The sequence below is a fragment of the Haliotis asinina genome, chromosome 12, assembly GCF_037392515.1.
Source record: "Haliotis asinina isolate JCU_RB_2024 chromosome 12, JCU_Hal_asi_v2, whole genome shotgun sequence".
NCBI classification, from domain to species: Eukaryota; Metazoa; Mollusca; class Gastropoda; order Lepetellida; family Haliotidae; genus Haliotis; species Haliotis asinina.
In genome coordinates this window covers 8163882-8452239 of record NC_090291.1, presented here as the reverse complement: position 1 = coordinate 8452239, position 288358 = coordinate 8163882, and the positions used below count along the sequence as shown (strand labels likewise).

The window sequence follows — 288358 nt, the reverse complement described above, 5'->3', positions numbered from 1 at the left end:
CATACCTGGTTCTAGGCTAAACACGCCTGAAACTAAATACAATGGGTGGACGCATCTTGTTTTGTATTTCAGTGTAATCGTGTATTAAAATAGACCAGACATACCTGGTTCCAGGCTAAACACGCCTGAAACTAAATACAATAGGTGGACGCATCTTGTTTTGTATTTCATTGTAATCGTGTATTAAAATAGACCAGGCTAATTTCCTTGAAGAAATAATACCGATGGCGATAAGGGACTTCGCACTCCATCTTTGATTCTTTAAGTTTTGAGATACTCGTGCTTCGAGACAATCTGTTGGTCTGTTTGTGGTTTAGTGACCATCAAAATGATGGCGGTCTGTAAATATTCTTATCTGGAACAGACAGTCCCATGACGGAAAGATTGAGTATCTATCTAAACAAGTTGGATTAAATGATTAGGCCACTTATATCGCGCCAAACTCACACGCCACACTAGCTTTCTCTAAGGGCAGTATACTTTGACTTATCCCACCGGGTACCCATTTTCTGCTGGATGAACAGAGGCTATTTTGAACAAACTCACTTGCACAGGGTGAGACCACATGTGTGACAAGAGCTCCATTGTAGCAGATGATAGATAGTAAGTCCAAATCTCAGGATTCAACCTTATAAGCACGGTCACCCATCCAAAGACTCTCCGAGACCAGCGTTGCTTAAGTTCAACTGATTTATGACCTGGGCTTTATACACAATACCACAGATCACACCTGGATATCATTACACGCAACCAGCCAAATCAGCCTACCCCAAGAAGTGGTGGGGTAGTCTCATGGTCAAAGCGTTTCCTCGTCACGCCGAAGACCCGGGTTCGATTCCCCAGATAGGTGCAATGTCAACCCATTTCTGGAGTCCCTCGCGGTGAAGTAGCTGGAATATTGCTAAAAGTGTCATAAAATCACTCACTCACTTTGCAGAGTCTCGGCAACTGTTTCCAGCCTGATCACTGTTTGAAAACGTTTGTAATTTATATTCACGTATTGCTTTAATAATGCTACGGCACTCAGGAACAAACAATCATCATGTAACCACGGGACGTCATGTTTCATGTACTGCTTAATGCCTTCAGATCACACCACATTAACCATAAATATCCTTAAAAAGCGTTTCAGTGTATCCAGGTTAGACTCTTGAGGCTGCCTCAACACTAATTGCCTTCAATGTAGTTTTTAATAGATTCCATTGTTCCAGCAACAAGTCACTCTTCAGCTCCTTCATCACGAGCCGGCGACACGTCCAAAGTTTTGTTGTGAGCGTTAATGCTGACTTTGATGGACGGACGAGAGTCACTCTTCCAACCCAAGTAGCGTGTTCGCACCTGCTGTTCACTGACTATCAAAGCAGTCCACCCTCGCTGACACAGGTTGCGAACAAAAGGCATACTTACTGTTCATTGTTTCTGTCAGTTCAAAGTAAAAGACACGATCGAACCAACGGACACTAATAAATCTAAGAGCTGCCGAGACCAATCAAGTATACGTCTAATGGCATCGGCCTATTTTTTATTTAATCTTTGAGCCAAACATCACTGACATCGCTTTGCGAACAGGAAGCGGGTCCTCAGTTTTGTTCTACAACTTCCGTATCAAATGCATGGTACAAGATACAACTTGTAAGTCATTTGCTTCCTACAGCCACACAGTGATCCTTGGACAATACCAATCAGAAGTGTCCTGACAAACTTTCGCAGATTAAATCACTTTGCCACACGATTCCCTCAGATTTCAATCAAGCCGAACCCTACTAAGGAAATTATTTTTGTGTTTTATCCCAAATGTGGTTACCTCCCTTTGATATATTCATCCGCTGAAAGAAGTAGTTCCTTCAGCATCAACGTCTAATGAAGTTATACAGGTAAAAACTAATCTCATATAGTACTGTAACAAGTGAAATTCTAAGTTTTAGGATCACGCAATCTGGGCGATTTGTGAAAAGAGAGATGTTTATTTCCATCCAACGTCGTGCAGGTGACTCTATTCATCGTACTAATTTCCGCCGCGAATCAATAAATTAAGCCTTAGGGAGTAGACCAGGTGTTTGTCAGACTCCATAATATAAATCAGGTAATTTTCAGTGTTATGTTCATGTGAGACGCCACGGGAAGCTGTAATTTGTACAAGAAACTCCAATTTATTACACAGAAACAGATTGTCATACTGATATCGGCGCTGTTGTCGAGTCAGGACAGGTTGCATCTCACCACGTGGGCAGAGGTTCAACAATGGCTATACGTTTGAATATGGGATACCGTCCTTAATTTTCGGGGTATTTGATATTTCCTTATTTTGTTAGGGATGAAAAAGACATTTCATTAAAGTTCTTTGGTCAAGGTTTTGACCTTCAAAGCTTCAGCAAAGCTGAGACCCGTGAAAATGCGGTTTAGAACAGATAATCAGTTATGCATGAAGAGATGGCCACGCTCGATGATCTGGTTCATACATGTGTGCGTAGATATATGCTTATGGTTTTGATCACTGGATTGTCTGGTCCAGAATGCCGCCACAAAGCTGGACTATTGCTGAGTGTGACATTAAACAAGAAACCAACAACCTAACATGTCGTTGTAACAGGTAACTGGTCAGTACACATAACTTAACCACTAGTCAGTAGAATCTGTTTCAGCCTGTAATCGAGATTAATTTCTTTCTGGGGATCTTGTTTTATGTTTTCAAACTCTGCACATTTTGTACATGTTGCTAGCTATAGCAAGGTAAATATTAGGATTCCTGAACACATCTTACTATTTTCAATCATCATCTCGCGGAAAACATGAACTATCTATCAATCTTGCAACGAAACTTCTTACTACGTTTCTTTGCAAGTTGATCGATTGGAAGAACTTCCACCATTTTAACGATTTGACTGATAGGCGAAATGGCAGCAATTATTCCTTTTTTGAACCGAAACATAATCATTGTTCTACAGACACTTTGACAATTGATGTCGTCATGTTCACGAAAACAAGCTCACAGACCATGTAATCGTAACGTCGAGGACATTTGAAACCAACTACTTGCAAGAATAATAACAGTCATCTTCATCTTCAACTTCTTGGTTTTGCGTAAAAAGACGAAATTCTAAACGGAACCTTAAAAAATATCTGGTCCTTCAGGAAATATCTGACTTAAACCAGGCACAATATATTTGACTGACACGACTTTTTCCCTAACGCGTCACTTACCACTGTTCTCATACTTGTCTCCGATATTTTCAATTGTCGAGAATGCTGGATAAAAATGGCCATGTGACAACCATTAATTCGAATCTTACACCGTTCCCCCAGGGGAGATAAATTTATCTCAAAAGCCAGGAACGCACAAAACACCATATAACTGATGATCGACCTTAACGTATTAAACGCACAATTGGAACTTTTCCAAGGCAAATGGAGGCCATGTTAAATACGAAACTAAACAGGTGTTGCGTCCGAAGTTTCGTATCGAGTTAAGCCGGATAGTGCGATTGAAGAACATCGATTTTAATTAAGGTATTACACCGAAGCTTCCTTATCGACGAAATGCGCTTATCTCTTGGAGAGGGTGTCAGGTTGATTGTGTCGAAATAAGCCGATTTCTTTGCAGGTTTTAATAAGAAAGTCGTTAAATAAGATGAATTATTTTTTAATCCTCTGTCTGTGGACGAGTTGCAGACACGAGAAGGATTTCTTCAGTGAAGGTGGAATGAAAATTACATTATTTTAGTTGTACAAAGATGATGACGATTACTTGACGAATGATGCTGAGTGACATGTGGCATAAGAGTGACTATTATAGACAATATGTAAAGCGAGAATGACAAGTACTCAAGTAAATCTCAATCTACGTAGTGTGCATGTAGGGTGTACCTTGACCATAAGTAGGTTGTATGTAGGGTGTAGGTTAATCATAGGTGGTGTTCATAAACTGCTTTCGTACGTTTCATCGGCTGTTTTAACACCTTCTCCTGGTTCACATCTGAAATAAAATCATTCAAAACGTACCAACAGAAAAATTTCATGTCACGGTAACTTTTGCCCCTGAGTATATTTCCATTTTCTTCCGGACTGTAGGTCCAATTATACCTGTTTCAAGAAGCCCACATTTAACATTGTTTAATGCCACGTTAACACTGGTCGAGACAGCGTAATGGCCACTGCTCGCCCCATTCCCACATACCGCGTCGCGTGTAGACAATTGTCAATTATATGCGTTGCATCGGACGTTAGAGCGTGTTGTAGTGCCAGGTCCAGTCTTATTGGTCTGCACGGGGGCACCACCCTACACGTGAAAAACTCCTACAGGGCATCAACGTTTACTACATCATGATCTTCATGAACATTTCCCCCTCTCCCCAGCATGGTTGCCACGCAACAGCCGTTATGAAGTGATGTAACTTCACATCAAATAACAGCCCCCAAATTCGGTCACATCCAGCTATAAAATACAAAAAAAAACAACATAAAAAGCAAACAAAGACCTCAAGCAAAATTAAAACACAATTATCTCTTATCCATGACATATAATATACATTGCTAATTGTGAATGAAAAGAAAGAAAAAACAAAAAATATCATATGCGTACAGTCGCGATGTAGTGTAATATTTTGTGCTTGGGTTTACTTCCCTCGAAACAAGGCACCCGGGAGACCGAACCCAGTCAGAGCTGTTTGGTGTGCACTCAAGTGTAACGGAGTCTTTCACTGGCTTGACTCATTTGCCGATACGCTGTGGGCTGACTGTGTGTGTATACCTCATTTAGAAGTATGGTACGTAATAAGAAAGTAAGAACCTCTATGGATAACACCTTCTCTTACTGTACATCATGCAGTGGTATGGATTCATGTGCCGTTGTCAAGGAAGAGTGACAATCCACACAGTATGTATATAGCGACGGTGGATTTTGTGAATACATGCTCTCTGAATTTGCGTTCAATCCAATCTACAAATGCTGAGATCGTGAACTACAGTGTGGCTGGAAAATGTCGTTCGTCCGCGTACTAAGGAGGACTTGAAGCTGACAATTTGAGTTTGCACTGTTTCCGTCCGATCCAGTCTTTCTGGAAAAACGGATGCAGTTTGTGTGCAACCCACAGACATACTAGCATGTCATGTGTGCACGTTTCACACCTACCTGGATGTGTAACTGCACAATGTAGCAGAGACTGGACTCGGGTGCACGAGCCATAATCAATGTATTTTGTTAAAGGTGTATAGTCTGATAGGTGTTAAGTTCAAATTGCATGTGGTCGATGTCTGAAGTTGTGTATGGCATGCTGTCATTACCAGACAGGCAGGCAGACACACAGGTGTGAATAAAACAGACCTTGAGTTTTGTCTGTGACAGAGACTGCTTATCACAATCAACATATTGTTCTATGTTTCCATAAACAAGTGTTATAACATTTCAGTTTTCAAGCTGAAATTAGTATCTCTAATGTTACAATTTCTTGAAAACTAAGTTTGGAAATCTGCAGCCAAGTATGGGGCCAGTGTATTTTTATCACTGAAGACCCAAGATGCGTGTAATCACAAGAAGCATTTCATTTTTTTATTGCTTTATTTTTCAACACTTAAGGGGTGCGGGTTCGAATCCCTAATGGGACTCACCCCCACCACCACCCCCCACCCCCCAAAAAAAGCACTGGAATTTGTACTTTACTAAGAAAGTGTAATCCCAAATATGACATGTTACTTTTGACCACCTTTTAAATGGCATTGTGCTACCATCGTCATTTTTCAACTTTAGAGGTTGAATTTCCATTTTTGATAACTTTTTACTGTATGTCCACACCGAAACACCGTTGTGTTTTGCGTTGCATGTGACCTCAGAGAAATCGAAATTGCACCTCGATCGGATAATTGTACACTGGAACTCTGTCATAGGGGATAATGTTTTTAAAATCCTTTCACGTGACATTTTTAAAACATAGTTTTAGTGTTCTTAATGTTTGGTTGAATTTCAAATAGACTGGCAACTAGGGTTCAGTCTGTCACTTCAACAGTGTGCTAGCTGTCGGTTCACAGTAAGTGTCTACCGTCGTGATATTGCTGGAATATTGCTCAAAGTGGCGTAAAACCGAACTCACTCACTCACTCACTCATTTACTCACCCAATCGCTCAGTGAGGACTATCATTGATTGCAGCTCCTTGGTGGAACATCACTGTTTCATTTCGGAACAGACTGGCAATAATAAAGTCTGAGACACCATAGTAAATACCACCATGACCAGGCGAGTTAATCATTGTGGCAAGTATAGCATAATGAGAAATAAGGCGAGGCAAGCTGATGGATCCTATGTCTACTCGATGTTCAAAGTTTGAGCTTCAATTGGGGATGGTCTTTCCAGAATACAGTTAGTGGTAAAGGTGTTCGGTTTAATGTGTGAAAACAATTCCAGTAGTGAGTGAGTGGGTGAGCGTGAGGCTGGGTGGCTGGGCGAGTGGGCGAGTGAGCGAGTGAGCGAGTGAGCGAGTGGGAACAAACGGAAGAAATGGTGGTCCCATGCACTTTTTATTGGCACTTTGATTCAACAAGTATTTTGTAAATAGCTTTCTTGTTATAAACAGCAAATGAGATAATCTTTTTGTGTAAGAGCACTTTGTTCGCAGTATCTATCAAGTAGTTTCAACTTCTTGTGTTATAGCGTTAGGAGGCCTTTATATTTCTGGCACTCGGCAGTATTCCATGTTCCAAGTTGCTTCAGAGACATAGACACTGCCGGACAAAAGAAGCTTGAAACAAGATTTGATAAAAGTAAATAACAAGCGTTTGCAAAACGTTACTGGACCTCACTGAAACAGTCGCAGAAACGCACCACACTTACGGTCTTACACGAAAGCAACCATACAAACCTGTATCAAGTGCTTCGTCATAAATACTCTTTCTTGGCAGTGCGTAATAATGACATCCTTAGAAAGGTTTTAAATATCCTACATCTGTTTAAATGGCAAATATTTGTGTTATACAGTACTCATTGTTCACCGCACATGTGTAATGCAGTTAAAATCCACAAATCATTTTTATATGGACATTTAGCAGCATTTCCAAACAATGTACGACGTAAGAGCACAAGGTGCTCTCAGACGATCACAGTTTTCTGACATTTCAGTGTAATTATTCTCGTTGTACGGTTCATTGTTGTCGAATGTCAACCAAAAAAGTACTAAAGTCAAAGTTTCGACTTTAGTAAGGATGGGTAAATTTATTTGACTCGCAGAAATCACACAGTGTTGACTTAGTGTCCATTAAGTTCACTTTCAGAAACTCAAAACTCAAAATATTCTATTCTAGAAATTCACATATGTCAGCCAAGTCAGTGACCCTGACTCTTGGGTCATGAGATACGGATTGTAAGAGATATTTCACGTAGCAGGTTGCGGTGACATTTCTTTCTTCAAAAGAAAGTACAGAATTCCACGTCTGCGTGCGAGTGTTCATGTCTGTCGGTTTTTCGAGGCGGTTGTTTAGCCTTGTGGTTAAAGTGTTCCCTCATCACGTCGAAGGTCCGGGTTCGATTCCCCACATGGATACAATGTGTGAATCCATTTCTGGTGTCCCCCCGCATTGACAGTATGAGTGTGCGTGCGTGCGTGCGTGCGTGTGCGCGCGTAGATGTACCTAGTGTGCGCGCAACACATAGCTAATATTTTCTTGCATGTCGCGTCATTTATGCTCACGAGTATGTTCAAAAGTCAAAAGCTGTAATTAAAAGTGGTAAAGGAAATTGAAAGTAATGTGATAATGGGATTAGTTTTATGCCTGTTGCATAGACAGTAATATATAACTCAGATTTCCTTCAAGGGGAGAGAAGATGAAAGCGGCTTGCCGATAGTCTGACTGATATGAAGCATAAGCCAGACGCGACGACAATACAGCATCAGCAGCAGCAGCAGCAGCAGCGACTATAGGGGATCTGGCAAAACAACGGAAATTATATTCGCCGAAGAATCCAAATCCGCACGAGATCGAATTGTAATTTTGGTCATTCGTGAGAACAATGTTTTGCGATGATTGTGGTGCGAGACAGAAGGAATTGTAATTCATATCGCACAATGCCGTGTAAGGAGTTGTCTCCCCTTTTATGGAACCGCATCAGTTTTGATCTTCATGTGCCGTTACGATTCAGCCTGTTAGTGTTGTACTGTGGTACACTTGTCTAGGCAATTTGACTAGAAATAAATGATAATCTACGGTATTTGCTGTGATGCTGTGATTAAGTCTGGCTGAGTCATGCAGGTTGTATTTACAGGGGGTTCTGGCACCAGAAGGAAGCAACCCTGCACACGCCCTTTATGCCGGTTTGCCCTTTGTCGTGTGTGTGTGTGTGTGTGTGAGAGAGAGAGAGAGAGAGAGAGAGAGAGAGAGAGAGAAAGAGAGAGAGAGAAAGAAAGAGAGAGAGAGAGAGGGGTGGGGGAGAGTATGTGTGTTCTGGTCACTGTTTATTATTTGAGGCATGTATAAAGATTCAGACAGCTTCCTTGTTGACAGATTCTTAAATGGGCTCACTAAAACACGCCACAACACGGCAAAAATACAGTAGATTTAACATACTGTCATTTTTGGCAAAAATATTCCATTTGTGAGACACGAGCGTTTGGCTAAGGTCTCGCTTTTAAAACATAAGGCGGGAAATATCTCTACCTTTACACGTATAAATTGAATAACGGGAGAACATTAACTCTAAAATGTATATGCAGGTGTTAACATTCACGTTTAATGACGCTTATCGATATTTCGACTTTAGTAAGGATGGGTCAATTTATTTGACTCGCAGAAATCACACTACTGTATCTACTAAAATTAGCATTTATTACTCAGTGTTTACTTCGTGTCCATTAAGTTCACTTTCAGAAACTCAAAACTCAAAATATTCTATTCTAGAAATTCACATATGTCAGCCAAGTCAGTGACCCTGACTCTTGGGTCATGAGATACGGATTGTAAGAGATATTTCACGTAGCAGGTTGCGGTGACATTTCTTTCTTCAAAAGAAAGTACAGAATTCCACGTCTGCGTGCGAGTGTTCATGTCTGTCGGTTTTTCGAGGCGGTTGTTTAGCCTTGTGGTTAAAGTGCTCCCTCATCACGCCGAAGGTCAGGGTTCGATTCCCCACATGGGTACAATGTGTGAATCCATTTCTGGTGTCCCCCCGCTTTGATAGTGTGAGTGTGCGTCCGTGCGTGCGTGCGTGCGTGCGTGCGTGTGCGCGCGTTTGTGTGCGTATATGTGTTTACCTAGATGTACCTAGTGTGCGCGCAACACATAGCTAATATTTTCTTGCATGTCGCGTCATTTATGCTCACGAGTATGTTCAAAAGTCAAAAGCTGTAATTAAAAGTGGTAAAGGAAATTGAAAGTAATGTGATAATGGGATTAGTTTTATGCCTGTTGCATAGACAGTAATATATAACTCAGATTTCCTTCAAGGGGAGAGAAGATGAAAGCGGCTTGCCGATAGTCTGACTGATATGAAGCATAAGCCAGACGCGACGACAATACAGCATCAGCAGCAGCAGCAGTGACTATAGGGGATCTGGCAAAACAACGGAAATTATATTCGCCGAAGAATCCAAATCCGCACGAGATCGAATTGTAATTTTGGTCATTCGTGAGAACAATGTTTTGCGATGATTGTGGCGCGAGACAGAAGGAATTGTAATTCATATCGCACAATGCCGTGTAAGGAGTTGTCTCCCCTTTTATGGAACCGCATCAGTTTTGATCTTCATGTGCCGTTACGATTCAGCCTGTTAGTGTTGTACTGTGGTACACTTGTCTAGGCAATGTGACTAGAAATAAATGATAATCTACGGTATTTGCTGTGATGCTGTGATTAAGTCTGGCTGAGTCATGCAGGTTGTATTTGCAGGGGGTTCTGGCACCAGAAGGAAGCAACCCTGCACACGCCCTTTATGCCGGTTTGCCCTTTGTCGTGTGTGTGTGTGTGAGAGAGAGAGAGAGAGAGAGAGAGAGAGAGAGAGAGAGAGAGAAAGAAAGAGAGAGAGAGAGGGGTGGGGGAGAGTATGTGTGTTCTGGTCACTGTTTATTATTTGAGGCATGTATAAAGATTCAGACAGCTTCCTTGTTGACAGATTCTTAAATGGGCTCACTAAAACACGCCACAACACGGCAAAAATACAGTAGATTTAACATACTGTCGTTTTTGGCAAAAATATTCCATTTGTGAGACACGAGCGTTTGGCTAAGGTCTCGCTTTTAAAACATATAAGGCGGGAAATATCTCTACCTTTACACGTATAAATTGAATAACGGGAGAACATTAACTCTAAAATGTATATGCAGGTGTTAACATTCACGTTTAATGACGCTTATCTATATTTCGAGTTAAAACGATCTGGGAAATCGGTTTACATGTTTATGAAAATATGAAAAACGAAATGAAATGTTTCACCGCATGGTGGAGTTTAAACAAATTCTGTATTTTCAAGTTTCACAGATGTGTTAAAGATTCTTAAGTATCTTACCTGCCTTTAACTCTTTTTAGCTAAAATCCAGCATAAATGTCCTGATGTGACCTTGCTAATAAGGAAACCGTTGCAGATTAAAACAATATTTTCATTAACAAACGTTCTGTTATTTCATGACATAAATAGAATACATTTGCAAGAATTAAGCCAATTATTGGTGAATTTGTCCAACAAAAAATACACAATCCATGCAGTTGAAAATATACACAAGTTCATCGTTAAGTCTAATGAGACGAACTTTAAAGACCTTGCGCTGATTAAAGACGAAACCGGTTCCGATAATTAGGCGCTGATGCTTGTTTGTCGAGGTAAAAAGGGTCACCCTCTTGATGTCTTGGGGTTGAAAAGGAAACGCTGATACATCCTTGACAGTTTGAAATGGGAGAGATCCGCCAACAAACAGCCGTTAACATCAAAGCGCTTTTAGATATCACGGAAGAAATCGACTAAGCAATAGCTGCCAAATTTGATTATTTGACTTGGAACTTTCATATATGCATACACTCCCCTTTTGTAATCCTCATCTTCTATAATTATATAGTTAATATCACCACGCACACAGTTTGATATACGTTCTGTTTGTTCCTCGCATCGTCTATAACTATATAATTAGTATCTTCATAAATGTGTATGATTAAAACAGTTTTTAATCATTCCTTTAGTTTGTTTATTAAAGAAAATGTTCACCGTCATAAGTAGGGTGTTTCTAATAAGAATGAAAAAATGTGCTTAGAAAAAAAATGAATTTCAGGTCCCGGATGATACTGACAGCTATTGTGATCCAGACCAAGTGATTGATTATTCTACGAGCTTTCGTCAAAAGTGGGGTTTGTTTTGAAAACATCTTTGTTTCGAAGATTAAAAGACTTTGATAGCCACAACTAAATGTCAACTGATGGAATTATGATTCCATACTTTGATAAGGATTTTAGAGTCATGATTAATATTTTTTACTGTTGCCGAAGACAGCGTATATAGACTTCATGTGTTTTGTTTGATTACAGATTTAGATAAATAAGCTGAATGCGTTTGTACAATTGATGAGGTTGGGTATGTATCTGATTCTGTACTACATTACGTTTGTGACGTCGTTCCATTGTCTGCTCACTCCAGTATTGTCAAGAATGAAGCGGTATGTACCAGTATTATTGTAAGGCAATAGAGAGTTCGTTGCATTACACTTGGCATATACAATTAACAATACTACACGATGCCCTGCCAGGATAATACAGTTTGTCGGCTCCTTGGAATTGAATTAGGACTTTGTAGATATTTACAAACTTTCAACAGACCTGCGAAGATTCCGGGGTAGCATTGCTCTACAGCAACCCATGCTTGTACAGGGGAAAAATAATCTTAACAAACGAAGAATTTATACATGTTTTAAACAAGATTATAGATCAGAAGACTATATTTTAAGGAACCTGCCCCGGGGTTACAGGACGACTCTTGCCAAACTTAGGTGTGGTGTGGCCCCAGTTGAAATTGGAACGATACATTCGATTTGAAGGTATACCTGCACAAAACAGAAATTGTTTTTGTTGTAAACACTGTGTAAAGATGTGCTTCATGTTTTATTTAAAAGTGACTGAATCCAGAACGAGTTGGGGGTTTAAATTTGCCTGATAGAGGCATAGTGAGTGAGTGAGTGAGTTTAGTTTTACGTCGCACTTAGCAATATTCCAGCTATATGGCGACGGTCTGTAAATAATCGAGTCTGGACCAGACAATCCAGTGATCAACAACATGAGCATCGATCTGTGCAATTGGGAACCGATGACATGTGTCAACCAAGTCAGCTAGTCTGACCACCCGATCCCGTTAGTCGCCTCTTACGACAAGCATAGTCACCTGATAGAGGCATAAGTTTGTTTTATGTTTACCGAAGTTAATGTATGTTTTTTGTATTTGCCAAAATCTGCTACTTTATACTAAATCGTAGGAAGCATCTTTTATACGGATAATATATAATTGTTTATGGTACTTTACTATTTTGCGACAAACTGTCTCTCATACGTCTTTATAATGATACGATTTATGTATGTATATATGCTGCTGTTGTTTTGGGGTTTTTTTTCCATTCATGTACAGATGTGAGCCATTAATAAACTATTCTCAGTCTGTCAATCACCGAATTGTTTGGTCCAGTCTCGATTATTTACAGACCACTGTCCTGTGGCTGTAATATTGCAGAGTGCGACGTTAAACAACAAACAAACCCTAAAAGAAAAAAAATCAAAGTGTTACGAATCTCTTTCGTCACAGTAAATTATAGCGCACGTGCTTCCCGTCAGGGGAAGATCTATTATTGCTATTTCAGTTCACTTTAGTTCCTTTGTTGACAGGCAGCCGCCATTTTGGCTGATGTCAAGGTTCTCGTTGAGCGATACCGAGATGTGTTTTACTCACATCCGCAATGAACATCACATCACTGGGCTATTTACTGCAATAATACGACAGGGGAGGTAATCAACCCTGATTAATTGACTCCGATTTAACACAGAACTTGTCGTTGGTTACATCAAAAAGATGGAGAGTGAGTTGAAACGAAGTACCCCGAATAACGAGTACCATCACATAGTTACATATTGTTGGAGGGTACATAGACTTAAACTAATAGCTTAGCCTCTGAACATATATAATTTTGAAAGAAACAAATAGTTCCATTTAAAATGGAAAGGGGCCCAAGTGAGAATGAGACATTTGGAACCTGGGGTGAAGCTAGACTTGCTTCATTTGGGGCTTTATAATTAGCCCTGCAGAAAGGGATGGGCGGAAGGGAAAACAATGGACTGTGAGACGGACTTGGCGGGAAAGAACAAATGAACACAGCAATAGTGATTGTCTGAACCAGAAGTGAATAGGAGAGCAGTAGAGAGAGAAAATATTCTCAAACGAAAACATATTTCATATGATTTAGTGAACAACTACGAAGGAATTTTCTTAAAAGGAACATGACATTGTATATTGTTGTTTTCACAACTCGAATGTTTAATATTTCAACAAAGTCCAAGAAGTCAAAATTCGTTTTTCAAAGGATTCCGAATTTTTGCTCCTGCCTTGCTATTTGTGGTAAAAATCACCATGTCTTCATCCCCGTCTCGTCTTTTAAGTAAACGACAATTTATGTTTCTCCTTTTGACAAAAACCCTCCTAAATCATTGCCGTCCAATCACATCAAATCGTTTTGAAATATGAAAACTGTCTTTGACATGGTTTTCTGCAATGACTTCCAGTGGTCACTTGAAGCTTCATGATGCACGTGCAACTGATCAAACACCAGTTCAACCCGTGCAGGTCACGATGACACTTCAATATCAAACTTCAGACCACGTTAATTTGTGGTTTCAGGAAAAATAATCGACAACCTTTCAAAGACACGGTATGCGATTGCTGAGAATAATCCAGACTAGAACTAGACCACGTTTTGAAAAATCATTAGGTTACATCTGCCGAGTATTTGGTTTAAGGTCTAGATAACAAACAGATTATCACGAAATATGAATACTACATTTGATTGTAGCAGCTGATGGCAGCGTCACGACCTAGCTCCACACACCGCACATGGAGCATAAGGCCCACGCGATGTAATGTATATATGTTGATGGGTGTGCGGAGTTCTCAGTATATCAGGGCTATCAATAGCACTATATCATTTACTGCATCGTTTAGACGTGTTTGTTTAGTGACGCCTCTTCTGAATTCGAAGACAGATGGGCTAAATTTACTTACGGATAATTTGAGTGATTCACCGGCAGTTTGCATAATATTACATACATTGAAATCAACATAGATAAAAATGTTTGTGCTTCCAATATCAAGCTGTTTAAACTTCCTTTAGATTTAGAATTATGCATTTGCTGTTTAAATTTCATTAATTAACAGATACATGGAGATCAGGGCAGATCTTCAACAACCCATCTTTCGTATGACACGACTAAAATAATGGGATGGTCAGGCTTGCTGACTTGGTTGTAAAATGTCATCGTATCCCAACTGTGTAGGTCGAGGCTCATGCTGTCGATCAACGGAATGTAAAACGTGAAACGATTGCGATGTGAAGCTTATTCACTATGCAATAGAGTCACGCATATTCCAGATAATTCCAAAGTCTACTCATTCATCATTTAGTCTGAAGTTTCGAATAAGCCATTAATAGAATACATTGTTTGCAGACATCAAACAATGTAATAAATAATTCAATATCAATGTCACGTTATGCTTCATCCATATCAAGGAAACAGGTAGTATTGAGTCTCATCCAAGCCATTGATAATTGCTTTTCCCAAGAATTACGAAAACGGGACACCTTAACACACAAGGGCTTGTATCGCTTGGAAAGACATACAGGTGTAGGCCTTATCCCTGTACTATGTAAAAGGAAAGGGAAGTAATGACGAAACCACCCCCTCCTCGATCAAAGTTAGATTTCACCACGTAAAATATTTTTAAGCCACCGCCGAGGCCGACGGATCGAAAGCCAGATGATTTCTCTACAAAATGCTATAAATGGTCACAATCGAATTATTATTTTAAAAGTTCTACGCCACGACTTATCGACTTCCCATGACAGCGAAAACTCACGTTTTAAATTCGTTTCTTAATTCCAGCCACGTTGACAGCACCTATGTATGGCTAGAGTCGATCGACAGCGTCATTCCACGGTTCTAAATACTTACAGCAGCATCTATATATCGTTTCCTCGACAGCAAGCAAGCCTTTTCTCCAAAATCATCGTCAATCATACCCACTTGTCGGCCAATACTAAAACGGCGTAAAACCATACTCACTCACTTACTCGCGCAAATCCACCTATACCAGAGAGCCATATTTTTTTTCATTGTCAGCCGTCATAAAACATGGTTGAATATTTTCTTTTTGCTGTGATTTTTATCTATATGGTATAAGAAATGGAGAAATTAGATTGATAGTTCTGAAGATTGCACTCACTATTCTCTTGATCTAATCCCAGTCCAGTAATGGTGTGTGAAATAACATCTAGAGTCGCCGCCAACCTCACGCTGATTTCCACTTACATGAAACAAACATCTCACTTACGTTAATAATAAAACACTCGTCCCAATCATGTGCCATATAACAAACTAATTGTTTTCACGTGCAATTTAGCAAACGCGCGTTCTCGCACGTGTTGTCGTTTGGGACTAATGGCGTCTTCACGGTACAAAGTGACGGAGATGATAAACTGTAAATAAACCTCAACCGGGATGTTTATTTCGACACCGTTGATGAGACGACAGCTGAGGTGATGTTTTGTCACACGCCATGACACTGAGCGTTGGTGTTGCATTGATCAACTAGAGGGTATGAAAATATACGCATTTTTGACTTGTAAAGACTTTACCAGTGTAGCTAATGCGACATTTCTTCTGTTAAAGGGGCTCTCAGTCGATTTGCTGTCTATCCCCTCGCTATTACTGCACGAAATATAAATTTATAATGACATTGCTACATATACTGAAGAAATGTGTGTGTATGTGTGTGTGAGAGAGGGGGAGAGAGAAAGAGAGAGAAAGAAAGAGAGAGTGTGAGAGTGTATGTGTGTTCTGTTCACTGTTTATTATTTGAGGCATGTATAAAGATTCAGACAGCTTCCTTGTTGACAGATTCTTAAATGGACTTACTAAAACACGCAACAATACGGAAGGAATACAGTGGATTTAACATACTGACTATTTTGCACAAATATTTCAACGCGTGCGTGTGTGTGTGTGTGTGTGCGCGTGTGTGTGTACGTGCCTGTGGACGTATGTGTCTGCGCTGATCCTTAACTGATTTGTCCAGTCTAAACTTCAAGATCATTCTTGTCTCTCAGTCTGAATATATTACCTCGCACACTACCTTCCTACCTCCCTACCTCCCCAGCTCATTCGAGATGATATCGATTGAACAGTCTTTCAACATTTTCCTTCCATTTCCTTACAACATGTTCAATCGCCATGATAAAACAACCTCATCAAATTTTTCCTTTGCGTTTTTAGTAACTTTTCTCAAAATAAAGCCTTTCATATTAATTACTGGAACGTGTATGATATAGTTTATGATCCTTATTGTTAATTTCTTTGTGAAATCTGTGTGCTTAGTCTCCCAGGTACAATAGCCCCAAGGACATAACGTAATCAGACACTGCAAAACGTCGCCGATGAAGTTGCGAGATCTACGAGGCCGTATGACAAAACCACGTTCCCGACGATGAACACATCGAGGAGCAGCTAACTAAATCAAATCACAGGAAAAAATGTCTGCGCACACATTTGATGGTTGTCAAACATAAAACAACCTGGAGGAGTTGCGTTTTGCACTTCCAGTGGGCAGTGTTTCCACGACTGTTTCCAGACAGTAAGCGTTGTTTTTTCAGACTTTTGTAACCTTGGGTCAAATCCAGTTGACATGACAACTGTAATCCAACACACTTTTCGGGTAGCCAAGTGATTAAAGTGTTCGCTCGTCACGCTAAAGAACCGGGTTCGATTCCCCACATGGGTACAATATGTGAAGCCCATTTATGCTCTGCGTGCTCTAATATTGTTGGAATATTGCTAAAAGCGGCTTAAAACCATACTCAATCACTCACTTGTTCACTCAGTATCTCCCATAGTCATGAGAATATATTTTAAAAAAAGGCTATTATCATTGGGTTGTCTAGAAAATTGAACTAACTAACTAACTAACTAACTAACTAACTAACTAACTAACTAACTAACTAACTAACTAACTATTGCCCGGTAGTGTAATTAGGATTTTGTGGTGAAATGCAGAATGTGTTATTGTATGACAAGAACAATACCTGGCTTTCATTTAGTCATGACATGTAAAGAATCATAACATCAGGTATTAAGTGGTACCAATAACAAATGCCCTGTTATTACAATATAAATTGCCTGATTCTGTATTTTGGAATATTACAAGGAAAATACTTTTGTTTTCTGCTGCGATCGTCCAAAACTATTAACATGGGTGCGCTGTTACTAGCCCGGAATGATGCACGTTATTTGAAAAAGAAACAACCATTTACTTCGAATAAAAGCGAAATCCGATGATAGAATCAACCGTGGTACCAATGTCATATAAATTCATGATTTATCCACAATTAATTACGATTCGGAATAAACAAACCTGGTATCGCTTGCGTTAATTTGCCCACACAAGTCTAGAAAGTGTGTCGATTTCCTTAGCTTCAGTCTGAAAATGAAGACGCTATCAGGGCTCCATTTCATTATATTATTTTTTTCCGTGAACTCTTTTTCAGTAAAATATGTTTATTTAAGAGACTAGTTGTTAGTCTAAGACTAACGTCCAGTCTCTGAATATACCATGATTTTCGATAACAACAAATAAATCCATTTGAATTGAAAAGGACCCCCGATAAGATAGGAAATTCAGAACCTAGGGGCCTGGGAATCTAGACTTGATTCATTTCGAGCTTACACACTGCATGGAGGGATGGACGTTAGGGAAAATAACGAGGTTCAGGGACTGTGAGACAGAATATTTTCATAGCACTGGTAACATTCTATCCAATATTGTACACGAATATTGTATTCAATATTGTATCTCAAGAATGCAATAATGCATTAGATAAAACGACTTTCTAGCTGACCTCTATTACAACGGCGGTGACCTATCAAAAATAATTACTTTACGTATCGATACTGAATGTACGCTAAAGTTTCGTTGTGTTCACGATACATAAACTTCAAGTTTTTTTCCTTTCTTTAAGCTTCGTATGATTCTCTTCCACGCCGTTGAAGCGGATATCAAAGTAACAGGTTGCTGAATAAATCTGATGAGAAAAACGATCCCACAACGAGAGTTTTGTAATCCATTGTAATATCTCATTTCTTTAACTCATCCCTTGCGATTTCTTTAATCTTCATATACGGACAGTCCAGTTATGTAATTTATTGAGCCGATCCCTTATAGGGAAATGATTCTCTTTAAGTCTGCGACAAAGGGACGATTTCACTCGCATTCTGTTTACGACAAGCGTGTTGGGATTTGTTCGTGACTAGCGACGTGGATGTAATTCTACATTTAAAAGACCGTTTCAATTTGTAAATGTACGACGAAAAGTCTAATGCGATAAATATTTCACGACAGATTTGATCACTTGATAAATGTACACTCCGCTCTAATGACTTCATAACACGGAGACGGGTTTAAGTAAACGCTCAGGGAATGTGTAGTACAACAGGGGATGGTTAACGTGACAATGATTTCTCCAGTGCTCCGATCTTCCGCGTTAATTCGTTCGTGGCTAGGAACATCCCCATTAAACCATATTATTAATGAAAGCAAGAACCGATCACTCCCTCTGTGATATATCAATCGAAGCAAAACTGCTCTTAACCTTTGTAAATTCCTTCAAATGGGACCATCGCCCGCGAACATGTTAAATTCTCACGCAAGCCTGTGAGGTCTTCAAGTGACGACGAACTTTATCCCGAAACATCCCGTAATCTATTTCACTGTATCAGAGGACGTTTAGTTGTAAAATTAATCAAAGGAAAGTTATTTGAAGAATTCTGTTTATTTGAAGAATTAAAAATGTTCTTTATTTCCCGGTTCTGTTAAATGATACGAGCAACGGTATGTGTTTTCCAGCAATATCACAACGACGAACGACTAACAAAACTTAGGAATCAAACCCGGAGTCGTAGGCTGACAGGCGAACGCTTTAACCACAAAGCTACCTCACCACTCTGAAGTCATACGAGGGCATATATTTTATCACGCTTCTAAAGGTTCTCAAATGCAGTATTAATGTGAACCTATGACATTTGTGTGAATTTTAAGGCGTTCTATATTTAAACAATGCGTCTGTAGTGTGTCCCCAAACCGTATGGAAGTAACTATAGGTATTGGAAAAACACAAAGAGAACAACGCTGATTTTATTGTTGAATAAACATGACTGTATTCAGAGTCTCACGTTTGCCCTTTCCAAATGTAAAATACATTAGTTTAGATCGAATAAATACACAATGGTTGATTAATATTCCTGCGCTCAAGCACATACCCGTGTGTGATATTTGTAAATACATCCAAATTGCAATCACACATAGCTTCGTTTAACTGATGTCATTAAACAAATGGCTAGAGGCATTCGCGGTGTTTGCTATTTTTCTCTCTTCGGGTCCGACTCAAAATCCACGTTGTGTCTACATGTAGATATTGATAAACAGAAATTTAAGAATAAATCGATTCAGTATTACTACTTTGAAGTGTGTGATTGTTTTCCTTTTGTGAAACAGACCCTGTTTTTGCATAACGTTGAGAGAGAAATAATGTCACGATCTTTTCAAATGATTTATCGCGTGGCTTAACGGCTAAGCAGCCATAGAGTAAGTTACAAGTTTTATATCTTATAAATTAGTTTATGACTTCTCATTAATATTTATGTGACTATGACGCTTTTCCTTTAAGCATATTAACTAGGGTAACGTGAATATGAAATATCTACATTTGAAAATTATGACAACCTAAATGGTAATATTTTTGTGTATTACCATCACTGTTGATGACAAGGTCTCACAAACTGCCATAGATTGTCTATGACCTATTGCCTATCGTTAATAGTGGCGATGGGTTAGCCTCGAGGTTAAAGTGTCCGCTCGCCGCGCCGAAAACACGGGTTCTGGATTGCTGGATATTGATGGAGTATTGCTAATAGAGGCTCAAAATCGTACTCACTAACCCGCCGTAAACTAGACAACCCAGTCTGGGTATGATCACTGTCCTTGTTCACTCCCCGGTCACACCCGTCAGAATTTGTTAGGTTCTACTTTGACCGGGATCTTCCGACGGGAATGTTTTTGGTAAGATTACTAGGTTTATAACAATGTGCCCCAGTGAGGCGGATGGTCAGTTTTGGGCCCGTTTTAACACAATTACTATGCTTACTCATTAGGTATAAATACGTACCTCTCAATCTGTTTCGCGTATTGTTTTGTGTAATCTGTTATAATATCGTGTTATCAAAAATGCATGCATACAGTTACTATAACATCTTTGTATAGTACGCATACCCAGCAATCTGTTTCAGTGAATTTTACACGGGCGGTGGGGTAGCCTAACGGTTAAGGCGTTCGCTCGTCACTCTGAAGACCCAGGTTCAATTTCCCACATGAGTGCAATGTGCGAAGCCCACTTCTGGTGTCCCCCTACCGTAATATTGGTGAAATAGTGCTAAACGCGACGTGAAAGTAAACTCGCTCGCTCACTCACTCACTCACTCATTCATTCACTCACTCACTCCCTCACTCACTCAGTGCCTCTAAGTGTGACGGTGCCGTTCTCGTGTTAGCAATCAACGACTTTGTATGAAATTGTGAAAATGAAAGGAACACATTCACGTTACAAAATTAGACAAGAAGATGCCCCACTGTCAATATTAAAGTCCATAGCCTGCTGGGAATCCAAGACACGTCCGTGACCACTCGTATCATTCCGGGACGTTACGTACAGGTCACGGAAAGTAGCGAGTTGTCCGGAATGCTGAAGATCCACATTTATCTGTTTGACCATCTCCCCTTCCCGTTCCCCCTCCCCCACCCACGTCGTCCCCTACCCACACGCTGTAAACTGCGTCAGTTTATGAGATAACATCATTTCTCATCATACACGACTGAAAGCAATTTTCCACCTCCCGCGCATGACGATGTTGGTTATACGTTCAACTGATCTCTCCGACAGCGGAGTGATACATTCTCCACTTGCGGAAACTCTGTGGAAGTCGGGTTTACGTCCACGCAACGTTAGCGAACCGTTAGATCAATCATCCGGTAGCTCTGCAGACATTCTGACATACGTCTTTGTTGTGATTGACTTACAAATTATTTACATGAATACCTACATATGTCGAATCCATCTGAGCTTAAACAGCTTAATATTCTTAACAATGACGTTTTAACCGCATGAGGGATTTTACGTGAAACCAGCTGCACGTAAACATGTCTTCAGGACAGAGTAATTTAGCATAAAACGATGCAAAGATAAACAAGTGAAAATGTTGGTTTTCGTTTTGAATTATATCCATCATTGGGAACACACCAGCAGACCTCTGCTACCGCTTTGGAATCTCAGAAAAATATTAATTTTGCCAGAGACCATGGTCGTTAAACATAAAGCCCCTCAGTCTGTTTCTTGCACAGTTTTGTGTAATCTACTGATACTAAACATATAAGTCTTACCCTTAATGGCTGTCACCCCAGCCCAATAAACAGAATTGAAGGGGGTGACAACCACCACTGGCATGAGTATCTATATTTCTGTTTCTCCCCATTTTTGTTGTTTAACGCCGCGCTCAGCACAAACTCCCAGCTCTTTGGCGGCGGTCAGTAAATATCGAGTCTGGACCAGACAACCCTATGATCAACAGCATGAGCATCGATCTACACAACTGGGATATGGTGACGTGTCAGTCAAGTCAGTGAGCCTGACCACTGACCCTGTTAGTCACCTATCACGACCAGGGGTACTGAAGATCAATTCAGTCCCGGATCACCACGTGTCATCAAACATATACAGCTTTATGGAATATACAAATATTCGTAGAGACGGCATCCATTTCGCACTATCCATAGGCACTGACTGCACGAGATATACCTGCAAGTGAACCACACAGGGTCCCAGATTTAATGTTAAAAAATATAGTTGGGTTTTCAACATCGCTGAAATCAGACGTTTTAAATTAGTTTAGGTTAGAAAGTCAGTTAGTTGTTAGGTTAACATTTTAGTTTAGACAATCATTTGGGTTTGCCTACTAAAGAAAGTTAGATATTAGTCCGGTATTTGTCGGGTTTTTAACATTAACAGAGTTAGCACTTACAGATTAGGAGTAAGTTAGTAAATTTAGTTAAATTCTTGGAAATTCATCAACGCAAACGTTTGAATATTTAATCAGTCCTTCACACATTCGCTTTTACCCAGGTGTTATTATGTTTAGTTCTTCAGTTGGTCATTAGAAAGAATTGTTATCACGTTTAAGTTCCTCAGTTCTATGTTGTAGACGTTATCACGTTTAAGTTTCTGAGTTCTATGTTGTCGACGTTATCACGTTTAAATTCCCCAGTTCTATTTTGTCGACGTTATCACGTTTACGTTCCTTAGTTCTATGTTGTCGACGTTATCACGTTTAAGTTCCTCAGTTCTATGTTGTCGACGTTATCACGTTTAAGTTCCTCAGTTCTATGTTGTCGAGGTTACCACGTTTAGTTGGTTAGATTAATTTACATTTCCACAAAAACCTTCAGAACACCCAATCTGTTTTTTTTTCAGATTGTTTTGAGTGACATGCTGCATATACCGCTATATACAGCCAATATAATCATGATGATTGATTGTATTGGTTATTTGATCGCATCTCTGTATTCATGGATTTATTGACCGTACTGATCCTGCCGAAAGTATATTAATTTTGTTTATTACGTTTTGGTGACGGTGAAATTGTTGATAGTATCTTGACTGTATTGATTGTGCTGATGGTATCTTGATCTTAATATCATCCTGATTATGTTGATAATAGCGCGATTGTATTGATAGTATCTTGGTTGTATTGGTGACATTTTCGTTGCACCTATTGCATTGATTGTAAAGATATCATATTGATCACATTAATTTTATCAGTAGAGGGCGATTACTATTAGATTCGGTCTGTAACTATCTGTGCCTTGTATAGTGCCATCCCAACGTTGTAGGAAGTATAGGATGTCGAACTGTATTTATCTTCGACATTTCAAACAAGCAACAACAAAAAAAATCCCAAAAAACAGTGTTCACATTTACACAAAAATATAAGACATTTAGAGGCTCGACAAACCACGCAAGGATGGAAAAGCTATAGTTTAAAACATGATAAAGCCAAAGCCAAGGAACATAACAGTTTTTACTAAAGAGAAGTTAAAAGTTTTACAAGAGAAGGGATGTGTGTGGAACGTGTTACGTTAAGCACACAGCATCAACATCAGCGAAACGCTCTGCTTAGTACCACATTCGTTACAAACATAACCTTCAAACACCGAGAGAAGAACATTTTTCTCAAAAATATGTTTTTTTTAAAACAATGTGTTGATGATTGATGCTTGATTAGTATTTTCCTCCAAACTGTATTCATGTTTTAGGTGAAACTGGAACACGTATTACGTTTTTGTTTTATGTTCATGCATGTTGAAGCTGGGAAAGTAGTTAAGAGTTAGATATGTTCCAGCAATAACATGCTGTTGCTGCAAACTTATCTGCCATGTCTGTACACACACAACTGATCCAGCTGAAGACTTTACAAGTAGGCATTGTGTGCCTAACAGAGAGTGCTCTTGAACATTTTTAAAATGTTCATTTATGCTCATACAATGTTCATTAATACTCATCTCGAATTAATGAATATATGCACGAGAAATGAACGGCGGCATTGTAGAAGTGAAGAATGTAATAGAAGTGGACAGCAAATATCTGAAGGACATTGATGATCTAAAGGGCAGTGGAGATCTGAAGGATAGTGGAGAGCTGAAGGACAGTGAAGATCTGGAGAACAGTGGAGATCTGAAGAACAGTGGAGAGCTGAAGGGCAGTGGAGGTCAGAAGGACAGCGAAGATCTGGAGAACAGTGGAGATCTTAAGAACAGTGGAGATCTGGAGGACAGTGGAGATCCGGAGGACAGTGGAGAGCTGAAGGACAGTGGAGGTCAGAAGGACATTGTAAACCAAAAGTTACTGTGTTCTGTAATCTGATTGGTTGAAAAACATGATTAAATGGTATTAGATTCCCGGAAACTGAAAGACTATTCACCGCGTATTGACACGTAAACAATTGTTTTGTTGTGTCAACAACAGTGGTGACGTCATTCAAATCATATTGTGACGTAAAGTTAGAATGACGTCACAAATGAGCAACTCCAGATGCTACCATGAGAACCAGCTGAAACGGCCAGCTGATGACACTTCACTGCTGTGTCCGTATTCGATGTAAACGAGTGCAGACACTAAAACCCCTTTGGTTTACTTTTGTGTTTACAATGTCGATAAACACCATGTGTTGGCCAATTTCCGGGTGTTATTGAGTATTTGAAGCACGGGAATATTTCATTTGAGACCTCCGGCTGACGCCGTCGGTTCCAAATGCATTCCCGTGCTTCAAATACTCAATAACACCCGGAAATTGGCCAACACATGATGTTTATCTCCTAAGTGGAGATCTGGAGGACAGTGGAGATCTGGAGAACAGTGGAGATCTGAAGGACAGTGGAGAGCTGAAGGACAGTGGAGATCTGAAGAACAGTGGAGATCTGGAGGACAGTGAAGATCTGAAGGACAGTGGAGATCTGAAGGACAGTGGAGAGCTGAAGGACAGTGGAGATCTGGAGGACAGTGGAGATCTGGATGACAGTGGAGATCTGGATGACAGTGGAGAGCTGAAGAACAGTGGAGATCTGAAGGACAGTGGAGAACTGAAGAACAGTGGAGATCTGAAGGACAGTGGAGAACTGAAGAACAGCGGAGATCTGAAGGACAGTGGAGATCTGAAGGACAGTGGAGAACTGAAGAACAGCGGAGATCTGAAGGACAGTGGAGAGCTGAAGGACAGTGGAGATCTGAAGGACAGTGGAGAACTGAAGAACAGTGGAGACCTGAAGGACAGTGGAGAGCTGAAGGACAGTGGAGATCTGAAGAACAGTGGAGATCTAGAGGACAGTGAAGATCTGGAGGACAGTGGAGATCTGGATGACAGTGGAGATCTGGATGACAGTGGAGAGCTGAAGAACAGTGGAGATCTGAAGAACAGTGGAGAACTGAAGAACAGTGGAGATCTGAAGGACAGTGGAGAACTGAAGAACAGCGGAGATCTGAAGGACAGTGGAGAGCTGAAGGACAGTGGAGAGCTGGAGGACAGTGGAGATCTGGATGACAGTGGAGATCTGGATGACAGTGGAGAGCTGAAGAACAGTGGAGATCTGAAGGACAGTGGAGAACTGGATGACAGTGGAGAGCTGAAGAACAGTGGAGATCTGGATGACAGTGGAGATCTGGATGACAGTGGAGAACTGAAGAACAGTGGAGATCTGAAGGACAGTGGAGAACTGAAGAACAGTGGAGACCTGAAGGACAGTGGAGAGCTGAAGGACAGTGGAGATGTCAGGACAGCGAAGATCTGAAAGACAGTGGAGAGCTGAAGGACAGTGGAAAACCGAAGGACAGCTGTCTAGCTCCTTTCAGTTTCACGAGGCTTCATACAGTAAACCTCGGACTGGATTTGACTGTGACCAATGCACGTCTCATGGGGGGGAGTTTTGAATACAGCTCGAAGAACCCATCCGTTCCAACACGATTCTTAAAGAGTTTTTTTCAATGATTCGGGCTTAACATGGAACATGTGTTCGAATTGTATTGAGTTGTAGGTAAGTCTGAAGTGTGACGGATCGTGAACGATAACACTTTTTTGTGAAACCAATCACGGACTGTTTCGCTATGAAAAGTCTCCTTAGATTATAAGGGGGGAGATTTGTGATTTTGTTGTGATTTTGCTTTATTAATCAAGCATTAACTCTATTATAAGTATTTTCTTTTTGCTAAGAAATCTTCTTGCAATACATTTCGCATTGTATGCATTTGCATCGCAATATATGGCAATATGAAATTTCTCTGCAAAATCCACCCCTAATATTAACGCCATACTTCTTTCAGATGAGTTTGACCAACGTCGTGAACCCGCCTTTGAAGTTTAACCTTACCTCACTTCATGCTTTCTCCATGCAAACTCGCCGTAACTTCACTGATGTATATATGTCGTTAACCCACATGGTTTATTACCAAGCATAGTTTTATTCCACTTCATTTAATGTACACTAGGCTGCTCTTCCGCCATAAAATGAAGAAGAAAGGGGAAGAGGAGAGGAGGAGGAGGCGGAGGAAGACGAGAAGCAAAACAAGTCACACAAACGCGCACGCGCACATAGAGGATTATTTACCTATGCGCAGAGATACAACTTCAAGATAACAATGATTAACGGAACATTCCGACAAAACAACTTTATTACCGAGCTCACGCATGGCGCACGCGCTGTACATCAACATGCCTACAATACCTATACAAACAGTGTATACCTATCCTATAAACAGCCTACTATTTTTACACATCCCATCATGTGCTTATCTCAGACAGACATAGCGCAAATACAATTTATATCAACAAAAGTGTTAAATGTCGAAACACTCCACAAAGAAATTTCTTGAAAGTTCACTGGCGGAAAGTTATTTTCCAAGTTGATTAAATTTACTTCCACGAGCTCTGAACGCACTCACATTTTTCATGCTACTTTTCATACCGAGAGATTATTGTCTCCTAAAGGGACATAACTCGCCTCGTTAATGTTTCTTGTAACTCCCATTCCGATAGTTACGAGATGGAACACGTTTATTGCCGATGCCCCCCAACACTGTTCGTAATCTGACGGGGACTCTGTACGAGCATCCCCCTACTTGAAGCGCTGCCACGGCCAACATCGGGTCGCCGCGGGTCACTTTTTGATGTACTGCTCTGAATGTTAACTTGTAAAAAAGTCAGTCACTTCTGGCAAAGTACTTTCTACGTCATAAACAATTTCTCTGAAATAACTGAAATGTATTTTTTGCAATGATTTCTTGGAAAGATCGGCGTCTTTATAAAATCTATAAATTGCAGTTTAGTATCGAAGATATTAGCTTCTAGCGTTGACTCCGTGTGTTTGAATGTATCTTAAATGTTGTGTAACGTTATTCAAAGTTAATAGTTTCGCAATGAATATAAAACATAAAAACTAGATATTGTTTTTTCTATTTCGTGAAGCATTTGAACTGGTTTCTAATGATCTTGGCTTTCGCCGAAGTCCTGTTTTGTTTTCACATTAAAATGTCAGTGTTCACAGCGGCATAAAACCGAACTCATTCACTTCAAAATCAATCTGTTATTTGTTTCTGTTCGTTTTCAATACCTCAACATTCTGGCTATGTGGTGACGTTCTGCAAGTAACCGACTCTGTGCCAATTTTTTTGTTTGTTTGCTTGTTCTTTAACGCCGTACCCAGCAATATTCCAGCTATAGTGGGGTAGTCAGGACCAGATAATCCAATGATCAAAAGCATGAGCATCGAAACACGCATTTGGGATACGATGACATGTGTAAACCAAGTCCGCGAACCTGACCATCTGATCCCGTTAGCCGCCTCTTACGACAAGAATGGCTTGCTAAAGACCAATTATAACCCGGATATTCGCGGGTACATTATCTCATTTAGGCGTGTGGTAGCCTAGTACTTAGAGCGTTCGCTCGTCACCCCGGAAACTCTCGTTCGATTCTGCTTGGGTACTGTGTTTGGAGCCAGTTTTCTGATAGCCTGATATTGCTGGAATATTGCTAAAAGTGGCGTAAAACTAAAGTCACTCATGACCTCTTTAGTTGTGTTTATACCATGTTGTATTATTTAGCTGTAATACGATTTCATTCATCTGTATATAAAGAAATAAAAAATTGATATTTTACATATTGTAAAACATAGTTAGAAATATGTACGTATGTGCATTTGGTAGATTCAGCGTTTTAAGTGATTTAACGTCCGCGCCATGTGCTTCGTGCACTCCTATGTTTGGTTTTTAAGGTGTCAGCGTTTTTGGTGCCATGCGGATTTGAATGGAAATCTAGAATCAGGAATGAATTTTCCGACGGTATCCAAGTAAAACTTTACTCTTAACTTTGAAATTTGTTTGAATCCAGTAGTGCAATATGCATCACACGAATCAATCACTCCACATCTGACTTTGGTCACTGAAGAATGAAGGATGTGATCAGTGAAGGATTTATCTTCATATCAGATGGATATGATAGGCATATGTACATATGTAACTTACATTTTCTTTACACAGATGCAAACATATAATGCATGCAATCCATATCAAAGAACATAGCTGAGAGCAGCATGCAAACCAAAATCCATTTGAACCAAAATCATATCAAAGAACACAATCCCCATACAAAAAACAGGATCTACTTCAAAGAAAAGAATCTTTGTCAAAGAAGAGAATCAATTTCAAGAAAGGATATAACATGCAGTCGGTTTAACAAACACCAGCATGTTCATCAATCAGTGTTGTTTATTTCACTTCATACCATGTCAATATCAGTTTATTTGCAATACAAGCCCTCGGGCTTAACCTTCTCCCTGCCGTGGGCGAAGGAATAGTCAAATCATCTCAACTGTCAAACAGACTGACACAACCAATTCCATCTATCTGCATTGTCTGTAGCTTTGTGTTGTAATTAGACCCGCGTTGGCCTGGAATACATGATGTCAGACAGACAAACGGTAGATAAACAAACCATATTTCTCAGACTAAGGCGTTTCATTAGTCCCAACACAAGAAATTGACATATATGGGAAAACGGGCACTCGAAAGGCACCCCAGCGCGCGTCCAATAGATAGTAATGCCCTCCCTGTTTGCGATCTTAATTGCTACATTTCAATTTAGATCCGAATATTTCTTGTTTATGGTCATTTTGTAGCCAAACGGCATCGATCTATGTCAAGTTTTGAGTTGCAGAGATCTGATAATGATGTTTAACTAGGAAATATGGAGGGTCATTGTAGGCATCCGAACTTCGGAAGTGACTTGAATAGCCCACATTGTGATAAGCTTCATGTCGCGTTTATAACATTCATCATTCGTGGCTATATTCGTCGTGATTGCGATGTCTTCGCACGTCATGGGTGAAAGTTGAAACACGCGATTCGCTATTCCATGTAAAAATTGAGCAGGACAATGAACATATGAATAAAATGATGTAAAGGGTCAAACTATTGAAGCTAAATGTTACTTCGATTAAGAAATATTAAACCTGATTTCGTTGAATAAATCACGGTAGTAGTATTGGTCTACCATAAATAATGTAATAATATTTAACAGCTATACGTTAAAAACTACTTCCAGTGTTTAAACTGATGAGGCTATTAGTTTAAATGCTAATTCGAATTTGTTTGAAAATTTCTCTTGAAACACGAACATACTATCTCGAGTGAACTGAATATTTAATATCGTTGGTTCATTTCGGAATTCCGTTGTTTTGATCAAAGACTACTGAAAGAGGAAAAGTGAACAAAATGTCTATTATTTGATAAACATGTAAAATCACTTTGGTCTGAAGAGTCACTTTAATACGCTGAGACTACTGGCGGGCCATGTATATAAATATGCTTCTCATAAATCATTCATAACATGGACTTTCGTGATTCTGAAAATTACACTCAAGAAAATCTAATTCTTTCGATGCCAATTTCGTTTCCATCGATGTCTCCTCCACCCAATTTTGTATATACCCTCGTGAACCGTGGATCAATCAAACGGGGTCCATCCTTCACAAGAAAGCAAAGTCAATTAAATACCCTGACACGTGTAGCCGCGAGGTCGCTACTGTACCCAAATCACTTAAAAACCTGAACCGTGTTTCCACCACGAAACGAAAATTGCGATTGACAGTCAGTTAAAGAATTTTCCTCTTGAACCAATCCGGCAACCTAGAACCCCTGAGATGAGACTGTGACATTCTGAGGTCTCTAGATATCGGAACTGGAAGTGATCCAGTTTAGGTTAATAGACAGTGTTTCGTGTTTGGAGCACCTAATGCCAATTTCAGAGATGGATTCCGTTTTAGGAGATTGACAAGTGTTTAGATGAAATTGATACCGAGGTTATTTAATTCTATGGATAGGGGGACATTGGCTTGAAATTACCTCTCAGTCTGAAAGCTCGACTCTGTTATTTGCACGTCTTTTCGCCCATTTGTATTTTTCGGTTTGATAGGAAATGACTCTGAGATGAATTTAATGTCATTTGATCGAGGCATTTTCATCATGATATTTATGTTTCCTTTCAAACCGTTATGAATAGTTATGTAAGAAAATACACGCAACCCTTGATAATGCGAGGGACATTCTTTTGAGTGCTTGGATTGCGATTTAAATTAACTCAGCTTTCGTCTGGGAGATTTTTCCTAACTGATTTAAATCTTTGTAGAAAGAGTCTCATTTTGATACGAATTCATTTTAAACTGGGGATCACATTTGTAGAAGTTTTTAATAAACATGCTAAAACCTGAAGCCATTTTGCTGAAAATTCCGCGTAAGTATCATCCCAGCAACGGACTTTAAGCATGCACTTTAAAAGATAATAACTGAAAACCATCGATTCGTTTAACATACTTTGAAAAATCTGTTTTGAAAGGAAACTTGACTCTGACGTCTTTCCCACTGACACCCTGAATCCGATATTTATGCCTGTTCCGTTTGTAATATCTTTACGACACATTCCTTGTCCGTTTCAATTAACACTGTTTTTAGTTTTACCCAATTTCACAATATGGTGGACTTTCCTTTGGGAGGTACATAACGATTTATCGTCCGACAGCATCACACGTTCCCTGTATCATCATCTGGGGCTGTAATGGTTATATATCCCGGGCTCTGCCACGGTAATAGCTTTTGTCACATTGACGGGACAACCACCACCTTGTTGGACTGTAATGTCGGACAACATGAAACTGTGGTTCGCAGCTGATTGTAATAGTCACGTACCATGTGTCATTCAGGCAATGACTACAGAAGGCACTGCTGCAGTGGCTTTTTTAAAAGGAAATCCACTACTACCCGTTCGGACTGCAAATCGACGAAGGATTTCATCTCGCACGGACTCACGGACACATGCACCTATAATAGGTATGTTTTACTTAGAACGCGTCTGAATAAACACATTTATTTTACTAAGAACTTTTTTGTTTGTTTGTAAAATATGCTTATTTCAGAGACCAGATGTTAGTCTAGCACTCATGTCTAAACATATAGAGCACTTCTGCGCACACACACACACGCCTATTGTGTGTTTCTATGTTTGCACGCACACATATTGTAATCTTATAAGGGTAACGCTATTTTTTAGGGCATTATCATTTGCAGAAGCCCGAGGTCTTTCATTAACTGCCCGACGAAGGAGGGCAGTTGAAGAGACCCTTATAACAGTGGACCGCTCATTTCTGATAACGTGCGGTCGTTTTAATAATTCTATCCATATTAGCTATAATAGTATGTAGAACTCTTCTGAGCGTACGCCAATATAATATATGTTTCTATGTTGAACATGTCTGCACGCACTCATATACCTTACTATGTAGAAGACCCCCGAATGCACGCGAGCATAATACATCTTACTATAGAATGAGACCGCACGCTCACTCATGAGCCTAAACATAAAATACCACTGCAGCCAAAGATCCGTACATCCGGGCACTACAGTTGCGTGATCGTACTGCCACGGGTGAGAGCACAGCAGACAGGAAGCCTGGACTTCACAGGATATCCGGTCAAAGTGTACGGAACAGGTTGAAAGAGACAGGTGTATGAGCCAGGAAACCCGGCATCGGGGTTGTGCTAAGTCGTCACCATCTCGGTTATCCTCACGTATCCACTTGGTTGTACAGGCATCACCTTCTTCTACACATGGCTTAAAATTTCATACACTAAAATAATATATATATGTCTGTTTGTGGACGAGTTATACATGTTTGAAGATACAACAATTTCGCAACAGATTTCTCGTCTGTGCGTTTCTTTCTTTTTTCCATTTTTATTTTTATAGTATATAGAAGACGTAGTTCTATACGCACCATTGATATTTATAGATCCTACTTTTCACTGATGCTAATCTCTAGTAACACCTGTACAACAGAAGTTTACGACTTTCTGCAAGTTTACATTCCTTTGTTTCAAATATATGTTTCACAAACTAACTAATTTCATGAATGAAACATAAAATAAAAATGAAAGCAAAATGACTGAAAGGTAAAAATAAAGCACGTGTGTATCATATTATACTTATGTTTCACATTGCCATGCATTATTAGCATAAACTGCGACCTAAATATAGTATATACCCATGGTTCATGACGGATGAAACATCAATAAAGCAGAAACTGTTATTCGATGGTGATGCATTTGATACGGGTACTGGGGAATCGAACCCGAGTCTTCGGCGTGATGAACGAACGCTTTAACCACTAAGCTGCGTCACTGCCCTGGTATTATAGGTGCATCGTGCACGGTAGGTAGTGGTAGCAATTTCAAATCCAGTTTTTAAGTGCACTCATTCTTTTGACATCTATAATTACAACGGGGTAAACGCACATTTAACCGCTTCACAGACAGTAAGAATACAGTTGCTATTATACATCGTATGTCACCATGAAATGTATCTTAACTTCTTACATGTCTTACAGGGTAGATAGACGGCTCAGCCAACCATCCATCAGATGACAACCCGGCTATTAAATCATTTTTTTTCTTTTTTAGTGACAGAAAATCAAAAAAAGACATCTGCGTTAAACCCTGTTTGAATTAAATACAACTGCGGTACCGTGAATACGCGGGCACTTGGCAAATAAAGGAACAAAGAACTTGTCGGTCACTAAAAAATCGTTTCCGATCGATTCCCATGGGCTCCAACTAACTGTGAAGAAAATCAATTGCATAGCTTGGTCACCGGTGATAGGAGACGTGGTTGTGTTTTCGTAAGTTCATGGCAGTGGGGCATGGAACTCTATAGGACAAGTAAATAAAGACCATGTTTACTGAGAGGAACTCGCGTCTAAATCTGTACATGTGTCACCCAGCTATTTAGTCGAACGATTTTAACTTTCTAAATGTAATTGTCAGGTTCGAAGAGACAGATGCTATGTTTGTGCGCTGGGGGGAAGGAATAGATTTTTACAATGCGGATAAGGTAATTACTGAAAAAATATTTTCTTCGGGGAACGAGCAGCATGGAAACGAGTTTAACTAAAGAAGATGAAATTCTCACAACACATCTTGGAATCTGAAAAAAAAATTGAGAAAGAAAGCCCCAACTTGTTACTTGAGTTGATTGAAAGGCGGTCATTTAAAGAGCGGAGTGCACACTTGTGGCTGCGGAAACGCGTTTGGAAAACTACGTGTCATCATTTAGATTCTCAAAAGGATTTCGCCACAATTCTTGAAAATATCCAGCTACACAAAGCAGTCCTCGAATACGTTCTAAACAAATTCAGTTTCCTAATTAGTATTATCACAAGGTGCTTTATAGTATTACGCAAATTTGGCAGCAAAATATGTTTTCAAGTTATTGGTCGATGCGCTGAAATTGCATATTTTATTTCTACAAAACCTTTCCTGTGCAAATAACACTAACATTTCTAATTACTGAGAGTGGTTCTTTTCTATAATATTTTCATTCTTGCCTGTAGTTGCAAATGTACATCGAATATGCAATTATTCACAGTCATGATATTTTTAAATTTTCATCGGTTTTCATTTCAGTGATTACTTGTTAATTTAAAACTGATAAACGAGTAGTTCGTTTTCAACCACAGGTGTGCTTATGTTAAGAAAAAATAATTGTTGTTAAAGACGAAATGGTACGTTACGCCATGTGCTCTGAAAAACACCACTTTGTGCTGAATGTTGCATCATGACGCAGCTACCGGTATATAACATAGGTAGTCATCCGAAATAAAGCGACTTCTTTATTACAGTTAATTTGTGATGTCGGTGACTGCAACAGGACCTAGATTTTCGTAGTTCTCTTAGCACTAAGACAGTCGTAAATAACGACTTACGATTATCTTAACGCTAAGAGAGCTTCGAAAATATAGGCCCTGTTGTTCATTTGTCGGTCCGTCCATCAACTGCCACTTACGTCATTTACACTGTGTCCCCAAGGCTCGTTTTTCAGCACGAGTACGGGCGTAAAACTAAACTCACTCACTCACTCGTTTTTCAGCATTAGCCGCGTTGGTTCTTGCAAGCAATTCCTATGCAAATAGTGTTGTAAAACCTTTAATATCAAAACGTAGAGTAAAATAAAACCTTAATATAATCATATGCTGAATGTGGTCAAAGATATTTTAAGCGTTTGGTGTAAACCCCAGATAATAATATTATAGAGCTCAGCTTGACAAAGTTTCTGATTTTATTGCAGATTTAAGGCCAGGCATTATACACACGTATTTAGTCCTTTTTGTTTTATCAAAACTTTATTGAAGAACGTTCTATTATGTGCTGACGCATCTTGTGCCTTTAAATGCACAATGGTCCTACTGTGCACTTAAGACCATTGTGCATTTGACACCTGCTGCCGTTGTCATGTTGGAAGGATAACACAGCTTTACACCTGCCGTGCCACCCGAAATTCGAATGCTTCTTTATAACGGGTATCATCAATCTATTAGCATCTCTGTTATATGGGGACGTCAAACAACATGCAATGAAAGGGACACATCGTTCTGATAAGTTTAATTAATAAATTAAAATAAAAAAATAATAAATAAAATATTGGAATGAAAATGTTATACCACTAACCGATGGCGGTGGTATAGACTGCAATGCGTTGGGTGATTTTGCAATTATGTTTAAAGGGGCACTGATGCGGAGCAATTTCCGTGGACTGGTGTAAACTTTTGTTATTGTTTTTCTCCCGTGAGTACCCGGATGATATCCCAGAATTCGTGACTGGTTCGTGACCTCTGCTGCGCAGTCCGTAGGCGCAACTGAGAGTTTAATTATAGATAGATCAACTAAGGTAAAGTCATTTTCACTTCATTACAAATGTATTATGAAAACAAATGAAACACTTTGAAGGTTAATCATCTGCCCGTGGTAGAAATGGTAAAAAACTATTAGGACGGAAAAATAACGAAGCCAATGTAGTCTCTATATTTTGTCACATAACCCTAGTTAGTTTATTGTCATACTTGTATGATTCTGAAAATAAATAAAAGAACACACGATCTGCTTATACTCATAGTAAATTTCTAACATAACAGCAACATTTATACATTGTATAGAATGCCAATGTGGATCCTATTTCACACACATACGCGATCTAGTGTGTTTTTTCTATCATACAGATTCTGCTGAATGCTACAACAAATAAATTAAAACAAAATGCAAAAAATGAATGTAAAACAGACTAATTTTATAGCAACGATGTCAGGCTACTACCTTGTTCAGGAATGTATCCATCAATATCCACGTAAAAGAAATCGTATTCCATTCATCTGCAGCTGGTAAATAATCCTGCTCTGTGTCGCGTGTCTTACAACTGTCTCATTTGCGAAAAAGTAATACATCGTTTCACCTCTTTCGTTGGTGAAAACCAGATAAACCTCTCATTGGTCTCCCAAGATAGCACACCTGGCAACTAATTGTATGATGTCCACTATTCTAAGTAATTTAGTTAACCAATAATGAGCAATCAATCAATCGACGCAAGGGTGGTTAATTCTTTGAAGGGAGGATGTTGTTTTTGCACTTACACTTTACGACAGGGTGTAGTCATCTACACACACTGCCTTTTGACAAATCCGCTAGAAGATAAAAGTAATTAATCAATCAGTGAGTTATCGGTTAATCCTTTGATCGGTGTTTGTTTTTGTAACTCAGTTGATAAACCCTCTTGCATCACTTACATGCACATATTGCATAACATACAATACATTTGCCATTACAGACCTTAATTTATAATGTTGAGTATTTACTCCAGACAGGAGAAATGCCAAATGGGAACCTTTGTTAAGTAACCGAAGTTGTGTTACTACTAATTATACCTGTTATAAATTCATTTATTGACCATCCAGAGAATGATGACAAATAACACGTGTAGGTTTACACCATCAAACGCGAGTTACAGCAAGGAAGATGTAATCTCTGTGTCGCATGCATCCTGAAAACACTATTGGGCCGAAACTGTTTTGAGGATACCAACGGAATTTCGTTACATAATCAATACACACGGGCATTTGCTGTGTACTTTGGTAAATAGGTGAAATAAGGTTTTTTTACGTAAGAAAATTTTCAGATTTCTCTACCAAAGGCAAAATCATCGTTGTTTGTTTACGAATTCAAAAAAATCAACTGTGTGTTTTTATTGTCATAAATAATAAACCATTGTAGCTACCATAGCTATCAAATTTTTCGTAAGATATTTGCTATTCACAGCTGAACCAACACTCAGAATTACCTAAATATAAAGCTTTGCAATCTTCCGTACTTAAACAAATGGCTATGTGCCTGTAGACATCATATTTTCATGTAAAATGATTAAATATCGAGGTTAAAAACATTCAAAATAGGATCAAATTGGATCAGTAACTATACCATCCAAGCATCCGAAAAGAACTACACTGCTGGGATATTTGGTTACGATCAGACAAGGAATACCATGGATATTTTTAAACAAATGGCATATGATGGGCATCCGGCCTCCCGACTGTTTAGGTGAAGAAATTCTGCTAATATGGACAGGAGCCCAGTTCCTTTGTCCGTCACGGTCGAAGGAGCGGGCGCTGACCAATTTGCGGTTTGGTTTCGTAATTAGACCGTTGGCGAGAAACATTATTCGCTCCGCATCAGTGCCCCTTTAAGTTTGATTTGGATCGGTTTTTATTAACAATCGCCTGGTTTGTGTCTTTATACATATTATTACCCAAAATTCAGTCTCTGGCATTTCCTTGACATTTGCATGTTGAAACACCCCTACACTGTTTTCTTGGTCCTTGTTAGTGACAGATTTGGTCTTTATGTTTCGATCAAACGGACGATTACAACAGTCACTAGCAAGATATATAAATACATCTTAAAATATATTGAAAAAACCTTATGTCTTTTTTCAACATATCCTGGGACAGCCTTGAGTTATTTTTTCAGTATACAAGCAGGAGTTACACTTTTAAGCACGAAATAGAATTAAATTGTGAAAACACCAACTTACTTAACTACGGGACAGACTCTATCTACATGTCCGTTATCGACCAACTTCAAAGAGCTCAATACAATTATTTACCATGAGACTCTTTGGCTAGCCAGTCGACTTCGGTTTGATCCAGGGATCTTCAGAAAAACGTGGCACTGCACGTGCCGAAATTCTACATGATAATCCTTTTCCTAGTGTTTATCTTTCCACTTACCTTACCTCACACATAAATGTCGATGTCTGATTGGCTGAGCGCTCTTCTGTTATTTTCAATGTACCCCGCTTACAAGTGCAGTAAATTGCAGTATACCCCGCAGCCAATAACAACTCATTCAGTACTTCGTGGTAGTTATTTTTTTTATCTCGAATAACAGTAAATGACACATGATGCACGGAAATTACCGATATTTTGCGAATGGAAATCGATGGACGGGAGATAACTCTAAATCTGTGTTTCTTGTGTCGTCGCAAAATCTAGAGATGGCTACGAACTTTCCAATGAATATATTTTGCCAAAACGTTCAAATGTAGTCCCTGTGAATATAAAGAAGGGAAATTACATCGCGGCGACTTTACTAAGACAATACCTACGGGAAAAACCAGCAAGATGCAAGATTCGAATCGTTTGATTCACAGGGGTTGGCTGAGGACAGTGAAGTTTACGATCCAATACCCGTGCTTCAAACAGTTCAAAATTAAAAATTGAGGTGTTCGGTAAGATAAATGCGTTGTTCACAGGTAATCGAGGGAACCTCAACCAATGCTCCCCTCTTGACCAGAGAACAACGTATATTGTACCGTGCCTAGGGGATGAACTTTTTGTTTAAAACTTCCGATGACACAGGTCCAATAAACTTTCCACATCCACTTGACCAAATATTCATTTCACTTGACCACAATTAACAATACAACCCCAACCCCACACCACCCCCCACCCTCCCCCACCCAAAAAGAACTTTAGTTTGGCGGGTACTGTGCCACGGTAAAGGTGAATCTGGATATATACTCTACGGACCGGAGAATTCCACTCGGCCCGGGCGTCGGGCAATGGTATTTTTCAACCCTTGCATGTTATCGAGCATTTTCAAGGCGGTGGGGTAGTGGATAAAGAGTCCGCTCTTCACGTTGAAGACCCAGGTTTGATTCCCCACATGGGTGCAATATGCGGTCATTTCTGGTGTCCCCAGCCGTGATATTGCTGGAATATTGCCCCAAAGGCGTAAAACCACACACACTCACTCACTGTCAGTATTTGTCTTTCCACTTGCACCAAGTCATCGACCGTTTTCATCGGGGACAAGGCAAGAGCCAAGTAGTCAGTACCTGGCAGAAGTAACATGATATACGCTCTGGGTGGTTGTTGTTTAACGGCGCAGTCAGTAACGTGCCGACTATATGGCGGCGGTATGTACAGTTGGAATAGTGTTGAGGGCGGTCATAAGCAACAGCCAAGCCACCACGATGCCACTGCTACATGGTGCACAATTCGGCACTACGCCAACTGCGTTAATCGATGCTCATTATGTAGATCACTGGTTTGTCTGGCCCGGATTGGATTACAGAGCGCTGTCATACAGCTGGAAGTTTAGTGAGTGTGGCGTTAAACAACAAAACAGTCTATCACGACGTAGTAGTGAGAGCACACGTGTACTTTTCGCATCTCTCAAAGTTTTAATTTTATCCAACGGCTGTCATAAACATATGGTCGATCAGCCTGACACGACACCATTTCTGTTTAGAGGTTGATCTTACCTGACTCGTCTTGGTCGTCGATCGGGATCAATTTCTATCGTGTCATGGATAGCTTTGCGCCATATCTCAAAATACTTCCCGTTGTGTGTAATGCTAAACGGTAGTGAGATTAGGAGTTGCATCGTGGTGGAGGGGAGGTAACCCTTGAGCGGTATCGTATGGGTCGTTCTGTGAAATTACTCTCTGTGCGAGAGTTAGTCCGTCTCAGTGAGTTAACTGAGAGATAACCACATTCTCACTCGCCGAACCTTTTCGGCAATGGAAAAAAGCCCCAAATGAAGCAAGTCTAATTTTCCTCTGGATCTGAATCTCCGAGCTCACTGACGCTCAATTTCAATTCAAATAGAGTTAACTGTTTCTGTCGAAAAAAATAAATATTTTAATATATATTTTCAGAAACCTAGAGTCAGCCCGTACATAAGACAATAGGTCAACTTTGGATATGGGGAAAACACCAAATGATTAATCCTTGCAACACGGAACTAATTTGAATCTTAACATGTCCTTTATGCACTTATGACTTTGCTCTATGTTTACTGGGAGTTAATCAAACATAATTGAACAAATCATGATAAAACTCGTCGACCTACGACAGTCGTAGAACTTCGATCGCTTCGCGAAATGGGCCTTGAGACCTTCGATAGCTGACCACAAATATCGCAGGTCGTCTGTCTATCGATAAAATTTATAGTGATACATCGAGTACGCGCAACTACAAACCATAGTCTTCCAGGAGTTATCCCCCTTCTATGAGCGGTCGACCACGTCTCCTATGGCGTAGTTTTTGAGTGGAAACCCATGGGTGTAGCTACCATCATTAAAAAAAATAAAGCCCGGGCTTACACATGATTGTTTCTAAAAAAAGTAAGTAGTAAAGCTTTGAAACTTATTGACCAAAAAAACCCAAAAAAACCCGAAAAAAATGGTTTGCTACGCTCCTGAAATCGTGTTGTGTTCATTGAATGTAATTATATATAAGTCAGCCGATCGAGTTTTAACATCATCATCATCACTGGCATCATAGACATGCAATGAAAATGTCTCCCACGGCCCAAAATGTTTTACACCTTCTACAGGAGTATGGTTTAATGTTCCATCAATGTTCAGGCAATATATCGAGAGGGGACACCAGAATGGGCTTAATATCTTATGCCTGTGAGTCGAACTCGTGGATACCCTATAACTATGGGTTGAAAATGCATCTTTAGGATGATGATGTCGACGCCGACGCCGACGATGATGATGAAGCTGATGATGACGACGAGGACAATGCTGATGATAGCGACGACGACGATGGTGATGATGAAGCTGATGATGACGACGAGGACTACAATGTTGACGATGGCGACGACGACGATGGTGATGATGAAGCTGATGATGTCGACGTCGACGACTACGATCATGATGATGATGACGAGGACGACGATGATGATGATTATGACGATGATGATTGATGGAGATGGTAAATGTGAAGTTGGAGACAGAATTCCGCTAATGTGTAGCCTGTATTGCCTCTCTACTATTTTACCGTGAAATCATAGCAAACAGACGCTTGTTTTATTGAAAATAGCGTCATCGGAGGTTTACTGCTCGGAGTGCGTGGGGTAGCCATGTAGTTACAGCGTTCGCTCGAAACGCCTCGAATCCACTCGAATCCACTGTCCACACGTTTGAAGCCTTTTCTTGCTGTCCCCCGCCGTGATATTGCTGCAGCATTGCCAAGAGAGGTCTAAAACTATACTCACTCCCTGCTTGGACAATAATTCCTAACGGGACAAACGCAATGATTAAATACGTGAGAATATCAGTATTTTAAACGTTTTATTAAGTCTTTCACAACATCCCAGTGTACAAACTGCAATGACAAAATGTTTGACGACAATTACTGGACAGTTGCATGATAGATGAAATATGTGAAATTAACTGTAGAGTTCATAATAAAAACAACAGTGAAATCAGGAAAGTTGGAATGAAATCAGCCCTTGATAATAGCCGAATAGTACATGATTGATAATTATAATAATAATCGTAATATTAATAATACTAATGATAAAAATGATAATCACAAGCGATCTCTTTGTGAACATTGTTGAAAACATGGCAAAATACTAACAAATTACGATTAATTGCAGCTGCATTTGAGGATAAATCTGATTAAAATAGTTTAGCAACCATGTCATGATTTGACTCCAACAAACACTGAGAGAGACGATAATTATTTCAAAGAGAAGGATGAAACTAACAGAAGAGGTATAGTAGCAAGTAGCATTAACATCAGCGGTCCCAGTACCAGTTATAATTCTTGACAAAGGGCAGTCAGAATATTTCGTTTCAACCTGGAATTACTTCCTCTTGACCAAAAGCCTTCGGTTAATGCAAAACAGCCGTTGAAGTAAAAATAGTACGCTTCAGTCCTAAACTACATGTACTTCCTCTTCCTCTACTAAACACATTCCACGCGTCACTGATTTAGACGCGTACGTTATCTGGTTAAAATGAAGTACTGCTGAAACTGAACTTAAAATGTTTAGTTTCATCCACTAAGAACACCAAACGTTATTGGCACAGACAAAATCAAATCAGGGATAATCTACAATCTTCATATTGTGTCCCTGATCAAATTTATCAAATGTATCCGGAACAACAACCCTCCCCCATCTCCCCCCCCCCCCCCACCCCCCACCCCCACCCCCTCTACCAAAGTATGAGTTAACTCATTACATTATAATTATAAATAAATGTATGAAAAGTAAACAACCCAAGAACATTACCTGTAGACTGTACATAGAGTAAGATATTTTGCTTGAATTAATAATGTGATTTTTAGGTATCGAAATAACACTAGGATGCCTCATCTTTACTCGATCCCAGTCACTGGCTTGTACTCCGGTGGCTTGACGCTAGGGACTGAAACAAAACAGTGTGCGTTTCATAGGTTCTGAATTAAGAGAGACCAGTTGGGTTTTTACGTCACTTTGAACAACGTCGTTGACAACGGAATGTCAGAATAACTATGTGGACCGATCCTGGATATTTCCAGGCTACACGTCCCGATAACTCTCCACCCTATCCTGGATGCATTTATGACTCATTATTTTAATACCTCCCTTTGCTGGCTCCGCATTCTCACAGTAGCCAATCAGTTGTGAAGGTTTGTTGGAAGTGCGGACTCAGATATGCGGGAAATCATACAGACACGTTGCCAGGTCCGATACTTTGAATATATAGTCTGGTTCATAATTACTGAGAATTTTTCTTCCTTACTTTGAGCTATCCTAACACCTCAACTGATTCACTGATACTTAAAACTAAGTAATGGTATAAGGGAGGTAACTCATCTTGGCCTAACTGAGTATAGTACAATTAGAGTTACCTCCCCTGAATTTGTAGCAGACGTCATTTTCCTCAGCACTGTCAACAATGTCTGCTGAAGATAAAAGAAGGTTGATTTTTGAGTTGTGTAATCAAGGAATTGATGATGTAAATACATTGGCAGAGAGAACAGGAACTCCTCTTTCTACTGTGTATAGATTAGGAAGAATTTTAAAGAGGGAAAGAATTTTGGGCACCAGAAAGGAGCAGGGGAGACCCAGAAAATCAGACTTCTCAGATCGCGTCCGACTGGGAATTTTAGCGTCTAAAAAGCAAAGGGCAAGCATCTCCAACATCAGGTATGAAATGATAGAAAGGGCATCAACAGTTGTATCAAAATCTACAGTTAGAAGAAATTTGATTGATCTTGGATGGGAGAAAAAGACTGGAATTCCTTCTGCTCTCATGAAACAAGAACATAAAGACAGGCGTGTTGAGTGGTGTTTGGCACATGAAAACTTTGACTGGGCAAATGTGATTTTTACTGATGAAAGCTCAATATGGGTATATCTCAATAATGTGAAAATATGGACAAAGTCTGCGTCAGCACCGTTGTATCGACGACCTAAATACAGCCCCAAGTTTCATGTATGGGGAGGGATATCCTTATTAGGAACGACCCTGCTGTGTGTGTTTGAGGGAAATCTGACAAGTCAACGCTACACTAACATATTAGATAATTTTCTCCTTCCAAGTGCACATGTGTTTTATGGAAATGACTGGATTTTGCAGCAAGATAATGATCCTAAACACACCGCAAAACATGCCAAGCAGTGGTTTCAGGAGAAAAATGTGACTGCATTACCATTTCCTGCATATAGTCCTGACTTAAATCCCATTGAGAACATTTGGGGGATGATGAAGGAATGTGTGAATCAAAAGGGGTTGACAAAAATTGAAGACATGAAGAGAGAAGTGGTTCGATACTGGGACAGCATAACTCACGAGACACTAACCTCTCTGATAGGAAGTATGCCTACCCGTCTTAGACTGTGCCGTGAAGCTCAAGGAGACTTGATAAAATATTAAATTGTTACCTACACAACATGAAAAGGTCAGTTCACTTTCACAATACATTCAATTTTATCTGATTTGTTCTCGTTTAATAATATGAAATGCTTTAGCTATTCTCAATAATTTTGAACCATACTGTATATGTGCAAGAATTCCTTCTATCTCTTTCAGAGTTCCTCAGCATGAGTTGCCAAGTTTAATCCGTTAGATATATTAAAAACGAAAGTGAGTTGTCATTGGCACGCTCAACTTCCCAGCGCAGACACATGATTGGATAAAAAGCCAGCCAATGGAGATAATAAAAGTTTCGTGCCGTAGATGCATCCAGGGTATCGTAGAGATTTATCGGACCGTATGCCCTGGAGATATCGAGGATGATGTGGACCCAGATGTGACATTTCACGCTTATAGCAATGCCATAATTTTGGGCTCTGTTAGATTCTACTTCTGGTCCAAGTCGACCTAAATCTATACCACCATCTCACCCACCGCAGTGCCATAAAGGGTCGCTGATCTTTGGCGTCCAACCGCCAGTCAAACACTGCCACACAGAAATATATTGCAACATGAAGACAAAGATTACTGATGGAATGGCGGATGAAGATAAATATTATAGATGTGCGTTAATGCACAAATACCCACCAATTCCTCGAATTGGCTTAGACTGTGGAGCGTAGCCGTTTCTGGTGGTCTTCGTGTTGGCTTGGAGGTTGGTGTAACGCTTGGGATCCTTGTAGCTGATGCGGGATATTGTTGTCTCGGTGTAGATGATGTGCGGGGGCTTCCCTGAAACAGCAAACACATGGGGTTTTCAGCTTTCAGAGACAGAGAGAGAGAGAGAGAGAGAGAGAGAGAGAGAGAGAGAGAGAGAGAGAGAGAGAGAGAGAGAGAGAGAGAGAGAGAGAGAGAGAGAGAGAGAGAGAGAGAGAGAGAGAGAGAGAGAGAGAGAGAGAGAGAGAGAGAGAGAGAGAGAGACCCCACCACCCTATGTGCTTCCAATATGTATGCCAAGCTCTATTTCATTTACCTCCTTTGTGTGTTCTCCATCCAAACATCGCAAGACGTAACAGTTTAGGAACAATGTTTCAAATATTGATTTTGTTGAGAGCAACGTTTCGGTGAAGCATTACCAAGCAAGTCATAACGGTGTTAGAACCTACAAAGAAACTTCGATCTCACTGCAATAAAGAAGTTGTTCTTCCACAGATTGTTGCACTTCCTATCAATAATATCAGTATCGTAAACTTGGAATTGTGTCTTTGAACTGATTCGCACATAACCGAATCGTCTTCAAATCGATTGTACCAGGTTTCAAGGTCCAAAATTCAGGACTATCTGACTGACGCTGTTGCTTTGACAATAACAGTGACAATAAAATGAAGCTGTCTGATTTTTATTTCAGAACGTATGTAAGAACTCAAACTGGGCCAATACCTAAATCAATTTACAAGATGAATATTATGCATTTCATTTCCTAACAACCGCCCACGGCCGCATAATAGACATCCCCGATATCTCCACTATAGTGGAGTCTTATCGTAACGTATACCCTGGACGTATCGAGGATGCATAATACAAGTCACATTGAAAACACTTTACTCTATAAGTCTCTTTAGCAAACGAGAATATTTAATAGTAATATAATTATGTTAACATAGATGCAAAATATCCAGTCAGAATACATTGTGAAAATCACACATATTTATTCCGAGCTAATTATTTGATTAATCCACTTTACATTCAATGTGAAACAGGAACAAATATCTGCTATATAAATACTGAAACTGAAACGCAAGCTGTTGATGATCACATTATCACCCGGCAACTGAATCCGCGCATCTGAATAACTGATAACAGAAAGGCGAGATTCCTGTTTTAAGGGCGTGGTGATTCTTTAACCCCTGACGATGACCTATATGTACTGGACAAAACTCTGCGATCAGTCAGTGCGTTGGGGTAGCTGGTCACGGCAAAGACCTGTGTTCTATTTTCCACATGGTTGCAGAATGGGAGCCTACTTCTCGTTGTCATATTCCTGTTCTAGTGCTAAAAACTAACGTAACACTTTACTCACTCACGCACTCATTTCATTTACGAGAAAGACCATGAACATGAACGCGTCCCCTATTCTTCCGACGTGGACAAAGCGTCTATTTTCAAATAGTGTGGTGCACGTAAGTTTTACCTGAGTTTGCCTCAAGGTTGATCAACGCAGAATGATTACCTACCTCTTTCCTTGGGCGAAATCACAACTGGACCACAGCTGAAATTCTCCCATCCTGCAACCAAATTCATACATGGAGGTAGAAGGACTTTTTCATATAGGAAGTTGTGTGCAGGATGGTATGTGAGTAAAATGATAATTTATCAAGCAGCAAAATGTCATTAATTATAGAAGGCCTGCCATGACGGTGACTCCTAACTGCTCCATTGTCAAAACAGCAATACAGTGGATGTTTGTTTCATGGAAGCAAAATTGTTTTGTGACGATGTATGTATTTATGTTAATGTCGAACATGATAATATATTGAATTTATAATATAGGAAATTAAATTATTAAATATTGCAGTGTCAAAATATGATCTGGCGTCGTATATCATATTCAAAACATCGATTTAAGTTATTAGATAATTGCTGTCATCATAATGGTGTTGCTTCCACCACAACAATAACAAACACCACCACCAACAACAACAACACCACCTCGAACAACAACAACAACAACAACAACCACATCAGCAACGACGACATCATACTTTTAATACAAATGGCGGAAACACAACCCCAACTATAATATGACTATATATGCTTTATTAATAATACGGTGGTTTATGCTTTATTAATAATACGGTGGTTTATGCTTTATTAATAATAAGGTGGTTTATGCTTTATTAATACGGTGGTTTATGCTTTATTAATAATACGGTGGTTTATTACATGTACCCCGGATTCGACTATGGAATGGCAATACCGGTGGTGATATAAAGTTTATATTACTGCCATTACTCCTGCCGCTGGTGTTGGAACTACTACTATAACATCAGCGGCATAATATCGTTCCACCTGCCTTTTAAAAATAGTCCCCAGGGTACATGTAATGGTGTCAGAAAACTGACAATATTCTACTTACGGAGAATATTAAACATGTCGGGCTTTGCTTTTGATGGGCGGTAGAAGTTTGGGTTCCAGATGGTGTACACCTGAAGAAGGATGTACGCAACTGTTATCAGTAACAGGAGTAAGCATTCATTATTAAACATCCGAACGCACGTACTTGTAGTCATGTTTATTAGAAAATAACATCCATGATAATAATTTTCAGCAAGCATACTTTCCCATGGCCACACTGCGCACATCTCCCAGTTAAAAGTACTCGCCCAAATACATGTGTGTACAATATGCACGTCTCATCACTGAACAATAATATATATAGCTTGTACAATTAACTGGACAAAATAGACAGTTGACACAATAAACGATTTACTAATCGTAGGTCACAAACTGCGGACATGGAAGAATATAAAGACGTACAACAATAATGAAGGTACAAATAGGTTCAAGTACAAATACCGATTTTGACTGGGGGGTAGTGATACAGCTAGGGGAGCGGATTTCAGGGAGGGTGACGCCCCGTGAAAGATCCTGACCGCCAAAGTCCCTCAGAGTAGTTGTCCGGGGACGGTGGTACTTCTTGGTGAAGACGTTCGCCATGCTGTTGCCTTCTCTAGCAGACCCGGCAGCTGATTTCCCGGACCAGCTCACACTCCTGGCAACATAGATGCCTTTTTGTGACGTCATAATACTGTGACGTCGACAGTCTTTTTGTGTCGTCGTCAGCTCCTAACGCTATAAGCGGGGTATTTCCTTAATGTCGAATATAAGGCGGGGAGTAGTCCTATCGTCTTATTTTCCCTGTGTGTGTGTGTGTGCCAAATCTGGTTTCTGAATACATTACTGTCTGAAGGCATCGCAAGGAACTGCATAGTACTAACTGGCAATCCACCGAGGTTAGGTAAACCAAAGATTTTGATTGGTTATCATAACATGAACTATCCAATCGTTTAGTTTTACGCCGCACTCAGCAATATTCCAGCCATGTGGCGGCGGTCTGTAAATAATCGAGTCTGGACTAGACAAGAAAGGGAGCAACAACTTGAGCATCGATCTGCACAATCGGGAACCCCTGACATGTGTCAACCAAGTCAGCGAGCCTCACCACCCGATACCCGTTAGTCGCCTCTCAGGACAAGCATAGTCGCCTTTTATGGCAAGCATGGGATGCTGAAAGCCTATTCTACCCCTAGACCTTCACGGGTCGAATCGTAAGTAGTTTAACATATTTTTCTTAATTCCTTAAACATCTCAAACTGTCCACAAGACAACCTCTCTGATATTATGAAATATTTACTGTTATGAGGCAAAAATATGTACCAGACCACCGGAAGGCTACTTTTGAAATTTGACCGTCCAGGATGAAAATAGACCGTTTCTGGTGTCAACGACTGTGATATCATTGGAATATTGCTAATACAGCCCCACACTATTTTCATACAATTATATACATACAATTATATGTTTTTGTCTGCTTGAATGACCTAACGTCAGATTCGTATTCCCACCTGAAATAATTAAATCAAAGCTGCCCCCAAGCTAAGGTATTTCAACTGATGGTGTAACATAGAGCTTCCAGATTTGGTGTTGAGCAAGTTGTCGAGGAATAAAGATTCTTGTAAATGTTATGTTCCATGTGACACTCTCTTTATATCACCTACCCTAAATTCATCCATCCTTTACTCGTTTTATCTTTAGTTCTTTTGATAACTGACCGTATAATAAATATGGTATTACTGTATAGTATTATCGATACGGGGAGCTTAGATACATTTGGCGTCTTAAGAGGCAATGTACCCTTTCGCTCGGTGACAACTCCGTCAATACATATTCCTATCTTTGAAGAACAACACATCTCTCAATCTCACTAACCGTGTGAAACGTGCGTAAAATATCTGACACTTTCGTTAGCTAGCTGGTTGGTCCATCCCGAGCGCCGCACTAGTATTCCAGCTATAAGGCAGTGGTCTCTAAATGATCGAATCAGGACCAGACAATCCAGTGATCAACACCATAAGCATCGATTTACTTTAACTTTCGACTTAGAGATTCAAAGAAAGCGTAAGATTCAAGTTGGATCCCCTAAAACGTTTCATTAGAGCTTGTACAATTTGCCCATTTCCCACTAGACTAGTATAGATGCAATTGCAATATCAAGATACCCCAAACCCAATCTGCGAGGGTCTGGTTGCTTGGGTTGGGGGTATTTTGGCGTCCCGTGAATTTGCTATAAACGGTGTAAAGCCATACTCAACTGTAAGTGACACCTGGGAACGTGCTGTCGACGTGAGGCGCTTTGAGGCGCGGTTTTAAATTTCACGCCTATGACATTTCTGTGACCAGTCTGTAGAAACATACTGTAATACAAGTATGATAATACTTCCTGATACATGACTCGTGAACAGTCAAATGAAATGAAAGTTACGTATTTTCTCTATATCACTTTACTATTGTTACTAATAGACCCAACTCTGTTGTCAACAAAAACAAAAACAAAAACAACAATAGCGCGTCACATACTGCAACCACCTCAAATTCTACACTTGCTTCGTTTAGGGCTTTAATGTTACAACGAGGACTTCAGGAACTGTGTCTGTTTCTCACCCTTTTTTTCGCCAATGTGATAATTAATTCATTATAAACATTATAAAACACTTACCCTTAGTTTTTTACAAGCATATATAAGAGCTCAGCTTCACCTTTTTTCGTGTACTTGTATCAGCAATTGTTTCTGAATCTAAACAATTTGATCTCCTGCATCAAAATATTTATGGACTGTTACCAAGTGTCCTAATATGTCCAAACAATTCGCTGTTAGTGAAAAAACCCCAACCCCTTTTATGCTCTTATATAAATATATTTTTCGCCCCACAACATATTTCACTTGTTTGGTTAGAGATGAGAAATATTTAATAAATACGGATGAGCTCCTGACACATCTTACAGGGCGAATGGGTGCTTTTTCTTACACAGTAGATACAGCAGCTTTCTCCACTATGAAACAGATGTAGACTGACGACTGACACTTGTTCTGAGTTGCCTCCCTTGAGAGCCGCTATTAGCAATATAACGAACCCAGTGCCTGAGGTTGCTGTCTCTGGCATGAAAGTGATTGCTTTCTTGCGCTTAGACGATCGTCACATTCTTCGACAAAACTACATTTCCGGCCTACTGTGAGAGTGATGTCACATTGTATGTCGGTGTACTTGTAGCACGCACGAAGGTAAATATTTTCGCCACATCTTCCACCTCGAGCGTATTCAGTCAGTTATTGACTGCAGCGAATCTCGCTCTCTTTTAGTCTCTCATTTTACCTGACACATTGGTACAACGGGCAACACATGTTTATTATTGACACTGAGGAGGTCAAACACATAGGTAAAATACATCGCCTATTTATCTAGTGACGATATACAGACAGTCACTACTGAGGATGACGATATTTATATATTGTCACCGGTCAAAGTTCAAGGCCATTTTTGCTGCTCGAGATCCAGGTCGCTTTGACCGTACTGCCAGACAGAGACGGGCCGGCTTCGGGTCCCTGTGCTAACAAATGTCAAAGATACAACTTAAAAGAAGGTAGTAGATAATTGGCAGTTGTGTAGCCAGTGTTTGTAGATACTTTCTGCCAATTGTTTAGTTTGATTCCTCCTCCGTTGATGAATGGCGCTTAATGTTTACACGCTCTTTGCGCCTCTTTGCGTTACCTACACGGTAACAACTACCACACATGGTAATAACTATCAGTACATCATTACAGCACCTATGAACTAGGTCTATATTCATCATCACGCTGGTTGTAGGTGGGGAGACGTGTTGTTTTAGGTCTTTGTTGTTGTTTTTGTTTGTTATGAGTTATTTTTCAATTTTTATGTTATCTCTCTCTCTCTCTCTCTCTCCCTCACACACACACACACATATGTAAAATATAATTTTCCTTTGTTCCGCTGTCATTATTTTCGTTAGCGTTGGCGTTGGTGGGTGACTTTGCCTTTGCGCCGCATTTAACAGTATCCCTGCAATATCACGGCGAAGGACACCCTACATGGGCTTCACACGTTCTGCCACACCGGTCTGCCGAGGCGGACGAGGAAAATAACATCATGAGTACGATCATAATATATTTTCAAAATTGACGTCAAGACAGCCATATTGGTTTTAGTTGGTTTGTTATGTAACGCCGCTCTCAGCAATATTCCAGCAATATATGGCGGCGCTCTGTAAATACGCTAATCTTGACCAGGCAAACCAATGTTCAACATCATGAGCAACATCAGTTTACGCAGTTGGGATGATGACATGTCATCCAAGTCAGTAAGCCTGACCACCCGATCCCGTTAGTCATTTTTTATGACAGGCATGGGTCGCCAAAGACCAATTCTAACGAGGATCTTCAAGGGTAATTTTGAAAAGCCATTTATAACTGGAGCTCTAACTGTGTCAGTGTTTTGTTTAGAGTGAAACACAAACGTACATTTTCGTTATTGCCCATTTTGCAGTATACTCTCCAATGGTGACCTTAAACTTTACATTCCAATCATTTTGTAAGTTGAGCCTTTATGGCTCCTACGTTGCCATTTTAAAATGGAATTCATTTGTGTGCTACTTTGTCTTGTGAGACTATGATGTTTTTAAATGTTAAGATCATGACGTTTTGACAAAACATTTGACCAAATTTGAAAAAAATCGTCATAAAGTTCTTTACTGCCCCAGCGACCTTCTTCTCCTCTGTGTTGACCCCCCATGATCCATGTGGTATGTATTCTAGCTCTTGTTTCAAGGGGTGTCTAGTTTTTAATACTGGTTTGGTTGTTTTAAACTTAATCTGTGATGCTTATCGTACTCTTTACCGTCCTTTGTCGCCAGATATGGAATCATAATGAACTTCTTTCCATCGCGATGTAACTGTTTCAAGCAATGTATTATTTCACTCACATCCGAGGGAACGGTAAGGTAGGCAAGCAGTTCAAGTGTTCTCACTCCGAAGATCAGGGCCCCGTTTCACAAAACTCTCGTAAGCCTAAGATCTCGTAACTTTTCTCGTAGCATTCGTACCTCCTATACCATAACATAGGAAGTAGGAATGCTACGAGAAAAGTTACGAGATCTTAGGCTTACGAGAGTTTTGTGAAAGGGGCCCCAGGATCGTCTTCCGTTATGGGCACAGTGTGTGATGTCCAGGTATCCTTCACCTTGATACAACAGGAATCTCGCTGAAAGTTTCTCTGTCACAAGGTTAGACAAGTGACCGTATCTATTATATGATCTCCGACTAGACGTTCAGGCCTGATGAGCGGGATAAATGCAGCAACACACTTTCTTTTTGTAGGCATGATGGCGACCTCCCAGAAACTAACAGAACACTTTCTGACATGCACGATATGTACAGAGGTGTTTGGGAATCCTTGCACTCTTGTTTGTTATCATACCTTCTGTCGGAAATGTGTTATCAACTACACGAAGACCAGGCCAGAAGCCCTCAGTGCCGAGTCTCTCATGTGTCCATTCTGCAAAACGATGACGAAAGTTTCTGATCATGAGAAACCGGTGGAGGAGTGGGCGGATGACATCAAGCCTAGCTTTGTCATCCAGGGTCTGTTGGACTCGTTTGGTCCTGGATCTAAAGGCGAGTGTCACAGACTCTTATTGTTGTTTACTGTATGGATAGGAAGCAGTAACAACTATAGCTACGTCTATAGTCCACTTTTGATCACTTGCTGTTGACATTCTTTGCACTCTCAGCGTTTTTCTAATGTAAAACATCTTTTAGACAGGTTTTTACCTTAAGATTTTATCATTTTGTAAAGGAAATTAGCTTTTATGAAAAGATATAGCTTTTGGCAAAATTGTCACTGATATTTTAACTGGTAAATTTTTGACTGGTATTTTAAATTGTCCTTATTATGATCCATTTTAGAACTGTTCGTTTAATTTCTACATGTAGATGTATATTGCTAAATCAACTTGAGTGTCAGGTTTCTAATTCTCGAGCGGGTAGCTGGAAAATTGCTGATGGGGCGTAAAGCAACATTCGTTCATTCTTAGAAATTAAATGATTGCAATTTGGTTAAGAAAACCAATACACAGTCATTCATAAGATGCTTTATGCGGAGCGTCATCACTGATTTTAAGCGACCTTTTCACCTCTTGTTTCAGGTGTTTAGCTATTTGTTGTGATTCATTTTGTACTTTTGTAGTAGTTATCTTGCATGTGTTTTGTCATGTTTTATCGATACAGATTGTTTTGAAAAGTGCAACTGATTTTGTAGATACAACAAACTGCCAGTGTTGTCGAGAGGAAGGGGAGACAACTCCAGCCACTGCTTGGTGTTCTGTCTGTGATGATGCCCTGTGTCATGCGTGTACGAGAAAGCACAACAGCACTCCAGCTACTTGTCACCATGACGTCACTCCCTTTACTGTTGAGGCAAGAGGCACGAGCAGGCGCAGGGTCATATGTAAAGAACACAAGGACGAAACTATCAAATTTCTGTGTAGAGACTGCAAGAAAGCAGTTTGTCAAATTTGTTGCACCTTGTACCACAGGAAATGTGACTCGGTTGTCGTTCTTGAGTCGGATCCAGAGATGCTGTTTATGAAAGAGGAACTGACAAACACAAAGGGGAATTTGAACAGGAGAAAGGCAGACATGCAAGCAGAGGTTGAGAAAAAGAAAGCCCAGATGAATGAAGAATTAGCTTCTTACCTACAGATGGAGTCTGAGATCAAGTCAACAAGTATCAGAGCAGTAGAAGACATCAAGCTGAAGGAGGAGACGCTACTCAGCAAACTGAAGGCGATGTCAGACATACATATCAGCCAACTGAAAGCAGACATCATGTCCGACGAAATGTCAGTACAGATGTACCAACAACAAGCTGAGCTGATAGACCAGACTCTACAATCCGAGTGTGATATGGATGTGTATGAGATGTATCAAGGATGTGAGACCGGTGATGTGGATGTTGCCACAGATGCTGGTTTGAAGATGAAGGGACGGATAGCCAAAATCATTCTCAGACAAGACATGAACAAACTGAGTAGAGCGTTGGACGATCTGCAGCTCGGTGACATAGACGTGTTGTATGAGAGTGTGCTTGATCTGAAATCTACTCCAGTGTTACAGGACACCGTCAAAGTTCGAGTACCTAGTGACAATGATAATGCCTACCCTTCTGATGTGACAGTTCTGATGGTGAAAGGAACAGACACCATGGTTGTCACGGACAACAACAACAAGTGCGTGAAGTCTTTCTACACCAGGAACAAACAGCAGGGCCACAGCAAACTTAGTCTGGGAAGGAAACCCTGGGGTATAACAAGGCTGAAGCAGAACCAGGTGGCTGTCACTGTGCCAGAAACCTGGCAGATTGTAACAGTTGAAGTCAATCCTGACCTGATGCTGCTGACGACTATCACAACCAACAAACAGTATTGGGGTATAACATCCCTGCCTCCGTCAACACTAGCAGCAAGTTCCCAATCCCCTCCTTGTGTTGATGTCTTGGATATGTCAGGACAGATGGTGAGGTCAATCTCTCCATTACACTATGGCAACAGCATCTTGAGATATCCGAACTTCCTCTGTACCAGCGGGACAGGAAACGTCCTGGTGTCTGACAGTGGAACAGCTTGTGTCCTTTGTGTGACACCTAAGGGAGAGGTGGTGTTCACCTACTGCCCATCTGATGACACAGCACCAAGAGTGCCACGTGGTATCACGTGTGCCGGAACTGGTGACATCCTAGTGTCATACGACTCTCTCGACAGAGTCATCCATCTGACTGAGTCAGGACAGTTTGTACGTAACATACTGACCTCTCGGGACGGTGTCTGGTATCCCTACGGACTGTGTATATCTGATCATCTGCTCTACGTTTGTCACGCCATGACTCGCGAGATCAGGGTGTTTAAATTTTTATAGGTAATTTACGAACCATTGGAAATACCATCGGTTCAGTTTAGTTATGCGCCGCAATATTCCAGCAATATCACGTCGGGGGACACCATGGTTGTCACGGACAAGAACAAGAACGTGAAGTCTTTCAACACCAAGAACAAAAACCAGGGTCACAGCAAACTTAGTCTTGGAAGGAAATGGGTTTATCACAGTGTACCCATGTGGGGAGTCGAACACGGGTCTCCGGTGTGACGAGTGAACTCTTTTTCCACAAAGCTATCGGAGTGATTGAGGGTGGTTTTACACCGCTTTTAGCAATATTCCGTCAATATCACGGTAGGGGGCCACAGAAATGGACTTCACACATTGTACCCATTGGTCACGTGACGAGCGAACGCATTAACCGCTAGTCTACCCCAACGCCAATGAAAACTGTCACTATACTCTGGAGAATACATGGGCGAGTTAAGTTAGGTATAACATGAACACAATGCAGGGGGGTGCTGGAAAGGGAGAGATGCGACATCCCATGTTGGTGACCATCAACACGAATGTACGTATTGAACTGTTCAAGAACACATACCTAACTCCCATGCATGTTTCATGACACAAGATTAATATATAGTGTAAATGTTTGTCACGAATGTTAGATTGTCAATTCCTTTGAAGATATGTAACTTACCTGGACAGAACGCATTCTCCTGCAGTAAAGTTTTCTGGAGTCAGTATTTCACTGTTCAATACTTTCACTTTTCAAAGTTAATTTGAATGATTTTGTAAATGGTTGAAAAAGCTCTTGTCACACCAGGTAAAATCGGTCACACGGGTAAAATTGGTCACAAACGTAAAGTCGGTTGTAAACAAATGCCAAATCAAGGTTTCCACCTTGAAAACATGGAAACAGTGACAAACAAGGGTGCTGAAACACATGCACAAGTCTGTTGTGTTTGGGCGCTTGAATCAACAGTGCTGGTGTGTTTCAGAACCCTTGTTTTTCGCTGGACAATGTTTCATTTCACTTGGACTCGACGAATATTTAATCAGTTACAAGTTCTAACGTCGTTCAAAGTGCCCATTAAGCACACATTAAGCACACATTAAGCGTTTACCGAAGAGAAAGTCTCCTCACCACGTTTCAGTATGTATCTGGCTCTGAAATTTAGGGTGGTCCATATTTTTGTTCGTAGTATATGTTTGCTTACAATTAATTCATCTTTGTTGTTTTAATTTTTGACATCTCGATTTGTCGTCATTCATCGGCAATTAGCATTTTTGCAGGGTTTTTTTCTGAGCAGGATCACTGATGTGTTTTTGATCTTGAACAACACACATGCTTGTTTAGCTGTTAAGTGCTCTTCACGATGCTTGTTTAGCTATGAAGTGCTCTTCATAACACCTTTGTGTAACCATGTAAGGCTTACGTAATGTCACGGTTTGCTGGAAAAACACCAAGAGTACAAAACGAAGTTTTCAAACGTTTATGGAAACAATATCTTCTCTCAGTTGAGTTCACCTACACCACGACATCAATCATGATGTAGATATGTGGGATCCTGGTTAGAATTGGTTTTCTGTCGTAAGAGGCGATTAACGGGGTCAAGTGGTCAGGCTCTCTTACTTCGTTGACACATATTGCTGAATGTGGCGTTAAGCAATAAACCGACCAATCTCATCGTTACAGTATTACTTCTGTCGTTTCACATGCACTCATATATTAAACAATAATCCACGACGGAAATACAAAGGGAATTCTTACTTCAGTAACACTGTGATGATAAGTATAGCAGGGGTGTCTGAGAACAGGTCCTCCAGAACATATAAGCATGGTGAAAATACAAGCTAAACATCAACGTCAGAAAGTAACCAGTCTCAGTTGGTAGTTATATGAGAAATTTATACATGGATCATACGATAATAGTGATGACACCGGGTGTTCACGTATTTAAACGGCAGCATGGTACCCAGTTAGGTATAACGAAATTAAACCCAACGATGGCTTTCATGTACTTAGGGTGTCAGTCAAGATTTCGCACGTACGTACGATGTTGAATTGACAACAGCAGGTATCATAAATATTTATTGGAAGATGAGGATCCTTCGTTTTGCATTCTTTGTTTTGAAAGAATCACAGTCAAGCATGTCCTACTTTACTATTGATTTTTCCAACACAAGGGATCAATATTTCAACGTAAAACAATGAAGGATCCCTTCAGTAATATTAGCTATCGTTCAATAATCTTTTTTTTCCTAAAAGAAATAGAAATATTAGAAAAGTTTGGATGACTATGTTTTGTAAATAAGTCAGTGAATTTTAAAAATTGGTAGACTGAGATTTGTAGGTGAGACTATATCCTCAGTGGGGATTAAAGCACTATATATACTATAAAGTATAGTTATATGCCTAGCTGATTTGGTCCGTTAAGTTCATGCATGTAGCATTGTAAGTCACCATGGTCTCTAGCTTCAGATGCTGGCGATCTATAGCCTGTTTCAATAATGTATATTGTTTCGTGAATAATTATTCGTTTTTGGTAATATGCTAGTTTTACGACCTATTTTGTGATGTTATGTTATTGTCCATCGACGACAGACGTCTTAATGTTACATCCTGTATTTGTAGTCATTTCCCGTCACGTCATTGTGAAATATTGCCCTTGTGACATAACATTTTAACTCATTCGCTCGCTCACTCACTCACTCTTATTAAAATCACCGATATGTATCTCAATATTGTGCTAGTATTGAATGAACTTTTCACCTTGACTGTTACTTCAGACTTCAAGAACAGGTGCCCGACAATCTCACTCTAACAGATGGTGCCTTTGTCAACAATATTCTCCAACATTTTTCCAATTTTCCGAATAGTTTCAAACAAAACCAACAAATACATGCACAAACCTTATTTAGTTATTTATGCAACAATCTGTCAGTTTTCAGTGATGTAGAACCTGTGAAACTTCCCGTTAGAATTGGTCATGCTTTAAAGAATTAAGTCGAGTGCAAAGCTTTCTGATTTGTTGTTGGTGTACGTGATGTGATTGTTTGTCTGCAGGATAACTGCCTGATTTAGAACGTTTGTGTTTCTACAATTCCTAAACATATATCTGAAAACAAGAAAGAAATTACCAACACCAGTACTACATCTGAATTCAAATTCTCAGAAATTCATTTTGATATACAAACAATATATTTCGTGATAGACACAGACACTATTCAACTGAAAAATGCAGTTGAATAAATGAATTATGGATTATAACCTTTCATTTGAAAAGATATCATTAGCTCTGAAACATCGTTTCAGGATAGGTAGGATAATTTAGCATGATATATTGAACACCCCATGGTTAATATTACCTTATTTGGTTGTACAGATTTAAACTGATTATACGTCATTGTTCATGTAAATATTAGTACCATTCACTACAGCTGAATTACTAAATCAATCTATACATGGAGGTTGTAATTAGTGAAAACTGCTTCAGTGCTGTAATACAACAGGACAAGTACATGGAACACCGGGTGTTCAGAAAGATCTGGAGCCTCTGTATATGACTGTGCGTCTGAATGCTTTATGTCCTCAGCGTGTCTCTCCGTTGCTTTTGAACACGAGACAATGACATGTTCTCTGCATAGTAACACCAGTGATAATGTAAGCATTATCCAAGATCTGGGTTCGACTCCAGTGATATCCAAATCTGGCCTAAGGTATGTCATACATTGACTTATTTTGCAAACACCTGGTACCGTCACCAAGTCACAGAAATACGGTCGTATATTTAACGTTGTTCGGTTATGCATTCATGTGCACTTCATATCAATTATCATCGCAATTGAATATCACCTTCGCGTTGTATCACCCCTCTTTTGTTTGAGTTTCCTTCTTCTTTGGCGAACACACAAGCTACATAAGAAGGAAGGACGAACAGTTTTCAGTTGGTATAACATTCTTCAAGCCATTTGTATGCTTATGGAATAAGAATATATACACATCGCAGTCAAAATCAATGTGTTCCTTTCTTCCAGACTCGCCGCATGACATGAGTACTGCTATGTGGCGAAATATACCACCATTATATATTTTTGTATTTCCCTTGAAACAATAATCAAGTCTGCTCTACTGAATTTGTCTGATATTACCTGGCAGGGTTTGGGGAGAAAGGGAAAGGTTTTGTAATTGATTTTATCCATATTGGACAAGACAAGACAAGTTGGGTGTGAAGCTGCCAATGGCTCCCGCCGTCTAGAACAGTTTATAGGCTTCTCCTCCAGAAAGATCCTTGAGCGTGGTGGGAGTCCTTCAACAAGAGGCTTAGGACAGATATGTTCATTAGCCAAACTGGATGCTAGTCTAGGGAAAAACCTCGTTCCAAGTCCTGCTTCCCCGTGACTGTAATCTCATCTCACGGACAATTTCTTTTTCAGAGAGAGTTCTAAACTTTGTAACATACACACGTACGAGTTTCCCCAGACGTAAGGCTCACCACATCCTTTTGCTATCTTTCAGGGATAAATCGTTGAACAATGGCAGACATTTACAAATGCAAAAAGAACAGATGTTCATCAAAACTTTTGAAATCTTAGCATAATTCAAAAATACAATCGTCACAACTTTAAGGGCCAGATGTCTAAACTGCTTCAGTCCTTTAGCAGAACATATCTTTGTTTAAGTAGCACTTCTGTCAAAGCTTTCAGGTGTGCATTTGAATGGTTTACTTTTAGGCTCTCTCTGGTCCCTGTTTTGTGATGTCATGTCCAGTGACCACCAGGTGTCAAGTAGATCCACTTGGCCTTGCTACATGTGTTCTAAGTATGTCACAACTGAACATTTGTATGGACCACGAAACATACATAAGTGAGTAATGTATTTCTCAGGTGTAGAAATAGTACAGCTTGGCAATGAAAGTACACACGCATGTGCCCCTACATAGTTCAGCTTACAGTCAGCTGGGTGACAACCATGCAACATGGAGGTCCATTACACTGGCAAGCATGTGCTTTTGAATGCACGGTCTTTAGAGAGGTGATGATATGACCTGTGAGCTTTTCATTAGACATGGAGGTTAAGGACACGGGATAGTGGCCACATGTAAATATTAATACATGACGTTTTGTGGATAGGACCTTCTCGTTCACCTGATGAAGGAACAAGAATTAGCTCTGTAAAGAATACAGAAAAAGTTGTTATCCATAAAACGTGCCGTTTATTCATATTTGTTCAACTTCTAAATGCCTTTCAAAAACTACATGTAAACAGTGTTCACACTTCTAATTGGTAGAGATTTAAATGGAAAGGAATTTTAGAACTTTAGGTAATAGCGAAGTGTTTTACTTATTGGACCACCTTGGTTAGAATGCTTTAAACCGGTTGTAAGAAATTAGCTACCAATTTCATTTTAAAGAGTTTGTGCATTGAAACGCATGTAAGGAATTCTCGCATTTAGACTTATAAACGCCTGACACCTGAATCTATCATTCCAAATCAATGACATGATGTAATATTGAACACTTTTCAAAGTGGCATAACACCAAGCTCGTTCACTCAAGAGAATTTTAATGTAAGCCTCAACAATTAGTAACCATTTCCATTTAGTAACAGTATAGGACAACATATAAATGTTGCATTGCATATAAGCCTAATGTCGCAGCTTTGCGAAATAACTGGGGTTTTTTCTCAAATGTATCGTTTACATTTCTTTTTATGTGTAAATCATTTTTTCGTTGTTTCAAGTGAGTGTTGTGAGTGAGTCTGTTTTGGATTAAATTTTGTTTGGGTTGTTGAAGCCAACCATCGTTAGACTCACGTGAAAGTGATTATCACTACAGAGTACAGGGTGTGGCCATCCTCCTGGTGTGCAAAAGCCTAATGTCGTACATAAATGGTGACATAAATGTTATTTTATTGAAATGAATCGTTTACGTTTATCTTTGTGTGTAGATATCAATTTCTACTTCTTTCACGTTAAGGTTTAACTGAAGAATGTCGTTATACCAAGAAAACAATGCCTTACGACTATTTGACCCACATGGGTTACTAGTATCTGTTTTGCGTATTGGATTTGTTTGGGTTGTTGAAGCCAACCATCGTTAGACTCACGTGAAAGTGATCATCTCTACAGAGTTTATGGGTGTGGCCATCCTCCTGGTGTATCTGTAGCAGGGTCACAATGACAACAGGAAAGTGAATGCAGGGTGTAAGTTCAAATTTATTCCCAAGTGGATGCAAGTGCAACCCTTGCAACCCTGCAGCTGCAATGCAATGTACGCATGTGCAGTAATGTTTTGGAGTACGATGCCATGTACAAACTAAGTCAGCGAGCATGGCCACCCAAATATATTCAAGAAGAGTTTAAGGACTTCTATTTGGGCTCAAACGTTTGTAAATCGTGTGTGGCCTCCCTTACAAGATTTGCTTGTATGAGAAACAGCGATTTTGCATCGCGGCATCTTGGAACAGAATAAGCTGTTATGAAGCATTAGCTAATTTTTATTTTAATGTTTTGTTGCAAATTGTAAAATAAATAATATGTTCCCTGACAAAAACCCATAGTTCCGAATATTATCTTCTGGCATATATTTTATGTCGATATCTTTGTCATCAGAACCCATTTTTTCTGTATGAATGTCCTGGTCTTATATTTGGAAATCACTGATACATATCTCAGTTCTTTGCTTAATGTTTGCATTGAATGGACTCTTCTCTGGCCCCATTCCTTCTGACAAAGACGTGAGGTGCCAGGTGATCTCTGGCCTCACGTAGAAAATGATATAAAAGCAGCTGTTTTATGTTTTAAAGATCACATGCAACGTAAAACACAACTTTACAGATTCTGATACCCATCAGTACGCATTTATCGAAACAAATCATCAAAATGCCAATTCAACCTATAAAGTTGGAAAAAACTCGATGAAAGAAGGTCCACGCAATCGGAGTTCAAACGATTCACTAATTTTCCCCCAGCGCTGGGGGAAAAAGTGGTTTCAATTGCTATGCTGCGATGCGTTCATAACACATGCGCAGTGAGTAGGTTCGCGGAGCTTGAAACGTATGCCTGCTCGGAGTATGAGGTCGTGAGCAGTGGTCTAATCTTGGTTGTGTACACAAACAAATAAATAATCTACTCGTTACATTAAAAAAGCCCTCATCTTGATTGTCATAGATGCAGACTCTGTCACAGAGGAACCTCAATGTCCTCAATGTTTATTGACACCTATGTGTCTGCCTGCGTGTCTGCTCATGACAATATGCAATGCAACTTCACTCACTGACCACATGCAATTTAACACCTATTGGGCTTATACACCATAAACAAAGAACCGGTGATGCGTATAGGCCAACGAAAAAGCTGCGTTACGCCTACATGCACCGGCTCTTAGTAGGTTCGGTATCGCGGCTGCTTCGTTTCGAGGGAGATAAACACAAGTAGAAAATGTTGCACTTCTTTTATTTGCGATTAAACGCTAATAATCTTGTTTTTTTAATATTCTTTTCTTTGTCAGCAATGCGTTTTATGTGTCATGAAAAGTGATGACTGTGCTTTAATTATGTTTCATTTTTTGTTGCATGTGACCTTTAATATATTATCAGCCAACCTCAAGCAAATTGTTTTTGCTCTGTTCCAACCTCACGATGCCCATTTTGTTTGACTTGTTATCACACACACACACACACACACACACACACACACACACACACACACACACACACACACACACACACACACACACACACACACACACACACACACACACACACACACACACACACACACACACACACACACACACACACACCTCTTAGGAATTCATTTTGATATACAGAGCAATGTATGTTCAGAACAGACACTATTCAACTGATAAATCAGATTAAGCTTTTTTCTGACAGAAATGAGAGCTGACAATCGTAAATCAGATATATCACTAACTGTACCTCTCGAACTGTCCCCAGAACAGGCATTGTGATAATAATAATAAAATCTTGACTGAAAATGATAGAAAGTTGATCCTGAAATTTGATGATGATCTCGAGACCTGGTCCTAACTAAAATGTTACATGTTCATACATTTATAACGGCGTAATTACTGATGTGTTATTGTGAAATATTTCGTTCTAATTCACTTACTGAAGTTATGAATTGTCAATGATAAACATTCATTTGAAAATATTTAATCAACTCTGAAACCGTTTCAGGATAGGTAGGATGTACTGTATATCTATTATTGAATGCCATCTGGTTGATTCTATATTATTTGGTTTCACAGATTAAATCTAATGTTACTTAATGGTTCGTGTAGTTATTGGTGCTATTCGCGATAGTTGAATTTCTACCTCTATACACATTCATGCACATGTATATGAAGAAAGTCATAGGGGTAAGAATGGCAACAATGTGCACTGCTGTGTTATTTTACTTTGCTGAAGTTGTATTTCTTCTTGACGGGAGGTTTGTAACTGGTGAAAACTGTTTCAATGCTGTAATACAACAGGACAAGTACATGGAACACCAGGTGTTCAGGAAGATCGGAAGCATCTCTCTGTATGACTGTGCGTCTGAATGCCTTATGTCCCCCGTGTGTCTCTCCTTCGGTTTTGAATACAATACATTGATATGTTTTCTGCATAGTAACACCAGTGATAATGTAAGCATTTATACAAGATCTGGGCTCTACTTCAGTGATATCCAAAGTTGGCCAAAGGTAGGTCATTCATTACCTTACTTAGCGGAAATCTTATTTCTTTCCAGGGGAATCACTTGCTGGTAGAACAGCCAGGTGTTGATTACCTGACTGTCCTACTTGTACCTGCAAGTGTTTGTTTTGTTGCAGTTATTAGATTGTGTGTTGGTGAGCAAACTTTGTATTCCTGTCTTCCCCAAAGTAATGCTCACCACATCCTGCATGTATCCTCTTTACTGCAGAGGTTCATACAGTTTCTCACACTAGAAGGTCTAGAGCTACAATCGGAAAATTTCTAAATCGAGGTGTTTGATATTTTGTTACACTGAGAGTATTTATATGTTGTGAGTGACGAATACTTCAGCGGTCCTTTTACTATGTTTACGTGACGAATCGTTGAACAATGGCAGACATTTACGAATGGAAAGAGAACAGATGTTCATTAACTCTTTTGATAGCGTAATTCAAAAATATAATCGTCACAACCTTAATGGCCAGATGGCTAAACTGCTTCAGTAGTTTAGTATAACATGTCTCTTGTTTAAGTAGCGCTTCAGTGGAAAGATTTACGCGTGCTTCTGAATGGTTTACTTTTAGTCTCTCGCTGGTCCCTGTTTTGTGATGTCATGTCCAGTGACCACCAGATGTCAAGTAGATCGACTTGGCCTTGCAACATGTGTTCCAGGTATGTTAGAAATGAACACTGTATGGTCAACAACAAATGTAAGTAATGTGTTTCTCAGTCTGATTGCACGAGAGGCTGACAAAAAGCAGTGAGCTTCACCAGGTCAGTGATAGTAATGTTTTTATGTGTTATTTTCCTACATAATATCCGTCAACCTCAAGCACATTGGTGTGTTATGCTCCACCCTCACGATCCCCATATTGTTTGAATTTTTATCTTTGTATCCCCCAAAACGCAAAATCTGGAATAAATGCATCACAAACTTCAGCAAACAAAATATGCCAGAAATATTCTGTGTTTGAGAGGTCAGCTATTAAAGCGCATAAAAATGTCATTTGAAACTACAATCGCTTGTTACAGTGACTGAAGTTTACTGAAAGAACTTGTTTTGGAGACACTACCCACCCACTTCCAGAGGCGTAATCACAAATGCCACCCGGACAGTTCCAACGTAGGGCAATTCCCACCTAGGTATTTCACTATAACCCCCACCATACTGAAATATAGAAATTTTACTTTGAATTTTGTGTGTGTAATATTAACTTTGATCAAATTGTGACATTAAAAACAGTTGACTTTGATTAAGCTTTTGCTTTGTGCAATATTCACTTTGATAAAATAGAAACGTGATGAAATTTTAAGATCAAATGTTCATAAAACCAGTTTATTTGAGCTTGGGTGCTACTGTTGTACAATATCATGCAAACATGGCAATATCATTAAGAGTTACAGTAACCTTATGTATGTAACAAAATAGTGCTTCCTTACTTAAGAAATGCTATCATTTGTTATGTAATAAATAGGATCAATAAAACTGATACTAAAGCATGTCAAGAAGAAGGCAATAGTTCCTGTTTGTTTTATATGGAATGTTGTTATATGGTACATTAGTTAAAATGAATAAATGTTGAAACTGAACTATGTTCTTCATGTTACTTTTACTTTGGGGTGGGAATTGTCCGGGTGGGAATTGTCCGGGTGGGATTATCCCAGGTGGGAATTGCCCTAGGTGGCATTTGTCCCGGTGGTAATTGTCCGGGTGGGAATTGTGCGGGCGGGAATTGTCCGGGTGGGATTATCCCAGGTGGGAATTGCCCTAGGTGGCATTTGTCCCGGTGGTAATTGTCCGGGTGGGAATTGTGCGGGCGGGAATTGTCCTGCTCCCGGAGTAACCATATGGACATAACTGATTGTAATGTTTTCGCTATTCGTATATGTTCAAACTAAATACTGATTGGTCGCACAAGTGTATAATGTAATATAGTGTAAACAGTGCCAGTTTGAATAGCTGGACTCATTGGAACAGATTTGAATGGGATGTCCTTAAGAAACAGCCCCTATTTTAATCAAGCAATCCAAATATTTGACTGATTGATTATGACGGGAATTCATCCAATAACATTCTGAATGTATTTACTTATTTACTATGATATTATCTGAGGACTAGATATATATGTTGCGCTGTGCAAGAGCCTAATGTGACATTGGTGACTTGGTGACATAAATGTTATTTTTGGGAAATGAATCGTTTACGTTTATCTTTGTATGTATATATCAATTTCTACCTCTTTCACGTTAAGGTGTTCTGAAGAATGTAGTTATAACAAGAAAACAATGCCTCACGACTATTTGACCCACATGGGTTATCTGTTTTGCGTTTTGGATTTGTTTGGCTTGTTGAAGCCAGCCATCGTTAGACTCACGTGAAAGTGATTATCTCTACAGAGTTTACAGGGTGTGGCCATCCTCCTGATATACCCGGGACCAGCATGACCTATAATGGACACTACCAGGGTGCCATGGCAAGATATGCTTGTAAGGAAGACTTCATTGTCTGTCATCAGAAAAACACCAGCGTCTGTCAAACCTCTGGCCAATGGGGGACTGTGACTGATATCTGTGGAAAGTTCAGGTGGAGGAATCCAGTGCGTATGATATCACATACCACATTTTCCATCTTAAATTAAATAAAGAATGAGGACTATGATTTATGGGTATACAATTTCTTTTATTCAGTGAGTGCGACGTTTCGACATAGATACTAATGTCGTTGTCACCATTTGCTTGGCAACGACATTAGTATTTATGTCGTCGCACTCATTGAATGAAAGAAGTTGTATATCCATAAATCATAGTCCTCATTCTTCATCTACTCAACTTCTAGAATGCCTATCAAAGATATTAAATTAAATAATCATGGTTCAGTTCACAAAAAACAAAAACAAATACAAAACAAAAAAAACAAAAAACAACAGCACCAATTAATAGGATACGATGCTGTGCCCAAATGCTTTCGTATGACTTCTTTCACATGCGATCATGCCACATGGTCATCCACACTGTCTGGAATCTGATACAACTGTGCATGTTGTAGTTACGGTATTACTTGGACGCCACAGTTTGTAGTTGGCCTGAATAAGAAGTAAGGAGTCATTGTGCATTTTTCTCAACCAGATGTTTCCATTTGATGTAGAGGGTGAAGGACAAGTATGGTCTGCCATGTGGACCACAAAGCAATTTCAACGTTTTTCTCCTGGCTACTGCAACCACAGATAAGAGGTGATACGTGTGTGAGTGAGTGAGTGAGTGAGTGAGTGAAATAATTTATTTCATTCAATAGTCCTAATTCTATAATAGTGTTTATTGTATAGAAAACGTCTGCACCAGACAATAATCGGTGGGTACAATACAGTGTAACCTTATTCACCCCTCACTCACAACTTGTCATGCCCAGTGTTCGACTCTTTTATTTTTTTCACACCCCACCCCGGTTTGATATCCACTTGTATATTCGCCTGGCTTTGTTTGAGTCGTGGGATAAATATTGTAATCACGTTTCCAGAATGTGTTTTTAACTTTTTACAATGACATTTGACATTTCCGGTCTGGGTTTTGTTTTGTTACAGGTTTACTGTACTACTGAGTTCAGGTGAGGACGTAACGTTCCTTTCGGAATTCAGGTTTAACTATGTGCAGTCAAGAAACAAAATCGTTATCAATACCAGGTTTCACCATCGTTGGGGTTATGAGGTGGATCTTCCGCTTCCATTAACTGTCGGAAAGGAGTCTGAGATACAAATATCCCTGGATGGCGGAGAGTATAAGGTGTGATCATAATGGTGTACATGTATTGAAATATAATGCTGAAGTTTCATCGTAAGGCTATAGAAATCTGGTGGAGAAACCATTTGACAAACTTACATAGTCACAACACTCTTACACATTGTGAACAAACAGTATAACTATAATTATCATGGTGCTTAACTACAAATACATGACATGCTCTGCCTCTGTGAAACGGTGCATGTTGGTTTCCTCTTCAGCTTGTGGTGGATGACGTCGTCAAGTTGAAGTTTCAAGAGAGAAAATCGGGAGTGAAGCCTGATGGCGTGTCACTAGCACATGACGTCGTTGTACGTTTAATGGAAATCTCAGTCTGATTCATTAGTACCGACAATGTCGTGCACGTACTTGATGTTGAATGTCATAGCACCATATTAACATTATGACCAGTTATTGCCATGACCTGGCTATAGCGCTTGTGAAGACAGTTTGATTTTAACTCTCGTAGCCTCTCTTTTTACCGATATATGTCAATGTGTGAAATACTACGAAAGAGCAAATCAAGCTGACTTCTCAAGCGCTGCAGTCAGGTGTTGGCAATAGCTGGTACACGGCGATAACTTTTCGCTAGCCGGTATTATTTGAAAATAAAGATGAAACATAGGAGTTTTGATCAAGCCATTATTCATACATTCACCTGTACAATGTCAGGTATTGGGTAAGGACTGAGGTGTTATCTTGAAAGGAAATATATACTAGGTTGCGAAGAAGAAATCGCGTAGTGAATACTGACACCATTATTCGCGGTGTTGTATTGTTTGGTCTACCAGTCTGGTTTAGTGCGCCGGGGAATCATTGAAGCTGTTCTGTGGTTGTTTTTATTTTGTATTTCTGTACAGTAATACATTCTACATAAATATTTTGTGGACAGTTGAGCCTTACCTGTAGAAATTACATTTCAACAAGTGTAGAGGTAAGTTTGGTGTAACTAGCATGTATAGTTTCGGTGACATGCTGTGGCCAGGTCACCATCAAACATTTTGTACCATGTCATGTTTCCGTGGAAACAACAGCAATTCAAATTCTGAAAAATATTGAAACAGCGAAAGGCACATAAATGTGTAATGATCAACACGTGTGTTAAGTTTGATGAACATAGCATGTAAATTTTAAGATTTTAAGAGATTCCTGGCAAAACCACATACATGTTTGGAACCAAGTCGTGTTTTTATGGGAACGGCAAAAGAAAAAACATTCTCATGAAATTTCAAAATAGCGAAAGGCACATCTATACGTAATGATTAATGTGTGTGAAATTTAGTGAAAATGCCATGTAAACGTTATGCTCCGGACAATGTTCCGGGACGGACTGAATGAACGTTATATAGCCCTGTTAATCGTAGAGGGGGTATGATACCTACAGACAGTTTTGATTAAACCTGTGTATACAGCTAGGACGACTTGTATATTTTAAATTTCGTTTCGTGAATATTCCGTTAAAAACAGCTTGGGGTGTCTTCATTTACCCAGATACATCAAACCTTGTATACGAAAGGTAACAGAAAAGCAGTGTGAACAGAGACCGGCCCAGTTAAGTAATTCCAGATATTGGTATGGCCGACATTCAGAGTAGTCACCAAAATATAACATATCTCCTGGTTGAGGGAGTGGGTTAAAATGTAACGTTGAAGAAGCAATAATTTAAGCCATTCAGTGACAAAAACAAGTTGATACATTTAGTATGATGGTTCCCATGCAGGTTTGTTTGACCAACAATCGCTCCTGTCTGTCCAGTACAATGTAACATTACACATCGTCCACAAGACATAACTACAAAGCAGCTAAGCCATACCTGGAAACGTAAACATCTGTATCCAGAGGTTCCACAGTGAGAAGTAACCCTTGAGTGAGTGAGTGAGTGAGTGAGTTTTACGCCGCTCTCAGCAATATTCCAGCCTTATGGCGGCGGTCTGTAAATAATCGAGTCCGGACCAGACAATCCAGTGATCAACAACATGAGCGTCGATCTGCACAATTGGGAACCGATGACATGTGTCAACCAAGTCTGGAGTCTGACCACCCGATCCCGCCTCTTACAACAAGCATAGTCGCCTTTTATGGCAAGCATGTGTTGCTGAAGGCCTATTCTACCCTGGTACCTTGACGGAAGAAGTAACATGCTGTGTCCACCTGTCAGGTGTACTGCTCGGTTTCCTAGAATGAACAGAACATGCAGAGCCCACCTGCCAGGTGTACTGCTCTGTATCCTGGTAGGAACAGAACATGCAGAGCCCACCTGCCAGGTGTACTGCTCTGTATCCTGGTAGGAACAGAACATGCAGAGCCCACCTGCAAGGTGTACAGCTCTGTTTCCTCGTAGGAGCAGAACATGCAGAGCCCACCTTCCACGTTACTGCTCTGTATTGTGCTTCATACTGGGACTACAGCATAAACAAAACCAACAATGAATCTGATTCAGCACAGCTGCAACAAAATGTCACAGAAGTGTCAACATTGATCCACACCAGTGTATAGCATACCTTACCAAAATAATGAATACGAAAGTCGAGGAATAAACACAATTTTATTTACAGACATTACCCCAGCTGAGAGGCCTATTTACAGCATACAGTAAACCAATACATGATCTGAGTAACAACTTCCTATATGGACATGTTGAAACTTCACAAATCAACAATTCCACTAATCGGAGTAATGCCTTTACTACAATGTCATGTGTTTGGATTTACATACATAACTTGGGAGTGAAACCATGATGTAACATGCACTTTATGTTATTGACCATAGCTTATAGAAAATGATTGCATAAATAATTTATCACATGTCCAAATGGACAGGAAAGGTATGGACAGACCATTTACTAAGTTTGCCTGTAAAGGTGGAATCTGTCTGAAACAGTTCCAACACAATGATTTGTTGAAGCTTCATGTAGGACACATTCTCACCTAAAGATGCATTCACATCCTCAAAAGCAGGATGAAGGGCTCCTCTAAAACCAATCTGAATTCATTCCCTTTCTGGATGTCCTGGAATACATCAATCACTTTTACCAAAACACTTTCAGTGTAAGAAAATATCTACCAAAACCAATATTCTATCATCCAAACACACCTTCCACTGTCATGACAAATTTGACACCTGACACTCAGAGATAATTCCGAACAACCAGAATTATACCCAAAGATTATTTAATATAAATACTATCATTAACCTGAAATCATTCAGCAAAAGTTATGCTTAGATCAGCATGTATCTTAAGATATGACTGACAGAGTTCATTCAAGATATTCAATATTATTTTCTAAAATGACTTCTCCTAAGTTGCTGGCATTCATTAAAACCAGCCATATTTTTTGGTCTTCCTCTCCTCGTCCTTGTACTCCTCCTCGGTCTCCAGGTACTCATCCCGATCATATCCCTCAGTGATGTCAGCCTCCTCTCCACGTGCTACCACTGACTGGGGTTGCTGAGGGAGGTTCCGCATGGCTGCATCCAAGGATAGCACATTCAGCTTGTCTCCCTTCTCACTTAGGAGTCCGAAACCCTTCAACAATTTCACTGCCTCAGAGGAGTCAAATTCAATCTTCACCCCGGTCTTCTTACTGATGAAATCTTCTGCCATCTTCTCAATCTGAACGGCTGTTATTCCACCTGAAAAATGTGATTAAGTAGCTGCCACAGTTACCCTTAATATTACATGTTCCTACATGTACTCATTGAAACGAGTAAGGGAACATCTGAAAGCACAAGTGTTCCTTTATTCCACTCCTGGTTTCTTCACAAGCTTTACATTGCAATGTGGGTGAAATTCTGGAAAAGAATAAAGGAACCCTTATGAGCCATTCTACTCTAAACTGTACAACCCTAAATGGGCCTCTATCCCCAATAGGGCCCCTGTTACAGTGCAAGTCAGTGTAAGGGGGATAACTCTTATTGCCCTTGTTCAAGGGTTGTGACCACATGGCAACGGTCTTGCCATGCTTGTATTTATGCCCATATTGAGCTGGAATAAACCCTCAAAAATCAGTGATAGTTGTCCTTCATACCACTACAACTTGTACTTTCATGTGCTCCCTTATTGGTTTCAAGAGCATATATATCACTAGTTCAAAACAGTTCTCAAATTGCAGTAAGCATATTCTGTACATCTCATCCAATCACAACCCCTTTAGAACATATACTTCCACATGTGTTACTCGATGGACGACACCCATACCTTCCGCAATCAAGTCAGTGTCTTCTTACAGCTAATCTGGCTAGCTGGGTGTAACCACATGTCACAGAGTATATCTTTAAAGTATTAAATGTATCAGATATTCAGTGTGAAGTTAGGTTTATCCTACCTCACATATTGAATTAATCCACTGGTTTGAGGTGGACAGAGGTTCCAAGACAAATGGAGATGTAAACATGGAATATGACATCAGACTTGTTCAATCCCCACAACGAAGAATGGAACTGAGGGTTGGCCTCGATGGAGTAACTATTGTGTATCATTGAAGGCAGAGGAGAGGAGGTATGATGAACAACCTATAGTTCATTGGCTCAAAAGGGTGAGTGAGTGAGTGAGTTTAGTTTTACGTCGCTCTCAGCAATATTCCAGCCATATGGCGGCAGTCTGTAGATAATCGAGTCTGGACCAGACAATCCAGTGACTAACAACATGAGCATCGATCTGCGCAATTGGGAACCGATGACATGTGTCAACCAAGTCAGCAAGCCTGACCACCCGATCCCGTTAGGTGCCTCTTACGGAAAAGGGGACCAATAAGCAATCATTAAAAAACACTGACACAGTTCACTATATGTTATGAGGGAGGAGTGCAGAGAAAGGGACAGGACAAGGAAAGAAACTGTGTCAATATTTTTTAGGACACTTTGTTGAACAAATTTTTTATTTTTAGGGCCTAAATTTCTGCAAAAACCTCACAAAGTTGGTCTGATATTCTGATTATGATCAGTGTTTATCATTGGAAATTTCATGTTTATTAGTGTTATCAGTTTTGCCAGAAGCACCTGTCTCAGCAACGCCTTCTTCATTTCAGGAATAGAAGGTACCAGAGGATGATTATATCACCTCAGATTGACAATCAATTTGGCGTTTCTGACATTTCTTGATATGCAATTGTTTAACTCCATCTTGGTGATCTGCCTAGGCTTAATACAATGAAAGAACCACATGCAAACTCTCTTAGAAGTCAAAAGTGGGGCTCAGAAATGCCGTATAAACACTAATAAAATAGACATGGCTGTAGAATCCATACACAGCAGAACAGATTTCTTTGTTTGCATTTAGCTGTAATTAGGAAGAGAGTGACTTAATTAGGGAAGGTAAACCCAGAGCATGTCAGTTACATGTGCACATCCGAAGAGTTGTTCATGACCTATGTAATACACAATAAGTTATCAGGAGAAATAAAATGTATATTCATTATCTTTTGTTATCAACATTACTTATAAAGAGTTCGCAGCAGTATAATACTGACCTCACATACCTTGTTAACATGATTATGTAGAGTGAGTGAGTGAGTTTAGTTTTACGCCGAACTCAGCAATATTCCAGCCGTATGGCAGCGGTCTGTAAATAATCGAGTGTGGACCAGACAGTCCAGTGACCAACAACATGAGTATTGATATGTGCAATTGGGAATCAATTACTTGCGTCAACCATGTCAGTGAGCCTGACCACCCAATCCCGTTAGATCCTCTTACGACAAGCATAGTCGCCTATTATGGCAAGCATGTGTTGCTGAAGGCCTATTCTACCCCAGTACCTTCACTGGTCTGATTATGTAGATATGGCCAGTAAGAGTATTAAACAGCACAGACTTCAGTAGTTAGCAAGATTATTTAGAGTAACGTATCAGGAGTATATCGTAATTAGAGCTGTGACAATATATTGTAGTATTGATAATCATGCTACTTTATCGAACGATAAATATATCAATACTTTTTAATTGTATCGTGATCCATATCATTGACCTTAATTTTGTTATTTTTTCAATAGAAATTGACAGTTACGTCAAAATTTACACCATTAGTTGACATAAAAAAAATATGTTTTAAAAGAAAATAATTAAAGACAGGACTTTGTGTTGTGAATCGACTCAAATTGTGTCTTTCTATATCTTGTATCATAAATTATCTGTATCATCACATCTCTAATCATAATACAGTACCAAGTTCTGCTGGGTTATGTTGACTGCTTGGCTTGGCTTTTTCTGATGGTGGTCGATTCGTCAGCAGGAAGGTGTATGTCAGCAAGGCTTCTTTGAAACTCTCGTCTTCCGCCCGATCCACCAACAATGTCAACAAGCCCCTGTTGTTGGCAATGTTCTTGAAGTACAGCATCCTGGACACGTCCACAAGGTAGCTGTTCCGTCGGTTCTTGTACACTGTCCACGCCCTGATTCCAACCATCCCAGTAATGGCAGTCACTATCAATGTCCAGTCAATTTTCATTTCTGCTAAAACTGTCACAACTTTGGCCACAACACCCACAGAAGCTAAGAATACAGACGATGACAACAAACCTTTGTCAAAAGTACTCATCTTTATCGTGCCATCTGGGAGAAGCATTTCTAATGAATTGATGGGCACTTCTTTGAAAGCCTTAAGCATGAGTTTGGAGTCTTTCTTCAGCCTTATAGCAAGCACAACCCTCTTGTAGTATTCCATAGGCTGTGGTATTGGTGTCCTGGTAACTTTACTGACCAGGCGCTCCCAGATGGATGGACCGTGAAGTGGTCTCTCACGTCCTAGTGCCCAGAACCGTAAAACATCATACCTGTTGGGATCCACGCTCACCTGTAATAAATCAACTGAATGAATTATTAACGAAATAAATATTATGTTAACATCAGATGTTAGTTTCCCTTGTGTATGAGCCTAGGAATACTGACCCTATTTCATGAAGGGCACTAGTTTATGCCGTCCACTTCACTATACAAAGTTTACAAAATTTCAACAGATGTTATCTCAGTTTCCAACACGTATGGGGTTGTAAGGAAACCCCTCTCCTCCACAGGCACCTGTGTGAGGCAGGAAAAAGTCCCGACCTTCAAGCCTTAACTGTCAACACTATGGCTGATACCCCTCCTCTATCACATCATAGTCAGTACACACTGGATCAGAGGGGATGCTGTGTCCATGACTCCCAAACCATCACTGAGAGAGAGAGCTAAGGCTTTGGATGGGCTGAACCTTTTCTGAGCTATAGACAGATTGCTGTGTCATGGACAAGGTGATGAGAATAGACAGATTGCTGTGTCATGGACAAGGTGATGAGAATAGACAGGGTGATGTGTCATGGACAAGGTGATGAGAATAGACAGGGTGATGTGTCATGGACAAGGTGATGAGAATAGACAGATTGCTGTGTCATGGACAAGGTGATGAGAATAGACAGGGTGATGTGTCATGGACAAGGTGATGAGAATAGACAGATTGCTGTGTCATGGACAAGGTGATGAGAATAGACAGGGTGATGTGTCATGGACAAGGTGATGAGAATAGACAGGGTGATGTGTCATGGACAAGGTGATGAGAATAGACAGATTGCTGTGTCATGGACAAGGTGATGAGAATAGACAGGGTGATGTGTCATGGACAAGGTGATGAGAATAGACAGGGTGATGTGTCATGGTTGTGGACATTGTTGAGAACATGGTAACAAGACTTGATTGAGTGAGTTATTTTAATTTCTCGCTGATTTTAGCATTATTCCAGCAAAATCATGGCAGGGGACACCAGACCTGGTCTGCACACTTTGGGCCCAAGTGGGGAATCGAACCCGGGCCTTCGGTGTAACATGCGAATACCTTAACTATTAGGCTACCCCACCAACCATTACTGTAAGTCTAGAACTGAATGATGAGGCGAGGGTGATGAATCAAGGACTGCATGTTGAGTCAAGGACTGTGAGATGAGTCAAGGACTGGGTGATGAATCAGGGACAAGGTGATAGAGTCAAGGACAGGGTGATAAAGTCAAAGACAGGGTGATAAAGTCAAAGACAGGGTGATGAGGCAAGGATGGAGTGACAAGTCAAGACCAAGTGATGTGATGAAGCAAGTCACATACAGACAGGGCCCTATCCTGACAAAACCAGTGACACACCCAGAGGACACTATCATACCACAAACACAGACACACCTACACAGAACCCTGCACATACTCCTCCCCATCCAGACAAGGCCCCACCCAGACTCCTATACTGCCACATCAAGACATGCCCATGCTACCACTCCCATTCTACACCTACCCGTACGCCTTCTCTGGCCTCGTGTTCCTCGAGGGCGCGGCTGACAGTGGAGGATGACAGTTCATGGAAGTTGGCTTTCTCCATGATGTCCTCCATCTGCTGCAGTAGCCAGAACTCATTGTCCAGCCGCTCACGACGCGTCCACTCACGTGTTGCGATAGTGTCCTTATCAGGGTTCAGAGGGTCAAATATGCGCTGAAAAAAGTTACAATCAATGTGCGACATTCAATGGTTTCATGTGTGTTACAAATAGTTGAAGATTTAACTTGTGTAGTGACACTGAAAACGCAAGAAAAGTTAATTGAAGTTTCAAAGGATCATAGTTTACTGGGATCTAAATTTACAGGTATCTTAGTTCAAAGAGATTTGTGTTCAAAGTTTACGCAGGTATGAGATTACAGAGATCCAAGTTTTTACGGTCTAAGTTGACAGTATGCGAAGAGATGAGGATAATGTAATTTTCTGCATAAAATTGATATTCTATACTTAACCTTACTCGTGCTTAATTTGCCTATCTCCTCCTCCCTGGTGAAGGTAGTGGAATACCTGAAATCCCTTGAAGTTCCCTTCTAAAAGAAGCAGACATAAAATACACTTACCCACCAGTAGCCTCCCCTTTCGCGCCAATTTGGTCACATGACCGACCATGCTTGTTACTTTCTCTCCTCATTGCCTGATGAGGGCAGCTGGAGGCACCTGGGGTTCCGGACATGACGATAAGTTGTTCAGTTATTTCTGTCCTTTACCTAAATTTATGTTGTATGAGGTATTTGGCTTATGTATATGCATCATGATTTGTGACTATTGTCTCTTCATTTAGCGCATATTCCATCGCAGTCTATGAAGTCTAGATCATCGGCGTCGAAGATGAATTCCTCTTCATCAAAGTCGTCACAGATTCACCATACTTTGAGGAAGAAATCTTTCGGTGAAGAGATCATCCCTCTACAGGAACGACATATCTATGATGAGCCACCATTGATTCTACACAACGAGCAGAATGTCAAGCGACATAGACAACTTTCATTGTCATCTAGATTGGCCCCTACTGCTTCGTCTCCGCTAAAGAACCCTTACAAGCGTTTTCAGACAACGCAGACTTCGGTCATTGCAGCAGACAACTCTACGAGTCAGCCGTCACTACACTCAGTGCAGCCATTCGACGCAGACACCTTCATGCAGCAGTTCACCACGCACATGATGAGCTTGATGGAGCATCGTTTTGAAGAAGAATGAAGACTGCAATCTTCAACTAAGTTGACTGCTGCTCTGTGTGAGCACTCAGCTAGATCTGCACTCACACCAGGGGATGAAGAGGAGACATATGCACACACCCACTTGAGAAGATTGTCACTATCATCTTTGTCATCCCATCGCAGCCCGGAGAGAGATCCACCCACGTAAAGTGAGTGAACCCACATGGGTGAGTGCGTTCACGTGAGTTATGCTCGTGTGAGGACGCTTGCTTGGGTGAGTGCACTCACAGGTCCACTCCTCAACGCAGAAGATCTTCATCAGTCTCCGCTTCCGCCGATAGCTCCAATATCTACGATTCCTGAGACGTTATCTACGGCATTCAAGTCAGCAACCAAGTATCAGCACCAACACATGTCACCGTTCAACGCTTGTCGTATCCCTCTTCATCATATGGAGCCCTTCATCAGAGCACGCTGAATTCCAAAATTCTTGTGTCGGGCGATTTGTAAGGAGAGAGTAACAAGCATGGTTGGTCATGTGACCAAATTGGCGCGAAAGGGGAGGCTACTGGTGGGTGAGTGTATTTTATGTCCGCTTCTTTTAGAAGGGAACATCAAGGGATTTCAGGTATTCCACTACCTTCGTCAGGGAGGAGGAAAAAAGCAATTAAGGTTAAGGAAAAATTCTAGGGTTTGTTTCTGCATACCCACCTTCAGCTCTTGAAGTACACCGTGGTACTTGTTGACTATAGCAGAGTCCAAAGCCAGAGCAAAATCATCGAACTTCCTTTTTTCTTCATCTGTGAGAAAGTCTTCCTCTTGCATGAGATGCCGAATGACAGACCTCCGTGTAATGGGGATGTAGCGCTCCCTGATGACAATATATGTTTCATATGTCAGTAACAGTTTCATGTTTCCACTGTCTGTAACAGTTTCATGTTTCAACTGTCCATAACAGTTTCAAGTTTCAACTGTCAATGCCATGCTATGTCTATTTCAGTAAAATAGGCTCGAAACCGTTCATATACACAATTCTTTCCACAAAAACACTATAGTCATCTGCCTACATTGAACATTAACAATGATAATAATTCTTTGAATACTGCCTCTAACACTTGATTGCCTTTTCCTGATACTTGTTTCTGAATCCACAAGTTTAATGTGAACATCACTCTCTAAATGTCCCTGTGTCCTTCCTTGGTCCTCCAGACACTATCAGCATAAATGATCTTAATGATGGCAAATTTGGATATATGCGGAAGGATGGCTGGGCCTTGCCTCATGTGTTAGAGATAGTATTCCAAGAATTCTAATTCACTGGTTTCACATTAATTTTTTACCCATTTTGTGCATTTTATTCCTTTTACTCATAATGTCATTCCAGAATATTCATATTAACTACAGTCAAATCACGTGCCACCCGTGAAGGTCCCGGGGTAGAATAGGCCTTCAGCAACCCATGCTTGCCATAAAAGGCGACTATGCTTGTTGTAAGAGTCGACTAACGGGATCAGGTGGTCAGGCTTGCTGACTTGGTTGACACATGTCATCGGTTCCCAATTGCGCAGACTGATGCTCATGTTGTTGATCACCAGATTGTCTGGTCCAGACTCGATTATTTACAGATCGCTGCCATATGGTTGGAATATTGCTGAGTGCAGCGTAAAACTAAACTCACTCTCTCACTCAAATCATGTGCCCCTCCAATATTCGTAACTTTGGTCTGCCTTATCCACAGCAATCATAATCATGTTGTATCTACTCACTAATACACATTATTCTTTATTCACATACATTCATTCTTCAAATGTCATATCTGCTACACGTGTGGACAACCACATGTCAACAAACTGAAAATAGCAAGATCACGCAAAACCACATCAGTGCAATTAAAATACACAATGAAAGAATATATTACTCATGGATAAATAACAGTTTCAGATACTATATTTTATATAACACGGCATGAGAATTCATCTCATTATATTATTTGGTATGTTTTGACTAAATAACTGGTAGATTGTCAGGAAACGTGCACTGCTGACTGCGATATATGCAAGACAAATACATGTGGTAATCTTAATTCTTGCATATAAAACAATGCCCAACAAAAAACAAATTAAACTGAAAAGGTAAATAATCTTGTCTCGTGACATTTACTTGCAAATTTGACGTCTGACAAAGTCATTTTCTTTTGTTTGCTTACACAAAACGATACGTCATTTCCTTAGGTCCAGAAAAAAGAACTTCACGAAAGTGTAACCCGTCAATAAGCTGACCACTTCCACTGCCTTTTTATCTAGTTAAAATTGGGCTTATCAACAGTTGTATATGGTACTAGCTGTCACAGTCCACTGGACTTGGCTTGGTTAGGGTTCAACAGTCTAGCCATAAATGTACAAATCAAAGTAGATAATACACCATCCACTGGGTTTGGCTCGGTTAGGGTTTAACAATCTAGCCATAAATGTACAAATCAAAGTAGATGATACACCATCCACTGGGTTTGGCTCGGTTAGGGTTCAACAATCTAGCCATAAATGTACAAATCAAAGTAGATGATACACCATCTACTGGGTTTGGCTCGGTTAGGGTTTAACAATCTAGCCATAAATGTACAAATCAAAGTAGATGATACACCATCCTCTGGGTCTGGCTCGGCTAGGGTTCAACAATCTAGCCAGAAATGTACAAATCAAAGTAGATAATACACCATCCACTGGGCTTGGCTCGGTTAGGGTTCAATAATCTAGCCATAAATGTACAAATCAAAGTAGATGATACACCATCCTCTGGGCTTGGCTCGGTTAGGGTTCAACAATCTAGCCATAAATGTACAAATCAAAGTAGATAATACACCATCCACTGGGCTTGGCTCGGGTAGGGTTTAACAATCTAGCCATAAATGTACAAATCAAAGTAGATGATACACCATCCTCTGGGCTTGGCTCGGTTAGGGTTCAACAATCTAGCCATAAATGTACAAATCAAAGTAGATAATACACCATCCACTGGGCTTGGCTCGGTTAGGGTTTAACAATCTAGCCATAAATGTACAAATCAAAGTAGATGATACACCATCCACTGGGCTTGGCTCGGTTAGGGTTCAACAATCTAGCCATAAATGTACAAATCAAAGTAGATGATACACCATCCTCTGGGCTTGGCTCGGTTAGGGTTCAACAATCTAGCCATAAATGTACAAATCAAAGTAGATAAAACGCCATCCTCTGGGCTTGGCTCGGTTAGGGTTCAACAATCTAGCCATAAATGTACAAATCAAAGTAGATAAAACGCCATCCTCTGGGCTTGGCTCGGTTAGGGTTCAACAATCTAGCCATAAATGTACAAATCAAAGTAGATGATACACCATCCACTGGGCTTGGCTCGGTTAGGGTTCAACAATCTAGCCATAAATGTACAAATCAAAGTAGATGATACACCATCCACTGGGTCTGGCTCGGTTAGGGTTCAACAATCTAGCCATAAATGTACAAATCAAAGTAGATGATACACCATCCTCTGGGCTTGGCTTGGTTAGGGTTCAACAATCTAGCCATAAATGTACAAATCAAAGTAGATGATACACCATCCTCTGGGTCTGGCTCGGTTAGGGTTCAACAATCTAGCCATAAATGTACAAATCAAAGTAGATGATACACCATCCTCTGGGTAAGGCTCGGTTAGGGTTCAACAATCTAGCCATAAATGTACAAATCAAAGTAGATGATACACCATCCTCTGGGTCTGGCTCGGTTAGGGTTCAACAATCTAGCCATAAATGTACAAATCAAAGTAGATAAAACACCATCCACTGGGTCTGGCTCGGTTAGGGTTCAACAATCTAGCCATAAATGTACAAATCAAAGTAGATAATACACCATCTACTGGGCTTGGCTCGGTTAGGGTTCAACAATCTAGCCATAAATGTACAAATCAAAGTAGATAATACACCATCCACTGGGCTTGGCTCGGTTAGGGTTCAACAATCTAGCCATAAATGTACAAATCAAAGTAGATGATACACCATCCACTGGGCTTGGCTCGGTTAGGGTTCAACAATCTAGCCATAAATGTACAAATCAAAGTAGATGATACACCATAATCTGGGTCTGGCTCGGTTAGGGTTCAACAATCTAGCCATAAATGTACAAATCAAAGTAGATGATACACAATCCTCTGGGTCTGGCTCGGTTAGGGTTCAACAATCTAGCCATAAATGTACAAATCAAAGTAGATGATACACCATCCTCTGGGTCTGGCTCGGTTAGGGTTCAACAATCTAGCCATAAATGTACAAATCAAAGTAGATGATACACCATCCACTGGGCTTGGCTCGGTTAGGGTTCAACAATCTAGCCATAAATGTACAAATCAAAGTAGATGATACACCATCCACTGGGCTTGGCTCGGTTAGGGTTCAACAATCTAGCCATAAATGTACAAATCAAAGTAGATAAAACGCCATCCACTGGGCTTGGCTCGGTTAGGGTTCAACAATCTAGCCATAAATGTACAAATCAAAGTAGATGATACACCATCCACTGGGCTTGGTTCGGTTAGGGTTCAACAATCTAGCCATAAATGTACAAATCAAAGTAGATAAAACGCCATCCACTGGGCTTGGCTCGGTTAGGGTTCAACAATCTAGCCATAAATGTACAAATCAAAGTAGATGATACACCATCCACTGGGTCTGGCTCGGTTAGGGTTCAACAATCTAGCCATAAATGTACAAATCAAAGTAGATAATACACCATCTACTGGGCTTGGCTCGGTTAGGGTTCAACAATCTAGCCATAAATGTACAAATCAAAGTAGATAATACACCATCCACTGGGCTTGGCTCGGTTAGGGTTCAACAATCTAGCCATAAATGTACAAATCAAAGTAGATGATACACCATCCACTGGGCTTGGCTCGGTTAGGGTTCAACAATCTAGCCATAAATGTACAAATCAAAGTAGATGATACACCATAATCTGGGTCTGGCTCGGTTAGGGTTCAACAATCTAGCCATAAATGTACAAATCAAAGTAGATGATACACAATCCTCTGGGTCTGGCTCGGTTAGGGTTCAACAATCTAGCCATAAATGTACAAATCAAAGTAGATGATACACCATCCTCTGGGTCTGGCTCGGTTAGGGTTCAACAATCTAGCCATAAATGTACAAATCAAAGTAGATGATACACCATCCACTGGGCTTGGCTCGGTTAGGGTTCAACAATCTAGCCATAAATGTACAAATCAAAGTAGATGATACACCATCCACTGGGCTTGGCTCGGTTAGGGTTCAACAATCTAGCCATAAATGTACAAATCAAAGTAGATAAAACGCCATCCACTGGGCTTGGCTCGGTTAGGGTTCAACAATCTAGCCATAAATGTACAAATCAAAGTAGATGATACACCATCCACTGGGCTTGGTTCGGTTAGGGTTCAACAATCTAGCCATAAATGTACAAATCAAAGTAGATAAAACGCCATCCACTGGGCTTGGCTCGGTTAGGGTTCAACAATCTAGCCATAAATGTACAAATCAAAGTAGATGATACACCATCCACTGGGTCTGGCTCGGTTAGGGTTCAACAATCTAGCCATAAATGTACAAATCAAAGTAGATGATACACCATCCACTGGGTTTGGCTCGGTTAGGGTTCAACAATCTAGCCATAAATGTACAAATCAAAGTAGATGATACACCATCCACTGGGCTTGGCTCGGTTAGGGTTCAACAATCTAGCCATAAATGTACAAATCAAAGTAGATAAAACGCCATCCACTGGGCTTGGCTCGGTTAGGGTTCAACAATCTAGCCATAAATGTACAAATCAAAGTAGATGATACACCATCCACTGGGCTTGGCTCGATTTGGATTCAACAATCTAGCCATAAATGTACAAATCAAAGTAGATGATACACCATCCACTGGGCTTGGCTCGGTTAGGGTTCAACAATCTAGCCATAAATGTACAAATCAAAGTAGATGATACACCATCCACTGGGCTTGGTTCGGTTAGGGTTCAACAATCTAGCCATAAATGTACAAATCAAAGTAGATAAAACGCCATCCACTGGGCTTGGCTCGGTTAGGGTTCAACAATCTAGCCATAAATGTACAAATTAAACTAGATGATACACCATCCACTGGGCTTGGCTCGGTTAGGGTTCAACAATCTAGCCATAAATGTACAAATCAAAGTAGATGATACACCATCCACTGGGCTTGGTTCGGTTAGGGTTCAACAATCTAGCCATAAATGTACAAATCAAAGTAGATGATACACCATCCACTGGGCTTGGTTCGGTTAGGGTTCAACAATCTAGCCATAAATGTACAAATCAAAGTAGATAAAACACCATCCACTGGGTCTGGCTCGGTTAGGGTTCAACAATCTAGCCATAAATGTACAAATCAAAGTAGATAATACACCATCTACTGGGTCTGGCTCGGTTAGGGTTCAACAATCTAGCCATAAATGTACAAATCAAAGTAGATAAAACACCATCCACTGGGTCTGGCTCGGTTAGGGTTCAACAATCTAGCCATAAATGTACAAATCAAAGTAGATAATACACCATCTACTGGGTCTGGCTCGGTTAGGGTTCAACAATCTAGCCATAAATGTACAAATCAAAGTAGATGATACACCATCCTCTGGGTCTGGCTCGGTTAGGGTTCAACAATCTAGCCATAAATGTACAAATCAAAGTAGATAATACACCATCCACTGGGCTTGGCTCGGTTAGGGTTCAACAATCTAGCCATAAATGTACAAATCAAAGTAGATGATACACCATCTACTGGGCTTGGCTCGGTTAGGGTTCAACAATCTAGCCATAAATGTACAAATCAAAGTAGATAATACACCATCCACTGGGTCTGGCTCGGTTAGGGTTCAACAATCTAGCCATAAATGTACAAATCAAAGTAGATAATACACCATCTACTGGGTCTGGCTCGGTTAGGGTTCAACAATCTAGCCATAAATGTACAAATCAAAGTAGATGATACACCATCCACTGGGTCTGGCTCGGTTAGGGTTCAACAATCTAGCCATAAATGTACAAATCAAAGTAGATGATACACCATCCTCTGGGTCTGGCTCGGCTAGGGTTCAACAATCTAGCCATAAATGTACAAATCAAAGTAGATGATACACCATCCACTGGGCTTGCTTCGGTTAGGGTTCAACAATCTAGCCATAAATGTACAAATCAAAGTAGATAAAACGCCATCCACTGGGCTTGGCTCGGTTAGGGTTCAACAATCTAGCCATAAATGTACAAATCAAAGTAGATAATACACCATCCACTGGGTCTGGCTCGGTTAGGGTTCAACAATCTAGCCATAAATGTACAAATCAAAGTAGATAATACGCCATCCACTGGGCTTGGCTCGGTTAGGGTTCAACAATCTAGCCATAAATGTACAAATCAAAGTAGATAATACACCATCCACTGGGCTTGGCTCGGTTAGGGTTCAACAATCTAGCCATAAATGTACAAATCAAAGTAGATGATACACCATCCTCTGGGCTTGGCTCGGTTAGGGTTCAACAATCTAGCCATAAATGTACAAATCAAAGTAGATAATACACCATCCACTGGGCTTGGCTCGGGTAGGGTTTAACAATCTAGCCATAAATGTACAAATCAAAGTAGATGATACACCATCCTCTGGGCTTGGCTCGGTTAGGGTTCAACAATCTAGCCATAAATGTACAAATCAAAGTAGATAATACACCATCCACTGGGCTTGGCTCGGTTAGGGTTTAACAATCTAGCCATAAATGTACAAATCAAAGTAGATGATACACCATCCACTGGGCTTGGCTCGGTTAGGGTTCAACAATCTAGCCATAAATGTACAAATCAAAGTAGATGATACACCATCCTCTGGGCTTGGCTCGGTTAGGGTTCAACAATCTAGCCATAAATGTACAAATCAAAGTAGATAAAACGCCATCCTCTGGGCTTGGCTCGGTTAGGGTTCAACAATCTAGCCATAAATGTACAAATCAAAGTAGATAAAACGCCATCCTCTGGGCTTGGCTCGGTTAGGGTTCAACAATCTAGCCATAAATGTACAAATCAAAGTAGATGATACACCATCCACTGGGCTTGGCTCGGTTAGGGTTCAACAATCTAGCCATAAATGTACAAATCAAAGTAGATGATACACCATCCACTGGGTCTGGCTCGGTTAGGGTTCAACAATCTAGCCATAAATGTACAAATCAAAGTAGATGATACACCATCCTCTGGGCTTGGCTTGGTTAGGGTTCAACAATCTAGCCATAAATGTACAAATCAAAGTAGATGATACACCATCCTCTGGGTCTGGCTCGGTTAGGGTTCAACAATCTAGCCATAAATGTACAAATCAAAGTAGATGATACACCATCCTCTGGGTCTGGCTCGGTTAGGGTTCAACAATCTAGCCATAAATGTACAAATCAAAGTAGATGATACACCATCCTCTGGGTCTGGCTCGGTTAGGGTTCAACAATCTAGCCATAAATGTACAAATCAAAGTAGATAAAACACCATCCACTGGGTCTGGCTCGGTTAGGGTTCAACAATCTAGCCATAAATGTACAAATCAAAGTAGATAATACACCATCTACTGGGCTTGGCTCGGTTAGGGTTCAACAATCTAGCCATAAATGTACAAATCAAAGTAGATAATACACCATCCACTGGGCTTGGCTCGGTTAGGGTTCAACAATCTAGCCATAAATGTACAAATCAAAGTAGATGATACACCATCCACTGGGCTTGGCTCGGTTAGGGTTCAACAATCTAGCCATAAATGTACAAATCAAAGTAGATGATACACCATAATCTGGGTCTGGCTCGGTTAGGGTTCAACAATCTAGCCATAAATGTACAAATCAAAGTAGATGATACACAATCCTCTGGGTCTGGCTCGGTTAGGGTTCAACAATCTAGCCATAAATGTACAAATCAAAGTAGATGATACACCATCCTCTGGGTCTGGCTCGGTTAGGGTTCAACAATCTAGCCATAAATGTACAAATCAAAGTAGATGATACACCATCCACTGGGCTTGGCTCGGTTAGGGTTCAACAATCTAGCCATAAATGTACAAATCAAAGTAGATGATACACCATCCACTGGGCTTGGCTCGGTTAGGGTTCAACAATCTAGCCATAAATGTACAAATCAAAGTAGATAAAACGCCATCCACTGGGCTTGGCTCGGTTAGGGTTCAACAATCTAGCCATAAATGTACAAATCAAAGTAGATGATACACCATCCACTGGGCTTGGTTCGGTTAGGGTTCAACAATCTAGCCATAAATGTACAAATCAAAGTAGATAAAACGCCATCCACTGGGCTTGGCTCGGTTAGGGTTCAACAATCTAGCCATAAATGTACAAATCAAAGTAGATAAAACACCATCCACTGGGTCTGGCTCGGTTAGGGTTCAACAATCTAGCCATAAATGTACAAATCAAAGTAGATGATACACCATCCACTGGGCTTGGCTCGGTTAGGGTTCAACAATCTAGCCATAAATGTACAAATCAAAGTAGATGATACACCATCCACTGGGCTTGGCTCGGTTAGGGTTCAACAATCTAGCCATAAATGTACAAATCAAAGTAGATAAAACGCCATCCACTGGGCTTGGCTCGGTTAGGGTTCAACAATCTAGCCATAAATGTACAAATCAAAGTAGATGATACACCATCCACTGGGCTTGGCTCGATTTGGATTCAACAATCTAGCCATAAATGTACAAATCAAAGTAGATGATACACCATCCACTGGGCTTGGCTCGGTTAGGGTTCAACAATCTAGCCATAAATGTACAAATCAAAGTAGATGATACACCATCCACTGGGCTTGGTTCGGTTAGGGTTCAACAATCTAGCCATAAATGTACAAATCAAAGTAGATAATACGCCATCCACTGGGCTTGGCTCGGTTAGGGTTCAACAATCTAGCCATAAATGTACAAATTAAACTAGATGATACACCATCCACTGGGCTTGGCTCGGTTAGGGTTCAACAATCTAGCCATAAATGTACAAATCAAAGTAGATGATACACCATCCACTGGGCTTGGTTCGGTTAGGGTTCAACAATCTAGCCATAAATGTACAAATCAAAGTAGATGATACACCATCCACTGGGCTTGGTTCGGTTAGGGTTCAACAATCTAGCCATAAATGTACAAATCAAAGTAGATAAAACACCATCCACTGGGTCTGGCTCGGTTAGGGTTCAACAATCTAGCCATAAATGTACAAATCAAAGTAGATAATACACCATCTACTGGGTCTGGCTCGGTTAGGGTTCAACAATCTAGCCATAAATGTACAAATCAAAGTAGATAAAACACCATCCACTGGGTCTGGCTCGGTTAGGGTTCAACAATCTAGCCATAAATGTACAAATCAAAGTAGATAATACACCATCTACTGGGTCTGGCTCGGTTAGGGTTCAACAATCTAGCCATAAATGTACAAATCAAAGTAGATGATACACCATCCTCTGGGTCTGGCTCGGTTAGGGTTCAACAATCTAGCCATAAATGTACAAATCAAAGTAGATAATACACCATCCACTGGGCTTGGCTCGGTTAGGGTTCAACAATCTAGCCATAAATGTACAAATCAAAGTAGATGATACACCATCTACTGGGCTTGGCTCGGTTAGGGTTCAACAATCTAGCCATAAATGTACAAATCAAAGTAGATAATACACCATCCACTGGGTCTGGCTCGGTTAGGGTTCAACAATCTAGCCATAAATGTACAAATCAAAGTAGATAATACACCATCTACTGGGTCTGGCTCGGTTAGGGTTCAACAATCTAGCCATAAATGTACAAATCAAAGTAGATGATACACCATCCACTGGGTCTGGCTCGGTTAGGGTTCAACAATCTAGCCATAAATGTACAAATCAAAGTAGATGATACACCATCCTCTGGGTCTGGCTCGGCTAGGGTTCAACAATCTAGCCATAAATGTACAAATCAAAGTAGATGATACACCATCCACTGGGCTTGCTTCGGTTAGGGTTCAACAATCTAGCCATAAATGTACAAATCAAAGTAGATAAAACGCCATCCACTGGGCTTGGCTCGGTTAGGGTTCAACAATCTAGCCATAAATGTACAAATCAAAGTAGATAATACACCATCCACTGGGTCTGGCTCGGTTAGGGTTCAACAATCTAGCCATAAATGTACAAATCAAAGTAGATAATACGCCATCCACTGGGCTTGGCTCGGTTAGGGTTCAACAATCTAGCCATAAATGTACAAATCAAAGTAGATAAAACACCATCCACTGGGTCTGGCTCGGTTAGGGTTCAACAATCTAGCCATAAATGTACAAATCAAAGTAGATAATACACCATCTACTGGGTCTGGCTCGGTTAGGGTTCAACAATCTAGCCATAAATGTACAAATCAAAGTAGATGATACACCATCCTCTGGGTCTGGCTCGGTTAGGGTTCAACAATCTAGCCATAAATGTACAAATCAAAGTAGATAATACACCATCCACTGGGCTTGGCTCGGTTAGGGTTCAACAATCTAGCCATAAATGTACAAATCAAAGTAGATGATACACCATCTACTGGGCTTGGCTCGGTTAGGGTTCAACAATCTAGCCATAAATGTACAAATCAAAGTAGATAATACACCATCCACTGGGTCTGGCTCGGTTAGGGTTCAACAATCTAGCCATAAATGTACAAATCAAAGTAGATAATACACCATCTACTGGGTCTGGCTCGGGTAGGGTTCAACAATCTAGCCATAAATGTACAAATCAAAGTAGATGATACACCATCCACTGGGTCTGGCTCGGTTAGGGTTCAACAATCTAGCCATAAATGTACAAATCAAAGTAGATGATACACCATCCACTGGGTCTGGCTCGGTTAGGGTTCAACAATCTAGCCATAAATGTACAAATCAAAGTAGATGATACACCATCCTCTGGGTCTGGCTCGGCTAGGTTTCAACAATCTAGCCATAAATGTACAAATCAAAGTAGATGATACACCATCCACTGGGCTTGCTTCGGTTAGGGTTCAACAATCTAGCCATAAATGTACAAATCAAAGTAGATAAAACGCCATCCACTGGGCTTGGCTCGGTTAGGGTTCAACAATCTAGCCATAAATGTACAAATCAAAGTAGATAATACACCATCCACTGGGTCTGGCTCGGTTAGGGTTCAACAATCTAGCCATAAATGTACAAATCAAAGTAGATGATACACCATCCACTGGGTCTGGCTCGGTTAGGGTTCAACAATCTAGCCATAAATGTACAAATCAAAGTAGATGATACACCATCCACTGGGTCTGGTTCGGTTAGGGTTCAACAATCTAGCCATAAATGTACAAATCAAAGTAGATGATACACCATCCTCTGGGCTTGGTTCGGTTAGGGTTCAACAATCTAGCCATAAATGTACAAATCAAAGTAGATAAAACACCATCCACTGGGTCTGGCTCGGTTAGGGTTCAACAATCTAGCCATAAATGTACAAATCAAAGTAGATGATACACCATCCACTGGGCTTGGCTCGGTTAGGGTTCAACAATCTAGCCATAAATGTACAAATCAAAGTAGATAAAACGCCATCCACTGGGCTTGGCTCGGTTAGGGTTCAACAATCTAGCCATAAATGTACAAATCAAAGTAGATAAAACGCCATCCACTGGGCTTGGCTCGGTTAGGGTTCAACAATCTAGCCATAAATGTACAAATCAAAGTAGATAAAACGCCATCCACTGGGCTTGGCTCGGTTAGGGTTCAACAATCTAGCCATAAATGTACAAATCAAAGTAGATAAAACGCCATCCACTGGGCTTGGCTCGGTTAGGGTTTAACAATCTAGCCATAAATGTACAAATCAAAGTAGATAACACGCCATCCACTGGGTCTGGCTCGGGTAGGGTTTAACAATCTAGCCATAAATGTACAAATCAAAGTAGATGATACACCATCCACTGGGCTTGGTTCGGTTAGGGTTCAACAATCTAGCCATAAATGTACAAATCAAAGTAGATAATACACCATCCACTGGGCTTGGCTCGGTTAGGGTTCAACAATCTAGCCATAAATGTACAAATCAAAGTAGATGATACACCATCCACTGGGCTTGGCTCGGTTAGGGTTCAACAATCTAGCCATAAATGTACAAATCAAAGTAGATAAAACGCCATCCACTGGGCTTGGCTCGGTTAGGGTTCAACAATCTAGCCATAAATGTACAAATCAAAGTAGATAAAAAGCCATCCACTGGGCTTGGCTCGGTTAGGGTTCAACAATCTAGCCATAAATGTACAAATCAAAGTAGATAAAACGCCATCCACTGGGCTTGGCTCGGTTAGGGTTCAACAATCTAGCCATAAATGTACAAATCAAAGTAGATAAAACGCCATCCACTGGGCTTGGCTCGGTTAGGGTTCAACAATCTAGCCATAAATGTACAAATCAAAGTAGATAAAACGCCATCCACTGGGCTTGGCTCGGTTCGGGTTCAACAATCTAGCCATAAATGTACAAATCAAAGTAGATAAAACGCCATCCACTGGGCTTGGCTCGGTTAGGGTTCAACAATCTAGCCATAAATGTACAAATCAAAGTAGATGATACACCATCCTCTGGGTCTGGCTCGGTTAGGGTTCAACAATCTAGCCATAAATGTACAAATCAAAGTAGATGATACACCATCCACTGGGTCTGGTTCGGTTAGGGTTCAACAATCTAGCCATAAATGTACAAATCAAAGTAGATGATACACCATCCTCTGGGCTTGGTTCGGTTAGGGTTTAACAATCTAGCCATAAATGTACAAATCAAAGTAGATAAAACACCATCCACTGGGTCTGGCTCGGTTAGGGTTCAACAATCTAGCCATAAATGTACAAATCAAAGTAGATGATACACGATCCACTGGGCTTGGCTCGGTTAGGGTTCAACAATCTAGCCATAAATGTACAAATCAAAGTAGATAAAACGCCATCCACTGGGCTTGGCTCGGTTAGGGTTCAACAATCTAGCCATAAATGTACAAATCAAAGTAGATAAAACGCCATCCACTGGGCTTGGCTCGGTTAGGGTTCAACAATCTAGCCATAAATGTACAAATCAAAGTAGATAAAACGCCATCCACTGGGCTTGGCTCAGTTAGGGTTTAACAATCTAGCCATAAATGTACAAATCAAAGTAGATAACACGCCATCCACTGGGTCTGGCTCGGGTAGGGTTTAACAATCTAGCCATAAATGTACAAATCAAAGTAGATGATACACCATCCACTGGGCTTGGTTCGGTTAGGGTTCAACAATCTAGCCATAAATGTACAAATCAAAGTAGATAAAACACCATCCACTGGGCTTGGCTCGGTTAGGGTTCAACAATCTAGCCATAAATGTACAAATCAAAGTAGATGATACACCATCCACTGGGCTTGGCTCGGTTAGGGTTCAACAATCTAGCCATAAATGTACAAATCAAAGTAGATAAAACGCCATCCACTGGGCTTGGCTCGGCTAGGGTTCAACAATCTAGCCATAAATGTACAAATCAAAGTAGATAAAACACCATCCACTGGGCTTGGCTCGGTTAGGGTTCAACAATCTAGCCATAAATGTACAAATCAAAGTAGATAAAACGCCATCCACTGGGCTTGGCTCGGTTAGGGTTCAACAATCTAGCCATAAATGTACAAATCAAAGTAGATAAAACGCCATCCACTGGGCTTGGCTCGGTTAGGGTTCAACAATCTAGCCATAAATGTACAAATCAAAGTAGATAAAACGCCATCCACTGGGCTTGGCTCGGTTAGGGTTCAACAATCTAGCCATAAATGTACAAATCAAAGTAGATAAAACGCCATCCACTGGGCTTGGCTCGGTTAGGGTTCAACAATCTAGCCATAAATGTACAAATCAAAGTAGATGATACACCATCCTCTGGGTCTGGCTCGGTTAGGGTTCAACAATCTAGCCATAAATGTACAAATCAAAGTAGATGATACACCATCCACTGGGTCTGGCTCGGTTAGGGTTCAACAATCTAGCCATAAATGTACAAATCAAAGTAGATAATACACCATCTACTGGGTCTGGCTCGGTTAGGGTTCAACAATCTAGCCATAAATGTACAAATCAAAGTAGATGATACACCATCCTCTGGGTCTGGCTCGGTTAGGGTTCAACAATCTAGCCATAAATGTACAAATCAAAGTAGATAATACACCATCCACTGGGCTTGGCTCGGTTAGGGTTCAACAATCTAGCCATAAATGTACAAATCAAAGTAGATGATACACCATCTACTGGGCTTGGCTCGGTTAGGGTTCAACAATCTAGCCATAAATGTACAAATCAAAGTAGATAATACACCATCCACTGGGTCTGGCTCGGTTAGGGTTCAACAATCTAGCCATAAATGTACAAATCAAAGTAGATAATACACCATCTACTGGGTCTGGCTCGGGTAGGGTTCAACAATCTAGCCATAAATGTACAAATCAAAGTAGATGATACACCATCCACTGGGTCTGGCTCGGTTAGGGTTCAACAATCTAGCCATAAATGTACAAATCAAAGTAGATGATACACCATCCACTGGGTCTGGCTCGGTTAGGGTTCAACAATCTAGCCATAAATGTACAAATCAAAGTAGATGATACACCATCCTCTGGGTCTGGCTCGGCTAGGGTTCAACAATCTAGCCATAAATGTACAAATCAAAGTAGATGATACACCATCCACTGGGCTTGCTTCGGTTAGGGTTCAACAATCTAGCCATAAATGTACAAATCAAAGTAGATAAAACGCCATCCACTGGGCTTGGCTCGGTTAGGGTTCAACAATCTAGCCATAAATGTACAAATCAAAGTAGATAATACACCATCCACTGGGTCTGGCTCGGTTAGGGTTCAACAATCTAGCCATAAATGTACAAATCAAAGTAGATGATACACCATCCACTGGGTCTGGCTCGGTTAGGGTTCAACAATCTAGCCATAAATGTACAAATCAAAGTAGATAAAACGCCATCCACTGGGCTTAGCTCGGTTAGGGTTCAACAATCTAGCCATAAATGTACAAATCAAAGTAGATAAAACGCCATCCTCTGGGTCTGGCTCGGCTAGGGTTCAACAATCTAGCCATAAATGTACAAATCAAAGTAGATGATACACCATCCACTGGGCTTGCTTCGGTTAGGGTTCAACAATCTAGCCATAAATGTACAAATCAAAGTAGATAAAACGCCATCCACTGGGCTTGGCTCGGTTAGGGTTCAACAATCTAGCCATAAATGTACAAATCAAAGTAGATAATACACCATCCACTGGGTCTGGCTCGGTTAGGGTTCAACAATCTAGCCATAAATGTACAAATCAAAGTAGATGATACACCATCCACTGGGTCTGGCTCGGTTAGGGTTCAACAATCTAGCCATAAATGTACAAATCAAAGTAGATAAAACGCCATCCACTGGGCTTAGCTCGGTTAGGGTTCAACAATCTAGCCATAAATGTACAAATCAAAGTAGATAAAACGCCATCCACTGGGCTTGGCTCGGTTAGGGTTTAACAATCTAGCCATAAATGTACAAATCAAAGTAGATAACACGCCATCCACTGGGTCTGGCTCGGGTAGGGTTTAACAATCTAGCCATAAATGTACAAATCAAAGTAGATGATACACCATCCACTGGGCTTGGTTCGGTTAGGGTTCAACAATCTAGCCATAAATGTACAAATCAAAGTAGATAATACACCATCCACTGGGCTTGGCTCGGTTAGGGTTCAACAATCTAGCCATAAATGTACAAATCAAAGTAGATGATACACCATCCACTGGGCTTGGCTCGGTTAGGGTTCAACAATCTAGCCATAAATGTACAAATCAAAGTAGATAAAACGCCATCCACTGGGCTTGGCTCGGTTAGGGTTCAACAATCTAGCCATAAATGTACAAATCAAAGTAGATAAAAAGCCATCCACTGGGCTTGGCTCGGTTAGGGTTCAACAATCTAGCCATAAATGTACAAATCAAAGTAGATAAAACGCCATCCACTGGGCTTGGCTCGGTTAGGGTTCAACAATCTAGCCATAAATGTACAAATCAAAGTAGATAAAACGCCATCCACTGGGCTTGGCTCGGTTAGGGTTCAACAATCTAGCCATAAATGTACAAATCAAAGTAGATAAAACGCCATCCACTGGGCTTGGCTCGGTTAGGGTTCAACAATCTAGCCATAAATGTACAAATCAAAGTAGATAAAACGCCATCCACTGGGCTTGGCTCGGTTAGGGTTCAACAATCTAGCCATAAATGTACAAATCAAAGTAGATGATACACCATCCTCTGGGTCTGGCTCGGTTAGGGTTCAACAATCTAGCCATAAATGTACAAATCAAAGTAGATGATACACCATCCACTGGGTCTGGTTCGGTTAGGGTTCAACAATCTAGCCATAAATGTACAAATCAAAGTAGATGATACACCATCCTCTGGGCTTGGTTCGGTTAGGGTTTAACAATCTAGCCATAAATGTACAAATCAAAGTAGATAAAACACCATCCACTGGGTCTGGCTCGGTTAGGGTTCAACAATCTAGCCATAAATGTACAAATCAAAGTAGATGATACACGATCCACTGGGCTTGGCTCGGTTAGGGTTCAACAATCTAGCCATAAATGTACAAATCAAAGTAGATAAAACGCCATCCACTGGGCTTGGCTCGGTTAGGGTTCAACAATCTAGCCATAAATGTACAAATCAAAGTAGATAAAACGCCATCCACTGGGCTTGGCTCGGTTAGGGTTCAACAATCTAGCCATAAATGTACAAATCAAAGTAGATAAAACGCCATCCACTGGGCTTGGCTCAGTTAGGGTTTAACAATCTAGCCATAAATGTACAAATCAAAGTAGATAACACGCCATCCACTGGGTCTGGCTCGGGTAGGGTTTAACAATCTAGCCATAAATGTACAAATCAAAGTAGATGATACACCATCCACTGGGCTTGGTTCGGTTAGGGTTCAACAATCTAGCCATAAATGTACAAATCAAAGTAGATAAAACACCATCCACTGGGCTTGGCTCGGTTAGGGTTCAACAATCTAGCCATAAATGTACAAATCAAAGTAGATGATACACCATCCACTGGGCTTGGCTCGGTTAGGGTTCAACAATCTAGCCATAAATGTACAAATCAAAGTAGATAAAACGCCATCCACTGGGCTTGGCTCGGCTAGGGTTCAACAATCTAGCCATAAATGTACAAATCAAAGTAGATAAAACACCATCCACTGGGCTTGGCTCGGTTAGGGTTCAACAATCTAGCCATAAATGTACAAATCAAAGTAGATAAAACGCCATCCACTGGGCTTGGCTCGGTTAGGGTTCAACAATCTAGCCATAAATGTACAAATCAAAGTAGATAAAACGCCATCCACTGGGCTTGGCTCGGTTAGGGTTCAACAATCTAGCCATAAATGTACAAATCAAAGTAGATAAAACGCCATCCACTGGGCTTGGCTCGGTTAGGGTTCAACAATCTAGCCATAAATGTACAAATCAAAGTAGATAAAACGCCATCCACTGGGCTTGGCTCGGTTAGGGTTCAACAATCTAGCCATAAATGTACAAATCAAAGTAGATGATACACCATCCTCTGGGTCTGGCTCGGTTAGGGTTCAACAATCTAGCCATAAATGTACAAATCAAAGTAGATGATACACCATCCACTGGGTCTGGCTCGGCTAGGGTTCAACAATCTAGCCATAAATGTACAAATCAAAGTAGATAATACACCATCTACTGGGTCTGGCTCGGTTAGGGTTCAACAATCTAGCCATAAATGTACAAATCAAAGTAGATGATACACCATCCTCTGGGTCTGGCTCGGTTAGGGTTCAACAATCTAGCCATAAATGTACAAATCAAAGTAGATAATACACCATCCACTGGGCTTGGCTCGGTTAGGGTTCAACAATCTAGCCATAAATGTACAAATCAAAGTAGATGATACACCATCTACTGGGCTTGGCTCGGTTAGGGTTCAACAATCTAGCCATAAATGTACAAATCAAAGTAGATAATACACCATCCACTGGGTCTGGCTCGGTTAGGGTTCAACAATCTAGCCATAAATGTACAAATCAAAGTAGATAATACACCATCTACTGGGTCTGGCTCGGGTAGGGTTCAACAATCTAGCCATAAATGTACAAATCAAAGTAGATGATACACCATCCACTGGGTCTGGCTCGGTTAGGGTTCAACAATCTAGCCATAAATGTACAAATCAAAGTAGATGATACACCATCCACTGGGTCTGGCTCGGTTAGGGTTCAACAATCTAGCCATAAATGTACAAATCAAAGTAGATGATACACCATCCTCTGGGTCTGGCTCGGCTAGGGTTCAACAATCTAGCCATAAATGTACAAATCAAAGTAGATGATACACCATCCACTGGGCTTGCTTCGGTTAGGGTTCAACAATCTAGCCATAAATGTACAAATCAAAGTAGATAAAACGCCATCCACTGGGCTTGGCTCGGTTAGGGTTCAACAATCTAGCCATAAATGTACAAATCAAAGTAGATAATACACCATCCACTGGGTCTGGCTCGGTTAGGGTTCAACAATCTAGCCATAAATGTACAAATCAAAGTAGATGATACACCATCCACTGGGTCTGGCTCGGTTAGGGTTCAACAATCTAGCCATAAATGTACAAATCAAAGTAGATGATACACCATCCACTGGGTCTGGTTCGGTTAGGGTTCAACAATCTAGCCATAAATGTACAAATCAAAGTAGATGATACACCATCCTCTGGGCTTGGTTCGGTTAGGGTTCAACAATCTAGCCATAAATGTACAAATCAAAGTAGATAAAACACCATCCACTGGGTCTGGCTCGGTTAGGGTTCAACAATCTAGCCATAAATGTACAAATCAAAGTAGATGATACACCATCCACTGGGCTTGGCTCGGTTAGGGTTCAACAATCTAGCCATAAATGTACAAATCAAAGTAGATAAAACGCCATCCACTGGGCTTGGCTCGGTTAGGGTTCAACAATCTAGCCATAAATGTACAAATCAAAGTAGATAAAACGCCATCCACTGGGCTTGGCTCGGTTAGGGTTCAACAATCTAGCCATAAATGTACAAATCAAAGTAGATAAAACGCCATCCACTGGGCTTGGCTCGGTTAGGGTTCAACAATCTAGCCATAAATGTACAAATCAAAGTAGATAAAACGCCATCCACTGGGCTTGGCTCGGTTAGGGTTTAACAATCTAGCCATAAATGTACAAATCAAAGTAGATAACACGCCATCCACTGGGTCTGGCTCGGGTAGGGTTTAACAATCTAGCCATAAATGTACAAATCAAAGTAGATGATACACCATCCACTGGGCTTGGTTCGGTTAGGGTTCAACAATCTAGCCATAAATGTACAAATCAAAGTAGATAATACACCATCCACTGGGCTTGGCTCGGTTAGGGTTCAACAATCTAGCCATAAATGTACAAATCAAAGTAGATGATACACCATCCACTGGGCTTGGCTCGGTTAGGGTTCAACAATCTAGCCATAAATGTACAAATCAAAGTAGATAAAACGCCATCCACTGGGCTTGGCTCGGTTAGGGTTCAACAATCTAGCCATAAATGTACAAATCAAAGTAGATAAAAAGCCATCCACTGGGCTTGGCTCGGTTAGGGTTCAAGAATCTAGCCATAAATGTACAAATCAAAGTAGATAAAACGCCATCCACTGGGCTTGGCTCGGTTAGGGTTCAACAATCTAGCCATAAATGTACAAATCAAAGTAGATAAAACGCCATCCACTGGGCTTGGCTCGGTTAGGGTTCAACAATCTAGCCATAAATGTACAAATCAAAGTAGATAAAACGCCATCCACTGGGCTTGGCTCGGTTAGGGTTCAACAATCTAGCCATAAATGTACAAATCAAAGTAGATAAAACGCCATCCACTGGGCTTGGCTCGGTTAGGGTTCAACAATCTAGCCATAAATGTACAAATCAAAGTAGATGATACACCATCCTCTGGGTCTGGCTCGGTTAGGGTTCAACAATCTAGCCATAAATGTACAAATCAAAGTAGATGATACACCATCCACTGGGTCTGGTTCGGTTAGGGTTCAACAATCTAGCCATAAATGTACAAATCAAAGTAGATGATACACCATCCTCTGGGCTTGGTTCGGTTAGGGTTTAACAATCTAGCCATAAATGTACAAATCAAAGTAGATAAAACACCATCCACTGGGTCTGGCTCGGTTAGGGTTCAACAATCTAGCCATAAATGTACAAATCAAAGTAGATGATACACGATCCACTGGGCTTGGCTCGGTTAGGGTTCAACAATCTAGCCATAAATGTACAAATCAAAGTAGATAAAACGCCATCCACTGGGCTTGGCTCGGTTAGGGTTCAACAATCTAGCCATAAATGTACAAATCAAAGTAGATAAAACGCCATCCACTGGGCTTGGCTCGGTTAGGGTTCAACAATCTAGCCATAAATGTACAAATCAAAGTAGATAAAACGCCATCCACTGGGCTTGGCTCAGTTAGGGTTTAACAATCTAGCCATAAATGTACAAATCAAAGTAGATAACACGCCATCCACTGGGTCTGGCTCGGGTAGGGTTTAACAATCTAGCCATAAATGTACAAATCAAAGTAGATGATACACCATCCACTGGGCTTGGTTCGGTTAGGGTTCAACAATCTAGCCATAAATGTACAAATCAAAGTAGATAAAACACCATCCACTGGGCTTGGCTCGGTTAGGGTTCAACAATCTAGCCATAAATGTACAAATCAAAGTAGATGATACACCATCCACTGGGCTTGGCTCGGTTAGGGTTCAACAATCTAGCCATAAATGTACAAATCAAAGTAGATAAAACGCCATCCACTGGGCTTGGCTCGGTTAGGGTTCAACAATCTAGCCATAAATGTACAAATCAAAGTAGATAAAACACCATCCACTGGGCTTGGCTCGGTTAGGGTTCAACAATCTAGCCATAAATGTACAAATCAAAGTAGATAAAACGCCATCCACTGGGCTTGGCTCGGTTAGGGTTCAACAATCTAGCCATAAATGTACAAATCAAAGTAGATAAAACGCCATCCACTGGGCTTGGCTCGGTTAGGGTTCAACAATCTAGCCATAAATGTACAAATCAAAGTAGATAAAACGCCATCCACTGGGCTTGGCTCGGTTAGGGTTCAACAATCTAGCCATAAATGTACAAATCAAAGTAGATAAAACGCCATCCACTGGGCTTGGCTCGGTTAGGGTTCAACAATCTAGCCATAAATGTACAAATCAAAGTAGATGATACACCATCCTCTGGGTCTGGCTCGGTTAGGGTTCAACAATCTAGCCATAAATGTACAAATCAAAGTAGATGATACACCATCCACTGGGTCTGGTTCGGTTAGGGTTCAACAATCTAGCCATAAATGTACAAATCAAAGTAGATGATACACCATCCTCTGGGCTTGGTTCGGTTAGGGTTTAACAATCTAGCCATAAATGTACAAATCAAAGTAGATAAAACACCATCCACTGGGTCTGGCTCGGTTAGGGTTCAACAATCTAGCCATAAATGTACAAATCAAAGTAGATGATACACGATCCACTGGGCTTGGCTCGGTTAGGGTTCAACAATCTAGCCATAAATGTACAAATCAAAGTAGATAAAACGCCATCCACTGGGCTTGGCTCGGTTAGGGTTCAACAATCTAGCCATAAATGTACAAATCAAAGTAGATAAAACGCCATCCACTGGGCTTGGCTCGGTTAGGGTTCAACAATCTAGCCATAAATGTACAAATCAAAGTAGATAAAACGCCATCCACTGGGCTTGGCTCGGTTAGGGTTCAACAATCTAGCCATAAATGTACAAATCAAAGTAGATAAAACGCCATCCACTGGGCTTGGCTCAGTTAGGGTTTAACAATCTAGCCATAAATGTACAAATCAAAGTAGATAACACGCCATCCACTGGGTCTGGCTCGGGTAGGGTTTAACAATCTAGCCATAAATGTACAAATCAAAGTAGATGATACACCATCCACTGGGCTTGGTTCGGTTAGGGTTCAACAATCTAGCCATAAATGTACAAATCAAAGTAGATAAAACACCATCCACTGGGCTTGGCTCGGTTAGGGTTCAACAATCTAGCCATAAATGTACAAATCAAAGTAGATGATACACCATCCACTGGGCTTGGCTCGGTTAGGGTTCAACAATCTAGCCATAAATGTACAAATCAAAGTAGATAAAACGCCATCCACTGGGCTTGGCTCGGTTAGGGTTCAACAATCTAGCCATAAATGTACAAATCAAAGTAGATAAAACGCCATCCACTGGGCTTGGCTCGGTTAGGGTTCAACAATCTAGCAATAAATGTACAAATCAAAGTAGATAAAACGCCATCCACTGGGCTTGGCTCGGTTAGGGTTTAACAATCTAGCCATAAATGTACAAATCAAAGTAGATAAAACGCCATCCACTGGGCTTGGCTCGGTTAGGGTTCAACAATCTAGCCATAAATGTACAAATCAAAGTAGATAAAACGCCATCCACTGGGCTTGGCTCGGTTAGGGTTCAACAATCTAGCCATAAATGTACAAATCAAAGTAGATGATACACCATCCACTGGGCTTGGCTCGGTTAGGGTTCAACAATCTAGCCATAAATGTACAAATCAAAGTAGATAAAACGCCATCCACTGGGCTTGGCTCGGTTAGGGTTCAACAATCTAGCCATAAATGTACAAATCAAAGTAGATAAAACGCCATCCACTGGGCTTGGCTCGGTTAGGGTTCAACAATCTAGCCATAAATGTACAAATCAAAGTAGATAAAACGCCATCCACTGGGCTTGGCTCGGTTAGGGTTCAACAATCTAGCCATAAATGTACAAATCAAAGTAGATAAAACGCCATCCACTGGGCTTGGCTCGGTTAGGGTTCAACAATCTAGCCATAAATGTACAAATCAAAGTAGATGATACACCATCCTCTGGGTCTGGCTCGGTTAGGGTTCAACAATCTAGCCATAAATGTACAAATCAAAGTAGATAAAACGCCATCCACTGGGCTTGGCTCGGTTAGGGTTCAACAATCTAGCCATAAATGTACAAATCAAAGTAGATGATACACCATCCACTAGGTCTGGCTCGGTTAGGGTTCAACAATCTAGCCATAAATGTACAAATCAAAGTAGATAACACGCCATCCACTGGGCTTGGCTCGGTTAGGGTTCAACAATCTAGCCATAAATGTACAAATCAAAGTAGATAAAACGCCATGCACTGGGCTTGGCTCGGTTAGGGTTCAACAATCTAGCCATAAATGTACAAATCAAAGTAGATAATACGCCATCCACTGGGTCTGGCTTGGTTAGGGTTTAACAATCTAGCCATAAATGTACAAATCAAAGTAGACAAAACGCCATCCACTGGGCTTGGTTCGGTTAGGGTTCAACAATCTAGCCATAAATGTACAAATCAAAGTAGATGATACACCATCCACTGGGTCTGGTTCGGTTAGGGTTCAACAATCTAGCCATAAATGTACAAATCAAAGTAGATGATACACCATCCACTGGGCTTGGCTCGGTTAGGGTTTAACAATCTAGCCATAAATGTACAAATCAAAGTAGATAAAACACCATCCACTGGGCTTGGTTCGGTTAGGGTTCAACAATCTAGCCATAAATGTACAAATCAAACTAGATGATACACCATCCACTGGGCTTGGATCGGTTAGGGTTCAACAATCTAGCCATAAATGTACAAATCAAAGTAGATGAAACACCATCCACTGGGCTTGGCTCGGTTAGGGTTCAACAATCTAGCCATAAATGTACAAATCAAACTAGATGATACACCATCCACTGGGCTTGGCTCGGTTAGGGTTCAACTATCTAGCCATAAATGTACAAATCAAAGTAGATAAAACGCCATCCACTGGGCTTGGCTCGGGTAGGGTTCAACAATCTAGCCATAAATGTACAAATCAAAGTAGATAAAACACCATCCACTGGGTCTGGCTCGGTTAGGGTTCAACAATCTAGCCATAAATGTACAAATCAAAGTAGATAATACACCATCCACTGGGTCTGGCTCGGTTAGGGTTCAACAATCTAGCCATAAATGTACAAATCAAAGTAGATAAAACACCATCCACTGGGCTTGGCTCGGTTAGGGTTCAACAATCTAGCCATAAATGTACAAATCAAAGTAGATGATACACCATCCACTGGGTCTGGCTCGGTTAGGGTTCAACAATCTAGCCATAAATGTACAAATCAAACTAGATGATACACCATCCACTGGGCTTGGTTCGGTTAGGGTTCAACAATCTAGCCATAAATGTACAAATCAAAGTAGATGATACACCATCCTCTCGGCTTGGCTCGGTTAGGGTTCAACAATCTAGCCATAAATGTACAAATCAAAGTAGATGATACACCATCCACTGGGCTTGGTTCGGTTAGGGTTCAACAATCTAGCCATAAATGTACAAATCAAAGTAGATGATACACCATCCTCTCGGCTTGGCTCGGTTAGGGTTCAACAATCTAGCCATAAATGTACAAATCAAAGTAGATGATACACCATCCACTGGGCTTGGCTCGGTTAGGGTTCAACAATCTAGCCATAAATGTACAAATCAAAGTAGATGATACACCATCCACTGGGTCTGGCTCGGTTAGGGTTCAACAATCTAGCCATAAATGTACAAATCAAAGTAGATGATACACCATCCACTGGGCTTGGCTCGGTTAGGGTTCAACAATCTAGCCATAAATGTACAAATCAAAGTAGATGATACACCATCCACTGGGCTTGGCTCGGTTAGGGTTCAACAATCTAGCCATAAATGTACAAATCAAAGTAGATGATACACCATCCACTGGGCCTTGCTCGGTTAGGGTTCAACAATCTAGCCATAAATGTACAAATCAAAGTAGATGATACACCATCCACTGGGCTTGGTTCGGATAGGGTTCAACAATCTAGCCATAAATGTACAAATCAAAGTAGATGATACACCATCCACTGGGCTTGGTTCGGTTAGGGTTCAACAATCTAGCCATAAATGTACAAATCAAAGTAGATGATACACCATCCACTGGGTCTGGCTCGGTTAGGGTTCAACAATGTAGCTAAAAACGTACAAATCAAAGTAGATGATACACCATCCACTGGGCTTGGCTCGGTTAGGGTTCAACAATCTAGCCATAAATGTACAAATCAAAGTAGATGATACACCATCCACTGGGCTTGGTTCGGTTAGGGTTCAACAATCTAGCCATAAATGTACAAATCAAAGTAGATGATACACCATCCACTGGGCTTGGCTCGGTTAGGGTTCAACAATCTAGCCACAAATGTACAAATCAAAGTAGATGATACACCATCCACTGGGCCTGTCTCGGTTAGGGTTTAATAATATAGCCATAAATGTACAAATCAAAGTACATAAAACACCATCCACTGGGCTTGGTTCGGTTAGGGTTCAACAATCTAGCCATAAATGTACAAATCAAAGTAGATGATACACCATCCACTGGGCTTGGTTCGGTTAGGGTTCAACAATCTAGCCATAAATGTACAAATCAAAGTAGATGATACACCATCCACTGGGCTTGGCTCGGTTAGGGTTCAACAATCTAGCCACAAATGTACAAATCAAAGTAGATGATACACCATCCACTGGGCCTGGCTCGGTTAGGGTTTAATAATATAGCCATAAATGTACAAATCAAAGTACATAAAACACCATCCACTGGGCTTGGTTCGGTTAGGGTTCAACAATCTAGCCATAAATGTACAAATCAAAGTAGATGATACACCATCCACTGGGTCTGGCTCGGTTAGGGTTCAACAATCTAGCCATAAATGTACAAATCAAAGTACACCATCCACTGGGTCTGGCTCGGTTAGGGTTTAACAATCTAGCCATAAATGTACAAATCAAAGTAGATGATACACCATCCTCTGGGTCTGGCTCGGTTAGGGTTCAACAATCTAGCCATAAACGTACAAATCAAAGTAGATGATACACCATCCACTGGGTCTGGCTCGGCTAGGGTTCAGCAATCTAGCCATAAATGTACAAATCAAAGTAGATGATACACCATCCACTGGGCTTGGCTCGGTTAGGGTTTAACAATCTAGCCATAAATGTACAAATCAAAGTAGATGATACACCATCCACTGGGTCTGGCTCGGTTAGGGTTCAACAATCTAGCCAAAAACGTACAAATCAAAGTAGATGATACACCATCCACATGGCTTGGCTCGGTTAGGGTTCAACAATCTAGCCATAAATGTACAAATCAAAGTAGATGATACACCATCCACTGGGCTTGGTTCGGTTAGGGTTCAACAATCTAGCCATAAATGTACAATTCAAAGTAGATGATACACCATCCACTGGGCTTGGCTCGGTTAGGGTTCAAGAATCTAGCCACAAATGTACAAATCAAAGTAGATGATACACCATCCACTGGGCCTGGCTCGGTTAGGGTTTAACAATCTAGCCATAAATGTACAAATCAAAGTACATAAAACACCATCCACTGGGCTTGGTTCGGTTAGGGTTCAACAATCTAGCCATAAATGTACAAATCAAAGTAGATGATACACCATCCACTGGGCTTGGCTCGGTTAGGGTTCAACAATCTAGCCATAAATGTACAAATCAAAGTAGATGATACACCATCCACTGGGTCTGGCTCGGTTAGGGTTCAACAATCTAGCCATAAATGTACAAATCAAAGTACACCATCCACTGAGTCTGGCTCGGTTAGGGTTTAACAATCTAGCCATAAATGTACAAATCAAAGTAGATGATACACCATCCTCTGGGTCTGGCTCGGTTAGGGTTCAACAATCTAGCCATAAACGTACAAATCAAAGTAGATGATACACCATCCACTGGGTCTGGCTCGGCTAGGGTTCAGCAATCTAGCCATAAACGTACAAATCAAAGTAGATGATACACCATCCACTGGGCTTGGTTGGGTTAGGGTTCAACAATCTAGCCATAAATGTACAAATCAAAGTAGATGATACACCATCCACTGGGCTTGGCTCGGATAGGGTTCAACAATCTAGCCATAAATGTACAAATCAAAGTAGATGATACACCATCCACTGGGCTTGGCTCGGTTAGGGTTTAACAATCTAGCCATAAATGTACAAATCAAAGTAGATGATACACCATCCACTGGGCTTGGTTCGGTTAGGGTTCAACAATCTAGCCATAAACGTACAAATCAAAGTAGATGATACACCATCCACTGGGCTTGGCTCGGTTAGGGTTCAACAATCTAGCCATAAATGTACAAATCAAAGTAGATGATACACCATCCACTGGGCTTGGCTCGGTTAGGGTTCAACAATCTAGCCATAAATGTACAAATCAAAGTAGATGATACACCATCCACTGGGCTTGGCTCGGTTGGGGTTCAACAATCTAGCCATAAACGTACAAATCAAAGTAGATGATACACCATCCACATGGCTTGGCTCGGTTAGGGTTCAACAATCTAGCCATAAATGTACAAATCAAAGTAGATGATACACCATCCACTGGGCTTGGTTCGGTTAGGGTTCAACAATCTAGCCATAAACGTACAAATCAAAGTAGATGATACACCATCCACTGGGCTTGGCTCGGTTAGGGTTTAACAATCTAGCCATAAATGTACAAATCAAAGTAGATGATACACCATCCACATGGCTTGGCTCGGTTAGGGTTCAACAATCTAGCCATAAATGTACAAATCAAAGTAGATGATACACCATCCACTGGGCTTGGTTCGGTTAGGGTTCAACAATCTAGCCATAAACGTACAAATCAAAGTAGATGATACACCATCCACTGGGCTTGGCTCGGTTAGGGTTTAACAATCTAGCCATAAATGTACAAATCAAAGTAGATGATACACATCCACTGGGTCTGGCTCGGTTAGGGTTCAACAATCTAGCCATAAACGTACAAATCAAAGTAGATGATACACCATCCACTGGGCTTGGCTCGGTTAGGGTTCAACAATCTAGCCATAAATGTACAAATCAAAGTAGATGATACACCATCCACTGGGCTTGGTTCGGTTAGGGTTCAACAATCTAGCCATAAACGTACAAATCAAAGTAGATGATACACCATCCACTGGGCTTGGCTCGGTTAGGGTTTAACAATCTAGCCATAAATGTACAAATCAAAGTAGATGATACACCATCCACTGGGTCTGGCTCGGTTAGGGTTCAACAATCTAGCCATAAACGTACAAATCAAAGTAGATGATACACCATCCACTGGGCTTGGCTCGGTTAGGGTTCAACAATCTAGCCATAAATGTACAAATCAAAGTAGATGATACACCATCCACTGGGTCTGGCTCGGTTAGGGTTCAACAATCTAGCAATAAATGTACAAATCAAAGTACATCATCCACTGGGTCTGGCTCAGTTAGGGTTTAAGAATCTAGCCATAAATGTACAAATCAAAGTAGATGATACACGATCCTCTGGGTCTGGCTCGGTTAGGGTTCAACAATCTAGCCATAAACGTACAAATCAAAGTAGATGATACACCATCCACTGGGCTTGGTTGGGTTAGGGTTCAACAATCTAGCCATAAATGTACAAATCAAAGTAGATGATACACCATCCACTGGGCTTGGCTCGGTTAGGGTTCAACAATCTAGCCATAAATGTACAAATCAAAGTAGATGATACACCATCCACTGGGCTTGGCTCGGTTAGGGTTCAACAATCTAGCCATAAATGTACAAATCAAAGTAGATGATACACCATCCACTGGGCTTGGTTGGGTTAGGGTTTAGGGGCTGGTTTATCTACTGGTCATACATGCTACAACTGCCTGAAAGTCTGCCACTATCAACAAAATACAACTCTACTGTTTTCATATCTTTGAACATTTTATGCTCTCCTATTCACACACACAAAAACCACAACAATGTTGCTTCCCTTTGTTTGTAATACTGCACAAGCAAACACAAGGAAATAAGCACCCTGATATTAATGCCCCAATTGCTATTATTTTGTTGTTAGTACAAACACTTTCAGGATGTGGGAGCTAAGGGGTCAGTAAAATTTTTGTTAGTCACTACTGTCACCATACATACATATGTTATATATTCAAGACAGTAACTGCCAGTGGTCTTGTGGTATGAGTTGGCTGCCATTAAGACCCCATCGCACGGCTTGGTTTCTGTACAAACTTACCTTCTTGACACTGATCTTAGCTGTCAATGATCTACGAGATCAGCTTATCTATGTTAATAAAAGGAATTAGGACTTCTACTTATGCAATCCCAAACATAGAAAGAGTACAAACATGTCATGCCCACCTTTGCAGGGCCTCTTGGTCTGGTAATGTGTTATTCTTACCCATACAGGACTTCTTGGTCTGATTAACTATTTACCTGTACAGGACATCTTGAAGAGGTAATGTGTTATTCTTGCCCATACATGACCTTATGGTCTGATTAACTATTTACCTGTACAGGACATCTTGAAGAGGTAATGTGTTATTCTTGCCTGCACAGGACCTCTTGGTTTCATAATGTGTTATCCTTACCTGTACAGTGCCTCTTGGTCTGATAATGCATAGGATGGCTCTACTACATCTGTCTTCTCTGACTTGGTTAGGGAGGTGGCCAGCGATCGGACACTCTGGCCGCTATACTTTTGACGGACAAGTAGCTGGACATGGCACACAAGCCGCTGCTGTCCTCTTGCAACATTCTGTAAAATCATGAAATTATAACAGAAACAGAGACAACAAGAGGCACTGTGTGACACCAAGAGAACACAAGGGGCACTGAGGTGACACCATGAGGGCAACAAAGGGCACTTAGGGGACACCAAGTGGGTAACAAGGGTCACTGAGGTGACACCAAGAGGATAACAAGGGTCACTGAGGTGACACCAAGAGGATAACAAGGGTCACTGAGGTGACACCAAGAGGTTAACAAGGGTCACTGAGGTGACAACAAGAGGTTAACAAGGGTCACTGAGGTGACACCAAGAGGTTAACAAGGGCTGAGGTGACACCAAGAGGCAACAAAGGGGTATTTAGAGCACACCACAAGGGCAACAGGGGACACTGAGGGGACACCAAGATGGCAACTAGGAGCACTAAGGTGACTACAAGAGTGAGTGAGTGAGTTTAGTTTTAAGCCCCACTCAGCAATATTCCAGCTATATGGCTTAAATAATCACGTCTGGACTGGACAATCCAGTGATCAACAACATGAGCATCGATCTGTGCATTGGGAGCTGATGACATGTGTCAACCAAGTCAGCGAGCCTAACCGATTGATCCTGTTTGTCGCTTCTTACAACAAGCCTAGTCGCCCTTTGTGGCAAGCATGGGTTGTGACTAAAAGAGGGCAATAAGGGACACTGAAGGGGACAGTGAGAGAGGCAATAACGAATACTGAGAGGCGCTCAAAAGGGCAGTAAGTGGGCACTGATGAGACCAGAGGGTAACAAGAGGCTTGGAGGGGGCAACAAGGAGGCACTTGGGACACACCAGGGGGGCAACAGAGGGATCTTAAGGCACACCTAGAGGGCAACAAGGGCTCTGAGGGTGTATCAAGCAGCACTGAGAGGACATCAAGAGGGCAATAAGGGACAGTGAAGGGACCACAACAGAGCAAAGGGCAATTCGGGGACCACAAGAGGCAACAAGTAGCACTGATCAGACCACAAGAGGCAATAAGTGGCACTGAGGGGATTACAAGATGCAACAAGGGGCACTGAGGAGACCACTAGAGGCAGAAAGGGACACCAGGAGAACAACAAGCAGCACTGATGGGGCCTCAAGAGAGCAACAAGGGCTCTGAGTGGGCAATAAGGGGCACTGAGAGGACACCAAGAGGGCAATATGGGGCACTGAGGGGATCACAAGAGAACATGGGGCACTGATGGGATCACAAATGACAACAAGGGGCACTTCTGGAACGCCAAGACGGTAACGGGGTATCCTGGCACACACCAAGAAGCAATAAGGGGCACTGAGGGACCACAAGAGGGCAACAAAAGACAATGAGGGAATCACAAGAGTGCAACAAGGGGCACTGAGGGCACACACAGAGGGCAACAAGTGGCACTTAAAAGACCACAAGAGGCAACATGGGAACACCAAGAGGGCAACCGAGATGCTGAAGGGACCACAAGAGACAACCACAGGGCACTGAAAGGACACCAACTGGGTAACAAGGAGGCACTTAGGGGGTAAGGGGTCTGTGATTGTGGTGGGTGTGTACACAGAGCACATTCAAACGTTGGCCCAAGGAAGTTTTATTTAATGAACTCCACTAAAAACTAATAGCTTTCCAGAAAGAGTACTTTATAAGTTGTCCACTGGTCCCTCGAGGACCATGGGCTCATGTACCCTCGAAGTTTGTTTATGTTTATAACTCTCTTATGTTTATGTTCATGTACCCTCGAGGTTTGTTTATGTTATAAACATAAACAAACCTTGAGGGTACATGAGCCCATCATTCCTGCTTGACAACGGTACAAGAATCTGCACCGAAACGTAGCAATCAGGCAATAAAGAAGTTGTTATCCATACAATTTGTCCTATTTGTACCGGAATTTCAATTTCAAAGCTGTTTGAAGTACTTCTGTTAAATGCGAGGCAGATGATACTATGTAAACAGATTTAGAGTTATCTCTCTTCCATTGATAATTTCCGTGCTTCATGATTCAATGGTATTCGAGGCAAAAAAGTACTACCATGAAGCACCAGAAGAGTTTGGAATTCCAAGCGGTGTACATTGAAAATAATGCATCGCCTGTATGCGGATTACATTGAAAATAATAGAACAGTTCTTAGCCAATCAGAAAGCGACATTCATGTGTGAGGCAAGATAATGATGTGTACACCTCTCTTCCAACACACGAGAAGACATGGATAAAGTTTCCTCGAACATATGATGGTAAGTGTTTCATACATGGGATAAGTGTTTCTCCTAAGATCAGTGACACCTGACATCCAGTTATGTTTCTGTCACTGTTTTATTCATAGGCAAAGGGCTGGATATATAAGGCTCCCTGGCCACTTAGCAACATTTCTGATTTGTTATTTAAGAAATATATAAAGGTCACACAAACCAGAATTATCCATTGTAAATTATGTTTCTGTCATAAACAAAATTTTACCTAATCAAGAAAAAGGATTGTGGGACATTAGATGAACAGACTATTTAGTGCTCCTATTCTTGCCCTCAATGTTAAATTTCTGGGGAAAGTCAAGAAAAGTGTAAGTATTTCACATCACTGTGCTGGGCTTTTTTGCAGCGCCTGTCAGTTATTTACAGATGGTTATTATTTTGAAAATCAACTATTCTTTAATACTGTTTGAGTCATTTGTGATATATAAGGCCTTAAATATTGTTTTGAAATATGCATAATATATTAACTAACTGTTTTCAGAAATATGTTACATTTTTGCTGAGCCTGCCTCAAGCTTTCATGAGCTGTTCAGGCTAGGCACAGAGAGAGAGCACATACATGTCATATACATGTAACTGACTTGCTGTTTCATGGATAAGTATAAGAGCCATGTTAAGTACTGAGGACTTAGGTAGACATTGGGCCAATGATGATTATATAATGTTAGTGCAGTGTTGGACAAACAGTCTAAAAGACATTGGCATCCAATGTTGGCCCAATGTACATGCTATCTTTGTACCTATGCTTACACAAAGAGAGTCACACATATCTTCAATTACTTTTTTACAAGCATACAGACACTAATGAAGAATAGGAATGTTATGGTAGGAACATAATGGTATCGGAAACTCGCCTCCACGTGATAAAGACTGGCACATGCCTATATCTACACTGAAAGTACTAAACCTTCTTGTTCAGTAATACAAAAGTTCCTGAGAAAGTGGGGTTTTCCTATTTCACCAAGTTAACTTAGGGAAATAACGAAACTGGGTTTGACGTTCAGAATTTATGGTGTGTTCGTTCATTTGCTATTTATTTGACTGTATACATGGACATATCATCCATGCTATGGTTTGCCGTTACAATTTGTATCAAGTTATGGGTTGATGCAGTCGTATTGTTTTTTCATCATTATTTCTGCCAGTGTCATGTTCAATGTCAAAACAGTGTCTGGCGAATATACAGCCATGTAAAACACAAGTGCCTGTTACGAGGTGAGATGCATATCGCCTCAAATATTTCCAAATGCAAAAAAAATTAAAAAGTTGTTACTTTTCCCCTCTCAAATCGAAGCATATACTGTCCCCAGAACCCGGCTTCTCTTCGAAGCAAGGAGGCTGCCATCTTTAGCCAGTGCCTCAGCGCATAATGCGGAAGCGGAAATAGAATGTGTCCTTCACCTTCTAAATATTTTGCGGGAAAATTGACATCGCACTAGTACGTAACTGTTGTGTATATAATATATCATATTCAGAGAGGAAATGGTGTAACTCTGTGACTTCGTTTGTAGCCATGGACCCGGCAGAAGTGGAGTTTTTGGCCGAGAAGGAGTTGGTGACGATCGTACCGAACTTTTCACAAGATAAGATCTATCTGATCAGCGTAAGTGGGCATAAGTCAACAGTCTTATAGATTTTACAGATCGACTGCTGCTTTGGGTTATAGCTAAGAATGCAGGTAAGGAAGTCACGGGAAAAGATCGCTGGAACAAAGTCACAAACATTTACTCTAGTAAAGTAATATATTGTATCAGTGGACGGGGGGGGTGGGGGGCACATTGTTGTGTACTGTGAATTTACTGTCTACTGTGGAATTTATTAAGAGCATCAAAGGCGGTTTGAAAATATTATTTCAAGGACACATGTACAGTAAGCGTGCAAGTCATAAGAACAAAATCTGGTGGAAATATACAAAGAGGTCCAGTATATCATGGTGAAAGAGGGCATGAAACACCTGCATTCCATCAAACCCGAAGGACCCGATGCTATCGACGACCTGTGGACACACTTTGATCGGGTGTACATCAGTGGGCATCTTCCCATTATGACTACTCCCAATCTGACTACTAATTAAAATACACATATAATGGACCACCTCTGCACTTAATGTACTGTACCCGTATAGCAGATTATTCCCAATTTGGAGATCACTCCTCTACAACCCAAACTAAGGTACTTGGAAATTTGATTGATTGTTTTGAAACTTCCCAAGCTATGATAATCCTTCTACTCTGATCAAAGATATAGATACTCACGCTTCATCCATACTTTCATTTGTTTTGAAAACCGGACATATTTGGAGATCACTCCTGTACAACCCAAGCTAAGGTAATCCCTCTACTCTGATTATGATGTTCGTAATCATCGGCACGACCTCGATGTTCAGATGTAAACAAACTACAGGGGCATGACTTGTGACGCTCTCCTAGAGTGACTATCTTTTCCTAAAAACATAAGCTATTGCCCCGACAACACCTCATACCTAAACGCATTCAACACGGGTGGTCAAAGATGGATAAGTATAAAAATGTAATGGTAGAAACTAAAAACAAATCTCACCGAGACGGGTGCTTCTTCCAACGACGCCATGTTTTGCTGCATGAGTTTCCGCTCGCGACCGAAAAATCTCCGAAGATGGCCGATCGTGTTTCCAGTATTACAGACATTGCTTCCGATAGGGCCGATGTATTTCAGTTATTACCGCTAAATTACCGATATCGCTGCAATTGTTTCGCGAGTGGGCTGCGTTTGTTTACATTTGAGATGCAATTCCTTCAAATTTGCTGTAATTCCTTCAATTACCTAGGGGGGTCTGATATAAGACCCTGTTACTCGTATTTTGATTTAGCTATGGCTGGTGTTCAGTGAGGAGCCCGACAAGTGTTGCATGCTGGATTTCGGTACAAGTTGAATAAGTCTGGAAGTGGAAATGTGTCTGACTACTGGAAATGTGTTGTTCCTAGGTGTAGAAGCAACTTGTCAACAACTGGAGAGTGCATCAGAGCAGTTACTGGCGAGCACAATCACGGGCCTGACATTTTATACCTGATGAATTCCCTAACACATCAGTTAGAGGGTGTTACTTTCATTACACGCAGTGCTTGTGGTGCAAAATTCAGGACCTAGGGCTTGTGACAATGTACAAAGAGAATGATGGAAAAGTCAACCATTGATGGAGGGGAAAACCACTGGACTGGAACAAGTTGTATATTGGACGGGTAGTCAAACTGGGAGTAGTCATAATGGGAATGAACCCATCAGTGGATTCTACTAAGATAATCCTCGTACCAATAACACTTGTGAAGGCTGGAACAACAAGTTCCACAACTTGGTTGCCCAGAACCACCCTTCTGTGTGGAGAGTTGTAGAATGGTTCAAGAAAGGACAGGCTACAGTAAGAACTATGATTGCTCAAGACGCTGTGGGCAATCCCTCCAAGAAGATGGTAAAGACCAAATACATCAGACTGCAGTGACATCTTCAGAACTTGTGCAGGGACCAAGTTAAGTGCAAATCTGTCCCAGAGTTTTTTATGGGGTTAGATGAAAGATTTGATCTCATTTTTGTGGAAGTTGCACTGGCTGAGTGGGCTGGGCGACTGACTTTGTGTGCTGGTGATTAGGTGCCTGACTCTGAGGGTGCGGGTTCGAATCCCAGAAGGGACTCAACCAAAAAAGTACTAGAATTTATACTTAACTAAGAAAGTGAAATCCCAAATATAACATGTTGCAAAGGGTGCTATGTTTTCACGCTGCTCTTCAGCACAGTAGATGTGTTTTCTGTCTAAACATTCTGCAAGCTGATTATCGGGTATGGGATGCACTCTCCAATCACTGTCGGCAGAGTAGACATGTCTATTATCTAAACATACAGCAATCCGATTATCAGCTGATGACAAACATTCCAATCATTGTTGGCAGACTGTTAGCATTCCAGAATAATATTTTCCAAAGAAAATTTTAACTGGTGCCCTGATTTCTTTTTACCTTCTTAAGGTATATATACAGTAATTGTTTGTAAAGTTAATGTTTGTCGGCGAATCAGACAATATTCAGACAAAAAGAAAACAATGCTCTTGTAAAACAGCTTTCTCTGTCTAATTCATCAAATCCATTGGGTTGCACTGAATTGTGAATGTTCATTTGAAGGTGCAGTCTAAGTGCACTTATCCTCTGTACTTTTCATAACACTCCACTTCTGAGTGTAACAAAACCTTGTGGGAGGTTGCATCAAGTAACCTTTGAGATTGACCAATCAGAACACAGCTTACCAAATCGCGAAAGTGCATATTCGCACATACCTTTTTAACTTTTTAGCTTTAAAAGGTTCGTACCCGAATAATTCCGAAAGCTATTTAGCGCACTCTTGCTTCCGGGTGATATACATGGCGTACATACAACCATGACAACGGTGAGTAAACAGTCGCTGAAAATAGTGTTTTTGGCAATATTCAAGGATGTTTTCTTGCAGAAATATTAGCTAATGGTAACCATGCCAACAGAAACCCAAAAGCGTATATACTGCAGCTCAAATAATTGTGTAATAGTATATGCAGATTTTTGTTAGTGGAGAGATCTGTGTGGAGTGACCTGAATATTTTGAACGTCCTTCTGATCCCTAAATAGTAGCTGTTGTCTGATTGGTTAAATGTATTTAACCGTCTCGCGTTTGATTGGATGGTCATTGGTCGCTCAAAGGTTACCTGATGCGACCTTCTACTAGGTTTTGTTAGACTTAGTGGTAGAGTGTAACGAAATACACTGAGACTAAGTTTACTTAGACTGTTTGAAGGCGGTGAGTGTTTTGTTAATTACTATGTCGGAGGTCCACCTTATCCTTCTCCACTTCTAGTAGTTCCACTTCTTGGCTGGTCTGCTTGGTTGAATGTTGATCATACTTACTTAATATGACTGTTTCTTATTTCACAAAACTAACACTTTTCATTTACACTAATATCATCATATTGATGTTCATCATGAAAATTTTAGTTGGCTTTGTTTTTTTCCATAAGATTTGTAGCCATTTTCGCCAGGGCAAGGTTCCATTATGTCCAAATGGTGCCGTTTGCGGCAGGTGCCATTTTGCTGTGGTAGCGTTTTAGCCTGAACCCACTGCTTTGCCCTCTTATTTTCCTGTCTGCGTTAGAGGATTACTCATGAATTGTGAGTATTTCTGTAAACCAGGAGTCACGATGATCACCAACACACATCAGGGGATTGGTGCACTTTATTCTGATCTTAAATATCTGCTGACCATTTCAATGATTTATAAAATATGGATCAAACAGAATAATTGATTTAAGAGGTTACTTTTTGGGGGCACAGCATAAATCATGGACCAGTCCGTATTTCTGGCACACCTTCCAAGGATGTACAGAAAAACAAAATTTAGCAAAGAAAACAACCATTATGTATCACTGTCCCTTTAATATTGTGTTGGTTGGCTCAGGTGTCTCTTATAGGCAGGTTCACGAATCCCGTTGCAATTCAGCACCCCTTCCTGATCAAACATTGGTTCCACTTTACATAGAGTTAAATAAACCCTTTCAAACCTAGGGGTTAGTTTTGTGTTATGGTCTGGTATAAAGACAGTAAATATTTTTCTGAACAAAAATATATTTTCATGCTAACAATCCTCATAAACAATATGGTACTGATTGTAATCTCTGTTGAGACCATGAGATTCTGCATGTAGACAGTGGTTGGGCAATAGCTGTTGTCTGCTGTGGTAATGCACCACCGTTTGCCACAGAATGCTTAGTGATGTCCACACGTAAGATGGCAGTTTTCTCTATTGGGGTACTGGGGTATTACAGAGACCTGAATGAACAGTTCTGATGATCCACAGACCAACTTACAGCAGACATTGCATGTTGCCAGGGTCAAGGGGATTTGTTTTGGGTGTACAATTCGGTTCACCTGCCATTTTCGATGGTTTTCTGATTTTTCCAATAACATCAAGTCCTGTTGTTAACGAATGGCTTTTTAAGGTAACAGGACATTGAGTCCTGTAAGTTTCAGATGTCTGTCTGGCTTACTGAAAATTAAACAAATTTCTGATTTAACATTTCTTATTGACATTGAAATTATTAAGAAATGTAAGATTTATAAAAATCAAACAAGTGTGACGTATCACATATGACAACTTCAGTCATTCATTGTGAAATATACAGACACTGGGGCTGGTGGTTTGGTAGACTTTTTCTGGACTGTCAATGTATCAGCCAGATTTGTATGAAGGTCAAATGTTCTTCATGAACACTGCTAATAAGTGCTGTCTTCCATGCGTGGTTGTAGGGAGATGTCGGTCCGTTCATCCCAAGCATTCCATTGCAAGTGCCGCTCTGGATGGCAGTCAACTTGAAACAGCGTCAGAAATGTAGAATTGTGCCCCCTGAATGGATGGATGTAGGTGAGTATACTCAACACAAGGTATCACTGTAAAGTTGTATCTGTCCCGTCTAATTATATCATAACATCAGCTACACTGAAACAGCTATCTAGATAATAGGTGAAACCACATTATCAAAGGGAGCTAACTCTAAACTAGAGACGGGACAGACTGGAGACAGAGTCATGTCTGAAAACAATTTAGATTGTCATTTTCATGTGTATTAATTGCAGCAATTTGCTTTATGATTGCTACACGTTTTTCATTATTGCTGAATTGTGGATCACTTACTAGCCGGTTGTTAGAGGGTGTCGGAAGTATGCCCTCATTATGTTTCATTAATAATGAATCAAAGAGCTTTATCTGATATCAGATGATGAACTGATATGTGAGACAATAATGGTGGGCAATTTTATATACATTGCTATTAGATATAAAGCGTTTACGACAGTATCAGTAACTATAATGTATATGTAAGTGAAAACAGAAATGTATCCTCACTTGGCTTTTTCTCAAAAGAGTTCTTTGTGAGTAGGCCAACATTTTTTAAAAAATGACTAAAACTACAAATTTTAGTATTAAATAAACATGTCTTAAGTGTAGTTATTTCGCCTGATTAAGGAGCCAAAATTAGCCCAGAAACATTGTGTTGTAGATATTAAAGAAGTTGTAAACCCATACCACATGTAAGTCATGTTAACTTGCAACTTCTAAATGCCATTCAAGCATCTAATGCAGGTAAAGAATGAAAACTGATCTCATTGACAAATCTTTAGGCATCCAAATGTGGGCCCACTTTTTATTATTTCTGTTTAGTGATTCTCTGGGTGGACCCACTTTTTATTATGTCTGTTTAGTGATTCTTTGAGTGGACCCACTATTTAAGATTAGACTGAGTAAATATACTCTCCCTATCTTTCAAAATTACATTCAAAAAACATTTTAAGCGAGACATTTGCACATACCTTTTGAACCTATACCTCAGAAAGGTTTGTACCAGAATGATTCTGAATGCTATTTTCCATTTGATCACTACCAGGTAATGCACATGGAGCACGCTACAATACTGTCAACAGTGATTTAACAGTCGCTGAAAATAGCGTTTTTGTCAATATTCAAGGATGTCCACTTGCAGAAATATAAGCTGATTTTAACCATGTCACCAGAAAGCTCTAAGCATATATACTACATGTCAAATACCTGTGTTTTATGTGGATTTTCGTTTATTGAGGGATCAGTGTCAGTGACTATCGAATTTCTTCTAGTCCAACCAAACCCTAAACAGTAGCCACTGTCTGATTGGTTAAATGCAAGTGGCTTTTCTACCAGGACAAATGAGAATTTCATGCTGTTTCCCATTCCTCTGTAACAGTGAGTCATGACTGCAGGAAAGCTCTCCCAAATAAGTATGTGATGAAGTCAGATCAGTTTTTGTAACTTTACTGACAAATGATATTTTCTATTTCAGAAAAGTTGGAAGAAAAGAAACAAGAAGAAATAGACAGCAAGTTCTTCACAGCTATGCCAAGCCAGTTCTACACTGAAGTCACACAACTACTGCTGCAGTGGTAATAACACCACACCTGTAGATTAATTTGTATGACCACACCTGTAGTGTGATTTACATGACCACACCTGTAATGTGATTGACATGACCACCCTTGTAGTGTGATTGACATGACCACACCTGTAGAGTGATTTACATGACCACACCTGTAGTGTGATTTACATGACCAGACCTGTAGATTGATTCACACCACACCTGTAGTGTGATTTACATGACCACCCTTGTAGTGTGATTTACATGACCACCCTTGTAGTGTGATTTACATGACCACCCTTGTAGTGTGATTTACATGACCACACCTGTTGAACTCGAGTTTACTCATTTACTACTTGTACCACGGCATGTGTATCCATCTCAGGTCATGTGAGCTAGTATCTTGTATTAAAGGCAAGCATATAAACTCATAATAAGGAGCTCCCTGACTGACTTATGCGAATGTATGTGACCAGTAACAGCAAATGACAAGACTCATAATAGTCTCGTATCATCTCCTGGAAGTGAAACACTAACTTTATGATCAATCATTTATCGATGAGTGATTGTTTTGATAATCCAGGAAAATTCAACCAATGCCCAACACTAGTATTCATAGCTTTCGTATGTAGGAGCAGTACCAAATTACACTTATCTGCACTACCAGTTGTCCGACTTACACTTTTGTGGGAGTTGTGTTTGGCTGGGCAAATTTGGTGGCTGACTTTGTGGGGTCTCAATTAATTGTCATGTGGGTTATGGAACCATACGTCATGTCTTCAAGTTGCGTTTCTATCAGTCTGCACCACACCAGACCTTCCTGTCTGAGCCACTGTGCGAGGAAGGGATGTGTGATCACACAAGGTGCATTCATGTTTTACAGTTTACAGGCCTGTAGAGGTGAAACTTTGTATGAATGATCACAGCTATGGTGTCTCAGAATCCCTATGCAAGTTGATACAAAACAACCATCACATCTTTGAAGTTCAGGTGAACCGCTAAGCAACAGAAGTCTCTGTGAACCTTGCTCAGCAAGTTTTGCTTAACATGTGATTAATGTTGACAAATTAGTTAACCCAGAAATCTTTACATAAAACTGCTGTGATTATATCCATGACATACATTGCAGTGCCTGTCTCCCATGACATGCTTCAGTGAGAATGACTCTATGACATCCTTTGCAGTGGTTGTATTCTTGATGTCTCTTGCAGTGCTACAGATGACATCCCTCGGGCAGACGAAGTCCGGACACTGATTAAGGATGCTTGGGATCTTAGGATAGCCAAACTCCGCAGCAGTATTGACATATTTGTTAATAGTGATGCCACACATGCGAAGGTGATTTATTGATTCTACTTACATACACAGAAATATATAGTTTTCCCAGAAATTACTGACATAAATATGCAGTAGCTGGTTGAATCCCACAGAAGCTGTAAGCGTGTAAGTAGAGGCAGTGGTAGAGTTATGTGACCTAATGAAGTGTTAAAGGCAGTGTTGCTCTACAGTGTATAGTTATGTGGCCTAATGAAGTGTTAGAGGCAGTGTTGCTCTACAGTGTATAGTTATGTGGCCTAATGAAGTGTTAGAGGCAGTGTTGCTCTACAGTGTATAGTTATGTTGCCTAATGAAGTGTTAAAGGCAGTGTTGCTCTACAGTGTATAGTTATGTGGCCTAATGAAGTGTTAGAGGCAGTGTTGCTCTACAGTGTATAGTTGTGTGGCCATAAGTGATAAGACAAGGATATTGCAAAGTTTCAACAGTTTGCAAGAATTGCTACCCTTGGCCAAGGAATTTATTATATGACTAACTTGCATATTTTTCAGCTGAACTTTTTGACATTAATGGAAATTAATACTGGTCGTCCATTCCTGACAAAAGCCCTAGATCAGATGCACCTTCTCCGAGCAAATCTGACTGGGGGTGGTGTTCGGGCCACGCAAGACTAAAGCCAAGACCTTGACAGTCTGGGGGTGGTGTTCGGGCCACGCAGAACTGAAACCAAGACCTTGAGAGACTGCAACTCCAGCCAGAGGAAGATGTGGAATGAGGACACTAACATTCACTTGCTGTTGATAAATCAGAAGTGATTCCTCAAATATTGAAACCATGGGCTATGGTGAATCAAAACTGTTACTGACACATCTCCCCTCCATTTCTTCATTGATAATCACCCTTCCTTTTGTGAATTTTCTGTACATGAAGTGATGTTTGTAATTGTGATGGTCATCATAATTGTTTTACGTGGTCAATTATGCTCCCCTGGAGGCAATGATGCTTCAAATAGCCCATGTAAACGCTGTTGTATACAGTACACATTTATCAAAATGTGATGTTCAAGAATGAATAAACTTTTGTGTTTTTGTCCTCTTTTAACAATAACATATGAAAGACTTGTGACTAGTCTTTGTTGGAACACCAAAAACTTGTGGTTAATTAATTAATACTGAGTGAATAAAAGCTGCGACAAAGTCATCTGCCTCACTCTCTCGTGCCAGCGAAACCACAAACAGCTTATATAACTGTTGCCAAAGCATTGCAGCAAACCAGAAGTGACACAATGTGAGGAAGGATTTTTAGTTTGTTGTATATAAAGTGTGTAACAGGCTCAGCACTTTGTTGATTTCTCGATGCCAGCAAAGACATGCTGAATCATGGTCGAAATTTGTGCACTGTTGTCAAAAAGGTTGATTCCAAGTAATTAAATGTTAAAATGAATAGTTTTAATGATGGGGTTTCATTTAAAAAGATGCCAATCAGTGATTTATGTATTTGTACCTTCCTCAAGCATATGTGATAAGAGCAGCCAGTACATTTCATTCGGTCAGTATGCAGCTGAGAATAAATGCATACTTGGAAACATTCAGTTTCCTTCTTACTACAAGGTAAAAACTATGACACATCAAGACCTGCAGGAAGACTAGCATCTTGCAGAGCATAGTTCGCTTAGTACCAGTTTCACAGTGTGTTACACATTGCAGGCTGGCAGTGGGATTCAGTCCAAAGTCGGTTTTGATTAGAAAAGTACCCGATGCTTCAAATGTTGTCAGTGCATGGCACACTATGCAGTGTTTATAGTGGTTGTCAGCACATGGCACACTATGCAGTGTTTATGGTAGTTCTCAGCACATGGCACACTATGCAGAGTTTAGAGTGGTTGTCAGCACATGGCACATTAAGCAGTGTTTATAGTGGTTGTCAGCACATGGTACACTATGCAGTGTTTATAGTGGTTGTCAGCACATGGTACACTATGCAGTGTTTATAGTGGTTGTCAGCACATGGTACACTATGCAGTGTTTATAGTGATAGCACATTAAGCAGTGTTTATAGTGGTTGTCAGCACATGGTACACTATGCAGTGTTCATAGTGGTTGTCAGCACATGGCACATTAAGCAGTGTTTATAGTGGTTGTCAGCACATGGCGCACACTATGCAGTGTTTATAGTAGTTGAAAGCACCTGGCACACACTATGCAGTGTTTAGAGTAGTTGTCAGCACATGGCACACTCTGCAGTGTTTATTGTAGTTGTCTGTGCATGGCACACACTCTGTAGTGTTTATAGTAGTTGTCAGCACATGGCACACACTATGCAGTGTTTATAGTGGTTGTCAGCCCATGGCACACTATGCAGTGTTTGTACTGGTTGTCAGCACGTGGCACACTCTGCAGTGTTTATAGTAGTTGTCAGCACACAGCACACTCTGCAGTGTTTATAGTGGTTGTCAGCACGTGGCACACTCTGCAGTGTTTATAGTAGTTGTCAGCATGTGGCACACTATGCAGTGTTTATAGTGGTTGTCAGCACATGGCACACACTATGCAGTGTTTATAGTAGTTGTCAGCACACTATGCACTGTTTATAGTAGTTGTCAGCACACAGCACACTATGCACTGTTTATAGTAGTTGTCAGCACATGGCACACTATGCAGTGTTTATAGTGGTTGTCAGCACATGGCACACCATGCAATATTATCCATTATTCCCGTCTGAACTTGATACAATAATGTCATTGTCCAGTGTTTGATGTTTGATTAGAGTCATATTGTAAGGCTTTTTTGAACTTGTGAATTTCAGAATACAATTGTCAATTGTCATGCACATTTCATTGTTGTTCTTCCAACAGACTGATTTCTAGGCTACATTCAGTTTAAACTTTGAAATCACTATATCATATATGTGTACAACAGTCCTTGGTAATCACAATGGCTTTTGGACATTCTTGCACAAAAGTTCTGGATTGGGAACAGTGATCGCAATGGTTCTGTGATATCCCTGTGTCTGGATCCAGAGCAGGATAGTCCACAGCAAGGTACACCACTTAATAACCAACACAACACTTTGTACATTAGAAGGATCGTTTTTAATGCTTTTTTTTCAAGGAAATGTGACAGGAATGTGGCCTACAGACTACACATCAACACATTGTAGAAACAATTAGGAAACATACATGATTATCATCAGGAGTGACTCGCCACACTTCACTACTGTCTACTACACAGAATCATAAATAAACAGCACAGCTGCGCCACATGTCCACACATTCAGACTTTGGAATCCCAGTGTTCCTTGCTTTGTGTCCCTCCATACCTAACGTGCAATGCATGGACACACCCTCAGCAACTTGCAGAAATTTTGTAGAGGGAATCGGCATCCAAAACTCAATGTCTGAAAACATTCTACATGGACACTAAAATTTGACTCAAAAATAATATATATTGCACAAATAATTCAAGAAACAAATTTCATAAATAAAACAATAACTTGTATTTAAATTATTTTGAGTGAAATTTCCCAAGTACTTGGTGTTCAGTACTTGACATGTGTTCAATTACTCAGTATTAATAAATTACTTAATGTTTAATGCCTTGCTGTGTTGTGTTCAATTACTTAGTGTTTAATACCTTGACACTATATATGTTCAATTACTCAGTGTTTAATACCTTGGCATGTTTCACTGACATCACTACTACCTACAATACTTCACATATTGCTTGGAATAACCAGTAATACTATTGCATGTTGTACATCTCCCAAAACACTGTCTTGTAAACAAGAAAACACGAACTAATCATGCCATGTTTATTGTATACTTATTCCTTATCAGCTAGTCAATAATGTTTCCCTAACAGCATTTCAATATTCATGTGCTAGTCTGAAAAATTCACAAGCTTCAAGACGTACTCCTTATCTTTAATCATAAAAATGCTTGCACAAATTTCTGCTTGAGATTTCACCGGAAGAAATGATTCACAACAGATAATTCAACCAGACTGCATGACCACTCACATGTCACCTATCTACAGGACCAGTCACCTGTCTGAAAGGACCATGCATGTGTGACCTGTCTACAGGGCCAGTCACATGTCACTGTCTGAAAGGACCATGCATGTGTGTCCTGCCTACAGGGCCAGTCACGTGTCACCTATTTGAAAGGACCATGAATGTGTGACCTGCCTACAGGGCCAGTCATGTGTCACCTGTTTGAAAGGACTGTACATGTATGACCTGTTTACAGGGCCAGTCACATGTCACCTGTCTACAGCACCAGTCACGTGTCACCTGTTTGAAAGGACTGTGCATGTATGACCTGTTGACAGGGCCAGTCACATGTCACCTGTCTACAGGGCCACACACGTCTTCACTATGTCAAACAAGATCTCCAATCACAATAGGCAATATCATTTCCACCATTTCCTTAAGTCTTTTGTCAACCCATTAACACACGATTTATTCTGGGAATTGAAATATATTTCATTTACAGAATACTTTCCTGAACTGGAACAGGTGTGTAGCAATATTCACTATCTGAGAATAAGGCGGTGTATGTGCAAGTGATCACTGAAAGGGACAGAACTCTGCTAGGACATGAACAGAGACAGCTCAACTATCACATGGTGCCATAAGGCCGCAGGGAATCACAGATATGTCGATGATGTCATATGTGTCACCCAGACACACACGATGATGCCATAGTTGTCAGAGACAAGTACAGTCTTCCCTCCTGCCAATCACGTTCATTCTCAACAACACTTCCAGCTGTGATATGTCGCAAATTGAAATCTGAGGGCACATTTTCATTAGTAACCACAGTTACCTTGAACTAGTTTACATGGCATCGCAAGATTGCCATGGTAACTGAGTATTAATCCATTGCTGCCATCAGCGTGGAGTTAGTTTCCATGACGATGAAAGAGAGTGACGGATGAGAAAGATATGAACATTGCTGAATTTGATCCCGTAGAAATTGAGTAGTATTGACGCTGTTATACACAGTGACATCCCAAGTGCTGTCAGCATCACCTCAGGTACTTGAGACATCTCTTCATGCTGTCTATTGCACTTTGAGCTTGGGCTCGCTCCCCCTCTACATGCTGCTTTGCATCAAGGAGACTCTGAAACACATGAAGTAAACTCAGTGAAACACAAATAACACTGGTCAAGGCTGTGAAAATGGTGTCTGTTGAATCCATAAAACACATCCATTAAATCTGTGAAACTGACATTTAAATAATAATGCTCCCTACTGAAGTGGGTACATACCGATACTCTATGGCTGAGTCTCTCAGCTGTTCGGTTGAGGTCCATGTTATCAGCTCTCAGTCTCCGACAACGGTCTGTCAGTATGTGGCGCTCCAAGCGCTGCTCTGTAAAATTACAATCACTCGTCAAATATGACAATTACTGTGTTTATATCTGCACTATGTGTTCTGTCACTGAAGTGAATAGTTAGTTTATTCTGCACAAAATCAATAATCATTTCCTCCCCATTCCCACTTTGCATATAATCAGCATGCCCCTCATCACTGTGATAGTCTTGTCAGCATCGCCCACACAAGGAACAACGAACTAGCTGGCCTCAAACCACACCCACCTTCCACACATGAAATAACGAACTAGCTGGCCTCTAACCACACCCACCTTCCACATGGAACAAGGAACTTGATGGCCTCTAACCACACCTACCTCCCACACATAAAACAACGAACTAGCTGGCCTCTAACCACACCCACCTTCCACACATAGAACAAAGAACTAGCTGGCCCCTCACCACACTTTCCTTCCATATATGGAACAAGGAACTAGGTGGCCTCTAACCACACCCACCTTCCACATGGAACAAAGAACTAGCTGGCCCCTCACCACACCTTCCTTCCATATATGGAACAAGAACTAGCTGGCCTCTAACCACACCCACCTTCCACATATGGAACAAGGAACTAGATGGCCTCTAACCACACCTACCTTCCACATATGGAACAAGGAACTAGCTGATCCCAAACCACACCCACCTTCCACATATGGAACAAAGAACTAGATGGCCCCTAACCACACCTTCCTTCCATATACAGAACATGGAACAAGATTACCTCTAACCACACCCATCTTCCACACAAAGACCAAGGAACTAGCTGGCCTCTAACCACACCCACCTTCCACACAAGGACCAAGGAACTAGCTGGCCTCTAACCACACCTACATTCCATATACAGAGCAATGAACAAGATGGTCTCTAACCATACTTATCTTCAACACATGGAACAAGGAATGAGCTGGTCTCTTGCCACATGCTCCTTCCACATACTGTACAAGGAACTAGCTGGCCCCTAACCACATGTACTTTCTATAAACGGAGCAAGGAGTTAGGTGACCCCAAACTACAACCACCTTCCATGTATTGAACAAGGAACTGGCTGGACATTATCCACATCCACCTTCCATACATGGAACAATGAACTAAAGGACTGTAACTACACCCACTGTCCACACATAGATCAATTAACATTCAGTCCCCAAACCACACCCACCTTCTACATATCTTTGATAGGAGTCAATTATGGCTTCAATACCCGGCCAGCGGAACCCTGGATTGGCCCCATAGTCCGAGATGTCTGTTTCACGTGTTGAACCACTAGATTCACCTGATGCATTGTTGCGTAGTGTTGGACCTTGTGACTGTTCAAGAGGTCTTGAGCTGTAGGACTCTTCCTGCCCTCTGGCCCCTGTAGAAACAACAAAAATGTCATCTCACACAGCCATGTAAAACCTGGTCTACAGAAGTGATGATGTATTTGCAACACCTGGCATTCAGAAGTGATGATGTATTCGCAACACCTGGCATTCAGAAGTGATGATGCATTCGCAACACCTTGCATTCAGAAGTGATGATGCATTCGCACCACCTGGCATTCAGAAGTGATGATGCATTCGCACCACCTGGCATACAAAAATGATGATGTATTCGCAACACCTGGCATACAGAAGTGATGATGCATTCACAACACCTGGCATACAGAAGTGATGATGCATTCGTAACACCTGGCATTCAGAAGTGATGATGCATTCGCAACACCTGGCATACAGAAGTGGAGATGCATTCGCAAAACCTGGCCTACAGAAGTGATGATGCATTAGCAACACCTGGCCTACAGAAGTGATGATGTATCAGCAACACCTGGCCTACAGAAGTGATGATGTATCAGCAACACCTGGCCTACAGAAGTGATGATGTATAACAACACCTGGCCTACAGAAGTGATGATGTATCAGCAACATCTGGACTATAGAAGTGATGATGTACCAGCAACACCTGGCCTACAGAAGTGATGATGTATCAGCAACATCTGGCCTACAGAAGTGATGATGTATAACAACACCTGGCCTACAGAAGTGATGATGTATAACAACACCTGGCCTACAGAAGCGATGATGTATAACAACACCTGGCCTACAGAAGTGATGATGTATCAGCAACACCTGGCCTACAGAAGTGATGATCTATTAGCAACACCTGGCCTACAGAAGTCATGATGTATCAGCAACACCTGGCCTACAGAAGTGATGATGTATCAGCAACACCTGGCCTACAGAAGTGATGATGTATAACAACACCTGGCCTACAGAAGTGATGATGTATCAGCAACATCTGGACTATAGAAGTGATGATGTACCAGCAACACCTGGCCTACAGAAGTGATGATGTATCAGCAAAAAAACATCTGGCCTACAGAAGTGATGATGTATAACAACACCTGGCCTACAGAAGTGATGATGTATAACAACACCTGGCCTACAGAAGCGATGATGTATAACAACACCTGGCCTACAGAAGTGATGATGTATCAGCAACACCTGGCCTACAGAAGTGATGATCTATTAGCAACACCTGGCCTACAGAAGTCATGATGTATCAGCAACACCTGGCCTACAGAAGTGATGATCTATTAGCAACACCTGGCCTACAGAAGTCATGATATATTGGCAACACCTGGCCTACATAAGTGATGATGTATAACAACATCTGGCCTACAGAAGTCATGAACTGTCTCATAATAGTCTCAACACCTGTCTCAGTATTGGCTAGTTTATGTGCATTAATATCCCATCACTTGCACTGGCTTTGTATGGAATACACCTGAATCAACTTGTGGGCTGCCACGAACTATGAGCTTAGTAAACAGTTATTCCTTCACTGGTTGTTCATTGTGAATACACTAGTTTTTGACTGACATCATGGAACTTTCATATGATAATTCTTGACTTTTAATATGTACAAAAACTCATTAGATGAACATATTTCAAAACTAAAACCCAAGAAAATGTCCTACAATGAAGCAATAAAAACTGAAAACAGGTCTTATTGAAAGTGTAAGCTCTACTTCTTTCAACTTTTCTGTGTCCAAGACTTCCTGAAAGAAGAACAAGGGAACGCAGCCACTGGAGATTTATATTATCAGTAAGATCTGCCCTACAGATGAGACGATGTTTCAGTAGAACCTGTTATTACCTAAACGACTTGCTATCTCTTTTTGTCTTGTTGTCTGGAGAACAGATTCATGGAATTGTTCCGCAAACTCTCTACTGAGCTGGCGATCACGTGACTCTGGGAACACTACTGCACTTGACTTGACATGGTTGGATGGTTTTCCTTGTTTCTGGTGACGTGCTTGCAACTGACTCAGAGATATTTTCGCAGGTTCTGATTGGGATGACATATTTTCCATTTCATCAAATTTCCGTTTCACACCACAACCTGAAGTTTCTGAAAATGTGGGAAAAATCTTGGATTAGAACAGGAAAGTGTATGCTGAAGACTTCAAATAAATGAAGAAATGATTAGGTCTCAGGTTTTGGGTGTGGGGATAAGGTTGAGTAAACAGGCATAGATCTCTTTTGGAGGTACAGTGACCTTGAAAGGTGATGAATGAGCGACTGTTATGCAGTGACAAGGTTAGCTGTATTCCTGTTTCATCACAAAGTGACGATGTCAAATTTTCAAAGCCACCCGGGCATAACAGCACAATTACCACATGACCTGCCATTCTGAGCCTAAAGCTGCTTGGGCTGAATGTCTTCACATGAACTGCCCATCTGTGTCTGTAACAAGCCAGTGACTGCTTGGGCCGAATGTCTTCACATGAACTGCCCATCTGGACCTGTAAAAAGCCACTTACTGCTTGGGCCCAACGTCTTTATATGACCTGCCCATATGGACCTGTAAAAAGCCACTGACTGCTTGGGCTTAATGTCTTTACATGAAATGCCCAGCTGAGCCTGTAATCAGCCACAGGCTTCACATGACTTGACTTTTAAACCAAGTGCTGATGTGGTTGGCCTGATGTAATCAATTACACATCTGACTCATCCATAAACTACAAACTAAAGGAAAAAACACTACGGCGATTATTGTAGTCATACTTCAGTTTACCTGGTAAGTTATCACCATCTCCATTCATCTGAACTCGGTTATTTTCCTCCAGGACTCCCAGCCTCCTCTGTTTCTCCTGCTCACAAAATGTTCTGATTTGGTCCAACTCTGCAAAGAGGATTTAGGTCATGGTGTCAGTGATTCAACTACACAAAGGTACCAGAAAACAGACTTGATGATGCAGAGAACAGATTTCACATAGCAGAGGCCAGGATTGAAAACGGACTTACTGAATGGTATCTATCTATCTATCTATCTATCTATCTATCTATCTATCTATCTATCTATCTATCTATTTCCCAATACCTCCATGTACAAGTGTAAATATAGGCACCTTTCTTCTTGTCTCGACCGAGTGGTCCCAGGTCCATGCTGTGGAGGAACTGGCACTTGTCTGGGTAATCGTTGTCGTGACACAAGGCATCAGATTCAGCCAGACTTGGGTGTGGTAGAGGAGAGCAGTTCTCCTCCTCAACCTCCACAGGGCTGATGCTACGTTCACGATGCAGTTTCCGCCGCTTTCGGAGACGCTCGTACTGAATGTCTAAAACAGACATTATCATCAGAATACTTAGCTCCAAAACCGAGATGTAAATAGATATCCAAACAGCATTGCACAAACCTTGGGGAGCACTTCCTCTCACACTTGGGAAAACTTGCTCACAACATTTGTTTTAGTTACAATCAATCTTGTGTCCCCACAATCAACTGTACAATCAACATCCAATTCTCTTCCCACTTGCAACCTTAGCGCGACTGTAAGATAATTTGCATTTGAGACCACTATCTTAGCTCAGACAGGAATCTTGTACAGTGGAGGGACAAAATTCTTATACTGTTGAGCACTCCAAATATAGAACCAATCGTAGCACTCAACTAGTGTCTCCATCACACTTCTACTTGCAGGAAACAATCATTTGAAGGAAACAATGACTGGGATATCATATCAATATTTTTCAACATATAAACTGTTACAATTTATGAACCGTGAGTTTGAAATTGCAACCAGAGAAATACAATAATTAATCTGCATAAGGTTTGCAGTTTGTTCACACAGTTTAGTGGAGAAATTCATCTTCATTGTAACCATATATACATACATACCATATAGTGAGTGTTTTAAGCGAGTCCAAACTTTTGTTGAGGTGCATAACGCCAGCTAACACCAAACTATCCATCAGAAAATGCCAACAAGGTTACGAACTGACTAGAGCAAACTTCTTATCTTTCAACCCACCTTTCTTTCTCCTAAGTGTTACAAGTCCAAGTTCTCCCAACAGTTTCATTTTAGGTGGAGATGCTTCAAACTTGAGTGGGGGAACTCTTGTGATGAACATCAAATGCTGAAGCCGACGCTCCTCTTCATCTGACAAAGCATCATCTTCGCTGTCACTGCAATAGGTCCCATTGACACGAGAATCACGTAGTTTCTGTTCCTCTATATCCAGTTTACTGCGTACATGGTTCTCAACACACTGCTTCTGCACATAGCTTGTGTCTGAGAATGGTATCAAAGCTCGACTGTCCACACTCTGGGACTCAGCTTTTGGAAGGTGACTGAACTCTGTGGCCAAACTCTTGAAGTCAAACCTTTCAATGTTATGATTACTGTGAGTCATATTGATGGGCTTCTTGAGCTGGTGATGATCATAACCATCTGCCATGGAATTGTCTCTACGTTCCATAGAGTCAGGAAACCTCTCTCTGACGTCCCCATTCTGCTCCCGATCATGAGATCCCCGTCTGTAGGCGGGCACTGATAGGTCGGCTGATTTTGAGTTTTGAAGGTGTTGTGAATACTGGGAGTACTGGGAATCAGCAGCAGGTTTTTCAAACGGTCGGAAGATGGCACCATCAGCTGATTTTTCCCCTCGACTAGCATCACCTTGACCACGGGGCGACACAAGTGGTGGAGGCTGACCTCTATCCATCCCGACAGAACAACGGCTATGGTCAGATTCAGGGTGGTCCACCATATACCTTCTTCCAGATTCACTCATACTTGCTTGGTGACGTACAGAGGGGATGTCGGGCAGCTGTAGGCAAACAACATATTATTCTTTATTATCCGTGTCCACATGGAGGTACAAAGTGCATGCAATTCATACAGTACTAGTTTTGGACCCTTCCAAATTGATAAGCTTTTGTGATATCAGCTTGTGACAGAGTGCATGCAACATGCTAGATGTATGAACTAGGTGTTCGCTGTATGAAAACCTAGAGCCAGGTGCTAGATGTATCAACTGAAGTACCAGGTGTTAGATATATGAACCTGTAGAGCCAGGTGCTACTGTCTGAAACCCTACAGCCAGGTGCTAGATGTATGAACCCCAGGAGACAGGTGCTAGATGTATCAACTAAAGTACCAAGTGTTAGATATATGAATCCCTAGAGCCCGGTGCTAGATGTCTGAACCCCTAGAGCCAAGTGCTACATGTATGAACCCCAGGAGACAGGTGCTAAATGTATGAACCCCAAGAGACAGGTGCTAGATGTATAAACCCCTAGAGCCAAGCGGTACATGTATGAACCATTAGAGTCAGGTGCTATATGTATGAACAATTTGAGCCAGGTGCTAGATGTATGAACCATTTGAGTCAGGTGCCAATTGTATGAACCCCTTGAGACAGGTGTTGCATCTATCAGCTGATAGAGCCTGACGTTAGATTTATGAACAAAAGTACCAAGTAGTAGATGTATTCAATAAATGTCAGTATTTTGGGGTAGAGGTTGTGCTGCCGTACCCTATGGTGGAAGTGATGGTGGTGGTGTGTCTGGCTGTCAGTACATTGGGGTATAGGCTGTGCTGCTGTACCTTATATGGGTAGTGATGGCAGTGGTGTGTCTGGCTATGTTGTATGTCAGTATATTGGGATATAGGCTGTGCTGCTGTACCTTATATGGGTAGTGATGGCAGTGGTGTGTCTGGCTATGTTGCATGCCAGTATATTGGGATATAGGCTGTGCTGCTGTACCTTATATGGGTAGTGATGGCAGTGGTGTGTCTGGCTATGTTGCATGTCAGTATATTGGGGTATAGGCTGTGCTGCTGTACCTTATATGGGTAGTGATGGCAGTGGTGTGTCTGGCTATGTTGTATGTCAGTATATTTGGGTATAGGCTGTGCTGCTGTACCTTATATGGGTAGTGATGGCAGTGGTGTGTCTGGCTATGTTGTATGTCAGTATATTGGGGTATAGGCTGTGCTGCTGTACCTTATATGGGTAGTGATGGCAGTGGTGTGTCTGGCTATGTTGTATGTCAGTATACTGGGGTATAGTTTGTGCTGCTGTACCTTATATGGGTAGTGATGGCAGTGGTGTGTCTGGCTATGTTGCATGTCAGTATATTGGGATATAGGCTGTGCTGCTGTACCTTGTGGTGGTAGTGATTGCGGTCATGTTCCCTTCGTGCTCCAGCTACATCCTGCCATCGTACATCCTTGTTGTAGCTAGACTCGGAGGACCCTCGGCAGCCAGGATCTCGTGGAGTGCCTTGTGTTATGGAGCCAAACTTTGAGGCTGTAAATTAGATAAGTTAATCATTCAACATTCTAATCATTATGAGCTGATTTCAGTTTCAGTCAAATGAAGCCTTCACTTTGGCTTAATGTGTTTCCATCATTGACATACCTTCCTCTTGTCGTGAGTCTCTGACCCGCATATCATCGTGTGGACGACCTCGTAAGTCTTCATGGTGCCGACCTCGCATGTCCTCGTGGTGTCTGCCACGCAGAGGCACAGTCAGCACACTATTATGAGAGTTGGTTAGGTCATTGTGTCTCTCTAATATTTTCTGTCTTTCTCGTTCAATCTCTCTTTGTTGTTCTCTCAAACGTTGAATCTCAGCCTCCCTCTCTCTCTCCTTCTCTCGTTCCTTTTCCCTTTCTCGCTCTCTTTCCTTCTCTTTTTCTCTTTCCCGTTCTCGCTCTCTTTCCCGATCAAGTTCTCGTTGTCGGTCTTCCTCAGCTCTTGATCTGAAGAAAAAAGTATGAAAATACCTCTGAATAAGCAACACTTCAAGACATGAGAACATCTAAACATGGTATGCCTATACAGAATTACTTATCCAGAGGACCAAATGGTTCTTCGGATAATGACATAAACACGAACCCAATATACAATTCTCTGTCAACGTGGCTCTGGGCCAGGGTTCCATTCTATCAGAACACAGCCCTAAGTATGTTCCCCATACCTGCCTGTCTGCACTGAGAACTCCACCCTACAACAACAAAGCTTGGATCATGTTCCCCATACCTGCCTGTCTGCACTGAGAACTCCACCCTACAACAACAAAGCTTGGATCATGTTCCCCATACCCACCTCTCTGCAGACATGGCTGGGGATCTCGGGTCCACCCCAGGGGCACTGGGGGAGAGAAATGGGTATTGGTGCAGCAACTCTGGAGGGTACCGCCCGCCTGCGAGGAGAGGATGCATTCCAGGATGGGGCATCATGGCTCCAGTAGAGCCAGTGGAGGCGAAGGGTAGATAGGGAGGCTGCATCATACGGTATCGCTCCAGCATCATGGGGTCTTCAAGTCTGCAAGAAATTCAGCTTGGTCATCACTATATTCTCTTTGCCAAAACTGGGAACACAAAACAAGGTAAACACTACTTAAACACTTGTATCATGCATTTATGTCTACACTGTGTACCAACTGCTATACTGTATAATGTACCAACCGGTAGATTGTATAATGTACCAACTGCTTGACTATTACAGAGCCACCACTAGACTATATTACATATACAACTGCTAGACTGTATAACATACCAGCTGCCAGACTGATTAATGTACCAACGGCTAGACTGTATTATGTACCAACTACTGGACTATATTTCAGAGCCATTGCTACACTGTATTATGTACCAAATGCTAGACTGTACTATGTACCAAATGCTACACTGTATTATGTACCCACTGCTTGACTGTAATATATACTGACTACTACGGGAGATCGACGACTCATGGCATGTTCAGGATGAGAGTACAGATAGCTTTCATGAAGATCTAGCACTAGTGACAGGATAGGATGTGTAAGGGAGACAACTCGTGGCATATTTAGAATGATAGTATTGATTGGTGTATACCTAGTGTGGGATATGCTATGTAAGGGAGATAACTTCTCGCATATTCAGGATGAGAGTATAGATTGGATGCATGAAGGTCGAGCACAAGTAAGGGATAGGACATATAAATGGCTGTAATTCAGAATGAGGGTATGGATTGGTTGCACTAAGGTCTAGCACAAGTGTGGGATGTGACATGTAAATGGCTGTATTCAGGATGAGTGTATGGATTGGTTGCACTAAGGTCTAGCACAAGTGTGGGATGTGACATGTAAATGGCTGTATTCAGGATGAGGGTATGGATTGGTTTCACGGATGTCTAGCAGCCGTTTGTGATGTGACATGTAAGGGAAGCAATTCCTACCTGTATGCTGGATGAGTGTATGGATGTGGTTGAATGAAGGCCTGTTGATATGCTGCCTGGTAAGTGGCTGGGTCCATTCCAAAAGGAAGGGGAACAGGTGGTCTGATCTCATCCCCAGGACGATAAGGCTGGAACCCACGGACCAAGCCATCTTCTCTGGAACCAGGCGTGGAATGGGGCGTCAGACTGGAACAGGAAAGGCAGTCTTCTTTTTATCAATATATTCAATCATTCTGTTCTTTAAGGTAGACTTACATTCAACCCATGTTAAGTGCAGGTTTCTCCTCCAGATAAGTTTAATTCAGTTGTAATTTAGTTAAATTTCTGTGACCATCCATGTCACAACTGGCCCACCCTGTTACAACTGAACCCTCATTACAACTGACTCATCCTGGTACCCCACAAGTGCAAAGGCGGGACGCAGTACATGGCATGCAGTGCGTCTGTAAATAACTGAGCCTACATGATTTAAGTCAGAGACTGATAATATGAAAAACTTTCCATATCATCAGGATATGCAAGCTGTTGTTCATTTTATTCATTTATCTATTCAATTTTTTTAATGAATCTCCTTGCAACATTGTTACTTCGCTCTTTGACAATTTTGTGGACCTGCTGCCAAAGCATGTATCCAAAAGTTTTCAATAACACTGTGAAAAATGGTATATAATCATAATTCTGCTGATAATACATGATCAGTTGAAATGTACTGAGTGTTTTCAGACATTGTGAAAAGTAACTGATTAGATATATAGATAATAAGCCAGGTAGGTTACTAAAATTATATCTCATTTTGACGTGACTGCTGCCTGGCCGATTATTCGACCTCCAGTGGCTGTTGACTTGTAACATTGTCGGCAAGTACTTGGCCTATGGTGTTGAAGGGGTTACGACTAGCTTGAAATCTCTACAGACGAACTGGGTCTCATATTAGTGAAAGTGTAATCAGAAGGAGAGGACAATTGTGTTTACTCTTGTTCAACCGACCTGCACATAAAAGCTATTGCCTAATATGTACCACAATGGGGATGTATGACATCACTACTGATGACCAATTTCTTACAAAATGGTGGGTAAACAGGATTCCAGGAGGACTCTTCCCTCGATCCAAGGATTGTTTGTACATGAGATATAAGTAATTAGAATAAATCTGACTATCTGTGCATTGTACATGTTTTTTCATTTTAAGTAAGAGAAGCTACAAACGATAATTACTGTTGGTGTTCTGCGTGATTTGCGTCTGTCATGGCATCACACCCTGCAGACACTTTTGACCATTTCTTTTGAATTATCAAGTCAATGCATTTTATCCATTTTCAATTTTCTATCTCTTGCTACAATGCTCTTTTCATGCATATTCTAAAGGTATTGAGCCATTCAAAACAATGAACAGACGGCTGGATGTTGGAAAATTTCAGTAATTGCTACACAGGGTAAAATCGGAATGTTTCTTTGTTTACATTTGAAACGAACAGTTTTTCGAAAACAGCGTTTGTTCTCACACTCAGTATCTTTCATTTTATTTTATCCATAGAGTTGGTACTTGGGGGATTCACTTAAGCATTTGTTGCAGGTGACTATGACATAAACTTGATGTAATAGGTGTCTCTCCGAAATGTGATTTTCAAAACACTCTAAACACCATCTAATATGGCAGAAAGCACATTTTGGTTCCTGTAAATGTATTTTTGCAAACATCCTAACCGATTCAAGTTCACTGGCAACATTTCAGAATTATCATTAGTGGTGTCATGAAAAATTGATACTTCCATTGTCTGCTAGACTATGCAAAGGGAGATAACTAGGGCCTCGCTTTTTTTCTATCCCTCACACAAAAGAGTCTCGATCTTAGCTAGGATTGGATGGGAAGATAAGGACCGGCTACGATCAGCCTAAGATCCGTTAGTGGAACGGGTGTAACTTCTAGCTAAGCCGACTGTAAATTTGACGTCATTAGCTGAGATCGGTTAGAGGAACGGGACCCTGGTTACTTAGAGTGTAGTGGTTATATAAACCAGATGGTGGAAGTACATCCTCAGCGTGAATCTTTGACATACATTCTTGATGGTGTCTGTCCATGAGGGCCATCCTTCATTGATGAGCGATCATCATCACGAGAGTGAGAAGACAGAGGGCGCTGATCTCGTTCCTGTTTTAACGAGAGCGGCTCATAGATTGAGGAGGATGTACTATGAGCAGATGACACTCGTTCCAGACCCTGAAACATGCAAACTGATCATTATGGCTGAATATTTGTATGCTGTAGCCCAGTACATTAGAAAGCAATTACCAATACTGCGATATATAGGGCAATACGTTGGGAGCTGAAGTAAGTAACGACTGACACTGATTGTACATGCAGATCATAAATGACACATATTGCTCTGACAATTTCCTCAATCTTCTTCACTAAAACATTGTGATGCATCATTTCATGACATGTCCTGTATCTTCTTCAAAGATGATAGAAAACAAGCAAACAAATGTGAGTACAGGTCATATACCCCAACCACGAATCTCAACTTCTGCTGCACACTATTTGATCAAATACTCCATTGATACTTGACACAATATAGTGGTATGGTGTGGTATATATATAGTATCCATGAAACTAAACACAAAAATCACTAAAGGCTGTTGCAATCAATACTGTGAAAACATCACCTGGACCACTAAAAGCAATAGAGTTACCTCCCTTTGATAACGTGGCACTCACCTGTCGACTATCATTCAACACAGATGGGTGTGCTTGGGTGGGTGCTATGGTTACCACCGGTGGGGAAGTAAGAGACTGGGCCTGTGAGGCGTATACAAGGGGTGGTGGTGCACGTTTTGGTGTGGATGAGCGCGGACTGACGCTGGAACTAGGAGGACTAGTGTGCTTGATGCTGGAAGGGTCCTCTGAAATCAACACATGTAGACATTGAGGTAATCTGCACTAGTATTACTACACTCCCAGCTACTGAACATCACATAGTCACAATAAGCTAGTTTTCAACATATAATTAATGATTACTTGGCAAAAATCAGTTACGTTTGCTTAATAAGATGAATTTATAACAAAACTGCCTGAACCTCCATATGTGTCTTTACAATCTGGAAAGTTCAAGAACAGTCACTCACAAACAAACACATATAAGTTTCTATGTTTTACAATGATGGTGGATATGACAATATATGAATGCACACTAAAAAAAATGTTATACATGTATGTCACTGTGTTCTCAGTAATCAGCTGATAGAAATGTCATCGATCATCAGAGATGGTACCAAACAAAAGTGTACTTTCACTAGACTTCAAATACTACTGTCTCTTGAACATCTTTACCATCTGATGAGCTGAGAACACAGTAGGTGATTCTGAAAAACATCATTGTATTTTAAGAGTTGGATCTGATCCCTAAAATACCAAATGCTGTAGCCGTTGTTGGTGGTGGCGACGGTGAAGCCATGCCCTAGCGGCCGTGCCAGAGGGGGCTGGGGGAAATCTGTGAGACAACAATGTCTGGCTGACACATCATGCTAATCAAACAATGCAGGCATGGTTACACTTCAGCCCTAAATAATTAGTACAAACACAAGTGTTCACCTTCATTATGCATGCAATTCAAAAGATGTGCCTCTCAAACACACTGACAAAGAAAGATGAAATACAACATTATCAACAAAAGCAAGTGAGAGATCTCACCAGATGAGGTCACAGAATTCAGATAATTCCACATTATCAATTTCACAGTGAAACATGAGGCAGGATCAACAGGTCTTAAACTGTAGCTACTTAACTGGTGTGCACCACACTGATCAAGTGAGAATGGGTGTAACACATTCATCAACTGAGACTGGTGCGTACCACACTGATCAACTGAGACTGGTGTGTACCACACTGATCAACTGAGACCGGTGTGTACCACACTGATCAACTGAGACTGGTGTGTACCACACTGATCAACTGAGACCGGTGTGTACCACACTGATCAACTGAGACCGGTGTGTACCACACTGATCAACTGAGACTGGTGTGTACCACACTGATCAACTGAGACTGGTGTGTACCACACTGATCAACTGAGACAAGTGTGTACCACACTGATCAACTGAGACTGGTGTGTACCACACTGATCAACTGAGACTGGTGTGTACCACACTGATCAACTGAGACAAGTGTGTACTACACTGATCAACTGAGACAAGTGTGTACCACACAGATCAATTGAGACTGGTGTGAACCACACTGATCAAACGGGCCTGGTGTGCAGTACACTGATCATCTGAGACAGGTGTGCAGCACATTAATCAACTGAATGGGGCATTGGGTAGCTTAGTGGTTAAGTCCCTCGTCATGCAAAAGCCCAGGTTGGATTCCCTACATGGGTACAATGTAGGAAGCCGATTTCCACCGTCCTGTTATGACATTGCTGGAATATATCTAAAAGCGTAAAACCATATATGGTCACTCACTTATCTGCCGAAACCAGTGTGAATCACACTGATCAACTGAGACTGGTGTGCAGCACATGGTAAGGCTACCGAACCATGCTTCTCATGCTTCCATCTACCAAGGATTCAACATAAAATAAACTACACTAAAGCAATGGCAGCATTCCTAAACCTCTCCAAACAGTTTAAACAGGTTAAATCAGAAAGACAGCTTCAACACTTTCGCCATAGTGTATGGAACACATAACACATTGAGAATTGCATGCACAAGACGCAAGAAGATAAGACTACAGATTGCACTTGGTGAGAGAGGGGCATCAGCAACATGCCTGGAGGAACAAATACACTAATATATAGATCTACAGTACTTCCTACAGGAACTTCCCACTAAAAATGTAAATCAAAGAAAAATGTCAAATTTATCAAATTTCCGATATTCCTTCCAAAAAAAATATAAAATGAATTATATATCAGGAGAAAGATGAAGCACAAGAAGATACTGTTGAATGTTTAAACTTTTGGAACTTCTGTTCCCTCAAGAAAGTACAGAAAGACTTGCTGCACTCATTACATCAGGGAATCACGGTGGCTTGTCACCCAAATATCCAGGCTTGACTAACAAGCAAAACATCAACATGGTCATAGTAACCACTGAAAACTATGCTCCAACACAACAACCAGTCATTCCTCACACCATGAGGTCAAGACGGACATTTCTCTCAGTACTGGGGACAAATGTACTGGGTTAGGGTAACTCCAGCATACAGGTGTACAGTACCTCCAGGACACAGGCAGACATGTACAGGGTTAGGGTACCTCCAAGATACAGGGAGATGTACAGGGTTAGGGTACCTCAAGGATACAGGGAGACGTACAGGATTAGGGTACCTCCAGGATATAGGGCGACATGCACAGGGTTAGGGTACCTCCAGGATACAGGGAGACATGTACAGAGTTAGGGTACCTCCAGGATATAGTTAGAAATGTACAGGGTTGGGGTACCTCCAGGATACAGGGAGACATGTACTGTGTTAGGGTACTTCCAGGATAGATGGAGACATGTACTGGGTTGGGGTACCTCCAGAACACAGTTTAGACATGTACTGGATTTTTGATATCTCCAACAGACAGTGGAACTATGTGCTGGGTTAGGATAACGCCATCATACAGGGAGACATGTACTGGTTTAGGGTACCTGCAGGATACAGGGAGACATGTACTGTGTAAGGGTACCTCCTTGAGACAGTGGAGACAGGCGCTGGGTTGGGATACGCCCAGTCTACCAGACAGGTTCCAAGTAAGGGTACCTCCACCATGCCAGCAAGACACGAGGTGACATGTGGGTCAGTATGAGGGTACATTCCTATATATGGGGCCATCCACCAAACGAGGAAGATGCTCTGATATAAGGATTTCTACAATACTAGGGGTACATGCTTACATACTAGAGAGACACTAACTGGGCTAACTCAGTGTGTATTTGTTCCTTCATTTGCCTGCAGCCCTGACAAGGCACCACAGAGAAGAGATATCTTGTATTACCTGGGTCCTTAGCTTGGTGAGCAAGTTTCCGAAGAGCTGCAGCAAAACTGGATGTTCTCGTGGCACTGAGGGCAGCATCGCCACTGACAGAGTTGAGTCCATTGCTGGGTGACACCTGGTTGAGAGGGGGAACTGTGGCAGTGTTGCGTGCTACCTTGCTACCTGACGGACTCAGCATATTCAAGGGTGGCGGCTTGGAGCCCTGGGGTAGTCCTGAAATATGCAACATTGAAAATGAAGAACTTCAAACAGACTTCAGACTAATGTTGCCAGTGTGATCAGAGTGATCAGCAGTAACAGAACTGTTTTCATCTGGCCAGGAAATATAGAAATATTTTAATACGTCAACATGTGAGTAAAGATGCCAACCTTAAAATTTACTGACAGTGGAGTCTTGCCAGTCTTGTATTTTTTTAACTTCATTGTCAAGAACATGCAATATTCACAATCAAAACATAAAACATCACATGGTAAGCTTCTAAACGTTTTTATCATTGACTCAAAAAATTCACGAGTGATTTAAAAAATTGTATACCACAAAAAAATTCACAATTTCTTTAAAAATATCAATTTTCTAAAGACAATTCAGAGATCAGATTTTGCATTTTATAAATTGGATAAACTCTTCCAAATCTGAGTGGTTGGCATCTCTGTGTGAGTGACGTCTGCAAGTGAGATGGAGCATCACATTGAGGACATGATCTTACAAAGGACAGAAGACAAGCAAATGACCTGCCTTTGCAGTGGAAGGATTGATTTTTCAAAACATGTTCAGCATTGACTTTATCTGTTCCAATTAAGCAGCTTGAAATAGGATCTAAAGAGATCTAGTAGAGCCCTCACCCTTCAGAGATATAGACCACAATCACACACAACAGTATATGCATGACAACTAACCTACATATCATTAACAACTGATCCTTCCCCTTCCCTTCATCAGGTGCATCATACAAGCTGAAGACATGTTCCACAGACTTGGGAGTGTACACTTCTGGTGTTCTTCCCAATACTGACATTAAATATGAATGTAGCAGAGCAGATCTTTGTCGAAAATCAAAAGCCAGAAAACAACGAACGTATGATAATATATTATACATCATCTTGCCTCAAGCCCTGCTAGCTCAATGTCATTGTGAAAACATTATCTTTTTCAAGCAGAAATAGAATTGACAAAGGTAATAAGAAAGTTTTAAAATCTGCAAGACATGATAATCAACAGCCTTTGAAATTACTGGACGTTCTAACTTGGTACTGGGCAAAGACTGGAAACACTGACTAATACAGTGTCATAACATCCAAGTATACTGTTTGTCTCCCTCTATTATAGGGCCATAACACCCAAGTATACTGTTCGGCTCCCCCTCATACAGGGCCATAACACCCAAGTATACTGTTTGGCTCCCTCTTATACAGGGTCATAACATCCAAGTATACTGTTTGGCTTCCTTGAATACGGGGTCATAACACCCATGTTCACTGTTTGGCTTCCTCGAATACAGGGTCATAATACTTATGTACACTGGCTTCCCTGAATACATAACACCATGTACACTGTTTAGCTCACACTAACAGTGTCGTAACACCCATTTATATCGGTTAGCATGATAAAAATTATGTAAAACAATTGATACATAAGCTCTTTTGAAAGGCAGATTCAAGTATTGCATGTTTCTTGATGAAAGAAATGTACATTCATTCAATGAGCCATCGTTTCTGCATCTTTTGATTTCATGATATCATTTTCTTAAGCGGGTGAGCTCATTACAATCTAGTGGGGTTTTAGGCATTAGCAGTGCAGAAGTGAGAAGTGGAAGAATCCATCTGTTGGGATCAAAAGGGAATAAGATTCTAAACAGCTCTCAGGACTGCATAATTCTGACGGTCTTCAAACATGTTGATTGGAAAAGCAAATGTTAAAAACCGCTCTCTGCCTGCACTAGACAAGCTGAGATTGGCCACAGTATCTCCACCTTTTTAAGAAATGTTCTCTCATAATCAAGATGGATTTTATGAAAGTTTTAAGTATTTACAAGTAACTTTTAACGTTGAACAATGAGGTCTTGCTTTCCAATGGAACAAGTACTCTTGGAAACAATTAAATTATCAGTGTGAGAATACCCAAGATTTCTACAGTCTATTCATTCCATGAAGAGAATTAACACTGTTTAAGAATTGAGCAATGCATAATATCAACAAAGATTCCACTGAAATCTAACACTCTGCAGTAAGGTATGCAAATGGCATGGTCCAAACTGGCACGATATAACAAGGAGATGGGGGAAGACATATTATGACATGGAAATGGGGAACGTGTGGATAACTTAGAGATGAAGGTGTGGATATAACTTGGCATGAGGAAGACATGGACGTAATATGGAGATGATGAAGGTTTGGATATAACATGGAGATGAGGAAAGTGTGGATATAACATGGAAGTAAGAGGTGTGGATGTAAGATGGAGGCAGTGAAGATGTGGATATAACATGGATATGAGGAAGACGTGGACATGACATGGAGATAAGAGATGTGGATATAAACTAGAGATGGGTGAAAGTGTGGATATACCATGGAGACAAGAGGTGTAATATAACACGTAAATGAAGAAAGGTGCGGGTATAACATGGAAATGGGTAAGACAAGGATATACCATGGAGACAGGAGGTGTAATATAACACGTAAATGAAGAAAGGTGCGGGTATAACATGGAAATGGGTAAGACAAGGATATACCATGGAGACAGGAGGTGTAATATAACACGTAAATGAAGAAAGGTGCGGGTATAACATGGAAATGGGTAAGACAAGGATATACCATGGAGACAAGAGGTGTAATATAACACGTAAATGAAGAAAGGTGCGGGTATAACATGGAAATGGGTAAGACAAGGATATACCATGGAGACGGGGAAGACATGGTCATAATATGGAGATGATGGTGTGGATATCACATGGAGATTAAGCGGTGTGGATATCACATGGAGATAAGAGGTGTGGATATCACATGGAGATAAGAGGTGTGGATATAACATGGAGATAAGGAAGGTGTGGATACAATATGGAGAATGAACAAGGTCATATATCAAGCCTGAACTACGAACCACTAATTCGTTGTTGTTTTTCTAACACAAAAATTTACACTGCTACAGTTTACCTCCCAGTCTTAACAATAGCTGTGTGAAAGACGAAATTTGCTAATACTTTAAGTCTGTGAACTATTACATGTGTTTTTTATGAAAGGCTGCAGTTTAATTTGGCAGCCTGCACACATCCAAATGACAAACCCCCATTTAATGAAGATATTAAAGCCCATCACCTCCTGTCCCACCTGCTCCCGACACTGACATATGCTACGTCCCTTGTACTGAAATTAACCACATTAACAAGCTTGCCACTGAAATATTCAGGCCTTATCTTTATGGTGTACTTACATTACATACAGAATTACTAGTGGTTCCTATCCAATGTCAGAATTAGCAGCATTAGGACATACCAACAGCATGTCAATATTTGTTGTGTACCCATGCAATAGGTTACGCTCTGCTGCTGTAAGCTCAAACACAATATGTCAAACACGAGAATCAGCTTCAGGGTCTCAACATGCCTTTAATGAGCTTGTGTCAAGGGACACACAGACTACAATTTGCTGCTTCAAAATGTGCCCTGTGCATGCTTTGTAGAATGCATGTGATCCTTGTGTGCTGTGTAGAATGCATGTGACCCTTGTGTGCTGTGTTGAATATGGCCTACCACACAAACAGTGAACACATCATCAAAACAGAACTCATATACACTAAAAGTGAACAAAATCACTAAAATAAGAGAATAAACTTCCTCAATGCAACAATACCATCTAAAACCGAAGCAAATGCGCTGCACAATGTGGTACCTAGTTCAACTGAACAAGTTTTGTACTTTGATGTCGATAAGGTATCGTGCTACTGTTTCTCTTCAGTTTTGTAAATAAAGTATTCATTGCGTCACATTCAACGTTAATATATTTTGGTGGTTTAAAACATTGATCACTATCTGTGAATTGCATATTTAAGTTTCACTTAGACTTTAACCATAAAATTTATTTATTTATTGTTAAATCATGTAAAAATAGTTGGATGTATGAAATACTTTGAAAAACTCGGAAATGATATAATTGTAGAATGATAAGATTTTTCTGATATGCAATTCTCAGTTGAAATTATGAGCAAGTTCATGTTTCCATCTCTCATAAGAATGCAGTGTTGCCTGATTTTTAAATTCTTTTTACATTGAAATGTACTCAAACATTGAAATTTTCAAAACAAACCCTTTTTGGTCGAACGAGGGACCAAACTGCAGAATCGCAAGCCTGACACTGAGAAGTATGAAGTTTAAAGTTTAATACAATAGGGGGTTGATGTGCTACATCCCGATATCTCTATTATCTATTAGACTCATGGTGATGAATAACATTAATGAGGAAAGCCTTTGGCACCATTTTTGTACTTCTTTTTTGCTCACTTCTGGGTGATGCCCACAACACACGTTACAACCATGACAACAGTGAGTAAGCAGTCGCTGAAAATACTGTTTCGGGCAATATTCAAGGATGTTATCTTGCGGAAATATTAGCTAATGGAGACCATGTCAACAGACAAAGTGTATATACCACAGGTATACTACAACTGTGTTATATGAAGATATTTGGTTGTGGAGCGATTTGTGTCAGTGAACTGAATATTTTGTAAGTCCTTCCCGATTCATAAGTAGTAGCCGTTGTCTGATTGGCTAAATCTATTTAACCATCTCGTGTTTGATTTGACAATGATAGGTCACTCAAGGGTTGCCTGATGGGACCTTCCACTAGGGTCTGTTAGACTCAGTGGTGGAGTGTAACAAATAACACTGAGACTAAGTTTACTTAGACTGTGCCTTACATTGCACAAAATTGTAGGTACACATTAAGCAATCATGATCGATCAAAGATATTATGATCCATTCCCTGATTACTATTTACTACCAATGAAACTGATTAATCGGAACACCATTACGATACACTACTTATTGTTGAAAGTAGAAGATTCTGACTACATAGAGAACCAAGATGTGACCATACGCCACCCACTGTTGACAGCTGAAGATTCTGATCACATACAGAACCAAAAGTAATGATGCGCCAGTCACTGTTGACAGCAGAAGATTCTTATCAAATAGAGAACCAGGGTGTGAGCATACGCTACTCACTGTTGACAGAAGGTTCTGGTCTGATAGAGGACCTGGGTGACCTACCTTGGAGGTGATGTACAAGGTGTATGAAACAGTGAGTGTACATCCTGCTGTGCAAGGTGACATTGTCTGTGTCACAGGTTATCTACTTCCTCAAGAGTATTGTCTGCCAGTCAAAATGAAACATGATCACTTGAGGTCATCATGACCTGAAATGATAAAGACTCATAACTTTTTCTTCAGTCCAGCATGTGCTGTTAACAGGCTGTGACTACAACAGTAAATACACACATCAAGTCTTACCACTCATGGTAATCATCTTGATTGTGAAGCCTCCCCCTTCTGATCCCCGAACAGACAACATCTTGACAAGTACTGAAATGTATTGACACAGGACACAGAATAGTGGGACATGATACAGCCAACACAGTTGTTGAAATTGACCTTCCATAGATCAAATGTTGCCCTGGAAGAATGCCTGTCTTAGCAGGTATAGCAGTAAACGAAGCCAGGTCCTGACCTACTTGTATTTACAACTAGCTAAAGAGCTTCCAATCCATTGATTCCACCAGCAGTGCTTACAAATGACCCACAGTCTCCTTCTCCTCCCTGGACAATACCGGGCACTCACTCAAACTTTATTGGCCAGTCAATTGCATGGATGGGTCAATATCATGGAGTTCTGACTGCTAACTACACTCCTGTGTTTTCTCACACCTCATTTCACTAATTCGCTTTACAGAGCAGCACACAATTTGTGGATTCATGTGCTGTATTCTGGGTCACAACATGTGAGTGATTAGGCAGAGTAGGCCAGCTCTCCCTGCCTGACTGACCCTGGTTAAGTATCTGGCGTGTGCCTCCATTCCTGAATGTCTGGTGCTGTAGTGCTGAGGACAATTACATACAGCCACAGGTTCACCACTTACACATGTGTTTGCATCTGTTCTCTTTCTCGAAAAACATCACTTACATAAGCCACACTGGATACAAGCTTTTCATCTTCCTAAAGTCAACCCTTTACTTCTTCCAAGAATGACAGCTGATCAGTGTAAAGTCATCATAAACCTTTTGCTTTCAAAACTGATTTGAAAATCCATAAACATCTTCATTCATTTGTGAAACAAAATAGTCATCAAAATAATTAACAAGAGTAAACATTTTACAAAATGAGCATATGAATATTTTGGTGATGTTCCTTTCAATTTCTGTCTGACATCACCTAGGCCTTAGAACATACTACAATACTGGATTCATAAGGTATCATCCATGAACTAATCCAGCAGTACCTGGCTCACAACATATCATCCATGAACTATAATATACAACATTACCAGGCTCATGACATGTGTCAACCATACTCTGTAACATCCAGCATTATCGGGTTCATGACATGTGCCAACCATACTCTGTAACATCCAGCATTATCGGGTTCATGACATGTGCCAACCATACTCTGTAACATCCAGCATTATCGGGTTCATGACATGTGCCAACCATACTCTGTAACATCCAGCATTATCGGGTTCATGACATGTGCCAACCATACTCTGTAACATCCAGCATTATCGGGTTCATGACATGTGCCAACCATACTCTGTAACATCCAGCATTATCGGGTTCATGACAAGGGCTCAGACAGTTCCAAAAATGACATTCGTCCTCCAACATGACCTCTGATAGCAGTGTTGGCCCCATATGACCTCAAAATGTTTCATGATGAAAGTAGTTTACCCCCTACATCAACTATGTTACATGAAGGCAGCAGTTTACCCAACATGTCAACTATGTTACATGATGATAGCAGTTTGCCCAAAATGTCAACATAGTTATATGATAGCAGTAGTTTACTCAACATGTCAACAATGTTACATGATGAAAGCAGTTTGCCCAAAATGTCAACAAAAGTACATGATGACAGCAGTTTACCCAACACATCAACAATGTTACATGATGACTCTAGCTTACCCAACATGTTAATAATGTTACATGACGACAGTAGTTTACTCAACATGTCAACAATGTTACATACTTGCAGGAGTTTACCTAACACATCAACAATGTCACATAAAGGCAGTGGTTATCTCCATATGTCAACATGATGGAAGAAGTTCACATCAACAATGTTACAGATGACAGTAGTTTACCCAACATGTTACAGATGACAGTAGTTTACTCAACATGTCAACAATGTTACATACTTGCAGGAGTTTACCTAACACATCAACAATGTCACATAAAGGCAGTGGTTACCTCCATATGTCAACATGATGGAAGAAGTTCACATCAACAATGTTACAGATGACAGTAGTTTACCCAACATGTTACAGATGACAGTAGTTTACTCAACATGTCAACAATGTTACATACTTGCAGGAGTTTACCTAACACATCAACAATGTCACATAAAGGCAGTGGTTATCTCCATATGTCAACATGATGGAAGAAGTTCACATCAACAATGTTACAGATGACAGTAGTTTACCCAACATGTTACAGATGACAGTAGTTTACCCAACATGTCAACAATGTTACATACTTGCAGGAGTTTACCTAACACATCAACAATGTCACATAAAGGCAGTGGTTATCTCCATATGTCAACATGATGGAAGAAGTTTACATCAACAATGTTACAGATGACAGTAGTTTACCCAACATGTTACAGATGACAGTAGTTTACCCAACATGTCAACAATGTTACATACTTGCAGGAGTTTACCTAACACATCAACAATGTCACATAAAGGCAGTGGTTATCTCCATATGTCAACATGATGGAAGAAGTTCACATCAACAATGTTACAGATGACAGTAGTTTACCCAACATGTTACAGATGACAGTAGTTTACTCAACATGTCAACAATGTCACATGAGGGATAAAGTTTACCCAACATGTCAACAATGTTACATGATGGCAGCAGTTTACCCAAAACGTCAACAATGTTAAATGAGGGATACAGTTTACCCAACATGTCAACAATGTTACATGATGGCAGCAGTTTACCCAACACGTCAACAATGTTAAATGAGGGCAGCAGTTTACCCAACACGTCAACAATGTTACATGATGGAGGTAGTTAATGCCACATGTAAAAAAGTTCAATGATGAAAATGTGTCCCTAACGGGGCAACAATATTTCAAAATAACATCAGTGTTCCAAAGATGGCAATAACACTATTCCAAGGATACTTGTTTCAAAGATGACAACAGTACTATCCAAAGGACAACAGTACTCCAAAAAAAGATGGAATTCTCAAGAAAACAGTGCTTCCAAAATAACAATTTTCAAAAACTGACAAGAATCTACACTGTGACAAATTGCCAACAGTCATCCTATACTGACCCATGTGACCATACCATGTGATCGCCCAGCTATTTACAGTATCACAAAGACATACAGGGTCAGTCAGACTAATTCCTTCTAATACTGCAGACACCACCCTGGCTGCTCGTACTCTACAAATCTTGCTCTCCGCCCCCAATCCACAAAGTCATGCCCAGCTCAATGGTGATGAGTCCTACTACCCTGACTTACCCTGGGGGGTCCTGCCGTGTAAACACAAGCCCTTTGGCTCCTCTACAAACTGACATCAAATTGCTGTAGTGGTCGTGACAACTGACTCTGCTAGCTGTCCATGATGCAGTTTTAAACCTCCAAGCGAAGTGTAAAGGAATTGTTATGTAGGCGTCCCCACAAAGAACTCAGCACACAAAGAGTGAATGGAAAAGCAGATGGCTGCAACCCTAAAGGGTAATCACTACTGGGGCATTCCATTCCCCAGTCCCAAGGGGGGGAAGGGTTGCAGGAGGTGACCTGAAGCAAGGGCTTGACAGCAATAGGAAGGGCCACTGACCCATAACAGATCAAGTAGCTAAGTTTCCTCATTGAGAGCTTGGCTTGCCATTCAAACCAACTCTAGTGTAAACAACACCCTATTGATGTTGAAATAATCATTACCTCAACACTACTCAACCTGTCATTATTTCAACTCATAGTATATTTGCTTTCTGCCAAAGTGAATGGGTGAAAGGTCTGAGGGAAGCCTGAAAACATATCTCTCCACTGAGAATGTGTCAGTAACCTTCCTAGATGTGATCAACTGCCTGCAACCCTTCCTACACCAGTAGTTGTGCAGGGTATTGGAGTGTGTAAACCTGGTATCTAATCTGTTGTAGCCACATATACATACTTCCTTCTGCCCTGAGAGGGACAACCAGTAACATCTGGTATGTACCTGAGAGAGGCTACCAGCAACAACTACAGAAGGTTTTAGGTATGTGCGCTGAGAGAGACAACAATTAATATTTAGTCTTTAGTCATTAATATGTACCCTGAAAGGGACTACCATTGACACCTACGTTTTAGATATGTACCCTGAGTGGGACTACCATTCACACTTCAACCAGATTATCTAGCCATGAAGTCGTCACCAGATGAAAATAGGTTCACCTTACATGAACTATGGCACATCTAAGTATACCTGCCAGTCTCCCTTGATAGCTGTCAACAATGACCACATTCATTGATATCAGCTACCACAGCATACTGTGTACAACAACATAAGGACCCATGCCCTACTACCACAGCATACAGTGTACAACTGCACAAGGCACCCATGCCTAAGCCTATCTACCACAGCATACTGAGCACAATACAAGGCACCCAAGCTTAACTACCACAGCATGTGTACAACACAAGGACCCAAACCCTACTACCACAGCATACTGTGTACAACACCACAAGGCACCCATACAATACTACCACAGCATACTTTGGTTATTCAGTAACCATAATGAGACAGTTGTTCTCAAAACCCATTATAAATACTTAAATATCACAAGCAATCCAGAGGAAATTCAATTAACAGTTTTTAAACAATAAATGTGCCCAGTCTCTAGGGAGATGAAATCCTCTTTTTTTTCAATGTTTCAAAGGAACGAAAAAGGTTAATCACTACCTCGCAGACAAGCTTGAAATCAACTTGGAATTGATCACATTCTGGTGGTAGGATCATTCTACAGCAGTGAAACTACAAATATCAATGCAGATTATGTTGCAAATAGACTACATTGTATGTACTTATGTGCCACCACTCCGGTCCAAATGTGAAGATATGTTCAAGCTTTCATTAAGTGATTCCCCAACATCAAATGACAAATTAAGAATCTACAGATTGGTCAAATCATCCATGAATCTTGAGAATTATCTGTCTCATTTTAAAAACAAAGCTTACTAGTCACATTTTTCAAAACTACGGTTAAGCAATCATAAACTCAAAACTGAAACTGGAAGATATACAACAGCTGCAAGCCCATATGAACGTTGTGTCAGTGAAACGTACAGTCTTAGAAGATGAACAACACTATATAATATCTTGTACCAAGTATAGGAGTCACTTCTACAAACACTGCTTTTTCAAAATAACAAATTTGCTACACTTTTAAGAAAAGAACAATTTTTTTCAACAGAAATCCCGAAACTATTTCTAAAATATGTCATGATATTTACAATTTAAAATGAATGCTGTGTATTGGCTACTATTGCTTCCATGTGATTAAACTGCATTTGATAAATTCTTACAATGTACATCATTTATGTATCTATATTTCTATGTTTGTAATGCCTGCGTCCATATTTGTAGTTTATAGAATATTGATACTGTTTCTTGATAGAATGCTATGCAATAAATATATTATCATATCTTATCTTTCTACTAATACTTCCACACAGATAATTTCACAAAATAATAATCCAGTTCCTTCCACTCCTTCAAATTCTGACTGCTGCAAAATGCATCACAAAGTGCTCATCATAAATCCTACTTTCAAATAAACTCAGGAGGTACGAAATGCAGGCCTGGATATCTGGTCTGAGCTGGGAATGACATGTGCAAACCATGTGGGATGTATGTTTACTAAACAATCATGTTGGCATTTCCGACTTTGGAGCACTGGGAATGTATAAGCTGCTTATCAGGGTCATTATAAACATGTATTTTGGGAGTAATGGAAGTGTGAAAGGTGGCTGGCACAGAGTGGGTGGGAGCATATTGGCAGTGGTGACACAGTGGGGGCATGTTGGCAGTGGTGGCACAGAATAGATGGGCACATGTTGGCAGTGGTGCACAGAGTACGTGGGAGCATGTCAGCAGTGGTGGCACAGAATAGATGGGCTCATGTTGCCAGTGGTGGCACAGAGTACGTGGCAGCATGTTGGCAGTGGTGGCACAGAGTGGGAGCATGTTGGCAGTGGTGGTTCAGAGTGGTTGGGAGCATGTTGGCAGTGTTGGCAGGGAGTGTGGGGTGCATGTTAGCAGTGGTGGTACAAGAATATATATCGATATTAGCTAATTATAGTCTCAACACAAGATAGGTGAGTGAGTGATTATGGGTTAAGTCCGCATATGTAACTGTAAATGGCCACTCATTCACTCACTGTCCAGGCTACTTTTCCCATTGGAAAGAGCTAGTCATGATGATCAATGACTGTACCGAATGAGGTAATAATCTGTTTAGTATTATGGCGTTACAATGGCCATTACTTGCAGTAACTTGACATCAATCTTACCCAGTGACATCCGCTCTTAAAATCAATGTGTCATGAGAGCAGCACCGGGGTTGTACACCTCCTCATTGCCAATATCTCAGCCACCATACTGAAGCTATTACTCCTCACCAGCACTCTCTCTGTTAGGAAACACTGAGATAAGCGAGCCTATGTCTTTCTTTTCTCAATCATCATGTACGCAAAATGGGGAAAGGAACAAGTTTGCATAAACTTTGTTGCAGCTGTGTCAAATAACTTGCTGCCAACTTTCATCACCCGACAACACAGCCCCTTGTACTTACTTGTCTGCCAAAGCAACCATCATGTTTCTAAGTTCCATGTTGCAGACACATCTTTCATAAAATACTGGTACACTTAAATGATATTTTGCATGTATTAGTTTCATGGTAATGCAATCAGCTCCAAATAAATGACACTTGTAACTACTTTCCTAAGTGGGCAAGTATCCAAGGCTTTAAGAGCTTTTAGCAGTAGTATCCCATTCATAATGTGTGATTCCAAAAACATATCCTCTTTAAAACAAGATCAGATTCCACAGACTTGTGAAAACAGATACTTTGCAGTAGCAGCAGCACATCATTCAAACCCTCTGCTCTGTCCCTGATGCCAGGAATCTAATGATGTTGTATGTTGGCTGTGTAGTGTGTTCTCTGTGACCCTGACCTTTAACCTCAGGGTCAGCAGCAGGAAATGTCAGCTGGTACCTACAGTAATAAACGCGGTGATGCAACAAGCAGGTTCTCAACGCCCCTTCTTCTTCCACATATGCTACAGGCACACATGGGGAAGATGCACAACAACCTGGTGAGCAGATGATGCCAATGGAGTAATAATCTAAACAACACTGGAAAGAAAGCGAGGTAAAGACCTGCTAAAAATAATTCAGTTCTTAGCTTGTCATTGCTTTTAGAAAAGATTCTTGAAGAAGAACCAGACTTTGCACTTTGTGTCATTAAGATCGACCAGGGTATGTTCAAATGCTGAGCTCCTTGTTACATTAGTACATATTGAGGAAGAGGACCACCAGACCCTCAATGACTACCCAAGACTCATATATACAGTATACTGCACATCAACCCATGTAACTAAATCTCAGCCTATGTTACTGCATCTCAACCCATGGCATGTCACTGCATCTTAACCCATGTCACTGGATGTCAACCAACAGCATGCCACTGATCACAAACCATGTTATTGCATCTCAACACATGGCATGTCTCTGCATTGCAAACCATGTCATTGCATCTCAAACCATTCACTGCATCTAAACAACATGTCATGCCACTTCATCTAAACCCATGTCGTGTCAATGCATCTAAACCCATGTCGTGTCACTGCATCTCAACCCATGTCATGTCACTGCATCTCAACCCATGTTGTGTCACTACATCTCAACCCATGGCATATCACCCCATGCCAGTTGCTGTCTTATCTTGAGTACAGACAGCACTTTTGTTTAAAATATAAACATTACAGTGAAATGAAAATCGTTTGTAACTGCACAGTCTTTACTGAGATTTGAATATACAATTCAGATATGTACAAACACATGAGTTAACAAAGAGGCTGTAACATTTGTTTGATGGGCATTCTAGCAGCTATTCACATACATGGTATGTGACTTTACCCTTACATCAATTAATTCTCATCGCCATATGTAAATATTTAGTTTCAAGAATATCCAGATAATTAGTGAATAAAATGAAAATGACAGGAGGACACTCCTACCAAATATGACTTCACTAAATGTCAACTAGGATAAGCAGTAAGTCAATAATAGCTGCATTTATGTTCATTTCACTTTCATATTCAGCACCTCTGACTTGTGGTGTCGTTGCACACTCAGAAAACAGACATTTGTCTGGCCTGTCTTTATGTCCACATAATTCACAAACATAGATGCCACTTCAAGCAGGAGAAAAACGTTCGAGTAACAGTGAGATATGCAGATTCTGCAGGACATGACCCAACCATTGTCAAATGAAGGTAAATTTGTGCGTTTGTCTGCTTGTATAGGTGGGTATGTTCTTATATACATATAAATAATAAACACATCAATCAGCCAGGGGAAGACTATTTCATGCAGTGTGAATAACCAATGTTCCAGTATAATGACCTCTATAAACCAATGGGGGAGTATTCTGTGTACAGAGAATAACTAACGTCCCAGAGTAATGACCTCAATAAACCAATGAGCCACTATTTCTTATATCTGATGACAACAAAAGTCAAATTGATATTTCCTGAACTGGTGTTAGTTGACAATGGAATTTGGGTATATGTATGTCACATAACTCACAGCCTTTAGACGTTCTTGTCAAAAGACACTATGTAAATAGCTGTGACAGGCAAGTGGTTATCTCAATGACAATATTCTCTCTACAACCATATAAACAGTACCCATCATGAACACCTTGCAGGGGCACCAATGCTTACATCAGTGTTCTACATGTATGTTCTCCTGAAGTTTCGAGCTTTATACAATTGTTATGTCCTCTATGAATGAATTACCTTCCAACAAATTGACTGGAAAAAGTGAATAGCTCCATTGTGTTGCCTGTCTGTTACCACTGTTTGTATTTTAAATTCCTCAATCTTCTTTTCAGTTCCTCATATCCCAATTTGTCAGTCGTCAAGACAAGGGTAAAATGAAAAAAAATCCCATATTATTAAAAACAAGAAGACACATCAATATCCCCTGCATTGACTCCAAAATCAGTCGAAATCAAACTTGTTGCCATGGGAACACCAAATATATTTTATACAAAATTAAAAAACTATCAAAAGGCACCAGTACACCAGTAGACCAATCAGTGTCAAGTTTGGTGAAGAAATAGTGAATGGTTTTAGAGTTCTGCTCCATAAAAGATAAATGTGCACAGACAGAAGCATGTGTAGCGGAGGGATAACAAGTGTTCTGCTAAGTAGCCAACTACGCCCAAAACCAATATAACTCAACACTAAACTAAGTATCCTCACTCTGCTACCATTTTGTTGCTCTGTTATTCAAAACACTGTGACTAATCTCTGTTCAATCTTAATTCTATTCTTTTCCCCTTTTTTTTCACAAATGTGTACAGTTGATACTGTTCACAACAATACAACCTTAATGTGACTACAAGTGAAGAATCCAAGACAACAGTCCAAGAAATACCTTCCAGTTGACAAGTTCTAAATGAAATGTAAGAATAGCTTGTTGAACATACAACCACTCACAGTTCAAATCATTCAACCATATGACTACTCTCCTGTTAAGTTCTATCACAATTCACAAACCTGCTACTGAAAACACCAAATGCATGTTCAATTCCATGTGTTTCTCACAGTGAAAAAAATCAGCAAAGTAACATTCGAGTTACAAAAGCAGTTCTCCTGAACAACACCTTTCCCGGCAGCCACTATCAGTTAGGCTTGTCTCCACACAGCAGCGATGAGGAAATATCTTTTACCACCTTTCAGAAAGTTTGGCATGAAAAGCCATCAGGTGGCTGCTGACAATGGAGGCAGGTAGCTGGCAAACCAATATGCAAGTAATTAGTCAGATGAAATGACAAGCACAGGCACCAGGCATGAGGCAGTCAAGTCCCTGTTCTCCACAGCCAAGGAGGATATCAGGAAGGAGCAGGGACTGAGCTCACCCTGCAGTTAATCCCATCTCACAAGTTACAGCCTTATGTTCATGTGCTTCTCTTCTATGCACAACCTCAACAAACATGCTGAATTCTTGGCACTTTGGCCAAAAGGTCAAGAAAGTTTGAAAATGTTACCAAAAGGGCCACACACTGTACCACCCTGTGTTACCAAATATCACATACTCTACCACCCTGTGTCACCCTGCACCAAACACTGTACCATCCTGTGTCACCCAGTACCAAACATGCTATCACCCCGTGTCTCCCAGTACTACACACTGTACCACCCTGTGTCACCCACCCTGTGTCACCCCGCACCAAACACTGTACCACCCTGTGTCACCCAGGACCACACATTGTACCATCCTGTGTCACCCAGCACCAAACACTGTACCATCCTGTGTCACCCAGCACCAAACACTGTACCATCCTGTGTCACCCAGTACCACACATTGTACCACCCTGTGTCACCCAGCACCAAACACTGTACCACCCTGTGTCACAAATTACCACACAGCTTAGCTTGATGTATTAAAAATATCCACATGCAATGTATCATCTCTTTATATAATCAGGACACATATTGTCATCACCTAAATACCACCTTATAAACCACTGACTCAAAAAGGAGATGGTGCCTAAAAATGTGAAAGTTTACAAGTCATAAGGACACGTTATATGACACAAACTGTCAAGAACAACTTTCTTGCAATCCCTTTAAAGGACACAGACAAGTAAACAGTCTAGTCCCTAAAATAGTAAGTTAGGTTTAAGAAATAAAGTAACAACATTCAATCTTCAGCACATTAATGCTGCATTCACATAATTATAGCTCCTGTTTGAGATCAGACAGTGCAATAACACAAAAAGTAGAAGTACCATCCTCAGACATCTGGAATGTCTTATCATAGTCTGACCTCAGTCATATACATTTGTAACAGAGTCCTATGGATCAGGAAAGGTCTAGTGAGGTCGGCAAAGCACTCATGACAGTAGGTGCATCCCATAACATGTGGGAAACTCAGCCAATATATGTCTAGCCACATTACAATTGTGACTATGTCATGGCAGACATTCTGTTGCATCGTATAAAAATCTTGTCAATGTCCTGTCTAGTCTGAATACTATATATTGAACAGGCATGATTTAGAGACACTTTTCATTGCCATTTGTTTCTGATTGAGTCCAAATCTTGACAAAAGCGAACCAGTTGTCTTTGCCACAACTGTTCCGGATCTCTGTCCGATCACATTTGGGAGAATAGGAATGCTGGGGGAACAGATCTGGTCATTTTTTTTTTTATAATGTGGAAAAAACAAATTGGATTACATTCGGATTGAGAACAGGAGATTCACAATGAATACGGGACAGTTCCTGAACAACATCTGATTGTTGTGACAAATACCAGGGTTTTTTTAATTTGTGAATTTTTCACCACAAATAAAGGGATCTTGATCAGACTTTTGACACAGGAATGGTCCCACCAAGGATGAGAGTTAAAGTCCTGAATGTTTGACTGAGGCTTAACATGTGCACCTGTCTAAAACCCAGGGATTGTAATGCAGGCTATTCCATATTAAGTAAGTACTGCTGACAGCTGAGATGTTTCCAATATTCAATTTGCCACAGGAGTCTTCAGTGTGTGAATATGAAAAGGGACTGAGGTAGCACCTTGCATCTGTGGGTAGAAATCAAAGATTTGTAATGCATGGCTCCCTGAATGACTACTATCTGGACCAGATAACATTGGTAAGAATGTTTGTTTGTTTGTAAACTACTGTCACAAGTTAATATGCATGAAAGAACCCAGTGAGGCTAGCTAACAGTCATTATGCAAAATGTGGCAGGGATGAAGGATGTGGAGGTGGGGATGAAGGATGTGGAGGTGGGGAAGATGGATGTGGAAGTGGGAATGAAGGATGTGGAGGTGGGGATGGGGATGAAGGATGTGGAGGTGGGGGTGGGGATGAAGGATGTGGAGGTGGGGGTGGGGATGAAGGATGTGGAGGTGGGGAAGATGGATGTGGAAGTGGGAATGAAGGATGTGGAGGTGGGGATGAAGGATGTGGGGGTGAGGACGATGGATGTGAAGTGGGAATGAAGGATGTGGAGGTGGGGATGAAGGATATGGGGGTGGGGGTGGGGATGAAGGATGTGGAGGTGGGGAGAGATGACGTGGAAGTGTGGAGGATGGATGTGGGGGTGGGGATGAAGGATGTGGAGGTGGGGATGAAGGATGTGGAGGTGGGGAGGATGGATGTGAAAGTGTGAATGAAGGATGAGGAGGTGGGGATGAAGGATGTGGAGGTGGGGAGGATGTATGTGGAAGTGGGAATGAAGGATGTGGAGGTGGGGATGAAGGATGTGGAGGTGGGGATGAAGGATGTGAAGGTGGGGAGGATGTATGTGGAAGTGGGAATGAAGGATGAGGAGGTGGGGATGAAGGATGTGGGGGTGGGGGTGGGGATGAAGGATGTGGAGGTGGGGATGAAGGATGTGGAGGTGGGGAGGATGTATGTGAAAGTGAGTGAGTGAGTTTCGTTTTACGCTGCACTCAGCAATATTACAGCTATATGGCGGCGGTCTGTAAATAATCGAGTCTGGACCAGACAATCCAGTGATCAGCAACATGAGCATCGATCTGCGCAATTGGGAACCGATGACATGTGCCAACCAAGTCAGCGAGTCTGACCATCCGATCCCGTTAGTCGCCTCTTATGGTATGTGGAAGTGGGAATGAAGGATGTGGGGGTGAGGACGATGGATGTGAAGTGGGAATGAAGGATGTGGAGGTGGGGATGAAGGATGTGGGGGTGGGGGTGGGGATGAAGGATGTGGAGGTGGGGAGAGATGACGTGGAAGTGTGGAGGATGGATGTGGGGGTGGGGATGAAGGATGTGGAGGTGGGGAGGATGGATGTGGAAGTGGGAATGAAGGATGTGGAGGTGGGGAGGATGGATGTGGAAGTGGGGATGAAGGATGTGGAGGTGGAGATGATGCATGTGGAGGTGGGGAGAGATGATGTGGAAGTGGGGAGGATGGATGTGGAAGTGGGGAGGATGGATGTGGAAGTGTGGATGAAGGATGTGGAGGTGTGGAGGATGGATGTGGAAGTGTGGATGAAGGATGTGGAGGTGGGGATGAAGGATGTGGAGGTGGGAATGAAGGATGTGGAGGTGGGGAGAGATGATGTGGAAGTGGGGGGGGATGGATGTGGAAGTGTGGATGAAGGATGTGGAAGTGGGGAGGATGGATGTGGAAGTGTGGATGAAGGATGTGGAGGTGGAGATGATGCATGTGGAGGTGGGGAGAGATGATGTGGAAGTGGGGAGGATGGATGTGGAAGTGGGGAGGATGGATGTGGAAGTGTGGATGAAGGATGTGGAGGTGGGGAGGATGGATGTGGAAGTGGAGATGAAGGATGTGGAGGTGGCGAGAGATGATGTGGAAGTGGGGAGGATGGATGTGGAAGTGTGGATGAAGGATGTGGAGGTGGGGAGAGATGACGTGGAAGTGGGGAGGAAGACTGGTGAGGTGGGGGAGGAAGAATTTGGAGGTGGGGAGAGAGGATGTGGAGTAAAGGATGTGGAGGTGGGGAGAGAGGTTGTGGAGGTGGGGATGAAGGACATGTAGGTATGAATGAAGGATGTGTAGGGAGGGCGACTGTATGTGGGAAGAGAGTTACTTTTACCACAGGAATCATTTCTGCAATCACGCTCAACCCATCAACACATCAAACTCTAACTCCTGTCTTCGTAAAATCTGCTTGATGTACACTCACCAACTCTCTCCCACACACCTCTCACAGCTAGACCCGGCTCCACTCAAGAAGCAATGCAAACTCATTTCTGTCTTTTAACAGGAGCTCTTAAAGCAATTGCCTGCATCAGGGACAGCTGTGTTCACTGGTGGTGCCTCATGATGGGAGACATAGTCCACACTCAGAAAACGTGTGATAGTGGAGAAGCATGGTTCACACTCTGCATGTTTGACTGAGGTGAAACACGGTCGACACTCAACACATGTAACTGTGGGGAACATGGTCCACAGTCAACACTTGTGACTGAGGTGAAACACAGTCCACACTCAACATGCGTGACTGGGGGGACATACAGTACCCACTCAAAACGTGCAACTGTGGGGAAACACCATCCACACTCAACACATGGTCCACACACAACACATGCAATTGTAGGGAAACACTGTCCACACTCAACACGTGTGACTGTGGGGAAACACTGTCCACACTCAGCACCAAAGTGGTGTCTATCCAAAGCAAAGGAACAGTTCAATAAGAAACATCACAGCCGTTAAACCATCTCTTTGAGAATCTGTACTGGTGAAAAGAAACAGGTCTGTCTCAAATAATTGAATAATCCATAAATCAATTGGGTTATTCCCCTTTCAGGCTCTTCCACAAGGAGTTGAAAAGGTGCACTGATCAATGATTGCTACTGGTGAACCTGGATCATATTAATGTTTGCAATCAATACAACTTTCACCTTAGAGAATACAGTTTAACACATGCTCTGCAAGCTGTTGCTCACTAGCTGCAGCTTAACCATATCCTCATAGCATCAGACTAGGAGACCAAACAACATCAGGACTCTGACACCCAACAATATATGACTAGCACACCCTACAATATGACTAGGATACCCTACAATATATGACTTGGACACCCTACAATATATGGCTAGGGTACCCAACAATTATATGACTAGAACACCCAACAATATATGACTAGCACACCCTACAATATGACTAGGATACCCTACAATATATGACTTGGACACCCTACAATATATGGCTAGGGTACCCAACAATTATATGACTAGAACACCCAACAATATATGACTAGCACACTCTACAATATGACTAGGATACCCTACAATATATGACTAGGATACCCAACAAAACAAAAAGGACACCTAACAATATCAGATTAGGATCTAATGGGAATCTATACAGAACCATATAATATGCCACATGTTTATACAAATAATAAATAGGTCACAGAACTTTTGTTGTCTTTCAGCCTTAAGAATTAATTTTATAATACAGTGTCCCCAACAAACAGTAAAATTTCAGGATATCATGTACCATCCCACAAGTATGCACCGATAATTCTACACAGTCAAACCACTGGGGCTCCACACACTTTCCACCTACTGTGGCTCTAAAAACTGTATGTACTGGGGTTCCACACATCCAAACAAATAGATCTCCACACACTGTCCACCTACTGAGGATCCACACACTGTCTGCCTACTGAAGATCCACAATCCAACTACCTACTGGGGATCCATACAGTGTGTACCTACAGGAGATCCAAACACTGTCCACCTACTGGGACTCCACACACTGTCCACCCTACTGGGACTGTACTCACTGTCGACCTGCTGTGGCTAGACACTGCCCACCTACTTGGGATCCACACACTGTGCCTGCTACTAAAAAGTCTTTTGTTACATGCCCTGTCCCGACAGCCTTCATGTGTTGATGTCCTGATCATATCCTTCCAACTTCAGCAGTTATCACAGTACAAATTAATTATTCTGCTAATAATCTAAGAACAACAAGTGCATCTTGAAAGTGCCAGCTGGTCTGAGAGGCACATTAACCATCCTGCTGCAACAGGAGGTATCTGAAATATTTTGGTATGCATTTCACTACTACCACATCTGAAAGTGACACCCCACCTACATATAGAAGAAACATGCAGATTCCATTTTCACACATGTTAAATCCATATTTTCCACCAACATTTCATTCTTTCAAACATTTTCCCTGATAATTTATGTTAACACACTGCCCCCACAATTACAAGCAGATGAATCCAGCTGCCCTATCTGCAGGGGAACAACCAATAAACTGGCAATAAACCCCCAACTCTCATGCACTCACCACATTCATTTGTAACAGTACCCAAAATTTATGATCAAACATAAATAAATACTTCATAACAGACACATTACTTGGCATTCTCTGCAATATCACCATTGGAATTTGCCTGCTACGATGTATTTCTTGCTTAATTCACTACAAATGCTACTGCAATGGTACAAAATGTTCATTATACTTGGATAGTCTTGGAGACTGCACTTCATTTTCTGTATTTGAAGGCTGAGAGATAAATGAGGCATTCTATCAGATAAGTGTGTGAAATTACCATGCAGTGGACAAAAACTGCTTCCTGCAGGATGCTGGTTGTAGTCAGAGCAACAGAAGAGCCAGTGACAGACACAGTCTGTCAGAGACAGTACTTTAATGGTTTCAGTCACCTCCAACAACCCAATTAATTTATTTTACACAAAAGTTACTAATATTTTGTTTAATAAAAGTTCATCAATCAGAAGAAGGTTGATGGCAGTGGAAGAATCACACAGTCATCTTATGATAAACATCCACTGAATATTCCGAGTTTGGAAATGTTTAAAAGACAAAAAAATTTTAAAAATATTTGCAGGATTGTAATTTGCTGCTGCATCCTGTTAAAGGTTTGAAACATCAAAAGAATATTAGCAAACATAATTATTGCTACAGCGATATAAAAGTGTCTTTGGAAATAAAGAGTGAAGAGGTTTTCTTAATCTCAAAGAATATGCTAAATGCCCATTAAGAAGGGATATGGAATTGGTTCATATCTACTTATGAAATGTGTGATTCACAATACACAGAAGCTGTAACACATTTCTTGTTCATGTTCTGCATTGGAAGCTAATGTCCAATGCATAGCTGATCAATGTATCATGATTCTTATGCCCTGGCTGATCAATGTATCATGTTCCAGTCGTGCACTGGCTGATATGTGTATCATGTTCCAGGTACCCTAACTCATCAATGTATCATGCTGCATGTGCCCACATCATCAATGTATCATGCTGCATGTACCCTGGTTCATCAATGTATCATGCTGCATGTGCCCAGATTATCAATGTATCATGCTGCACATGCCCAGATCATCATTGTATCATGCTGCATGTGCCCACATCATCAATGTATCATGCTGCACGTGACCTGGCTCATCAATGTATCATGCTGCATGTGCCCTGGCTTATCAATGTATCATGCTGCATGTGCCCAGATTATCAATGTATCATGCTGCACGTGCCCAGATCATCAATGTATCATGCTGCATGTGCCCAGATTATCAATGTATCATGCTGCACGTGCCCAGATCATCAATGTATCATGCTGCATGTGCCCACATCATCAATGTATCATGCTGCACGTGCCCAGATCATCAATGTATCATGCTGCATGTGCCCTGGCTTATCAATGTATCATGCTGCATGTGCCCACATCATCAATGTATCATGCTGCACGTGCCCTGGCTCATCAATGTATCATGCTGCATGTGCCCTGGCTTATCAAGGCATCCTCATACAGTTTGTGATTGACTTCCAGGCTCTACAAGGTAGCCTTGCCCCAAGGCTGTAGAGAAAACTAACCCCATGGAGGTAAAGTAGTTCTATCCTTTAAAGAGACACATAGCGACACAGGACAATACATCTAAGGACACCAGTCTGTTACAGGCATATTCATATATTTTAGCAACTATTTAAACTATCAATTATTACTGTATTAGACTTGTCTATGTACAAGTAAAGGAACCTGTTAACAACACAGAAGGTGAACTCTAGTGTATCTCCCTTCACAGCGACCTACTGAAATCATCAACAACAAAATGATGTAATCCTTCCAGCACCCTGCATTACAACTATCACTATAACTATCTGCCCTGACCCCAGTTCAAGGGTTAGCCTATTCCCGTCTATTAATGCTGCCCAGTGGTACAGACCAATTGCTACAATTACTAGGTGACTAGGGACTTTATAGCATCAAATATTTAAAGCAGACAATCTGTAGCGACCAAAAATCAATATGGCCTCCTGTAACACAAACGCTATTTTTTCACAATGAGATATGAATCCTGCCTGACTGGAGTCCCTTGGGGAGGCTGACAGTCTGCCACTGAGCACTGCTACCTTGAACCATCATGCAGAACGCTTCACTTAGCAAGCAAACGCTTTCTATGAATTTGTTCCACAGTTGTTGATGATGTTGCTGTAGTATGTCGCATTTTTCATTGTTTCCAACACAATCTACTCTATTAAACTAATTTACAGTATTTATCACAGTAATTAAGTTATCACCTAAGTTATCAAGATAAATAACCTTGCATGTACTGCCATATTCATTAAGAAAATGAGCAGCTATTGCTTTTTATTTAAGGAAAATTTGATTCTGCAAAAGGTGAATGATATCAACTATTAATGTTGTATCTTGCTGAATCAATACAGAACAAAGCCCTTTCAATTAACTACAAACATTAGGAAATATGACATGTTTAACAATGATTATTGTTAAGAAATTGTTCTGGGGGATGTTTACTAGCACCTGGATCTCCAGAATGTGCTGGGTCAACAATCGATTGAAGAGTAATTTCTCCCACCAACAGCTGGTTTCTATACCTTGTTGCTAACCATATGGTAAACAGAAAGGTCACGTCATGACTTCTGTACCAATTTGTGACCCATGTGGGTTAACCAGTCAAAACACAGTATTTACTCTGGTTGCATTGCATGCTTTCAATACAGGCTTCCATTTCACGAAGTTCTATGTACATAACAAAGAGTAATCAGGCATTTATAATTGTCTTCATTAAGGTCTTTTTCACCAAAGGACAACAAGAACAAGCTATGTGGTGTTCCTTGTACACAGGTGTGGTGACTTTAGTAATCAAAGGCTCGTTGCGATGATGATGATGATGATGATGATGATGATGATGATGATGATGATGATGATGATGTCTGTGATTCTCATCAAGTGAGGCACCTATTATCATCAGAGAAACATCAAGTGTTCCAGATATTGAAAGTAGGAACAAAGCCATATTTGGTCACAAAAATTAACATGATTTTTTTTTTCTCGAACCTGAAATATAACTTCAATGGGAGCCCAAAATGGAAACAGTTAATGATGTATTTTCATAAATTCTTTGTTGCATGCATTCATAATTCTAACTAAGAACTCTTCATGGTTTCTAAACAAGAGTCATCAGAAGATGACGTATCTCCCCGGCCCCCACATGTTTGAAAGGACAAATCATGTGACAGGTACTCATTGTTTTTTCAGACTAAGTTTGAATTGTTTCCATGGAATTCATGAAAATTATAAATGCCATATATCTGTAATCAGTGGAGTCACAATTTCAGGTTCTGTCTCACATATCTGCCAAGATCTGTTGAAAGATATGAAACGGTTTTCGAGTTGTGCTCTGGGAATGAAGCCCATCCCTCCATTTTGAGACTAAGTCCGAAACGTATCCATGGAAACCAAGAAAATAATACTTCACAAAAACCTTTAGAAACCAAAAAGCACCTCTTTGGGGTCTGTCACACATATCTGGCAAGTTTTACCAACAGATATTAAGAAGTTTTTGAGTTTTGCTCTGGAAACGAAACACACCTCTCACTTTTCAGACTAGGTCCAAAATGTTTCCATGGAAACTGAGAAAATAATAAATCACAAGATCCTCTATAGGTTCTGATTGATATATCTATCAAGTTTTGCAGAAAAATATTGAATGGTTTGAGTTCTGCTCCGGAAACAAAGCCCATCCCTCCAATCTGAGACTAAGTATGAAATGTTTCCAGGGAAACCCAGGAAATAATAAATCACGAAAACCTGCACATAGCAAAAGGCACCACTTTTGGGTCTGTAACACACATCTGCCACTTTTTACCAACAGATATTAAGAAGTTTTTGAGTTCTGCTCCAGAAACGAAACACACCTCTCACTTTTGAGAGTAAGTCAAAAACGTTTCCATGGAAACTGAGGAAATAATAAATCACAAAAAACTATAAATACCAAAAGGCACCACTATAGGTTCAGACTGATATATCTACCAAGTATTGCAGATAAATATAGAATGGTTTTTTAGTTCAACTCCAGAAACGAAACACACCTCTCACTAAAATTTTAAGACTATGCCTGAAATGTTTCCAGGGAAACCGAGAAAATAATAAATCACAAAAACCTGTAAATAGCAAAAGGCACCACTTTAGGTTCTGATTGATACATCTACCAAATTTGGCAGAAAAATATTGAACGGTTTTTGAGTTCTGCTGAGGAAACGAAGCCCACCCCACCATAAGACTAACACCAAAATATTCCATGGAAAAACTAAAAAAATATAAATGCCAAAAATCTGTAAATAGCAAAATGCACAACCATTTGGTCTAAAAATATTGAATGGTTTCTGAGTTATGCTCCAGAAACAAAATGATTGCGGACGGACGGACGGACAGACGAGGCGTCGACTATATATAAAAAAATGTATATAATTTGGGAAACGTATATTTAAATACTATGCCCTCCCTACCCAACTAACTAACTAAATAAATACCATAAATAGAGGATTATCTAAATTAACCATGAGCTCTGTAAACAAGACAGAAAAAACTGTAAATGATGTATTGACCTTCTCAAAGTGCCCTCTCCTCTCTTCCCCTCCCTCAACAATCTTGTATCTCAATGATCAAAGGTAACGACGCATAGCGGAATCACCATTGTCCCTTGACGGAAAAAAAGCACATGAAATATTTCCCTATGCTCAGGTCAATAACAATTAGTTCATAAAACACACAAATTACCCCTCAGATCAAAGACTCTGCAGGCCTAATAGCTTCAGTGAGTTTCTGGGTTTGCTGATCAGCAACTGTTATTCAATGAATTGAACAAAAGCATGACTGCCTACTGAGCGATCTCAAACAGCGCAAAGTGATTTTGCATGTCTCACAAGTCAAGAAATAACAGATTTATCATTATTGCTTTTTCATGGGAGTTGTATTCATGCTGACGAAGACATATGACAAGCTTGTCCAAAGTACAGTACTTTGACTAGAGTCAACTTAATACACCCAGCACATCATTAATGCATTTCCCGCCATCTCTGATTCTATTTTCTATCCGTACACAATGTCTGCCCATCAATAAACAAGGAATCGCCAACAGGAAATTATTGCACAGTTCCCAGCATTCCCTGTTCGCTCTTTAGACAACAAAAATCATTACACGCTCGTGTGTTGGATTTCCGTTTTGAGCTCACCTAGTCCGGCGTCACGTCAACGTGCAACATTTACGATGGTGTTGTGTGAACGAAGAGCAAGAAAATCCTCCTTCTGGTTGTCCTGTTCATTGTAATCATCGATTTCCAATGGTGGTTCTTCACAGCAAATAACAGCTACACAAAGACGGCCCGGGCAAGCAAACATTTACCTACACGACTAACAGATGAGATTGGCTAGTCTCAGAATGTAACTCTCATCGTTTGTTTGTTCGACTTGAAATTTTTTTGACATCACTGGCAAACTTGACTGACCTAGCGCAGGGCAAATAATTGTATCAGGGCGCTAACAGCCGACTGGCATTGTTAAACATTTAGCCGAGTTAGGAACATGTTTGGATTTTGCAATCCCTTGGATCCATGAAAGGCCTGGAATTATCCGTGTAAGAAGACAGAAACACTTCAGGCCTTCTTTGTAATTTTTAGATTGTTTCAAACAAATTTGCTCTAAAATATATATGCAGTGTAATTTGATGATGAGAAAAGGGAAAATCTGTGACCTGATTAGTTCCTCAGATCATCTCTCAACTGATCAGTTCCACAGTTCATCTCATGACTGATCAACTCCACAGCTCGTCTCCCAGTTAGTCCTGAGATTATCCCCCAACTAATCTGCTCTACAGCTCATCCCCTAACGAATCAACTACACAGCTCAGCTCCCAAATACTTAACTCCACAACTAATCTTCCATCTGATCAGCTCTACAGCTCATCTCCTACCTGATCAACAGCACAGCTCAATTCCCAAATAATTAACTCCAAAGCTCATCTTCCAATCTGATCAGCTCTACAGGTCATCTCCTGTCTGATCAACTCCACAGCTCGTCTCACAACTTATCAGCTCCACAGCTCAGCTCCCAAATGACAAACTCCACGGTTTGTCTCCTATCTGAACATGTCTACAGAATAGATGTACAAAATACTAAAGATAAACATAAAAACATGAATTTTCTTTTAATCATACTCATACACATCTTTTTTGGTTGAAACATCCTACATCAAGGTGAGATCATCAATGTCATCTTTCTTGGCTGAAACATCCTACATCAAGGTGACACCGTCAATGTCATCTTTCTTGGCTGAAACATCCTACATCAAGGTGACACCGTCAATGTATTAATTAAGATTCACTTCATATCCATGTCTAAATACCATGTTCAAAATACGGCCAGGGGATGGGCTAAGTTCAATACGGACTACCAGATTCACAACTTCACCTGCTCGGAGGTCAGGATACAATTTAAACATGTACATGAAGATATTCATCAGAGTTCAGGATCATAAATCATTATTAATTCCCTAACAAATCTGAAATAAACAGTGAATTCTTTTCTTGCAGTGGTATTTATACTTAAATTTTTTTTTGTAATTTGTTTAGTAAATTAGTATATTTGTAGAAGGTAGTTTTGGTCAGGGCTGGCATATGAAACCTGTCATGTGGTCAGGCTGATATTTTGGGGAGTTTTACACTCTGGTCTAATAATGTACAAATATACAACCAGCTGCTTAAGATGTAAGTGTATTCACAAATAATGGTTGGTAATTTACACAGAGACATAAATTGTTTGACCCTACAATAACTAGGCCCAGTTGGCAAGCCTTCAAGTGGTCTGGCAGAAGCCTCAGCAACAGCAGCAGCAGCAGCAGCAGCAGCTCAAGTCCTCCATGTTATCACACCAGTTGCATCTGTCATATGGGCGGCATTGATTTCACACCAACAGCTACTAGGCCACAGCTTTTCTCACTTGTGCACAGCTGTTGATGCTTATACCTTAGCTTTACTCAGATACAATGTTAACCTTTGATTGACTTTAATACAAAACGCCACTGCTGAACATGAAGAATGACAAATATGGTTTGATCAGAAACTAAAGACCTCAGAACACTTATCACTACATGTAACGCAGTCACAAGTCATGTATCTATGAAACAATGAATATATTTACTGTCATATTTCAGAATGAATCAGTCCAACATTAAAAGTGTCAGTCAATAACTGCTATGGATGTGGTGAGTTCTAATCCGAATGTTGCAGCACCAACTGAAAGCCAAGCCTGGGTATCTAATGACTCTAGTGGAATGCTTCTGTGATATCGTAGCTTAATGACAATATTCTTCCCAGTGACTCTGGAGAAACTATCAGCTGTGACTGATATAATGTCAATTGCACTGGTAATGTACAAGCTTCATTGCTACTTTTATCAATGTTGAAATTGACCAGGTAGTGTTATCCCCTTCAGCTGTTGCTAATGTGGAGGAAACTATTGTTCCCTGTCAGCTGAGGCTGTAAACCCAACATCAAACTAAATACAGCCGGTTTTCTGCCCAACAATCAATGAGCAACCTTGGTGCATAGTTAACGTCACCCCTGAAATATGGCCATGTAAATTTGTTATCAATTACTGCTGTCATCGACATATGTGTGTCAGTTTATTACAAAACAAGACAGCCCAAACTGTTATTACATTTCCAGATCAATTACATCTCATCTGTTGCAGCACAAGTGATTTCAAATGAAATTGATCACCAGTATTTTGTCTGCATCAAGCTTACAATTTCTACATCTGGGACAAAGCAGTTGTTCTGTGATAAACAACCATCAGTCAGACAGGGAATGGATGCTGTTTGATTTTAAGAAAACAGTGTTAGGGTGTGTGATTGTGTGTGAAAGTGGTGTTGAGACTGTGAATGAGTGTCAGTGAATGTGTGAGGGAGAGATGGAGAGAGATGGGGGTGGTGTTAAGAGTGTGTGACTATGCATAAAAGTAGTGTTATCAGTATGTGGCTTTGAGTGAAAGTGGGTGTGTGATTGTGTGAAAATGGTTTCATTAGGTAAGTCAAAATCTAAAATCTTAAATTAAAAAAACCCAGCTGTTATTGTGTCTAAGTGTAACCACTGAGGGTGAAACAACTATTGCGATAGTGACAGTCTATTTCCAGTTTCCCCATCCCTTGAATTGTCTCATTTGAAGTCATTTCCCAAATTAATGTATCGTTCATATGAAACAAAAACAAGTTGAAGTAGTTTCATTCTCTTTTACTAACTGACTACAGCTAAAACAACAGGGGTAGATGAGTGTAAATATAGGTTAACAAATCTGTTACTTTGTGCTGCACAATTATCAACTGAAGTCATTATTATTAAACAATCAATAGTCACACATATCATTGATGCATTGATAGCTATTGGTTTCTACTATCAATTCATTGCCATGGGAAACTCAACAGCAGCAATCATCAATAGTTTGATGCATCGTTACAGACCTTCTTGTTTCCTCAACTGCGATCCTAGAAAGTACAAATCATGTATAACATGCCGACACCCTCAAGTAACGCATATTTGAAATATTTTGCTCAGATTCAGAAGAGATAATAATTTTCTATTGCAATGAATACTTTAATAACCAACAGTTCCCACTATATCTCTCTGGATTGATGCCGGCTCATTTTCTAAATGTGTCGCATCACAGAACAGTCAAATCCTGATAAGTCGAATCCCTGTGTCTCGAATATTATACATATCTTGCAGTACCTATCGGTCCTGACCATTTTTTCTACCATTATAGAGATACCTACATCTCAAATACATCGATAAGTTGAATTTATTACTTGGTCCCCAGTGATTCACCTCACTAGGATTTGACTGTTTTTCTGAAGAAATACTAACAGTGTTTTCTTGCACTCAATAGCTGCCCCTCATTTTAGGGGGATCAACAGACTTGACTAACAAGCCTTGTAAGACGGACTTACAAGCTTCAACCATATTGCCCTGCATACTTAACTGAAAGGTTCACAGACTGATACAAATGCAATTTCATCTTTACAGTAAGAAAAAGCCTTACAGAGATCAGTACATAACAAAACACAATCAAAACAGTTAGGATCAGATACAAGAAAACCACATCTAACACTTAGTCCATTTTTTCCCTTTCAAATTCTATAATCATTCAAAAAGAAAATCAGTGAAACTGAGCTCATGTCCTGACAAATTAAATCGCCGAATTATTTCAGTCCTCATTCTGAGAAAAAAGGATTAATTTCCCTCATGTTGTCCTGTGATAGCTTAGGGCAGAAGAAGACATTTCTTTTTCGATTGACGTCTAGATTCAGTGTCAATTACTGGGGTTGTGGGTCCTGGGCCCGGGGCAGGGAGTCGTGTAGCGATAGCGCTTTTGTATTGATCTACATTAATGCTTGCTTCCATGCCGACAGAAAATGGGGGTTTGTGACGTGAACCAGTCTTGTCCACTTGGACATGGGGAAAACAGGAAGAGGAATCTTTTTCTGCCTGTGTGTGTGGTAGGTGTGTACACACGATTATTCTCATTAAAAAAAATGGAACATTATATTTACTGTTGTTACCATCAAATCATAAGAAGAAGAAAAAGTCATCAATATTGCCTGCAATGGCAAAATACTCTTGAACATGTGTACTAGTCATGATCGTATGAAATGTTTTGGTGTGTATTTAGTACACTGGAAGGAAAGAATTGAAAGGTTTTAAAGTTTGGCTCAAGAAAGGAGCACTAAAACCAAATTCAGTTGAATGCCAAACTTTGCCACGGAAATGCAAAGCACACTTTATTGAGAATTACAAAACTACCAAAAGACATCAGTATGTCACTGGACCTACATATGTGCCAAGTTTGGTGCGGAAATAGTGAATGGTTTTAAAGTGATGGTCTGAAACTACCAAAAACATCAGTTCACCACTGGGCCTTCACATGCACCAGCATTTTGGTACATAAATAGTGAATGGTTTTAGAGTTCTGCTCTGGAAAAGCTCAACACCACCAGTTTCAGTTGAAGTCAAACTTGGTGCTATGGAAAGTAAAAAATATTTTTATTCAGCAATTCAAAACTACCAAAAGGTTCCAGTTCACCACCAGACCTATCCATGTGCCAGTTTTGATGAATAAATATTAAAAAGTTCTGCTCCTGAACAGACAATGTGCAAGGATGGATAGAGTCCATTTAAATACTCTCCACAAAATGCATTGCAGGGGATAAAAAAAATGTCACTATACATAACACAGTGTTGCTGATATTACACTGCAACACAATGTTGTCATCATTACATCAACACACAATCATGTTGCTGCTTGTACATCACATCACACTGTTGCTCCTATTACAACACAACACACTGTTGCTGCTATTACGCTGAAACACAAATTTGCTGCTATTACACTGTAAGAACTAGTTGCTACAATTACACTACTACACGAAGTTGTGACCAAGAACACATTTAGTAACATATATTTGTGATAGTGAATTCTTTTTTTTTTCTACATCCATATTTTAACAATACAGAGTCAACTCTCTGGCTGGTGTAACATAGTGTACCTACTCCCTGGCTGGTATAACAGGCATAGTGTACCTACTCCCTGGCTGGTATAACAGGCATAGTGTACCTACTCCCTGGCTGGTATAACAGGCATAGTGTACCTACTCCCTGGCTGGTATAACAGGCATAGTGTACCTAATCCCTGGCTGGTATAACAGGCATAGTGTACCTAATCCCTGGCTGGTATAACAGGCATAGTGTACCTAATCCCTGGCTGGTATAACAGGCATAGTGTACCTAATCCCTGGCTGGTATAACAGGCATAGTGTACCTAATCCCTGGCTGGTATAACAGGCACAGTGTACCTAATCCCTGGCTGGTATAACAGGCATAATGCTTCTACTCCCTGGCTGGTGTAACAGGCACAGTGTACCTAATCCCTGGCTGGTGTAACAGGCACAGTGTATCTACTCCCTGGCTGGTGTAACAGGCATAATGTATCTACTCCCTGGCTGGTGTAACAGGCACAATGCATCTACTCACTGGCTGGTGTAACAGGCATAATGTATCTACTCAATGGCTAGCGTATAAATATTAGGTCACTTGACTGCAAATGTAAACCTTGAGTCACAATACTGACTGTATTTTCTACACCTTGTGTTACATCACTGACCATTATTCTAAGCATTGTGTCACATGGTTCACTGTATATCTAACCTTGTGTCACATGGCTGACTGTAAATCTAAGCATTGTGTCACATGGCTGACTGTAAATCTAAGTCTTGAGTCACAACTAAATCTAAACCTTGTGTCACATCTCTGTAAATCTAAGCCTTGTGTAACATGGCTCACTGTAAATCAACTGTGTCACATGACTGTAAATCTACACCTTGTGTCACATCACTGTAAATCCAAAACTTGTGCTAAATCACCCACTGAAAATCTAAACCTTGATTCATTTTACTGACAGGAAATCTAAGCCTTATGATGCACAGCTGACGGTAAACCTACTGTGACACATGACTGTAAACCTACTGTGACACATGACTGTAAATCTGAATCGTGTGTCAAATGATTGTAAATCTAAATCTTGTGTCACATGGCTGTCAATATAACCCTTGTGTGACATGACTAACTGTAAATCTGAACCTTTTGTATGGGAACAGTACATTATTCTTATTGCCCAGCATTCTGAGCAAGAAACCAGTCTCCATGAAGCAACCGAGAATCAATTACCCCACAAAAAAGCTTCACTATCTACTAATGCATTGTCAGTGCTTAATGAGGGTAATTTCAGTAATTAAGCATGTTTTCGTTTTCCGGTTGCTAAGACAGTGTTACTACAATCAATAGCTGTCTCTCCCAGATCCCATTAACAGCAACGATCTGTCACAGCCAGGAGGGAGGTAGGACTGATCTATGTCACTCACATCCTTCTGAGTGACGACTATGACGCCAATCATGTCCAACATTGTGCAGGTTTGTATTAGCCTGGAAAGTAAATCATGCAGCATACCTGACAGCAGATCTTGTTTCACCTGTAATTAAACTATGAATTCATGATTCTATATTCACCAGGGTTTCCCACCTATATATATATATATTTTTTTAAAATTCAGTCAGCTGATACAGGGGAATCAGTTAGTGACATTGCCAGGGCATGTTAACTCAACATACAATAAGGTTGTTTGAGAGCATAATCCAGTGCAAGTAGAATTCAGTGTCCCCCTGTGTACTCCAGGGTGTAAGAGTTTAATTAAATGTAATTAAGGATGTGCCAAGGTATGTTAGTAAAAGGGGCACACTAGGAGCTAACAGACTGTAATCTACAACATGTGGTACACTGGATGATAACTGTAATTCATAACACGTGGTACATGAGGTGATAACAGTAACCCACCAAAAATGGTACACTGGGTGATAACTGTAACCCACAACATGTGGTACAATGGGTGATAAATGTAACCCATACTATGTCCTACGCTGGATGATAACTGTAATCCACAACACATGGTACACTGGATGATAACTGTAATCCAGAACATTTGGTACACATGACAACTGATGTTCAAATGTGGCACAGTGTACTATGAATGTAAATTGTCAACCCCGGAGGAGCTGTTGAGGTAAAACACACAAATGTCATTCAAATGTCAGGAGGAGGAAAACTGACAAGAAAATAAACGACCTCGTAAATAAAAGACAATAACACAGGGAAGGAGGTGAAATAACACACTGATCAGCTTGGTGTGGCCCTTCAAACCCTGGCCTTACAAGTTTAACAGATTTCCATCTTGGTAGTATCTTCAGTTCTACTCCACTTTCTGTGCTCCAGAATACATCAAAACATAGTTGTTGTTTCAATAACAAACCCCGTTCATCTTTCATGTTCCATGCACACATTAACTCAAACATATGATTAACATGAACTAATTGTCTTGAATTTCATCAGCTGACTGACTCACAGGACTACAGCTTCCACCACAGAATTAAGCTTCCATCACAGACCTATAGGTTCATATACCATAGGTGCAGCTTCTATCACAGACCTACAGGTTCATATACCATGGGTACAGCTTCCATCACAGACCTACAGGTTCACATACCATGGGTGTGGCTTCCACCACAGACCTACAGGTTCACAAGCCATCGCTGCAGCTTCATTCACAGACTACAGGTTCATATACCGTGGGTGCAGCCTCTATCACAGACCTAGATGTTCATATACCATGGGTGTGGCTTCCATCACAGACCTACAGGTTCATATACAGTCGCTGCAGCTTCATTTACAGACTTACAGGTTCATATACCATGGGTACTTCATTCACAGACCTACAGGTTCATATACCATGGGTACAGCTTCTATCACAGACTACAGGTTCATATACCGTGGGTTCAGCTTCTATTACAGACCTACAGGTTCATATACCATGGGTACTTCATTCACAGACTTACAGGTTCATATACCATGGGTACTTCATTCACAGACCTACAGGTTCATATACCATGGGTACAGCTTCATTCACAGACTTACAGGTTTATATACCGTGGGTGCAGCTTCATTCACAGACTTACAGGTTTATATACCGTGGGTGCAGCTTCATTCACAGACTTACAGGTTCATATACCGTGGGTGCAGCTTCTATTACAGACCTACAGGTTCATATACCATGGGTGCAGCTTCTATCACAGACCTACAGGTTCATATACCATGGGTGCAGCTTCTATCACAGACCTACAGGTTCATATACCGTGGGTGCAGCTTCATTCACAGACTTACAGGTTCATATACCATGGGTACAACTTCATTCACAGATCTACAGGCTCATACACAGTGGGTGCAGCTTCATTCACAGACTTACAGGTTCATATATCATGGAAGCAGCCTCTATCACAGACCTAGATGTTCATATACCATGGGTGTGGCTTCCATCACAGACCTACAGGTTCATATACCGTCGCTGCAGCTTCATTTACAGACTTACAGGTTCATATACCATGGGTACTTCATTCACAGACCTACAGGTTCATATACCATGGGTACAGCTTCTATCACAGACTACAGGTTCATATACCGTGGGTTCAGCTTCTATTACAGACCTACAGGTTCATATACCATGGGTACTTCATTCACAGACTTACAGGTTCATATACCGTGGGTACTTCATTCACAGACCTACAGGTTCATATACCGTGGGTACAGCTTCATTCACAGACTTACAGGTTTATATACCGTGGGTGCAGCTTCATTCACAGACTTACAGGTTTATATACCGTGGGTGCAGCTTCATTCACAGACTTACAGGTTCATATACCGTGGGTGCAGCTTCTATTACAGACCTACAGGTTCATATACCATGGGTGCAGCTTCTATCACAGACCTACAGGTTCATATACCATGGGTGCAGCTTCTATCACAGACCTACAGGTTCATATACCGTGGGTGCAGCTTCATTCACAGACTTACAGGTTCATATACCATGGGTACAACTTCATTCACAGATCTACAGGCTCATACACAGTGGGTGCAGCTTCATTCACAGACTTACAGGTTCATATATCATGGAAGCAGCTTCCCTAATTGTCTATTGCATTTTAAAGTAAACAATTGTATTAGAAGGTAGGATCAGAACCTCACACTGTAGTATTTTTCCAAAACATAGAATACAGCAATAAGCAACTTTGTACTGATCTTGTAGCAAGTGGAATGTTGAGGAACATGCACTTTACATTGGAAAGATGGCATTACTGTGGTGGCCTGTAGTAAAACTACCAAGGAGCAATGTGCAGGAGTGTCTGCAACCTCTCTTGTTTCAAGTGAATGAAGGATAATGATCTTCCTTGTAATCTGACAAGCTAACTGTTGGGGCCCAACCATTAACTCATGTTAAGAGGAGGATGGCAAAAGTTAAACAGCCTTCGGGTCACTGAATGGGAGTAATATACTCAAAACAAGCCAAGCACCTATTCAACTGCAGGCAACAATAAAAAATGACAAGCAATGACAAAAACTTGATACACGACAATCCTTTGAGCAAGTGTCAAACAAGTAGTGGGTGGTGAAATAGTGAAAAGCCATCCAGCGCATGATGCGTTGTGGTGTGTCAATAGCACTGTAATAGAGCAGAACCACCAATCAATTGGGAACAAACAGCTAAAAATAGGCAGGTTATAGATGAGCGAAATCGACATGAATCAACGACACGACCACCTGATCTTACCTTGATGGTAGGGGTAAAATCCATGAAGCCCCAGTGGGGGAAACAAGAACGATGAACCATTGGGGGAGTAAATATTGTTGAGTGACATGTTGTCCTGTCAATTACCAACTGAGTGGTGTATATCCTTCTCCAAGTCTCCCTGCTAGCAGTAAGCCAGTGATTGTGTGTAAAGTCTTCTAATCGCACAGCTTTTTTCCATTATTGATGAACACTGTGACTCAACGGCCTGTGTACCGCCCTAGTGGGCCCCTCAGATGACCTGGAAGGCACCCCTGGTGACCTGCAGCCACCTCTGTCTGATAGGTATACCCTCAGGTGCCCCTTCTCGCTACTGCCAAGAGCAGCTGCTTCCCTAAATCAAGCACGGCAGTAAGCTTCCTGGACTAACTCTCTCTCACCCTACCACAAGCCTTCACACCTTGCGGCCTAGCCTGCTCCCCCCTACATGGAGATAATGAGCATGGCCCATCAGTGGTATCATATAAATCCCCAAGCAGCTGTTCCACTTCCCAAGGGATAATAGGCTAAGATTGGCATGTTACACTAATCACATAGTTTGATAGTAACACATAGGCCGGGAGAGTGTTCAGCTAGACCCAGTCGCCTGCATGGCCTGGGTATTGATTCCAATGTATCTTCAATAACTTGTGCATTAATCACGCAGAAACAGTCGTTATTAGAGCTACTTGCGCTCCTGATTGCAGCCCGGAATTTGTGTAAAGCCGTGTGGCCATTACGCGGAATGATGCGCGACTGTTTAGTGAGGTTGGTTTTAACCTCCCCCTGCCAATCTAATTAAACATTCATCGTCAGCGTCAACATGGCATGACATGGAAGCAGTTCCAGACGTGGCTTCCCAGCCACAGTCATGATTAAAGTTTAATTATCTCCATCCTGGTCTGTTGAGGAAAATAACAAGCCACCCTACCTGTCTATTGTTTGAGCTGCCTTGTTACTGACATGCCATTCTCTCCACGTGTCAATTTCACTCAACATCAAAGCAGGAAATACCAAGAAACAAGTGAAAGAATTGAACTTTCTCTTGTGATACAAAACTGATGCAGTTGCCAGCACACAAGAACAGCTGACACTGTATCACGAACACGGCTGACACTGCATCACTAAAATGGCTGACACTGTGTCACTAACACGGCTAACACTGCATCACTAACATGTCTGACACTGTATCATTAACACAGCTGACACTGTATCACTAACACAGGTGACACTGTATCACTAACATGGCTGATACTGTCCGTATTACAACACAGCTGTATCACTAATACGGCTGACATTGTACCACTAACACTGTATCACTAACACTGCTGCCACTGTATCACTAACACAAATGACACTGTATCACTAACACAACTGACTATGCTAGCACAGCTGCCACTGTACCAGTAACATGGCTGATACTGTCTGTATTACTAACACAGCTGTCACTGTATGTATCACTAATATGGCTGAACCAACAGTACCATTAAGAATATCATCCATATAAATTATATCTTAGCTGTGTCAAGTGATCTATCTGTAATTGCCACCCTCCATGGGCAATGAATATAAGCATCAAGGGAGATAACATATGGTCTACACGAAATGATGGCAAACCAGACGAAAAATTTACACAAATTGTTCAGTTAATTGATCTCTCAATATGGTAGTAAATTACATGAATGACAACTGCTGTTAACTTGGGGGTTGCCACTGCAGATAACACATGACCTCAATGATTCAAAGCAAACCACATGAAAAATTTCCAGGAATGAATTAGCTGTGAGTTTCTGCCCTGTTGGCACCGAGGTCATGATGCATGACATGATAAGTCTGAAGGGGTAGTAATGTTCTCTAGGCTAGCAATCACCCACTAAATTCTTCTTCCAAGTTCACATAACAATCAATAGGGCGAAGAAAGACTATTTGCAAGTAGCTAGATCAGATATTTTCCATAGCTATGGTACAAGGTGTAAATTATTAAGCATAGAAGGGATTTTCTGCTACTATGAATAAAAACATTTCAAACCCACATCAACCACACAGCTTTGGTTTGTATCACAATTTACTTCTTCAAATGAAAAACCATACTGAGAGCTGTATGAATGATAAAAAAAATGAATATTTCTGATCATGTACACTGCCACCATAAGACGGTTAAACCTTCAACAGACCATGAGGAAGTGGGGAGATGGCTTCTCATTCCAAAGATCTCCAAGCAAGGATTGCCAGGCAATTCATCAGGGGCAGCAGTGCTCCTTGCCCATATAAATCATGAGGCAGCTATTAAGTGATAGAGCACAAGATCACAGAACAATACAAAGATTGAAGGGCTTTCAACTGTGGCATGGATTGAAATTTATATGCATCATCCTAACTAGCAGTCTCGGAGTCGCCATAGAAAGCTCAAGGCCAACGCTGCTGTTGTTGCAAAGCAAAGAGCAAAATCTCTAGTAATTTGTCTTTTGGTGAAAGATGGCACAGCACTGGAATCAAAGTCTGTTGCCAATAAAATGGTTCAAATTCTGATGATGAGATTAACGACATTATGCCCAATAATTTGACCAAGACAGAACGAGAGACTTCAAAAATAGCACAAGACTGATCTTTCTCTGAAACATTTCATTTTCAAAAAATCTAAAGCCCCTCAAACATATATACCATGTTTTCAATATCCTCATCAAAAATTTGAATCAAACACACAGATATAAATTATACAATGAAAACTATCATGTTGACATTAGGAAAAACAATGTTCTGTACAATCAATGAAGCAAGTTGTGTCTTGAGTGTTCAGCTTATCAAGGCAAAGACTCATGCAAGTTTGATGTGAAGCACAAAGCTGGATATTACCTACAACACAGGACTCTATGGTACTTCACAGAGTACTGTGACACGGCTCACAGAGGTGATTCCAACAAATAACAGCCCTGAATAATTTACCATGTGGTATTTTGTGTCCAACCTTAATCTCCACTTTCCCATCTACAAGTCTAATGAGAACAGTGGTATTGTGATGCCCAAACTGTGCAACCGTGCATAATACATGTACAACTTTCAAGGGATCTATTAGCCAAGTTAGGAAGACAAAAGTCTGATCAGTAGGAAATTGGTACCAGTGCATTTAATGACAAGTTTAAATCAATGTAGGTCTATTTCAGAATGTTTTTCTGATACTTTTGGTGCTCAGTATTGGTTTTCCACATATTATAACCAGCTGTGTTCTACTGACTCCTGATGTTGCAGATGCTATTATTTGATCAAAGCCCTTAGTTTAAATGACACTGTGCCTGATACAAGCTAGTGTGAAATATGATGAGAAATGTGTCCATGCCTCTAAAACATTAAGACATGGCCTTTACTCTATGGATTACTCTATAGGTGTACAAAGAGTGAGATATCATCGCTGTGTCCAGCAAATGTACCATCGAATATTTTCCCAAAGAATGGCCACAGTGATCCAGGAACTACTTTCCTTATTTTCACAAAAAGCATCTGAGACAAGAGGAACTAATACCATGTGGGTACTCAGGGTATGCTGGCACTTTTTCAATACAAGCAAAAATCAAATTCAATGAAATAATAACATTCAGTTTTATGTAACCTTGTTCATGATATATAGCCTTTATTCATCTGGGTCTATATAGACAGTTTCATCAAGAAAACAAACTGACCATGAGGCACCTGATACTCCCCTTGTCACTACGGATTTACTGGAATTCTACTCAAGAAAATACTGGATTCTGGTGGTATCAATTCTGGATTGACGCTCTGCTGATTTTAGGTCGTTTCACTGTGCATTAACAAGTCTTATTGATGAGGGATAACCACAACTACATGGATTTTGACGCGAACTTTGGAATTTTTGACAGATCAATTTAGAAATTTCTGGTTTGAAAATGCGTCTGTATATACAACACTGACACACTACTTCAGTTTGACCACGAACATGACTGATAGCAACACAACAGACGTGATTAAATGCTGATAAAACATTTATCAAAACTCAAAAAATACAATTATATGGTTTTCCCACCACAATAATCTGTGAGTTTCACAATCATATTACCCTCTATTATAAAAACATTCAATTTCAATACACAGCCCTTAACATAAACAATACCTAACATATAAATCAGAGTGCCTTGCAAAAATACACCACTATCTATACAAAATTGTGCAGCAAAAGGTTTGTAAACATATTTGTTTCTGTTTAGAATGGGAAATTCGCAAGATAACAGTCTGGCAAAATACCAAATTTAAGCTTTTCATTCGCCATCATGTTCCATTGTGCATCGTTCACAATAATATATGTAAAACACTGAACCATCAGATTTCTGCTCTGCCATCTTCTGAGTAAGACAGTCACTATTACATTCGTACGCTTTGAAAAATGCTTGGCCTCAATCCTTCCCCAAATGATGCAAACAATGTTTCAAGAAATCCCAATTTAGTTGTGCACACATTTTGACAAAGAATCACTGTTACTCTTTTGTCGCATTCCGGGGTGGAGGCAAGTATGTGAAAGCATGATCGACAGTCACCGATCGTAAAAATCTACAATTTTTTTTATGAAATACAGGTTATAGGTCTATCAGAAAAGGATCTAGTCTTCGATTCTGGTGGATTCTGATTTGAACAACTAGACTAGTATTTTCCACTTTCACGTCAAATTTCAAACTTTTGCAAAATGTATACAGTGGCTTGTCCTCCATTTCAAATTGTTGCATAACTCTACTTCCAAGAAAATAAGTAGGTCAGACAATTCCATGATTCTGTGACCAGGGGTACAAGATCACGGCAAACAAAACAGTAGGCTGGTTTCAGTTGTGCAGAGATGAAAAGAAGCTCTTACTTATTACATTAGTGGATTGAATAAACAGTAGTGTGTTTTATGAGACACAATACTTTTTATGTTGAAATGTTTAATAATTACAAACAGCACCAACCACTCCCTCCACTGATGAGCTTAACTCGCCTCTTGTCCTGTGGCGGATTAGACAGTGTCTTCTGCAGAGTGAGGAAATTCGATTTTAAATGGGTCATGGTAGAATGGAGATAAACCTACTGTGTTTGAAAATCAGAGACATGGTGTACTGAATTGATGGTGACTAAATTTCAACTGGAACCAAACACATGGCGTGACAATTATCTCCCCTGGTCACTACCAACATACTGGACAATTATCCCACCTACCAATATAATGGACAATTTTCTCCCTCACCTCGTTGTTACCAATATATTGAACAGCTATACCCCAAACACCTTGTCACTACCGATATATTGGACAATTATCCCCTTCCCCTTGTCACTACCCCTATATCAGACAATTATTACCCTTCCCCTTGATACTACCAACATATTGGAAGATTATCTCCCTTCCCTTGTCATTGCCGATATTTTGGGTAATTACACACTATTCCTATGGGACACCACCAGACATTACCAGAGCTCACTATGGACCACTACTCCTATGGGCCACCACAGGACATTAACAGAGCTGACTATGGACCACTAGTCCTCAGGGAAATACCACAGGACATTATCAGAGCTGACCATGTACCACTAGTCCTTTAGGATATCACAGGACATTATCAGAGCTGACCATGTACCACTAGTCCTTTAGGATATCACAGGACATTATCAATACTGGCTTATTTCCTGTTGTTTGATCATTAGCTATGAGGATTACCAATACACCTGGATCACAAGTACTGAGTTTCTATATATACTTAACACAAAGATAAAACCTGATATCAAGAGTGAAAACATAATGACATTTCAAAAAGAATCCCAGTGATAAGCCTTTTTCATCCTTAACTAATCCTGACCTTCTCGCACATAAAGCCTAGATTTCACACTTTCGTCTGAAATGTCCCAAGCTCTTCAAGAAATTTAGATTTTTTTCAAACTCACAACAGAACATTGATACTTCAAACATGTCAAAATGTACAAAAGCTTTAAATTTCAACAAATGTGATCAACTTTTTCTCATAAGAGAGAATCTTCCCAAACACTGGGTTTTTAAATCATATCAGAAAACTATATACTTTCTCATTTCAACACTTGGGACAAATTAGCTAAAGGGCCATGTGTTGTAATTAGATAGAGGCAGACTCTAACATACAATCAATCGACATTATCCTACAGCAGGAAATGTCACTGTCAGGAAAAAAAACTCTTGCTATCAACTCAAGCCGTGGCAGCAAGATCCTGGTGGATGAGGATACAATATTAATGTATAGCGATCACGCCGGTGTGAGGCACTGGTTCACTGGATCAGTTCACTACATGGCACAACATTGATCTATTCACAACATTTATTTGCTACATGTAAAAATAGTCTTTACATTTCACACACGGTTGGCCAACCATGGCTAAGGAGAGGGATGTGCAGTTGCATTTGGTCTTAGGGTAATTGACGTCATTATAGTGCATTCAGACTGCCTTTCACTGCCTCCTGTCTGTTTGAGATAGTGCAATGACAACCTTCTGTCACTGAGCATGTCAGACAATGTTACATCATGAAGGGCTGCTGGGGCATCTATCTCCACACTACAGTCTGTGCTAGACTCACTGCAGCCTCAATAGACTCACTACAGCCTTACTAGACTCAATGTAGCCTCACAAAACTCAGCATAGCCTCACAAAGCTCACTGAAGCCTCATTAGACTTACTACAGCCTCTTTAGACTTACTACAGCCTCTTTAGACTCACACCATCGTCACTAGACTCACTCCAGCCTCATTAGACTCACTAGGCTCACTACAGTCTCAAAAGCCTCACTAGACTCACTGCAGCTTCATTAGACTCACTTGCTAGACTTGCTTCAGTCTCATAAGACTGAATACAGCCTCACTACAACCACAATAGACCCACCACAGCCTCATCCGACTCACTCACTAGACTCACTACAGTCTAATAAGGCTCACTACTGCCTCATTAGACTTGCTACAGCCTCACAACTTCACTAGAAACATTACAGCCTCATCCGACTCACTACAGTCTCCTAAGACTCGATACAGCATCACTAGACTCACCACCTCACAAAACTCTCCACAGCCTCATTAGAGACTCACTCCTAGACTCACTACATCATCACAAGACTGACTACAGCAGGGTTCAAAATTATTAGTGCCATGGTACCGATGGCATGGCTGAAATTGAAATGGCATGGTTAAATTCTTACCAGTGTGCCCTTATAGCATGCTTGATTGGTGTGCGAAAAAGCAAGCATGTTTTCAATGTTATTATGTCATATGATTTCAAGTGACATTATGAACAATGATAAAGTGTACAGGTCCCACAGCCAGTTAATCAATGTCTTGCCACAGTTTGAGGACAGTAAATATACCAAAATACATACCTGGCATTGTTTTATAACTCATGATTTATTAGTGAATGTTACAATTCAATTACAACTCTTACATTCATTTCAAGTCAAGTCATGTTTTGAAGTTCAGTTTAACAGACCATGAATTTATTGCACACCTGAAATTGAAATGGCACACTTAAATTATCAAAACAGTGCCCATGAGGCACTCTTCTAAAAACTTTATTTCAATCCCTGCTACAGCCTCATTAGACTTGCAACAGCCTCACTACAACCTCATTAGACTTACTACAGCCTCATTAGAATCTCACAAAACCCACTACAACCTCATTAAACTTACTACAGCCTCACCAGGATCTCACTAAACCCACTACAGCCTCATTAGACTTACTACAGCCTCACCAGGATCTCACTAAACCCACTACAGCATCATTAGACTTACTACAGCCTCACCAGGATCTCACTAAACCCACTACAGCCTCATTAGAATCTCACAAAACCCACAACCTCATTAGACTTACTACAGCCTCACCAGAATCTCACTAAACCCACTACAGCCTCATTAGACTTGCTACAGCCTCACCAGGATCTCACTAAACCCACTACAGCCTCATTAGACTTGCTACAGCCTCACCAGGATCTCACTAAACCCACTACAGCCTCATTAGACTTGCTACAGCCTCACCTGGATCTCACTAAACCCACTACAGCATCATTAGAATCTCACTAAACCCACTACAGCATCATTTGACTTACTATAGCTTCACTAGCCTCACTTGTGTTTTACTGAATAGACTCACTAAAACCCTCGCAAGACTCACTAAAAACCTCACTAGATTCACTACAGCCTCACTAGACTAACTATAACATCATTAAACTCACAAAAGTGTCATTAACTTGCTACAGAGTCAGTGACTAAATAATGCGTCACCACCTCACTGCAGACTCAATCACCAGCTTCAGTAGGTTGGTTGTATGCCTTTATTCAACATCTGTCACAAATATTCACAAATGATTTCCCAAACACTGAGAACATAACGTCCAACAATGAATAATTTCATCCCCACAATAATATATAGTGGGTATGGTGAACAAAAACTGCAAGTTTGATTGGGACAACTTCAACTGCATCATACATTCAGATGATACATCATAGGTCCTGGATTCAATTACAGAATCTGCTGTAGTTCTCAACAAGCCTATGTTTATTAATGAACTGATACATACTGTAATCAGACACTATCTCAATTGTCAACCACATCTGTGGATAACCCTCCCTCTATTGTTGCCCAGTGATGCAAGAAAGTTGTTTCAAACCAACATCCCACTATCCATCTGACAGTTGGTCATGGGAGGCATATTGAACCAACATCCCACCATTGGTCTGTCTGACTGTTGGTCAAGGGAGGCATCTCTTACCAACATACCACCACTGGTCTGAAGGTTGGTCAAGGGGGCATCTCTTACCAACATCCCACCATTGGTCTGACTGTTGGTCAAGAGAGGTATCTACAACCAGCATCCAAGAGACAATGAAGCCTCCACCATATCAATGTCCTGTGATTCATGGTCATCTGGCATACTGGACTCAATGAATAAATACTGAAGCATCTGTTCCACATCATGAATAGCTTAAAACCTCACACTACCTATCAGCAAATCATTGCAAATGTGTTGAAATATATATAAAATGATTCAATAAGTTCAGTACAGCCAAGGACCAGCAATTGTTAATAAATCTAATTCTTTGATTATGGGAAAACAGCTCATCACCTTTGTAAAAGCACATCACACACAGAGATCCTAACTACGAACACATATCACGCACGCACGCACGCACGCACGCACGCACGCACGCACGCACGCACGCACGCGCATACACATAGGTGAACTCACACACAGAGAGCAAGGACTCTGTCCAGAGCTGAAAGATTAATGTCAGATACTAATGGCTTCATTATGATAACTTATTGCAAATGCGTTTGTTCATTTCCACTCATTATTCCTTGTTATACATACTTCATGGTAAGGAGGTGGGAGATAACAGGTTTTAACACAGCTTTGCAGAGCTTGTAACCCCAAGAGCTTGAGATGCTTGGGTCTAGGGGCATGTGCTCCAGCCAGGTCCAAGTCCCCATAAAGCCTAAGCATAATTGTAAATTCGCTTTTCAGAAAAGCCACTTAAGAAAATGTTTTAAGACTTATTTCTGTGATTTCAAGTGGTCCATTTTTTTCATTTTCATATAAACCCAAATTGCCATCCGAGTTTTGTAGTTTTGTTTAGAAAGCATTGGGTGAGTACTAAAAGTCTCAAGGACATGAGAATTAGCAGGTATGGTTCTGACCAGTACCATATGGTTATATGATGTTTCAATTATAGACACATACTCAGTGAGGTGTTATCTGACTGGTTTCAACATTGCTTTGTATGCGAGTTATGTTGTACCAACAGCTTCTTAATCTTCAAGCATGAGGAAAGTCTGCAAAGATGCAGAGGTTGCCACACTCACCCTGCAGTCTGGTTAACAACTCATCACAAATGAAAATCCAACTACAAATACCCTTCAACCACTGTATTTTCCATGTAATTTTATTGTTGTGTTACCATGGAAACCAAAATATTTCTAACATGTTTAAAAAACCATTTTATCACTTTCATTACAATAAAGTATTTAACTCTTTCAACACCAGTCAACCAGAGGTGTATAATGCCATGACATAGACTTCCCAGAGACTCTGAGGTCAAAGATGAAGCCTGTGTTTATCAAGCAAAATATCTGCTCATAAATCATTATTTGCTACTACAAATCATACAACACTTGAAAGGTCTATTCTTACTGCTTACAAATATGAAAGTTATTTTTTATCATATTCATGTAATATGACTACAACTTAAATAAGTTAATTTTTAATGAAAATGCAGGTTTACACATTTTTATGTCCAGGAAAACCATGAACGAAGCAAAAACTGGGGCTATTTTCCCCCCATTTGTAACATGTCATGATATCCCCTTTCCCTTTTCTTACACGTTTTCATTTTTACACTTTCAAAAAATTATTATTAAAGATTTCTGGCATTATATGTATGGTCATGTATTTTCCGACATCAGTGGCATTCCGCTTGGTAACCTGATACAACAGAGTGAAATACCTCCATTTTTCGATGCTTCGTATGAATAACACGTGAGGCAATTCATTTGATGGTAGGTATTGTTTGAAAGCTTTGAACATCAACAATATCACTGTACCCCTGCCAAGAGTATTTTCATAGTTGTAAGAAGCAATTTCATTTCATTAAGATTGGTTTCTAATGATGCTTTTTCGCCTCAGTATGCTATAAGAATCATGATTGGACAAAATCAGACACATGACCTAAGTCAGCCAATCAGATAACAGCAATGGATTCTGTCCTCGTAAACAGAAACCTGTAGATTCAAACAAAAGCTTTAAGTAAAATCATGCTATTCTGAACGTGTTACTCAAAAAAAAAAAAAAAAAAATCACTGCATATACATATATTAGTGAACTTAGGGGACTTATCGTTTCATCTGATTGGATTTTCGGGGGGGCATTCATTTTGTCAGCTGTTTTGTACATGGACAAAAGCTGTTGATATCACCCTTGATTCGCAGGAGAGGTCATGTGTTTTGTACATAGAATGTGTGGGGGGAGGGCCTATTTGTTTTGTCCCAAGTATTGAAGGGGGAGCTACCAGATTTGTACAGAAAAAATATAAAAATCCTCATCGCCCTCCCCTAGTGATAAATTATGAACGGTCCCTAAACATTGTTAATTTGCTCACTGAGAACTCTGATGTGGACCTGTTGTCAAAGCATGTGCGTGAGAATAGTTTTTTTCAACAACATTGCAAAAAATAGTTTATAATTCTAATCCTGTCGATAAGATATGGCCATTTTTAAATGTAATAAGGCATTATAAAGAGTGACAGATTTGATAAATAAATCATATGTTAGCTAAGTTCCTAAAATTATATATCATTTTGATGTGACAACTTCCTGGCCTACAGTGTCTGGGAACTGGCGACGTCTTGGCCAATTTTTCAGCCTACGGTGTTGAGTGGGTTAAACACCATCTTGAAATATGAAGTATGATGACTTTGTGTTTGAAGTATGGCACATATTACAATGCTCAATGCAGAAGACTAAAACTACAACATCACATAAAAATCAAATATTTGAAATCCAAAATAAAAATTGTGAGAATGTCAATCTTTCGAAAAGAAGTAACAATAGCATGTAACCCAAGCCCAAATTACTTGATCCATGATCACGTAAATATGTCTAGATTATATGAAAGAAACATGGAGCCTGCTGACAGCAGCTGCAGAGTAGAAAGCTTGACGCTACCTATATATTGATTTCCACATAACTGCAACATGTTTGTATCATGTTATCATGCAGCCTACCGGCTGATGCAGTGTTGTATGGTAGCTACCGCAGACAAGAGTCACCACATTCCAGGCCCGCAATAGGTCAAATGGCTCCTTCACAAACAAGTGAAAACTCAGATACATTCAAATAACAGGTACACACTGGAACACACATACAGGACACATATTGTACACTGACTGTCTCACAGCACACATTTTGCCTACTGACTGTATCACAGCACAAACACTACCTTCTGTCAAAGAGCACACATTTTGTCCACTGACTGTATCACAGTACAGACATTGCCCACTGTCTCATTGCACACACATTGCCTACTGTCTCACAGCAAACACATTGCCCACTGACTTTCTCACAGCACACATATTGCCTACTGACTGTTTCACAGCTCACACATTGCCTGCTGACTGTCTCACAGCACACACATTGCCCACGTTTATGATGGGCGATTCCACTGGACATAACGTGTATGATGGTCAAAGTCTAGTGGTTGGAGTGTTTGCACATCATGCTGAGGACCCAGGTTTGAGTCCAACAGCACACACACTGCCCACCGACTGTCTGAGAGCACACATATAACCCACTGACTGTCTCACAGCACAACAAAGCATACCAACTGTCTAACACCACACACACTGCCCATGTTTATGATGGGCGATTCCTTGGACTTCATATTTGTATAAAGGTTGTGGTCTAGAGGTTGGAGTGTTCGCTCATCATGCCGAGGACCCTGGTTCGAGTTCCCAAATGGGTACAATATGTATATTCTGGTGCCCTCCACTGTGATATTGCTGGAATATTGCTAAAAGCAGTATAAAACTAAACTAAAATTAAACTCACTCCCGATTCCACCAGACTTTACATACCTTCATAATAGGAGTCACAAATAAAGGACATAAATAGTTTTTAACGCTTTATAAGATGAAATATATCTATGATCATTTGTACAATCACATCATACTGAAAAAAGGCCTCCTTACATTTGTACCACTGAGGTTGTCTCTCATAAATTGAAACTGCCACACTAATTCCTGCATGAACAAGGTGACAAGATTCGAGCAAATCATGAAAATGTGCTGACCACTGTTAAAAATTTACATAATTCCAACTGAACAAAACTCATTTGTTGGCAAAAAATTGTGTGAGAGGGGGGAGAATGTGTAGACACCACAGGTTAACAACTCGTCATGTGAAAACACCTACACGGTGAATTGGTATCTCAAGCTACGTCAACATGTTTCCTGGATTACTGAGCTACACATCTGGAGGTACTGCAGGTAACGGATGAACGTGCCAATGAGAACAGGGCCTGACATGGAACATCCCAGCGCTGCCACAAGATTTACCAAATTATCCCCATATGTATTTTCCTATGAGGTCATGTGGGGAAAGAATCAACTGAAGGGAGGTAACCCTTCTTTCCTGAACATTACCAACTATTTGAAGCAGCTTAAAATGCCCATGAAGGAGCCTAAGGAATGATCCAAGTCTCATTACATGATGAGTGACACTAGCCAACAGTTATCTCCAACTTAATCTATCTATTCAGTTTACACTAAGTTTCAATCCTTAGACCAGCAATGATCTATTATCTATTGTCTGACACTAGTCCATCTCCTTTAGAATGATGTGCAAGAAGGTACCATCCTCCTCTTGCCAAAACTAAATATCTTCAAGACTATAAACCTTATAAACAAGTAGTTAGCAAGAAATGTATCATACAGAGTTCACAGAACAAACATTTTAGCTGAATCTTCCTCCATCCAGCAATTTCTAGAAGTAGCCCTTACAGCATCCACAGCAGTGTCCATGGCAGTGCCATAATAACAGCAATAACAATATTCTTGTAACAGCAGTGAACTGGTCAGTTAAGTATTTGGAGTGGCTTCACGACCTCAAAAAGGTTGTCATTGATATTTTCATAAAGAAAACAAAACAAATGAATCACATACAAATGAACCCTCCCTCCCCAAAGACTCCAAGGGACTCCATTGTCATGGACTATGCCGTTGCCCTCCAAGAAACTCCCTCCTCGTGGACTTTGTCCTCCCTCCCAAAGACTCCAAGGGACTTCCTTGTTGTCGACTATGTCCTCCCCCACACATGACTCCAAGGGACTTCCCTTGTTGTTGACTATGTCCTCCCTCCCAAATACTCCAAGGGACTTCCTTGTTGCGGACTGAGTCCTCCCTCCCCATGACTCCAAGGGACTTGTTTGTTGTGGACTATGTCCTCCCTCCCCATGACTCAAAGGGACGTCCTAGTTGTGGACTAAGTCCTCCCTCTACAAGACTCCAAGGGACTTCCCTGTTGTGGACCCAGTACAGGTCTGGAGGTGGCTGAATGGTGCAAACACTTGTCACTTACCGTCCCCTTGCCGGCTATTGTCAGGATTAGTGTTGTTGCTGTCATCGTCACAGCTCATCAAAGTCGCATACCCTCTCAAGTCACTCCCAGTGGCATCCTTTAGAAGAAAACAAGGAAGAAACATTAGAAACACTGTGCATGCAAGGGGAGGTTACACATGACGTATGATTGGTAGTTCCTATCATGTCCTGACCACAGGGTTGGCACTGTTGTATAGTACTAATGCTAAATGGGCCAGTATGGTTTTATATTGACCAAAATACTAAAGTTATTATTACACAAAGACCATTCTTTTTACTAGAAACTGAGACAAGTACCAAAAATCTGAAAAGAGCAAAAGGCACCACTTCAAAATCTGTCACACATATCTGCCCAGTTTTGCTGAAAGATATTGAGCTGCTTTTGAGTTGTGCTCTGGAAACAAAGGTCACCCCTCCCTTTTAAGACTAAATCCAAATCGTTTCCATGGAAACCTAGAAAAATAAAAATGCCAAAAATCTGTAAATAGCAAAAGGCAACACTTTGGGATCTGCCTTGCATATCTGTCAAGTTTTGCTGTAAGATATTGAACGGTTTTCGAGTGGTGCTCCTGAAACAGTAGGACAATAGACAGACAAGGCATTGACTATAAGCTGAGCTATGACTATGGCTAGAAGCTGAGACAAGTAGCAACAGAATAAAGCCTTGCATTTGTGTCCTGATGATATATATGGGTATTGATACAACCTGTGCCAAATATATCAGTTGTGTTATTGTCATCTTACACAAACTGTTGACAATGATATAGTTTTGATTTACGGAAGAAGTGCTGCAGATACTAAACAATCTGACGATTAGTCCAACAAACTGAATGTACGACAGTCAAGTGTCATCAATCCAACATTGTCTGTTGCACAGCAAATTTTTGGATTAACTAGGATTTCACACTAAATAAATGACAATAAACAGGAAGACAAAGTCATCAATATCCCCTGCAATGGCAAAATACTCTTCATGAATATGTCTACTAGTTATGAAGATGTCAAATGTTTTGGCAAAGTGGAAGGAGAGCATTGAAAATATTTTATTCAGCATTCCAAAACTACCAAAAGGCACCAGTATACCACATGATCTATCAACGTGCCAAGTTTGGTTGAGAAATAGTGAACGGTTTTGAAGTTCGGCTCAGGGAAAAGAGCACATCCATCAAATTCAGTAAAAGTCGAAATTGTTGCCATGGAAACACAAAAATATTTTAATAATAATAATTCCAACCCAACTAAAAGGCATCAACACACCACCAGACCTATCAATCTGTGAAGTTTGGTGAAGAAATATGGAATGGTTTTGAAGTTCTGCTCTGGTAAAGACAAATGTACCATGAGAACCCACAAAATATGTTGTGGATAATTATGTTTATTTAATTTGGTACCAACTAAAGCGTCAGACAAATGGAGTTTGGATTAACAAGACTTGCCTGTACTTGCTGTACATGTACAAACTTTGTAACTCATCCTCTTATCATTGAAAATGCAAAATAGAATGACACCTTTATTCATTCTAAATCATCCATAAATCTGGCTTTTCTTATGTTCTAAAATAAATCATATTTGGAAAACTGTTATTGTGTATAATTCACGCATAATCATGTTGCCACTCACCAATGAATAGTACGGTGCAGTACTATCAGAATAATGACTCAAGACAATGCTGGCTCTCTACAGTTGGTTTAGAAAAGTCGGAAGGAATAGTTTGCACTTGGTGGCACTATAGATAGTAACAACAGTTTGCATATGGTGGCACTATAGACAGTAGGAATAGTTTGCACTTACTGGTACTATAGATAGTAACAACAATTTGCATATGGTGGCACTATAGATAGTAACACCAGTTTGAACTTGGTGGTACTATAGACAGTAGGAATAGTTTGCTTGTAGTGACCTTATAGATAGTAAAAATAGTTTTCATGTGGTGACACTATAGACAGTAGGAATAGTTTGCACTTGGTTGCACTATAGATAGTAAAAATAGTTAGCATGTAGTGGCAACATTGATAGTAACAAGAAAAAATTGTGTCCAGGGACATGGATGCCCCGCTGAGTGTGCTCTGGTGATTAATTTCTATAAAACAATTTCAATGAACATCTATGCAACTACGGGTAAACACATATAAGATGATCCACGACCTGACAAATGACCCCAATTTGCATTCTTGGGAACGCCCCACAGAACGATCCACTTGAAACAAGAGGGAGACAGATTGTCTGATAAATATTGAGAAGTTCATTCCCACCCCCACCCCCCCCCCCGTGCTTTTCACGCATGAATTGTTATAGCACACTCGATTTGGGAACAGGTACAATCCCAATGAATTGAATCAACACAATATACTGAGCAAATATAATATGTTTAGGACCACCGATCCATTTTACGAAACAAATGACATTTTCCTGGGTTTTTTTTAACAAACTTGTTGAATATCTAAAATGCTTGTCAATGCCCCAATCATCTATTTGTCTTTGTATTAACTAAAGGTTAGCGTGGAATATCAGTATCTTATGCCTGAAATTGCAGTCTTATCATTCGAAGGAATATGCGGTGTTGTTTTAATGGGTAAAGTTGACTTTTCGTCTGCTAAATATTAAATAGATAACAACTACATATAGTTAATTGTGTTTCATTTAACTTTTTAATATGTTAAAGGTTATCTGTTACTGAATGGTGGTGGCTAAATCAGAGTGGCACCTGAAATTTATATAACCGGTTGCAGAGAAATGGTTAGTATTCAAACAATATTTCCGAATTTCTGTCATATTTTTATTATGGTCACCAAAATTGTGTACAGAAAACTGAAAATACCTTTTGACATTGATGAGTCAGTGAGAAATATCTTTGTACACAAATTTGCCGGCTTGGGGATTACTCAGTACCAGACTCAGTAGATTTATCAGGGACTAAAAAAATATAAAATACAGACAATTCACCAAAGATTACTCTTTTTTTTCATGACAAAGTATGGGAACAGCAAAAACCTGATATAGTATGTGTCAGTTGTTATACAAGACACAAAAATGCTGGAAAATTAGGCGGCCTTACTGATTTATGCTTTAATTATCACTCTCTGAATCAGACTCGGTGTCTGAATCACTAGCAAGTCCTAAGTCAATCACTAGTCTGTCAATTTCCCTTTCTACTGCGATTTCGTCAGTAACCATCTTCAATTGTTTTAACATGTTTACAACATTCCAACCATTCTTTTGCACCGATTGCAGATATCCTTTCATTTATGGCAACTCTTAAGGAACTTTTGGTGAACTGCAAGTTTTGTGAAAGCGACATAATTTTTCACATTTGCCCAAATTAACTCAATCGGGTTTAGTTCTGCATGGTATGGAGGGAGACGTATGACATCATGACCATGTTGCTTCAACATCGTGTCTACTCTGTAGACTGGGCCCGATTTGTTGGATTTTGCAAGAAACAATAGTTCGGCTGTAAGCATTTTCTCATCAAATGAGTTATTGTGCCTTTGTAGCCACGCTTTTATGTCATCTTTTCAGTTGGCAGTTGGGGGATGTTTGTCCACTTGCTTGCTATGATCAGAGACCATATAATAATAATATTATATGGTCTCTGCTATGATATGGTGCATTATCCATAACGATGACAGAATGCAGTGGAAGGTTTGGGATCAACTTTTCCTGGAGCCATTTGGAAAAATTATCAAAGTTCATCTCGTCATGATAGTCTGCTGATTTGAGTTTGGAATCAAAAACAAGCAAAGCATTTGGAACAAAACCGTTTTTACCCCCTGCATGAACCACAATAAGCCGAGGTCCGGTGCCAGACGTAGGTTGAACCCCATTTATTATGACTTCACCCTCAAGTTGCCAACATTCTGGGACAATGTGGTGTACATGCGACCACATTTCATCGATAAAGATGACTGTTTGATTTTCTTCTCTGTATTTCTTTATTGCACGCAAGTATTGCAAATGCTTGGAAACAATGTCTTTACGTTCCATTAAAAGTTTACGGTTTGACTGCGTTTTTCGCCACCTAAACCCCATGTCTTTGAGATTTTTTCGAAAACTTTCCTTAGAACCCTTGTAGTTCAAATGGTACTTTGCCATATCATACATCGTATCCAGAGTGGGTAGTTGTTTTTTTTACGCTATATAAACTTTGTTAAAATTGACGGACTGCACACCGGTCGAAATCATCAAGTTTGTAACTGCAAGTTTTGGGTTTGAGCAACTTGGTGGGACTGATAAATGTAGGTCCACTCGCACTCCTACCACCTTCTGCCTTAATGCGTTTTGAAGTTGCCATTGAGAGTCCAGTAGCAAGGCTACTTTGTAAAAGAGAATCTGCTTTGGTTGCACAATTTTTGTCCATATACATGATAACACTGTATGCTATCTCCCTTGCCTGAGAATGAATTATTTGCCCATGTTTTCCTAACTTGGACATTTTTTACTACAACTGAAATCTGTTTAACAGTATTGAGACAGGTGTAAAAGTAGCGAGACAGGTGTTAATCAGTAGCGGTGTTGATTTCATGTCACAGTTAGCATGTATTGCATGTGCATAATCGTCAAGCTACCTGTAGCAGCCAAGTGTACTCGCCCAATTCGTTGTACCGCCTCTCTTGTCACAAATGCGTTTAGTGCGCAGGATCATCTAATATGTGTCTAGCAGTACGAGATGCATACCTTTTGAGTCCCCATGAAAAACATGTATAATCTTAATCAATTCTGCTGAGCAGTGCTTGTGGAGAAGTGGATAGACTTAATCCCCTATCACACTAACATCAGCAAGAAATTCCACAAACTTAAACCAAATTCAAAAGTCTCTAAACGTACAAAATACTATAAAATACAAAAACAAAATATGACATGCATGCCTGTAGAGTCTCCATTAAAGGCATATGTAAGCTAAGTGAGTTTTCTGCCGTGGTTTTTGAGGAGAAGTGGATAAAGTAAACCCCTTGTTATACGGGATGAACAGGATGAATAGAGTTCAAACCAGGGTTCAAAATTAACGCTTTGAGGTAACAAATTTGCTATTCAAAATACTATTTTGCAACATGAAAAAAACCCACACATTAGCAACAATTTGCTACCTGATATTTTTTAGAGAAATTGCTTATGTACATCAATTAGCCACCATTTTCAAAGGAAATATCTCCACTTGTGCACTTTCGATAATGCTATTTTAATTTCCAAAAAATGCTCATAGTAGTTTTTCTTGGTCCCCTACACATCACAGTAATCGCATAATTGTGACGGACAACCAGTCAACTCAGTGCCCATGTGCAGAAGTATAACATTACTGCTTCATATGTTTGATAATGAACATAAAGTGGATAGAGTACATTCCCTGTTTCAAAAGTACGGACGGACACAGAGGGTAGCCCTATATGCCCCCAGCCACATATGGGTGGGTAGGGGTGGGTGGTGGGGGCATAAGAATAGTTTGCATATGGTGGCACTATACATCATAGATGGTAGTAACAGTTTGCACTTGGTATCACTGTAGATAGTAAGAATAACTTACATGTGCTGGCACTGCAGATAGTGGGAATGGTTTACACCTGTTGTCGCTATATAAAGTAATAACAGTTTGTACTTGGTGGCACTGTAGATAGTAAGAATAACTTACATGTGCTGGCACTGCAGATAGTAGGAGTGGTTTACACCTGTTGTCGCTATATAAAGTAATAACAGTTTGTACTTGGTGGCACTGTAGATAGTAAGAATAACTTACATGTGCTGGCACTGCAGAGAGTAGGAATGGTTTACACCTGTTGTCGCTATATAAAGTAATAACAGTTTGTACTTGGTGGCACTGTAGATAGTAGGAATAACTTACATGTGCTGGCACTACAGATAGAGTTCTGCTCCAGAAAAGACAAATGTGCATGGATGGACAGATAAGGTGCACTTAATATCCTCGGCAAAAACATGTTGCAGGGGATAAAAATAGTTTCCATGTGGTGGCGCTATAGATAGTAGGAATGGTTTACACCTGTTGGCACTATAGATAGTGATACCAGTTTGTACTTGGTGGCACTATAGATAGTAACACCAGTTTGTACTTGGTGGCACTGTAGAAAATAGGAATAACTTACATGTGGGGGCACTATAAATAGAAGGCATAGTTTGCACCTTGTGACACCATAGATGGTACATAGTTTGAATGTGATGGCACTATAACTGATAGGAATGTTTTTTACATTGTATCACTGTTGATAGTTGGAGTTAGTAGTCTAGTTTGTTAGTAGTCTGTTAGGAACACAAAGGGATTCATCATGAGAACCTATCGGTTCACCTCAGAGTTTAAAACTTTGACACCCATCACCTAAAGATATGGCTTGTACAAGACCCTTTCATGTCTTGTCCCATGCTTCATTTAAACCGAAGGAAATCAAACCTCTGACATGATAACCACTGGGATACCCTTCCTGGCCCACATCATGTTCAGTACAGGATAGTCTGTGGTCCCATGCTAAGAATTCTTAACCTTAGATAAGAACCTGATAACTGCCAATTTCCAACATTAGACTTTTGGAATAATGATAGGAACATAAGGGCAGTGACAGAAACCTTGAAATCTTCAGGCTTTACTTTGAACACTGTACCTGGTACAATTGAATGTTTTTGTTCATTCTAAAAATGAAACATCCATATTAACAACTAGACATTGGAAACAAACATCTCCTGGCATTCTTTGTTACTGCCAGAATACAATTGCTTCTTATGCCTGTTTTGCCCAGCATGGGAAACTTGTTTTAAGATACCTCTGATACAGCTACGAGATAACTCATGGTGGCAAATTTGAGCAGCCAATGATACACCAAGCATACTCATTGTGGCAGTCAACGTGTTAAAACGAAAACCTTTTTAGGTTGTAGATACCTTAAGAAGCATTCTTTGATATCTCTGAGAACTGTTCGAGTCTATCCTTTCTAGACAAAGGGTCTAATCAGCTTCACATCATAACTAGGTCAAATTGGATCTGATAAATTTACTCAAAATGAGCAGAAATTTAACACAAAAGATTTCGCCCCAAATGACCACACAAGCCAATTTTCACACATTTCACCCAAAAACTCCCACTATATATTCCATTTCAAAACGTCTCAAAATAATTCTGTTAACCCCTATTTAGATGTTCCATTGTTCTAAGCATCTGCCCATAAGGCGTGCATGAGTTTTCTCCCTTGAAGCAGGTCATGACTCCATTATGTTGGGGCATGAATAATACTGTCTTTGACATGCTTTCTAAACGAGCCAGAAATAGCTAGCTGGGCCCAGCGTAAACTGGTTTTCCTGCCAACCCGTTTCTTTTCTTATCAGCAATTCTCTTTGTGCCCATCTGCCAGTCAGCCCCCTGACTGCTCAAGCAAGGATGCAAGAGAAGGCTGCTGGCTGTGCCTGTCTCTCTACTTAGCACTTGGGACATTCACTTCACAAGACTGGTAGAGGAATGAATTCTTTCGCAGCTACATGACAAATTCAAATTGAATATTAGGTGCAGTACTACCCTTTAGATTCAAAATAATTAGACCTTATGGCAAAAAAAAAATGAAAGTGAAACTGATTGAGTAGCCCGTTATGATAATCACTTTGGGTTGGGTGAAAACACACATATTCTTGTTAGATAATCACAACAACAGCATGGTGGACCCTGCACAACATCTACAGCATGGTGAACCCTGCACAACATCTACAGCATGGTGAACCCTGCACAACATTGACAGCATGGTGAACCCTGCACAACATTGACAGCATGGTGAACGCGGCACAACAACAGCATGGTGAACCCTGCACAACAGCATGGTGAACCCTGTACAATATCAACAGCATGGTGAACTCTGCACAACATCAACAGCATGTTGGACCCTGCACAACATCTACAGCATGGTGAACCCTGCACAACATTGACAACATGGTGAACGCAGCACAACAGCATGGTGAACCCTGCACAACATTGACAGCATGGTGAACGCGGCACAACATTAACAGCATGGTGAAACCTGTAAAACATCAATAGCATGGTGAACCCTGTAAAACAACAACAGCATGGTGAACCCTGCACAACATCAACAGCATGGTGAAACCTGTACAACATCAACAGCATGGTGAACCCTGCACAACATCAACAGCATGGTGAACCCTGCACAACATCAACAGCATGGTGAACCCTGCACAACATCAACAGCATGGTGAACCCTGCACAATATCAACAGCATGGTGAACCCTGCACAACATCAACAGCATGGTGAACCCTGCACAACATCAACAACATGGTGAACCCTGCACAACATCAACAACATGGTGAACCCTGCACAACATCAACAGCATGGTGAACCCTGCACAACATCAACAGCATGGTGAACCCTGCACAACATCAACAGCATGGTGAACCCTGCACAACATCAACAGCATGGTGAACCCTGCACAACATCAACAACATGGTGAACCCTGCACAACATCAACAGCATGGTGAACCCTGCACAACATCAACAGCATGGTGAACCCTGCACAACATCAACAGCATGGTGAAACCAACAGGTTGGCAATCCCTTGTGAAGATAATGGTGAAACAGTACACCCTTACCACAGTACGGTACATTGCGATACAAGGCCTTCAGTTAGATCCGTTTCAGTTTGGTATATGTGACATGATCATAATGCAGAAAATTGAAAAGCGCCAAGCATAGAAACATAACCTTAATTTTTGTTATTTTGAATATAGAAAACTATCATTTTATGACAAGATAGCAGACCTAAAGTATCAATGGATACTTGGAACGCACAGCTGTGTGGTAGAATGGCAAGTAACCAAGTATGATTATAAGCAGAGCTCCAGATAATATATGTATTTGCATATTTTACTCAATAAAAATCACATTTACTCATTTAATTACAAATATGGGAGTACAAAATACTAATAAAAATCACCTAAAACCCAATAGCTCCATAATACCTTGCGTACTTTACTCAATAAAATAAATTGGCTTGCGTATGATAATTTGTTGTGGTGCCCAAACTCTATAATGTTAGCAAACATTAAGTGATGATTATATATACATATATTATTATTATATACTATTATAGTAGTCACATGATTTCCATATTGAGTGTTTGAAAATGGCTATTTGGCAATACAAGAATTACTAAAAACTTATAAAAGGCCTTAAAAGGCCTATTGAGAAGCATTTATATTTATGTATTTAATAGTGCTAATTGCCCAATAAGGATAAGAAACTCTGTATTAAAGTACTCAAACTAGTGGGAGTACACAAAGTCTGTCTGTCAAGTCACCGATCACTTCCTATCTTACATGCCACTTTGATTGTTAAAACAAAATGTGGGCAGTTAACTGTGACATATGACTTTGAGTCAGTAACATGGGTCTTGGGGTCAGTGTATGATGAGGCAGAAATCAGTTCATGATTACAGGTTTTGCCAAAGGGAACTTCGCAATGGGCCATTTTTAGGATTTTTAGCTATTTCCTGAATTTTGAATGGGTCACCGCCCCTGTATCAATAGCAAACTTCCAAATTTTAATGGGCAATTTTTCATTCTAATGTGCAAATTGGCCCATGGCCCCAGCCTTTCCCAATGCCTGTGATTATTGGGAATAATCTGAAATCACTACAGGCGTAAAAAGGGGACCCTCAGGAGCATGTAGAGGAAGTGGTACACATATAAAATGAGGTGATGCCATTTCACACACATTTTCTCCAATGTCACTATAAACAGTTTTAATGGATGAAAATGGGATTATATTAAATTAAATTAAATCGAGGAAGATCATTCTACTATGCTTTTTCAGACACACAACACAATGGTGAACTTCTGCAGCATATAACACAATGATGGACCTGTGGAGTATACAACACAATGATGAACTTGAGAAGCACTGAACAAATTGATGACCTTGAGAAGCACGGAACGTTGATTAACTTGAGAAACATACAACACAATGATGGACTTAAAGGTCACATGCAACCAAAAAATCAAACATAATTAAAACACATTTATCACTTATTCATGACATATAATATACATTGCTGCTTTTAAAAAATCCCAATAAACCCAATTATAAGCGCACAATTGCGATTCAAAAGTGCAATATTTTGTACTTGGGCTTACTTCCCCCCCGAAACGAATCCCTCGGGAGACCGAACCCAGTCATAGCGGGTGGATATGCACTCAAGTGTAACGATGGCTTCCGATTGGCTGGTTCATTTGCTGATATGGTGAGAGTTCATTGTGTGTACAGAAAGATGATCTGTTTGATGGGAATTTTAGAAGTATAGCCAGTCACAAGAAAGTAAGATTCTTTATGGATAACAACTTCTTTTTGTGTACTTGATGCGTCGTTTCAGTATGGATTCATATACTGTTGTCAAACAAAATCATATACACGAAAAGAAGTCGTTATCCATGAAGAATGTATATAAGAGGTGTTGGGTTTGGAAAATACACGTTCTCTGAATTTGCGCTTGATCCAATAAAAAATCATGTCAGTAGAAATGGTAAACTACTGCGTGGCTGGAATCTGTCATTCATCCAAGTACAAAGCAGGACTTGAAACTGACAAGAGTTTGCACCAGTTTCTGTCAGATCCACTCATCCGAAAAAAATGAATGTAGTTTGTTTGCAACCCACAGACATAAAAACATGTCATGTGCATCACACGTGCCTAATTACATAATGTGGCAGACACGGGACTCGGGTGCACGAGTCATAAATCAACTTATTTTCTTTATGTTGTATAGCCTGATAGGTATTAAGTTCAAACTGCACGTGGTCAATGATTGAAGTTGTGTATTGCATGTTGTCTTTAGCAGGCAGGCAGACAGACATATAGGTGTGAATATACCAGACACTGAGCTTTCTCTGTGACAGAGACTGCTTACCACAATCAACAAGTTGTTTTACGTAACGAGTAGATTATTTACTTGTTTGTGTACACAACCAAGATTAGACTACTGCTCACGACCTCAGACGATGGGCATGCATACTGTTTCAAGCTCCGCGAACCTATATACTGCGCATGCGTTATGGACGCAGCGCAGCACAGCTGTTGAAACCAGTTTTCCCCCCAGCGCTGGGGGGAATTTAGTGAAACGTTTGAACTCCGATCTTGTGGGCTTTTTATTCATCGCGGGTTTTTTTCAACTTTATAGGTTGAATTGGCATTTTTTATGATTTGTTTCGGTAAGTGCATACCGAAAGGTACCAGAATCTGCAAAGTTGTATTTTACGTTGCATGTGACCTTTAAGTAGTATAGAAGACAATGATGAACTAAACAAGTATACAACACAATGATGAACTTGAGAAGCATACTACAAAATCTTTAACTTCAGAAGCATACAACGCAATGATGGACCTGTGAAGTATACAACACAATGATGAACCTGTGAAGTATACAACACAATCATTAACTTGAGACGTATGCAACACAATGATGGACCTGTGAAGTATATAACACAATCATTAACTTGAGACGTATGCAACACAATGATGAACTTGAGAAGCATACTACAAAATCTTCCACTTCAGAAGCATACAACCAAATGATGGACCTGTGAAGTATACAACAAAATGATGGACCTGTGAAGTATACAACGCATTGATGAACTTGAGAAGCATATTTAATTTATTTTAAAACACTTTTGGACCTCTGAAGCATACAAAACAATGATGAGCTTCAGATATCTACTAAATAATGATGGGTCTATGAAGCACACAACACAATGATGAACTTCAGAAGCATACAACACACCGATGAACTTCAGAAGTATATAATGGTGATTCTGTAAGGGAGACAACACAATGATGGACCTGTACAAAACATTCATAGACTTATGAAGCATACAACACAATAATGAAACCGAGTGGCATATAAAACAATGATGAACTTTAGATGCATGTAAGATAATGCTGATCGTGTAGGCATACAACACAACACACACAGACAGACACAGTAATTAATTTTCAAATAGTAAAGTTTGTGATCTTTTGTAAATTCAACTGTAGTGATACAATATAGTTTTTGACAAAGCATTTTATGAGAAATCATAAGAAATCCTAGATTATGTACATTAAATGTCTTATTATCTACTAAAGTATTATGGCCTCTACATCTCTGCTTTTGATTTGGATAGTACTTCTCCTCTCTGTTGACAGTCAGCAGTTTTGTAAACTTTGCAAGCTTTGCCATGGTTGAAGGAATGGATTATGGACTGACTACATAACGGGAAATCTCGTTGCTAGGCAATTCTGCATCAGATCATAATGGCTTCATTTGAATATCTAAACTTAATAACCACTCGGAATGTGTTGTGTTGTCATTAGTCTTCTCTCACAGCGATATCTGTAACTGCATCACATTCATAGAAAACTTCAAGTTTTAAGTTCTTACTGAAGTCACATGCGGTAAACAATGGTGCTAGTCTTTCACATAGGTCTAAACTGTGATGGATGTTAGAACATTGTGAACATGCAGAAAGCCGTTTAAGGCAAATTAGATGGAGACTATAGGAGTGTCAATAATATCATTGGTTCCTCAGGCCATTGCAAACAAAAATCATTTGGTATGAAATCACAAACACATTTCAAGAAAGAATTAAGATACTATTAATTTGATAGAAAAAGCTCGACATTGTGAAAAAACTATGCTTAATGACTTTGGAAAGAAAGGGACCATGTATCAAAACTTAACTAATGAAGAAATATGATATATTCAGCATGCATTGGTGTGAATGAAAGAACTATTATTATTAACATGATTAAGTTAGTTACCCTCTTTTATTTATTCATTACGTTTATTTTTTTATTTATTTATATATTTTCTTATTTAAGTTGTTAATTTATTCATCAATCATATGTTGGGTTTATCTGTGATAACTAGCTGCATGGGGAACAACCACAAACATGCAATGGTTCTCATATGTTGGTTTTATCTATGCTAACAAACTGCCTGGGAAAACACAACCACAAACCAGTGAATACATCTAATGGAATGGTTAATGAGTTCTGCACCAATAATAATGAGGTAAAAAGACAAATGAATGGAAACTATTCCTATTTGTACTTCAAACTCTTAGCGTTCATAGGATAATCTGTAAGAAGTGTTGACTCAATTCAAGAAAAAAGTAAGAATGTTTTTATTCAAAACCATTTAAAGCCAATGACCAGTGAATGAAATAGCGTCTCTAGCTGCTTGCAAGTTGCCTTCAACTGTGGGCCTTCAACTTTATGTTATAGCCAGGCCTGTGAGCCCATGCATTTTCCATGGGTATATATTTTACCATGTCATTGACTACATGTGATATTTTGAAAATAGTTTACAATTGTGTTAGCTAGACGACGTCTGTATGTATAGTTCATGATCAGTCAAAACGTAACTTCCACAGATCAGCCTACCCATTTATCTAACACTAAACATGATTGGTCTAAAGAATTCTTTCAGTGACCGAATTGTTTTTGTTCAATTTACTGTTGCACATGTATACTCTTCACAAGGAGAGTTACAAATTCCTTGTGCTAATTGCATGAAGAACATGCAGAGACCATTCTTGCCAAAGATACTTTGCCTGTTTGTCTAATCCAGATGGCAGTGACACTAAATGAATCAATAAGTATTGGTAAGGACCACTAAGTTATACTTGGTAAAATTTGCGTTTGCAAAAGTTTCAGTTTACTGAACTTTAAGTAATTCTTTGATAACAGTATTTTAACACGTTACCTCAGTTTCCTGGTTTTAATACAGGGCTGGTTACATGTTGACAGGGCCAGCAACATTTTTCAGTTACCAGCCTGGAGGGTTTCTTCGGGGTTTTTTTTAGGAGTTTCCTACACTGCAATGACTCAGGAATCTTTGCAAATTTAAGAATAGTTTTCTCCTTACATTAGTTACAATAAATAGAACAGAAATCTTTGACAATTACATGTAAATATAAAACATTATCTCAAAATCATACATCCATGCATCAAATAGACAACTTGCATACATAACAAACAGAAAAGTAACAGGAAATAACCAACTACTTTATCATTATGTCATTCACTTCTGAAGAAAATATATCTATTTCTTTGTTTGAGTGGCATATTTTAGAAGTTGGAAGTCAAATAGAATAAGAGTATATGGATGACAACTTCTGTTCTAGTATTAAAGAAGTTGTCATCCATATACACTTATTCTACTAAAAGCTATTTCTTGATGCACATTAAGATAAATTCATCTCTTCAGATAATAGCTTGAAATTATTTACTGACTGCTGCTACATAGAAGAAATATTGCTGAGCACAACAAAGTCAGCCGTGTTTTCTTCCTGCCACAACATGTACACAAAGTGATTGTATATACTCTCTCCAGACAAACCCACCACTGTCTCCTCATTATTCCCAAGCCATCTGTCATATTCCATGCTATCGCATCACGTAAGAATAACCTGATATGGCACCTGTCAGAAATGATTACATTTCTTTGATCATGAACATTTTGATCTTGACTGATCATGAACAATCTGTTTAATGATCTCATTTCATCCAGCATCACTGATGAATCATGTTGCCTCAGACTAAGGATTGAACTATTTATCCTTTTTTGTGTCAATGGTGACAAGTGAATAAAAGGCCATTAACCTCACTGTAACATACAAGAACAAATTGTTTCATAATCAGAAGTAAGAATGAGGAGTAAGTGATTACTTGATGCAAGCAATTGTAAATACAGTGGAAGCTGTCTAATCCGTCACTCATTGGGACTGAAGAAAGTATCCGTTTTAGACAATGTGCTAGATTGTACAGCTGATGATATATGTATAAGCCACGGAGGGAACTTAGATTTTATGCCAGTGTTGGTCGACAGCTTGCTGGATTAGACAGATGCTGGTGTTGACAGGTTCCACTGTATAACTAACACTGCTTACATCATAGGACTCTGTTAGTTTTCATACTGTGGCACAGCAGCAATGGGTGCCATTAGTGATATACTTTCTTCCTCCTTGACGGGGGGGGGGGGGGGGGGGGGGAGAATATTTCCTAGGGATTCAAAATCCCACCACCCAATGCCCCTGACAAGTCAATTTTCATTTCAGGCAATCAAATAATGGTATCTCACTTGCCCGTGGGCTACTATATAATTTCAACTTATGGTTTCAAACTGCAAATAAACTCTGATTTCATTTCATATCTATTCTACATAGCTCTTAAAATGACTTTTTAATACATAGTCCACTAAACATTAACAACAAAGGCCATGGTGATTTATTCTTCCATCATCATGATTATGTCATGTAATCAGGGCAAGTGGAAAACTAGTCAGGACTAGTTACTTTCTAGTTACTTGCCCTGAATTTAAGTGCAAATTAGGGGGTCAGGTTATTGATGAGCTCAGCTTATTTACGGTAGTACACAAAGATTCTGAATGTAATAGCAGGGGCAGCAACTCCAAACTTGTATTGCATCAGTCACATGCAAAAAGAATAAACAACTGCTATGACGGCAATAAATTCCAGGCCTTTTCTAGACTTTTAAAGTCGTTTTCCAGGCTTTTTAAGGCAAAATGCTCAAATTCCATGCTTTCTGAAGATAGTATAAACCCTGGAGTGTTTGCCGGTTGACATTGCTGGTCTGACCTTTGGGGGTCTGGAGGTTGCTGATATAGAGGGTGCTGGTCTGAGGGTTGGGGGTCTGGACATTGCTACTCTGAGGGTTGGTGGTCTGGAAGTTTCTGGTCTGAAGGTTGGGGCTGGACATAGCAGGTCTGAGGGTGACATTGCAAATCTGATGGTTGGGGGTGACACTGCAAATCTGACGGTTGGACATTGTTTGTTGAGTTTGTGGTCTGGAGGTTGGTGGTGTAAGGGTTGGGGCTGGCCATAGGTCTGAAGGTTGGGGGCTGGACATTACAGGTCTGATTGTGTTTGTAGTCTGGAGGGTGTTGGTCTGAAGATTGGGGGTTTGGAGGTTGTTGGCCTGAGGGTTGGGGTCTAGAGGTTGCTGGTCTGAGGTTGGGGACTGGACACTGCAGGTCTGAGGGTTGTAGGCAGGATATTGCTGGTTTGAGGTCTGGGAGGTCTGAAGGTTGTTGGTTGTGGATACAGAGCTGGTCTGACTCTGAGGGCTGGAGGGTCTGGAGGCCACTGGTTAGGGTGTGAGCCTTTCATTTTTTTTAAACTTAAGGCTCCCAAAGACACTGCAACTAGTCACTTTCTCATTAATTTTTGTCATATATCCATGACGTCACATTTATGTACAGTCTGATAGTGTTTCAATCACCATATATATTACCTCCATGTTTGGAACCATTTTGAGTGCAATTTATACTGAATTCTTTTCCATCATGTCTTCAAGATCAATGCCATCAATTTCTTTAAAAAAAAACTGACATAGCTACAGCAAAGATTGACAGCTCCTACCTGATCCCGCGAATCACTGCTATTCTCCTCAATGACCTGTGGCTGATGAGGCTGCTGAATCCAGTTGTACTTTCGGTGGTCGTCAGGGACGCCCATCCTTTCATTCTCTGCAAACTGATGGCGAAGACTGAAGGCACAAGAGCTACATGCACCGATCTCCTCCCCACTACTGAACACCAGGGCACGAGACGGGGCTTTGTGTTCCTTCAGGAAAGGAAACTTGTGAACTTCCAGGGTTCTCATTGCTTTCCTTGCAACTGTGGTTCCACAAACAAAGCATATAAAGTCCTGAACTGAATATTTCCTCACCCAGCGCTTGTGGTCCTCTGGATCTTTAGATTCCTCAAATTCTTTCCACTGAGTATTGAGTGAGCAGAAGCAGTATGAGCAGGCTATGACAGTTCCATCTTCGGTGTTGAGTTCGGCTCCTGGTGCCGGATCTCGACTGGCCAGAAATGGGAAGAAGGGTGCTGATTGACTGTTGGGTGTCTTGGCTTCATGCCGCATTGGATAAGAGCATAAAGTGCGTGCTTTGGTAATGAGACATTTTTCTCCACAGATAAAACATACCTTTTTCGGTATTGAAGTTGCTTGTTGTAACGGATGGGGAATTGATGCTCCTGATGATGATGGCTTAGTTTCAGTGAGCTGACGATGATGCTCAAGAACTTTGGCAGCTAATGCATTGTTGACACTGTTGGAGATGGTAGATGTCACAGATGAACCCTGCCCTTCGACCGCTTCTGTCTTCACCATTGGCTGAGCAATGGCCAAGAGTCCTTGGGCACTGCCAGGCAGGGATGAAGGAAGGGGACTTTTGCTGATCTGGATGTTCAGTGGTTGAGTAACATCAGACCCATCAGACGGGGGCTTGGGATGAGGTTTCTCAGACTCCTTACTATGATGTGGTTTATCAGGAAGTGGTACTGTATATGACCCACTGACTGGCAATAATGAGTATCTTCTCTGAATTAAAGGAATCTTTTTGGCTTCATAATGACACCACTGGCTTTGGAGATTATGATGACAGTTTTGGCAAACTAGGACGGTTCCATCAGGGTTCAAGGGACGTGATCCATGCGGCCGTCTAAGTTCTCTTATAAAGGGAAAATACATAACAAGTTTATTTTCTTGGGATGGAATAGTGTATAGAGGTCTAATGGACTTTATGGGATAAGACTGGCCACACAGGTAACATGTCTCCGCATCAGATGTTTTTTCCTTCTCATAAGATTCGCGCATTTCACGTGCACTAAGGGACTTAGTTGTCATGTGATCATCACCCACACTATACATTCTTGCACTAGGGGGCACCCCAGCCCTCTCATACGATAGCCACTGTTGAAACAATGCTGCAAAGCAATGTTCACATAACTGCACAAGTCCCTGGCTACTTATTGATGATGCACCCCTTGGAGGGACAATCTTTTCAAGAAATGGAAAATAGGGCTCACTTCCAGCCTGTCTGATTGCTGATGCAAGCTTACAATTTGATATCTGCTTTTCTTTCCCACATGTAAAACAGGTGAAAGAATCTCTAACAACATGACGTTGGCTGTGGCCTGCTCGTGCCATGTCAGTCACAACTTTGGTAGGTCCAACTGACAGGTCAAGTGCTCCATCGGGTGCTTGGTGAACAGTGTGGTGACTTCGAGGGGGGTCCCTGGGGTGATGGTTGCTGGAAATTAAATATCCATCTCGAGAGTAAGAGGGTCTCTCGGGTGATGAAGAAGTATTATAAGAGTCACTGGTTGTCTGATATTGTAAACCCATTACTTGAGCCATATATTCCCCTTGCAGTTTCATTTCAGCGCCAGTAAAATGACCATTGTCAGCTCTCTTCAGCCAGTACAGTCTTTTGATGGCGGGAGTTTTGCTTCTCTCATACGCTTCCCATTGCTGTGTTAGAAAAGCATAGCACACTCTACAGCTGTCTACGAGACCATCTGGGCCTGGCAGACGGGAACCTTTGGGCGGATCATGGTGCTCCAGAAAAGGGAAGTAGGGTCCTTTGTCTCTCGACTTGATATGAATAGAGAGTTCGGCGCCCACACTGCCGCACACAAAACACACAGTCCGTGATGGCATTGTCCAAACTTTAGCACACGAAAACCTCCAGATCAAAGCACAAACAAAACGTAAACGTATGAGCGTATCATCATCTAGAGGTCGATAAACACAAAAAAAGTTGTTGAAATGTCTGTCATGTCTCACAAATAAAGAGGGATGCCCATGAGTCACTCCGAGTTCTCACGGCATTGTTTGAGAAAAGACGTTTTCAAAAGTGGGTCTCGAATCATTCAGTTACTACTGCGATCACAAACCTCACATAATGGTAAAAATCCACCATGATCGAAAATTCAGCTAATTAAATCCTACAGGCAATTCTCCTGTCTGCTTGTAGATTACGGGTTGCCAAATGTCCAAACTCCAAACTTATATCGAGGGAATTCCCTGCACCTCTCTAGGTCGCCATGTTAGAACATCTGTCTTAGTCGTCCCATAATGCTTAGCGTTATCCGGAATGGGGCTCCCCTATCGGACTAAAGTCTATTTCAACATTTGGTGTACAGAGGGGTGTTGGGTGTATTCACAATATTCACAAGACGTTTTTGGGATGTATGCTTCCCACTCGTTATCAATATACTGGCTCTCGAAAGTTATCCACGGGTAACTGTTATCAGTATCAGGCGTGCGCAGTTCCGATATTTTTTCCTACGGTTTCAGTGTTTACGAATAGTGTCTGACCCTCTGACAAATCTGGCAGATTTGTCAACGGTCAGACAGACGTCCCCAACCTGCTGACCCCAGTGTCTGACTGAATATATCACAATGACTTTTACTGAAATTGTTATTTGTGGCATGTGACACTTGTTCACTGTTTATAAATTTATGTTTATAATGCTTGTCATTATATAATGTTAAGAATTTCAATGTCAATTATGAGAAATGTTAAATCTGAAATGTCTGTGGGTCCTGTGAATTTTCAGTGGGTCAGACAGACATCTGAAACTTTACAGGACTCAATGTCCTGTTACTTTGAAACACCATTCATTGCGGTTTTTGACAACAATAACGGACAACAAAAGAAAATTCTTCACGGTAAGTAACAAAAGACAAAAAATAAGATAAAGTTGTGAATCCTATTTTAAAAAAAGAACTTAGTCGTGGGGATGTCACATGATCTATGTGACTGCAAGTTCAAGTTCACGGCAGTCATTAATTGTTTCATTCTCCCATTGACATCTACTGTTTAAAACCCCCACTCATTTACTCACAGGATCACTTGTTCAGGGTTACTTAATGTTATAAATACATATTAATTCATTAATGACACGATACATTGTTAAGTGGTAATAACTGTTGCAGTTAGTTGTGAGGAAATAACTTTTTGTACTGCCACGATTCCCTTCCTCCGAGACAAAATAAAAACACGATCGCTAGCAGTGAACGGGCGGAACACATCGGTGAATAAATATTTAAGAACAATAACATTAATATTCTATTTCAATAAATTATCCAACGGCGGAGTAATTTTGACAATACCGCTAAAGTATGTCGATCACTGTTGGGCAGGCAGTACGTGCACAGAGAGAGAGAGAGAGAGAGAGAGAGAGAGAGAAAGAGAGAGAGAGTACTTCAAATCCGGTGTCAGAGAACTTTCAGATGTCATCCACTAACATGCCTTTGAAAAACATACACACATGCATTACGATTGTCACCATATGACATCTAATGACACTATTTCTCTCGAACACCCCAACAATCTAACACACTGACTCTCACTGATCAAGTGTTAGACGTTTTCTCCTTACAATAAGTGCAATACAATAGCATTAAAAATCGTGCAAAAGTACATTTGATGAGAGGCTAACTTACAGATGCAATGCAAGTGAGTGTGGACTTCGATACAATATTTAACTTGGATTGGAAGGATCAACGCAATTCGGTCGTAATGTATACAAGTAACATTCTTAACAGGTATGCGACGACGGGAAACTTTAGATGGGCTGAGACAGGACGTTAGTTCTTCCATGCTTCGTGGGTCCGGTGACTCCGCACATGTTCGCGGGCTATACATGAGACCAGCTAGCCACCCATGAACAAAGAACAGTTTGTTTTTCTTACATATACAAACAGCTGCATGTGTCATCCCAACTATCCCCCAAACATAGGCTTCTATTCAGGGTGAAACTGTCATGCAACAAAGAAATCTGTCAACGTCTATCCGCGGGTGGATGAGTAAGTTACATTTAAACTTTGCATCGTTTACAGCTGGATCCAGGAGTAAATTATGCGACGCAATGAAATGGAATTCTTCAAAGTCGGCGATCTAACCCACTCAGTCACCGCGACTTCCACAGCCTTATCAATTATATACTATTGTAACTTTGACATTACGTTTCTGAGATATTCTCGTCTAGAGTAATTCGTGAATTTTGGATGCATCCATACATTACAAACAAATCGGAAACACACCATAGAGTTGCCCACATGGCTGTTCTTGTATATAGCACGTAATAAGGTCACCTGACATTGGGGTCGCGTAAGTCACGTGACTGCCTCTCGTGACCCTGAAATCTTGTCAATGTAACTTATGTTGATAAACATAGTGAGATGGAATAGCAGGTTCTTCTCGCGTGGCGGAAATTCACATTAGTATGACAGGCGACATGGAGCAAACCCCGCGTACATTGCATGGCTAGACTGGTATAGTTTTTTCGCTTTTTAAGAATTTACGAAATAATTAATTTCAGTCGGGGGCTGAAAGGTGTAACGCAATCCTAACCTGTGTGGGTTAAACGTTTCAAACTTTCCACTGTCTCATTCCATGTACTTATGAAGACACATATGCCATGTCAACTGGCCTTGCCCCTGAACACATCTGTGGGAGGGTACTTTCCCTTGTAACCATTTGGATTAGACATCAGCACCCCGTGTTCCACATATGATTCTCACTGATCTGCTTCATGTGAACATATGTAGTCGTCATCTCAAATTATGTGCGGAAATAGATGCTCGATATTGTTCAGATCGTGATCACTTTGGAGGCAAATTGCCGAATCCGGCGATCAAGCACAAACATTTTGACACAATGTAACACTGGAAGAAGTACACGTCCAGTACAATGATACAACCTTAGGGACGCACATATCTAGTACAAGAAAACAACTTCAAAGGTGGACAGCCAAAAAGACCCACATGCACAATACAATCATACAATCTAAAAGTACACTTGCAGTACAATGATACATGCTAAACGACGTACATGCCCAATACAGTGATACAACCTAAAAGAAGTACACATCCAGTACAATGATACATGTTAAAAGATGTACACGTCCAGTACGATGATACAACCTAAAGAAAGTACATGTCCACTGTCCAGTAAGTCATACAACCTAAAGGAAATACATACCCAATACAGTGATTCAACATAAAAGAAGTACATATCCAGCACAATGATACATGCTAAAAGAAGTACGCGCCCACTGTCCAGTTCTGTGATTCAACATAAGAGAAGTACATGCTCAGTACAATGATACAACCTAAAACAAGTACATGTCCAGTGCAGTGATACACCCAAAGACGTACATATGTAGTACAATGATACAAGCTAAAAGAAGAACTTGTCAATTACAGCGATTCAACATAAAAGAAACACATGCCCAGAATATCGATATCTTGAAGTTATTGAGACCACTTCCTATGTAAATGTCTTCTTGAAGGTATTTCGACACCTATTACATCAATTATTCAGGCCCTTTCCAACGTGATTGCTTTTAAGCATAATATTCCCAGAAAGTATTGAGAAAGGCAAATACATAATTCGGCAAATATCTACAATACATGTAATGTATATCAACAATAAATGTCACTGGCGGATACAAGGGCACACTAATTATCTCCATACAGTGTTCGGGTTGTTGGAAGGAGGTGTATTAAGATGTAAACATAGCGTTCTTCGACTAATTTCCAACGGCGTCATTCCCTTTGATGATATCCCACCCCACATGTGAAATGTCATATTATGTTTTGGGTGTAGGTCGATAGGTTTCACGGTATCTTTTGTCCACATTTTCACACAGTTTGGAAAAGGCAAGACAGAACTTTCATCAGAAAAGAAAACATTGTCCAAATCTTAATTTTTGAGAGCCCAACACCAGTTTTTAAAAAAGTCTTTTTTTCGTTTTGCGCATCTTTCATAATTGGTGAGGAGAATTTCACCCAGTAATGTCGTTGTAATTCTTGTCTAAGAGTTTCATTTGATACCCGAGAACTTCCTCTATTAATCATCTCATTTCTGATATTCTCAACGTTTTTCAATTGTCCCTTACTCACAATCTGACCAAGACGCCGGCGATCCGATGTACTGAACTTTCCTGGCCTCCCTCCCCTCGTTTGTGCTTTCTCCCAACACCTGGCAGAATATTCTTCAAAGTTCTGTACACTTTAGAGAGAGGAAATGTCTATGAGCTAACTCTTTTGCAACAGTCGTACCCTTTCAAAATCATCTAGAACCAACTTTCTGTACCCATCTGCTGTCAAATCTGTCACGTCAACAAAGGAAGCCGTCTGCTAAATCAGGGGAGATGACTCTTGATGTCGTAAGGTTCATTCTTACTATTATGAACATGACTTTGCATAGTGTACCCGACTACAACACCTACCGTATCAGCATTAGCAAACACAGATTTCTAAGCAACTATTTATAGGAAAAGTGTAAGTCCGATCACTTCCTAAAATTTCATTGATTTCCTCCTGTATTCAGTCAGCTCGTTTCCTGACTGTAACGCCTATCTTAAAATTCTATTATCAGCATTGAAAAGATTTCTAAATAATTTCTGGGGAAAACTGTAAATCCGACCAGGTCATTGATTTCATCCTTTAGCCAGTCCTTTGTTTGTTTAAACGCCACATGCTCTAGTGTGTGTAAGATCAATTTATTAAGCGTTTTGCGTTAACTAAACAAACTTGTTAAAGGATACACATGTTAATAAGTGTCTTTCTCAAAATTATTGCATGTTTCACGTAGGCCCAAATTGTAGCTCTTTTCACAAAACATAGATTATGCAAGCATAACGATATTTGATTTTTCACATATTACCCTTTTCACTAGAAATTTCATGAAATTGAGTCACCACCGCAAAGAATTTGTATCGCCATTCTGAATTTGAAAAAATCGATGACGATATTAATTTACTGTACACATGTATTATGATTTACTGTACATATGTATTATGATACCTAGTTTTACAATATAACATCGCTAATCAGTTTTGAAATGTTCTATTCATTGTGTAAAAAGGTCTAACAAGCATTTCTGATATGCAAATATAAAGTAATATGTAGCAGCAATTTCAAGATGGAGATTTGCGGAGGGGTAATTATCCCGACCAGCCAAACGTTTACGGTATGTTAGCCTAGGATGTAGACCAGTCAGCATCATAGTTACCCCTCGCGCTCCCACTCAACATTTTAGTAGTTTTGAAGTAAAATGTATTTTGATATTCTGGCGAAAGCCACACCTATAACTGTAATGCAATGGCAATCTAATGTCTCAAATGTTCAGCAAGCTAGCGGCCGGACAGGTGAAGCATAACATTGTGATTGGACCCTTCGACCTTAAATATCAATTATCCTTAACATCGAATTGTTTCACTCGGAATGAATCCCGTTGAATAACTTCAGGTATGTCACAATTCCTAGTGTATTCCGTTGGATAATATTTTGTGTATGGAACACGCCACCAAATACAAATTATATATCTAATTACAGACGAAATCAAGTTTATACCGTACTTAATCCGAATCGAAAACGACTACAGTTATTTCAAACCGTAGTTAATCAAGTGTAAGTACGATTTATACGCGGGTCATACCGTAGGGTCCAAATGTAAATGCAATTTCATTAGCTTCACTCTGTGTTCAACCTAATGTAAGTAACGTGTCATTATTACCTCAAGAAGGGTCATCTCTGAGTCACTCACTCCCTGATCACCGTGGTGTAACTGTGATATCACTGACTCACTGATCATCGTGGTGTAAATGTGATATCATTGACTCACTGATCACCATGGTGTAACTGTGATATCATTGACTCACTGATCACCGTGGTGTAACTGTGATATCACTGACTCACTGATCACCATGGTGTAACTGTGATATCACTGACTCACTCACTGATCACCGTGGTGTAACGGCGATATCATTGACTCACTCCTCACCGTGGTGTAACTGTGGTATCTGTAACTCACTCACTTATCACCGTAGTGTAACCGTGATAACGTTGACTCACTGATCACTGTGGTGTAACTGTGACATCACTGACTCACTGATCACCGTGGTGTAACTGTGGTATCTGTAGCTGTGTTATCATTGAGTCACTCACTGATTATCATGGTGTAGCTATGATATCACTGACTCACTAATCACCGTGGTGTAAGTGTTATATCACTCACACACTAACTGATTACTATGGTGTAGCTGTGATATCACTGACCTACGGATCACTGTGGTGTAACTGATATCACAGACTCACTAATCACCGTGGTGTAAGTGTTATAACACACTCATTCATTACCGTGGTGTAGTTGTGATGCAATTGACACTCACTTACCGCTTTGGTATTATTGTCATATAATTGACTCACTTACTGACCACAGTGGTGCTGCACTGATGGGATACACGTACCGTCTTTACCACTGCCATGCACCCTTAACAGAGCAGTCGATTGCAATTCCGAAACAGAGCATAAGCGGGGGGCTCCTGTCCACAAGCACGCACCACCTGTACTACCCCGCCATCTGTCAGACAGGTGCGCTATTAATACTTGTAACCTTTAGCTAGATAAGCGCGCCGTGGGTAGACCGCGTCTCGCGACGAATTTCAATTGCACTGAAATGCATCTCGTCAACAATGTTAGAAATTCGATCGCGCGCCGCAACAAAGATCAGTCCATGCGACACAGGTTTACTTGCCACCCTTTCATTTCTAGTGACGTCTTCTTGTGGCTGTAGGACACTTCCTAGTTAGATGCCGTGTGTGCGACCATTTGTGTGCAAAAACAGCTTACCAAACCCCAACAAACCCAAACCAACAAATACAAATGAACAAAGTCTTTCCAGCGACTCAGGGACTATTGTGTGTCAACTTTACCAAATCTTTTTAAAATGAAACTATAGTTATACACGATACTGAACAAAACGATAATACGTTTAGAATGGACCACATCTGAGTAGGGAGCTTATATATAGAGTTGATGATCCCTGATCTGAGGTAGCTCTCCCAGAGTTTTACAATATGCAAATTTCATGGGTACCATCATGTCACAGATAACCGAATAACGTGAATATTAACTTGTGTGAATATTATATAAAGGATGAGTATTATATGAAACACATTCGGAATTCGGGCATATCACAAGTGCCTGGTGGCAATCACTGCACCCACGGCAATCAGGACATACTTCAACAAGGAATCTTGATAATTTGCTAATCTTGATTCTTCCATGGCCTTGCTGAATATTCAAGATTCTTTATCTGTAGAAATGGCTATGGCACTAAGAATGACACGCACATTCAGAGGATATGATATCAGAAAGCTACGGCGAACATGCTCGTGAATAGTTCTTTACGTCAGGAACAGGCATTAGAAATTTACTAAGAAAGTGAAATCCCAAATATGACATATGTTGCATTAGAAATTTGGCCCAAATTAACAATGTATTAAAACCAACTACATGTCACAGTTTAAGGAGAGTAAAAGGATAATTAGATTTATGTTTTGGAATGCACATTTCCAGTTCATGGAGAGAGCAATCAAACAGCACGTGTTCTGACCAGGTTTACATGAAGGCAAATCTACTTAAAGTGCAGTTTAATTTATCCACATCTAAATTTAGTAAATACGCGTGCATGTTCACATGATTTAAAACATCAAACTATTTTCAGTCGCACATGAAGGCTTTATGGGACTTATAGAATGAAAAGGTATCGCTGTCCAGTGACGAGTGCTGTTTTTTGTTGTGCTTTCTCTTTCAAGCTGGCTAAGCCTTAAGTTTCTGTCCCAATATGGGTGATTTCTATTCGGACATTTCTCAAGTATTATGCTTGAAAATAAGAGCAAACCTCAAACAGGATACTCGGTAATCCGGTTGTACATTCATAACACTTGATAATCACAATGTTTTTCAGCTCGTTAACCGTAACGTGCTGGAACAAGGACACCTGCTAATCCGGATGTTCAACTTTTTAGGATTCTCTGTAATCACGAAGTGCATGTACTTTGCTTATGCAGCATGTGCGGTTATAAGAATGTACTTTATTTATAGCATATACCGTAATCAGGAAGTCATTTGGTTATATGGCATATACGATAATGAGGGGGCACTTTGGTTGTATAGCATATACGATAATCAGGGCGTCTTTCGTTTGCATAGGATATACGGTAATCAGGACGTTATACATGTATAGCATATACGGTAACCAGGGAGTACTTTGGTTGCATAGCATATACTGTAATATGGGCATGCAATATGTTTACATTGTATTTTCGGTAATTGGGACGTACTTCGCTTATATGGCACATGCGGTAATCAGGACGTACTTCCCTTATATAACATATACGGTAATCAGGGCGAACTTTCTCCCGGATCCACACCCATGACCCACGATAAGGACACATGGTGCAGTCGTGATGTATGTTCCCTAAGAAACTTGATGCAATCACGACACCTCTTGCCTAGGATACTTGATATAAGCGTGACGTATTTTGCCTATGATCCTATATAAGGACGTATGGTATAACCGTGACGTACTTTGCCTATGATCCTATATAAGGACGTATGGTATAACCGCGACGTATTTTGCCTATGATCCTATATAAGGACGTGTGGTATAACCGTGACGTACTTTGCCTATGATCCTATAGAAGACGTATGGTATAACCGTGACGTACTTTGCCTATGATCCTATAGAATGACGTATGGTATAACCGTGATGTACTTTGCCTATGATCCTATAGAATGACGTATGGTATAACCGTGACGTACTTTGCCTATGATCCTATAGAATGACGTATGGTATAACCGTGATGTACTTTGCCTATGATCCTATATAAGGACGTATGGTATAACCGTGACGTACTTTGCCTATGATCCTATATAAGGACGTACGGTATAACCGTGACGTACTTTGCCTATGATCCTGTATAAGGACGTATGGTATAACCGCGACGTACTTTGCCTATGATCCTATATAATGACGCATGGTATAATCGTAACGTACCTTCCCTGGGACACTTTTCACAATCTTGACGTACGTGAAAATTGATATTGTCTAGAAAGAATAGGTATAATGGTGGCGTACCTTCCCTGGGATTGTCGCATTAGACACTTGATACAAGCGTGAACTCGCGAGAATCAGGTTTAGATTTATCAGTAGAAGGTGACTAACGGTATTGGGTGGTCGGGCTCTCTGACCTGGTTGGCACATGTCATCCTATCCAGCATTTCGATGCCATGGTACCGATCACTGGTTCGAATGATCCAGACTCATTTACAGACCACCGCCATATAAATTTTAGATGGAATATTGCTGAGTGTGGCGAAAAACTACACTCTCTCAGTCACCCAATAATACAAGAGTGACGGATTTCCGGTGTGCGAACTAGTCACTGGCCCTCTCACACGGGCTAGTAAAAATCCAGTCGAGTCAGTAAATATCTTATTCTCGTCTGTTTTGGTAATGAGGGTTATTAACTTTCAAGCAAAGGTATCTCGACTGGCTGGCACACTTTGGAAATTATTTCGCGCACTGCATACCTGAGTGTCTTCCCCTCCCACTTTGTACAATCGTGACGCGCCTTACCTTAGATTATCGGTAAGGACGTTATTCGTATGGTTGTGAACTACCTTAGTCAATCTGCCTTCTTATCAAACTACTCTCTAGATGAGTTGGGTGAATGAATATTTTAGTCCTTTGCCTCTCATGGGTATATTTAATAAACAAAGAGGGAATTTACTATCCGGGGGCTTCACCGCAAATATCCATAACACCTCCTACTTAACCTCTCCTTAAAATGGGTGATCTTGATCATATGGCTAAAGGAGAAAAAGGGAAACCAGATAGTCCTTGTCGACACATTTCCCAGTAAATGCAGTATGAACGCCCAGCTCTGCAAAAATAACACTGTCCATCCAAAACTTGGCAAGTATGACTGGGCGAGACAAGAGTGCTGACATTCTTCCACAAAGAGACATGTCCCTCAGTCGTAAATATTCATAAAAAATTATGTGAGGGTGTAGATGCATTCGATGGTCCCTTAGTCCAGGTCATAAATCGCGACCTTGTCGTTGAGGCAGCGATATGAGAAAGGTGCGCTGCAGGTGGAACGCTTATCACAAAGAATGAAGATAGCTTACTATTCGCATCAAATATAAGCCTAAAGTGTGCTTCTCACTATATATTAGGTCGTCTCTTGTTTTCCCAGAACAACCGCATTTCAGGTTTTTGTTTTGGAGGGACAGGTTTTACTTTTCGTTAGTAAGACCGCTTCCCAGGTTTTAATTTTCCTAACTTTATTTGAGCATCAACATTCAAATGATACATGAGTGTTTGAAATCAATTGAAAAATATCGTTCAAGATTACAGTCATAATACACAGGTTTTCCGAAGCGGGATTGGAACCGCAGACGTTCTACCGCACAGCCAGAGGACCGACGAAGGTAGTGGGGTTATGTTATTTATTTATAATTACTGTCATTAAATTGATTTTACGCGCGCTTCCGTTATTGTTAATTAGAGTCATTAAATGATCATCTACATTGTAATTACCCATCATTGACGGTATATAAACACTTCTCCTCGGTTTTTGTAGACAATGTAAAACCATCGGGGTCGGGAAATCCAGGGTCTGGTCTCATTTGTGTATGGTCTGCACAGTCTCCTGTACGAGTATTCCGGGAAGGTGATGATGATCTGGCGAGATATGATACAAGGGAGGTAACTCTGCGGGAGTTGCAAACACGGTGAGCCGTAGATTTCATGATTGGAGTGTTGGATGACATATCATGTTTTACTTATTGAAATAAGGTGTAAAAGAGAGAAGTACAAAAGTTTCATATCATCTCAAAGTCACATCACCCGGCCATATTAGGTTTGAATTAGGTTTGAAGATCTGCCAACACAGACTAGCCTTGCTCCAATGCTGTGCTGAAGGCCAAACCGTGGATTTGTAGTGATTCAGTTTCTTAGGGATGTAAGCGGACTGTACAGCCTCTAGTCTGCCATACAGACCCTGAAACAAACATATCCAAGAGAGCCCATGCAAGTCGAAATTATGTGCTAAGTCTATATTTCCACAGTTTCAGGAATGAAGAAAGTCTATGGGATACTTTTCATAATATTTTATGATTATAATATAGAAACTGTATTTCTATAAACTTTGTTCAATTCCGAGACAAGATGTTGGTCCTGTGAAATGCAAAATTTTAAAGTGACCGTGGGTATGGTTGAAACGTGATATGGCCAGTTGGAATGACTCTGGACCCCCTACCCTAGACTAAAGCTTAGTCCCTGAATATGTATAATTTTGATAGTAACAAACCCATTTTAACTGAAAAAGAGTCAGTGAGTGAGTTTAGTTTTATGCTGCATTCAGCAATATTCCAGATATATGGCGGCCGTCTGTAAATAATCGAGTCTGAACCAGACAATCCAGTGATCAGCAACATGAACATCGATCTGCGCAATTGGGAACCGATGACATGTGTCAGCGAGCCTGGACACCCGATCCCGTTAGTCGCCTCTTACGATAAGCACAGTCGCTTTTTATGGCAAGCATGGGTTGTTGAAGGCCTATTCATACCCCAGGACGTTCACGGGTCCACAAGTCTCATGGTATTCTTCCGAAGCACAACAGAACACGAACAAAATAAGATTAAAACTAAGTACACAAATGGGTGAGCACTAGTTTTGGAACAATAGTTGATTTCTTGGAAAAAGTGTTATATATAGTTTCAAACCTCCCAACAGCACGATGTGAGTCCAAGGTTTGCGACAGTGCAAAGCAAATAAGTACATATTTATATAAGTGAGATGGTTGAGATCTGAACATAGGGTCGTTGTATCAGTATTATTGAGACAACAAGGTTCAATTACTTGAAGATCATTTTATTGAGAACAATAGTAACAATGAATACAGGACATGATTCGGAAATGAATGTATATGTATAAAATACATAAAAAATATGTCAGTGCATATACATGGTTGAAAATAGGAAATGTCTTTCAATTATTTATGATACGATGTCATCTCATTTTGTTTGAATTATAAAAACTAATCACACACACACACACACACACACACACACACACACACACACACATATATATATGTATATATATGTATGTGTGTATATATATATGTATGTGTGTGTGTGTGTGTGTGTGTAATTTTATAGTACCAATATGTATTTAACAGTACTCTATTTCAGGTAATAATCACTACTTCTGGTTTCAAAAAGACCGTACTTATCCCCGATGTAGTTGGCACTTGGGGCTACTGCTCCCGACTTCAGAAATCTGTCAACTTTAATATTGGGTACAGAAGTACTAAAACCTTACAGAATAATTTTTTTAATATGGGGTGTATGTGGTGTAATTTAGGGAGAAATTGCTGGACTATCTTCAAAGAAAGAAGCTTCGATTTTAAGGACAACGACTGCATCTAATCTTCAAAACCTTCATTGGAGGCTATTGCAGACGAGTGGAAAACGAAAACGTCAACATACTGGACACTTCAACAAATATTTGTATCAAACCCTTCTTTGCAAAGAAACAAGACAAAGGACGAACATTCTCTGCTTCCTGCAATAGTTTCTGCTGGTTCAAAACTTTCACCTGTTTACAACCCGGAACTGAATGGCCTTCAACACTTAAACAGCATAATACTTCTGAAACGTGGGGCAAAGAAATCTGCATTTTGAAGACTGTGTGTGACAGATGACAGCGCAAGTTATTCTATACCTGATATAGCGCATGTGACCATAAATGAGTGGAAAACTCAGTGTGAAGCTGATGGTCTTCTTGAACGTGAATAAGTACAGAATGTATCAGAAGCAGAAACGTATGTGACAGAACGTAGTGTCACTCCAAATGCACTACTTCATCTTGACCAAGAGCAAAAGGCACTTGACGCACAGGGGAGGATACATCCAGGGTATTGCTTCCTTGGTGACAATGCTTAGTTTTATTCAGGAGAAACATTTATGTCTTCAGAACACCAGAAGAAAGGTCAGCATATGTTCCAAATGTGTCATTCAGGTACAGTGCTTAAAGCCCCAATGACAAACATTTCCCTGTTTGTTTCTTCATCAGGGCAGTCAACGTGGACACCACAATGACACTAGCATGGCTTGTATTTTCTACTGTCTTAATTACATAGGGAGAAATGTCAAAAGTCAGTGATTTCCCAATCGCTGTTGGAGAACAAAACAACACATCCTTACCACTTAAGTACTTTCAATCACTGTCATCTGATTTGGACAAATGCTCTGTACATTTGCTTTCATTAGTGATGAAGCAATTACCTCATCAATATTCCAATACAGCTGTACCTTGAGATAAACCATGAATAAAAAGTTAAGCGCCACCCAGTATGTTTTGCAAAAATATAGGTTGGCACATAGGAAATGAGAAAATCAGAAAAAAGAACTATCATAATTTGGTTTAGTAGTTTTAATTTAAAAACAAAGCCATAGTGAAATTATCTTTTACCTTCAACAGGATGCATGCATTTTGTTTTCCTCAAAAGGGTAACCTTCTTTTGAAAAGTGAAAATCAGAAATGACTTGTATAAGCACAACAGGAATAGTTATTTTGCTTTAAAAGCAGTGTCATCATATCTGTAACAATATTTCCTATAATTGCAAACACAAATGATTATGACACCCCTAAACCAGTTACCAGATGAACCTTCTCTAAATATGGACTGGTCTTCCAAACTAGTTCAGCCTAACATTTCTACAGCTTCACATCTTAGTTTTGAAATAGGCTGGCGCTTAACTTTTTATTCTCGGTATACAAGGCCGTTGAGAATCCTCCCCTCTCATCACTCGTTTAACAATGAATCAGTTAAGAAACCATAGGCTTGTGGTATGTGCAATAACACAGGGCTACAGCAATAAGGTGCGTTAAACTGAGCATGTAGGTTTGTATGTAATTAGTCCCGTTACATAGTGTTACAGCAAAATGGAGAGTTAAAATAGCCAACCGATAGCACTTTGTTACAGCAATATGGGTAGTTAAACTGGTCAGCCAGAAACTGTAGGTGTGTAGGTAACAACTTTGGTTACATAGTGTTACAGAAACATGGAGGGCAAAACTGGTCAACCAGAGTTCCGGTTACATCAGGATAGACATCGATCATATTTGTGTAAAATGGTTTGATATAAACTCAGTTCTCTTGGTAAGCGAAACCTTTGCTGTTAATTAGAATATTTTGCAGTCTGTCCATTTCATTATTTCGAAATCTGTTTTCATTTGCGTACATATAAAGCTATTATTTAAGAAAGGTTGTTATTGTGTGTATGCGTGCGTGTGCGCGCTAGCACACACATAATGTGCGCTAGGTAACAGGTGTGCATGCATTAAAGCGACATCAAGAGACAGCCGTCCCACCTATACCTAGCGCGCACGCACCCACACCCACACAATATATCTGATTACACGTCAACAATATCTACTCGATCTGTTATAGACATGCTATTGTTTAACGTTGTATGATGAAAGTGCATTTATGCTTTAAGATAAACCTGAAACATATGCTTTGGTATAATATTACATCCATGAATCTATGTTATGTAATGTGATCTTTTTGTTATTACAGTCTCTTCAAATGTTATATTTCTATATTTTGATAAATTATATCAGCATCAAACAACACAAATTATTTCGTAACCCAGAAGATATTGTATTCATAATTAAAAACAATATATAAATATACCTGTTACATACAAAGATATGTATTCTACCAGGATGTTATTGAAACCTTGTAGGTATTCTTAGATAACATCCATCTGGAGTGTGAAGATGATAAGGGCATCCTGGTACATTACATATGGTGTAACGCGAACACACATTTACGGAAAAACATTTGATTTTACAAAGTATGGCTTGGAAAATAACGACTGTCTTGATAACAACGGACAGTTGATGTCATTCGAAACCGTTAATATGTTGTTTTTTTAAATTTGAATCCATTTGTTTAAACTTTACATACATTCTTCACACTGTAAAATATTACTTTAAAACAAACAAACAAACAGGTTCACGGTATTTCTAGAAATTAATTACCGTTATGTGACGTGAGAGGAGGAACCAGTGTGCAAAAATGGGACTGCAAACGTGGACACGATTTGGAAGAACGATTTCATCAGAAGAGTGTCATATTCCGTTTAGCTGCATGCTTAGTGCAGAAAGGTCATCCAAGACGACGACTTCAATGAAAAAATTGTCCGTGTGCACTCGCACATTCACTGGATATTGCAAGCTGGCACGGGTGAAATTAAGTTATGGATATCCAGTGAAAACAGGTTTTGTTTTGGAGGTCGGCTCACAGCGTGGACATGTAGCTCATGGCGTACCTGTGATAGCTTACTAAAGTCTGTTACTGTCCTTCGATGGCAGGATTCTACAGAAAAATTACGTGTGCTAGTGATATGTGAATAACCTTTCTAGTCACGATATTGTTAAAATACTACGGATGGTAACTCATTTTCTGTAATCATGGTCCTTTAGATTAAACGTTGCCGTATCCCACCGACAGTCAAACAATTACAATGTTTCTGCTCACAAACTAAATCTACAGCGGAGCTCAATTCTCCCACAGACGATTCAGTTTGCTGAATGCAAATAAAACAGTTGTTTAAACAAATATGATGTTAGTTTTGATTGTTATATGATACTGTATTATATGATATGATACACAATACCTTTATTCCCATTGTTTCATATGTGATACATTTTGTAATTCCCTGAATTGCACAGATATTTTCCAAAACATGGTAGATGTGTTCAAATGTGACTGAAAGAGATATGATAACCAAGTTTTAGAATTTTCTAAAGCATATTTCTTATAGTGGGCACTAGATTAAGGAAAATGTTTCTAAATTAGAAAACTTGTGCCCAGTCTTTTTCCTCCATGGATAAAATACATTAAGTCAAGACAGCTTCCGAGTGATGAAAACCCACATTTATATATAATGCTGGAATCACTGTTAACATTAGGCGGTGAAATATATAAATTCATTGAAAACATCACCAGTGATTCTGTGCCGGCCAGTGCTTTAGTTACCCTTGTGTATGTGACATTTATTATGTGATATGCTTAGTACTTGGTACTTAGTACTTTCTGTACTTAATCATTTACAAGGTTTTGCATACCTATATACTCTCAGAAATAAAACTTGACTGACTGACCAAACCATGTTAAAACCTTATCTATTTCATTTCATATAAGCATTAGGTATACTTTGTTAACTTGTAAAATTTGGTGGCCTCATGTATGAGGATTGAATTATTATTTCAAAATTTGAAAATGATTTGTTTTGACATGATAACAATAAGGTGCAAGAGACTGCTATTTTTCGATAAATAACCGAAAAGAAAATTTTCTTTGAATATTGCTACTGGTCTTTGCGATTTGTTAGACATCGTAGTTTCCGTGACTCGCCACAAGAAGTTCACTTTGTTGTATGTGTGTGTGTGTGTGTGTGTGTGTGTGTGTGTGTGTGTGTGTGTGTGTGTGTGTGTGTGTGTGTGTGTGTGTGTGTGTGTGTGTGTGTGTGTGTGTGTGTGTGTGTGTGTGTGTGTGTGTGTGTGTGTGTGTAATATGTTGTGTTTTCGTGTAGTGTCGGCATATCCCGTTTTATGAAGAACTGTTTGTCGACAGAAAATGATGCAATATTCGATACTGAAACCACTGTAATTTAAAGTGTACGAAACTACTGAATGACTAGCATGGAGCAAGGCCCTATAAGGGAGATAACCCCAGTCACTCCATGGGGAACACTAGATACCAGAAAGTAAAATTATCAAATATGATACGTGGAGCACTAGTGGGTTAAATCAGGGAGCCTATACGTACATATATGCTATAAAGAGAGGGAGAAGCAACTCCTGAAATACCGCTGAACGTATGCTTCGCCTCGTCACGTGACCAGTGTAGACAATGTGGGGGCAGCTTAGTATTTAAGACTGAGCCCGGTTTATTTTCAACTACTGCTTACATTCACTGAGTGTTGTGACAACTGAAAATCTATATGTAGAAGATAGGTTAACTATTTTGTCACTTCACTTAACAATTTTGTCACTTCAGTTTAAGTCAAATAATTGTTATTAGTGTCAGTGTTGCGACAGTAGATTTGTAGTTACGTTTCGAGTCGGTATGTTACATTCTCGATTCACCGTGAAGACAGACTAAAATCGATAGAACCTTCTGTCACACATTCGCTTAAGTTTTAGAAGGGAAAGTTGCCTTTAGTTGAAAAGTATTTGCAAGTAATAGTGATGGTTTTATGTGTGAAAAATGTGACATATCGCCGATCTGTTCTGATAGGCCATTGAAATACTACACTGCGTTGTTCGAGTGTTCCTAGTTATTGCTTCAAAACATCTTTCAGATACAACCTTCCTTCTTTTGAGGGGAATATACTATGAGGTGGAATGTGTTTCCATGTAATAGTGATAGTTACATCATCTAAAAAACATGTTAGGGTGTGTTTGAGATGTGTGAAAACTGTGACATATCGCTGATTTGATCTGATCCGCCATTAAAATACTACTGTACACTGCGATGTTTGAGTGTTTCTCGTTATTATGATATAACCTCTTTCACATACACCTTTAATTATGAAGGGAATATACTATCAGGTGAAAGGTATTTGCAAGTAATAGCGATAGTTTTATGATTTTAGAAAAATTGTTAGGGCGTGTGTGAAAAATTTGACGATCTTATCTGATCCGCCATTAATGCTGGTGATGCTTGAGGGTCACAGTTTTGTAACTTCTTTCATTCTTGTTGATCTTATTATTTGACAAAACTGGAAAGGTGTTTATAACGCTTTGTGATCATTTTAAACTTTCTGTTTTTGAGTGGTGTGTGACAGTGTCAGTTAACATTTTGTTAATGTACATGCCATTCCCCACATGCAATAAGATATCTGACTTATTAATTATTAATGTAAACAAAAATGTTTCAAAGTAGATTTTTTAAAAAGGACACCTGATGTTAACACGTGTGTTCTAGCGATACTTTTGCGTTCTTAAACATGTTTTGGGTGGGATGGACGTGGTGTATCATTTATTCTTTCATCCATTCTCTTATGTACCTCTACTTTTCTTTTTTTCTTCCATTTTGTCTACAATTCTTGCTCTTAATTCTTACTATAATTCATTCATTGTAAAATTCCGATTGATAAATAAACTGGCTGAAGTTGCGCTGAAAACGTGCCAAGTCACTGTGGGCGTTAGAGCATGACGAAGCACACGTTAATTAGTACAAATGGTAAAGAAAGCAAGAGGGTGACCTATCCCTGTTGTAGATTATCCCTGGTTAAATACATATCACTCCCACACGTTCCAAGGTGTGTCTCTCCCGAGATATTGAACTGTCGGCCTTGTTCGGTACAAGTCTTCTACGTTTCCTTTACGTACAAACCACTCCCACACGCTCCGATATTTCTTTGCTGAATGTTATGGTGTGGGCGTGTCTCTCCAGAGGTATTCAGCAGTCGGCCTTGTTTAACGCTGGTCAGTGGGTTCATGTATGTGATGTGCAGTTAACTTCACTGAGGGACGAGTTGAACATGTTAGTTCATAACGATACAAATTGTTCACTAGATTTAGAGAGGACATTTTACGTTTCAACGACGACGGACGAACACTCAAAACATTTCATACGACGTTGCCTTATGGATCAGTTGTCAAACAAGAGTTACATGACAACGGTATAAGAATCCATACCGAAACATCGCATCTTATGTAATAAAGAAGTTGTTGTCCATAAATAATCTTTTTTTCTTTTTACTCATCAACTTCTAATAATGCCAATGAAACAAATCACTCAAAACATTTGCTCACAATGGCAATGCCTCGCAATGTGAACTAAACGCTACAATGCCTGTTTCACCTAACGTTGGACGTCGTCGTCATGCTCCGCAGAGCACATGCAGTATTTGTAAACGATACTTAACACGAAAGCCGGGAAGTACTCGTCCGAAGATTCGAGAGCGCTAGGCGAAAAATCTGGAAACGGGAAACCTCTCATTTACATCCTGGCTGTCAAGCAAGTCACAGCTGCACATCAGGCCGCGCGCACTCAGATTCCCATACTGTTGTGGGAGTCATGTTCTAATTATACAGCAATCACGTGATCGATGCATTGTGGGAATGAACAACTGGCTAGGAAACGTGAAGTTCGTGTGACGTCACAAACATCTACTTACGCCGCCATATTGGGCTTCACATTTAGAGTCTTGCACACGACCCACAGAAACGAAGATTTGTGGACTTTCAACCGGGACATTTGAGCGTGAATTGGTCGTACGTGAGTGAATTAGGGTGGTAATATACTTTCCCGTTTTGGGCAAATCCCTCAGAAGTGAAGTGTACGACGTAATTTAACTCTTTGGGCACACAGTCTGTCTACAGAACAAAGAGAGACCGCTTTTTGCGATAGTTTGCCTTATATCATCACGTATCTGTCGTCATTCAGCTTGGAAGGGAGAATGTGTGTCATGCATAGATTGTGTGTCGTCTGCTTCTTTTTGTGTTTCTTATTCCCGTCATCCAGATCGGACGATGATCACTTGTCTAACTCCACACAGAGGAATATTTGGAAACCACGTGACCAACATGTGAAAAACGTGAGACTCCACCATGAACACATTCATGACGGCATTGAGACACAGGGAAATGACTCTCTGGAACATGGTGTGTATTTCGTGAAGAAAATATTTGAAAAGTTTGGAAAAGAGGATGAACTCACTATTGCAGGTTTAAAAAAACTTTTTCATGAATTGAAACTGCTTGCATCCGACATAAATAATGTTCACGATCACCATAATCACGGAAGTGAAAGTGAGACTCATGATCATAATGACGAAATCATCAAACACACAAGCGACAAAGCGACAGAGCACAAACATGATCACAAAGGTGATCACAACCATGATCACATCCTTGATCACAACCATGGCGAGGAATTGGACACCTCTACAGCAGATCACCTCAAACATGCTAATCATTCTGGTAAATTTCCAAATGGATCATCCTTAGTTAAGACTGGGCCACATGAAAATGAGAAACAGGATCATATTCAAGGAAAACTGCACAAAAGAGCTGTGACATCACATCTTGAGAAAGATCACACTGACTGTCTAGATTTAAAAACCTTGCTTGACCTTTATCATCTACAAGATGCAAAGACATTTAATGTGGAGCAGTTCCTCCATATTTCCCCAGCCTTGATCTATCAGCTGGACAACCCTCATTGTCAAGTCGTTGAGGACCCAGCACATGAACCCAACGTCATTGGCTTTAGCGGGATTCCTGCTGCAGTGTGGGGCTACAGCACCTTGGCGGTGGTCATCATCAGTCTGGTTGGCCTGCTTGGTGTAGCAGTCATTCCCATCATGCAGAAAGTTTTTTATAACCACTTGCTGCAGTTCCTCATAGCCCTGGCTGTCGGTACATTGACTGGAGATGCTTTGTTGCATCTTCTCCCGCATGCGATTATTGGACATCGTCTGCATAACCATGACAGCCATGGTACTGAAGGTTTGCACAGTGAGGATATACATAAGTCTGCAGTATTTAAGGGATTGTGTGGACTTGCAGGTATGTTTTTCTTTTTTGTGATGGAAAGGATTTTGACAATAGTCACTGACATTAAAAGGAAACGAAAACAAAACACCAGGAAGACTTTATCTCCTAAACATAAAACAGTCTGCAAGGATGATCGGAGTCACATTGCCAAAAAACTTTCTGCCTACGATGAACCAGATTATCAGTCTTGTGAGGAAATGGTGATGGTTGTTCATCCAAACAAGTCTCTGAAGGGCTTTGCAGATGAAACACATCATAATGTATTTCATACCAGTCATGATGGTTGTCGGCCCCAAGAAGAAGAACATTCCCATTCCAGTCCCAAGAGCGCTGAAGAAGAAGGCATGCTGTCAGCTCTCCCACATTCCCACAGCGGCCATTCACACCATAGACATTGTGAAATGCTGAACAGTTCTGTGGCATCCATTGCCTGGATGGTCATCCTTGGGGATGGCATCCACAACTTCAGCGATGGCCTGGCCATTGGAGCTGCATTTGCTAACAGTATAACAGGTGGCTTCAGCACTGCTGTTGCCGTCTTCTGTCACGAACTTCCACACGAGATTGGGGACTTTGCTGTGTTGTTGAGAGCTGGCATGTCAGTGAAGCAGGCTGTGGTGTACAACTGTGTCTCCTCCCTGCTCTGTTTTGTTGGCATGCTTATCGGGGTTGCCATTGGCAACATCAGTGAGGCTTCAGAGTGGATCTTTGCTTGTGTTGGAGGGATGTTCGTATATATTGCTACTGTGGACATGCTGCCCGAGATGACATCTGTTGACACCAAACAAGGGGAACACCCTTTCTGCCATCTGTTTCTTCAGTGCTTTGGGATGCTTCTTGGGGCAGGAATAATGCTTGTCATCGCTTTTTATGAAGAAGAGCTGCTCGTTGTTCTTGGTGGTTAGGCATGATTAAATCTGTGGGTTGGTTCTACCTGTAATGGTTTGAATGTGGTAGACAAAGAATTTTATGCTGTGTACCTGTTTATGAAAAGAACCCACAGCTTAGTTGATCTGAGAAATCTCAGCTTACACTTATTTGAAAAGAGAATCCTTGATATTCCTTTTTGCCAAGGTAAAAGGCATTTTGTCTTTTGTTTTGTTGTGTGAATCCAGGTTGACCGTGACTGTAGTTCAGCTAGATTCATCCATGCTGTCTTCCTGCTGTACACTAGAACCTAGCACAACTGGATCAGTGTGGATCTCTTAAACACTGCAAGCACTAGAGTACTGCTGCCATGATAGTGATGGAGCAGTGCCTGGGTCTTGCAAGATGCTTATTGGCCCACATGATCCACAGCATCGAAACATTATTATTTAACTGAAACAATATTTCTACAATGCAGAAAGTTGTAATTGTTTAAAATGAGCTTTATATTATTTATGTTCACTCCGAAATACTTTGTGGTGCAGTGGAATCTCATTGAATTATTAATGTTATACCTCAGAACTCTTGGTGCGTTCCACAGTGCTTCACATGTCTCTTGTCAGTCTATTTCATATCTTTAAACTGACTGAGCTACAGCACCCTAGATTCAGACAGCAGGAATATTTTGATCGTGCATTTTACAGGAGGCCCACAGATTTATGTACTTTTTTCTCATTCTGATTGGTGCCCATATCTCAAAGTTGAAGTTCACAGACATGTAAGCAGTTTGCTTAGTTGATATAAATGCAGCCTTTTGATAAACAGCAGCAGGTTTTATTTCTGAAATGGTTGATACTGTAAGTACTTTCGTCATCGGGAATAATGGTACATCTGTTGATGGTATATGTTCCATGTGTGAGAACTGTTTCTGTTATTTTGTTATGATTTTGTATTTCAGTTTCTCAGCATTATCAACCAGAATCTCCCAAATATTACAGTGCAGCTGATACTGATTTTAGAAATTCATAAAATGATTTATGGAAATGTCTGAACCAGTGATACTGAAGTGAAACAATCTGGATGCTGTTGAAAATGTCTGTGAACTGAAAGATGCAAAATAGAGGAAGACATACCTTCTACTTGAGTGTGAGCATCAGCTCTTCACACATGCAGATGCCCGTTGTATGTGACAGTGAGTGTCGGGTCTTACATTGTGTAGGTGCCCATTGAACGTGAGTGTGATTGTCAGGTCTTCACTGGTGCAGGAGCCCCTTATGTGTTCGAGTGAGAGTGCAGGTGCCCCTTGTACCTGAGAGTATGGATGTCAGGTCGTAACTGGTGCAGGTGCCCCATGTACGTGAGAGTGAGTGTCAGGTCTTCACTGGTGCAAGTGCCCCAGTTTCAGGATTCAGTCCAGTCCAGGGTGCTGTCATCTGTGACTTAGACAGGTGGCTATCAGTTGTCATTTGTGTTGATATGTGTTTGTTTACTACAGTTATGTCTAAGGATTAGTCCGTCTTTAACTAGTGCTAAATTACATTGGGCAAGGAAATGAAAGAGTGGAAGGCATCATCTGATTGGTGATAGTTGATATAATGGATGAAGAGACTGAAAGATTTTTGAGAGGCATTTAGAAGTTGGTGAATATAATAGGAGTATATTATTATGGATGACAACTATTTTTATTGTCTAACATGACGTTTCTGGGATACTTCTTGTCCTCTTGAAAGAGGTGTGTTTTTGTGTCTACTCATGTCTCACATACATAATACATTGAAGGGTGTGGATGTTGGAAGTTCCTGAATACTGTTCAAATGTTAATTCTGAGGGAGGAGGCAGCCAACATAAAGCAGTATTATCATTATCATAAATATCAGGTAATAGTTATTGATTAATAATTCATATGGTTCATGCCTATCATTCTGGATATTGGAATATTAATAGAATTGTCAATGTGTGTGTCTGCTTTCATGCCTGTATGTGTATGTATCTGCAGTGCTGTATATCTACTCATAGGGGCCAAGGGGTGTGGTAGCAGTACACACACCTTAAACTAGTCACCTGCTCATTTCAGGCCGGTGGTCATGGAAAATATCAAAATTTTGGTGTGAATATCATGTCTGTCTAGACTGATACTAGTCCCAGCTAATGCACCTGTGGCCAGGTGTGTATTCTTCAGGTGGGGTACACAGAGATTGACTACCTGTGGCCATGTGTACACAGAGATTGACCACCTGTGACCTTGTGTATCCTTCAGATGGGGTACATAGAGACTGACCAACTGTGTTTGTTGTTTATAGTGTTAGTGATGATATGATCATGTAAGCATTTAAAGCTACAGTCAGTTGAATGAACATTTTGTTACATTTCATGCACAGATCTATTTTTTTGTCATCAGTTTCATTTTGTGAGATGTATGTCATTATCTGAGGTTTAAACAGGTGTTACAACATGTTTGCTATTTTCAGTAACAGTATGAAATGTTTGTATTATCCAAGAGAGGAACTGTCTCATTTGTCAGAAACTGATGTCTTGTTGACTGGGGGCAAAAAATCAGCCTAGAATTATTAACAGTGAGACAGAATTGTTCCAGGGCTTGATTAATGAGATGTTAGCCTATCTGCACTAGGTGCAACCTAAGACAAAACCTAGCTGCAACAGCCAAATTCCAGTTGCTAGGTAGTGTGTTAAAACGTCAGAGGTTTCGGTGTGCATAAACATCTTTCCCTGATGTGGTACCCATGGAACCACAGCAGCCCAGCGACACAGCTGATTTCTGTTTACAAGAGCTCTCCTGGCTGGTTGAGGCTTGTCTATAAATAGTAACATTTCAGTGCCATGCAATTTAAAGTTTAGCAGAAAAATTAGCTGACATATACTTATGCATATAGTGTCAGAATCATTGTTGATTGTGCTAAAACTTTGTCTTGCAACTGGTGGAAGTTTGAGTAGTAACTAGACTACACTTTCTAATATTGTGTTGCATCAGTACAAGTAGCAAATCAGTAAATTGAGCCCTGTGTTTGTAGACATGATGAATAGGACCTTGTGGAATTCATGTTTCTCTGACTATTGTTCACAGTGATTACAGGTCTGTGAATGAAGACATGATCCTCCTTGCTACATTGCTATTTGTTAAGCTAGTATATGATGGTTCTGTTTGTTAAGCTAGTATGAGATGATTCTGTTTGTTAAGCTAGTATGAGATGATTCTGTTTGTTAAGCTAGTATGAGATGATTCTGTTTGTTAAGCTAGTATGAGATGATTCTGTTTGTTAAGCTAGTATGAGAAGATTCTGGTTTTACATGTGATTTCCTATTGCTGTTAGATTTGTACACCTTAATTTATGATAGAAAACACCACACAGTGGACTCTTCTTTATAGCTTGGCACAAACAAATTTTGATATTTGAGCTGTAGCTGTCAGACCTGGTCAGAGTTTGTGTGAGTTTGATGCACACAGTTTTCTTGGAACTCACTCTGCTGACAATGGATGTCATTTACCAATCGTGGCTTAGTGGATCTGCATGAATTTTGTAAATTGACACCTTTGTTCCTGGTAAAAGAGTTTGTGTCCCAAAGTTGATGTATAATTTTCATAAAGACTATTTGTGTTTGAGCATTAGTCAGAAATTATTTGGACGTTATTGTACTGCATGCCATGCCCTGGGGAGATGGTGGAGGGTGGTGTTCAGGTATTTTGAGTCCTGTCTTGAAAATCACACATGTATTGCAACAAAAGGAACAACAAAGGTTGTTTAATTGAAATACAGACAGGTTCAGTAGTTTCTATGTAATTTCGTTGTCTAAGTTGATGTAAAACATAGTAAATGGGAATCCCCCCCACTCATGAAATCCAACATGCCTCTGACTTACTGAACATCAGTGAGGTGACAGACATAGCAACCTTTTATTGCATTTTGTTCTAAAACAGGGAATATGCATTTCATCAGAGCCATAACTTGCTCTCCTCAGTGGCAGGAAACTTGTATAGTCACACTGTTTATGTTGCCTCGTCAGCTCACAAAGCAAGCCTTGTCAGTGTCGTTTTTATTTTTATTTACTCTTGATAGATGTAAGACTGAGGAAAAGAATAAACAAACAAAGTTCAATGTTGTTGTCGTCATCCTTATATCGTGTTCATATCCTTGTGTTCAAGACCATATGCATGTGAGATCTGTGTCCAAGACCATATGCTTGTGAGATCTCTGTTCAAGAACATACGCTTGTGAGATCTCTGTTCAAGAACATATGCTTGTGAGATCTCTGTTCAAGAACATACGCTTGTGAGATCTCTGTTCAAGACCATATGCATGTGAGATCTCTGTTCAAGACCATATGCATGTGAGATCTCTGTTCAAGACCATATGCTTGTGAGATCTCTGTTCAAGAACATATGCTTGTGAGATCTGTGTCCAAGACCATATGCTTGTGAGATCTCTGTTCAAGAACATACGCTTGTGAGATCTGTGTACAAGAACATATGCTTGTGAGATCTCTGTTCAAGAACATACGCTTGTGAGATCTGTGTACAAGAACATATGCTTGTGAGATCTCTATTCAAGAACATATGCTTGTGAGATCTGTGTCCAAGACCATATGCTTTTGAGATCTCTGTTCAAGAACATATGCTTGTGAGATCTGTGTCCAAGACCATATGCTTTTGAGATCTCTGTTCAAGAACATATGCTTGTGAGATCTGTGTCCAAGACCATATGCATGTGAGATCTCTGTTCAAGACCATATGCTTGTGAGATCTCTGTTCAAGAACATACGCTTGTGAGATCTGTGTTCAAGACCATATGCTTGTGAGATCTCTGTTCAAGACCATATGCATGTGAGATCTGTGTCCAAGACCATATGCTTGTGAGATCTCTGTTCAAGAACATACGCTTGTGAGATCTCTGTTCAAGAACATATGCTTGTGAGATCTCTGTTCAAGAACATACGCTTGTGAGATCTCTGTTCAAGACCATATGCATGTGAGATCTCTGTTCAAGACCATATGCATGTGAGATCTCTGTTCAAGACCATATGCTTGTGAGATCTCTGTTCAAGAACATATGCTTGTGAGATCTGTGTCCAAGACCATATGCTTGTGAGATCTCTGTTCAAGAACATACGCTTGTGAGATCTGTGTACAAGAACATATGCTTGTGAGATCTCTGTTCAAGAACATACGCTTGTGAGATCTGTGTACAAGAACATATGCTTGTGAGATCTCTATTCAAGAACATATGCTTGTGAGATCTGTGTCCAAGACCATATGCTTTTGAGATCTCTGTTCAAGAACATATGCTTGTGAGATCTGTGTCCAAGACCATATGCTTTTGAGATCTCTGTTCAAGAACATATGCTTGTGAGATCTGTGTACAAGACCATATGCTTTTGAGATCTGTGTCCATGAATATATACTTGTGAGATCTGGGGATATCCTTCTAAGATCCGTGTCCTTGTGAGGATGATATCCGTGTGATATATGCATTCAGTTTGATATCCAAGTTAGATATGTATCCAAGGTGATACCCGTCTCCAGTATTGCTGTATTGCTCTGAATGTTTGTAGGTGACGTGGCTCATTGGTAGGACATATGTCACCATTCATGAACCCCTGCAAACATTTCATGCTGTACAGTGCTTTAGTTATGATATGATTGTCTTGAACAAATGTATAAGCAAGAATTTTATGTATGTCAACTTCTTTATTGTGATATACATAGTATTTTAAAGTATATTCTTACTCCTTCATCAGGTGAATGAAAGCATTGGAAAACAGCCAGCCAGTTTTTAATTAAATTTAATCTTCACTCCTGGGCTCATATTCTTATATGTAACACTATTAGGCCAGGCTTCTGTTTTCTGAACTACTGGCTTCCCTTGTCTCATAACTGTTGTTGTTTTCATATGACACCATAGCTGTCTGTTTGTAATTCTTTCATGTACCTGATGAAGGTGTAAGAATATTCTCCGAACGGAGCACAACTCAAAATCCATTCAATATTTTTCTGCAAAACTTGGTAGATATGTGTGGCAGACCCCAAAGTGGTGCCTTTTGCTATGTACAGGTTTTTGTGATTTAATATTTTCTTGGTTTCCATGGAAACGTTTCAGGCTTGGTCTCAAAATATAGGGATGGGGTTCGTTTCCGGAGCACAACTCAAAAACTTCTTAATATCTGTCAGTAAAACTTGGTAGATATGTGTTGCAGACCCCAAAGTGGTACCGTTTGGTATGTACACATATTTGTGATTTATTATTTTGTCGGTTTCCATGGAAACGTTTTGGACTTGGTCTCAAAATATAGGGATGGGGTTCGTTTCCGGAGCACAACTCAAAAACTTCTTAATATCTGTCAGTAAAACTTGGTAGATATGTGTTGCAGACCCCAAAGTGGTACCGTTTGGTATGTACACATATTTGTGATTTCTTATTTTCTCGGTTTCCATGGTAACGTTTCAGGCTTAGTCTCAAAATGGAGGGATGGGCTTCGTTTCTGGAGCAGAACTCTAAAACCGTTCAATATTTTTCTGCAAAACGTGGTAGATATATCAATCAGAACCTAAAGTAGTGCCTTTTGTTATGTACAGGTTTGTGTGATTGACTATTTTCTTGGTTTCCATGGAAACATTTCGGACTTCGTTTCCGGAGCACAACTTGAAAACCATTTCATATCAAAAAGATCTTGACAGATGTATAAGACAGATCTTGAAATGGTGACTTTTTCTGATTACAGATATATGGCATTTATATTTTTCATTAATTCCATGGAAACAATTCAAACTTTGTCTAAAAACACAATAAGTAACTCTCAGATGATTTGTCCTTTCAAACATGTGGGGGCCAGGGGGATATGTCATCTTCTGATAACTCTTGTTTCGTATCATGATATGTATCGTTGACCTTAAGATTGTTAATTTTCAATAGAAATCGATGGTTATGTCAAAATTACGCTGTTACTTGAAATCAAAATATACTAAAGAAAATAACTAAAGATGGTATATCGTGATGTGAATCGAATCATTTCATATCGTTCCAAGATGGTGCGATATGCATCATATCATGAATTTTCTCTATTGTCACAACTCTATATAGGAGTCACATAGTAACTCAGAGGATGGAAGTGGATCTATAGAAATCATCATGTTTATCAGTGAAATAAGTTATTCTCCTTGATCAGTTCATAAACCATGAGGCAAATCCATCTCATTGGACATGCAATGACATCATGTCATGTAAGATGATACATGTCACTTGTCGCATTTTTATCCCCCGGCATGTAATGTGGGGGGATATAGTCGATGTCTCGTCCGTAAATCCGTCCGTAATCATTTTGTTTCCGGAGCATAACTCAGAAACCATTCAATATTTTTAGACCAAACGTAATAGATATAGTAATCTCAGCCTATGGTTGTGCCTTTTGCTATTTACAGATTTTTGGCATTTTTGGAACATTTTGGTGTTAGTCTTATGGTGGGGTGGGCTTCGTTTCTGGAGCAGAACTCAAAAACGTTCAATATTTTTCTGCAAAACTTGGTAGATATATCAATCAGAACCTTAAGTGGTGCCTTTCGCTATTTACAGGTTTTTTGTGATTTATTATTTTCTCGGTTTCCATGGAAATGTTTTGGATTTATTCTCAAACTGGTGGGGTGGACTTCATTCCCTGAGCATAACTCAAGAAACGTTCAATATTTTTCTGCAAAACGCGGTAGATATATCAGTCAGAACCTAAAGTGGTGCCTTTTGCTATTTACAAGTTTTTGTGATTTATTATTTTCTTGGTTTCCATGGAAATGTTGCGGATTTAGTCTCAAAATGGAGGGATTGGCTAAATGACTTCTAAATGTGTTTCTGAAAAACTTGTTTTCGGAGCACAACTCAAAAACTATTCAATATCTTTCAGCAAAACTTGGAAGATATGTATGACAGACCACAAAGTGGTGCCTTTTGCTGTTTACAAAGATTTGGCATTTTTATTTTCCCAGGTTTCCATGGAAACAATTGGGACTGGAGGGATGGGCTTTCTTTTCTGGAGCACAACTTGAAAACCATTTCATATCTTCAACAGATCTTGCATCCTCGATATCTCCAGGGTCTACATTCCGAAAAGTCTCCACTATACCCTGGATGCATCTACGGCTCAGCCCGATAAATTTATTACCTCCCTTTGCTGACTCCGCTTTCTCACAGTAGCCAATCAGAGTGGTCGCCGTTATAACCGAACTTGCCAGTGTCAACAAAGGTAGCAGTTGCAACTGCAAAGGTTTGCTCGTCGTACGATTAACAATTTGGGGAAATCATACATGCAACTTTATAGGTCCGAAACCTTTTATAAAACATATGCAAGAAATCCATCTAATACTTTCAGAGAACCTATGCATGGTTTGTATGCCAAATTTGATCGGTTAGAGAATTTAAAAAGCGAAAGTGAGTTGTGATTGGTTCGCTCAACTTCCCAGCGTAGACACCTTATTGGATAAAAAGCCAGCCAAGGGAGGTAATAAATTTATCGGGCTGAGCCGTAGATGCATCCAGGGTATAGTGGAGACTTTTCGGAACGTAGACCCTGGAGATATCGAGGATACAGATCTTGAAGTGGTGCCTTTTGCTGTTTACAGATATATGGCATTTATATTTTTCATGACTTCCATGGAAACGATTTAAACTTAGTCTTAAAAAACATTAAATACTAGTAACTGTCAGATGATTTGAACTTTCAAATATGTGGGGGCCGGGGGATATGGCATCTTGAGATGACTCTTGTAATATAGAATGTATTGCATGAGAGTAGACATGAGATGTATCTATTTACATACAAGCATACTTATGATGAAGAGTATATTACATAGGAATAGATGTATTACATGTAACATATGAATGGATTTATATGTATCATCTTACATACAAATGAATTTTGACAAGAAGCACATTGCATACAAGTAGAACGTGCAGCATACTTCATACAAGCATACCTGAGACATGCAGCATACCACATCCATGTAGACTTGAGATGTGCAGCATATTACATGTAGACCTGAGACGTGCAGCATATTGCATACAAGTAGACCTGAGACATGCAGCATATTGCATATAAGTAGACCTGAGACGTGCAGCATATTACATACAAGTAGACCGGAGACGTGCAGCATATTGCATACAAGTAGACTTGAGACGTGCAGCATATTACATACAAGTAGACCAGAGATGTGAAGCATACCACATACAAGTAGACCTGAGACATGCAACATACCACATACAAGTAGACCTTAGACGTGCAACATACCACATACCAGTAGACCTTAGACGTGCAGCATATTGCATACAAGTAGACCTGAGACGTGCAGCATATTACATACAAGTAGACCTGAGACGTGCAGCATATTACATACAAGTACAATGTAGACCTGAGACGTGCAGCATATTACATACAAGTAGACCTTAGACGTGCAGCATACCACATACAAGTAGACCAGAGATGTGAAGCATACCACATACAAGTTGACCTTAGACGTGCAACATACCACATACAAGTAGACCTTAGACATGCAGCATATTGCATACAAGCAGACCTGAGAGGTACAGCATATTGCATACAAGTAGACCTGAGACGTGCAGCATATTACATACAAGTAGACCTGAGACGTGCAGCATATTACATACAAGTAGACCAGAGATGTGAAGGATACCACATACAAGCAGACGTGCCACGTACAGCATACCACATACAGGTAGACCTGAGACGTGCTGCATACCACATACAAGTAGACCTGAGACGTGCTGCATATTGCATACAAGCAGACCTGAGACATGCTGCATACCACATACAAGTAGACGTGCCACGTGCAGCATACCACATACAAGTAGACGTGCCACGTGCAGCATACCACATACAAGTAGACCTGAGACATGCAGCATACCACATACAAGTAGACCTTAGACGTGCAGCATATTACATACAGGTAGACCTGAGACGTGCAGCATATTGCATACAAGTAGACCTTAGACGTGCAGTCTAACACATACAAGTAGACCAGAGATGTGAAGGATACCACATACAAGTAGACGTGCCACGTACAGCATACCACATACAAGTAGACCTGAGACGTGCAGCATACCACATACAAGTAGACCTGAGACATGCAGCATATTACATACAGGTAGACCTGAGACGTGCAGCATATTGCATACAAGTAGACCTTAGACGTGCAGTCTAACACATACAAGTAGACCAGAGATGTGAAGGATACCACATACAAGTAGACGTGACACGTGCAGCATACCACATACAAGTAGACTTGAGATGTGCAGCATACCACATACAGGTAGACCTGAGACGTGCGGCATATTACATACAAGCAGACCTGAGACGTGCAGTCTACCACATACAAGTAGACCAGAGATGTGAAGCATACCACATACAAGTAGACGTGACACGTGCAGGATACCACATACAAGTAGACGTGACACGTGCTGCATATTACGAGTAGACGTGCCACGTACAGCATACCACATACATGTAGACCTGACACGTGCAGCATAGTATACTGAAAGGGAAAAGTAAAGTTGTTCAAAAGGAGTATCAATGGAATATGAAGTACCTTTTTAAAAATATACAAAAAGAAGTGAAGTCTGAATCGTGTTCGTATAGCATGTTTTCCCCAATAAAGTAGTGTTTGAGATTGTTTGAGATTACTGTGGCCATGGCGAATCGGTTTTGCAGGGTTTGACGGACAATATTACGGTCCTGTCGACGTGTCCGTACACGGTGTCGACCACTGCCCGGACGGCAATCAGAGCTGTTGGTGGCGTCGTATCGCTGTCTAAGACGTTCTCTCTTTCTGAGCATAGTGATCACCATCTGGAGGACATCGAATGGCTTGTCCGCCGCGGCAACGGGAAACGGGGGACTATGTACTCAGCTACGTTCGTATGTCCCGATTCTTGTTAAAACGATATCTCATGAACAGTTATACCCAATGCCTTCAAATTTGGGGATAGCCTACATTGGAGGATTACACAGACATTATCGATTTTGGTGACCTCAACCTTATTTTCAAGGTCACTCGGACACTCTGATCACTCTTCTAACGCTTGTTAACGCATATCTCTTGAACTATTGTACCTTATATCTTCAAATTTGGTGACAGCCTACTTTGGAGGATTACACAGATATCGGTTGATTTTGGTGATCTTGATCTTATTTTCAAGGTCAAGGTCATTCATTCACATATGTACTTCTTTCTTTTATTCTTTTATTAAAGGCATAATCGCATGTTCGAAATAAAATATGATATATTGGGGCATAAATACCTAGTTTGGGTTCCCATTGATGCAATAATATTGTTGCTTATGATTATGGCAGAATTCCATAAAGGGAGTGTGCAATTATGCCTTTAAAAGTAAATAGTTATTAACAAACCATTGTTTGTAAAACTAATATAAAAGAAATTTATTCAGTGTACGATATGATGGCATCTTCACTTTGCTTAATTTGTGCCAGTTCTACAAAATAGCACTTAAAAGGAAAGAAGATGCTTCTAACGATAAACTATCTTTCAACATTTACTTCACTTAATATAAAGGATTTGTTGTTTATTTTAAGTAACGGGGATTCATTTAAAACCATCTTTTCCACTATTCCCCAAAAGGCTCAATTTACACGATTATGTGGCTAAATATATGTTTTTAAAATAAATCACTTGCCCCAAACTGATTCATTGAAACCAGACTTGCAATATACAATACTTCATTTCCAGTCAACATTCACCCTCCATGTGCCTCAATGTAAACACATTGTAAACAATGCAATGATACACACAATGCTGACATTTTTATAAAGTCTTTTTTCTGCATATATTGTCCTTGCTGGGCACTGCTAGGGTAAATAATATTCACATCCAAAGTCATGAATTTCTCATAAATAGAAAACACGGATCTTTGGGTCCTTTTTTCCTTCACTGTCCATCCTCAGGAAGTCGGTCATCATCTCATGGCATTGGTGTATTCAGTGTCACTTCCTCTCACGCCTTGTCCTGTTACCACTCTCGATGGAGGAAACAGCAATGTGGGGGAAGGGCTTACTTGGGGAGCAGCATTGCCCAGGGGCAAGTTGACCCTTGCTGTCTGTAGCAGTCCCAACAGCTTTGTCTAGTTAGAATGGAGAAGTCATTTACTGTTTATAAATCCATTCTTCAACTATGGCGCCAAATCCCCATGCTTTTTTCCTTAACTACATCACCATTTTCGGCGCATTTTCCATTCTTTTGATGAGACCAGTCAGTCTTAGTCCCGTTGGTTCTCCATATGACACAGTGATATTGTTCCTCCACAGCGTAAGGTAGAAACTAGAATGCATGAGATTTTAGCTTTTCATTCTCCCGGGACCAATCCGTAAATCTCCTTTGTTTTCCATATTACATAGTGATAATTATTCCTCCTCAGAGCGGGGTAGAATCCATGGGATTTAACTCTTTTCCCGCCGACGACGCAAAAGGTGACCAAGTGGGATGGGTCTAACAACACACAAGAGTGTATCCAGTTCAGTTTGTATGTAGTAAGGTAACAACACACAAGAGTGTATCCAGTTCAGTTTGTATGTAGTAAGGTAACAACACACAAGAGTGTATCCAGTTCAGTTTGTATGTAGTAAGGTAACAACACACAAGAGTGTATCCAGTTCAGTTTGTATGTAGTAAGGTCTGTGTAAGGAAACACATTGAACAGCCTATCAGGTTTGCTTCTATCTCCCACTGCTATCACACCCACTCTTTCTTTGTCTTAAACTCTCACGCTCCCTCCATCTCTTATCAGTAGATCTTTCACTCTGAACCAATACTGGGGTGACTCTTGTCGTGGGACAACTATTTATAACGTAATTCCCATATACTCGCCCACGTGCCTTACATAAGTATTTAAGGACAGATAAATCTTAATCCCTCCGGCACAAAAGATTTAATACTTTTTTTCAGGATGGTAACACTTATTGTTGCTGGGTTAATATAATTTTATGTTTAAAGTTCGCACATCCACAAAATATTTCAAAACCATGAAGTGTCCTCACTTTTACACACCTAACTGTAAAAGGATCTGTTGCACATTTAGCGGAGAAAATATATTTCAACAAGGAATACAAAGTAACTAATAGAAAAAAAGAAAAGAAAATGTTTGTCTAACTGTAGACATCTATTGAACGTTGAATTAGGTTATAGATTTAGATGCTGAATTGGGCAAATTAAATTAACGTCTAAAGACGTTGCTATACGTCTAAACCAGATTTAAACCTCATCTAAACGTCTAATTGACGCTTTGTGTCTGCTGCTGGGTTGTATACTGAAACAACACGTGGGTCTGTGGAAATGACATCAAGTGTCATTTCAATGACGGTGTGAAATAGTTTCACCCTTGTTGTAGCATGACATTTGATAATAACATTTTGAAAATATTTCAGAATCATGTTCTGTATTTTTGAGAGATTTAGACATTATTTCCATGACATGTATCCATAGCGTTTTTAAAACGTGATGCCAATATTTCATTACACATCTTCCCAATTACACATTTCTTTCCCAACATTTCTGCAACGTATTAAAAACATTTCAATGATATGTTGTTAAATAGTTTTACCCGTGTTATTGCATAACGTATTTGAAAAAAACCCAAACATTTAGAAAACATTTTAAAAATAATTCTAGTACATTACACAGTATGTGTATGATATCTCTTTGATGTGTTCACATTGTTTTCAAAACCGTGATTACTATATTTCATTAAACATGTTCGTGCACAACATTTCTGCAACGTTTTAAAAGTATTTCAATGGAATGTTATGGAGTTATTTCAACCATGTTATAGCATGATGTTTTTGAATAACATTTTGAAAACATTTCAATAACACTTCTTGTGAAGCATTTTAATAACGTTCCCAAAACATTGGGATGGAAATAATGTTTTTGAAAAACCTTTTTGAAACCTTATGAAAATGTTTCGAAAATGTTTTGTGTTAGCTGGGTAACATGCTATCCCAGGCACTGCTGTACCGAATGTCTTCAAATTTGGTGACAGCCTACATTTGGGGATTATATATACAGTTGATTTTGATGACCTTGGTCTTATTTATTTTCAAAGCAACTACGATACCATGTTCACTTTTCAAACTTATGTTAACGCGATATCTCATAAAACATTGCAACCAGTGTCTTCAACTTTGTCGACAGCTTACATTGTGTGATTATGCAGATACCAGCCATTTCATACATCTTGTGTGTGGCCAAAAAGAAAAAGTAGTGAATGTGTTATAAATGTTACAGTCTTCTTTAGCGACGGGGGACATTGCCACATCAGTGGCAAACACTTGTTGTCCTTGGTCTCTCGTTAACCCATCAATGGCTGGTGTGTTTAGAACTGATGACAGGCACAATACACATGAATACAAGCTGACGTGCAACACAGCAGCAAACCGTTATGCGCAGACTTGTGACGTGCCATATATTACACACAGCAGCAAACTGTTATGTGTAGACATTTATGACAATGCAGCATTTGTTTCTGCTGAAACGCAGTAGGGGTCATTGGTGGGCTATATTAGACTGGGATCCCTGGAAAATATGTCAAGGTACTACAGTCGCAGGAGTCCTTCCAGTGTAGTCTGACCCAGAGAGTTACAGACGTCTGATGCTTCAGGCTTTCTTTCAGCTCGAGCGCTCAGTTGATAGCTGCCCAAAGATGGCAAGCTATTGGTATGCTGGTATGCCATTGGGGGCTCTTGCAAGAGATGGTTGTCATTCACTGACTATTAGTCGACTGGCCAGAGACCATCATAGACTAACAAGGTCATCAGTAAGATCTCAAAACAGCTCCAAGTTGCTGAGCTAAAAATGTCAAATCTCTTCTCTTCAAGTATGGTTTTTAGATGTACCAGTATACTGTGTGTCCAAATTCTTCCTTTCAGAGGTTGAAACTTTCATAATGTTCAAATATTGGCACTGTCACGGAATCCTGAACAAATAATCAAATACTCAAGTATGCCATTTAGCGCCTTAGAAGCGCCCGGTATTACTTGAATATATCAAGGAATGGACAACTTTATCATCAGTCACTAATGTATGCGACAATATGCTCGTATGACAACAACTTGTAATGGCAGGCACCGTAAACAATGAAAACAATACTATGGCCAGTGTGTATTTCGTAAAAGAGTTTCCTCTTCATTCGTATCCTGTGGTGACTGAGGTGTGTGCGTGCGCGTGTGTGCTTGTGCGTGCGTCTGTGCGAGAGTGGAGTGATTGTGTGTGTGCGTCTTTCCTACCATCCTCCTGCCCCCAACATCTTATACGCCGCCATGGGTTATGTGCCTAGGCATCACCCCCAGTTCCAGTATCAGAAAACAAGTCGGTAATGATTGTGAAGAAGAACAACTGAAGGACGCTAAAAGATGTCTACTTTATTTCAATACACTTGACTATTCCCTCATCTCACTCCCTCCACATGGTTTCCTATTGCGCACTCGATGTTTCCGGGCTTCGGGAAACGCGACGCAATATACTTCCGAAAAACGGACATGTTATGCAGGATAAACACATGAAATCTAGTCATACTGGTTTCATACTACGTTTGAACTTCGATAAACAATACGTAACAAATCCTGGTTATCATGCAAAGTATTCATTTGAAGAGATTACACATTAAAGATTAAATATTTATTTCAACTACTAATATAGCTTAGTGTGGGCATGGCACATCATACGAACACCTCTCACAAGAATTTTGTATGCAGTTAAGTATGTCTGCGCGCGCACGCGTGTGTGTGTGCGTGTACCCGTGTGTCTGTTCACAAAATGAATCTAACAGTAGGGTGGGATTGAGAAGACTAATGTAATTTAAACAAATTTCCGACATATTTCGAATGAAAATTATTTACACTACTCGGTATTGTTGTAATTCCTGTCAACGTGCTCGATGTGCGGTAATATGTTGTAGTTTCCCCAACGCTGATCTTGCTGCATCTGACAATAACGTTGAAGCAAGGGTTGAGTTATGTACCTTTGTACAATACATTCACATAATTCACATCTGCCTGCAGGCGCCATCTCTCGCCGTAAACCTGGGAGTGGAACTTGGTCCTAAACGTGCGCATCCCCTGTTCTTGCATCCGTCTGACCGTGGTGTAAAACTCCACGTATTTGTCCTTTCTAGGATGAGCTGTAAACAAATGCCACTCAACCGCGAACTGACGGATCTTCTGGAAAATGCCAGACTCCACAAAATCCTTCACAGCCGGCCATTCTGTTGTTTCTACGTCAATCTTGAGAACATCGAGGTGTCTCTTAAACAGAAGGACGTTCTATTTCATCTTACGATGTCGCTAAAGTCTTACATATGAACGAACATTTGTCATTACCATTGATTTCAACATAATTCGACTATGGCGAACCTGAAACATTGCTTTGTAACTCGAATTTATTTAAGACGCACAACCCTTTTAAATTTCCAATGCAAATCACGACTGTGTTTGGTGGTAACCCCACACAAACACCCACAGTGTTGGAGATCTTACCCGTTTATTGACCCTAGACAACCACAGCGTTGGAGTTGGAGATCTTACCCGTGTGCTGACCCTTGACAACCACAGTGTTTGAGAACTTACCTGATGCTAACCTTAGACAACCACAGTATTAGAAATCTTACCCGGGTGCTGACCCTTGACAACCACAGTGTTTGAGAACTTACCTGATGCTAACCTTAGACAACCACAGTATTAGAAATCTTACCCGGGTGCTGAACCTTGACAACCACAGTGTTTGAGAACTTACCTGATGCTAACCTTAGACAAAAACAGTATTAGAAATCTTACCCGTGTGCTGACCCTTGACAACCACAGTGTTTGAGAACTTACCTGATGCTAACCTTAGACAACCACAGTATTAGAAATCTTACCCGGGTGCTGAACCTTGACAACCACAGTGTTTGAGAACTTACCTGATGCTAACCTTAGACAACCACAGTATTAGAAATCTTACCCGTGTGCTGACCCTTGACAACAACAGTGTTTGAGAACTTACCTGATGCTAACCTTAGACAACCACAGTATTAGAAATCTTACCCGGGTGCTGAACCTTGACAACCACAGTGTTTGAGAACTTACCTGATGCTAACCTTAGACAACCACAGTATTAGAAATCTTACCCGTGTGCTGACCCTTGACAACCACAGTGTTTGAGAACTTACCTGATGCTAACCTTAGACAACCACAGTATTAGAAATCTTACCCGTGTGCTGACCCTTGACAACCACAGTGTTTGAGAACTTACCTGATGCTAACCGTAGACAACCACAGTATTAGAAATCTTACCCGTGTGCTGACCCTTGACAACCACAGTGTTTGAGAACTTACCTGATGCTAACCTTAGACAACCACAGTATTAGAGATCTTACCCGGGTGCTGAGCAACACTGTGACCAGTAAAGGAAGTCTAGATATACTTATGTTTTAGGGGTGTTTCTTCTCTACAATCTGACTTGATAACAGGACAGCACATCCGGGGGACGACATAAATATAGCTGGAGACGTAGACCATCTCGCGATCCAATGCTATACTTGCCCACACTGTTGACAAGGATATGCAGCTCGGGCACGAACGCCTCTTGGTTGCCTACGGTTGGAACTTACATCCGTGTGTCCTAGCATCTCCATGATCGTCTTCAGACGTCGGACTGTCCACGTGGTGCTATTGCGCACATAGATGTCCCTGCGGGGAACAAACGCGTCATCGTCACGTGATCCGAGACCGATGTCGTGAAAGTGGACGTTCGTACTTCTTCTGAAGGACTTCTTTCCTATGCTGAAACATTGGTCATTAAATAGGTCACCAATAGGTCACCCGCTGTGGTACTCGTGAACAGATGACTTTCTATAGAACAACATGTGCCGTTATTTATGTTTGTTTACAATTCGTTCAACTCACCTGGGATCGAAAGAATGAACTTGGCAGCCAAGGTCCCCCATTGCATCATCAAACGTCCAGTCGTTAGAAATACTACAACAGGCACGTATATATTATATGATGGAGATTGTGACCTTACAACAGACACGTATATATTATATGATGGAGATTGTGACCTTACAACAGACACGTATATATTATATGATGGAGATTGTGACCTTGCAACAGACACGTATATATTATATGATGGAGATTGCGACCTTACAACAGACATCTATATTTTATATAATGGGGGTTGGGTGGGGGTGTTACCTTATTATAACGGACACAGATATGTCTTATATAGTGGATGGGGAATGGGGGTTGTTGCCTTGGACAGTTATGAACTGTATATAGATCATATAACGGAGAGTGTTACAAACACACCAATCCTTCGTGATCCCACAAACATGAACATAAGGAGGAATGAAACACTTTTAAGTTTGGTTGTTCACCTGCACAATTTGCGGGCAATAACGTTACTGTATTAGACGGTTGTTCTTGTTGGTTACAAATGAATACATTCCACATGGGGTGGATATGAAAGTTTTGCTCACCCAAAGGAATAGACAAGGCATGGTGGCTTCACCTCGAATTGCTTGTCCATGCACACGTGCCAGTTGCCCATCTTCACAATCTCACCGCACGTGTACTCTACTGGCTTCTCCCAGTCCCTGCCGACACAACAGACACTACTAACACATGGGTACTGGTTTCTTGCAGTTACTGGCAACACAACAGACAGTACTAAAGCATGGGTACTGGCTTCTTGCAGTCCCTGCCAACACAACAGACAGTACTAACGCATGGGTACTGGTTTCTTGCAGTCCCTGCCAACACAACAGACACTACTAACGCATGGGTAATGTATAAGAGCAGTCCCTGGCAACACACCAGATCAATTCTATCCTTTACACAAGTACTTAGTAAGCTGATATAACTTCAGTACAGACGAAACTTGCCACCATTACCAATCAATACTCTGTACATACTACTTGAAGAAGGTCGACGCTTGTCACCATTACCAATCTATACTGTCTTACTCTGTACCCACCACTTCAATAGGGACGAGGCTTGCCACCATTCTGTTATCTTCAAGGGATCCTTACTAGCCTCAGGTTTCGTGCTTTGCATGTGACGTTCCACTGGAAATAAATCAACCATTCATTAATCCCTGGTTTTGAGAGAATATTAATGAGTTGTTTTCCGGCCCAGTACAACAGAACACCTCCAGAACCTTTTCGCCATTCACATTCCTTCATTCAGATATGCCAAATCTATTGTTTTCTACTTTTGGTTTTCTTTAAATATCTGCATTACTAGTTCACCTTTACAGGTCAACTCCATACTGTCTGATAAGGAAAAGCGTGAGGGACCACTATTGTGATGACAGAAAGCAACAAGAAATACAAAAGCAATGCCACTGACGTCAAGATTAAATGTGCTGGCAAAAGAGTAACCCGTGCTTTGCTTTACATCTGTTTCCATAGAATGTTTGGATTGTGTTATGTATATACACTACAAGAAAACCCCCATCTGCTTTAGTTTCTCTTTCGAAACAAAATATATTTTCAATGTCAACAGCCCTTGAAGTAAGATGTTGTGATAGCGATTCATAAACATTTGCTATAGTCGAACTCGGACAATCGACGCGATTATGCGGAAAGGGCTTTGTGGTCCATATCTATTGATAGATTGATTCAGCTTTTTTTGTTGTTGTTGTTCCAGCCTGTTGTCATTTTGAGCAGATGGGAAAGGGGGTACAATGTTACACGTGTAATAAAACTGTGTTGTATTAACCAGCCGTATCTTGTATTTCTACAATAAAACGTTTTGTGTTCTTGGACATCACGGAGGCTGAGTGGGCGCGGTTCCTGAGTGGGCACCATAACGCGTGCTGGGGATTGGGTGCGTCACTCTGAAAATGTGGGTTCTAATCCCGGATAGGGCGAGAAAGTGTAATCCCCAAAATACCAACTATTACATATCTATGTACATATAGGAGGGGATGTCAATAAGTTTTGAGCCTTGCATAGAAAAACACAAAATATTGGTATGAAGCACATTTATTTTTCAACATAGTCGCCTTGTGAGTCAAGACACTTGTTCCATCTTTTCTGCCAGGCGCTGATGCCATCTCTGTAGAAGGTGCCATTTTGGTCCTCAAACCAAGCCTCAGTAGCAGCAATAAGCTCATTATCATCCTGAAATCTACGACCACGCAAGTGTTTCTTGAGATTTGGGAACAGATGGTAATCACTTGGTGCCAGGTCTGGAGAGTAGAGGGGATGCAGCAAGATTTTGTACCCGCATTCCTGGACAGCAGCGGCTGCAATGCGAGAGGTGTGTACTGGAGCATTGTCTTGATGCAGAAGAATGCCACGTCTGATCTTGCCCCGGCGCTTCTCCTTGATTGACTGTCGCACTTGCCTCAACAACTTAGCGTAATATTCCCCATTCATTGTTCTTCCTTTTGGTACGTGATCTATGTGGATGACGCCTTTGCTATCCCAGAAGACTGTCGCCATTACCTTCTGCACTGATCTGGAGGCTTTGAACTTTTTGGTCCTGGGAGAAGTGACATGTTTCCATTCCATGGGTTCTTGTTTGCTCTCAGGATCATAGTGGTGGATCCAGGTTTCATCACAGGTTACTAGCCTAAAGTGAAAATCTTCTGGATTCTAGTTGTATCTGGTTAGCATGGAGTTGCTTATGGTGACTCTTGTTTGCTTCATTTCATCTGTAAGCATTCTTGGCACCCATCTTACGCACACCTTAGACATGACGAATTGTTCATGAAGAATTGTCTCGATGGATCCGTGTGAAATGCCTGTGGTCTCCTCTAACTCGTGGAGTGTGATTCGACGATTTTCCAGCACAAGTCTATGCACTCTGTCAATGTTTTCCTTACTTGTGCTTGTTGTTGGGCGACCTGGACGGGGGTCATCTTCAAGGCTCTTTCTACCATTCTTAAATTCATTGACCCATCGTTTGATGGTAGCAGATGAAGGGGAAGACTTCCCATAAACTGCTGAAAGCCTTTCTTCAATATTTTTCGCCGAGTTTCATTCAAGAACTAAAAACTTAATTACTGCTCTGTATTCAGTTTTATTCATTTTCACTGCCGTGAGGGGGGTCTCTTTCTGTCAATGTGAGCTGTTCAATAACTTCTGAGAGTAGGATGACAAAACTTATATATCACATCAGGTACACCCCAAGGTTCAATGTCGTACCATAGGCTGTGACTCCTGGGTATGAAAAATGCTCAAGGCTCAAAACTTATTTGACATCCCCTCGTACATATGTCCACGTTACTTCTGCAGAACTTTCCCTCCTGTGACACGTTCGAGGTTTCCTAGTATCTAACATCTTGAACTCAATTGTCTTTGTATCCGATATTGCTATTCACTTTAAACAGCAAAGTCACTAGAAGACGATTTACGGATATGAAGACGTTAATGAGTTATCATGATAGCAGCATTTCCTCGGTTCCATTTTGGGACAGAAAAGAGTCGCATTGCGTTTTAAAAGACTGAAATCGGCGGTCCATGTCTTCGGTCTGATGGTCAGCTCAGTCTATTTGAGTGTTTTCTCTGATAATGTAGCACCAGCAGCAAGCAGCCTTGGAATACAGTTTATAACCTAGTACACTGATACAGACACCGGTCTTTTTGTAACACTGATTGTCTCATTTCCCAAGCCATGGCGCATTCAGTCCAAGCAGCCGAATTAGAAAATGTTTCGGAACAGAAAATTGTGAACGCTTTCTATCCCCTCTTTGTTTGTTTGTTGTTTGTTCGTGCGCGCGTGAGTGTGTGTGCATGCGCGGTTTTACACATATGATAATTAGAATTCAGGCAATGTGGTTTAAAAGACACTATACGTAGAGGAAGAGGATAGTGTAGTTTCACTAAGAATTCATTTCTCTATTATTCCAAGGCAAAATGCATTCCCCTTTTGGTGCCTCCGTGGAGATATACTCCAAAGACATGACCTGGGGGTATTAAAAGTTATTGAGTGATTATCGGTGACCTGATAATGACACAAAAGCACGATTAGACAACAAGAAAATCTTTCCTCCGCAGAATTCAGTCCTTCCATCACCTACTTAAAGGTATTTAAAGATATTTAAAGGCATTGGGCAAGTCTACAGAATACCGGAAACCTTCCGCCATCTTTCAAAGCAAACGTGTTACCTTTTAGTTAGGTTTAGGGTTAGGGTGACGTGACACCAAACAATATATCTGATATGTATCCGGTATTCTGTTGGTGTACCAGGTATTTAAAGTCTGTTTCAGCCGCGTCACACAAGCTTGTCCCCTTGGTATGCAACAGATTGAGTAAATGTCACAATGGAATAAATCTTCATGCAGTGGTCATGTAAAACCTGGATCCTGCCCCTATGTTAAGCTACATGTCTGAGAACAGAATACGTTGTTACCTTGTGTTGAAACCATTTTGGCAATCAGGCCGTTTGGGTCAGCCTCGATGGTTTTCGGCAAATGAAACAAAACTGCTGCCACCAGGAATGCCAAGACCAGCACTATCAGCAATATAAGTTTCGTGGACGCCATCCTGCACATCCTTCTCTGGACCCCTTCGTAGCTGTGTGTATTGTCAGCTGTGAAAACTTTCTGTGCTCGGACATTGATTTCACAGATGAAACTTGGTACACTCGGACATCGATTTCAGGATACAGACTAGTTTGTTTACTATGCGTTTATATAGCTGCAAACATGCACATAGGGCTCCAATTACGACGCATCTAGGTAAGGGATTACAATATTAAAGCAAAGCAATATGGGCGTATGAGTGAAGTTTCATTGATAACAAGGACTGTGCACCAATCACTAAGACTTCACATCCTGGACACAAAAGCGAAAAGGTTACTCTGAGGTTTCTACTCATCGCATAGGTAAAGAACATCAGTGATACAGATAATGTAACAGCTGCTAGAATGCAGGGTCCTTGAGGAGAGTGGCTAGAATGCAGGGTCCTTGAGGAGAGTGGCTAGAATGCAGAGTCCTTGAGGAGAGTGGCCAGAATACAGGGTCCTTGAGGAGAGCGGCTAGAATGCAGGGTCCTTGAGGACAATGGCTAGAATGCAGGGTCCTTGAGGAGAGAGGCCGGAAAGCAGGGCCCTTGAGGAGAGTGGATAGAATGCATGGTCCTTGAGGACAATGGCTAGAATGCAGGGTCCTGGAGGAGAGAGGCCGGAATGCAGGGCCCTTGAGGAGAGTGGATAGAATGCAGGGTCCTTGAGGAGAGAGGCTAGAATGCAGGGTCCTTGAGGAGAGAGGCCAGAATGTAGGGTCCTTGAGGAGAGTGGCTAGAATGCAGGGCCCTTGAGGACAATGGCTAGAGTGCAGAGCCCTTGCAGACAATGGCTAGAATGCAGGGTCCTTGAGGAGAGTGGCTAGAATGCAGGGCCCTTGAGGAGAGTGGCTAGAATGCAGAGCCCTTGTAGGCAGTGGGTATGTGGTTACTGCATAAATCTAACTGAAAAGATCACAATCAACATCGGCTCTCAACTTATGTCTGTGTCGTCCAGCAGAACAGTTATTACTTTTATTGTTAACCATATCAAATGTCAATGACCCGACAAACACAACTTAAATAAACAAAAACAAATCATCAATCCATCCGAATCCGAACTAATTGTCATTGTAATAGCATCACGACATGATAGTCAACAACACACTAACATTCTAAGTCTAACAGACTCACTCAGTTGACTCCATGCAGTCATAAACAAACACCTAAACCCAACCAAATCTTCTAAACCAGATACTACAAAGCACTCAAGATCTACAAACCATGGGCACAAATGGAGATTTTCATAAAGAACCCCGTCCCCATCGGCCTGTTCTGGGCCAGGGACTCCCGGACGCCAACTTAAACATACCATTATCTCAAAACGAAATCAAAAGACTATAAAAAAAAGTCTTCCCAAAGTGACAAGGGGACACTAAATCCAAATTCTATTCAAGAGCAACTAAAAAAACCTAAAAAAATATGAGTTGGTTGACATTGTATGTTGGCAGTTTGACACCTCAGTGTGACTTCGAATCCCGAATGGGAATGAACTTGAAGCTATAGCATATGTCCTTGATTAAGGTTTAATCCCAAATAGAACTGTTCATACATTTCGCCACTTTTTATTAATTACTGTTCAGCACACGTCTTCTTTTTTCCTAACCTAAAATGTTGACCCGTATGATATAACTGCCACCATCAAAGCCTCTGGTTTTGGACATATGGTCTTTTCCACCACACCCATCCATCTTATCTGAAACAGTCGGGATCACTGTAAAGCGTTTGTGGTGAAACGTTAGAGATAACGAAGTATATCCTTCTCCTCTGGCACCAGTTGCAATGGATAATCCTTCTCCTCTGACAACAGTTGCAATGGATAATCCTTCTCCTCTGGCACCAGTTGCAATGGATAATCCTTCTCCTCTGGTACCAGTTGCAATGGATAATCCTTCTCCTCTGGCACCAGTTGCAATGGATAATCCTTCTCCTCTGGTACCAGTTGCAATGGATAATCCTTCTCCTCTGGCACCAGTTGCAATGGATAATCCTTCTCCTCTGACAACAGTTGCAATGGATAATCCTTCTCCTCTGGTACCAGTTGCAATGGATAATCCTTCTCCTCTGGCACCAGTTGCAATGGATAATCCTTCTCCTCTGGCACCAGTTGCAATGGATAATCCTTCTCCACTGGCAACAGTTGCAATGGATAATCCTTCTCATTCCAGGTATAATCAACCACGATTCCAACTTATGTTAGGCGACTCAGAAGACCCTTCGGACTTAGATGTCGTGGTTGAGCTGATATTGTTATCATTCACCCAAATGAGAAACCACAGACAATCCCCGAAAAGTACTTATGAAGCAAGCTCAGTAGACTTGTAATATGTGTGTGTTTGCGGAGAAGATAAAGAGCAGGGTGTCGTGGTAGATGTCGTATATATATACACCAGCCGCCAACAACCTCTCCGTGCTTGGGAGAAACCAGCTGATAGTGACGGTCCAGGGTGGGAAATGCTCTCCTTCAAACCCAGACACAGTGCTGTGAAGACATGTCAAGACTGCCAATACCTGTCAAGATGGCCAATACATGTCAAGACGGCCTATCAATCCGAGCTGTCAATTAAAAACTTGCTCGTTCTCAAAGGTTCTTGGCTGAGCCCTTTTCTTGACAGGCGATTGTGGCTGCATGGTGCATGGTGTTAAATACAGACGAGAACACATTGCCTTGGGGGCATTTAAAAACATATTTATTGAAATATTCTCCGATTTTAGCCATACATTACGAAAGTCACTGACATTGGGGTCCCGCCGGAAGGGTCAAGGTCATGAAAGGCCCGCCTCCAGTAGCAGGGTTGTCCACATAGACATACAGATGACACAGCATTAGGTCAAACACAGCTGAAAGTAAATAATCAAAGTCAATACATGGAATATTATATTTCTCGTTTTGTTTGTTTGTTTGTTGTTTAACACTGCACTCAGTAATACTGCAACCGTATGGCGGTGGTCTGTAAATGAATGAGCGTGGACCAGGCAATCCAGTGATCAACATCAGGAGCATGGATCTACTCAGTCTGAATACGATTACATGTGTCCACCAGGTCAGTCAGTCTGACCACCCGTTTAGTCGAGTCTTAGGACACGCACCAAGCACCAGTTTGCAGAAATACAATTCTAACCAGAGTCTTGATATGCCGTGCACACATATGGACGCACGTTATTTTCACTTTCGATCTCAGGCTTCAAGCTAGGGGTTTGAACGTAGGTAATCAAATTTACCAAACTGCATTAAAATATCATCCTAATAGTCAAGTGAAATCGCGGTTTGAATAAGAGACAAATATGTCTGCACTCTGTAGCCATAACAACATCCATGGTTACTCAAGTCACGAGACGCTGGTACCCCGGATGTTGGTCGGCTGCGTATCTGACATTCAGGGCAAGTGCTGCACGACAGCTTCTCCTGTCAAAATTACACGCCAAAGTATCAGTATTCGACGATAACATTTTAGAGAGAATCGTATTTTTGCACGATTTACATGTCTGCCACTTTTCACGTTAATACTACAGTGTGATCTGACATTCTGGTGCACGCAACATCAGAACGGTGCACGCAACATCAGAACGCGATCTCGATAATATACCCAGACTAATACATACAGGTTTGCGTTTCAAAATCATCCTCACCCGTGGTCAGAGTTGAGTACTGATCGGGGGGCGTGGATGTCCTGTAGATGGGGTAGTCGGTGTCGTGGGTATCGCCCAGGACGTGGAGGGCGTCACGTATGTACCTCACCTCCGGCAACTGGGCTACACGAGCCTGACGGTGGTAGGAGCTTGTCAACTCTGACGTCATTTGTGCAACATCCGTGTGGTTGTACCTGCATTATAAACTCGACTTGTGCAACGTCTGTGTGGTTGTACCTGCATTATAAACTCGACTTGTGCAACGTCTGTGTGGTTGTACCTGCATTATAAACTCGACTTGTGCAACATCTGTGTGGTTGTACCTGCATTATAAACTCCAGTTGTTACACATCTGTGTGGTTGTACCTGCATTATAAACTCCACTTGTGCACCCTCCGCGTGCTTCTACCTGCACTATAAACTCGACTTATGCAACAGAAGAGTGAGAGAGTGAAGCTGACAAACCAAGTAAGGTAATCAGAGCGGACGGAGCGAACCCGTCAAGCTAATATGACAGGCACACACATAAAACGTAATTTATGTTTTGGGAGGTTTCCATACCGGCATTATAAGCCTTGGATACAGAAGTCGTAACAGTCAGATGGCCGGCTTGATGAGAACAGATACGTACAAGTTAAAGTGGAAATATGGGCCAGTGGTGTTGGTGTTGTCGCCGTCGCACCCAACAGTGTACTTGCTGACAAGGGCCCGGGGCTGGTTCTCCAAGGGGGCTACTTCATAGCTGACCAGTGTCCGAGCATCGTCTTGTGTGTTGGCGTAGTTCAGGCTGTCACACACAAGCGGAGAACTGGCTGGGGTGGTGACTACACTTGATTTCATACATCAACAGTAGCCATGGTAACATGGTAACATCACAACTACTGTGCTTACCTGTGATTATACAACGAGGGTTGACGTCACCAGATAAACGTCCTTGGTGTCAGGTAAATATTCCTCTTCTGGGAGGTTTGAACATCCCAAAATATTTCCTGACAGTATTATAGGGCAGGTCAGTGGAATGAATATATTAGGTTCCACTCTGTGAGACTAACATGATGTTGTTAAAATGATCATTTGCGGTAAATTATAATCAGGATACAGAACCTCTTTGCACTTCTTTCTTCCTTCCTACGGATGAATTACGTTGAACTGCATTTGAAGCACTGAACAAAATATATAAATATTCAAATAAATGCATAAAATATATATAAATATATACAGGAAAACATATATCACTAATTGATTCAGTTACTTCTGATGCCATCTGGAACTCGAAGTGTAATTTGGGAGAAAGGTAAGCATTGTGCTTAATCTGGTGGAAGTTTTATAATACAGGATTATCAGAACAGCACCAATACAGACTGTACTCACTTGTAGCAGTACCCCACATCTGTACCCTCGCTCAGCAGCTCCGATCTTAAACAGCACCACATACAGACTGTACTCACTTGTAGCCGTACCCCACACCTGTACCCTCGCTCAGCAGCCCCGATCTTTAACAGCACCAAATACAGACTGTACTCACTTGAAGCCGTACCCCACACCTGTACCCTCGCTCAGCAGCCCCGATCTTTAACAGCACCACATACAGAGTGTACTCACTTGTAGCCGTACCCCACACCTGTACCCTCGCTCAGCAGCCCCGATCTTAAACAGCACCACATACAGACTGTACTCACTTGTAGCCGTACCCCACACCTGTACCCTCGCTCAGCAGCCCCGATCTTTAACAGCACCACATACAGACTGTACTCACTTGTAGCCGTACCCCACACCTGTACCCTCGCTCAGCAGCTCCGATCTTTAACAGTACCACATACAGACTGTACTCACTTGTAGCCGTACCCCACATCTGTACCCTCGCTCAGCAGCTCCGATCTTTAACAGCACCACATACAGACTGTACTCACTTGTAGCCGTACCCCACATCTGTACCCTCGCTCAGCAGCCCCGATCTTTAACAGCACCACATACAGACTGTACTCACTTGTAGCCGTACCCCACACCTGTACCACCAAATACAGACTGTACTCACTTGTAGCCGTACCCCACACCTGTACCCTCGCTCAGCATCCCCGATCTTTAACAGCACCACATACAGACTGTACTCAATTGTAGCCGTACCCCACACCTGTACCCTCGCTCAGCAGCCCCGATCTTTAACAGCACCACATACAGACTGTACTCACTTGTAGCCGTACCCCACACCTGTACCCTCGCTCAGCAGCCCCGATCTTTAACAGCACCACATACAGACTGTACTCACTTGTAGCAGTACCCCACACCTGTACCCTCGCTCAGCAGCTCCGATCTTTAACAGTACCACATACAGACTGTACTCACTTGTAGCCGTACCCCACATCTGTACCCTCGCTCAGCAGCCCCGATCTTTAACAGCACCACATACAGACTGTACTCACTTGTAGCCGTACCCCACACCTGTACCCTCGCTCAGCAGCCCCGATCTTTAACAGCACCACATACAGACTGTACTCACTTGTAGCCGTACCCCACACCTGTACCCTCGCTCAGCAGCTCCGATCTTTAACAGTACCACATACAGACTGTACTCACTTGTAGCCGTACCCCACATCTGTACCCTCGCTCAGCAGCTCCGATCTTTAACAGCACCACATACAGACTGTACTCACTTGCAGCCGTACCCCACATCTGTACCCTCGCTCAGCAGCCCCGATCTTTAACAGCACCACATACAGACTGTACTCACTTGTAGCCGTACCCCACACCTGTACCACCAAATACAGACTGTACTCACTTGTAGCCGTACCCCACACCTGTACCCTCGCTCAGCATCCCCGATCTTTAACAGCACCACATACAGACTGTACTCAATTGTAGCCGTACCCCACACCTGTACCCTCGCTCAGCAGCCCCGATCTTTAACAGCACCACATACAGACTGTACTCACTTGTAGCCGTACCCCACACCTGTACCCTCGCTCAGCAGCCCCGATCTTTAACAGCACCACATACAGACTGTACTCACTTGTAGCAGTACCCCACACCTGTACCCTCGCTCAGCAGCTCCGATCTTTAACAGTACCACATACAGACTGTACTCACTTGTAGCCGTACCCCACATCTGTACCCTCGCTCAGCAGCTCCGATCTTTAACAGCACCACATACAGACTGTACTCACTTGTAGCCGTACCCCACATCTGTACCCTCGCTCAGCAGCCCCGATCTTTAACAGCACCACATACAGACTGTACTCACTTGTAGCCGTACCCCACACCTGTACCACCAAATACAGACTGTACTCACTTGTAGCCGTACCCCACACCTGTACCCTCGCTCAGCAGCCCCGATCTTTAACAGCACCACATACAGACTGTACTCAATTGTAGCCGTACCCCACACCTGTACCCTCGCTCAGCAGCCCCGATCTTTAACAGTACCACCTACAGACTGTACTCACTTGTGGCCGTACCCCACATCTGTACCCTCGCTCAGCAGCTCCGATCTTTAACAGTACCACATACAGACTGTACTCACTTGTAGCCGTACCCCACACCTGTACCCTCGCTCAGCAGCTCCGATCTTTAACAGTACCACATACAGACTGTACTCACTTGTAGCCGTACCCCACACCTGTACCCTCGCTCAGCAGCTCCGATCTTTAACAGTACCACATACAGACTGTACTCACTTGTAGCCGTACCCCACATCTGTACCCTCGCTCAGCAGCTCCGATCTTTAACAGCACCACATACAGACTGTACTCACTTGTAGCCGTACCCCACACCTGTACCACCAAATACAGACTGTACTCACTTGTAGCCGTACCCCACACCTGTACCCTCGCTCAGCATCCCCGATCTTTAACAGCACCACATACAGACTGTACTCAATTGTAGCCGTACCCCACACCTGTACCCTCGCTCAGCAGCCCCGATCTTTAACAGCACCACCTACAGACTGTACTCACTTGTGGCCGTACCCCACATCTGTACCCTCGCTCAGCAGCTCCGATCTTTAACAGTACCACATACAGACTGTACTCACTTGTAGCCGTACCCCACACCTGTACCCTCGCTCAGCAGCTCCGATCTTTAACAGCACCACATACAGACTGTACTCACTTGTAGCCGTACCCCACACCTGTACCCTCGCTCAGCAGCAGAGTCTCTAACTCGGCTTGACTCTTCACTGCAAATGTTGCCCGGAGAAGGAAATCGCGAGCTGAAGCATATTTCATTTGTACATATGAAGACACATATTAATCAACTGTCCTGACATTACAAATACGCGCCGATCCTGACATTACAAATACGTGCCGATCCTGGCGATATTTCGACAAGACAGTCTGAAGGATTGCAGAGAATACATTGAAACAATTTGATTTCACACTTTGATTCAATTGCCGTTAGTCAGTTCAGTTACTTCATCCCTCATCACCTATGGTGTCTACTTGCACGAACAACTACTGTCAAACGCCCCCTCCTGTTTACAGATGAAGGCATGTGTCAGCCGGGGATGAAAACTTGTGTCAGCCGGGGATGAAGGCATGTGTCAGCCGGGGATGAAGGCAAGGGCGTCCACTCGGTACGCACTTTTTGCAGTTCATTTAATGAAATACTTTGATAATGACACATATATGTCAGAGACAGTATCACGTAACAGTGTGAAGACTTGGTTTACGTGTTTCATGGGGTAAGGACAGATGCACCTTTAGTACTGTCGCCCTGGCGTGACGGTGTATATGTTAAATATAGGACCATGCATACTTACGAACGGCACCAATGCCAACTATCACCGGTAACACGGCGTTCATGGTGAGCACAACTCCGTGCATATTGAACCCGTAAGCATCTCCAGACAGCTCACCTGAGAAGGACAATGATCAGTCAGGGGATAGTACTTAGAGGTAATAAGATCATTAATTCCTATTTTAACCACACCTCCACAGAGCTGTTTCCGGTGGCCATCTTACTGTGTGAATGAGCACGATGTCTCCAAAATAATTTACAGGTGTAAAAAAGAAATAATGGCTGTATTCACTCGGGTATTGGTGTGTCCTGCAGGGTGGTCGTAGTGAAAGGTCGAGTACCAGGATACGTGAACGACGTGAAGTTCTCCTTCACCGTCCCCGTGACGTTGTCGACAATGATGGCGTTTAGGATGTAGGCTCGGGTCTTGGCTCTGGGACTCCCATCTTCATTGTGGCCCAAGCCAAACTAAATTAGTGATATACATTTGTTACCAAACTTATTTCCTGTTGAAGTAAACGTGACAAGGCAGTACATGACTGACAGCTGCTGTTTATATACTAAATTTAAATACTATATTCATTGGTAATAAGATTTGTCTGTGACGTGTTGACGATGTAAGGGAGATAACTCTCTATAGCTCCCACTTCACGGTACATGTGACTCTGCAGGGACCCGTTTCACAAAACTCTCGTAAGCCTAAGATCTCGTAACTTTTCTCGTAGCACTTGCACCTGGTATATTGTAACATAGGAGGTGCAAGTGCTACGAGGAAAGTTATGAGATCCTAGGCTTACGAGAGTTTTGTGAAACAGGGCCCTGGTTAAGCCTAATCTCGGTCTGGATACTTACCTGTGGCTTCCCCGTCAACGCGGCCGGATTGTCATTCACATACACATCTGTACACGACTTCTCCTGTTTGGCGCCTATCAGGGTTGATAACTCGTCCCAAATATGATTTGTGAAAACCTGCGAACATTAAAGAAGAAAAACTTTGACACCAGGCATCAACCCGACACACAATTAAGTCTTCATACCAGTAGCAAACAAAATTACTGTACAACAAATTATAATTGTCTGATAGATTTTCATCAAAACTGGTACTGACAATATGGACATAGTTTCAATTCATTCAACACCGACACCCCGTTTATGACTATGCTGTTACACCCTTCACATATAAGAGTGGCCTCTTATCCGACTCTGCGGTTACCTCCCTTGGTAAGTTGCACCGTTGGAACCACATGGAGTTTAACGCCTAACAACACAGTGGTATTGTGTGAACATATTGATAATTATATACAGCAATCATACATAACTAAAATATACTAGATACAAACTACGACAGTCACCAATTACTGTTCGAACCTGTTTGAAGGGAAGCTTGGCCCCGACCGCGATTCCACGAAGCTCCTCTACGTACTGAGGGAAGTATGTTTCGGCCATATTCAAATATGTTTCATAGATCTGGAGATGGGAAGAAGACAAATCGATCATCAGGTGAGTATTATGAAAAGTACAGGAGGTACAAGATCATTTAGATTAACTAGCCTTAGTGCAGTCAGTGTCGCAAGTCTGCAGTTGTCATGATCATGTATAGTCGGGTTTAATTCCACTTAAAACAAAAAGGTAATTGAATAAAATGATCCCTTGTTAAACAGCCTTTACTCTAAGTTAAATACAATTCTGAGACTTACGTTTTCAATTGGAGAGGTAAAATAATGAGGATTCGCAATCTTAATTTCACGGGTTTTTTTTTAACGTCTGTCACGTTGCTTTGACATAACATTGTTAAGGGGAGGGAACTCCTTAACTCTAGTGAAGCTGAGATTGAGGCACTCCAGACATCTTTGCTGAACGCATATTGTTAAGTTATGTTATATCAATCTTAATTTCATAATAATAGGGTGTTTATGAATTCTACATTCCAGCTTGAAACTCACCCTCATCCCGTCTGTGGTTTCAACAAAGGGAAGTAACTTGGTGTGAAGGTCGGTCATCGTGCCATAATACGACTGTATGGCATCTTGAAAATGCTGGCCCTATGAAGACAGAAATGAGAGACATGTTAAAGTAAAGCACAACCCCTCATACGACACCTGTCGACAGACACTATTTTCGATAGATATTGTCTGTACTTTATTTGTAAACATTAAGTAAGTATTATTCTTTCTACTTTGGGATCCATGAAGTGGTCAGTACATCTGTGTTGCCAACTGAAATCCAGTGATAATTCGGTGGAGCTGATGACTCGTTAAAGTTGACGATGTGTTGGAGTTGATAATTCGTTTGAGTTGGTGAATTGGGTATTTCTTGCGGACAGGTAAGATGCGTCAGTCTGTAGCATATCTGGTACCATCTCTACCGTTCCTCTTGATGAGGTTTCAGTCTCCTCAACCTACCAGAGTATCTGAATACTAGTATGTCCCGAATGAAGATAACCAGCGTGTCCTCTATATATGATCTTAACATGTAAGCTAAAACTGGACATGAATGACCAGGTCGATGTATCACAGCCCGTTCAGCGCCTGTCCAGAACCTTCAACAATGGGCATGAATCACCGTGTCGACCGATCCGTCTACACCATGGCCCTTGCAACACCAGTCTAGAACCTTCAACAATGGGCATGAATCACCGTGTCGACCGATCCGTCTACACCATGGCCCTTGCAACACCAGTCTAGAACCTTCAACAATGGGCATGAATCACCGTGTCGACCGATCCGTTTACGCCATTGCCCTTGCAACGCCAGCCCAGTACCTTAGACAGTGCAATGAGCAAAAGTCCTGAAAATCTTCTGTTAGTGGATGACTATCAAAGATAGGTCTGAGATGGCCTGGGATGTGAAGGCATGAGGCAGGGTAGGACACACAAGGGACTGACCACCAATGTCTGAGGCACTCTATTGTCAACTTGATGTTACTGTTCCTGCACTGTGCTCCACACAGCGCCGAGACTTGCTCCTAGACAATGCGGAGCTTTAGGAACCTGGACATTTAATACTAACATTCTATTCTGACAGATGTTATTGCTGTTTTCCCCTATGGTACTGTGTAATAGTAATACCATTACTGACGGTACTGAGGATGAAAAGTGGTTTTGCAAAACATATCGCGAAACACAGGGTGTGTAATATTCTAACCATGGCAAAATGAACAAGTCTTGTCAGCACAGGACCAAAAAAAGCATCAAGTACTGCGAGTAATTATTCGTAAATGTATATTGCAATGTACCATTGACTAGTATTCAAATCTCATGCAGAAGATGCCCTAACAGTACATACGAACGTTCAACCGCATGGGCATGTCGTGGGCAGTGGACAGGGTCACCATATCATGGACAGGGGTCAAGGCCACCAGCTTAAATTAAACGTCACATGCAACGTACAGCACAACTTTGCAGATTCTAATAGCTTTCAGTATGCACTTGCCGAAACAAATCATCAAAAATGCCAATTCAGCCTACCAAGTTGACAGAAAACGCGATGAAAAAAGCCCATGAAATCGGAATTCAAACCATTAATATAATGAAATGGAGCCCTGAGACTTTCTTCATTTCCATATACTAAGGAAGACTTGCCACATTTTTCTACACTTGCGTTGACTTTCTTGGATATATTTGCTCAGGGTCTGTACGACAGACTACAAATGAACTAGTGGGCAATGAAAAGGACTCGTTACATTTAAGTGCACACCCACCGGATCCGACTGGGTTCAGTATCGCGGCTGCTTCGTTTCGAGGGAGGTAAATCCAAGTACAAAATATTGCACTTTTGATTTGCGATTATATGCTTATATTTTTGTTTATTTGTTTTTTCTTAATCAACAATGCATTTTAGATATCATGAAAGGTGTTTTTTCTTAATCAACAATGCATTTTAGATATCATGAAAGGTTGCATGTGACCTTTAACGGTTTAGCTGACGCTCGTGACACGCGAACGATAAATGTTTAGGTCTTGAATAGAATTTACCATAAATAATTGCAACGTTACAGCAAATGTATCCCAGTTGAACGACACGATTTCCCAGCAGGTAGGAGGAAAAAAGGAACTAGTCCAAAACAGGAAGTGTTTTCGAACTAATATTTCGTAAGTGTTACGATTGGGATGCGTGCGAGCGTGCGTATACATTGTCCGTTTGCGTGTGTGCGTGTGTGCGTGTGTGCGTGTGTGCGTGTGTGTAAGGGTTCTGTTCGAAGTGAAACTATTGGGTCAGTATCCTTTACCTTTATGATTGACTAGACCGAGTTTGACATGTTATTGCAAAAAGGCCGTTCAAAATAAATACTCATGACAATGATCCTCTGAGACTTGGGAGAAGATCGCCTGTCTAAACCGATCAAATTTGTTGGATACAAGTTTGGATATTGCTGGAATAAACAGCAGACAAAATACAAATAACTAGACGCTTCCATTTGCTGATTACTCAGATTCGCCACACAGAATGGACTACCACGATGGTCCGGCGTGCGAGCGGCGAACGTCCATGTTCCATACGTACAGTAATATGTTTAGTGTTTGTAAGTGACCGGAATACGGAGACAGTATCTATTATTAGTCTTGATAAGGACAACATCTGGCTCGTTTACAGAAACATTGGCAGTAATCAGTGACATCGAACCTACCGTAGTTTTGCAAATATCAATTTTACTTTCACTGTCTTACATGTTGTTTCACACAGCTATGTGCTACAGAAGGGACTCACCACATCCAGACCGACTTGGTAGTGTGTACCCCTGGACGTGTACAGCTCAAGGCAGCCAACCGAGGCGGTGAGCGTTACCCACAGCAGGTGAACGCTGATCAATCCCATCGAGGACATACAGGCGGTGAGATCACTCCTTTCTACAACTATATAAAGGATATGTCACACGTACAGCATGAATACGTCAATACGGATCATTACATTAAGTTGTATATAATTACGACTGAGGACTAAAACTTTGTGATCCAGACAACCCTAAGTCACGGTGACGGTGACGGTGGCTGTGTGACTCGGACAAGCCTACATCTGGTCATTGACACAGAGAGACCATGATGATAGCTGTGTGACTGGGACAAGCCTACATCAGGTCAATGACACAGGGAGACCATGACGGCGACTGTGTGACCGGGACAAGCCTACATCAGGTCAATGACACAGAGAGACCATGACGGCGACTGTGTGACTGGGACAAGCCTACATCAGGTCAATGACACAGGGAGACCATGACGTTGGCTGTGTGACCGGGACAAGCCTACATCAGGTCACTGGCACAGGGAGACCATGACGAGAGCTGTGTGACTGGGTCGAGGCTACGTCAGGTCACTGGCACAGGGAGACCATGACGAGAGCTGTGTGACTGGGTCGAGGCTACATCAGGTCACTGGCACAAGGAGACCATGACGAGAGCTGTGTGACTGTGAGGAAACCAGATACCTAACAAGGGCTGCATCGATGAGGCGCTGTTAAATGAAAGCTTTCAATTAACTGTTAAAATAGTGAGAGTGATGAGTTATAACAGTTTATAATCCATGAATGGAGGCAACAAAACTGCATCACACTGACAGATAAAACAGTTTGTATTCCATTATTGGAGGCAATGAAACTACCACAGTGATAGATAAAACAGTTTATATTCCATTATTGGAGGCAATGAAACTACCACAGTGATAGATAAAACAGTTTATATTCCATTATTGGAGGCAACGAAACTACCACAGTGATAGATAAAACAGTTTATATTCCATTATTGGGGGCAACGAAACTACCACAGTGATAGGTAAAACAGTTTATATTCCATTATTGGAGGCAACGAAACTACCACAGTGGTAGATAAAACAGTTTATATTCCATTATTGGAGGCAACGAAACTACCACAGTGGTAGATAAAACAGTTTATATTCCATTATTGGAGGCAATGAAACTACCATAGTGGTAGATAAAACAGTTTATATTCCATTATTGGAGGCAATGAAACTGGAGTATTTCCACAGCAAAACTGAGAACGTGTGCGTCAGCAATGCTTCCAGTGATTTCACATTACCTTTGACAGAAATCTGGTGTGTAAGCAATATCCCGGGCTGGTATACGAAGACATATAACTGTCCGGTCGCCTCAACCTGACTTGCATATGCATGGTTCCCACGTCACGTGGTATATCAATGACAGATCCGCGCGCTGTCGGGAGAGCTATCAAAATACAGTCTATGCAAGGTTTGGTCAGCAGAACTATCACAATACAATATATGCAATGTATAGTCAGCAGAGCTGTTACAATACAATTTCTACAATGCATAAACGATAGCACAAACAGCCAAATATCTCTACGTGTAAGCTCGGCATGGCCGTGCATGAAGATATTCCTACTGCCATTGTATCCCACACAAAACAACAGAAACCTGCATTAAACTAATTCAGTAACAAAACATTGCACACTTACAATGAAATAGTACATGTGATGGAACTAATCCATGAACTGTAGTTGACAGAATTTGGTTCAATTCTTCATTTGTAGAATATGGATTTGCCATGAAGAGTTCCTTTACATCACTTTAATCCGTCATACATTGCTGTCTGCTCTGTACATTAACAGGTTTATGCATATCGTCCCTTTTTGGGTCGGGTACATAACCCCCCCCCCCCCCCCCCCCTCCCCCCCCTCCCCCCCCCCCCCCCCCCCCACACACACACACAAACAACCCCCAAAAAAACCCCAAAACCAAAACATTTCTCTCTAAATGAAGCCGAGTAAAGTCATGAGTGGTTGAACCATTCATATTATTATTTAGAGTTCTTTAACCGTGGCCACTTCCAGTAGCATTGCGGGTAAAAAGATTGTTTTCTTAGTCCCTATTTTAACTATCTACGTTAATTAGAATGTGTTTAAACCTTTCGTTATTCAAATAGAACAATGAAATGAAAGTGGTTTGCATATTTCCACATTCTTTTCCCCGCCAAAATACCGTCCCCAAAATGGGTCAATATGCAGATGAGTGAACTTAAATGAGGTAGTGTATTAGGCTAAGTCTTCAATCTCTTCAATCTTAAAACTGACTCTTTTCATTTGAAAGCCTTCGGTGAATACAACCAAACTGGCTTTTATACGAAATTATGTGTATTAACACATTTAAATCGGAACATTTAATGCGCATTCTTGATCCAATAAAATGTTTTCTGCTGAAGTAAATATAATAGTTAATGAATGTATCCGCAAGTCCTCGGCTGTTTCCTACACACGGAAACGATGGTTTCACGACAACTGCAAACAAGCAAGGAAGGCATGGGTAAAGGCTGAACACTATTTCCGTCGCCATCCTATGATCCATAATCAAAATATGAACAAAATCCTGAATGCAAAAGCAAGGCGTATTTATGAACAAAGTAACGTCAGTCTGGCAAAACTGTAAGTCAAGAATAAATTCCTATGTCCAAGATATGGAATATGGTTCAAAGAATTAAAGTATCGACCGTCTTAAAAAATGGAATTGAAATATTTTGACAGACACTTCAGATATTGCAATTAAATAGATGAAACTTTGGCCAGAATTCCTCCTCGTCTAACCATATACCAACATTTCAAAAGTATCTAAGGCAGCAAGAAAAGAAAACTGCTAATTTTAATTCAGAAATGGAGAAGAAATATGTTCTCTGCATGAGCGTCATTAAAACCTTGAACAAGCTCACGATACTGCTGCAGGAACCGATAGCATTTCAAATTTAACGCCCATTCTGTATATATTCTCCCTGGTGAAATCAAATGCCATTTTTATTAAACTCATGAAAGATTTAGTATCAAACTTTTCGCTCGATCGTTAAATAAAAATGGAATTACACGGAAGGTCGTGTAGTATACTCCATTTACCGAACAGTTCTCTCTTTTTGGGGAGTAATAACAACAGGAGCGTATTTCTAGGCCCGTTTTCAATAACTGAATGGTTTTTATTTGAAAGTATGTATGCTTGATGCGAAGCTTGAATATGGTGTGCTAAACGTTTAGGCAAAAAATAGGACAAAGGGAGCTAATTCCCAGAACTCAGTTTACCGTACAAAGTACACCGATTACCGCAAACCGTCGAGATGTAATTAATACAAAATAGGGCCTTCTATATTAATCTGTTACAATACATTCCTGGTGTTTTAAACAGTATTCCCCACCATGACCCTCATGCGGCCAGGTGTTTCTGTGCTATCTCAAGATAAGATAATACATATAGATCTACGCATTGCCCTGCATTGGGAGCACGGCACCAACGGGTTTAGCTCCATTGTGGTGGACATATCATATCACAACAACTCCAAAAAGAGGTATATAACTTGTGGGTTTCACACATCAAGCATCGGGATTGTAAACAATGAGAATTAAGGATTTACAGTCAAGTAATTCACCCGGCGAGTCATCAGCAATCTCCATTCACTGACCGTAAACTCGACATGTTTTAACTATGCAATTCAAACTTAGCAACTTGTTTGTGTGTTTTGCTGATGATGTGTAGGTTACGTCCTGCAATACAAGCTGGCAGGCCTATATCCATCAGAAACAAGGAACATCTGTGAGCTGGATGATTTCACGGTTACAGTGGGTAAGGGTATTCCGGATCACTGCCACGACATTAACCCCTAGAAACTGTAAATCTCGATGGATTTCTTTACTCAATCTCTTATTTTAAAGCCGAGACATTGCTCTTTAAGGCCATATATTTTGTTTTACTTGAACTGAACCAGAAGTGTACTTGCGCCCCTTGTAACGAGGATACCTATAATTGCGTAATTTGTCGTTGGCACGTCAGGAAAAGGTAACTCATTCGGAATGGCCCGTCTCAAATAAGACTAGAATCAAGTTGCTTCACGTTAACACTCCATTGCATGCATATACTTTTCACCTGTAAAAAGCAACAAATATCTTCTCTACATCTGCCATATTTTTGGAGAAATGAGCAATTTATGGGACCACATGTTTAAGTCAATTCCGGATCACCAGAAAATAGGGATCACCTCAAGACTGCCCACCGCCGAAAAATGTTAATTACTGTTGAAATAAAGTAATTAGTTTCACGATCTTACTTCGGTTGCCTCACTCAAGGGTCTGTCTTAGATGTTCTTTGCACAGAGTAGATACATAAAACGTTTTGGCCTTCATTTCGCTAAAAAGTAATTTGCTGTACAGAACTGTCTGTCAGGTAAAAGGTTATGAATATTGGAAATAACTTGACAATACTTTGGGTTTGAAATTGTTTTGTTTTCAAGTCATATTATTCTTTTTTTTTAATAACTTGATGAATTTTAGTTATGAATTATGCCAGAGGCGGAAGCAATGAGGTTGGAGTAAACTTGAACTATAGTTTGTTTCATTTTTCAACACAAGAAGATACACGTACACCCATAAAGAGTTCAAATAGGCTGGTATTAATAGATTATGCTCGTTAGCTTTACAATCAGTAACTGATGATGTGATGTTAAAAAAGGTCCTGACTGAATAGAGCGTTAAAGGTTCTGAAAAAATGGGTTATTTTGCCTCGATAGTTGTACTTTACAAGTTAAAGTCGCATATAAAAGTCACGACAATATAATATATATCAATACTGAAGAGATCAGTACCATAAACCACTTATGTATTAACCCCAAGAAAATATTTTCAGCCCACACTGGTACCTGGAATCATGATTCTGGAGTATGTTGTTATGAGCAGCAGTTGTTAAAACTATCTACCAAGCGGATGTTGTTATCAACTGCAATGTTTGTTAATTATTCGTTTATCAAACATTATGAATATTGTTAACGCAATTAAACGCGTGTTACTGTTTGACACAGATCCCTGTTGCCCCAAACGAGCACCAATAACCGAACACTGCCTCGTTTTGTCACGTGATCCGGAATACCCTGAAAATTCATTCGGAACTGCCATAACAGCGGAGCGTTTCTTTTGCGATATTTCTAAAGTCAATCAGGACCGAATTAATTTCATATTTTGGTGTAAGTAACATGAAACATTGTTCAGTCAGAAATTGCCCTTAGGTGCTTCAGATATATTTTTACGGAGGCGCATGCAGTTGGTTTTTCGTTAGTGATCCGGAACTGCCCTACGCACTGTACACTTCTCCAACAGGGGTGGAGTTGTTGGGTGTTAGTCTACTGGTTGGGCCACCCATGTCAGGCAACCCATGTCAGTGTAGCCATGCAGGGCTATCCATGTTGTCAGTCAGGAATTTTGAAAGTGGGGGATTGGGTGTTTTTTTTGTATTTTATTTTATTTTTCTTTACCCCCTGTGTGTTCATCCATGGACATGAGGTACGCTGATCAACACACACGTACTTACTCTCTCTCTCTCTGATTTACTTACAAAGTTAGAACAGGCTCCTGTGCTCTGAACTGCCTGTGTCCAAGTAGACTTTATGAGTTAACTGCCTGTAATGATGTCAATTTCTCATATTGCAATTTAGAAATATTAATATTTATGTCATCTACCTGTACCCAATTACTGTTTGGTCAGATAGTTTTGATGGAGAGAAAATATGTTTCTTTTTATCAATGAATGTCTGTATGTGGTAAGGAAATAGTGCTTGTTTATGTCATGTGGTAATTTCTATCTCAAATCATCTTCTGGAACTTGTGCAAAAATCTTGACTATTTAACTCCATGTACCTTGTTATTCATATATACTAAGGGCAACAATTAGGGGAATACCACTTCATGGCAGTTTTCCTTTATTTAGTCTCAAATTTCTTCCCACAGTATAATTTCATGCTGGTGATGAAAACTGGAAATTTTAAAGGAACGCTTGAATTTTCCTGTGTTCCTTTATTTCTTTTTCTCAGTATATAATAGTGATTCAAGTAAGTACAGGGTGCCAATTTATAATTTCAAACCTGTGTGTTTCATGCAGTAACGTTTGGGTCAGGTGAGCTTAGACATGTTACTTCACTGCATCAATAAGATGATGAACAGGATAAATATTATCATGTTAATCTAGAAAATAGATGAGGGTCTGTATACCGCATATGTGTAGTCAACAGCTGTTGGAAGATCAGATCGCATAAGGGATTAAACCTAGCTCCAGGGATGGGAGTGAGGTGTAAGTCACTTCAGAATATCACTTAGTAAGCTCCAGGGATGGGAGTGAGGTGTAAGTCACTTCAGAATATCACTCCTAGCAACTGAGCTAATTGCTAAATCAAAACTTGGGAAATTTACTGACGTGTGCTGCTGACTGAAGTCTGAAAGATCTAGTTTTTAAGATCTAGGTATGTACCAGAGATTTGCTTTAAAGAACATCAAAAATGAAGTGTATTTTGAAGATCCTTACAACTAAGTGTTTAGGTCCATCCACCTGAGATAAGTTTGATGACTTTAATACATGTAGTACATTGTGGATCTTTAAAACTGTTTTTCTTAGTCTTTAGCAAGATGAAGATGCTGGTCATGTGAAGCTGAGACTATGCTCACAGATGGCGAGAGGGATCAGTAAACAGACATCAGTGACTGGAATTCTATGTCATCTTGACAGCTACAGCAACAGGCAAACAAATTCTGATGAATATTTGTAGTCATTTAATCATGAATTTGGACATGAATTTGCAAGATGAAATTGTCTTGTCTTTTTGTTGTGACTGTCGTCAGTTTTTGTCTAATAGTTTCAGCCATGAAGCCATTGATGTTTCTAGCTGCAGCATCATGGATGCAGGTGATCTGTGGTGTCAGCTTCCCCGAACTCTACACAATAGGAACAAATTACCAGATAGGGCTGGACATGGTAAGTGTTGTTTTTGACACTGTAGACGTCACTACTTTTGTTTCACTCCCTTGCACAGAAGGAACATTGTAGGAAACAGCATGTCCATGCGAAATGTAAAAACTTACATAAGAACATGGTGGTCTTCCTTGCTGTGTGTTTTCTTGTTATCGAACTGCTCTATGACCACAACAGGGTCAGGGGAGGAGCAACTCATCTTAAACTATAAATGTATCTCCTTTAGACCAGTTGTATATTACAAGTTGTTCACTAGTCCCTCGGCATGGGTTGATGTACCCTCAATGTTTCTTTACGTTCCCCTCGTCCAATTTATCTTACCGAACACCTCAGTGTTAATTTTGAACTGTTGGAAGCACAGGTATCGCATCATACACTTCATCCAGCCTGTGTGAAGCAAACGATTTGAATTTTGCATCTTGCTGGTTTTTCCTGTAGGTATTGTCTTAGTGAAGTCGCCGCGATGTAATTCCCCTTGTTATTATTCACTGGGACTACATTTGAACGTTTGGGCAAAATTTATTTATTGGAAAGTGAGTCAAATGTTCTTGTAACCATCGCTAGATTTAGAGTTATTTTCGTGCGTCATGCGTCATTTAATGTTATTTGAGATAAAAAGGTAGCTACCACAAAGTAACTACCACGAAGTATCAAATGAGTTACCATGGGCAGCGGGGTGTATTGCAATGCACCTTGCTTGTACACGGGGTACATTGAAAATAATAGAAGAGCGCTCAGTCAGTCAGACAGGGACATTTATGTGTGAGGTAAGACAATTGTTGAGGTAAGATAAATGTTGTATACTGGTCCCTTAGGGACCATGATTTGAGGTACACTTTAGGATCAGGTAACATAAACAAACATTGAGGGTACCTCAGCCCATGCCCCCTTCATTACCAGTGAACAACTTATAATATTCCTGTTACATTCATGGCAGTACAATCCTGGACATGATTCAAGAATTCTGCTGATGTATTCAGGATGGGACATTCCAGAATGTGATTCAGAAAGTATACTGTATTCTGGGATCTGATACAGGGGTTCTGTTCTTGTATTCCAGGATGTGATTCAACAGTTCTGTTGTTGTGTTACAGAATCTGATTTGGGGGTTCTGTTGTTTTAATCCAGGGTGTAATTCAAGGGCTGCATTGGTGTATTCCAGTGTCTGATTCCAAGGTTCTACTGTTGTATTCCAGCATATAGTTCATGGATTCTATTGTTGTAATCCATTGTGTAATTCAGGAGTTCTATTGTCCTTTTCCAGGGTGCAATTCTATGGTTGTATTCGAGAGTGTAATTCAGGGATTCTGTTGTTGTAATCCAAGATATAGTAATCTATTGTTTTAATCCAAGATATAGGGATCTATTGTTGTAGTCCAAGATATAGGGATCTGTTGTTGTAATCCAAGATATAGTAATCTATTGTTGTAATCCAAGATATAGGGATCTATTGTTGTAGTCCAAGATATAGGGATCTGTTGTTGTATTCCAAGATATAGTAATCTATTGTTGTAATCCAAGATATAGGGATCTATTGTTGTAGTCCAAGATATAGGGATCTATTGTTGTAGTCCAAGATATAGGGGTCTGTTGTTGTAATCCAAGTTAGAGGGATCTATTGTTGTAATCCAAGATATAGGGATCTATTGTTGTAATCCAGGGTGTAATTTAAGGGTTTTATTGTTGTATTCCAGTTTCTTAGTGCCAGGCTCTATTCAGGAGTTCTGTTGATGTATTCCTGGGTCTAATCCACAAGTGCTATTGTTGTATTCCAGGAGGTAATTCAGGAGTTCTGTTGTTCCTTTCCAGGGCAGGACATTCAGAGGCATGATTGAGGAATTCTACAATCAGAGTTCATCCCTGGCAAAAGTGACACAGTTCATTCAAACAGATGCAGGGAAACAAGTGAGTTTGCAGTCTTTGCCCAGTGTTACTGACTTTTTGAGCAGTCATGAATGTACCATTAGTTAATGGTCATTGGGGAACCTGCCGTCAGTCAGCAATCATTGGAGAACATGCCATTAGTCAGTCATCATTGGGGAACATGATATTAGTCAGCAATCATTGGAGAACATGCCATTAGTCAGTCATCATTGGGGAACATGATATTAGTCAATCATCACTGGCGAACATGCCCTTAGTCAGTCATCACTGGGAACATACCATCAGACAATCATTTTTGGGAACATGCCATCAGTCAGACAACATTGGGGAACATTTCATCAGTCAATCATCATTGGGAACATGCCATAAGTTAATCATGGTTGTGTGTTTCAGTATTACACTGGGTACTTGGACACAGTGAAGAAAGTGTTCCCCGAGTACGTCAGTGAGTTGACTGGTCTGGCAGATGGAGCAGGAGTCAGCTTCACTCAGGTGTGTTCTGAGTATACAGACTTCAGCAATGTGGATGTAGTCTCTTTAGTGATCGTACGATGTTTGGTATGTGTGTAATCTATATCTGTCTAATGACAGCAAATCCTGGATTTGACTGAAGACAGACTTTGTTTACCTACAGGCCTTCTCCATGATGATAAGCAGTGAGATCAAAGCCGTGATGAAGTTGAAGGGAGCACAGTCCTGTAGTGATGTGTACCTGGCTGACCAACAGGTGGGGTGCATTGCAGGGCTGACCATGTAGCAGCTGATACCCTGTAGGGGTGGACCATGTGGGTGTATGATAGCCTGAAGGAGTGGACCATGTGAGGGTATTGTAGCCTGTAGGTGTGGGCCATGTGAGGGTATTGTTTCCTGTAGGGGTGGACCATGTGAGGGTATTGTTTCCTGTAGGGGTGGACCATGTGAGGGTATTGTAGCCTGTAGGGGTGGACCATGTGAGGGTATTGTAGCCTGTAGGTGTGGGCCATGTGAGGGTATTGTTTCCTGTAGGGGTGGACCATGTGAGGGTATTGTTTCCTGTAGGGGTGGACCATGTGAGGGTATTGTAGCCTGTAGGGGGTGGACCATGTGAGGGTATTGTAGACTGTAGGGGTGGGCCATGTGAGGGTATTGTAGCCTGTAGGGGTGGGCCATGTGAGGGTATTGTAGCCTGTAGGGGTGGACCATGTGAGGGTATTGTAGCCTGTAGGGGTGTAGCATGTGAGGATATTGTAGCCTGTAGGGGTGGACCATGTGAGGGTATTGTAGCCTGTAGGGGTGGAGCATGTGAGGATATTGTAGCCTGTAGGGGTGGACCATATGAGGGTATTGTAGCCTGTAGGGGTGGACCATGTGAGGGTATTGTAGCCTGAAGGAGTGGACCATATGAGGGTATTGTAGCCTGTAGGGATGGACCTTGTGGGTGTATGGTAGCCTGAAGGAGTGGACCATATGAGGGTATTGTAGTCTGTAGGGGTGGACCATGTGAGGGTATTGTAGCCTGTAGGGGTGGACCATATGAGGGTATTGTAGCCTGTAGGGGTGGACCATATGAGGGTATTGTAGTCTGTAGGGGTGGACCATATGAGGGTATTGTAGCCTGTAGGGATGGACCTTGTGGGTGTATGGTAGCCTGAAGGAGTGGACCATATGAGGGTATTGTAGTCTGTAGGGGTGGACCATGTGAGGGTATTGTATCCAGTAGGGGTGGACCATGTGAGGGTATTGTAGCCTATAGGGGTGGAGCATGTGAGGGTATTGTAGCCTGTAGGGGTGTAGCATGTGAGGGTATTGTATCCTATAGGGGTGGACCATGTGAATGTATTGTTTCCTGTAGGGGTGGACCATGTGAGGATATTGTATCCTATAGGGGTGGACCATGTGAATGTATTGTTTCCTGTAGGGGTCGACCATGTGAGGGTATTGTATCCTATAGGGGTGGACCATGTGAATGTATTGTTTCCTGTAGGGGTCGACCATGTGAGGGTATTGTATCCTATAGGGGTGGACCATGTGAAGGTATTGTTTCCTGTAGGGGTCGACCATGTGAGGGTATTGTAGCCTGTAGGGGTGGACCATGTGAATGTATTGTTTCCTGTAGGGGTGGACCATGTGAGGATATTGTATCCTATAGGGGTGGACCATGTGAATGTATTGTTTCCTGTAGGGGTCGACCATGTGAGGGTATTGTATCCTATAGGGGTGGACCATGTGAGGATATTGTATCCTATAGGGGTGGACCATGTGAATGTATTGTTTCCTGTAGGGGTCGACCATGTGAGGGTATTGTATCCTATAGGGGTGGACCATGTGAATGTATTGTTTCCTGTAGGGGTGGACCATGTGAGGATATTGTATCCTATAGGGGTGGACCATGTGAATGTATTGTTTCCTGTAGGGGTCGACCATGTGAGGGTATTGTATCCTATAGGGGTGGACCATGTGAATGTATTGTTTCCTGTAGGGGTGGACCATGTGAGGATATTGTATCCTATAGGGGTGGACCATGTGAATGTATTGTTTCCTGTAGGGGTCGACCATGTGAGGGTATTGTATCCTATAGGGGTGGACCATGTGAATGTATTGTTTCCTGTAGGGGTCGACCATGTGAGGGTATTGTATCCTATAGGGGTGGACCATGTGAATGTATTGTTTCCTGTAGGGGTCGACCATGTGAGGGTATTGTATCCTATAGGGGTGGACCATGTGAAGGTATTTTTTCCTGTAGGGGTCGACCATGTGAGGGTATTGTAGCCTGTAGTGGTGGAGCATGTGAGGATATTGTAGCCTGTAGGGGTGGACCATATGAGGGTATTGTAGGTGGCAAGTAGGGTGTGGATCATGTGTGTGTTTCAAGTAGGATGTGGATCATGTGAGTGTATCCATTAGAGTGTGGATCATGTGGTGGGCCGATAAGGTGGTACAAGGGTTGCATGGTTTGTGGATCAGAGGGTGATCCAGGTTTCATCACAAATTGTTAACTACAAAATGAACTCCACATTGCACAAAAATAACATTTAATGGTTTACACTCTCCATTGTAAATACAAAAATGTCCTTTCTTAATATCCTAGTGAAAGTGAGATAGACAGTTTCCCCCATTTATGAGCTGCGGAAGCTTGTGGTCTTTTTCAGATAGCCATTGGTCACAATGAAGACGAGGATCCCCTGCTGAAGGAAAGGGCTTTCATGGTCCATGCTACTGTTGTTAGTGAAGCTGGTGACATTGTAGAGAATTTCACAGCCTACACCTACGCAGGTAACTGTAATGCTCCACTTGGCCTTCATGACTAAGGGTCTGTACACTTCCTCAGTTGTGTAATCCCTGTGCAACAACACAACAGCCTGTTGGCCGTAAACATCTACTCATGGTGGGGAGCAGGTTGCTCCTGCAGTGGACAATCTCACTTTCAAGCACAGTGAATTTCAGTATGAATAAGGTTGTTGTTTTTGTACATAGTTGCCTATGTATATAATTGTCCATTCATCAGGGTAAGAGGTGGTATTCTTGAATGAAAACCAACTCCTGCTAGGGTATGATCTTTGGTTTGTGCCACAAGGGTTATTGCTCGAATGTATATATTTTCACTCTGTATCATAGTAATAAACAAGCAATAAAATATTCATATCACACCTTAACTACAGTGGTCTAGGACAATGAGCATCACAGTGACAGTTACTGATAATAATTATATATGTAAACTGCATCAGTTCTGATAAGATGTAAATAATAAATAAATCCCTTCCAATGATTTACATCTGCAAAACATCGGTAATTCCGTACATCAACACGTGATTCAACATTATTCAAGATAAATCATCACTACCATGAAGTATGTGATTAGTTCGGCATTGCCAGCGGGATAGACTAAATGTTACTAGCTTGTAAGTGGGATACATTGAATAACAGAAGAGCGCTCACTCAGCTAATCAGAAAGTGATATTTATGTGAGATGTAAGGTAAATGATACTGCCACATTTATATCAACTCAAAGTGACAAGATGACCAGAATTTGTAGAAAGGTTACAATGTCCAAACATTTCGCTGTGTGTTTTGTTAAGTAATAAAATCTTGTGAATTCCTCCAGGATTATTTCAAAGTCATTGTTTATTTATATGGTTTATTTTTAAAGTAAATTGTTTGCATACAACTGTTGAAAGATTTATTGGTCCAAAATTGGGTAGGAGAGACATCAGAAATGTACCCTTCTTACTGAGTATAATGGATAATTTTCCTTACTGGTTGACCCAGTTTCCAAATTGTGTCCAGATTGAATCCATTTGGTTGCAATACCAAATCAGATTATCAACTATTTTGAACTGGTTATTACAATAACCACATAAATTGCTGTCTACTTATATTATTCTAGTATGATAAAGTTGGCCATTATGACAATCTGTATCAACATGTGACAGTATGTATGAATGTATATGATAATATATATGATATGATAATATGATAATATGTATCCGTATATGAAAATACATATCATGTTGTGCCCAATATAAAACAATATGTGTCAGTATGTGAAAATATGTATCTATATGTGACAATTCATTACATGTTGTGTCCAATATATGACAATATGTATCAATATATAACAATATGAGTAGTCAAATAATTAGTCTTAGAAGTGGGGTACTTTTGGTTTTCCCTGCAAATTTGCAGGCGATTTTGCTTTGCATCGATTTAGCCCCACTGTCAATACTACTATATGTATCAATATATGACAATTAATATCATGTTCTGTTGAATATATGACAATATGTATGAATGTATGACCATATCTGTCTAAATATGACAATACATATGAAGATATCTGACCATACATATCAATATGTGAAAGTGCATAGCAAGTTATATGACAATGACCATATAATTATAAATATATGACAGTACATATACACAACATATACAATGAGGTATTTCAGCAAACCTGACAGTGTGTTTGTGATTTCTAGGGTCTCTGTCTGGGAATGCTTTCAGCTTCAATGGAGACGGAAAGGTGTTCACCGTCAATGCCCTCTACCCTGATGTTGTGGAAGCGAACAAAATACGTAAGTAAACCACCTGTAGTGTCTTGTCAACATAACCCTGTAGCGTCCTGTCAACACAACACCATAACCCTGTAGTGTCTTGTCAACACAGCACCATCATCCTGTAGTGTCTTGTCAACACAGCACCATAACCCTGAAGCATCTTGTCAACACAACACCATAACCCTGTAGCATCCTGTCAACACAACACCATAACCCTGTAGCATCTTGTCAACACAACACTATAACCCTGTAGCGTCTTGTCAACACAACACCATATCCCTGTAGTGTCTTGTCAACACAACACCATAACCCTGTAGCATCTTGTCAACACAACACCATAACCCTGTAGCGTCTTGTCAACACAACACCATATCCCTGTAGTGTCTTGTCAACACAACACCATAACCCAGTAGCGTCTTGTCAACACAACACCATAACCGTGTAGCGTCTTGTCAACACAACACCATAACCCAGTAGCGTCTTGTCAACACAACACCATAACCGTGTAGCGTCTTGTCAACACAACACCATAACCCTGTAGTGTCTTGTCAACACAACACTATAACCCTGTAGCGTCTTGTCAACACAACACTATAACCCTGTAGCGTCTTGTCAACACAACACCATATCCCTGTAGTGTCTTGTCAACACAACACCATAACCCTGTAGCATCTTGTCAACACAACACCATAACCGTGTAGCGTCTTGTCAACACAACACCATAACCCTGTAGTGTCTTGTCAACACAACACCATAACCCTGTAGCATCTTGTCAACACAACACCATATCCCTGTAGTGTCTTGTCAACACAACACCATAACCCTGTAGCGTCTTGTCAACACAACACCATAACCCTGTAGTGTCTTGTCAACACAACACCATAACCCTGTAGCATCTTGTCAACACAACACCATATCCCTGTAGTGTCTTGTCAACACAACACCATAACCCTGTAGCGTCTTGTCAACACAACACCATAACCCTGTAGCGTCTTGTCTACATAACACCATCACCTTGTAGTGTCTTGTCAACACAGCACCATTATCCTGTAGTGTCCTGTCAACACAGCACCATCACCTTGTAGTATTCTGTCAGTACAACACCATCACCTTGTTAGTGTCCAGTCACGAATGATATTTTGAATGTCCTCATTCACCAATACATTCAACAACAAACATTCCAGGGGCATGCTTGTACAGACATGTTTTTTTTATGAGCATGTGTGTATATTTTAACAATTTTACGTAAGCAACACAAATTGTAATGTACAAATCTCGTTAATCCGACCTATGCGTTTTGGACAATCTGCTTATCCAATGCTTTTGTTGGTAACAAAGTGAATAAACATAATTTAGTTTCATTTATTTAGTCCGACATCCTTGTTAATCTGACAATTTGTTGTGTAACGGACGATATCAGATTAACGAGACTTGACTGTATACATTTGTTTCAGCTCGCTACTTCATGAACAGAGCTCTTATGCGTGTGAAGTCCCAGAAAGACCTTGAAAACCTATTGGATGGTCTCGGTGTTGGGGTTGCCTATGCTTTCAAGTAAGTGGAGGTAACTCTGACATCTGTCAGGCAGGTCTGGAGGATACCAGTATATTAAATTTATATGGTGACAGCAGAGCATGGCTTCATGTAAGTGGAGATAAGTCACACATCTGTGACTCAACAAAGTCATAAACTGTCAGTAAACTGTTAGCAGACTTTTCATAAAAAATAGCCTAGGATAATAAATAGTAACAAATAATAACAATATCATACATCTAAAAAGGTACTAAGACACTTTGTAATACATGTAAAATGTCTTAATATTAATCTCATATTTATCAATATCTAACCTGGTGATTGCCTCTGACCACAAATCAGATGATTTTTCAGCTGACGTCATGTGATATCTAGGGTCATGTGATATCTAGGGTCAGTTGCGTGAATCTGCATCTCTCTCTCTCTCTCTCTCTCTCACACACACACACACACATTCTTGGACAAGAAAAGGGTGTATTTGGTTTGCTGTGGTTCACCTCTATATTATAAGCTGTTCGCTGGACAACAGATTTATCTTACAGATAATGTTAATTTTGAACTGTTTCAAGCATGGATATCAGATCGCACACATCAGCAAACCTGTGTGAATGAGACAGTTGCAATCTTGCTTTTTACTGTTTTTCCCCAGCAGGTATCATGGTAGTAAATTGCAGCGGTATAATTCCCCATCTTAACATTCATCTTAATATTCACAGGGACTACATTTGAAAGGGTTGTCAAAACTTATTTATTGGAATGCGAGGTAAAGCTTTTTGTAGCCATCACTAGTTTTTGCTGATAACACATGAAAAACAGATTTAGAGTTATCTCCCTTCTATTGATTTGCATTTGCAAAGCATCAGTAATTTCTGTGCACCATGCTTGATTCAATGTTGTTCAAGATAAAGAAGTACTACCATGAAATACCAAATGAGTTGCCATTTGCAGCAGGGTACACTGCAATTCACCTCGCTTGTAAGTGGGGTACATTGAAAATAATAGAAGAGCGCTTAGCCAATCAGAAAACGATTATGTGTTAGGAAAGATAAATATATATATAAACACTTTGTCTAATCTGTGATCAGTATTACATTGGTAAATCATTTGTTTTATGTATTTTGGCAGTGTAATGGACCAATCGCCTCTAGTTGCACTGCCTCTTGGCAATAACATAACGTATCATACATGCACCACACAAAACCTTTTCACAACACAATTTTGATTGAGTTGTGACTAGAGAAATTCATGCCAAATAAACCCATTGACTGGTGTGTATCCGGCACCGACACAGAAACAGATGTTGGTATTACCAAGTGAGAGGCAAATGAATCAAAACTATTTCGAAGTATGGCAATTCATTGCGCAGATATACTTACAAAGAGACACATATGTGACGACTAATAACTCTTTTTCTTTCACAGCGGTTTTTAAGCAAAATTTATGTCTAGATTTTCCTAAATAACTTGCTGTCTTTGCGGTAATGACATTTAGATTTAAAGTTGAAAAGTCACAATATATTTTATGGAAAATTCTCGTCCAAACTTCTCTGCTGATACAGTGCACCAGTTGATGAACCAGAGTAGTTTACACGAAGACATAAAAAGTTTATAAAATCCAAACGAAATTTTCTTAAGAGCAAAAGCTGAAATGACCCTGTTCCACAGAATGACCTGGGCGAACACTTACTTATTGCATAGTCAAGGTAATCTGAGTGATGATAACTTCAGTGCTGCAAAACTCAAGTTTGACTCTCATCCAATAAGATAATTAAGGGGTGGTTCCCCATGTTTTCACTGAGGCACTGACATCCAGATAATTCTGTGTCTGATGCTGAGTGGCATCCAGCGATAATGTGGACTCATGAATGACTGGACAAATAAACTTGTTTTTTCCCTTTAATGGCGTGCAGTGTATGGCATCTATTTGTGCAGTGTATGGCACCTATGTGTGCAGTGTATGGCATCTATGGCAGGGGGAGGTAACTCCTACATATGTGGACGCAGGCTATTTCTATGCTGTAATGATTTCAGTCAGGGATGCTAACCTGTAATTGGTGTATATAATTATTTACAGTCTGAACTATGCAGACATCAGAAACAGCTCCAGTATTCTCACAAACTATGAGGTCTCACCAGTCTCTGGAGTTTCTGGGAATCTTGTAACCAAGGCAACAGTTGCAAGGCGGTCAGTTTCAGGAGTAGACACAACAGGACACTATTATCACTTCAACATGTGAGTATGAAACATGTTTAGGGACCAGCTTTTGTAGTGTCCAGCCTATGTATGAACCAGCCCATGTGTGGACCAGCTCATGTAGGGACCAGCTCATGTACAGACCAGCTAATGTCAGGACCAGCCCATGTACAGACCAGCTCATGTAGGGACCAGCCCATGTAAGGCCAGCTCATGTACAGACCAGCTCATGTAGGGACCAGCTCATGTACAGAACAGCTAATGTCGGGACCAGCCCATGTAGGGACCAGCTCATGTACAGACCAGCTCATGTAGGGACCAGCCCATGTAAGGCCAGCTCATGTACAGACCAGCTCATGTAGGGACCAGCCCATGTAAGGCCAGCTCATGTACAGACCAGCTCATGTGGGGACCAGCCCATGTAAGGCCAGCTCATGTACAGACCAGCTCATGTAGGGACCAGCCCATGTAAGGACAAGCCGTTTTACAGACCAGCCTATGTAAGGACAAGCCATTGGAGGGAGCAGCTTATGCAGGGACCAGCCTATGTAGAGGTCTGTGTAGAGACTGGTGGTCTATGTAAGGATGGTGGGTGAGGTATGTAAGGGTGTTGTGTGTGGTATGTAAGGGTGTAGGATCGGCTATGTAAGGGTGTACAGTTGGTTATGTAAGGGTGTTGGGTGGGCTATGTAAGGATGTTGGGTAAACTATGTAAGGATGTTGGATGGACTATGTAAGGATGTTAGGTGAGGTATGTAAGGGTGTAGGATTGGCTATGTAAGGGTGTAGGATCGGCTATGTAAGGATGTACTGTTGGCTATGAAAGGATGTTGAGTGAACTATGTAAGGATGTTGGGTGAGGTATGTAAGGGTGTTGGATGGGCTATGTAAGGGTGTTGGATGAGCTATGTGAGGATGTTTGGTGAAGTGTGTAAGAGTGTTGGGCAGTCTATGTAAGGGTGCTGGATGAAGTATGTGAGGGTGTTGGGTGAAGTGTGTAAGAGTGTTGGGCAGTCAATGTAAGGGTGCTGGATGAAGTATGTGAGGGTGTTGGGTGAGATACATAAGGATGTTGGATGGGCTATGTAAGGGTTTTGGAAGAACTATACATGGATGTTCGGTGAGGTGTGTAAGGGTGTTTGGTGAGGTGTGTAAGGGTGTAAGGGTGTTGGGTGAGGTATGTAAGGGTGTAGGTTGGGATACATGGGGATAGTCTTTGAGAAGCTAAATAAACTCATGACTTCACTTTCTTTCTCTACATCTAGGTATGAGCACACGAACATCTCCCAGATACCAAAGGATATTGTCAGCTCACAGCATAGGAAGGCCCGTGCCAACCAGCTCCCACCACCAGCTGATGTATCGGGTGTGACCTTTATTTTGGGTGATCAAGGGGACAGTCAGTATCCCATCTATCGCACTCCTCGACCCTCTGATGAAGAAGCCACTATTGCCACAGGTACCTGTGTGTCTTACATCCCACACCTCTATTGCCACAGATACCTGTGCGTCTTACATCCCACACCTCTATTGCCACAGATACCTGTGCGTCTTACATCCCACACCTCTATTGCCACAGGTACCTGTGTGTCTTACATCCCACACCTTTATTGCCACAGATACCTGTGCGTCTTACATCCCACACCTCTATTGCCACAGGTACCTGTGTGTCTTACATCCCACACCACTATTGCCACAGGTACCCATGTGTGTCTTACATCCCACACCACTATTGCCACAGGTACCCGTGTGTGTCTTACATCCCACACCACTATTGCCACAGGTATCTGTGTGTCTTACATCCCACACCACTATTGCCACAGATACTCGTGTGTGTCTTACATTCCACACCACTATTGCCACAGGTACCCGTGTGTGTCTTACATCCCACACCACTATTGCCACAGGTATCTGTTTGTGTTTTACACAACACACCTCTATTGCCACAGGTACTTCAGTGTGTCGTACATCCCATACCACAATTGCCATAGGTACCTATCATGTATCATGCAGTATCATGTATGATATCATACAATGTACCATGCAGTATCATACAATTCTATGTAATCATGTATTCTACACTATCAGGTATCATACACATCTTCAACCTGATAGGTTGATGTGTGTCAGCCATATTTTTATCATCAAAAGTTATTTTGTGATTTCTGAACCAGATATCCTTAATATTACAGACGGTGTGATTAATGTGGGAGTAAATCCCAAAGTAATGCAGGTCCTGAAAGATCAGCATTTAGACCCAGGAGCATGTGAATTATCCTCACATGACTCGAGAACCAGTCAGGGTTAAGTTGGGGATTTGAACCCAGTCATTGGGGCACATCTATGTGACAATCACTGGGGCACATCTATGTGACAGTCTCTGAGGCATAACTTTGTGACAATCATGGGGCACATCTTTGTGACAGTCTCTGAGGCAAATTCTATGTGACAGTCACTGGAACACATCTATGTGACAATCACTGGAGCACATCTATGTGACAGTCTCTGAGGCATATCTTTGTGACAATCATGGGGCACATCTTTGTGACAGTCTCTGAGGCAAATTCTATGTTACAGTCATTGGGACACATCTATGTGACAGTCACTGGGGCACATCTTTGTGACAGTCACTGGGGCAGAGCTATGTGGCAGTTTCTGAGGCATATCTATGTGACAATCATGGGGCACACCTATGTGACAGTCACTGAGGTACAGCTATGTGACAGTGATTGACAGTCTCTGTATATGCCTAATGTGAAAACATGGTACTTTTGACCACATGCCATGTATCGTGGTGTATCATACTGTTTGACTGCATGCTGAGTACCTATTGATTACTGGCTGTCTCTGCTGCAGGTATTTTTGTCCTCGATTCCTGTGTCCTCATGGTGTTCAAGAGCAACCCTCGGACAACGACACGTCCCATCACAACCATCAATCTACCACATGGTATTATGTGTGGGCAGTAATAAAACAGATCTCTCCCTCTATTTACTTAGGTCGTTTTTTCACTTACCACGTAGGTAAACAGGCCACGGAAGTTCTACACAGGTTCAATATTAAATACAAAATGTGTATGTAAAGATTTCTGATATATAAAACACAATGCCTTTCAGTGAAGTTCACATATTTTCGTATCCTTCTGACAAGTATTATTCAAAACAATGAGTATAAAATGCCAACTGGATGTCATGCAGTGTCATATGTAAACAAATGTTGATTTAGGCATTACGCATAAATTCTAGTACTGTGGGAGTGGAGCCCCATCTAAAATTTAACCTTACACTCTCACTAGTGATGAACCAGATTTCCAACTCACAAAGTCAGTGATCTAACCCACTCAGCCACCGAATCAAGACTTCCAGAATTTGTACTTTCCTGAGAAAGTGTAATCCCAGACATTATTTTATTTCTTACATTGCTAAACATGGTTAATCAGTTATTTATCTTGAAATTAGACACTTTTCGCTTTTGGGATACTACTTTTTATTCGTCAGTGATACTGGGAATGAAAGATACGAAGGTTTGAAGCATTTAGTGGAAAGAGTGTATGTTGGCACTCTCAGTCATATTCCCGAGGTCTTCTGTTGCTCAACATGTATTCAGGCAAATATATGTATGAAGAACATGTTTATAACAACCTGGCAGACAGATAGAACTCGGGATCCTTTGTCCTGGCTGCTACCTGTATAGTTAAAATAGTAACAAACCACATTTACAATGAATTAAAATTCCTATTCCTTTTGTCCTTTTTAATTATAGTTTACTTTATGTTCATTCTTAATTTTGATTCAATTCCTTCTTAAATACAAGCGAATTATAACAGAATTCAATGCAATTGAGTGAGTTTAGTTTTATGCCGCACTTAGCAATATTCCCGCAATATGGCAGTAGTCTGTAAATAATCGAGTCTGGACCAGACAATCCACTGATCAACATGAGCATCGATCTGAGCAATTGGGAACCGATGACATGTGCCAACCAATGTCAGCGAGCCTGACCACCCGATCCTATTAGTCGCCTCTTACGACAAACATAGTCGCCTTTTATGGCAAGCATGGGTTGCTGAAGGCCTATTCTACCCCGGAACCTTCATAGGTCGGAATCAGTACAAAGCATATGATTTGTCTTAGATGCAAACAGCTGTATAATGTGAATAAACCTATACACACCCAGCCCAGCATTCATTTAAGTACCAGAACTACAGATAACGTTTTGGGTCATTGATTAATGTTACATCTCAGTTGGGTATCTTAATTTTCCTTTCAATAACCAAATATATTGTGCCCGCCTCAGTCAAACTCAGTTAGGTACTTTGCCATTTTCTATTAATTGTAAAAATATAATAGTTTTCATGTTAGCTGAAGTGTTTGTTACTTACATTTGATCTGTAATATGTGAAACAATAACTCACACTGTAATTTGCCTAGTTCAGTTGCTGCAGTAGAACCTCTCAATATACCTCAGTTATTTCATGTATATTTATTTGTATGCATGTGAGATCACATTTATTGAGTATTTTTTTTAAAAATCAAGTATACTTGTACACAGTAGACTTAATATAAATTTAGTTTTCACATAATTATCTGTGTACAAATGTAACTTGTGCAGATGCATGGTTTATCTGTACCTCTAACATACTATTTTCCTGTGAACAATCTCAGTAAAATTTGCCCCCATGACCAGTACCTTGGGCACTGGTGTAAAGCAGGATGTATTG

The 288358-nt window shown here is 40.7% G+C and overlaps 11 protein-coding genes across 13 annotated transcripts; 6 read left to right on the top strand and 5 right to left on the bottom strand.

The window, feature by feature from the left end:
- The first annotated feature begins 23897 nt into the window (after positions 1 to 23897).
- Positions 23898 to 40505, top strand: LOC137258723 (uncharacterized). Its single transcript, XM_067796416.1, has 3 exons — positions 23898 to 24208; positions 24688 to 25630; positions 40260 to 40505. Exons 1-3 carry the CDS (start codon positions 23898 to 23900, stop codon positions 40503 to 40505), a joined length of 1500 nt encoding a protein of 499 aa, XP_067652517.1.
- Positions 40506 to 40853: 348 nt separating this feature from the next.
- On the bottom strand, positions 40854 to 47148 carry LOC137257607 (uncharacterized). The gene is made up of 5 exons (XM_067794929.1): positions 47008 to 47148; positions 46568 to 46637; positions 45666 to 45716; positions 44080 to 44223; positions 40854 to 41958 (listed from the first exon to the last, which is right to left on the bottom strand). Exons 1-5 carry the CDS (start codon positions 47146 to 47148, stop codon positions 41909 to 41911), a joined length of 456 nt encoding a protein of 151 aa, XP_067651030.1. The 3' UTR covers positions 40854 to 41908.
- Positions 47149 to 49576: 2428 nt separating this feature from the next.
- On the top strand, positions 49577 to 55179 carry LOC137257811 (E3 ubiquitin-protein ligase TRIM56-like). The gene is made up of 3 exons (XM_067795257.1): positions 49577 to 49771; positions 51881 to 52177; positions 52821 to 55179. Exons 2-3 carry the CDS (start codon positions 51883 to 51885, stop codon positions 54473 to 54475), a joined length of 1950 nt encoding a protein of 649 aa, XP_067651358.1. The 5' UTR covers positions 49577 to 49771; positions 51881 to 51882; the 3' UTR covers positions 54476 to 55179.
- A 7765-nt stretch (positions 55180 to 62944) lies between these two features.
- On the top strand, positions 62945 to 67249 carry LOC137257860 (uncharacterized). Its single transcript, XM_067795347.1, has 6 exons — positions 62945 to 63145; positions 63722 to 63809; positions 65535 to 65734; positions 66283 to 66368; positions 66716 to 66914; positions 67133 to 67249. Exons 1-6 carry the CDS (start codon positions 62945 to 62947, stop codon positions 67247 to 67249), a joined length of 891 nt encoding a protein of 296 aa, XP_067651448.1.
- Positions 67250 to 69437: 2188 nt separating this feature from the next.
- On the bottom strand, positions 69438 to 110827 carry LOC137258027 (transmembrane protein 143-like). Its single transcript, XM_067795563.1, has 6 exons — positions 110722 to 110827; positions 107063 to 107229; positions 77064 to 77223; positions 75157 to 75351; positions 73073 to 73700; positions 69438 to 70544 (listed from the first exon to the last, which is right to left on the bottom strand). The coding sequence occupies exons 1-6, from the start codon at positions 110791 to 110793 to the stop codon at positions 70228 to 70230; spliced, it is 1539 nt and encodes a 512-aa protein (XP_067651664.1). The 5' UTR covers positions 110794 to 110827; the 3' UTR covers positions 69438 to 70227.
- On the top strand, positions 110817 to 121478 carry LOC137258033 (DNA replication complex GINS protein PSF2-like). The gene is made up of 5 exons (XM_067795572.1): positions 110817 to 111051; positions 115745 to 115859; positions 117307 to 117406; positions 118590 to 118716; positions 119205 to 121478. The coding sequence occupies exons 1-5, from the start codon at positions 110962 to 110964 to the stop codon at positions 119325 to 119327; spliced, it is 555 nt and encodes a 184-aa protein (XP_067651673.1). The 5' UTR covers positions 110817 to 110961; the 3' UTR covers positions 119328 to 121478.
- Positions 121479 to 121721: 243 nt separating this feature from the next.
- On the bottom strand, positions 121722 to 209083 carry LOC137258026 (genetic suppressor element 1-like). The gene is made up of 16 exons (XM_067795562.1): positions 206583 to 209083; positions 190155 to 190251; positions 139504 to 139716; positions 136241 to 136425; positions 135582 to 135742; positions 133525 to 133710; positions 132412 to 132630; positions 131722 to 132065; positions 131465 to 131610; positions 129327 to 130125; positions 128424 to 128633; positions 128090 to 128197; positions 127169 to 127423; positions 125190 to 125384; positions 123925 to 124028; positions 121722 to 123776 (listed from the first exon to the last, which is right to left on the bottom strand). The coding sequence occupies exons 1-16, from the start codon at positions 208668 to 208670 to the stop codon at positions 123681 to 123683; spliced, it is 5406 nt and encodes a 1801-aa protein (XP_067651663.1). The 5' UTR covers positions 208671 to 209083; the 3' UTR covers positions 121722 to 123680.
- A 19014-nt stretch (positions 209084 to 228097) lies between these two features.
- On the top strand, positions 228098 to 230394 carry LOC137257892 (zinc transporter ZIP10-like). Its single transcript, XM_067795390.1, has one exon. It carries the CDS (start codon positions 228372 to 228374, stop codon positions 230373 to 230375), a length of 2004 nt encoding a protein of 667 aa, XP_067651491.1. The 5' UTR covers positions 228098 to 228371; the 3' UTR covers positions 230376 to 230394.
- A 15904-nt stretch (positions 230395 to 246298) lies between these two features.
- Positions 246299 to 249447, bottom strand: LOC137258642 (probable methyltransferase-like protein 24). The gene is made up of 5 exons (XM_067796340.1): positions 249368 to 249447; positions 248871 to 248987; positions 248296 to 248367; positions 248001 to 248172; positions 246299 to 246657 (listed from the first exon to the last, which is right to left on the bottom strand). Exons 1-5 carry the CDS (start codon positions 249445 to 249447, stop codon positions 246367 to 246369), a joined length of 732 nt encoding a protein of 243 aa, XP_067652441.1. The 3' UTR covers positions 246299 to 246366.
- Positions 249448 to 255574: 6127 nt separating this feature from the next.
- On the bottom strand, positions 255575 to 267433 carry LOC137258193 (beta-alanyl-dopamine/carcinine hydrolase-like). The gene is made up of 11 exons (XM_067795772.1): positions 267295 to 267433; positions 265974 to 266119; positions 263211 to 263309; positions 262636 to 262734; positions 262120 to 262236; positions 261609 to 261735; positions 261290 to 261385; positions 260641 to 260740; positions 257168 to 257323; positions 256537 to 256730; positions 255575 to 255747 (listed from the first exon to the last, which is right to left on the bottom strand). The coding sequence occupies exons 2-11, from the start codon at positions 266088 to 266090 to the stop codon at positions 255638 to 255640; spliced, it is 1215 nt and encodes a 404-aa protein (XP_067651873.1). The 5' UTR covers positions 266091 to 266119; positions 267295 to 267433; the 3' UTR covers positions 255575 to 255637.
- A 2033-nt stretch (positions 267434 to 269466) lies between these two features.
- On the top strand, positions 269467 to 286630 carry LOC137258172 (beta-alanyl-dopamine/carcinine hydrolase-like). Of its 3 annotated transcripts, none has more exons than XM_067795748.1 (11): positions 269467 to 269555; positions 272880 to 272998; positions 274805 to 274900; positions 275273 to 275371; positions 275514 to 275606; positions 278008 to 278131; positions 279835 to 279930; positions 281367 to 281466; positions 283519 to 283677; positions 284904 to 285097; positions 286495 to 286630. In XM_067795748.1, exons 2-11 carry the CDS (start codon positions 272888 to 272890, stop codon positions 286605 to 286607), a joined length of 1185 nt encoding a protein of 394 aa, XP_067651849.1. In that variant the 5' UTR covers positions 269467 to 269555; positions 272880 to 272887; the 3' UTR covers positions 286608 to 286630. The 3 variants fall into 3 exon arrangements, with proteins under 3 accessions (XP_067651849.1, XP_067651848.1, XP_067651847.1); XM_067795747.1 differs by lacking the exon at positions 269467 to 269555 and adding an exon at positions 271105 to 271220; XM_067795746.1 differs by lacking the exon at positions 269467 to 269555 and adding an exon at positions 272268 to 272489.
- The last annotated feature ends 1728 nt before the right edge of the window (positions 286631 to 288358 follow it).

Coding starts and splice junctions, on each gene's coding strand:
- LOC137257892 (XM_067795390.1), top strand. CDS start 228,372: ATGTGTGTCATGCATAGATTGTGTGTCGTCTGCTTCTTTTTGTGTTTC.
- LOC137258723 (XM_067796416.1), top strand. CDS start 23,898: ATGAACGGCGGCATTGTAGAAGTGAAGAATGTAATAGAAGTGGACAGC. Junction 24,209..24,687: donor AAGGACATTGTAAACCAAAA/GTTACTGTGTTC, acceptor TTATCTCCTAAG/TGGAGATCTGGAGGACAGTG. Junction 25,631..40,259: donor AGCTGAAGGACAGTGGAGAT/GTCAGGACAGCG, acceptor ATGCATCTTTAG/GATGATGATGTCGACGCCGA.
- LOC137258027 (XM_067795563.1), bottom strand. CDS start 110,793: ATGGCAGCCTCCTTGCTTCGAAGAGAAGCCGGGTTCTGGGGACAGTAT. Junction 73,701..75,156: donor AGGCCAGAGAAGGCGTACGG/GTAGGTGTAGAA, acceptor GATTTATTACAG/GTGAGCGTGGATCCCAACAG. Junction 70,545..73,072: donor ACATAACCCAGCAGAACTTG/GTACTGTATTAT, acceptor CACATTTTTCAG/GTGGAATAACAGCCGTTCAG.
- LOC137257607 (XM_067794929.1), bottom strand. CDS start 47,148: ATGGCGAACGTCTTCACCAAGAAGTACCACCGTCCCCGGACAACTACT. Junction 46,638..47,007: donor CTACCCCCCAGTCAAAATCG/GTATTTGTACTT, acceptor ATCCTTCTTCAG/GTGTACACCATCTGGAACCC. Junction 45,717..46,567: donor CGACATGTTTAATATTCTCC/GTAAGTAGAATA, acceptor ATTTGGTTGCAG/GATGGGAGAATTTCAGCTGT.
- LOC137257860 (XM_067795347.1), top strand. CDS start 62,945: ATGGAACACCAGGTGTTCAGGAAGATCGGAAGCATCTCTCTGTATGAC. Junction 63,146..63,721: donor ATATCCAAAGTTGGCCAAAG/GTAGGTCATTCA, acceptor GTTTACTTTTAG/TCTCTCGCTGGTCCCTGTTT. Junction 65,735..66,282: donor AGTTCAGGTGGAGGAATCCA/GTGCGTATGATA, acceptor CATTTGATGTAG/AGGGTGAAGGACAAGTATGG.
- LOC137258172 (XM_067795748.1), top strand. CDS start 272,888: ATGAAGCCATTGATGTTTCTAGCTGCAGCATCATGGATGCAGGTGATC. Junction 275,607..278,007: donor TGTACCTGGCTGACCAACAG/GTGGGGTGCATT, acceptor GGTCTTTTTCAG/ATAGCCATTGGTCACAATGA. Junction 279,931..281,366: donor TGTGGAAGCGAACAAAATAC/GTAAGTAAACCA, acceptor CATTTGTTTCAG/CTCGCTACTTCATGAACAGA.
- LOC137258642 (XM_067796340.1), bottom strand. CDS start 249,447: ATGCAAAGCACGAAACCTGAGGCTAGTAAGGATCCCTTGAAGATAACA. Junction 248,368..248,870: donor TGCCTTGTCTATTCCTTTGG/GTGAGCAAAACT, acceptor TGCCTGTTGTAG/TATTTCTAACGACTGGACGT. Junction 248,173..248,295: donor GTTCATTCTTTCGATCCCAG/GTGAGTTGAACG, acceptor CCAATGTTTCAG/CATAGGAAAGAAGTCCTTCA.
- LOC137257811 (XM_067795257.1), top strand. CDS start 51,883: ATGATGGCGACCTCCCAGAAACTAACAGAACACTTTCTGACATGCACG. Junction 52,178..52,820: donor GTTTGGTCCTGGATCTAAAG/GCGAGTGTCACA, acceptor CTGATTTTGTAG/ATACAACAAACTGCCAGTGT.
- LOC137258193 (XM_067795772.1), bottom strand. CDS start 266,090: ATGTCCTCGATGGGATTGATCAGCGTTCACCTGCTGTGGGTAACGCTC. Junction 262,735..263,210: donor AAACCACAGACGGGATGAGG/GTGAGTTTCAAG, acceptor TCCCATCTCCAG/ATCTATGAAACATATTTGAA. Junction 256,731..257,167: donor CCATATTTCCACTTTAACTT/GTACGTATCTGT, acceptor TTTATAATGCAG/GTACAACCACACGGATGTTG.
- LOC137258026 (XM_067795562.1), bottom strand. CDS start 208,670: ATGCCATCACGGACTGTGTGTTTTGTGTGCGGCAGTGTGGGCGCCGAA. Junction 139,717..190,154: donor CAATAGCCGGCAAGGGGACG/GTAAGTGACAAG, acceptor TGCATATTTCAG/GACTACCCCAGGGCTCCAAG. Junction 128,198..128,423: donor CGGTCGAGACAAGAAGAAAG/GTGCCTATATTT, acceptor TCCTCTTTGCAG/AGTTGGACCAAATCAGAACA.
- LOC137258033 (XM_067795572.1), top strand. CDS start 110,962: ATGGACCCGGCAGAAGTGGAGTTTTTGGCCGAGAAGGAGTTGGTGACG. Junction 117,407..118,589: donor ACACAACTACTGCTGCAGTG/GTAATAACACCA, acceptor TGTCTCTTGCAG/TGCTACAGATGACATCCCTC. Junction 118,717..119,204: donor GTGATGCCACACATGCGAAG/GTGATTTATTGA, acceptor CATATTTTTCAG/CTGAACTTTTTGACATTAAT.